The 288,358-nt window shown below is 43.9% G+C and overlaps 1 protein-coding gene and 1 long non-coding RNA gene across 7 annotated transcripts; both read right to left on the bottom strand.

Annotated features, from left to right (window-relative positions):
* Nucleotides 1-39,010: 39,010 nt before the first annotated feature.
* On the bottom strand, nucleotides 39,011-101,489 carry LOC135183364 (uncharacterized). 6 transcript variants are annotated; one of them, XR_010305530.1, is made up of 8 exons: nucleotides 100,689-101,489; nucleotides 96,874-97,036; nucleotides 92,890-92,998; nucleotides 83,370-83,437; nucleotides 82,561-83,133; nucleotides 62,108-62,254; nucleotides 39,276-39,398; nucleotides 39,011-39,100 (listed from the first exon to the last, which is right to left on the bottom strand). It is a non-coding gene; the product is annotated as an uncharacterized LOC135183364 (long non-coding RNA). The 6 variants fall into 6 exon arrangements; XR_010305533.1 differs by having other exon boundaries at nucleotides 83,370-83,434; XR_010305531.1 differs by having other exon boundaries at nucleotides 100,831-101,489.
* Nucleotides 101,490-108,586: 7,097 nt separating this feature from the next.
* UST (uronyl 2-sulfotransferase) lies at nucleotides 108,587-287,308 on the bottom strand. Its single transcript, XM_064158284.1, has 8 exons — nucleotides 286,651-287,308; nucleotides 213,196-213,239; nucleotides 200,826-200,981; nucleotides 190,178-190,257; nucleotides 172,201-172,354; nucleotides 148,475-148,572; nucleotides 144,870-145,027; nucleotides 108,587-112,877 (listed from the first exon to the last, which is right to left on the bottom strand). The coding sequence occupies exons 1-8, from the start codon at nucleotides 286,895-286,897 to the stop codon at nucleotides 112,594-112,596; spliced, it is 1,221 nt and encodes a 406-aa protein (XP_064014354.1). The 5' UTR covers nucleotides 286,898-287,308; the 3' UTR covers nucleotides 108,587-112,593.
* Between the last annotated feature and the right edge of the window lie 1,050 nt (nucleotides 287,309-288,358).

Raw genomic sequence — 288,358 nt, 5'->3', positions numbered from 1 at the left:
CTACTATGGAAAAAACCCTATTTTAAGTGACTATACCTGTAAGCAATTCATATCTTGAAGCATGAGTTGCTATTTTTTCTTCCTCCAAATTCATATAAATACACAGAAGATACGCACAAATAAAATCTTTAAGGTGTTTAACCTGTTAGGCATTTCCTTGGAAAGTGAGTACTTACACTATTTCTTTTTCAAGATAAATCAGTTAATTGAGATTGTACAATTAAATAATGAAAGGGGTGTGTGTGTGTGTGTTGGGTTTTCCCTTTTTTTAATGTGGATTACTTTGACTCATGCTTGGGCAGCCATACTAATGTGCATATTAATAAATTAATTGATTTAAAATAAGTTGGAGTTATTTTTTGAAAACAAACTTTCTCCTGTAGAGAATGAAATTAAAAACAAGGCCACCTTCCTTTACTGTGAGCCAATGAATATTGGGTGTTTCTGCCAATTTTAACACTGCAAAGTTTACCCACTTTTTTTTTCCCCTTGGTTCTGCACCCTCAAGTTTCTGCTATAGTTAAAACAAAGTTTTCATAAAGATAATCCTCTATGAACTCCCTGGAGCCTACTGTCAAATGTAAGTATTGCTGTTATAAAGAGTATGCATTATTTCTAGAGCAACTGTTCTCAGCTCAAGGAAGAGGGAATTAACCTTAGGAAAAAAAAAGTCAATCTGAGAAAGATACACCAACCTATATGATCAGCTTCTACTAAAACCTGGTTTAATAGAAGCTGCGGTGCGGGGCAGCTTGCAGCCTGGCGCGCTCCCAGCGGCAGAAGGGACGCAAAGGGAAATGGCAATTTTTTTTGATAGTGGCTGGAGAGCAGCCAAACAGAGAGGGATCTGGGGGTGCTGATTGATACCCACCTGAACATGAGCCAGCAGTGTGCCCAGGCGGCCAAGAGAGCCAGTGGCATCCTGGCCTGCAACAGGAATGGTGTGGTCAGCAGGAGCAGGGAAGTCATTCTGCCCCTGTACTCTGCACTGGTTAGACCTCACCTTGAGTACTGTGTTCAGTTCTGGGCCCCCCAGTTTAGGAGGGACATTGAGATGCTTGAGTGTGTCCAGAGAAGGGCAACGAGGCTGGTGAGAGGCCTTGAGCACAGCCCTACGAGGAGAGGCTGAGGGAGCTGGGATTGGTTAGCCTGGAGAAGAGGAGGCTCAGGGGTGACCTTATTGCTGTCTACAACTACCTGAGGGGTGGTTGTAGCCACGAGGAGGTTGCTCTCTTCTCTCAGGTGGCCAGCACCAGAACAAGAGGACACAGCCTCAAGTTATGCCAAGGGAAATTTAGGCTCAAGGTGAGGAGAAAGTTCTTCACTGAGAGAGTCATTGGACACTGGAATGGGCTGCCCGGGGAGGTGGTGGAGTCGGGGTCCCTGGAGCTGTTCAAGGCAGGATTGGACGTGGCACTTGGTGCCATGGTCTAGCCTTGAGCTCTGTGGTAAAGGGTTGGACTCGATGATCTATGAGGTCTCTTCCAACCTTGGTGATACTGTGAAAACAGTGACACTCTACATGAAAGTAGTATTTGCTTAATTAAGCTTGTTATTTTTCTCCTCAACATGTTAGACTACATTTCCTTTAAAATCTGTTTTTGATTGATGATTGACAAACAGAAAAAAAATCAAATACTTCCTAAAATTAAGTGCTGATTTTTATACAATCATCTAAAAGCTAGATGTTACAATCTCTTACATATTCTCTGATCACAATGAACATTAGTAGAAGAACTCAATATATAGCCTGCTGAGACAAATTTTATAGCTCAGGAGCAACAGAAAGCATTATTCAGGAAAACATGGAAGCCTGAACCCTCTTGTAGTACATTCATTTTCTCTGTGTATATAAAACTGTGTAATTAAGGCAATTAGATTGCAGATATTTATTCTCCTTACAGACCTGTTGACAACGTATCTATCAAATTTCTTTTCTTGCTGAACTCATCTGCCTCCACAATACTCTGTGGCAAAGAACTGCAGAAGTTTACCTCTCTGTGCATTTAAAAGGAGTAATAATTTTAAAGAATTAAAGAAAATAAACTAAAAACTTCCACAGGGTTTACAAACAGTTGTCCTATAAGCTTTAAGAGCTATACAGTTCACAAGATTGCAAGATTCAGTGAGCAGTGGCTTTGTATTCACCGTAATGGATTTGGAAGCTTCACTCATAAATCCTTCTATAACCCTTGCCTCTCCAAATTGATAAGGCAGTCATTTAAGTCCCCCCTTGAAAGGTGAGAAGTATCATCTTGACTTTTAAAGTTAAACCACAAAAATTCTTCCTGCTTCCTCTGTAACACCAATATATTCCTAAAGCATGGAGATCATAGGAGTTCCCAAGAGGAGGAGTCACCAAGGCTTTTCATAGGAACAAAGGGATGCTATTTTTCATGTCCTCAGGTATCTTTCTGATGATGCTGAACACCTCTGCAGGCTTTCGTGGCTGCTGCTGAGCACTGAGACAATAGTTTCAGGTAACTGCTATGAATCTTCTGAACTTCAATCAAAAGTTCTGGAAAAAAGTACCTCTCAGCACCTCCATTACACACCATAAGACTGCATACTGGATCATTAACTGCCTAACCCTTGCTGCCACCTATGCTTTTCCCTCTCCATACTTAGTCCCTCAAACATTACAAGCTGTGAAAGCTTAAAATGTTGTCCAGTATCTTACTAGTTCCTAATTTGCTAAGCAAGAAATAGGTTGATAAAATCTGCAACAGAATGAAGAGACAGAGTCTAAATTATTAGTAACATAAAGTCAGAAGAGGGTTTCTTTTGTGACACAAAGCCTGTCATACAAGCTTGTTACAATGGATAGTAACAAGAGCACTTGAAAGCATTTGTTTATTCTACCCCTTGCTTTTGTGAGTTTTCACGACTACACGACACACAAAAGAAGTCTAAAAAGAGCTGGCCCCAGAGCAGTTAGTAAAGTTCCAGTTTTTATATCTGCTTTCCGTCCAAATCAGATCAAAGTCTTCCTTGAACGAGCTGCCCCCTAAAACGCTGTACACATTCAGGGAGCTTGCCAGTAACCTATTGCCAACAGCAGCAATAAAACAGACATGAATGACAAGTTCATTCAATTGCTTCAGGAATCTCTACAACAGTTGACTTTGGGTCAAAGGGGACTACCCTGCAGCCTAAGCACACAAAAGCCTATCTCAGAATCTCTTGGCTCCAAGTACCTTCACAGCAGTACAAAACCACATTCCAATTAGAGCTAGAACTGCAGAGTTTTCAGACTTCTGACTCTGAAAACTGTAGTCCAGCATGACTGGTTTCAGAGCTGTTGATCTGAACTCTAGAATTACACTTTGGAGCTATCTCTTGCAGCACTCCAGTTGTGCAAGTCATCTCACCATGTTTCCACGATGGTGATTTGATTGCAGTTTCCCTGTTGCACAATGGTTTCCAGCTCCTCCTATTTGCTGCCCATACTGCATGCATTACTTTGCACCCTTTTGTGTGAAAGTCCTAAGTCCTGCCTGACCATTCTCAGATACTTCCATGACTTCCCATCCATTAACAACCCTTGTGTCATTGCTGCTACATGGCTCCCCATCCCAAATCACCACTGAGATGGCACACCAAAGCAGTTCATTGGCACGCTGTCCCACCAACGCTGGTGTACTACTGACAGGCTTATCACTTGTAAGCCTGTTTTTATCCCCTTACCCCTCCAAATCTAGTTTAAAGTTCTTCCAATTAATCCTACTTTCTGCAAAAAGATCCTTTTTCTGCTTCGTGGCAAGTGCATCTGGTCTTTTGTCAGCAGGCCTGGTGGGCAAACCAACTCATGATCAAAAAACCCTAAGTCCTATCAGGCTCAGAGCCATCTATTGATCTGTTGTCTCTTCCACTTTATTCCCTGGTTGACCCTCCAACTGCAGATATAGAGAACACTATTTGTGCTCCTGACCCCTTAGCTGGTCATCCCAATGCCCTGAAGTCTCTCTTGTTCCCACCTCCTCTCTGTCCACTTGAAAGAAATCAACAATGGATAACCTTCTGAGTGCCTTACCAGGGTGGGAAGTTATCTCCTTACATCTTTGACTGGGGCCCTGAGGAGGCAGCAGACTTTCCTGTGAACTGAGGCCAGTTTTCATATTGGGCCTTCTGCTCCATTCAGAAGGAGTCATCTATGACAATGACCCTTTGTGGAAGTGGTTTTAACACAAGACACAGTTTGACTTAAGCATGACAACACCTCCAAGCTAGCTGAATCCTCATCCTTGTCCTTGCTTGGTACAGCATGCAGCACATGATACCTAGCTTTACAAGAGCACCTGAGATAGTGTGCAGTCTGCTGTACTGGGCCGGAACTTGGTGCCGCTGTCCCCCATTCCTTAAGTCACCATGTTCAGGTAGGCAGAGAGAGGAAGGGGAACCCTCCATACCATGTGCCCTTGTTGGCCTGTTGAGCCTGTTCCAGAGAAGGTAGGGTATGACTCCAGTTCCTTTAACCTGGGCAGACCTCCTGCAGACCTGCTCACTGCTGCCATTTGCTGCTACATATGAAGAGGATACACCCTGCAGCCTGACACTTGGGCAGCTCCCACAGCAGCTCTGTCTGGAAGCTGCATCAGCCCTGGTGGGTGCAGAGCTTAGGGAGGTCATGGCTTTCTGCTGGGTGGATTCCCTCACATTCTGGTTGAGCTGGCAGAGCTTCAGCATCCTCTGTGCTCATCCTCCTGTGCAAACTGTGGTGCAAACAGCTGCACCATGCCCCATTTGCTGCACTCTCCAGAGCAGCCATTCATGGGAGTGAGGGGTGGATACTGCTACTGCTCCTAGCTGAACAACGACCCTACCATGAGATGCTGCTAAGTCTCTGTGTTTTCTCTGATGTCTCCCAGCCCTTGTTTTCCATGACCCCCACTTCCCTGTGGGCATGTCTTTTCCAGAACTGTTCACTCAGTGAGTGAGATAGGTGGTATGATGGTTTGGGTAAGAGACATTTAGGACAGTCTGAAGTGCAGTTCTCTCAAGGCTCAGACCACGGTTTCTCCCCACTAGTACCTGTGCTGACACTTCCCCTTTCTCCCCTGAGCCAAAAAAAAAAAAAATTTACTTGTTCAGAATACATCTCAGTTTGCTTTCTAACTCCATTTTTTTGGGTTAGGTTAATTTTAACCTAAATCATTTTCCCAGCCTTGTTTGTGACTCAGCCAATCAAAAGCTTGTGCCAACTGGAGCAACAGAAGCTGGCAGAAGTTGTACCACGTGAAAATCCTTCTCAGAACTATGATCTGAAGATAAAAAGCTATTTTGCAGATTGCTATCACTTGCTTTCTTCCCTGACATCCTTCCCCAGAGGGAAAAATATTATTTAGTGCCAAGGAAATAAGCATTTGGAGTGCTTTTTAAAGTATGTCTAGCAAGACAGGTACAATACCAATTTACAAGTCAAATAGACAGAACACAAATGTAACACTTCAAGAGCTTTCAACTAGTGTTTCAACCTTACCTGCAGTATTATGTGTGGAAAATGAAACTTTTTTAACATACCATTTGCAGAGAAATTTGTAGCTTTAGGACTACTAATGAAAGCAAACAAAGTACTACTTTATATGTAACAAGGGGACACAGTCTCAAGTTGTGCCAGGGTAGGTATAGGCTGGATATTAGGAAGAAGTTCTTCACAGAGAGAGTGATTTCCCATTGGAATGGGCTGCCCAGGGAGGTGGTGGAGGCACCATCCCTGGGGGTCTTCAAGAAAAGACTGGATGAGGCACTTAGTGCCATGGTCTAGTTGACTGGCTAGGGCTGGGTGCTAGGTTGGCCTGGATGATCTTGGAGGTCTCTTCCAACCTGGTTGATTCTATGATTCTATATACCAGACTTGATACAGTATTCAAACAGTTGCTAAGCAGTAGCTTATGAGCATCACATCAGATTTTAATGTTTCAATGACCACATGTTAGAGAAAACTTTGCAAACTATTTTCTCAAAGTAACTATTTATCCAAATTTCAACAAAAGCATGATTTGAAAACTTACAGAGCAAATACTAAACCAAAAAGCAAATAGAGATGCTGTTAGGGTCACAAGTAAGATGCATCTGTACTTCAGTAACCTGGAGGAAGAGAGAACCCAGCAGAAGAAAAGCTGTTAGGGTGAGTTTTCCCCCTATGGGCAGAAGGGGCTGATTCCACAGAACTAGTATTTACCAAATACGGCTCAATGATCAAATTACACTTTCCCTTGCACTCACCAAGCAGCCAGCACATGTGTCACAAAGCCGCAAGAAATGAAACATTTACGAGCAACTCCAAGCGTTCTCTTTGCTTGTCATATATTCCTTTCAAAAAGTGCTTTCTGTTCCCTGCTCTGCATGCAAAAAGTGACTCATTTTACATATCACATCAATGAAAAACTAAAATAACCATCAATGGGATGAGATTTAACAAGGCCAAGTGCAGGGTTCTGCACTTTGGCCACAACAACCCCAAGCAGCACTATAGGCTGGGGACTGAGTGGCTGGAGAGCAGCCAGGAGGAAAGGGACCTGAAGGTACTGACAGATAGTAAGCTGAAGATGAGGCAGCAGTGTGCCCAGGTGGCCAAGAGAGCCAATGGCATCCTGGCCTGCATCAGGAACAGTGTGGCCAGTAGGACAAGGGAGGTTATTCTTCCCCTGTACTCAGTACTGGTCAGGCCACACCTTGAGTACTGTGTCCAGTTCTGGGCCCCTCAATTCAAGAAAGATGTTGAGGTGCTGGAACATGTCCAGAGAAGGGCAACAAAGCTGGTGAGGGGCCTGGAACACAAATCCTATGAGGAGAGGTTGAGGGAGCTGGGCCTGTTTAGCCTGGAGAAGAGAAGGCTCAGGGGTGATCTTATTACTGTCTACAACTACCTGAAGGGGCATTGTAGCCAGGTGGGGGGTGGCCTCTTCTCCCAGGCAACCAGCAATAGAACAAGGGGACACAGTCTCAAGTTGTGCCAGGGTAGGTATAGGCTGGATATTGGGAAGAAGTTCTTCACAGAGAGAGTGATTTCCCATTGGAATGGGCTGCCCAGGGAGGTGGTGGAGGCACCGTCCCTGGGGGTCTTCAAGAAAAGCCTTAGTGCCATGGTCTGGTTGATTGGTTAGGGCTGGGTGCTAGGTTGGACTGGATGATCTTGGAGGTCTCTTCCAACCTGGTTGATTCTATGATTCTATGATCAAGTAAAATCGTGGGCCCAGGATGGTAATTATACTGATGGTGAAGTGTCAAAAGCAGGACTTCCCTTGCAATTCAGACAATGATTTATAGCAAAAAAAAAAAAAAACAACAAAAAACCAAACAAAACCAGCAAAACCAAAAAGCAAGGGAGAAGAACAACAACAAAAAAAATTAACTACCGAAAAGAGAATTGGCCTCATTAAGATTAAAGACTCCCCAGGTAACATTCACACTCTTCCTTAAGGTTCATAACTTTCCTATTCCTCATTAATTAAATAACATTTATTTGAACATACCAACATAAAATAGTAATCTGAAGTTTTATCAAACATGTTATGAAATGTCTTTCATTACTTTCCTGTTTTCTACCCCAAAAGAAAGTTCAGAATATTTTAGCTTCAATCTACCAGCTTGGATACAAATGAAAGGTGGCTGGCTACTGTGCCACCCAGAAGCTTTCTGGTTTTCAACTCTTCAAAGTGATTTCAGAATTCACAACCTAGCTCACTTAACTTTGTCTTTCTTCTTCTCTGAAAGCAATCTCAGTAAATGTGCCCCTAACCTCTATGAATCTTTTCAAACCTAGTAGAGGATCACTCATTGTTGCAGATGCAGACAATGAAACTCCACCTGTTTCCTGTAGCACAAATTCAGGATGCAAGCAACCTTAGCCAGGAAAGGACAGAACCACCAGAACCACAAGAACGTGGACATGAGCACACAGTGTGCGCTTGCAGCCCAGTGCACCAGAAGATGCATTGCCAGCAGATTGAGAGAGGTGATTCTGCCACTGTACTCTGCTCTGGTGAGACCTGTGTCCAGGTCTGGAGCCCGCAACACAGGAAGAACATGGACCTGAGGAAGTGGGTCCAAAGGAGGGCCACAAAAATGATCAGGGGGCTTGAGCAACTCTGCTATGAGGAGAGGCTGAGGGAGCTGGAGTTGTTCAGCCTGGAGAAGAGGTGGAGCCAGAAAGACCTAATAGCAGCCTTCCAGTACCAGAAAGGGGCCTACAAGAAGGATGGAGAGAGATTGTATACAAGGGCCTGTGGTGAAAGGGCAAGAGGCAATGGCATCAAACTAGAGAACAGCAGATTTAAATTGGATACTAGGAAGAGATTCTTTACTGTGAAGGTAGTGGAACATTGGAATAGGTTTCTTAGGGAGGTGGTTGGGATCCCATTCTTAAAGATATTCAAAGTGAGGCTTGACAGGGCTCTGGGCCACCTGGTCTAATTGAGGATGTCCCTGCTGATTCTCTTCCTCTAGATTACTAAAATACAGATGCATCTTACTTGTGACCCTAAAAGCATCTCTATTTGCTTTCTGTTTTAGTGTTTGCTCTGTACATTTTCACACTGTGCCTTGCCTGGCACTGAGGTCAGGCTGACAGGTCTGTAATTTCATGGTTCCTCCCTCCAGCCCTTCTTGTGGATGGGTATCACGTTGGCCAGCTTCCAGTCTCTGGAGACCTCTCCAGTGAGCCAGGACTGTTGATAAATGACGGAGAGTGGCTTGGCCAGCTCATCTGCCAGCCCTCTCATCACCCTCAGATGGATTCCATCAGATCCCATTGACTTGTGGGGATCCAAGTGGCTCAGCAGGTCCCTTACTTCTTCCTCCTGGATTACAGGGGCACTAAACTCAATTTCGTCCGTGCTGCCTTGAAAAGCAAGCAAATTGTTATACTTGTCACAAAATAAGTTAGCACCACATTGCAAATAAAAGGTTGGTTATGTTAAATGAGGTGGAATAGTTAATTCCTCGTGTGGAAAAAGATTAAAAATATTTGGAAATGCTGTGGTCTGCTCTTATCCTACAGATCTTTCAGCAGAAACCAGCTCAAACCAGTACAATTACTTGTAAAACATGCAATCACTTTTGGTCATTACACGAGAAGTCCTCAGAAAGAAAGAAAAGACAACAACTTACTAAGTAACACTGAAAGACTACACCTTCTTTGAGGTTGTTACAGAAGCCAATAACCCGACATCAACAATCACAGTATCACAGTATCATCAGGGTTGGAAGAGACCTCACAGATCATCAAGTCCAACCCTTTAGCACAGAGCTCAAGGCTAGACCATGGCACCAAGTGCCACGTCCAACCTTGCCTTGAACTGCCCCAGGGACGGCGACTCCACCACCTCCCCGGGCAGCCCATTCCAGTGTCCAATGACTCTCTCAGTGAAGAACTTTCTCCTCACCTCAAGCCTAAATCTCCCCTGGCGCAGCCTGAGGCTGTGTCCTCTCGTTCTGGCGCTGGCCACCTGAGAGAAGAGAGCAACCTCTTCCTGGCATCATCATTCTGACACTGCCAGAGTACTCTTGTAAACGATTAAGAGGAGCAGTTCTAGTGACTATGCAAATGAAAGAATCAGCAGAAAATTTCAGGCATCCAGGCCTCTCATCTCCTGTTATTACAGAACAGCATCATTAAGCCTGACCAAGACACTGTAACCATTTCACTGGCAGCCATGGGGGATGGAATGAGCAGCTTGGTTGATTGTTTTTTAGTAGTAAGTAACTAAATCACATCTGGACGAATTTTAAAAGACATTGCAGCATGAATGTTGATCATACTGTGTCCTTTTACACCAACAAGAGCTATAAAGGTTTAAAATACATGACTAATTTTGGTCCCTACAAGACAGGCTTAGTGACACTGGGTACAGACAGTACCCAAGTAAGCAAATAAAACACAAAGCAAGCCTTCCACAGAATCTACTGAATATCCTAATGCAATGCAGCTTATCATAAATAAAACAACCCACAGTCATTCCATTTCACAATGTTAAAGTATGTGCTGAGAAATGCACACTTGCTCTACTGTTTCATCCACAGTAAACTCTATGTCTTTTTACCATTAGTGAACCCCAGCAGGATTGATTGCTCCAGCCAAATCAAAACTAAATGCCAATATCAATACCACCAACCTGAAACGTAACACACAGATCTGTATCTTTCAGGAAAAACACAGACCAATGTACTCCAAAATAATACAACTGCCCTTTTGGTTATATGTATTTAGAATGATGAATTATGAAGTGCTCCTAAACTTAGGCTGGTAATAAAAGATGTACAATACTAGATTAAAATGCATTCAATTCAGTTGTAATGTTTCCTAGCAAGAACTAAGCTGACAATAAGTTACTTGAACTCTACAACAATAAATGCAGCTTGCCTTTTTCTAAAGGTATTCCTTGTACCTCAATTTATACCATAAGAGACCAAAGACAGTTCTCAAAATTCTGTAAAGTAACTCCCTTACAAACAACACTGGAAGTTATAAATATATCCTATGGATTCAAGAGCATGGAAGCTACTATTACAGTGAAAGGAAGTGCCCATGACTTCTCCCAATGTGATAAATTTCTGCAGCACTTCTACCTTCTGAACTGTTGCATACTTTCATCAAATATCAATGACTTTACCAATTTCACTTCTGCCCAGATATGTAAGTTTACCCACATACTACAATTTCTCTTCAACGTTTAGGAAAGCTACAAAGAACCAGCAAAAAAAAAAAAGTCAGCAAAGAACAGATTTATGTTTCCTTTCCAAACCACAAAACGTGGACGTTTCAGAGCTGCTTTCCTACCCCCCTCTAATTTAATGAAACCTTAAATTCTGCATAATTAGAGAAAGCTCTTTTCAGTTGATACCATAGATATAGTGAATTCTTACAGAAATATGGAAAATTCCTACTCTAACACTACCTTACATTGCAAGTAATGTTTGACAGAAGTGCTTAGAATGCTAGATTGTTTCAAAATCTTCAAGTTCTTAATTGTCCCTATATGAAAAAGCCCATTTCAAACTGGGATTTGGATGTTGAAATGGGCAGAAGGTATTCCAAATAAAAATTACCAAGTGAAGTCAACAAAACTGTTTTACAGTCATGCATGAGGTTAGATATTTATCAGCTTAGAATAAAAACTATTAAATGCTACAGCATTGAAAAAAATCCTGTAAACTATTAGTCAAACACAGTTGAAGGAAGTCTACTTTAGGTGAATGGAACCTGAACATAAAGAAATGTAACTGTTTTAAATGATTCTTCACTGTGTCATTTGTATCTATATGCAGAACTACAATTTCCAGAAGCAAAGATTTAAAAAAACTAAGTATTGAACTGTTCCAAGTAATGGACAATACTTGGGTTTTTTTTATCCCTACTTAATAGAATGAGACTGAGAATTGAAGTAAACTGACACCTGCAACAAAAGACCCAGATCAGAAAATAAAGAATAGAACTGCCTGGGTGCAAGAAATTTGACAAGTAATAGGACAATCCAAATTTCTTTACTAAGTCAAACATTTTGAAGCTTTATTTCCCAAGTGGACATAACAACCTAAGTACATCATGAAAAACAAACAAACAAACAAACCAGAATTCTTAAGAAATCTCATTATCTCCACAAATCTTAAACCTCCTCTTCAGAATTTTTAGTTTCTTATTGTATCCATACAAAAACTGTGGATTTCATTTCTTGTAAGACTTCCTGTTGCCCTCACATTAAAAAATAGAGATGGGTATTAATCTTTCATCATCTGCAGCAACACCAGTGAGGTAAAAGATGGAGGCAATCATCTCAGCAGTATGCATATTCCAAGCTGACAGCAAAAGTAAACAGAGGATGCCTTGACTTCATTGTTCTTCCATTTTCTATCGATCCATCACAGTTCAAATGATTTCAGAATTAACAGACGGTTCTACGTATTACATTTTACCTTCAGAGTAGTATCAGAGAAAACCCCACAATTACCCTTTTCCCCATTCCACAATCAAAGCAAACTCTGATGAAAGCTGCACCTGTGTGAGAAGCATTTTGTCAGCAAGTATAATTGTACCAGAAGATACCTACACAACACCTAGAACATACCGATGAAGCCATAGGCTCGAGTTTCACAACACCTTTTCCCGCTGCAGTACCAGTTTAAGTAGCCTTCATCCTCCGGCTGTGCTAGCACAACTGTTTTGTGCAGCTGAACAGTGAGGCCAGTCAGGGAATTGATCCAGGTTAAAATTAATATTTTTCTGATGGTAAATTCCATAACATGCTTTGCTGCATAGCCACCTGGAACATTAACTAGTTATACCAGTGCAACTAACGAGCATGGCAAGAATAAGTAACTAAGGTCAGGGAAGCTCATGGCAGTTGTGACACGGAGAGAAATACTAACAAAACTACACTCTTGGTCTTTAAATGTTTAGCACCCCCTGAGTACAGGCATTAGAATAGAAGAAAAGAATACCTCACAAATGTGTAAAACCAGTAGAGGAGGCTTCCACCCACATTTCAGGAAACACTGTACCAGTATAGAAAAAAAAAAAAAAAAAGAACACCCTTAAAAACTTATCCCCACCCCCCACACAGCTGCAAACTGCCCCACTTTCTGTGTGCCCCCCCATCATCACTTCATTTGTATAGAACACGTGTATTTTATCATTTACTGTTTCTTTCACTACTTCACACAGACCTGTCAGCCTGACCTCAGTGCCAGGCAAGGTCATGGAACAGATAATCTTGGGTGCCATCACAAAGCACCTACAGGATGGCCAAGGGATCAGGCCCAGCCAGCATGGGTTTAGGAAGGGCAGGTCCTGCCTCACCAACCTGATCTCCCTTTATGATCAGGTTACCCGCCTGGTGAATGTGGGGAAGGCTGTGGATGTAGTCTACTTGGACTTCAGCAAAGCCTTTGACACTGTCTGCCACAAGAAGCTCCTAGCCAAGCTGGCAGCTCATGGTTTGGACAGATTCACTCTGTGCTGGATCAAGAACTGGCTGAATGGCAGAGCTCAGAGAGTGGTGGTGAATGGTGCCACATCCAGTTGGCAGCCAGTCACTAGTGGTGTTCCCCAAGGATCAGTGCTGGGCCCAGTCCTGTTCAATATCTTTATTGATGATCTGGACGAAGGCATTGAGTCCAGCATCAGTAAGTTTGCAGATGACACCAAGCTAGGAGCAGGTGTTGATCTGTTGGAAGGTAGGAGAGCCCTGCAGAGGGACCTGGACAGGCTGGATGGGTGGGCAGAGGCCAATGGGATGAGATTTAACAAGGCCAAGTGCAGGGTTCTGCACTTTGGCCACAATAACCCCAAGCAGCACTACAGGCTGGGGACTGAGTGGCTGGAGAGCAGCCAGGAGGAAAGGGACCTGGGGGTACTGATAGAGAGTAAGCTGAAGATGAGCCAGCAGTGTACCCAGGTGGCCAAGAGAGCCAATGGCATCCTGGCCTGCATCAGGAACAGTGTGGCCAGTAGGACAAGGGAAGTTATTCTGCCCCTGTACTCAGCACTGGTCAGGCCACACCTTGAGTACTGTGTCCAGTTCTGGGCCCCTCAATTCAAGAAGGATGTTGAGGTGCTGGAACATGTCCAGAGAAGGGCAACAAAGCTGGTGAGGGGCCTGGAGCACAAACCCTATGAGGAGAGGTTGAGGGAGCTGGGCCTGTTTAGCCTGGAGAAGAGGAGGCTCAGGGATGATCTTATTACTGTCTACAACTACCTGAAGGGGCATTGTAGCCAGGTGGGGGGTGGCCTCTTCTCCCAGGCAACCAGCAATAGAACAAGGGGACACAGTCTCAAGTTGTGCCAGGGTAGGTATAGGCTGGATCTTAGGAAGAAGTTCTTCACAGAGAGAGTGATTTCCCATTGGAATGGGCTGCCCAGGGAGGTAGTGGAGGCACCGTCCCTGGGGGTCTTCAAGAAAAGCCTGGATGAGGCACTTAGTGCCATGGTCTAGTTCACTGGATAGGGCTGGGTGATGGGTTGGACTGGATGATCTTGGAGGTCTCTTCCAACCTGCTTGATTCTATGATTCACACACAAAACCTGTAATTGGATCTCTGCCTTTCAGGCAAAGGTGCAGGATGCTACTGCATTCGTTCTCAACAATGAATCCCGGGCAATTGAAAAGGAGCAGAAAATAAGCAGTAAGCTAGGATACTAACCATCTACTTATCACAGCTTGAGATGTAAGCACACTTTCTGTGTGGTGATGGAGTAAGAGCAAGATTAAAAACATTCATCTCACAATACTAGCTACTCTGCTTGTAAACTACCTCCTTGATAAGAATTTAGCTTTCAGCAGTACTAGGACTGTTTAGTGATCCGCTTTATGCTTGAGTTGCTTCAGTCCAAAGCAACTACTAGATACACACATTTACAAGGAAACAAAAAGGTACGGACCCCTGCTGGCTGTGCTCTGCGGATATAGACTTTGTACTCTCGGGAACAAATGCTACTGGCATGCAAACTGTTCAGGTCTAGGACAGCCTGACAGAAGCTGGTTTATGCCAGTTTAGGAGGGACATTGAGATGCCTGAGCGTGTCCAGAGAAGGGTGATGAGGCTGGGGAGAGGCCTTGAGCACAGCCCTAGGAGGAGAGACTGAGGGAGCTGGGATTGGTTAGCCTGGAGAAGAGGAGGCTCAGGGGAGACCTTATTGCTGTCTACGACTACCTGAGGGGAGGTTGTAGCCAGGAGGAGGTTGCTCTCTTCTCTCAGGTGGCCAGCACCAGAACAAGAGGACACAGCCTCAGGCTGCGCCAGGGGAGATTTAGGCTGGAGGTGAGGAGAAAGTTCTTCCCTGAGAGAGTCATTGGATACTGGAATGGGCTGCCCGGGGAGGTGGTGCAGTCGCCGTCCCTGGGGCTGTTCAAGGCAGGATTGGACAGGGCACTTGGTGCCATGGTCTAGTCTTGAGCTCTGTGGTAAAGGGTTGGACTTGATGATCTCTTCCAACCTTGGTGATACTGTGATACTAACACAGCATGCAAAACACAGGGAGCATATACTTGCGTCACAACCATGTTCAAAAGTGGCACTCCTAGGCACAATAATCTTCCTCCTGGTTACAGCACAGTTATTTGAAAGGATTTGAGTTGATACCCAAAGGCAAATACATGTTTTTAATTAAAAGAAGAAAAGAAATAAATAAAATCCAACCCCCAACCATCCATTTTGAAAGCAGTCCTCTTATTTAAGTTCATGTCTTACACATACACACTTAAGCAAGTTTCCATATACACCTCAAAAGTTAATAAATCAAATATACTTTCCATCTAAACATTTGAAAAGATACATCAAACATCTAGGTCTGACTGCCAGACATTTTAAAAAACCACAGAATACAGCTTCAAAGCATTCATGAGACATTTTCATGCTGTCAACTTACAGAACAAAGGAATTTTTTTTTTCACCTGTTACCTTCAGATGTTTATCACCAGTTTTAATTTAAAGTACATTTTAGAATTGCAAGTGAGGAATCCTGTAATTAAAGAATGAGTCTTACAAAAACTATTCTGAATCAGCATTAATACCAAGAATACACTATACCTCTTTCCAATCATTGCTGGGCAGAGGGTACTTCTCAGAGAGCAACAGATCTTGATTAATGCTTTGATTTCATATTACACTTCCAACAGATGTTACAATAAACCAGTAATAATACATGAAAATCTGTTGTCTGCTTATAAAACAATCTGTTTATAAAATAAAAAAACTCAAAAAATCAAACAGAACAGCCCAATCAGAAACGAGTGTAGTGTGAAACACTGACACAGGCTTAATTTAGGTTAAAACAGATATTCTACATCTTTAATAGAACTTATGCCAGCATAGATGCTTATCCTCCCAGAAGTTAAGGTTGTGCAATTCCAGATTCATGGTTGTAGAACTACTAAGCAGAAATGTGTAGGAGAGCCCTGCAGAGGGACCTGGACAGGCTGGATGGATGGGCAGAGGCCAATGGGATGAGATTGAACAAGGCCAAGTGCAGGGTTCTGCACTTTGGCCACAACAACCCCAAGCAGTGCTACAGGCTGGGGACTGAGTGGCTGGAGAGCAGCCAGGAGGAAAGGGACCTGAAGGTACTGATAGATAGTAAGCTGAAGATGAGCCAGCAGTGTGCCCAGGTGGCCAAGAGAGCCAATGGCATCCTGGCCTGCATCAGGAACAGTGTGGCCAGTAGGACAAGGGAGGTTATTCTTTCCCTGTACTCAACACTGGTCAGACCACACCTTGAGTGCTGTGTCCAGTTCTGGGCCCCTCAATTCAAGAAAGATGCTGAGGTGCTGGAACATGTCCAGAGAAGGGCAACAAAGCTGGTGAGGGGCCTGGAGCACAAATCCTATGAGGAGAGGTTGAGGGAGCTGGGCCTGTTTAGCCTGGAGAAGAGGAGGCTCAGGGGTGATCTTATTACTGTCTACAACTACCTGAAGGGGCATTGTAGCCAGGTGGGGGGTGGCCTCTTCTCCCAGGCAACCAGCAACAGAACAAGGGGACACAGTCTCAAGTTGTGCCAGGGTAGGTATCGGCTGGATATTGGGAAGAAGTTCTTCACAGAGAGAGTGATTTCCCATTGGAATGGGCTGCCCAGGGAGGTGGTGGAGGCACCGTCCCTGGGGGTCTTCAGGAAAAGACTGGATGAGGCACTTAGTGCCATGGTCTAGTTGATTGGATAGGGCTGGGTGCTAGGTTGGCCTGGATGATCTTGGAGGTCTCTTCCAACCTGGTTGATTCTATGATTCAGCAATTAAGAAACACAAAATAATAATAGTGTATTTGTCAGTCCTACACCAAATGATCTCAAACTACTTATTGTCCTGTAGCACAACTCTGCAGTAATCTATAGTGTAAATCAAAACTCACACTTACAGGTCTAAGACAGTAAGCTGTTTTTTTCTTTCCATCTGGCATGAACACAACTCTTCAGGGTCAGGTTTCACTGCACTACTGCTACTGTGTGAATTCTGATAAACTCACAGTTAAACTAAAACGTAGTATGCAGGAAATAATGAACGTAGAACTTCATTTAGCTTCCTATTCCAGGACCTTATCATGATTGCATAAGACTATGTTAAGAGTCATGAACTTTTATGTGCTCAAATATCATAGAATCATACAATGTCATGGGCTGGAAGGGACCTTGAAAGATCATCTGGTCCAGCCCCCCTGTCAGAGCAGGATCACCTAGAGTGGATCACACTGGAACATATTCAGATGGTTCTTTAATATTTCCATAGAGGGAGATGCCACAACCTCCCTGGGCAACTGGTTCCAGTGTCTGTCACCTTCACAATGAAAAAATTCTTCCTCAGGTTCACGTGGAACCTCCTATGCCTCAGCTTCCACCCAATGCCCCTTGTCCTGTCACTGGGTATCACAGAGAAGAGGCTGGCTCCAGCCTCTTGGCACTCACCCCTTACATATTTATAAACATCAATGAGATCACCCCTTAGTCTCCTCTCCAAGCTAAAAAGCCTCAACTCCCTCAGTTTCTCTTCATAAGGAAGAAGTTCAACTTCTTAGTCATTTTTGTGGCTCTGTGCTGGATTCTCTCAAGCAGCTCCCTGTCCTTCTTGAACTGGGTGGGGCAGAACTAGACACAATACTCCAGATGAGGCTTCACCAGGGCAGAGTAGAGGGGAAGGAGAACCTCCCTTGACATACTAACCAGAGCCCAGAATGGCACTGGCCTTCCTGGCCACAAGAGCACACTTCTGGCTCATGGCCATCCATCCATCCACTAGGACTCCCAAGTCCTTCTCCCCTTCAGTGCTCTCCAGCAAATCAACCTAAGTATTACCTGTTTAGACAATACATTTTATGTACAAACATGTATGCTTCCTTAGCACCTTATACTGGTAATACAGATGCACCTAAATCTGAAGACTCTACAAGAGTTAGTTGAGCAGAGAACAACAGCTTGCTGCCACGTGGAGGAGGTCCTTTATAAACACCACTGCAGAGCTCTCCGGTAAGTGTCCTCCAGTTAAGTGCTCTGCATCACAGTAGTTTTCACAGACAGTTCTGAGATAAATCCTTTAACAGGACATCCTTTATTAACAGCTGGGAAATTCTCTTCAGGGAGCTTTCTTCATCCGTTTATGACACACCTGTCTTCATGTTACCGCCCCTCAAGTGCCCGCTTCAACCCAGTTCAACAGGCTGCTGCTGCCACCTACCGGACAAGGTCTCGCTCGCCATTCCCCTCCATCCTCACTCTCTGGCTCTTCTGCTCGCTGGCTGCTTTACTCCATTTGCTACAACAGCAGAAAGTTGTGGTGGGCGAGTAGGGAGCCTGAGTTAATCTCTAGCAAATTGAGACTGCTAGAAGTGGGATCCAAGAAGTGCCAGCACCAGCCCACATGCAGGGGAAGAGTACAGACTGAGACTATTTTCCCTTGCTAACAGCAGGGGAGTGTTGGATTGGCATTCTTTGCTGTTATAGGAACTAACAAGGACCACAGAGCTAGCAATCCAATAGCATCTTCCTATTTATAAAGTGACAACTTACACTGCTATCATCATCAACTATCTAACCATATCAATATTGCTTACATAAACCACAAAAAGCTGCTTTCTCAAGTGCACCACTTTCACATACACAAAGACACTTGAGCCTTGAAAAATAAACATCCCACTTCAGGTATCATCTATAATTCTTAATCTTTAATAACCCTGTGATTAAAATATAGTCTTAGAATCTGAAATACTGAACTAATACAAAGTAAAAATGATAGATATTGGAGTCAAAGAATTTGATAAACTCAGATAACAAAGCAGAGTCAACACCTTTGTTATCAACTGGGCTAGTACCTTTCAGACTGGTAAGGGGACAAAAACTGATCTCCAAAGACCAACTCATCCCTCCACTACTTTTCTTAATAGCTGAATTAAGTCCCCCAAAGCTGCAGGTGAACTAAGACAAAGAGACTAAAACCAAGTCATCTCAGGTGTTAAATATTTCATGAACATATTCACAGAACAGTTCTACCTCAATATGAATAAATAAATCAGTCTGTTCTACTGTGTCCAGTTCTGGGCTCCTCAATTCAAGAGATCTTGAGGTACTGGAATGTGTCCAGAGAAGGGCAACAAAGCTGGTGAGGGGCCTGGAGCACAAATCCTATGAGGAGAGGTTGAGGGAGCTGGGGATGTGCAGTCTGGAGAAGAGGAGGCTCAGGGCAGACCTCATTGCTGTCTGCAACTACCTGAAGGGAGGCTGTAGCCAGGTAGGGTTGGTCTCTTCTGCCAGGCAAGCAGCAATAGAACAAGGGGACAGTCTCAAGTTGTGCCAGGGGAGGTCTAGGCTGGACGTTAGGAGGAAGTTGTTGGCAGAGAGAGTGATTGGCATTGGAATGGGCTACCCAGGGAGGTGGTGGAGTCACCATCCCTGGAGGTGTTGAAGCAAAGCCTGGATGAGGCACTTAGTGCCATGGTCTGGTTGACTGGCTAGGGCTGGGTGCTAGGTTGGACTGGATGATCTTCGAGGTCTCTTCCAACCTGAATGATAAAATTCCATTCTCTCATGAAGCAAGCAAAAAGCAACTGTAACTGTATAGGTATCTGGCAGTTCACAAAAGTAACAATTTCAAGCTTGTCACCAGACATGTAATAGTGTCAATTCTGCTCAGATCTGTATTTTACCACTCAAGTCATCGAAATCCCTCAGAATACCAAATTTTGAACTGGATAGTTCTACAATTTTAACTTTGTGATACCAATTTTAGTCATTATCAGCATCAAGTTGACTGAGAGTTTTAAATTCTAGCTTTAAAATAAATAGTAGCATAAAAAATTTACTTTTCTGAAAGGCTACAGGCAAAAATTACGAAAATAGTTCTAAGAGTAACTTCTTTTTTCTCCCACTTTGTTTCATTCCAACCAAGGAGCAGTTACACCTTTAAAGGAACCAATAAAGCATTAGAAGCCAGTTTTTGGAAAATTCTAAGGTGCATGGTAAGACATCAGGCTCCACAGACTCTCTGTCTGTAAGCATGGAAGGCAAAAAGAGTAAAACAAGACTAGAAGGTTTGAACTCTGAGCCAGAGGCTGTTTCGCATTCAACAGTAATGCTCTTCTAAACATTCTGACACTTTTATGACAGAAATTACTTGCAAGGGAAGGAACCTGTCCTTACTCTTGCAGCCTTGTACTCATTTCTCTCCTGCCTTCCCCTCTCATTTCCACATCATCCAGAGCTGACCCGTTCAAAAACCAGGAGCACGCGTAATTAATCTAGACAGTCCCAAATTCTTGTAGGTTTTGGGCTCTTGGGGGTTTGTTGGTTTGTGGGGGTTTTGTTGGTTTTTAAAAATGTTTAACCTTTTATTTTCACATGTGCAGGCTATGTTCCATAGTCTTGAAGGATAGAAGCTTGAGATTTAAGAATATTCAAAGTCTAGCTTCAGAAGCTGGAGTTCAAAGAACGCAAAGTATCTTGGAGCTCACTGAGTGAAAGGTTACAGAAAAAGCAGAATACAGATTGCCTCCTATGACCACACAGGAAAATTAAGAACAGAGCTGAAAGTTCCTGAGAAACAATGACAAACCCACACACACACAGAGCAGTTTAAACTGCAGATATTTAAGGGTGGACAGTAACTAGTAACATTTTTTGACTACCCTGTTCAGTATTCCTTTACCTTGTGTTAATGATGTAAATTCTACTAAATACTGTTTATAGCTACAAGGTCCCCAATATAAAAGACTTTATGCCTACAACAATTTGGAAACTGCATGTGCTCTTGAAAGGTAATTTTACTGGCTCCTCTACTAAAACTTGTACCTACCTCAAAACATTAAAACATCAACATGACTTTAAAACTCAAAGCTCAATCGCTCCCCTTTAATTTCAGCAATCTTCAGCATTTTACATTTCATTCAGTTCAGGAAAGAGGTGACTGAGTTGCACAAATAGAATTGCCAGAACAGCTACCACACAAAGCTGGATGACTGATTTAATACACAGACAGTAACAAAGTCCATTTTTTTGTCAAGAAGATGAAATAGAGTAAAAGCCTCAGAACAGACTATCAGAGAAGATTTCTACACACACTAAGTTGCAAGTCAGGGACATCAGACTATACTATTTACTCAAGTGCTGATAAAAGCAAACATCACAGAATATATCTCAAGGATCATCCAGTCCAAACCTCAACCTAGCACTGAAGGGTCAACACTAAACTATGTCCCTAAGTGCCAGGTTCACGCTGCTTGAACTTCCCCAGAGATGGTGACTCCACCAGAGCCCTGGGCAGACAATTCCAACATTTGATGACCGTTTTGGTGAATAAATATTTCCTAATATCCAGGCACAGATTGCAACCAATTTCTCTAGTCTGCGTATTTGTCATCAAGCAGAAGAGGCTGGCCCCCCTCAGATTGTTCTAGAGAGCAACAAGGTCTCTCCTCAGCCTCCTCTTCACCAGAGGAGGATGTCTCAGATATTCCTTGTAGGTTATGCGCACCAGGTCCTTCATGAGCCTTGTTGCCCTTCTCTAGACATGCTCCAGCACTTCAATGTCCTCCCTATAGTGAGGAACCAGAACAGAACACAGCAGTCCAGTTGTTACCCCACCAGTGCTGAGTACAAGGGATGATCACTTCCCTGTTCCTGTGGGCCACCATGTTTCTAATACAAGCCAGGATACCACTGGTTTTCTTGACCACCTGAGCACACTGCTGACTTATATTCAGTCAATTATCAACCAACACTCCCATGTCCCTCTCCAAGTTGCAGCTTTCCAGCCACACATCCCCAAGTCTGTAACTTACCACAGGGGTTGCTGTGATCTAAAGTGCAGGACCTGGCACTCGGCCTTGTTGAACTGCATGCTGTTAGCCTTGGCCCATTGGTCTAGCCCTGTTGTAAAGCCTCCCTCAATTCCCTCATCCAGACCATTAATAAAGGTCTGGGGGGCATTATTGGTGACTGGGCACCAGGCAGACCTAACTCCATTCACCACCTTATTCTGAAGGAGAATGTTGCGGGAGACATGTCTGGTCTGCATGCAAGAAATTAAAAGGTAAAATAAATATCACACATGAAATAACCAAATAATTTAAGATACTAAGACTTTTAAGTAATTTTATTGCAACTATCTAAAAACTATTATCATGATCTATTAACATACCAAAGATGCATAGAACACCAGTATACCTATCCATGAAAAAGGGATGAAGTTAAAAAACCTCTCCTTTAAATGAATGATTTAAGCCTAACCAAACCCCATTTGTTCAGAAAAATAAATAATAAAATTTTCTGGGGGGGAGGGGGGTGGTGCTGAGGGAGCACTTGGGAGGATCCAGGTCCTCTGTGGCCTTAAAAATAGGCTCTCCAGCTTTTCAAAGCAAGTAGTCTGTCTTACTCTTTAGACCTTTCCCATAGAGCATGTGTCTTTCTGCCCAAGAGCTTCAATTAACATGTATCATTGCAGCAGTATTTCACAAACCTCACATAACGTCAAGTCAGAAAATAAAGTCAGCATATTAAAACATTTCACATGTCCATTAAAGTATGCCATGCAAAATCACTATACTTGTCACAGTCTAATTCTTCATCAAACTAAAAAGGTGGGAGAGAAAATTCCTTCCTTTTGAAACACACACCTCCTTTTGAGGTAGGAAGTGACTGGCTAAAACAACCTGTCATAGGTTGCTCTTATCCCAGTGAAATAAAAGCAGATGCATTCTAACACAGGTACATCTTTTTTGTTACAGAATCATAGAATCAACCAGGTTGGAAGAGACCTCCAAGATCATCCAGTCCAACCTATCACCCTGCCCTATCCAATCAACTAGACCATGGCACTAAGTGCCTCATCCAGTCTTTTCTTGAAGACCCCCAGGGACGGTGCCTCCACCACCTCCCTGGGCAGCCCATTCCAATGGGAAATCACTCTCTCTGTGAAGAACTTCTTCCTAATATCCAGCCTATACGTACCCTGGCACAACTTGAGACTGCGTCCCCTTGTTCTATTGCTGGTTACCTGGGAGAAGAGGGGAAAATTTCTATGCAAGGGTTTATTCAAAGAGGCTATCTTTTGAGAACAGCAAGACTAAAGATACAGCACAATAACCAAACATATAATTAAAAGATACATCTGAAGATCAAACAGATTACTGTAGTTCAGTTTAGCTATACTTTCCTAAGAAAACTATCACAATTAAAAAAAAAAAAAAGCTTAAACTTTCCTTTGAGGGCTTACAACAAAAAAACCCCAACCCTCTCCCTTTTTCCTTCTGCCACACTGTAAAGCTTTTCCAGTTAATCTTAGAACTGACATAGTAGGACAAATCTCAAGGCAGTATCAAACCAATTCCCTCAATTTCCTCAGGCATGACTAATGATGTCCCACCCTGCGACCTCCAAAACCTTGGAGACCCATTACATAGCCACTTGATCAACTGAGAAGTGGGTAGGTGGAAGGAGGCTAATGAGCAAAGAAAAAGATTAAATCCTCTCGCTTGGACCACTTGCAATCAATAGGGCAGTATCAGCTCTCACTTCCAGTTAGTGAAAGAAGTAAAATGTTATGACCACTATCAGACACTTCGGTATTGATGAGAAAATCCCACATCCTATTTCCCACAGAAACAGATTCAAGCAGAATGAAAGGCCTGAAGCAACAGGAGCAGCGGGTGTGTAGTCGGATAGCTAAGCAGCTATGTACCATGAGCTCCAAAATCCCTCTTGTTCTCTAATCATATACCAAGGAACCATAGGGCAACTTCTACTCCCTTCTCATTTCACTGTGGGTGACTCACTTGGAGAATCCTCTCAGTTTATTTAATGAATTTTGAGATTTAATTTCCCATGCTACTGTCTCTCCTGGTCAAGAAGCACAAAGGATTGTGCTTCTACTTCTGGGCTGGTTGAATCGTTTCTTTTCCATTCTCGTCCTCTTTACAAAACTCAAACAATGTCTTTAAGAGAGGTGTCACTGGTAATTCCAGCATTTGGGTAAATACCTACTGAATGCCATACTGTTTAATAAATGTATCATTTGCTCATAATGTTTCAGTGACAGTAAGGCTAGGTATTTCAGCCACTGCTTCAAGTGCAGTTCCTAAACAATTCAACACTGCCACTGTTATTCTTCCTGCTCCCAAGCACAAATTCCCTCTGTCACTCCTGTGATTTGACCAAAAGGGGGAGGAAGAAGTGTTTAGCTTCCAGTCAGGTGGATGTTACTATGAATACAGGAAAAGGAACAGAGTCAGCTTACAAAGATTTATAAATTACACCCTTAGTTTTGCCTGAGGGAAGTCTTATAGAAGTGCGTGTGTGGGGGGGGGGGGAATGTTGTACTCAACACTAAAAGATAATTCTCTGATTTTACATTACTTCAGCACTAGAATAAATATTTAGGAAGTTAAACATCTACTCAAGCCACACAAGGTTATCTCTGGCAGCTGTTACAAACAATCAACAACGTGGGTCTGCAGGATATAAAGAAGAAATATACAGGTTGTACATAACCAACACAAAAGGAGTTAAGAACAGCAAACCACTTCTTGAAGTTGCTAGCTCATTAGAAACAACTGTTAAGAGACTGCACCTGAAGTAAGAGTAGGTGGAGAAGTTTCCCAAAGATTGGTAGGACACTAAAGGGAAAGCTACCATCATGAGACAGGGATGAAATACCTTCAGCTATGAAGGATACCAAGGTGGGGTGCATAAAGAGGCCTAAAGCTGGACTGACATAGTTCTAGGATAACAGAACTTGCCTTTGTATCTAAGTGCAGTTAGCTTCACCTCCAACTACATTGACAAAAGGTCCTAGACTAATGCAGGACTTCACTAAATAGACGTTGGAGAAAAAAATAGGAAAGGTGAGGTCAGAGAGACATGAGTTGTTTACTCTTCTGGTACTTCTCAAATTGACATACGCAAGGACAAAACTAAGACCACCATCGCAGCATTTGAGAGAAAGCCTCTAGTTTCCACTTATTTTCTGCCAACATTGTGGTAATATGAATAAATAAATAAATAATCCATTTACCTGTAAAAAAACTTGACACCAAGATGAAGTAACAGACTGTGACAGGCAAGAGCCATACAGAAATGCTCATGGTGGTCCAAATACAACTTATTTTTCCTGTTGCTTTTCTTCAAGGCACATATTGTATACAGACATAGGCAAAAGTAACAGACAGATGTCTACCCAGCTGCTCATCTAGCTCCCTTTTCTTTTCAGAATTATCTTCCTCTAGAATAAAGTACAGCTTTCCCACCTAGGAATTGATCATACATACTTTTATAACTCATTCATTTCTCCCAGTCTTTCCCATGTCCCAGTAAGAACTGCCTTCAAAGAGAAGAATGCTACTTGATCTCCACCCCTCTTTAAAGAAAAGAACTAACACCACCTACTAGCACCACCCACTCTTTCTTTTGAACTTTATTCCACACAAGATTCAGAGAACAAGGTAAGGGGAGATAAAAGCTGTCAAGAGCTGAAATGCCTCTAGTATTCGAGCATTCTCTCTATACGTTGTTTTCTGCTGTTATAGTCTTTAAAACATGACCACTAATCCTTTTACAAATTAAACTATCTTCTACCTGCAGTATCTCCTTACAAAAGGTCCCGACACAAGATAAAGACCAAGACAACTACGCATGCAAAAAGAAAAAAAATAACCTGCTCTGAAAAAGGCAGATCAAGAAAAGAGGGAAACTGAGAAAGAAAAGATGCCTCATAGTGCAAGGTGAATAAAGAGTTTATACTTAGCAACATCATCCACTTTGACTACCTCTTTGGGAAGAATAACACAGTAACAGCAAGATTTACAAATTATCAAAGCAAACAAACAAAAAATCTAGAACATATGCAACTTAGATTCTCCCTCTCTTATTCCTATTTTAAAGTCCTTTCTTGCTTGGATGGGGGACAAAGTGCAGAAATAAACCCCTGTTTAAAAAGCTAGAAATGAAGATTACATTATGACCTATAAGAAAGGAACACAAAAAGGTTGTCTTATTAAAACTGTGAAACCTAACAAACCTTTTTAATAACAGATCTGCCATTACTTTGTACATTTTAACACAGAAATAGAAAAGCTAATACTTAACTAATTAATAAAATGACAAATATTATTAACTTTCCAATCATTTAGAATATTATTTCTCACTCCTTTCACCTAATGTTAAAACTCATATTTTGACCTTGCCCTGTATATTCTGGATATTATACCACCTTATAGTCTTTAGCCAAGAAATTGGCTGTATTTTATCTTTCCCTTTAGATATGGAGTCAAACACTGCAAAATACATACAAGTAAGATGAATCATTAAGCCGTAGTAATTATCTTCTAACCATGGACATACTTAGATATCAAGTATTTTCAGGAAGCCAAAGAGGAAGCTGAGGTTCCATTTTTTAAATACAAGTATGATACAACTCCATGGAGGAATAGTAACTCTGCTAGTCTGGAGAGCTCTTCACAGCTTACACATACTAGGACATTTCTCGCATTCACAATGAAGATAAGAGGCCTCTTCATAGAAGTAGACAGACTTTTGAAAGATAAGATGAACAAAGTCATGATTCATAACTATTATACTTAGCTTCATGTTTCAGAAGGATTCCATTTTTCACCCATTCCAATTTTTTAATACTTTTAACACAGGCTGGCAAGAACAAAGGTATGAAAAAACATGCAGCTTTTTCCTCCCATAAATGAATAGCAAAATGGTTTTCCTTCACATTATATATAGCCTTCTTCTCACAAGAGGTTCAGGAAGGATAACAATGCAGTGACAATAAATCCTTAAGGTCAAAAGGCAAACAGATCCACACTAAACCAATTTAAAATCCTAGTCAATATGTGTCCATCAGAAAAAATGCCACAAGAGCCAGAGAAGCTGTACTGCAACAGTAAAATGTGAAATGAGAAAGTGCTTTTGAAATCAGTGAACTTTGACAGTCTGAACTGTCACTCTAGACATTCTGCAACATTCATTGACACGACAGTGTAAGGTGACAACTTGCCTTTGTCACACAACAGGCAGCAGCCTGAAGTCAGATGGGCAAAGCTGAAATACTGTTTTGCTCTAAGACTCCTAAAAACTTCAACCCAGAGACAACTGCATTTTAATTAACAGGACTGCATGCTAGTATAACTCTGGATATTTTTCTAGCTAAAGTTTTTTTTTTCTAGTATTAACTGTAGTTGAGCCAAGTGGCAGGTCTAAAGATGTCATTTGTGTTGGCAAGAATTTCCTCACTCATTGATGGGGAGTGGAAAAAAAACATTCTGGAGAGTTGCACTGGCTTTACCCTGAAGAAACAGAGGCTATAGTTTGGCCTGTTCTTTTTGGTCAGTTTCAACAGGAAGGAAGTCTGTAGCTCCATCAATTCTGCTAACATCATTATGTGGTACTTCGACTTTCAGATATTCTCTTTTGCAGGGAATTTACTGGAAACTAAAATTCACAAGAAAAACAAACACAAACACCATATAATAAACACAACCAAGAAACAAGAAAGAAATAATGTCAAAACCCATCAGATATATAAGGCTTAAACACTTGCAGTTTGTACAGTATTTTGTACACAGATGGACACTCCCAATGAACTTTAGCTTCAAAAAGTTGTTAGTATCTGCCAGACTAGAATGTGAACATGAATGCTGAACGTGAGCCAGCAGTGTGGCCAGGAGAGTCAATGGCATCCTGGCCTGCATCAGGAACAGAGTAGCCAGCAGGACAAGGAAGGTTATTCTGCACCTATACTCAACACTGGCCAGGCCACACCTCAAGTACTGTGTCCAGTTCTGGGCTCCTCAATTCAAGAGAGATGTTGAGGTGCTGGAAGGTGTCCAGAGAACAGCACCAAGGCTGGTAAGGAGCTTGGAGCACAGCCCTGTGAGGAGAGGCTGAGGGAGCTGGGGGTGTGCAGCCTGCAGAAGAGGAGGGGCAGAGCTCATTGCTGTCTGCAGCTCCCTGCAGGGAGGCTGTAGCCAGGTGAGGTTGGTCTCTTCTCCCAGGCAACCAGCAATAGAACAAGAGGACACAGTCTCAAGTTGTGCCAGGAGAGGTCTAGGTTGGATGTTAGGAGGAAGTTGTTGCCAGAGAGAGTGACTGGCATTGAAATGGGCTGCCCAGGGAGGTGGTGGAGTCGCCATCACTGGAGGTGTTCAAGCAAAGCCTGGTTGAGGCACTCAGTGACATGGTGTAGTTGATTGGACGGGGCTGGGTGATAGGTTGGACTGGCTGAGCTTGGAGGTCTCTTCCAACCTGGGTGATTCAATGATTAGCAACTACTGCTATGTTCCTACACACTAATTTTAATTGACACATCTTTAAATGAAGCTTTATGTGCATTAATATAACAGCTTATCATTGTTATGAAACTTGTGAATCTTTAAGTTACAAAAGGCTCAAACTCCAGGCCAGCTCAAACAGTACTCCCATGTACTACACAGGTGAAACAGAAGTATCTCTTAGAAAACATGCTCTGCTAGTCCATTTTAACCACTTTCCTCAAGTGTCAACAAGTGCTGTACCTCTATTCTAAATGGTTCTCTTCCATAGTTTACATACCTCACTGCAGTTATGCCTACCTATTAGACATGCTTTCACAAGTTTCACTGAGACCTGAATTTCCTACTCCATTGCAAAACTGGACAGTAACATTTTAAGTCTGAAAGTCTTGTGGGCAAAGTGAAGAGTTTCTTACAGGCACCATCATTTCAAGCTAATTAAAACTTGCCTGTTGAAAGCATTTAAGAGTCCTTGATTATCTCAAATTAATAGGAAATCTTTCACCCACACAGACCACTGATGAAGATTTCACATGATGTCAGAATTCCCACATGAGGGTTCTGTGGTGAAGTAGGTCTTGTCCCACTTTTTGAAGGGCTAGCTTTTCATTTGCATTATTTTGGCAATTCAGCTGGTGACTCTGTAAACAGCCATGGTGCTAGAGGGCAGAAATGAATTCCTGAACTAGTCTTCTTCCTCATCTGCCACAGCACCACTCTTAGGTCTACAGTTTCATGAGAGGCTTTCTTCATCAATAACACCAGCTTAATAAACTTGTTATCTGTTCTACTTCACCATGCCTCAGATTTGCAGAAAAGCCTTCTTCTGGAATTGTACCATAAACCACACCAGTGAACTAAGGGGAAAGAATGGTAAATCCATTCACTGTCACTACTGTAGTGCAAAACATTCCCCTCAGTGTGATTACAGAACCATTGATTTAACAGCTCCTCAGCATCAACAGGTTGTTTTTCTTCACTCTGTGAGTTCACTTAAGACAGTCAATACAAATCAACTTCTGGTTAGTTTTCCAATCCCAGTACACAGTGACCTGGCTCACAGACAGATGAGCAGTACCAGGGACCAGCTGCTTGTGTCAGTGAAATCTTTCCTGTTCAGCCACAGCAAACCATCAGAGTGGGCCCCTTTGCTCACTTCCACTTTTTCCTTTAAACCTGCTGTCTCAAAGCCATTTTGTTGTATTACTGCAGAAGCATCTAATATGCATAGAAACATTGGGGTGTTAAAGCATTCCTTTCATGGCAGCAAAGACATATTTTGTATCAATAAACCAAAACGATCCAGTCAAGTCAAAGCTGAAGCTCTTCCAGAAAAATAGCACCAATTTCCAAGTGCAACTGCAGCTGTACTAGCAATCTTTGCACCTATACAGCTACATTAAGGAAGGATGACACTCCTTCATGCATCTGAAGTGATTCAACCATATTGGTACTATTCATAGTTTTGACAAGACCTACATCACCAGAAGAGTGAAGATTATCATGCTGATTTATTCACCACCACCACCCTCAGCCATATGTACACGAAGGCACTACTAAGGGAACTGATATTTCCCTTTCAGTCTGGAAACCACAGGAGTTTTCAACCCCACACAGGGGAAAAAAAACAAAAAATAATGGGTATTTTCTCTGAACCTTACTGCTTAACACATCATCTGCTAGAAACAAGAGGCTGGCAGGGACAGAAATTTCCACAATCCAAGCAACAGTTCTCTCCTGGTACCTACAATGTGTTTTATTACTCTTCACCAGATACTGTGGAAGAGGAATCCAAAAACCATTGCAATTTAGGTCTGGAAAAGGAAAATCAAAATGTGCTTCTTTAGGAGGAACAGGAAGTAATTCTTTAGCAACCTATTTAACACATATATTCACACTAACTCCTAATCCAGATACACAACAAAGTAAGGTGTATTGCTTAAAATTTTGCTATGGACAATTTCCTCCTTGTATCCAACTCTAAAAAAAACCCCAAACTCAAATCCTCTCATTTTGACTGAAGCCCTGAGTGTAAGCATCAGATAGGATCTGCCGTTGGTATCTTCAAAGGAATACCCATCTCTGATAGATCCACCTCTATCCTAAGTAGCTACCAATGAATACAAGCTGGTGAGAGTTAACTTCTGTATGAATCATTCAGGCAAATCTGAAAGTCAAAGTAGCAACTGAATTGCAGCTATCAAGGACAGCTGTCAATTAATTTTTCAAGATTGGCACAGTTCAAAATGACTGAAAAACTAACATGCATAACAGGTGAAAGATAATGCAAATACTTCGCTAAAGGTCTTTGTGTGATCCAATATATGCATCTTGGAAAATGATCTTTATCATTCATGGGGCTGCAAACTCTTCTGGGAATGACTTATTTAATAAATATTTATACAGTGCCTTGTACAAAAGGGCCTAATCCAAGGCAGGCTCTCTGGCTAACACCGAAGCAAAAATAAAATACAATAATCTGGCTCTGGCAATTGTTCCAGCAAGACAGTTTAAAATATACAGAAAAGACAAACAAACAAGTAAGCATCTTATCCCCATTTACCAAAGACAAATACTTTTAAAAACAGAAAGACATCCATTTTTTTTTTACTGGAGCAGCTTCATAAGCCAACACAAAATGCAACGCTTTGTACTCATCAACCTGAAATGCCTTCCTGAGCATACTTTTGTTGGGCCCCTGAAGATCCTCTGATCCCAGGCTTAAACCTGTTAAAGAAGACTCTCTAAGAAAATAACCTATCATTCTCTTTCAAAAAGCAAATGTTTGTCCCACAAGTGGAAAGCACCAGTTTCAACGAGTTAAAAGATTTGAAAGAAATTCAAAGCACAGAACTCATGACTTCTCTCATTCGCTCAGGAAAGGACAAATGGAGCAGGGGCAAACTTTGCAACTGATACTCTGAAGAGAAAACAGAATGGGAAATAAATTACAAGTGCTGAACTGGTTTCTTAAGAAGGAAGAAAAGTTTCCAAGGAGAAAGATTAGAACAAAAAAGAATGCCAAAGACAAGCAGAAACAAGAGGATACTACTACTGCTTCAGTTGTAAAGTACAGATCATATATAGTATAGTCAAGGAAAAGGAAGAGTGAAGAGTGGATACGAATGGACAGCTCTCCCCTTTTCTAGCTTACCAACAAATGACAGGATGTCAATAAAAGGGTGGCTGGAGGAGATTGGTTCCACACAGAATATTTTTCAAGAGTCAAGAAAAAATGCAGACAGAAGTCATTACTGCTGTAAAAGGACAGGAGAATACTGTAAAAAGATGCAGCACAGTAGGGACACAGCAGGAGCAGATTCTGCTTAATGGTTTAAACATAGCATGAATTGACAAAGGATATAACTACATGTCACTTTTTTGAAGTGTGCCACCTCCTAATAGGTGGAACACTTAATTTTTTCCACTTGGGGAAATCAGACTTAGAACTTACATGGGAAAATATTTCTCCACATTTCTAACCTTCAGTATAAACCAGAAATCACACAACTGATTTCCCCCCAATCCACAAACAGCTTCAGGAAAAAAAGATGCTTTATCTGAATGTGTTACATGAGTCAGAGCTTATGAGGCATCAGATAGGATATTCGTGTCTTCTGGGGTGGTTTGATTCTGAAACTTACTGTATTTTTTCCTCTCCAGTTAGTTCGCCCTGCTGAAAAAGACATTCTGAGAAAACACTGATAAACAGATAGATCAATAAATGAAAGTTCTTGCATACATACAATGCAATTTCCATTGAAAAATGTTTAAGTCCTAACTTTAACAGCCTCTAAGATTTTTTCTAGGAATTACTCTTTAAAGATATTTACACTTGATCTTTCTGCAAGCAACCTATGAAAATACTCAGTAACAGCAAAACATCTGAACAAAAAAAAAAAAGCTGCAAACAAAACTGAATTTTACCCTTAAGTGTATTTCTCACATCTGAGAGTCATTTTTATCCATTTCTACCAGCATTATGTATGAAATACAAATACACCAGATAAATGGTTATTTCAAAATTCAATGAATGCCACAAAATCTTTAGTCTGTAATAAACCTCCAAATAATTTCAGGCTTATTAAAGCAATTTGATACTACCATGGCTCATCTTCACCAATAAACCAGTTAAACCTGGGAGTGTATTAGGTATACCACTGCACGCAACAGTCGACTGAAGCTTAACTGAATTATACTATTAGCATGAGACATCTAAGTCACACAATCTAAAGAACCCTGCAAAAATATATGTAAACAATAATGGGTTTGTTAGCATATTTTGAGAGTAATCTGTATTTTTTTAGCTACTCCTTTACTTGTGCACATTCTTGCCCCACACTACCACATACAGTGTCAGTTTAGGTGTGAGAGCAACTGTGCCAAATCAGGCTCCACACACACACATATGCAGGCACAGCAGAAGAGGCTCTGCATGCATGAAAGCAACAGGATCACCGAACACCTAAGACACCTCACTAGAAGTTTCTATCATAGTAGACAAAAGCATGCCATTGTTACAACACAATCTTAGCAGCCCTGCAATCTTCCCAGCTACCTTATGCATCTCATACTAATACTCTTGTTAACCTATTGTAACTGCATTTTTGTTTAGTAAACCACAGCTGGCAGCTGTTGCTAACCTTCCCCTTAAAGGCAGTCCCATGAATAGCAGAACTAACAAAGCCCCGTTTCCCACACATTTGTATTCTGTCTCAGCAATGCTCTCCATACCTCCATGCTCCAAGCAGTCACATTCCACCTCTATCCCGGATGCCTATTATCTTACCCCTCTCTTCCAAGCACTAGCCACAACATACTTAACCTCCCACGTTTTACAGCCACTACCTGAAGAAGAGTACCACACATCACATTTAGTTCCTAGTCCACTGACAACTCTTTGCTGGCAGGCCAAATACAGGTAGCTCGTATATTCAAGGAAAACTTTTCCCTAAACAGATGCTCTCTCTTCCCCAATGAAGCCAGCAACTTTAACTGAGCTTGTGAGATGTCATTTAAAATCTGAAAGCTTTGATACTTTGACTAACTTCTTTGCTGAAATTAGCTGATGAGCTCAAAATTAATTCACATGTAGGATTAAAGAAAACAACTGTTTGAGATTTTGGAATGGTGAATTAAAGATGCAGTTTTACATTACTGCAGTGTATGAACAACAGCAACTCTATTTCTTGAAAATAAACACACAGAAAACAGGTGCATCTCGACACTCTGGGAGATAGTTTAAAAGGCATTGTTGTCTTAGGATGATGGTTGAATTCAACCCTAGAGATCTTCTTCAAATGAAATAGATTCTATCTTATCCATGTGAACTCCCGAACTGCAAAACTTCTTAATCATCTAAGGTTTAAGAAACTGCAATTAGATGCTGTATTTATCCTTTTAATGTTTGCATTATCTGACAGTTTTCAAGCACATTTTAAAGTGTAAGAGTCTGAAAGACAGAAAAAGGCTTCTATGAATTTTGTGAAACCTGGCAGCTTTGAAGAAAAAAATAGACTCTAATTCATGTCTTCAATGAAAGGAAAAGCAGGTGAACTCTGTCTTCACCATCAGCCCCAGCAGACCAACCAGATAGCATTGGATTTGATTAATTCTGAAATAAGCTTTAGATACTTAGTATTTGACGGTTTAAGTTAAGAAAAGCATGAAGAAGGAAGCATCTAGTAGCTTTGTCCCACGGTAAATTCTAGCAAGCCTAACAGTATTATGGATAGTAAGTGCAGCTTTGGTTGTCTGGTTTTATTTTTTAATTATTATCCAAAGCAAACAAACAAAAAACCCCCAAACACCCCCAAATCCAAACCCCAAAGCCCACAAAACACCATACATGCAACCAAAAGGGTGGGTTTTTTTCTACCACTGTGTGTTCCTAAATTAATGTTTTTCTAAAGGCAGCACAAATTTTACACCAAAACTGAAATAGTGATTTTAATAATGGAAAGTGGAAAGATTAAATTCTTCACATAGTAGAACCAGGACCTGAAAGAGTTGTAAACCCCTAATCATTAAAGACAATGAAATTTGATCATTGCTCAGAATAGGAAAGACCTATATGTTCCTCATATTGCTATAAAAATTGATTACATATAATATTTTGAAAAGACTATAATGCATATATTAAACAAATGAATCTTTTTTCAGTAAAATTGTGGACAAATGCTAACTTAAAGTTCATTTAGCACATTACTCTAAGTTATGCTTAACTTCATGCTACAAAAAAAAAAAAAAAAAAAAAATCTTAGAGCCCAAAAATCTTCAGTATTTAAGTACACCTTAACTGCACCCATGGCAACAAGAACGTCCTGAGTGATGCCATCCATTAACAACAGACATGTCCTAAGAGAATCAGGGTACTGTATATTAACACACAGCTCTTTCAACTTTTCAACTTCAACTATGTCAAGCTATTTCACTTGGTCTCACTAGGACCCCATTACTGCCAATTAAGGGATAAGAAAACCCAAAGTCAGCATAGTACAAAGCTAGAAAGAACTCGGTAAACATATGTATACTACTTGTAATACTTGCATGCACAAGAATTGACTTTGTTGATCAGTTCAGTGAAAGTTTCTAATTTTACTATTTTCAATTATTAAGACATCTGCCAGGGAAAGCATTAATATTAAGCCATTGATTTTTGGTAAGCATTCTCGAAACAGGGTGAAACTGAAACAACTATTATACTGAACCTTCTGGCTACAGTTATGAGTTTTAAAAAAACCTGGTCCAACTGTGAACCTGACAGCTTTCTCACTCTCACAGTTGCATTTAAGTATGTGGAATCCAATCCAGATCAGTTTGTTAAGCAGAGTTCAAGATGGTTTAGAATATCCACCAGCATTTCTGATATTAGAAAAAGTATATACTTTTCCAAATCCACTATGCAATTAAAGAGAAAAAAATCACAAAGTTAAATCACTGTATACATTAGTGGAGAAAAAGTTAACTTTCATTTCAATCATTTAAATATTTGAGTTTTGAGTATAGCTTTTAAAAAAATCCATTTCTGAATCACTGGAATTTTTGTTCTATTTCCTGTAAAAGCACCAACAGCAACACAGCTCAGCATTCCGCCTGCAGCAGCTCAGAAAAGATCAGCCTGATCCCTCAGTCCTAAATTTACAGTCATTTCATAAACTTGAGGTCACATCTGACCAATTTATTTCTTCCAGTGTTTCCAACCATGTAGATAATAAGGAGGCTGTACTAGCAACAAGAAGAGCAGCCTAGTTTTACGTTTCAAAATACACTCTCACGCAAAAAAGTGTGCCAAAAGCTCTTTAAATGCTCCAGAAAAAAGAATTAAAAACTTGTTGAGAATAATCTCCTCAACATGACAAGTTTAATTCTGAAGTTTGACAAGTATATGAGTTCTCTACAAAGCCAGAAACTATTACAAAAGAACACAGGACTTTAGTCTTCAAAGCAATGCCATGGTGAGAAAATCTGCCATCCTCTTCCATTCTGTTACTGCTGGGAAAGCCTCTACCAAGACACTACCACAGAAAGAATGCTCTTCTTCAAGAACTCTATTTTTATATCCACACATTTAAAGGAAAAGAGAACTGTTTGATTTCTCTTTATGTTGAGAATGAAAATTATATGCACTACACAAAGTCTTTGGAAGCTGTTGTAAGAATGGCGAGCATAGCACAGGAAGAATACGGCACTGCCCCTACATGTAATTATAGGGATGATGATTTATCAAACATCTCTCAGAAACAAAACCGTGATGACCCAAACTGAGTGTCTCCTCCCACAGCCTTCCTCTCCTCTTCCCCTTTGCAGGCTCTCCTCTAAAGCAACATAGCAAAAATCACATAGGTCATCTCAGCTTTTAGAAGAAATCAAAAGTCAGCTCAGTGTCTGTTCTGTAACATGGGTTACCACCTACAGATGAGCACTTAACATAAGTATAGCAGACACAAGCGACTGAAACTTTTGTTTAAATCAAAGAATAGAACTTACTGAAGTTGATGACATACGTCTTCTAATTTGCCAGTGGAACTTCCCTCTGGCCAAAAGCAGGTTGATCAGAATTCTGAGGTCTGATCAAAACCAATCGCAGTGATACAGATATAGAATAAAACTGAAATATGTGTATGAAACACAAAATTCTGATTACCTGGTAAATCACTACCTAAGATAGAGATTATTCCTGATTTAAGCAAATCACAGCACATCATTCATACTCTGCTACCGTTACAGTCGTGAGTCCATGCACTACCAGGTTATGATACAACACAACTTGAATGGTCTACAACAAAGACCCTGTATGTCAGTTTTTTAAACACCTACACAACTCAGAGCATGGAAGTGCCATTTTCAGCAACACCATTTTCTGCATTCTACAGCTGAACTTCGGAAACAGCTTCAAGAGCTCTGTGTTAAACGTCCTCGGCTTACAATGACTACAAAATCATACTTGAAACCCACTTCTTGCTAAGAAACGTTACTTCAGAACTTATGTTTTAATTGTGGTCTTATTATCATTAATACAGGAACACCTACAGGTCTTGGGCACAAACCAGGCTCTGCTGAGCTCCCAGGTAAATTACAAAGAACACAAGATCCCTGCCCCGAAGGCCTTGCTGACCTGAGGGCCAGCAGCATTGTGCATTCAGACTTTTAATATGAGCCTTTCAATGAATGAGACAAAGTACTACACAGCTCTGCATAGCGTTCTCGGGTCTCTCTAAGGGACAAACAGAAAGAGAATTAGAAAAGAACACGTATGCATCTCCTCTCTTCGAAATCCCTCTTAGCAGAACCATTTCAAGAATTTCTACTCAACAATTAAACTGACTTGAATAATAGAAACTAGCGTCCTAAATACACTCAATATGGAATCCAGCACAGCCAGCCCCCACAAAGAGACCAGGCACCAAAAAATCACACCTTTGACACTCTGTTACTCATCCTCAAATGGCGGAGTCTTGCCCAGCGAACTCACACCTGTCACCTGCTAGGCACCAGGCCAGACCAGTTCCCCTTCACTCCCTCCCTCCCTCCCCCAGCCAGGCGAGCCCGCTGGCAGGCTGCTTCCGCTCGTCCCGGGCCGCTGCAGCCCCCCGTCGCGGGGCAGGCCAGGGCCGGGGCCACCGCCACGCACACGGCCCCGCGCCCTCGCCGGATCCTTCCCCACGCGGGGGAAGTTCCAGCGACTCGCGGAGATAAGTTTCCATCTTTCGCTGGACGCCCCGCTGCGCGCCGGCTTCCCGTCCCTACTCTCCCCTCCCCACTCCTCCGGGGAGGCTGACTCCCCCTCCGCTTCACCACACCGGGATGAGCTGGGTGCCGGGGGCTGCTCCCTCCCCCTCGCACAGGCCTCCCCAGTTCTAGCCCCGGCAGAGCCCAGGGGTGAAGAGAGAGGCTTCATGAGAGCCTCGGGCTCCCTGCGCCTCTCAGGCCCCCTACCCCTCTCAGGCCTCCGGGCCGGGCCAGCCGTCCGCGCCTCTCTCTGTAGCCATCCCGGGGATGTGACCAGCCACGCCAAGAAATCAGACCAGGAGACTACCACCAGGCCCGCCTCGGCGAGGGTCAGCCTTACCCTGTTGTTGCTGCTGCTGCTGCTGCTTCTTCTCCTCCTCCTCCTCCGCCGCCTCCTCCTCCGCCGCCTCCCCCACCACGGCAGCAGCCGCCGCCACTACCGCCGCCACCAGCGCCGCCGCCGCCTCCGCCCGGCAGGGGGGACCCCGCCGACCCGACCCGCTCTGCAGCCTCCCGCCGCCGCCGTTCCGCTCCGGGGTGGGGGGAGGAGGAGGAAGGGAAAGGGGAGCCCGTTCTGCCGCCGCGGGCTGGAAAAGCGGGGAAGCCGGGAGCGAGTGGGTGAGCGAGTAGGTGGGTGCCTGCGGCGCCGCTCCCGTCTCCAGCTGGAACCGCTCCGGCTGCGCGTCGCTCCCGGCTCCCCCTCCCCCCGCTCGCTGCGCTCCAAATCAAAATAGTGTCACAATATGGCGGCGGCGGCGGCGGCCCAGCATCGCGAGACCTGGCCGGGAGCGCTAACGGGATGCGGCGCGCGCCAATGGGCTCCGGGCAGGGGGAGGCGCTGCGTGGGCGGGGCCGCCGCCGCCACCGCCCACAGGGCGGGGCCTAGGGGGGTGGGGCCGCGCCGCAGCCCTGGCAGGCTCGCGCGCTCGGCCCGCCCAACCCCGCCGGTCGCCGGCCGCGCGCGTGGAGTAACGGCCGGCGCCTCAGCCGCGACGGACTCCCACTGCCCGCTCCCGCCCTGTGCGCGCAGCTGAGGGCTCGCCACGGCCTCTTCAGCCTTTTCTTTCCCTTTAGCCCTGTTTGCCCCGCCGCCGTCCCTGCTGCTTCTGGCCACCGTTCTGCCAGGGAAGGGAGGCGGTGGCAGAGGTCGGTAGGTGGGCTGCCTGCTTGAAAAACGAAGCAGCATTTAGGCGATTTTAAGGATGGGGAGCCACCGCAGAGAGCAGCATCTGCGAGGGGGAAAAAGGAGGGAAAGGCACAATGTGCTAAAAGCCTCCACCTCCACACTGAACCCGTTGTTGTGAGGGGTAACGGGCACATACTTTCTGTCCCACGGACTGGCGCGCCTTCTAAAGTTCTTCACGGGTTACGCAGAGGACGTGATTGCCATCGCGCCTCTCCGATACAGCTCAGCCTCGTTCTCTTCCCAAAATGACACGAGCAGAGCCTGTATGCTGACTGGTGAAGCTCCCTTCCTCCATCAGCTCAGCAGTCACCATCATCTGCAGGAGGCCCAGTCGGCAAAGCCAGCGAGACTGATCCTTTGGAAGGGAGCACTGCCAGCTTCTGGGCCAGGAGACTGCCTGGGTCCCGATGAGCAGGTTAGAAAAAAGAGATCAAGTTCCTCCTATGACACAAAAAACAGGCATCCTTGATTCTATGGGGGTGTTTAAATAGGTCTTTGTAATTTCACAATGCTCTAAGTTTTGTCTTAATTGAAAAAAACAACTTCTAGATGAGTGTGTAAAATCACCCAGCAAATCAGTTGTGATTTTGGGGGTGCGATACTTTACACTACTTACTCTTCCTCACTTTTCCTCTACTTCCTGCACCTCTTTGATCCTTCTTCCACCCTGCGGTGAGCAGGCACTGCTCATGCTATCTACCAGTGGATAGTCCAGACATCTCTTCTTGGGTAATCCTCTCTGCAAAACACAGTCAGAAAGAGCAATCTTTTAAAAGTAATCTTTATCACCTGTAGCAGAAGGAAACTGTATGAAGTTTTGGAACCTAGGATGGGGTGTGACAGTGAAAGAGAGATGTGGTGGGACTTCCAGATTTCCCCATATATCAGTAATACTGGGCTGGAATTAGAATTTCTCCCCCATCTTCACTCATAGAGGCACCAGTGATTTCCAGAGCACTCCAGTGCAGGAAGGGAGCTACAAAACTGCCAGGCCATAGTTATCTCAAACCTTAAAAGCTACACTATTCATTGCAACATTGTGATGAGTTTTTCACAAGACATCAACTGTCAGACTGACCAAGTGATGAGCATGAGATAAAATGACATAAACTAATACAAACCAAACACAAGCTAGCCAGAAATGAAGCTATTAGTGACATTTTAGTCTAAGTGTTCTGTTGTGAGAAATAAAGTTGACTTTGCCATTGCAACAATGCATATTTTCAGATGTTACTGAAAACATATATTCCAAATGAAAGTATTAACAAGCCAAAAACCTCAAGTCCCTTTAGTTAAAATTGTCAAACAGAGTGGCTGGAGAGCAGCCAGACAGGAATCTGGAGGTGCTGATTGATACCCGCCTGAACATGAGCCAGCAGTGTGCCCAGGTGGCCAAGAGAGCCAGTGGCATCCTGGCCTGCATCAGGAATGGTGTGGTCAGCAGGAGCAGGGAGGTCATTCTGCCCCTGTACTCTGCACTGGTTAGACCTCACCTTGTGTACTGTGTTCAGTTCTGGGCCCTCCAGTTTAGGAGGGACATTGAGATGCTTGAGCGTGTCCAGAGAAGGGCGACAAGGCTGGTGAGAGGCCTTGAGCACAGCCCTACGAGGAGAGGCTGAGGGAGCTGGGATTGGTTAGCCTGGAGAAGAGGAGGCTCAGGGCAGACCTTATTGCTGTCTACAACTACCTGAGGGGTGGTTGTGGCCAGGGGGAGGTTGCTCTCTTCTCTCAGGTGGCCAGCACCAGAACAAGAGGACACAGCCTCAGGCTGTGCCAGGGGAAATTTAGGCTGGAGGTGAGGAGAAAGTTCTTCACTGAGAGAGTCATTGGACACTGGAATGGGCTGCCCGAGGAGGTGGTGGAGTCGCCGTCCCTGGGGCTGTTCAAGGCAAGGTTGGACGTGACACTTGGTGCCATGGTCTAGCCTTGAGCTCTGTGGTAAAGGGTTGGACTTGATGATCTGTGAGGTCTCTTCCAACCCTGATGATACTGTGATACAATGCCATGGTAAGCAACTGCAGAGACTTGAAATAGGCAGGGAGGAAGAGAACGTGACACCAATGAGTCTAATGGCAAGTTGTTATGCTGGGAGGAAGGGAAAAAAAAGAGAAACGGGAAACAGGTTTTCTTCCTTACAAAAGAGAGGTGTATGTTTATATATTCCAGTAAGAATCACTTGTTTTCATGAGCTACAACACAGCACGGTTCTTTTGAACATCAACAGCACTGTACACAAAACACCTGTGTCCAGAGTTTCTTAGCCTGGAGCTGAGGTCATGCAGGGCTGAGAATATGATGAAATCTGTTTGTTAATAGTAAACAAAATAGCATTTCCCCAAACCCAGCAGGAAATGAATGTAGTCTCTTACAAAAGTGGGGAATGGGGCATCCAGAAAGAAGATGCAATAGAGACATCAGATCATGGGGAAGTGTACCAGGGTTGCTTCACTACTTGTTCAGGTAAATTAATAAAACCTTTTTTTGCAACCCATGCTGCAGACACTTCATGATCTGCCCAGTCAAGCACACTGCTGCTTGACTCTTCCAGCATGACTGGTTTGAACTTTGCTAAGCTGTAGCTGACCTTTCAGGCAGATAGGATGGTATACTTACATGACTATGCTTTGTGCACTGGAAACTGAGTTTATTTTACTAAGTTTAATACCAAGTTAAATATTTGACCCTTTTGCCTACAGTTGCTAAAACAGGGATTTGCCATAGCAAAGTGAAAGCCCATCTCTCAGTGCTCCATCAGCAGTACTTACTGCAATGCCTAAGCACTGGAACTGTGTGAGTGAACTGCACTACACAATTCTTTCCCTGCTCTTCCAGATTCTCCATACCACTTCCATGTCTGAGCCCACTGCTAAAGTTGCTGTTCTCTAGTATCTGATGTTGAATCATTCTTTGACATCTTTCCAAAATCAACAATGTATTTTGGAAAGTAATTCTGTGTACTCACATTCAAAAAGGAGCTCTTTTCCTGTGTATATCTAGCAAGTACTAGGAGGATCTATTGAATATTGAAATCAGGATGCAAGTCTTATCATACTGCAAATCAAAGCTTCAGTCACCAGTGATGCACAGGGAGCTTCCTGCTCAGCAGTTTAGTCAGTTTGAAGCTTTGCTTCTTCTCCTGCAGGTTTTAGGTATTACCCATGTTTTTGTCCATACAAGGTATGAGTTCAAGTTTTTAAAACCTTCACCAGATTGTTTATATTCTTCAGTGGAAGGAAGTGAAATTCTAAAGAGAAAGCAAAATTCTAAATAGAAAGCAAAATTCTAAATAGAATTGGAGAATTATATTAAACATATTGCACAGGAAAACTGTTTCTGCAGCTTTCCTGTACAATATCTTTTCTGCAAGACAGTATTTTTTTTTCATCTCAATCCTGGCATTAATGATGCTGAAATTTCCTGAGAATTCTTTTGGGAAAAATTAAGAGAACAGATTCAGTTAGAGCAGATCCACAACAATTGACATAATTATCTCTGAAACAGAGTTTAAAATTAGTTTTCTACAGTGGAACAAGGTGGCATTGGAAGCTTTAAAACCACCACTTTTCCCTTGAACATTCACCTGTTAGGTTTTTTTTTCATTCTTTTAGACAGAAGGTCTGTCGGTTTTAAGGCTGACAAAAACAGAGGTAGCATTCACTGGCCAAAGGACAGTCCTTTAAAGCTCCCACTCTGAGGTTACACCCACAGCTTCTCCTATCAAAACAATTAAGATTAATAATGTGACATAGAAATACAGAAATTAATCTTAACCCACAAGTTTCATGCACTGTACATTTCCTTTTCTATCTAGAATTTATCAGCTGTATGCCATAGTACAAGAATTTGATCGGCCTGGTGTAGAGAAGTGGATAACGCTGGATTTGGAGGTAAATCTAACTGTACAGCCTCAATGTAAAGCTAAAGCTTGATCAGTGCCCAACATTGCTTTGCTCAAGTGAAGGTTCTTGGCTCTTGTCTCCCTCACCCCACTGTGAGTGCTTATACTATGTAATAACTTAAATCCCTTTTCATTTCTAGTGTAAGTGTAGTCCAGCTATTGATATTTATTTGGAGGACCATGTTGCAAACTGTAGTGTTAATATTCTAGTTTACTATTTTTTTACTTCTGTCAGTGTAATTCTAAGTCTGGTTTAAAAAAAAAAACCAAACCCAAACCACTCTTTTTTAACCAGAAACACCAGCTCTGGGAGCTTACAATTTATGAACAATCCTAAAATAACAAACAAGTATAATCATTCAGAAGAAGAAAATGTTTTGGTGAAGAAGTGGGTTTAAAAATCAAATTATTCAAAGACTATAGTGAACTGCAGTTGCTTAGATTGCACATGTGGGCAGTTATGAAAAACTGTCACACCCTGATATTTTTCTTTTCAATCCACAGTGCAGAAACAGTTCTGCTATCACTGTTGAGACTCTCCTGGTTTTCCAGGTTGCTCCCTTCCTTTCTTCAAGATAGCACCAGCTTTTTCACTTACTAACAGCTCATCTATTAGGAGTAGAGAGCAAACATGACATTTGAGATAAGAGTATGATTAAGAGGTGCCTTAGTGGTTCATGAGTTCTGGCAGCCTCACAAGATTTGGAAGAAAGCTTTGCATAACAGAAATCCGTTGAAAGAGGCGGCATAGCCTGGCATTGCAACTTTAAAAGCATAGCGAGCTGTGTTGCAGTGCAGTGTTATTATTGCTATGTATTAATCTGACATACCAAATAATGTGTTTGTGGACACTTGGTAAGACTATTTTCCCCCAATATCTGAAAACCTCAATAATGCTTACATTTGAAAGAAAATAGCCTAGCCAAAGCAATCCTGTTCTTTTAACAATAGTAATTTTAAAACTGACAAAGACCTCCCATCAGTCTTTTGACTAAAGTACCAACAGTTTACAGATCTTTCAGTGCTCTGAATAAGAGAATTAAATATGCACGAATAAAAGCTCTACATATGTATCAGTAAAATCTCATTTAAGTTCACACAACATAGACTTGAGTCAATACCTACTAACAACACAAGCACAGTATTACTTAATGCTGTGTATCTCTTTTATGAAGCTAGGTTTTGGTAACTCAGTGACATAAACTGTAGAAAGCCAAAACCCTCTCAGGCTCCAAGATACTTCAGAAGAAATAGTGGTTACACTTCTTCCTAAATTCACTTTCCCCCCATACTTTATGGGGAATTCAGTAGAAAGTAATGATAAAAATAAATTTCTACTTTTCTTAACATGTATATAAGACTGCTGTATAGGCATTTCATGTCTTTAAGCTCTTCTGCAAAACTCCACTGTTACTCAAGAAACCTTTCACAGACTTGCTTGAACTTTACACTTAAGTGTTTTTCTGGCCAGGTATAACTTGCTGATTTGAGACAGGAAACCTACCTTGTCCTCCAAGCAAATGGTTTTCCTGTTCCACATTCAAATCAGGCATCAATGTTTTCATAGTAAAAATGTTGCAGAACATCTTGCAGGTCTTTCATTTTTCAGCTACTGATTTTGACCTCTTCTGTCTCGCTGACATCAACCAAGTCCCTTTATACTCTTTTGTAACTGTGAGAGAGTGCAAACTCCAATATACTTAATCTTATTATATACGTTAGCACACACAGTGCAATAATGATGTTGTGTTTAAATTCCCCCAATTGCTGAAGACATTATTGGTAGGTGGCTAATATATTTTTTAAAATAACCCAAAGTACTCTCTAAACTTAAATGGTTAGTGGTATTAGATTTCTCCATCATCTTCTGGCTTTCTGCCCTACTGCTGTAATTGCCTTAACTCCTCACCCAATAATAAGACTCTCTGAACAAATCCTGTGTCTGCTATTAAGTAAAATTAAAGCTTAGTATAGATTCTCTGCATTCTTTCTCCACTTCAGCTGTGGTGCTTGACAGCTTGCATGGTACAAGTGAAACATGCAAAGCCTTTAAGCCATGACTTTTAAAAACAGGAACTCAGAGATTTCTAATGAGGCTATGTATTAGAAACAGTAAAAATTTCTTGAAGAGCAGTACCATATTCTCTGTTTCTGTAGACAACTCACTGGTGTAACACAACAGAATCAGTCATGTAAGCTTACATACACACTGTACTGGTTTGTTTCCTCCTGGAACACATGCATGCCCTTGTAAGGACAAGGCAGCTCAAATTCCAGGACCACTCTGTCCTAGGTTTGCCTAAGATTGCCAGCAAGAGCGAAAATTGCATAGATTTCATTGGGTGACCAGCTGTCCTCTAGCTTCTCACCAAGATCACCAAGTTCCTGTTCTACCTGTATGACTTTCAAATTCCAAAATGAGCTATGATTCAATCAACATCTCTCAAGATATTACCTTTTCTGTGGGAAAAGACCACATGTATTACCCACAGTTAAAAATGCTTCAGTGTCACAGATCCAAATATTAAGAAGTGCTGAACTTCCAACTCATCAGCTCACTAGAATTTAAAAAGGTCATCTTGCCTCTAAGCTAAAATGCTCAATAGAACTGGGAAAACTAATACAGAAAATAAGGTGGTCATTCATGAAAACAATCAGCTAGTATCTCAGCTGCTTTCAGCTACTACACAATCACCTAGAGGAAGAAGAGGCAATTGTGTGAGGTTTGTAAGGAGTTGCATTAAGTACTAATTCATTAATATAAAAAAAAAGTTTAGTGTTTGCTTGTTGGCACTTTTGTCTTTTCAAGATCTTCTGATAAATAACAAAGCACTTAAAACCCTTTGAAAGTCTGTTCTTCCATCAGGAGGAGCTCATTCTGCGAAATACACACAATCCTCAAGAACATAAACCAGAAACTATAACCTCAGCTAAGCTAAACACAAATTTGTGCTTTAATTTAGGCATAGGAAAGTTCTGTTGGCTTTACTCACACGCTTAAAATTAAGCATATGTTTTAACACTTTGCTGGATTAGGGCCCATGTCAGCAAAATAAACTTCTTGGGAAGAAGTAATAAAAATGTAGCTTGCAGCATGGGACAGCAGAGCCATTCACAGCTACAGAAGCTTTAAAACACTAGCTGGTATTTATATATTTAAAGAAGAAATAAGGCGTTAAACAAAACATTTATTTTAGATAGCTATCTAATTAGTCTGCTACAGAAGCACTTTCATTTTTCTAAATTTGATGGGGGAAAAAAAATTTGCATCCTTGCATCCCCAAAAGTAAATTAATCTGCACATCAAGAGGAAAAAAAACAACCAAACACACACCACCACAATAATTACAATCACAAGCTTCAAAAGCAATTTTCTCATTGTTTAGTAATGGTCTGGTTGCTCCAGAGGTACCACTTCATTCCCTGGAGAAGGGAAAAGACAGGAGGCCAAGCTTTTTAAACACTGAATTTCATTACACCTTCATTTTCTCATTTGAATGTGTGCCATTGTATATAATTGTATATATACAATAAGTATCAGCTAACTAATTCTCTTGTATGCATTGTGCACTGATGTGTATTCATTTTTCATGCTAAGAACTTCTCTGAATAGTTGGTATTGCATATCTGCCCTTAAAGAGAACTAAGACCATTTGCAAAATGAGAACATTTTACTAGACTGTGTCTATGTTAATTTTTTCCCCCAGTAAAAACTTTCTGTTGCTAACAACAGTGCAGCACAGTACAAATTCTTTGGTGCTTTAAGTGCAGTGCTATCTGGCCCTGTTCAGAAGAGTGCTCTCTTGTACATTGAGATGCCAATGGTCACAGCAGCTTACTCTGCACTGGTACTTTAGTCCTTCCCACTAGCAGTGGAGCTGCACCAATGAGCAATCCTCTCAATAATATCCTTACACAGGAAATAAGTCAAAGTTTTTCTCAATAATAGCTTCATTTATTCCTTTAGCATTACTTCACACCTGAATCCCCAGACAATGCATGTGCATTGTATTTTCTTTTTTTTTTCAAAAGCAAATTTCTTCACTCAAAAGGCAAGAGATAATAACAACTCATATTTTCAGTAAGCCTTTTTCCCTACCTTGTTAGCCCTCTCCTTTATGACAAATTTTCTGAGGTGAACAAGTATGCAACCTACAAGTGTTTGTGCTCATTCCTGGTTTCTAGCAACAACCTCAGAGCTCATTGCACAATTCAGACAAATATGTTCTTAATTCTCAAGTGTTTCAGAAAATGATTGTCTGTGGTGCAAAGAGAGACAGTAGTGTCCCTGCAAAAGGGTATAACAAAATGAGTGTTCCCTCAGCCTTACGACGTATGAAAGAATCTATTGGAAACCCCAGATACATTAAAAAACTTTCATGATCCCACTGTTACCAAATCCCTGATTTCACTGAGATTCAAAGCTCAGGATCCTCAGTCCTCTTTTTATGCATTATTTGCACAGTCCACTGCTCTGTGAAGACCTGGCCAAGAGCCCAATACCCTACAGTACCAACAATACCCTACAGTACTGACCACCTAAAACTCAGGAGATCACAGACTGGAATAATTGAAATAACTCCAAGAGAATGTTTTCTCTAGTCAGCCTTAAGAACAGTTTTGGGTCTCTATCAAAACAAAAAAAATTCATTCTTCATCTTACCTCTAATGTCAGAGGTTGCCTTTTCTTCTCTTTACCCACACTTCAGAGGTGCCATTTTCATTGTGACAGTGGTGATGGAGACTATTTTGCAGTGACAGATACCATTAATTAGGTTAAAGTTTTAAAAAACTTTTGAAGTGGCACACGTCTAGTGAAGCACTAGACTACCTGCTTGGCTGGAAATAAGCACTGTGGAAGCCACAGCACATACCAATCACCTCTCACTTCCACCACATGCCTGTCATCTTCTACTGATATGGAGGAGTCTTGAGCAAAAAAAATGAAATCATATTGTGTTGCATGTGTGCAGGTTCTGCATGGAGACAGTGGTGCAAAGAAGCCTTAGCACATTGGCCAGAATTGTGGGCAAAGGAAAGTCTGAGTTATTTGCAATAGCAGCAAGATCAGGGCTGAGTCAAGCTGGTCAGCTAAGACAACAAGCCAACACCATCTTCCAAGCTAAGATACAAGATAGACAGACTGACAGTTCAGATTTACCAACAGTTAACTCAGTGCTGTCTTTTTAAATAGCTATAGTGATGGAACCATAAAACCTCCCATCAGATTGAGATCTCTAGCTTGGGATTTTTTTCCTAATGTACTACATATTTTAAAGCTTAATCATCAGCCTTTCTCCAAACAAACTCTTACCCATTTCAGTTACTCTCTGCCAGAATCAGTCCTGGTACTGGGCCACAGACTGCAATTAAAGTAAAAATTAAAGTTTCTAATCACTGAAACAAATAGTGAGAAGCAGTTGCAAAGTGGGACAAAGCTGCATTACTGCAGCTTGATGGAACTTTGTTCAGTGAACTATAGAGATCTCATCTGGATCAATTTCCTATCTACCAAAATCTGGTAACTGGAAGTAATCTGAATTCTGTACATGCATTAAATGGCTACTAAATAAAATAATTGCCACTGAGTATTTATTTTAGTTATACCACCACTCTTAGAAAAACAGAATAGTTAACATCCTGTTAGTAACTAGATTTTTATAATAACTGACTTCTCAAGTCACTTGTAAACTTCTAATGCCCAACACCATAAACAGACTTTGGCTTTAACTTAATTTGGGTTTATTTTTAGGAGTAGTATTTCCATCCAGAAATCTCACTATGGCCCTATGCACAACTTTTTGTCCAAATAATTAGTATCTACAAAGGTAATGAATATATTAAATTACAAAAGCATCTCTCTGTATTCCCAAGGCAATATATATTCAAGTAGTGAAGTGTGTTTCAAGTATGATTAGCGCTCTTGGGAGCTTTGGGGTTACAAGTGAGTACTTTTAAAGCAAAACTAGCTCCTGCCCATTAGCTTATATAGGAGAGAAAAAAAACAAGCCAAAAAGCATATAAACAAACAAACCCCCAAACACCACCACCACCACAAACAAAACCTCAACACAACAAAGGACCCAGAAAAGAACATTGGGTCTTGGTTATTCAGTTATAGTTATCCTAAACCTGATAAAACAAACAAAAACAAAAATGAAGGAAGATCACAATGAAAGAAAAACAGATGTGGAAAACAATTAAAACATGACCTTAACCTGCTGCAGCTGAGACTCATAAGGTAATTGTCTAAAGAACAATTAATACAGCATGCTGCACAAAAGGAGGTCAACGGTGATTTTTAAAGTGCTAATCACAGTATCACAGTATCACAGTATCACCAAGGTTGGAAGAGACCTCACAGATCATCAAGTCCAACCCTTTACCACAGTGCCCAAGGCTAGACCATGGCACCAAGTGCCACATCCAACCTTGCCTTGAACTGCCCCAGGGACGACGACTCCACCACCTCCCCAGGCAGCCCATTCCAGTGCCTAATGACTCTCTCAGTGAAGAACTTTCTCCTCACCTCGAGCCGAAATTTCCCCTGGCGCAGCCTGAGGCTGTGTCCTCTTGTTCTGGAGCTGGCCACCTGAGAGAAGAGAGCAACCTCCTCCTGGCCACAACCACCCCTCAGGTAGTTGTAGACAGCAATAAGGTCACCCCTGAGCCTCCTCTTCTCCAGGCTAAACAACCCCAGCTCCCTAAGCCTCTCCTCGTAGGGCTTGTGCTCAAGGCCTCTCACCAGCCTCGTCGCCCTTCTCTGGACACGCTCAAGCATCTCAGTGTCCTTCCTAAACTGGGGGGCCCAGAACTGAACGCAGTACTCGAGGTGTGGTCTGACCAGTGCAGAGTACAGGGGCAGAATGACCTCCCTGCTCCTGCTGACCACACCACTCCTGATACAAGCCAGGATGCCACTGGCTCTCTTGGCCACCTGGGCACACTGCTGGCTCATGTTCAGGCGGGTATCAATCAGTACCCCCAGATCCCTCTCTGTCTGGCTGCTCTCCAGCCACTCCGACCCCAGCCTGTATCTCTGCATGGGGTTGTTGTGGCCAAAGTGCAGCACCCTGCACTTTGAGCTATTGAACCCCATCCCATTGGCCTCTGCCCATCTGTGCAGGCGGTCAAGGTCCCGCTGCAGAGCCCTTCTGCCCTCCAGCTCAGTCACATCTGCCCCCAGCTTAGTGTCATCTGCAAACTTGCTGATGACTGACTCGATGCCCTCATCCAGATCATCTATGAAGATGTTAAAGAGGATGGGGCCCAGCACTGATCCCTGAGGGACACCACTAGTGACTGGCCGCCAGCTGGATGTGGCACCATTCACCACCACTCTCTGGGTCCGGCCCTCCAGCCAGTTCCTAACCCAGCACAGAGTGTTACCATCCAAGCCGCGGGTTGACAGCTTAGCCAGCATGCCCTAAATAACAGCTTCCCTTTTGGTTGTTCATCTGTGATAAAGCATTAAATTGATCCCATTTCTAGTTTATGAATGTATAAATCATTCAGTTTGAGTCACTTTAGTCTACAGCCTATATTTCTTATACCTGTAGCACAACTAAATTTGTAGTATGCAGCTTAAATAATACAGCTTCAAAATAGGAATGGTGCAGACTGGCTGTGCAATTGTGAAGTATAACTGCAAGTGAGCTCGGTTTCTTTCAGAGGCATGATGAGTTGTACAGGAAGATTACATATATGTAGACACCCTGAAGCAATTTTGTGATGAAAAAAACAGTACTTGGTATAATTTCAGAATGGAAATGTTGTAAAAGGGAAGGGGAAAAAAGTAGAGTGTGTAATTTTCAGCTGGAAGGAAAGGACACCCTGTGACAGATAATACAATAAAATAATGATGTAGAACACTAGTGACAGATAATACAATAAAATAATGATGTAGAACACTAAAACGTAATGCATTTCAATAAGGGGGTTGGCTTTGCAGGTGGTATACCTGTCTTTCCTCTCAGATGTTTCATATTGCAGTTCTCTCACTAAAATTAAGAGCTCTTTCCTGGATATCTGGGGATAAACATTGTCTTTTAGCAATTTTGATTTGTAGGCACTGAAATTAGGTAAAAAATAACTATTGAAATACTAAAGAGTTGCAGTAGCCTGATCATCTTGCATCTTCTTAAGATAATCTGCCTTTAAACATGCAGATTGGATGATCAGAGTGTTTACATATACATTAAAAATGTTTTGCCCAGCTCTGAGTAATGTTGCCAGCAGAGACACTTTGTACTCTGGTTACTTGGCCAGGCACTAAGTTACTACAATTTTTTATCTCTATTCTTAAGGAAAAGATCAATAGTTAAAATTTGTTTAACAGATCAGTTACGTATTTTAAGAGGTCTCATTACTGTGGCATTTCAAACTCCACAAAGTCTGTGGTGTTGTGAACATTAATTCCTGGTTCAGTACTAGCTAGGAGAGCATTTCAGATGTAATTCTGAAGGCTTTTGGTTGTTTTGCAGAGTTGACTGGTGTAGATTGCAGCGAGGTCTTGTGCTCATGATGTAATTCCAGTTAGTATTAGGCAAAAGTGTTCAGAGTGTCAGAGAATTGTTCCAGGTCAACTGTTCAAAGGCAAGATGGTTCAGAGAAACTCTCCCATCTGGCCTGTGCAGAACTAGAGAGAAGAACACAAGGCTACAGGAAATACTAGACAGTGGTTCACAGCACACAGCTACAACCCCAGCAGGCTCTCCATCTCATCTCCAAATAGACCCTTTATTAATCAAGATAATTTTGTGAGCAGAGTTCTTTCATGTCACTACTCCACATACAGTACCTGAACCATGGTGGCATACCTTAAAGGCACCCTACTTAAGAGCATATGATCAAAAGATTATGAAAGCAGTATGTTGTGTCTCTTAATCACATTGAATAACATAGAGCAGTCGTTTGTATGTACTCTTAAACAAGGAGTGTTACCCTGGCAAAGTAAATTAGGGCAAGTGGAGAAGTAATGCTGCTGTCTTATGGGGAAAAGAATAAAAAAGGAGCAAGAGGGTCTTGTCAGGAGTAGTGCCTGAAACACTGTCAATAAAGACAGTTGTTGGACACTGTAGTTCCTAATATTTTAATCTTGTAGGAAGATGCTCACCTGTAAAATATTTATTTTGTGGAGAGTGAAGAAAAAAAAAAGAATCTACCCTCCTAATTCTGGGGACATTACAAATGTCTTAACTCAAAGGCAAACGTGGAAAACAGCAGAGCAACAAACAAATCTACATGTAGGAAAAACTCTCCAAAAACACAAAGAGCAGCAAAATTACCCAGGCAAAGGATGGGCAGTGCAGAACATGTTCTTTGGCATTCAGGAAGGAAACTCAGGCTGAACGGAGGCATGCTGGGATCATGGAGCCATTGGCATTTGGCATGCACACAACTCAAAACAACTTGAAAACCTGGAACTGTCTTGCAACAGCTGCAAAAGCATCACTGAATTATTTCAAAATACAGAGCAGTTCCATGGCAGGAAGGTATTTTCTCCTCCATGATACTATCCATGTAACATTGCTGCCTTATTTTAGACAAGATTCTAACCATTATTAGAATTCCTTTAGTTTCAAACATAGAATCATAGAATCAGTCAGGGTTGGAAGGGACCACAAGAATCATCTAGTTCCAACTCTCCTGCCATGGGCTGGGACACCCTACCCTAGATCAGGCTGCCAAGAGCCTCATCCAGCCTGGCCTTAAACACCTCCAGGGATGGGTCCTCAACCACCCATTCTTAAATCAAGAGAAACAAAACATTCCTTTGTACCAGCATACTCCCCCTTGTCAAATTTCTACCACTATTAGATCTAACCTTATTAACAAGCAACTCTTCTTGTTATTTGTGCTTCTGTGTTTCTTTTTTAAAACTCAAAACTTAAAGCTTTTAATTGTGCAGGGTTTTTCTTATTCAAAGACTATTAAAAGTGATTTCTCCTATGAGCCAGTTGTCATCATTCACATTAGACTGAGTTCTTTTTTTTCCCCCCAAAGTGCCTGGCTGACATACTCTCACCTTCATGAAGCACTTCCTAGTAAAAAAATGTCATATTAAGCTTTATAAACAAGAGTCAAATCAGCAAGATAGGGAAAGTAATTTTGCCCTGCTCAGCTCTGGCTTTCAGAATTCTGTGTGGCTTTAGTTCAGTTTTATTGAAACCAGAGAAAAGCAACAAGGGCAGGCTAGAAGTCAGAAAAATGCAACCTATGAGGAAAAGACTGAAAAAAATGGTGCTGTTTGAGCAAGAGGAAGCTGAAGGCAGATAAAATAACAGTATTCAAATATTGAGCCACTGCTTAAAAAAGAAAACAAAGCAAAACAAAAATGTTTTCAATTGCTGTAAGGTTTGTGGCTAGACCTTAAGTGAACCTGTCAAAACGAGTGCAGCACCAGCACTGCAATAGCCAAGGGAGTTCACACAGTTCCATCTTTAGAGATTTCAACAAACAGGTTAATGTACAAACATGTGTCAGGAATGCTGCAGAGAGTTCATCCCTCAGGGGCTGGATTAAATTGCTTCTTTAAGTCTCTCCCCAGGCCTATTCCTATTATACACAATTTTGGTTGTACAGTAGCAACATGTAATTCAGATGCAAATGTTCTGTAAGCTTATCATGACGTTTTGTGATTAACTCCATCAATGTAAAACATTGCCATGCTAGACATACACAAACCCCCTGTTGTTCAATGGACACAGGAAAAGGATCTGCTTTTTTACAAAGTGCTGTGGTTTGCAAAAGGCTTCACCTCTTCCCTCTGACTAGTAGCTGATATAGGAACAAGTAACTTTAGTCAATAATGCTATTTGGTTCAGAAATCATAGTCTTGTGCATTATCAATGAGCAGACTGGTCCACAAGAGTTCCAGCTCCTGTATTCCAGTTTATATACAAAGGACTTAAAAGGATATCCTAGGGTCATCAAGCCCAGGTCCCTGTTATCAGTCTACCCTGCAGTCTATAATTTATCAAGCTTAAATTTGTTTGCAAAGTCCTGTCTTAAAACAGCACTTCCATTAAACTATCTGGGCAGCCGTTCCAGCCCTTTCTCAGATGGTTTGAAACTCCTCACATTTTTCAATGTAAATTTAGTTAGGGCAGTTTATACTACACTCTTGTGCCAGCACTGACTTTTACCTTAAATATCTCCTTTCTGTCCCCCTAATGACAGCAATTCTATCCTCTCTTGGGTTTAAGGTTAAATTTCTTGTTGTCTCTTCTCTATCTAGTCCCTTAACCACCTTTCATTTTCAACTACTAATTTTTATCTGTAGAAAAATGGCTCTTTGACATCGATATGAATTTAATTCAATCCTTTCCTTGTCAACAAGGTAAGTTGGTAAAGACATGCAGCTCTTAAGTATGCCACAATGTCCTCCTAAAGTATAGATTGTGAATTTTCTTATTTCAATTACGGTTCCTTCAATATTTACAAGCCTTGTGTAGGGTTGAAATATGATCAGTGGATCCAACTGCCTGTGTTTTAGTCTTGCTTCACCCTAATCATAGGCACAGTATATGCTGTTTATATCCTTTTCTCACTACTTGACCAAGTCTCAGCTATTAATTCAAAATCTTTACTTCTGGATACTGCTTCACGTACTAGTTCTTCCAAATATACTGGCTATTTAAATGTAGTAGCTCTGTCCTACCCTTGAAATGAGCATGGTGAGGTCTTTTGACTTTGCTGCCATCTCAGGCGTGCTCATTTCCATTTCTTGGTGCTCAACAGCCTTCTCCTGAAGCTTTGTATTCCTCAATAACTTAGAGGGAATGTCATTTTTTTAACCTGTACTTTCACTGGCTTTACTTGTTTCCACACTCTATCTTTCCTCAAATGCTTGATTATTTCCATGCTCTATTTTAACTCAAGTGCTTGATTGTTGGCACTTATTTAAACCAGACAATATTCTCACCAGCTACATTTTGATGGTAAATTACAATACTCACCAGAAAGAGGGCAGCTTGGATGTGGAGTCCTCCTCAATGAAACAGGGTCCAAGTTGTTCCTACATTCATGCTCAGCTCACCCACTCCACTACAGGCAATTCTCATGTAGGACTTCCTATATCCTATCTGCTAGTCATTAGGGTTCAAAGTAAAAAAACCAACAAAGCAAAACCCAAACCAAATCACACATAACAAACAATCAAGCAAGCAAGCAAACAACCCACCCCGCCACTCAACCCCAAACTTCTTGGAGTCAAAAAGTGAGCTTATGTCTACAGCTTGTGCCCAGAGTTTTGGGCAGGCTGACTCCTGAGGGCTATGCCCCAGGCTGTTGGTCAGAGTTGCTGTAGCACACAGCACTGTCCATCCATACCATAGATCAGATGCAGAGGCTCCAGGATGAGATTCATAACAATATTACCCTGAGTGAATGGGAAATACTGCATTTCATTCATATTTCTGTGCCTATTGATGGTGTGGGAGAGAGAATTCCCTCCACTATAATGTGAATTAGCATACTTTCAGATGGAGAGACTGCTGAGGAAGCAGGCTGGGTGTTTGCAGGCTGCACGGCTACAGTTAGGCATCTAAATATCACTTTAAAGCAAATACAAGCACTTGGATGTTTACAAAGTTGCTTCTTTATCAAGAACTTGATAATAACACCTGCGTCCAACAGAACACAAAGAGAAGCTTTATAGTGGTGGACTACCTGGCTTTTCTAACCTCTTCCAGCTCTCTAACCTCTCCAGCTCGCCTGTCTGCAAAGGAGCAGTAAAACCCTAGCAGAGCTTACGTAACTGCTGCTCAGTATTGCATTAAGGTTCCTCCATCTGACATGTAAGACTTCCACCTACTCAACTCCTGACTTGAAGTAATGATTCTTGATACCACAGTGCTATATTTGCTCCCAGCAGGCTGATAACAAAATATATGGGGGGTGCCTGATCCAATTTATGCTATAGCCCAGGACAATAAGTGTTTCACACAGGCTGTTATCATCAAGCAGCAGGATCAGCTTAAGTTTGTTGCTTTCTAGAGAAGAAGAACAACATGTTCCATGGTGTTTTAAAATGTTAGAGAGCTGCTACTGTATCATTAGGTCTAATTTTAAGCTTTGACAATACTGTCAATGAGCCTTGGTATTTTGTCATCACTGCACTATTTGTAAAAGTCTGTTTCTCTCCACTGGCTTTTTTTCCATCTCTGTGGTTTGCAGTCTTGTTACTTGTTTTTCTGTCTAATAGAAATTCTAGAATTACTGGGAGAAAGCACAGTGTTGCTATGAAAACACAGTTTCCCCTTCCTTGAAATGCTTCTCACTGTTTAAAAACGAATACTTTACAAATGTAAATGAATGCTGCTTCCTCTCCCTCCCAATTTGTTCCAAAGGCAGCAGGAGCTTTTTAAAAAGCTGGTTTGCTCTAAACTTACTGAGGTAATTCTGAGATACTGTGAAAAGTTTATTTCTGTACACCTCCTTCTCTTTTGCACAGAAACAGTTTCACAAATCTCCTCTTACGTAGTGCTGAGAGTAAAGCAGTTGTGGAGTATCTGAAATGCCAGCAAAGATGATTGAATTTGCAAAGATAAAGTGCAGGAATAAACAAAACATTGTAGCATGCTTTAAAGATTTATTTGTGCTTTTCATTTGAGTGGTTTCTTTTCCTGGTCCACATAAAATAAATACTTTTAAAAGGCCAGCAAGTACAAAATAAGCCTCTGTGTTCCACTAGAGCAGAATAAAGCAGCTCATAGGCTTTCTGTTCAAGCAACTTTGTAAAGCTCTGGCTAGAAGTGAGAATCTGGCAATTTTTGCTACTACTTTTATGCTTACTTACAGGTCTCCAATCTCCAATCCTCCTCCTCACCTCAATACACGTCCTGTATTCAGAATTGACTTTTCAGAACATAAAACACGGCTTAACTTACCACCTGTAAATAGCTCCATCTGCTCCAGAACATTTTGTGTCCAAAAAGAAACAAAGAAAGAGCTCCATTCATCTTGATAGAAGATTGTCACTGACAGTACTTAATTCCTCCTCTTAATGTTCTGGGGAGATGATTTAAGGAATCAACTGTTCACTCCCTTCCCTTTACTATAAACTTTACAGTCCACTTCTTTTGCCAGTTGTCTGGTCACATTAGAAGATGGGACGAGAGTCGAAAGCATGGATGAACACTCACAGTTTGCGGTCACAGTCTGTAAGACCAGCCTTATCCTAGGGTACATCAAAAGAAGTGTGGCCAGCAGGTTGATGGGTGTGATTCTGCCCCTGTACCCTCCTCTGGTGAGTGTAGCTCTGGACCCTCCAGCACAACAAGGACATGAGCCTGTTGGATTGGGTCCAGAGGAATGCCGCAAAAATAATCAAAGGGGTGAAGTGGCAGAAAACCAGAAATGCCTAAAGCTCCTCAGGTGCTAAAAAGCAAGGTGTGTTTTGGTGATGGCTCATTACATTCTGCTTCACCAGTGTTTTAGATGTTTGGTTTGGCAGTTGGCACTGTTCCAAAGAGCAGCAGCTTTAGCCTAGTTTGGAAACTGAAGAGGAGTAAGGTAGAAGGTGGCAGCACCACTCTGGCTTCTTGTGTCTCACAGGTCTTTCACTGCCGTGCACTCAGGAGGGATTTTATTCACAGTTGGTGCCACAAGTTCAACAGTCCAGTCCTCTCTGGATACACTAAATCAGCTCTTCCAAAGAGCAACTGGATACTTCAGTTCTGACTCACAGCTAGATCAATAACTATCAACAAGCTCAGAAACCTTGCAGGTGGTTTTAAGTCTGTCTTTGGGACATTGGTGTAACCACTGCCACAGAGACATTGACATGAGCAGAATACATTCAGATTCCTCAGGGGGGTTGGATATCTCAGATCCAGCCACTCTGGCATATCTCTGAGTACTTATAAAGGCTTCTGGGTTTGCAAGTGTCAAGGGACACACATGTAAGGTGAGGTGTGAAAATGTCTAACAAAATTCAGAAGAGAGAAGTTCAGGGGAAAGGAGATGACTCCCTGCAGAAAATGACACCAACTCACATACCTGAGTGCTGGATTTCATCTTCAGAGCTCTGCTTTAGGTTACAGTGTTGGCAATACCCCAGGTATTCTATTCCCAAAGTTCTACCCCAGTTCTCAGGAAGCATATGAACAAGAGGCAGATAGGATTAAAACAGACAATATGTAAACAAATACCAACTTTGCATTAGCAAGAACTTAATAAAGACTTCATCTTGCTAGAAGTTACTTCTAAAGTATCTGTACTCTGTACTGAATATGGGTGGCTGTAACCCAAGGCCAAAATATTTAAAAGGGAAAACCAGAAAGGCTGTAGTGTGAAAAAAGGGACCAACCAAGTAGGAAAAGAGTTTGCTCTGCATTTCTAGAGGCACAACAAAACTAAATGCTTTGCATGGACAGGTTGAAAAGATTAGGAAAGGGGCATTCTTTTTGAGCACATGACCTTTTCAGCGACATGGCAAGCAACAAGTAAAGAGAATAGGGCAAACCTAGAGGTGGGTTTATCTTTAAACACCAAGTTTACATTCAAGTTTCTAGAAGAAGAGTTGAACTGCACCAGTATTTGTGGACTTTAGCCTACAACTGTATATCTTTTGACCCAAAATGTAGTTAAAGTTTTCTATTGTGAATTATTAGCACTTAACATTCTTTAAGCTGAGGCTGGCACAGACTTTCATAGACTTAAAGCCACAATTGGAGTGGGGCTTGTTGGGCTATTTGGTTTGTTTGCCTTTTTTTTTTTTCCCATTTCAGTAAATGCAGATTTATAATGTGCTAAAAATTCTACAGATTCCTTCAATCAGAAGTCGAGAGGGAGGCTTTCAAAACATTCTAGCTTTTTTTTTTTTTTAAAACTTGAGCCACCTCGTAGCTTTTTGTTCAGGCATTCCTTCCCATCAAATAGCACAAGAGCTAGCATGCTTAATAAATAAATACACAAAGGTTACTGAATGTACAACTCCTTCCCTTCACAGTCTCCCTCTACCTTGCATGCACACACTGCAGGTTTAGACTGCAAGCGTAATTTAATTCCCTCGACTCAGACCAGCCCTATAAAGATTCAGAAGAAAAGATTATTGACTCAAGACAACTTGTTTAATGTGTGAGCTTACCACAGATCAAAACTCCCAAAGCCAAAGTTCTGTTTGTTGAAGTATTCATTTAGACTTCACCTTAACATTCTATGAGGAGACTTCTGTGTATTCCAACCGCTCCAGAAGGAAAAATGTGAAGATTGCTCAGGAGAAACACCTAACTCATCTTCTTGTGAGATTTTCTGACCTGTAGCAAGTTTCTAGTAACTACATAGTCCTAATGACATCTCGTTCAGTGTTCTGGTTGTATACACAGGATGGACTTGAAGTGAAAAAGCAAACAGTCCTGTGAAATAGGGAATTTCTTAATCTCAAATACATAAGGCAGACTTCATCTCTTCAAAAAGTGATAAAAACTCACGATAGAGCTGCTTTGGAAGTGCTTTTTGCTAGTATACCTCAGGCTTTGGTAAAGCTGTTACAAAGCTGCACCTCGTAGTCTCAAAAGCCAAACTACCTTTTCCATAACTAGCCATCTGTGATGCAGGTAAACACATGCAAGGAATTAAAACCAGCTGCTAGTTATGAGAAGTGGACAGGCTCACTCTAGTCAAAAGATGAATTTTTCTACTGTAAATTTTACATACTTTTGGGTTCCCAAGGACTACACTAGCATTCTTAATGCTGGGGGGAAAAGAGAGAGAGAAAGAAAGGTAGAGAAGCACTCCTACTACAGTATTTCACAACACTGTATCAGTACACAAGGTTCAGTCAGTCCAAGTCCAACAATAAGGGGCGAGCTGTAACACACTCTGCATTGTCATGCAGCAAAGGCTACTTTCCACATATGTATGCATGCCTGCAGCCAGGCCAGCTGCTTCTGTCCCAGTCTGAACAGGATGGGAGGTGAATGGGTTAAGCCTCTACTTCCACTCCTGGCTCTTCAGGTCATATGAAGGGTAAATTTCTTACTGATGTTTTTCTAAGGTTGCATGTCAGAACTTGGCTTTTTATTTTTCTTTTTTCCCCCCACATTGTTTGCCAACCATTAAATCTTTAGGAAAACATATTCTTACAGAGCTTAAAACACACATGGGTAAAAGAATCTGATGTCTCATGCATGACTCCTTTTGCATTTTCTTCTATGAAAGTGGCATTAGAGATGTATCAGATGTCAGGAGGTGTTAAAGATCCTTTATCTGTTACCTAAAGCACATTCACCACCTCTTCTTTCTACAGAGGGCATTACCACTTCCTCCTTATGTCAAGCTGTTTGGTTGGCAGACATCTGACAGGGCAAGCACAAGTGGCAGAGGAAATTCTCTATTACAGCAGTCACCTGATGCTATACATTCAGTGACTGCCTTGGGGAGGATGGTTGCATACACAGGAAATCCTTAGTGTTCAGGGTTTGTTACTACATTTTCCCATGAAACCAGAACTGAAAGAAGCTTCAGTTATGAGGAATCTTTTGAAGCTGACCTTATGATCTAGTAATTCTGAGTGTTTCTCTGAGACTTGAAGAGCACTGCTAATACATCAGTGATCAGGTATACAAATAAAGCCTACACTCCTATTGATCTCTGTATTTGATCTTATATGGCATGCTGGTAGGGGCCTGCTGTAGTGCTGCTATAGTGGTGGCATTGGGCAAAGGCAATAAGAATACAAAAATCTAGCCCATTTTCAGCTGTCAGCTAAGAGGAAATACTGCCACTAATATTCTGGAAAGATATTTCCTTGGCCATGTTGATGTTCAGTGATTTCTCACTCTACGTCCTTTACATAAGTTTTCTATTTCATTTATACTCTCCTCGTGTATATTTCCCAAGGCTCAGGCTGCATATTCTTTCTTTAACCAACACAAATACTGATTTGATTTTCATTCTCCCTTCTCTCATTTATCTTGTGCTCACAACTTTATTTCTTGCTGACATGTTTTCTACTTCCCATTTCTGTATCTCAGTTCCCAGGCTTTGCTTCTGTCTCATCTTGATCAGTCTGTAATTGTTGCTTCTTTTTCTTCTTTCACTCTTTGTTTTCACAGTCTCTCTTCTCGACCTCCGCACAGTCCAATGTCACTACAAATAGCTTGCTAAACTCCTGGCAGTTGTATGGTTTTGTATGAGGTTTGTTAACTAATTGCCTTGGGCTATCTTTGGGGTCTCCACCGTTCTCCATAACTAATTCAACTGCACAAACACTTTGGAACTCTTAAATGTGCTACAGTTCTGAAAGTATCCATAACAAAATGAACTCCTTCAGCTTTTCCCCTTGCAGAGAATGCAAGCTCTTGCCTGTCAGGGACATCTTTAAATCTGAGTACCCAGATGGCCTGTTTCTTCATCTCTTATATAGCTCTGGTAGAAGTTGTCTCTCACATGCTAACCTCAATGTGATTCTCACACTTCAAGGAATGCATGAGAAACACACTCTTGTTGCCTGGGTGAGGTCATCTGGGGTTTCTGATCCATGCAGAGTATGCAGTAGCTGTGACATAGTCTACTTCATAGTTCATACCAGTTCTCTCTCAGATCCACCAATTCAACTGTTTGGGTTTCTCCACCTGCTGTCTTGCTGTGTCTTCCAGCCCTGGATTCCCTGGCAAAGGCAGCACAGTGCTCCCCAGACACCCCACAGCATCCCTCCTGCTATTATTAGAAATGCCCATCGCTATTTTGTCACCACATCCATCTCAGCTATTCAGAAAAAAAGGGCACCCCAAGAAGAATTACAGAATCATCTAGGCACTGATGGCTAAGTCTTTATTCTGTCCTTTGAACTCAGTGTAAATACAGCCCTGTTTGACTGAGAGCTGGATCTAATCCTTAATCAGGCAGTGAGCGCAGTAGTATGGCTAAGTATAGTAACCACTTAGTTTACAGTACAGTGACCCAATAATTATGCAAGATAATACTGTATGCACTTAGCTTGCCTGTACCATTCAGAGCACTTGACAATAATACATGAGCACATTTCATTATCTCTTTCCCCAGCTCAGGGCTCTCTATAAACAGACTGTTTGCTCCCAAGATTATTGGAGCTATGTCATGGAGGACTGTCTAGGTATATTTAACCCCACAGATCATTCCAACATGCTTCTTTAAAAGAAGATCATATTGTTTTTCCTGCTTTCCATTTTTGAAAGGCCAGGCTTTGGCCAGAGGGTACTCTACATATCTGGCTGCAAATAGACTGCTTGGAGCCAAGCAATGCAGTGCCTTGAGTAATTCCAGCATTCATTTAAGCTAAATTACTTACGATACTCTCTGCACAAGCCTCTCTGCTGTTGTATTAATGTTGCAATCTCTACCAGAAGAAAAACATAATTTGCATGTGTTCTCAGCTACTGCAGTAGCTCACACATGGCTCTCAAGACTGAAGCCAACTACAATAGATTCAAAGTCTGAACTGAGCTGCCAGAAAGGGGAAATTCTGATGTGCCAGTGAATCACCCCGATGGTGAGAAAGCTTCATGTTCTTACATAAGCAGCTGAAACGACATCAGAAACATTTTCCAGTGATAGTTACTCACTTGTATCAAAAGCTCATCACCTTTGTGGAGAACATAAATCAGAAAGATGTTAGCTGAGCACGGTCTATTTTCACCTCTGAGCTGGTATTGTGAGTCCAAGTTCGTTGCCAGCAGAGCGTGGCTCCATCGTGGGGAGAATGTAAAACGCTGCAGACAGAGGGTAGAAACACAACAGCGATTTTAAGGAACCTTCTGGTTTTCAGCAAGCACAAAACACAACAGATAAACAGAATAAACGTTATGAGGGCATGCAGAGCAGAGAGGCACCCCCTGCTTCACCAGCTGGTAGCTTGCCAAACAAAACAGCAGCAGTGGGGATTAGAACTTGTGATGTGTGCGTTAGAGCAGGACTACCTATTCCTTGACTTTTCTCCTCTGAAAAGCTGCCATGTGAGGAGAAACATTCCTTTTATTATTTATGGGGACAGCCACTCTTGTTTATTATGCTCGTGTTACTATGTCACATGCCAAGTACAAACCCTCCTTTTCAAAGAGGTTTCTCTTCGTAGGGCGGCTGGGGAGCCGTGTGTGTGTGTGTATAAGGGAAGAACCCCTCCCCCCCGCCCCCCATTTGCGGGATTACTGAGAAAATAGAAGCCAGGGTAGAGAAAGGTCTTTTCTACATCGCTGTGGTTTTGCTTAGAAAGGCAGCAGGAGTGCTCCAAGGCCATTGTGCTCTGGTGTATTAGCAAGAGATCTGCCTCAGCACCGCTTCTGCTTGCCCCAGCACTACTCATGCACACACATCTCTTAAGAGCTCAAGCAGTAAAGAACTCACAGGAGAAGAATGATTAAACATCCAATAATCTGAACACGGGTATTTGGCAGCTTGTAAGAGAGGGATCTTTTCACTCCCTTGCTGGGTTTGTGCCAGTGTTGATAATCAGAAGAGAGAAACAAGTTTATTTTCTCCTCTTCTTCCCCCTTACTGTTTCGAAGGCAGCTGAAGGGCAAATGACCTATATTCTGAGTTCAGTGACACAGGAGGGTCCCCAGCACCTGATCACTTCTTTGTGCATGTCCCCTGAAGCATGCATAATGCTGAAAGACCTGGCCCTGGTCAGTGACTGCGAAGGAGGAAACCCTTGGCTGTTCTTGGACTGTGGCCTTCGTACAGAATGCAGGCAAGGATTTGAAACAATCTACTGAATGCAAAGCAAATCCCAAGGCAGAGGGAAGGGAAATCAGGCAACAGGACTTTCTGTGGTAGGTGGCAATGGATTTACCGCTTGGCAGCTCACAAACCACCTACAGCTGGGGGAAATTGCTAGTTCAGTTCTCCCATGCTTAATGTGATTACTGGTACTAGTTCATAGGCTTAATTTCATTCCTTTGAATTCTTCTCCACTAACAAAAACAAAACAATTGAGCAGAAAAAAACCCAATAAAAATCCCTTCCAAAAGCACAGAGTACAAAATGCATTTTTCAAACCAGGAACCTTCACTCTTTCTGTCTGCAGAAGATTATTCTTTTTTTAAACCAAATGATACACAGAAAGAGCTTATTCTGGAAAATTAATATGCTGTGTTTTGTGGAAGGAAGAGAACTTTTCCTCCTTTCCAGATGGAGTTTTTAAAGAAGACTCTGAGCAATGCTGCTTAAGTGTATAACCTAGAAATTAAATGTCTGTGTGAGACAGCAGAAAGACAATGGGTTTGCTGGGACCATGTGAAAACATGACTCAGTTGGATGGTGAGAAGGTACAGGTAGCAGACCTAGATAAGTATAAAGCTCCAGACTTCAGCACCACAGCTCCCACACAGAGCCAGGAGATTCTGCCAAGAGGGCATAAGAGAGTGAACATGTGAAAAAGAACAATGCACAACATGATTCCTCTATTACACATAATTTTTTCAGATTTTAGCCTTAAAACACATGTTACAGCAACTTATTGCTTCTGGATGGCCTTACACTAAGATGTTCAACTTAGGTTGGACTGGTGGCACTTGGTGCCATGGTCTAGCCTTGAGCTCTGTGGTAAAGGGTTGGACTTGATGATCTGTGAGGTCTCTTCCAACCCTGATGATACTGTGATACTGTGATGATCTTGGAGATCTCTTTCAACCTGGTTGATTCTATGATGAGCAAATATTTTCCTGTTTATCAGCAATGCAAATACCATATCACAACAGCAATACTTCAGGTAGGGTCCTTTTTTCTTTACTGGCATGATGTGAATTGCAGGACAATTCCTAACAGCCAAAGGAAACATACCATAACAAAGCCTATGCCAACAAATTGGCTTTTGCACCACGTGAGGCTGCTAATACAAACACTGTAAGCAAACTATACATGTAACATACCAGTTTACCCCTTGCTTCCAGTAATTTGCTGAGCTCGCTTGGATTTCATCCTTAATATAGTATGAATAGTTGTTGCAAATAATGGAATTAATTCCTTCCCAAGGCATTCATTAGTGAACCAGAAAGAATCGTTAACTTTTCATGCTCGTTCAGATTTGCCTTAGAGAATTTCATGGACTGAATATGGATGTGTTCTTGTTTTAGTTTTTCTCATGAAGAGGCATAAGTCATGGCCAGATTATAAACAAAACATCTGACATAAAACAATATAATACTGCTCCCCCTAGTCCCAGTATTATCTGCTGAGTCCACTGCAGAGTATGCTTTTGCTTGCTGATTTTACCACCCATTAAGTGTATCATCCTTGTTGCTCTCTGCTGGACTCTTTCCAGCAGGTCTCTGTCTCTCTTGAACTGGGGAGCCAGAAACTGGACACAGTATTCCAGGTGTGGTCTCACAAGGGCAGAGTAGGAGGGGAGAAGAATCTAGCCCTGCTGGCCACACTTTTCCTGATGCACCACAGGATGCCACTGGCTCTCTTGGCCACAAGGGCACATTGCTGGCCCACGCAGAACTTGCAGTCCACCAGGACAGCTCCCAGCCTGTATTGGTGTCTATTGTTATTCCTCCCCAGATGCAGGACCCCTGCACCTGTCCTTATTGAACTTGATGTGGTTAGCCTTTGTCCAGCTCTCAGCCTGTCCAGATCTTGTTGGATGGCAGCACAGCCTGGGGGGTCTCAGCCACCCCTCAGGTTTGTATCATCAGTGAACTTGCTGAGGGTGCACTCAGAGCCCTCATCCAGAGAGACATTGAACAAAACTGGACCCAGTACTGATCCCTGGGGAACACCACTGGTAGAGGCCTCCACCTGGATTCTGTGCCACTGATGACAACTCTCTGGACTCTGTTGTTGAGCAGTCACTTACAGACCAGCTGTCTATGCCACATCTCCTGAGCTGTTCTGTGAGGGTGTAATGGGAGGCAGTATCAAAAGCCTTGCTAAAGTCAAGGTATATGGCATCCACAGCCTTTCCTTTGTCTACCCATTTGGTCATGGTATCACAGAAGACTATCAGGTTAGTCAAGCAAGATCTTCCCTTGGTAAATCCATGTTGGCAACACCTGATAACCCTCTTTTATTCCATGTAGCTAGAGATGTGCTCCAGAATGAGCTGCTCCATTACCTTTCCAGGGATGGAGGTGAGGCTAACTGCTCTGTAGCTGTCTGGGTCTTCCTTCTTGCCTTTTTTGAAGACTGGAATGACACTGGCTTTCTCCCAGTCATCAGGCACCTCCCTTGTTCTCCATGACTTTTCAAAAATGATGGAGAGAGGCTCAGCAACAATCTCAGACAGTTCTTTCAGCACTTGTGGGTGCAACCCATTGAGACCCATGAATGTGTGTGCTTTAACTTGGTACAAGTGATCTCTAACCCAGTCCTGACTGACTAGGAGAAGCATAGACCAGAAATGCACCTGGGCTTCCAGCCTGGGTGTTGGCTGTACCTTGTCCTGCCAGCCTAGGTCCATGTCCCTGAAAGAGGGGTGACTCACTGTGAGGTGGCCATCACCTCATCACCTGCAGCTGCCAGACCAGGTGCTGGGTGCTAAGCTGGGGAACTGCTCACACACCCCAGGTACACTGTCTGAACATACAAGTAAGCCTCCTCTAGAACCCAGTTATTGGCTGGGTTGGCAAAAGGCTTTGCCTGAGGAATGCCCCAGGATGGATATACTGGTGTCCAAAGCATGCACATCTCAGTTCTTCAAGCTCTCTTTGCCTGCAGTTGTTTAAAATCCACCATGGCTGCATCTGCTCACAAAATACACCTCAGAGCCTGGGTGCAGTTTTATTACGTTGCTCTTCCTGACTCCATATTGCTTGACTGTGTGCTGGGATTGTAAGGTCTTGGTGGAAGACGTAGTACCAACTCATCTGTTTGTAAAGCAAGCTTTAAAGTGTAGTTATCATCATCATGGGGAGGCTCTCAGCACCACTACAGTACTAATAAGCCATCAATAAAAATAAAGTAATACACTAAAACCAAAAAGCAGCAGAAGCAGCTGCCAAGAGCCCCAAATATTTTACCTTCCTTAACTTTAAATGAAAGCAAGTGAAAACTTTGTGTAGGAGAAGCTTATACAGAAGAAGAATGCTTTTTTAACCACAGGTGAAAACTCACCAATAGAGACAAAAGTTTCTACTACACTGTAGGGAAATCTACTTAATAAACACACCTATGTGATCACTTACTGAAATAAACCACCTTAGGCAATTGTAAATATTTGGTAAGAATTAAAAGAGGACTCTTTAAAAACATTTGGTAAAAATTACACAAGAAACTGTAAAAATGAACATTTTTGGCAAGTGTCATACAGATCCAGTTTTGCAACTTTTGCTTAAAGAGTTGTAACCCATTTGATGACATTACATATATGACTCTGTGTGTGCATGTATTCTAGGTGTCTATAAATACATGCAAAGACCTGCATGTGCTTAACTGTTTCATGGCCTTAGGAAAAAGTCAGGACCCTCTCAGGTGCCAACATTCACTTCCCTTGCTCTGAAGCAAAGTTTCTGTAAAGACAGTACCTGCTGGGCACTGACACTCTGACTATCAAGTGGTATGCAGAGCCCAGAGGGGTTGTCAAAAGTTCATTCATCTTAAAATGGAAAAAGGAAATGCTTTGCTGCATTGGAACAAAATGGAGCCTGGAGAAGAGGAGGCTCAGGGCAGACCTCATTGCTGTCTACAACTACTTGAAGGGAGGTTGTAGCCAGGTGGGGGTTGGTCTCTTCTGCCAGGCAACCAGCAACAGAACAAGGGGACACAGTCTCAAGTTGTGCTGGGGGAAGTATAGGCTGGATGTTAGGAGGAAGTTGTTGACAGAGAGAGTGATTGGCATTGGAATGGGCTGCCCAGGGTGTTCAAGGTGTTGAAGAAAAGCCTGGGTGAGGCACTTAGTGCCATGGTCTAGTTGACTGGCTAGGGCTGGGTGCTAGGTTGGGCTGGATGATCTTGGAGGTCTCTTCCAACCTGGTTGATTCTATGATTCTAAAAGCTACTGCTTTTTCACTCCACTTCTAAAAGTGCCTCAGTCTCCTTTGCTGGGAGCTTTTCTTGCAGCAAAACCACATGAGGGCCACCCAGCATTCATCTAAACAGAATGATACTTTTGCTTCTGAAGAACAAGAGGTCATCAGCTTCAAAAAGTTTCACATTCCCACCTTGACTGAAGCAATAGCTTGTCCTCGTTATAAGGAATGCCACTGTAGCTAGGGTGTAAATGAAGGACCCTGATGATTAGTTGCTAATATTTGTTCTGCATAGCCAAACAGGGGGGAGGGGAGGAAAAGCACCTGGTAAGAAAAACAGGCATCAAAAAAAAAAAATCACTTCTGGTGATTAAATGAGTTTACTATCATTTCTGACGACTTAAGAAAACATGACCTGTGCTTCTGCATGGCTATCTGTATCAGTTGGCCTGATCCAGCACCCTATTTCTTATCATGAATCATAGCAGACCCTTAGAGTAGAAGTAGCATGGACAGCATGATGCTTTCTCTGATACAGCTTTCCAGCTTCCAGCAATCAGCAGGTAGGGTTTTAATGGAGCAAGAGGTGGCATCTGGATTGGGGCATGAATAGGTCTCAATTCAACTGTTCCTATCAACTTCCCAATCTCCTATTACATGTTTGTTCATTCTTCTGGTTGCCTTTGACATCCAGCAAGAAAGAATTCCATGGCATAATTGTGCTCTGTCTATTGACTTAAATCTGATGACAGTTGTTCAGATATAAGATGTAATGAAAAAGTGTTTCCCACATATCTTCTTCCCTGCTTCTTTGCATATCTCCTCACAATTTTCTTTTTTTCTCACTTTTTTTAGCCCCAAAATAGCAATATCTTTACTTTCCTCTCCCATTCAATGCCTCTGAGCATCTCATCTCTCTTTCTTGATGCTTCTCTCATTCAAGTACATCTTTTGATACAAGGGAACAGAACTACCTGCAATAACCACAGTGTAGGTGGATGATAAATATATACAGTGAAACAATGATGTTTTCTGTGTCACTCTCTTTTCTTAGGGACATTTTGACTCTGAGGCTAATGTAACCATTTTCAGAGAATTAGCCTCAGTGATCCCCAAATCCCCTTCCTAGGCAGCAGTAAGTAATTCAGCACCCAGCATTCTGCATAGGTAGCTCAGTTATACAAACCAGGGGATACAGAGAATGAGTTTCTCATCACTGAATTTCATCTTCCACTTAACTCCCATCATCAGTGAACGCTTTACATGAAAGGGTCAATCCTGAATACACGGAATGGTAAAGAATAAGTACTACATGCATTTTTCAATGTATGCATGCATCTTGCCTTTTAATTCTCTCTCACTCTGAACAACATACTCCCCTCCATGCTGATCTAGCACATCTGTCTGATTCCCACATCAGAAGGAATTGTGTTGTTTTGCGCTAGTACAGAGTGTACAGCATATCACAAGCTCTGTTATGGACACCTTGCTGCTTATTCTGTTTGGGAAGCAACAATCCTGCTACCCAGGTCCAGGGCAAACCAACCCTGAGCAGTGCGAGTTTGAGCAAGTCTGGCCTACTTAGCTAGGGAACGATTATCTGGAGTTAGTGTTATTACATTATCTGTACATAACAAGAAGATGTGGCTTGCGTCTCTACAGCCTTTCAGGAAAGGCTCTTAAAGCAATTTATGAAGATGGAGTTTCCAGAGGGAGCAGTGAAATTCCTGTTAAGTGTTTTGGAGATGAATGAAGCAACGTGCTGTAAGTTTAAAGAACTCATTCATCATCACACAGGTTATTTATCAGCAGAAGCACAAAACCCAGAAGCCTTTCTGATGCTTGGTAAGCCCATCATAAATGTGATGAGATGACAGAGGGTTCCTGAGGCAGGGGCCAGTAGCTGATAAGGCAAGAGCTGCATTCCAGCCCTCTATCTCATGTTTACTTCAGTCTGATCACTGTGCAGCATTCTTTCCAGTGAAAGGAATAAAGTGGGAATCTCCTTTCCTTCCTTCTGGAGGGCTAGGCTCCATTTCAGAACATGAAGGTTTACCTTATCAGGAGAAATTCCTGCCCTGCACAGCCTGACAAACAGCTCAGCCATGTGCAACGTGCATTTGTGTGCTACAGCAAGAGGAAGAGCTGGTGGAAGGTGCACTACTCTGCAAAATCTCGGGGACAGATAATACTGTAATGACAACATGATCAAGACTGTATGGTCTGGAAGCTTTGATGAGCTGTAATGGAGCTCCTGCATCGGGATGATGTGGTGACAGAGGTTGCATGGTCTGCATAGTTCAGAGCATTCACCAGCACCTCAGCCTGTAGGGCAAACTTCACAGGTTTTAAACTCTCTGGAAAACGCAGGACAGGATGGAAGCTCCTGTTGATAGCAGGAATGAGTCTAAGCCTTAAGAAGAATTGTTTTTCTCAGGGCTGTTAGGAAATGCTAGCAAAGGCATCAGCAGCTTGGCATCCTGGAAAGGCTTTTGGCAAAGCACATGCCATGGCTCATGTGTTCAGGATGGTACTACCAGCCTCTCATCACAGGAGGTGCTGGGTGCCCAGGTGTCTCAGGATATCAGTAAGAGGACAGGAAGGTGATTACTGATTGAAGCACAGCCTGTGATCGTTGGGGACATATGGCCACTGCCTTGTCCCCTGGGTGAGTTTGGTTAGCAGCTATAATCTTAGTGGTATCAGCATCTATCCAGTTCATTTGACACTCCTATTGATAGCATCTCTCAGGGGGAATAAGGACATAAAGACACTTTGAAGCTTTACCTTTGCTTTTATTTCAGAGGTAAAGCTGAGCACAATCTAAATATCCACTGTCAGGGGAGCCTAGGGAAGCTTCTCTCACATCTATGTCTTCTATATATGCCTCAGGGGTGCCCAAAGGATTTAAGTTTGCCTCTGGCTTCTTTACCAAACATTACTTCCAATGCAAATAACTTAAAAGAAAAACTTTTGGAGTGCAGGCTCAACACACTCAAATGGAAGAGGAGTCCTAGGATGAACTCTGCATGCAGTGGATCCAGCTGGCTTGATTGATCTCACGCTAGCATAATCTAGAAGAGTTTTTGCTCAGCTGGGATGAAACTCTGATTGAAGCTCTGTTCCAGCTCCTTTTCAAGACCATCACTGGAAGAGTCCCTGTCTGCATTATGCCACACTGCAGAGTCATGTCTGCCTGTCGTGTGTCCCTGTATCAACTGGTGTGCCCCAGTCAGAAAGGGATGATTATTTGATTTAATGAATTCATTAATGGATTTTTTTTTTTTAGATGACCTTTTCAGAAGGAGGCAATGAATTTGTAATCTGCATTTGAGACCATGCAAAAATTAGACTTTATTTGAGCAGTAGCCTCTGGATTCACATAGCACTGTCAGAAAATTAGGCATGTACGTTGGGAAGGGCAAATGACAGCAATTTTTCTGTCAGGTTATAAAGTGGTATCTGTAAGGCAGGGAGAATCTTTTCCATATGTAGAGCATTTTGCAGGTGGGATGCTCCACAAACAGTGACAACTGCATATTCCCAATATCTTTCACAAAAGTCTCCAATATGATCTGTTAAAAAGCATCTGGAAAATTCACCTTAAAACAACTCCTCACGCCAGTGAAATGACCTGCCAAGCTGCAGCTTCCCAATCCTTCCATTATGAAGAAATTTGCTTATGGTGCAGTTTATGTGGGCTCCATATTCCAGCAAAAATACATCCTGTGCTATCAGGTTACCAGAATCAGTCCTAAAGCAACTGTTTTTTAGAGGGGGAGGGAAAAAAACCCAGAAGCAGCAGCATGCTTCACATTCAGTAAGTCGCTGTGACAGAGTTCTCAGGGAAGTACAGGAACACTAGAAATGAGAGTTGTTTTTTTACTTTTCTCATGAAAACCTAACATGGTAACTAAAACCAGAAGAAACACTCACTTCTCAAAACTGAGCCATAACCAATTTTCCTGCAAGGGTAGTGTCTCCAGACAGCAGTCTACTTGCCACAACAACACAACAAAAATAATACTCCTCCCTCCTCTTTGAGACAGGTCCTGGGGAATACCCCACATAGTTTAAAGATTTGGAGAACAAAAGGTAAAACGTCTTGTTTGGGGGCCTTGATGGCCAAAGTGTTTTGACCATGCTGTCTAGGGTCGAAAAGACTCCCTGATAGAAGGTCTAATACTATAAACTCCTGCTCACTATAGACTAGCTTGAGCTTTGCCTTCCAGCAGAAACTTGTGTGCTCCCTGAAAGAAGGTCTAATACTATAAATTCCTGCTCACTACAGACTAGCTTGAGCTCTGCCTTCCAGCAGAAACTTGTGTGCTCCCTGAAAGAAGGTCTAATACTATAAACTCCTGCTCACTACAGACTAGCTTGAGCTCTGCCTTCCAGCAGAAACTTTTGTTTCAAGGACAGGATTTGAAATAAAAATGAAGTAAGGGATTTCACCTTTTGCTGAACTGCTTAGGTTTTCCTGTAAGGGAAGCAAATACCAGGTGCCAATGCAGCATCTACAGAGGGTTTGGGGGATTTTAGAAAGAATCTACAGAGATGCACGAAACAAAATGCAACCACACATTCCATCAGCCAGCACTAGAATCCACAGTCCTACCCTTATCATCTGAAAACACCAGTTTTTATACAGGGAGTCTTCCCCCCTTGCTTTCCATGGCTTATCTGGAGCAGAAAGAGCATGCACAGGAGGAGATCTGAGCGCAAGCAGTTACTGATTTCAGAGGTTAACCTAATTACTAGAAGAGTGCTTTTACATGAAGCGGCAGTGACCTATTTAACGACTGTGACTCACTTTCCTCTTTCTTTAGGCTGGTAGTTAGATGCCACCCGCCCATTCCCCTCACCCTCAGAGGAAGGGATCTTGTTTAGTTGGCCATATGTACATAACTGTGAAGCACTGTGAAATGTGCTCTGGAGACAAGGGTGAGTCTGATGTACCCGGTTCTACATCGAACTGCAGCTTCACACAAGGCTCAGTTTGGCAAGCAGTAAGCCTGCAGGGTTACACAGCTGGGTATTATATTGCCTTAAAGTAAAGATCAGGCAGACACATGCTTTAGAACACTGAAAAAGACTAGATCTGCAGCAGACACTGACTTGTTTACTTTCTTACCTTATGTTTTCAGTTGCTCCCATTGTTTTGACCTATCTATAAGAAGGTGATTCTGAAGAAGTGACACCCATGTGAGGTATTTCACTTTCATACTGTCGAGAGCAGTTGAATTTCTAGAGCTGATGCTGCATTATGAGTTTGGAGAAATACAGATAATAGTATTTGATCTTTTATTTTGGGAAAATGTGGATAAGGCTGCATCTTGCTTCTACTACCCAAGCTTGCATGTCACTTTTACTCATGCACCCACAAGATCCTAAACATACCATTTAGTTTCAGGGCACTTCACAGTAATCCTCTCATGAATAGTCACTATGCATGCACAGGAAGAGATTAAAAATCAAATGGTTGACTCATGCCAATCTAAAGATTGGCACACTGCTGCAGACTCATTAAGGAATAGCAGTCTGGGCTTCCTACATGCATACTTGCCCTGTGACACTGCTCCTTCTGGGACTCTGACCTGACACTCTGAGTAGCAGACCATCTTGCTGGCCTGACCAGGTCTTTTTCTTGCCACCATGACCACCAGTGGTGTAGCATCTGTTCTGGCAAGCTGTATAGCTGTAAACCTGTTATTGCTATCAGACTCAGAAATGGGCTTAGGGTCTCCTTTGCTCTGAGCAGAATGACCAAAGCATCTGCACTATTTTCTATGCACAGTCCTTTTGCTTTTAAAAGAAAGGTATTTGTATATTTTTTTCTGTCTGACCACAAGTCATTGCTTTGAATAAGTAATATTAGGCTCTTAAATAGTTTAATTTCCTAATTCCAGAGTAAAAATAGATATGAACTAAAATTGGGGCTAGATCAGTCTTATGACAATGAATAGCATTACACAGCACTAAACTGAATCAACTAAGTCTTTGAAAAACACCTGTATGTCTCTTGCTGTTTCCATTAAAAAGTGCTCATGAGCAAAGCAACTTTCTTCTGTTAACATACAATGACCAAGTAATTTATTTCCTACATGCAACTTCCCTTACTAGAAAAATCTATGTACAACATAGATTGAATTTTCTATGGTGTTTACCATATTATTGCAAACCAACATCTTATCATATGGTAAATTCATCTCTCAATCTCACTTTCTCTGTCAGTGCTTGGTGCTTCTTGGCCTCTTGTAGTTTTTCTTGCCATGTTTCCTATAGCCCTTACTGAAGATTTGAATCTGTGATGGTTTGGGGGTTACCCCGCCCCTCCCACACTTTGTATTTGCCCCAGCTAACTCAGACGGCCTCTGGGAATATAGATGAAGCAATTTATTTACAGCTAGCAGAATTTACAAGCAGCTATTTACAATATATACAGTTATATACAATTATATACAGAAATATACAAAGGATAAACGATATGAAAGCACAACTCCCCTCCCAGAAACCTGAGTCCCCAGGAGGGGCTCTCAAACCACCCCAACACCTCCCCCCAGCCCTCTCAACCTTACCCCAGTTCTCAGGAAGAAAAGAGGTGCAGCCAAGAGGTTAGGGAGCAGGGTTAGTAGGAGCAGGGTTAATGAGATGTGACCAGGTCTAAGGCAAAAGCAAGAGTGAGAAACAAAATGGAGAATGTTTTCTTCTTCTTCCCAGAGTTCTCAGCGTGACTGTGAGAGAAGTAGACACAATTGTTTTTCATTTCACTGCCCGTTATCTAGTTCTGTTACCAAAACATTCCAGCTTGCTTCAAACTAGCACAATCCACCCCTTGTCTACTTCGCTCAGAGTATCGCTGAGAATTATCTAATCTAATCTAAACCAATATTTACACTAAAACTATATATACAAGTTCAGTTCACACTTCAATCAGATGTAGGTGATTCAAAAGCTCAGAACAGGGACTCCCAGGTGATGTTGGGTTCGTGCTCACATACTGTAGATGCTATCGTAGATTCTCTCAGTGTTGGGCGCCGATGTTACCTAGAACAGAAAACTCCTAACAGCTTGAATTTAAACTCTCTCAGCTAAGGTTAAATTTCTCTGTGGAATACACTGGATTTCACCATTCTCCTGCATTACCCAGTAGGTGTGACCAGGACCCTCAGCAGATACCACCCCTCGGACAGGTTTCCCTTCGCCCGAAGGAGAAAATACCCAAACAGTTTTCCCTAACAGATTCTTCTCATGTACAACAGGAACTTTATCACCGTCTACTGTTTGGACCAAATCTGATTGTGCAGGTCCTGCTCTGTTTACTGAACCTCTACTATTTACCAACCAGGTAGCTTGTGCTAAATGTTTGTCCCAGTTTTTCAGAGTTCCACCCCCCATGGCTTTTAGGGTGGTTTTCAGCAAACCATTGTAGCGTTCAATCTTCCCTGAAGCTGGTGCATAGTAGGGTATGTGATAGATCCATTCAATACCATGCTCTTTGGCCCAGTTTTTCACAAGATTATTCTTGAAATGAGTACCATTGTCTGACTCAATTCTCTCTGGAGTTCCATGTCTCCACAAGATTTGTCTCTCCAAACCAACAATGGTGTTACGTGCAGTAGCATGTGGAACTGGATAGGTTTCCAACCATCCAGTGCTGGCTTCTACCATCGTTAGCACATACTGCTTGCCAGAACGAGATCGAGGTAAAGTGATGTAGTCAATCTGCCAGGCTTCACCATACTTGTACTTTGACCATCTCTCACCATACCATAAGGGCTTGATTCGCTTAGCCTGCTTAATAGCAGCACAAATGTCACAGTCATAGATGACTTGGGTGATAGCGTCCATGGACAAGTCAATTGACCTATCGCGAGCCCATCGGTATGTTCCATCTCTGCCTTGATGTCCAGATGAGTCATGGGCCCACCGAGCTAAGAACAGCTCACCTCGGTGTTTCCAATCAAGGTCAATGTCAAGTTCAGAGTTGGTATCAACTTGAGCAATCTTAGCAGCTTGGTCTGCCTTCTGGTTGTGTTGATGCTCCTCAGTTGCTCTGCTCTTAGGCATGTGTGCATCTACGTGCCGCACCTTCACTGGAGTTTTCTCCAGCCGTGCATCAATGTCCTGCCATAGATCAGCACACCAAATAGGCTTTCCTTTCCTCTGCCAACCATTCTTCTTCCAGTCCTTCAGCCAACCCCATAGAGCATTGGCTACCATCCACGAGTCGGTGTAGAGGTAAAGGATAGGCCAATTCTCACGTTCAGCCACATCAAGAGCAAGTTGAACAGCTTTTACCTCAGCGAACTGACTGGATTCTCCTTCGCCATCTTTCGTTTCGGTAACTCTCCTGGTTGGACTCCAAACTGCTGACTTCCATCTTCGCTTGTTCCCAACAAGACGACAGGAACCGTCTGTGAACAAAGCATAGTTCTTTTCCTGATCAGAGAGATCACCATAGGGAGGAGCTTCCTCAGCACGAGTTATTTTCTCCTCCGGAGGTTTGGAACAGTCTGTGCCTTCTGGCCAGTTGGTGATCACCTCCACCAGACCAGGTCGGTCAAGATTACCCATTCGTGCTCGCTGGGTTATCAAAGCCATCCATTTAGACCAGGTTGCATCTGTGGCATGATGCGGTGATGAACCTTTGCCTTTGAACATCCAGTTTAGAACTGGCAGTCTAGGAGCTAAAAGTAATTGTGACTCAGTTCCAATCACTTCAGAAGCTGCTTTCACTCCCTCATAGGCTGCTAGAATCTCTTTCTCAGTTGCGGTGTAATTTGTCTCTGAACCTCTGTAACAACGTCCCCAGAAACCAAGTGGACGACCACGTGTCTCATTTGGAGCTCTCTGCCAGAGACTCCAAGTTGGACCATTATCACTGGCAGCCGTGTACAGAATGTTTTTAATGTCCGGACCAGATCTCACAGGACCCAAGCCCACTGCATGGACTACTTCTCGTTTGATCTGATCAAAGGCTGCTTGTTGTTCAGGTCCCCACTCGAAATTGTTTCTCTTACGAGTCACATCATGCAGAGGTTTGACAATCTGACTGAAACCAGGAATGTGTAGTCTCCAAAATCCCACCACACCAAGAAAAGAAAGTGTGTCCTTCTTACTGGTGGGAACTGCCATGGTAGAGACCTTGTCAATCACATCCTGAGGAATGTAACGGCGACCATCCTGCCACCGCACTCCCAGAAACTGAATTTCTCTGGCAGGTCCTTTGACCTTGTCTCTCTTAATGGCAAAACCTGCTTGCAACAGAATGTCAATGATTTTGTTACCTTTCTCGAAGACTTCCTTAGCAGTTTGGCCCCACACAATGATGTCGTCGATGTACTGGATGTGCTCTGGAGCTTTACCTTTCTCCAGTGCATTGTGGATGACTGAGTGACAGATGGTTGAGCTGTGTTTCCACCCCTGAGGCAAACGGTTGAACTGGTACTGGATTCCTCTCCAGGTGAATGCAAACTGAGGCCTGCACTCCTTTGCTATGGGAATAGAGAAGAAAGCATTAGCAATGTCTATGGTTGCATACCATTTAGCCTCCTTCGATTCCAGCTCGTACTGGAGTTCCAGCATGTCCGGCACAGCTGCACTCATGGGTGGCGTCACCTCGTTGAGGGCACGAAAGTCAACTGTCAGTCTCCAGTCGCCTGTAGGTTTACGCACAGGCCAGATGGGACTGTTGAAAGGTGAATGAGCTTTCTCGATGACAGCCTGACTCTCCAACTGACGAATCAGCTGATGAATGGGCAACAAAGAGTCACGGTTAGTTCTGTACTGCCTATGATGAACAGTTTGAGTTGCAATTGGCACTTCCAGGTCCTCTATGTCATGATGTCCCACAACTGCAGATTCATCAGAAAGTTCAGGTCTAACAGACAATTTCAATTTATCATCCTCAATCTCTACAGATGCTATTCCAAAAGCCCATTTATGACCTTTAGGATCTTTGAAACAACCTTGTCTCAAAAAGTCAATTCCCAGAATGCAAGGCGCATCAGGACCAGTTACAATAGTATGTGTCTTCCACTCTTTACCAGTTAAACTGATCTCAGCTTGTATCTTAGTTAACTCTTGAGATCCACCAGTGATTCCAAAAATAGATATGGACTCTGTCCCTTTGCAATTTGATGGCAATAAAGTACACTGAGCACCTGTGTCAACTAAAGCCCTGTATTTCCGAACTCTTGAACTGCCAGGCCACCTAATGAATACATTCCAATAGATTCGGTTCTCTCCACTATCCCTTTCCTCCTCCTGGCTGGAGGCAGGGCACCCCTAATGCTGAACATGGCATGTAGGGTGTACACAGTGATTGGTGTTGTTGTGAGAGGAACTGCAACTGTTGGAACAATTGCAGTTGCTCTCGGGAGCTGAAGAAGTGACAGCTACTTTTCGGGCATTACTGCCTCTGTTTCTGCCACTCTGCAGTTCCCTGACCCTCTTTGAAAGAGCTGAAGTAGGTTTACCATCCCATTTGTTCATGTTCTCCCCGTATGTGTCACGCAGAAGTATCCACAGTGACGCACGTGATTGCTGCTGTCTGGGTGGAATTTGTCTCCTCCTAGGCTGGAATTGCCTTGCAGGAGGTGGGCGTCTGTTCCTGACTGCAGAAACATGCACCCATTCAGATGATGCAGGAATGGTATCCTTTACCAGATTGGAAATTGAGGTTGTAAGGTCCTCCTTCAGTTCTTTCATGCTCTCCTTGATGCCATCTCCAATCACACCATGTGTAATTCATGTAGTATTAAGCCTTACAGCTAAAGAAAAAAATCCCAAATAAATCAGCCTTAAAAACTTGGCCAGAGACTCTTTTTTACATGATGTTCTTTCACACTATAATAAGTTCAGTGCCAGGCAGGTCTTAAACTAAAATTAATTCCTTTGACAGTTTATATACTCCAACCCCTCCTCCTCACAACCATCTTATCAACTTCTTTGATTTGTTCTGGTGATTCCTGATTTTGATGCTGCATAATCTTAAAGTCCAATTAAAAAACTTCCTTACTGAGTAAAATGTGTAAGGCTCAAGACGAGGGTGTGAGGAGAGCTTGGCAAGCACAGAGCAAAGACTGGCAAACTGCTCAGAAGAGCAGATGCACAGCCAGGCCCCGTGATGGGGTGAAAGATATTTCCTAGACTTTCAAAGATCATCTGACAGAAGGGTTTTTTTGCAATGCAGAAAGTTCCTGCTCAACCGAAAGGAAGCATGAAAAATAAGGACTCTTGCTGTCAGGACATAGCAGGCAAGAAGCAATTCACTTTCCAAATACTTTAATTTCTGTTTTGTCTCACTCTCAAGTTTTATCTGTTTTAAAAACTCTGGAATCCAGTTCCTGTTAAAATAAATCTTCGGCTTGAGTTTAAAAGCTCTTTTGCAGTCTTGCTCAACTTAAGGAACAATTGGCAGATCTGCCTCAACACTCTCATCAGCTTGGAGTGTCATCATACCACCTTAGGTTGTGAAGAATATCCCCATTTCAGCAGGGATTAACAAGAAATAAACATTTTGAAATGTCATGCTTTGTCAAAACGCTTTGCAATATTGTGACAGACATCCATGTCCTGCTGTGATGGGTTGGGAGCTACCGCCCTACACACAATGAATTCACCCAGACTAGACTCAGCCAGCTGCAAGTTAAAGGAATGGAGATATACTTACAGCTTAGCACAAATTACAAGCATATATATATGCAATGATTACAGTTATATACAAGTTAAAAGTAATACAGAAACACAAAATCCCTCCCAAAACAATCAAACTGCCAGGAGGCTCCTGACCCAAAACTCCTCCCCACCTCTTTCCCTCCCTTCAGAAATAACCAGATCGAACCCTGTATATCTCGTGTGATAAATCTGGAGAGATCTGAAGTGAAATGTCAAAAAGACAACAAGGAGGTTGTAGGAAAAAGGGTTAGGTCAGAATAAAAAATTGAGGCAGACAGCCACACAGACGGCCAGAGAGAGGGAACAGAAGCAAGAGCTGAGCAGTGTGAAAGCAGTGAGTGCCTTATCTCTATTTTGACTAGCTGTGTTTCTCTGCAGGAGAATGAGGGATATAGGCTACTGTTGGGTTTTTCTTTCTTCTCACAGCTAAGGCTTTCTCTCAGTAAAATACTCCAGTTAGCCTCAAATCATCACACCTGCCTTCAAAGTTCCACATGTTCTTTTTACACGGGGAAAAGACATTTTCTACCTTTGATAGATTAGAACACAGAAACTGCCTCAAAACTTTGAGGATAACCAACACACAATACTGTACAAAGCACACAAAGATTGCGCCTGTGTTTACTTGCATCATTCTTGCTGCTTTTTGCAGTCATATGAGATTTTTATCTTGATGGTATTACAATGGGGAATCAGAATAAGCTGCATAGGAAAAAGAGGTCATTGGAAGAATGAGCAGATGACTCATATGGCTTGTTCAGACAGAGAAAACGGAAGGGACTGGGTTTTGCAATGCTGTTTTAGCACAGAGACGCAAAAGAATGATTACTGTTACCTAAGATGCTGCACAATGATTTGCAAGCATGGAGCCACTCCTACTGGGCTCATCATCATGATTTTCAAACATCAGACAGATGTTTATTTTTTAATTAGCAGCAGTATATTTGGCTCAAAAAAATGACTGGGAGCCTTCCATTTGTTAACTGAAAAGAATATCCCTTTTTAATCCATATGCATTAGAGCAGAGCGTAAACAAAAAGCCCAGAACAATTGAGGTTGGAAGACACCCCAGGACCATGTTACCTCAGCTGCACAAAGCACAGATAATTTTCAGATTGTTCAAGCTTCATCCAGTTAAGCTTGGGAAACCCCAAAGGACACATTTTGTATCAGCCAGGAGTTCCATGTTCCCAAACTAGTACCCTGCCAGGATTGCTCATTTCCTTGCCCACCGGAGCAGGCTGTTCTCACATTCTAAGGAGACTGTTCTCAAAGATCAAACAGATGTGAACTTCCTTCACACAGCTCTGTGTCAGCCTCCTGTCATAACCTGAAAAATATTGAGTCTGCTCTCCTAAAATCCAGAATTATCACTGCCTGCCTTTCTTTCCTTGGGAGCTTAATTTCATCATCTCACGGTCATAGTAGTGTCAAACTGGGATGTAAAGCCAAGTTGCCAGAAATAGCAAAGCAAAAATCAGCTGATGCAATAACAAATACTTTCCAGACAATCCTTTATAGCCCAGATATGAACTTCAGACAAACGTGCTAGTGTGATGTGAGGCCAAAAGGAGATGTCAGCAAGAATGACTAGTGTGTATCTTCCTATTACTCATCATTCCAGTTTCTCCTTGCAGGTTTTCCCCAGCAACAAAATAGTTAACTTTGCTAAACTGTGTGCCAATGCATGACTTAAGCAACAACGTGCCATTAAGATGAATGACTGACGTTCACATCTCCAAGGATCTTGCTCTGCCTGCCTGCTGGATACCTTGCTTATGGCTACTTTACATCCTTGCCCTCAGCTGGATGCAAGTGGGATGTTTGCAAAATATTCAAGTCAGGGGGTAAGAGGACAAAGTTGCATCCTCTGCAAGAAAGACTCTTCTGGTGCTGCCTGTGAGCCAGCTCAAACTGTCCACCCAGTAGTTGTCCACAGGATTTGTATGTTGCTCTTGGGTTATATACTCCCTTGCTCCTCCCTTCATTTTCTGTGTCTCTATAATTGCTTTAAGAGCCCTTGGTATAGATGGAACAGCAGAAAAGCAACACTTAGAATAGACATGGCACTATCTCACTTGTAAAAATAAACACAGATGTGTGTACATATGTGCATGCATGTATTCCTGTATGTGTACACAGAGCAAGGTTTGGTTTAGCAGTTCTTGGGTTTCTGCCTCCCCATTTCTGCCTTGCTGGCATCAGCAATAGTTTGGAAAGTAGCGAGCATGAATTTATGAATAAGATTTCCTTGCAGTGCTATTTTGTCAGTCATTAGCACTTCATTTTGCATGGCATCCATAGCATCCCCAAAACAGAATCTGATTGACTGAATATGTTTTCTCTTTAGCTAATAATAACTAGTCTATTTTAGAGAGACACATAAACCATTCCTGGTAAAGTGTGGTCCTAACGAGGAGTTTGTTTTTGAGGGAATCATCAAAGCACTTCTAATCTTTTCTTCAGTTTGCCAAGCAAGATGTTGCTGTATCTAAGTGGTCAGGCAAAGAGAACTCCAGAATTTCAAGTTACTTCTAATGTATATACCACATGTAAACCAGAATTCAAGTGTTATGAAAGAGCAAACAAAAGCATGAGGAATTCCCCAAGAGCACGAACATCCTGAATGTATTGACAGCTCAGACTTTCATGGTTCCTCTCAAAATGGATGAAAAGTAGCCTGTCAAGAAGCAGCTTAGTAGACTGCCAGCTCCTTTTCTGTCTCCCCAGGCTGTGGCTGGGATCTTCAAAATTATTCAGCCATCTGACTCTCACCCAAACATCTTTGGGGGTCTGCATCTCTACTTTTTCTGTCAAGGTCATGCAGATAGAGTTCCCCTTACTCAAGGCCTCCCTTTTCTTTATCCTTTTCCCTCCCCTCCCCTCCTCCTTTATTTCCTATTAGAATTAATTTCTCTTATATTTACTACAGTGGCATTTAGGTTAGTCAGTACAGAGCAGTACCAAATATACAGATACAGGCTCTCCTCCTTCCTTCATCTGGCACCTGTGACTAAGTGCTACTCTTGCATCCTTCTGAATTCTCATGATAGTCATGGATGAATTGAAGGCTCTGACTTTAATGAGGTGTCAGCTGCCCCCACAATTCACCTCTGTCAGTGTAATAATCTGGATCTGCTCTGCTCACAGAGTACTTGATCTACATCAGTGGTTCTCATCTGCTGTATTGCTTACAATGTAAGCTTTCAAATCTAATAATGTAATGCAATCCTTTCACCAATTGCTATTACTTTCAAAACCAATTTGTTCTGCACTCAAAGGCCTCTAAGCTCCTATAATATCAGGGTTGGTGCCTGTGCACTAAACTCTGCTTGCTAACAGAGACCTTGGAAAACCATCTGGTTACATATCAGGCTAGTGCAGAAACAGTGAAAAGAGAAAAAGAGACAAATTTAAATCACACTTACTTAGTGGTTCTTCCAGAACTGTAAACTTCCCTCTGTTGTAGATGAATGAGTAGCAGTTCCTTACTTCTGCAGTGGAATGGCTGTTCAAAAGCTTGCTCGTACCACATCTCAATCTATAGGTCATGGTTAAGATCTAGTCTAGTGTCTAGTCTAGTTGTCTGAACCCACAAGGCTCATGGTGAAAGAGAAGTGTGGACATAGACGTAGACAAGCTGAAAAGCTGCAGTTCTCAGGGGCTGAGAGCCTTAGCCTGAGCTGAAATGGGACTTATGAGGCCATGGGTGTGACTGGAAGCCCCAGCTGAGGCTGATTGAGGCCATTAAGGCTTATTAGTGCACTTGGGGGCCCGACGTATACAGACTCGATAAAGAAGATAGGCTTGGCTCAAAATCATGGTTTGGGATATTTGAATCTATTCAACAGTTACAAAGAACCTGTGACAGTATCCAAGAAACAACCACTGAATACTTTATTCTGGCTAGGCTGAAAAAGTGTGAAGAGGATGGCTTGCAGCAGGAGTGGGAGTTGCATTCTCTTGCTTATGCTGTTGCTGTTTCCCCCTGTAAAAACATACTGGCAAAAATAGAATCATAGAATCAGTCAGGGTTGGAAGGGATCACAAGGATCATCTCGTTCCAAACCCCTAGCATCTTGTTAGACTTAAGGCTTCTCCATACCAACCTGAGTCTTAATTGATAAAACCCCACCAGAATACAGCTTCAGAAGGCAAATATGCTGCAAACACATGCATACAACATATACATGCACTCACTTTCAATTGAACTTGGACCTACAAGCACAGATCTTACCTTAGGTAATGCAGACAAATATCTCCTTTTTGGGACTGCCTTTCTACTGCAATTAATTTTGGCATCTGCTGAAAGGATAAGAATTAGTACTATGAGAGAGATTATGCCAGCCAGTTAATGATGTGACTATGTTAAATCTTTTGCTAGACCACTGAGCGTTCCCCGTGTGAGCTCCAGAAGCATTGGCAAATTTAGGCTCAACTGAACTGCTGATTCTGGTACTAAAACTGCTGAGCTTCCTTGTCAGCCAAACTTGGTGCTTAGCAGAGTGTTCACCATCTGCCCTCCATGCAGTACTCATAAATGTTGCAATCAATATATAATTTGGGATGTGTGGGCAATGCTGGAAGGTAAAAAATACTCATTCTTTGCCAGATAGATGTTAATTGGTTGTTTCATTTTGCACGTGTGGGGACAGTAAAATGTATTTGTTTCCTGGCCAACGAGGGAACATTTTTCTAACGCTCCGTAGTCACATCGTATCTACAAAAGGAGAAGGTTCTGATGTTTCCTGCTGGGTTTATGGTTTACATTACAATTCACACACAAATGCTTTTTGGCATCTAAATCCTGAGCTAGAAGTATTTTTAAAATTATGTCCCGAAATAGGAACTTCAGAACACTGTGTCAGCATCTGGCAGATATCTCCAGAGTGTCGTGAACTGTTAGTACTTGAGGAACTCGGCAGGCACTCCAGGAGTCCTCTGTACCTTACAAGTGTGTGGGAGTCCGCTAACGGCTTCATTGTTGAGCATCTGTCTAGCTAGTCTCTGACGGGCATATGCCCACCTACCAACCTCAGAGACACCTGGTGGTCCATGCAGATGTCACAGGATGTGTCTGAGCTCCTGAGCGCAGGCTGCTCAAACAGGAGTGATAGCAACTCGCTATTTAATACCAGCAAGCATTGCCTCAGGGCAGACCTTGAACCACTAATCAGCCTCACTGCTTGAAGAATTTGCCGTGTGTATTTCTAACCCTGTGGTTTTACAAAGTGCTGATACGCATTCTAAGGCTGAAAGCACTTCATAAAGTGTTTGGGATCTCATGTACAATAGTATTTCCTGCTGGAGAGCCCAGGGAGCACTGCTGGCATCCTAGGTGAAAGACAGTGGTGAAGCCAGTGAGCCTTAGAGTATGCACACATGGCTGGCAATGCTCAGTGTTCCTGCTCCAGGATGGAAAAGGTACCTACTCCTGGTAAAAAATGTGGTGCCAAACTGGGTCCTGCAGGATGCTAAGTATTTTTTGCAGGACTTTGTCCCCAACCTAGTTACTATTGCAGCATCCTCAAGAGCAATAGCAGCTGTACCTCCACACCAAAATTTGCCTGGAAAGCAGATTTCATATCTATTTGCTTAGCTTGGTCTTTGCAAAGACCTACTGGTTTGAGTCATATATGTGATGTCAGTCAGGACATGTCTGGTTGGCAAACACCTTCTTTCTGGACAAACTTGCTCCTTAAAGAAGACATACATGCAGCATATACTTCTTTATGGTTAATGACAAAGCAAGACTTTTGCCATTTTTGAGGGTCTTCATGGAATAAGGTTGCATAACCCTACACAAAAGTGTTAGTATTTTTTCATGGTTTTCTTATAACTCTGGCACAGAAACCACATAGCTGGAGAGCAAAAAAACAATGGCTTTGGCACTGTCTGAGTCATGGAGCTAAGGCCTGGGAATGCAGGAGCCCTACTGGTGTGAGCAACACCACCAGAGCTGCTGTAAAGTCAAAGGGGATTGCTGTGTTCAACCAGAGCATGCATGTGTAAGAAAGCTTCTCCCAGATGTGTCAGTGGCAATTCACTTGCCTCCTGTTTTTCATCAGAGCAGAGAAATCCCCTAAATTGGAAAGACTGTGGAGAGAGGTGCAAAGGTGAAAATAAAAACCATGGAGTCAGTCCCAAAATGCATCTCCCACACAGAGCAGGAGAGAAGAAAAGTGGAGTGGCAGAAGAGCAGGGCCTTAGGTGAGAGGCAAGTGTGTCTTCAAGGTCCGTCCTACGTGTGCTTAGAAAGCAGCTTTCCCAGATGTGAGTGCCTAGTCAGACCTGCCCTCTCCAACAGGAGCTGGCCCATGCCCTGGGGCTGTTCAATTTTAGCGATAGTTGAAATGAACCAGAATTCTACTGCTGTCTGTCTCTGGGACTGAGGTGCTGGGACCAGCAGGAGGACTTGTCTCCCTGGGCTCTTGGCTCCAGTACTGATTGCTTCTTGCCACGCAGTTTGGGCAGCCAGTCACTAGTGGTGTCCCCCAGGGATCAGTGCTGGGCCCAGTCCTGTTCAATATCTTTACTGATGATCTGGACCAGAGGATTGAGTCCAGCAGCAGTAAGTTTGCAGATGACACCAAGCTAGGAGCAGGTGTGGATCTGCTGGAGGGTAGGAGAGCCCTGCAGAGGGACCTTGCCAGGCTGGATGGGTAGGCAGAGGCCAGTGCAACCAGCAACAGAACAAGGGGACACAGACTCAAGCTGTGCTGGGGGAGGCTTAGGCTGGATGTTAGGAGGAAGTTCTTCCCAGAGAGAGTGATTGGCATTGGAATGGGCTGCCCAGGGAGGTGGTGGAGTCACCATCGCTGGAGGTGTTCAAGAAAAGCCTGGATGAGGCACTTAGTGCCATGGTCTGCTTGAATGGACAGGACTGGGTGCTAGGTTGGACTGGATGATCTTGAAGGTCTCTTCCAACCTGTGTGATTCTATGACTCCATGTTGCAAGACAAAACTTCTCACTCTGGCCTTTGACAGGGGGTGAGGCCTTTATTCTACATCTTTCTCTAGTGGATAGAAATATGCTTGGCCTATATTAATTTTTTGTTCTGTACTAATGGCTGGCATCAATTGATTTAAGTTTTTAGGTGTTTTTTCCCCTCATTTTTCTCTTTTGCTGTGAATGTTAAAATAAACAAACCAATGTCCCAAGTGGTGGTCAGGGATTTTGCCAGACCATGGGAAGTAGTGGGCCCCGAGAGGCTCTGAAAACCACCCAGAGAAATACAGAACAGTACAGAAGATCTGCACTGAGTAGGGATCATAATCTGTTCCAGAAGCTAGAAAATATTTTCCAGGAGACTTGGCAGTTGTGGCTTGAGATGGAGAAAGAGAGAGAAATGGATAGAGAGAAACTGCCCTTTTTCCAGGAAAAATGGCACAGTCTGAGAAAAGAAGAGCCCCTGCTACTGCACAGTAGTTAACTACAAGGGCAGATTTGCTACAGAGATGCAGAGGCACTTCTTGGCCCACCGGGAGTGTCCAGACAGGTAAAAGCTGCAGGAGGTGTTTGTTTACCAGAAAGATGACAAATCAGGCTAGGAGCCAAGAATTAAAAGACTTCAACCTGTGGCAGCCTCTTGGACCCACAAAAGGAGAGGTCAGTAATGCATCTGGTCTCAGCCTCCTCAAGGCAGTTAAGTTTTGGTCCTTGGGATAAGCCATCAGGTTTTAGACAGTCATAAGGAGCCCAACTGCTTATCTGACAGAAGCTGGTTGTTTAGAAAGGCACAGAGCTCTGCGGTGGCTTTAGCTTGGTGTGAAGAACTGGTCACTTTCATTGGCAACTTTTGCACTGGTAAATATTTATGATTGTTTTCTCATTTGAATTTGCCAGGCTTCTGCTCTCCTCCACTGGCTTTTGTTGCACAGGTTTCTGCTAGATTAAGAGCTCTTCAGTTTGTGACATTTTCTGACAGGAGGAAACATCCTCTGTAACCAAGCAACTTCTCATTTTACACAAGTCTTCCTTAAACTCCACAAACTCAGTTCTCCAGGTCTTTGCTATGGTCCTTTACTCTAGATCTTGCCTACTTTTTGTGCCTGTTTTCTGCAGTCAATCCAATATTTTAACAAGTGGGGGCGTTGGAGCAATCCCCCCAGTACCATCCACAGGGATAAAAGCACATCCCTGCTCAAGCTGGAGTGAGGCAGTACATTTTTTTGCTTCTCATTCAAAGGTGATTGCTTTCAGTTACTGCCAGAACCTGACCTGGGTTCCAGTCCATAATGAGGTCCCACGCCTTTACACGCCTTGATGGTATCTCTTGCTCCCACACTCAAAGTCATACTGAATTCCTGACTTGGCTTCAAAAGATCAAATCATTCAGGATCTTTGTGAAATTTCCTTCCTTTTTTTACAGCAGAGGTCAGTCATACACCTCTCACCTGCACAGCTTCCTGCCAGTGGGGAAAGATCAGTTTTATTTTGGTCTTACTCTGACCCATGGACGGTGACTGAGACATAGTAGTCAAACTGCAATCTATCTGCTTTTCGGTTCAGTCAGGTAGTATCTAAACAACACTGACTAACCTGCTGCATACAGATGGCTATCTGAAGGGAACCAGCTAATGAGCTCTTTGAAGTGGCTTCAATCCTTGTGCTAATCCCTTGGGAAGAAACCGCACAGACATTGTGTATCATTAGTTTCTTGCAAGAATGCCGCGTTGTAAACCAGTCGCTTCTAGTGACTGTGCTTCCATCGAATGTCACTAACAACTCCTTTTTCTGCTGCCTGAGATCCCTCGTCAGGCAAACTAAGCTGCAGCACTGTCAAGTGTGCTGGTGACCTACTGTGACGTTGGCTGAACATTCTGCATTGTTCCAGAGTCTTTCTGGTGTTTTATGGTTCACTAAAAATGAGTATTGCTAGGCCAGCATCTTCTCCATCATCTTTGTAGGTCTTTTGACTGCAAGTTTTCCAGGGCTGATGATTTTCAAAGAATTCATTCTGAGTCAGTGTGGTTTAACACAGTTCTCTTTTATGAGTGCAAAGAAGGCATTTATGCTTATTGGTTTCTAGTTTCCAAATGTAGATAATAATGGAGTAAGTCTATCTTCTCTACATGATCATCGACCATTTAATCATCTTTATCAGTTAAGGGACCATTTCCCTCTTCTGGTATTCTTTGCATCAAAGTAGTCATAGTGTTGCTTATGACACAAATACAACAGCTGCATTCTTACCTGTCTTTGTCTGCTGTTTACATCTTCTGCATTACTAAAGAGACAAAATCTTCTCTGTCTTATTGATGCATAGTTAATGCCACTTGAATGTTGCTCCTGATGACTAGAGAAAATTTTGAGACAGTGAAATATTTACGAGGTCTCAAGTTTTGCCACCTGGGTTACTCTCCAGAAGAATCTATCTCATTCAGTAAGGAATGCAGGCACTTTTTGGTGGGTATGTATATGATATGCTCTGAATTTCACTACATTGTGAAAACTAGAATGAGGGTGACTGCTGCAACTGTGTGGATTTGCTTTTAGATCAGCTTTTGGTCCTAGTTTGCTTCATTGTAATTTAAGCTTTCTTCCTTTCTTCACTTTTATCAAATTACTAAACCAGTTTTATATGACTGTCAAATCCATTTGTCCTTGAGTTAAGAGTAATGCCTTCTGCCTACTTTCTTTCTTCCAACTCCTCTCAGTTCCAGAAAACTGGTTTTATGCAAACATGTCTACGACTCGTTAAGTGGGGGTCTTCTCTTTGCCCCTACCGACTGTCAAGCTGCTACAGGCAGGCTACTATCAAGTTTCAGTTCAGTGCCTAACTCTCTCTATTGAGCGTAAGGAAAACCAAAAGATGTTCCTCTCTGGGTACAATACCCTTTTGTCAGAAATTCTTCCCAGACAAGAGGCAGAGCGAGACAGAAAAAGAAGGCTATCTGAGAAGTAGACAGATCAGTGTACTTACACCACAGACGCTCTTCCCAACCCTAATGTATTTCTGCTGCAATAAGCTGCATGCTTAATTTTGAAGTCTGGAGTGCCCCTGCCTCTTTTCTGCTTAATGAGACATAACTAACCAATACTTTCATGTACCCCAAACACTGTTTATTTGACACTCCACATTAGTAAAAGCTGAAAGCTGTATTGCTTAGACTACTTTCAGTCTTGACAATATTTCTTCTGGTGTACAAGGCTCTGATACTGGTGGAATTAGCTACCATGTAGGATGCAGTCTTGTGATTATGAGCCCCTCAATTTCCCTGTGTGTAAGGTTTTCAGTGTTGTTTTTCCTGTAACAAAATATTCTTATCAGAATGGAGAATGCTAAAAAAAAAGTTGTTCACTTGTGTCTGAGTTTTAAGTCGCCACTCTGGAAGGCAGGAGAGATAGAAAATGCTGTTTGATGGCAAGAAAAAGCAAATGCAGTTCATCCATATTTTCTGTGTGGCTAGACAGAATAGACAGAGCTGTTCAGTCATGTCTCTGTCTGCTCTTGTCCCTTCAATATCAACATTTTCTCTCGGGTGGCAATGATAGCTAGGGAGCTAAGTTCAAAACTAGGAACAAAACTGGATAAATAAACCTAAGGGTTCCCAACCTGTAGAGAATTGGTATCCAGGTATTCAGCCAACCCAAACAAAAAATGTTTATGTAAGAAAAGGAGTTATATTTCCTGTTCTGCACCAGGCCCCTCAGTAATTAATACTGCAATACAAAGCTCTTCATTTGCCAACGCCACGCATGCGTTGTGTGCGGCTCTTGAAAAACTCCCGAGCAGTCCCAAGATCACTGACAAGTGTAAGCCTGAGCTGTCTGACACGGGTTGAGCTGGAGCCAAAAGAAGTAAGAGTGGGTAGGCAGCAGCAAAGGGAAGGCAGACTGCACAAAATGTACAAGGTAGCTATTTGCAAAGAGCCTGCAGCAAATTCTTCTTTCCCCTCTACTCTGCCTGGATGAGACCATACCTAGATTAGTGTGTCCAGTTTGGGGCTCCCAATTCAAGAGAGACAGGGATCTACTGGAGAGAAGTCAGTGGAGAGTTACAAAGATGATTGCAATGTGCCCTTGTGGCCAAGAGGGTCAATGGCATCTTGTTGTGCATCAGGAAAAGTGTGGCCAGCAGGGCTAGGGAGATTCTTCTTCCCTTCTACTCTACCCTAGTGAGACCACACCTGGAATACTGTGTCCAGTTTTGGGCTCCCCAGTTCAAGAGAGACAGGGACCTGCTGGAAAGAGTCCAGCAGAGAGCAACAAGGATGGCTGGGGGACTTGAGCATCTCCCCTATGGAGAGAGACTGAGAGCCCTGCTGCTGTTTAATCTGGATAAGCCTGAGAGATCTGATCAATGTGTACAAATATCTGAGGGGTGGGTGTCAAGTGGATGGGGCCAATCTCTTTTCAGTGGTCAGCAGCAATAAGACAAGGAGCAATGGATGCAAACTTGAACAGAGAAGGTTTCACCTCTACAGGAGGAGAAACTTCTTTACAGCAAGGGTGACAGGGCCCTGGAGCAGGCTGCCCAGAGAGGTTGTGGAGTCTCCTTCTCTAGAGACTTTCAAAACCCACCTGGATGCTTTCCTGTGCAAACTACCCTAGGGGATCCTGCCTCAGCAGGGAGGCTGGACTCAATGATCTCTGGAGGTCCCTGCCAACCTCTAAGTTTCTGTGATTCTGTGAATAACCTGACATCTCAGTGCAAGGTCATCTCTAAAGGAGTGGACTTTATCCCACACACTGGTTTATTAACAATTCTCACTGAAATGGCCGGGGAACACTAATCAAACACTCACACCCAGAAAACTGGCTGGCTGACAGGACTCCAAAGGGGAAATCAAAGCCAACAGTCTCAAAGCTGATTTCATATGTGCATTTGCATTCTTCCACCTAGCCTCCTTCTTAAATCCTGAAGGCAGCAGGTCAGATGGTCAGGGGACACCAGAGAGCACCAGGATGATTATTTTATTGATAAAAACCTGAACAGTATTTTGGAGCACAGATTTTTGTTTCAGGCTGGCCAAAACTGAAGACATTGAGGAGGCTTGTCAGAGGCAAGGAAACTCTCACAATCTCTTATGCCAAGTATTTTGCACTTCCAAAGTAATCACAAAGCTGTATCCATAAACATACATAGATTGCATGCAGGGTCTTGGAGAAGGAATAAGGAAGGAAGGGAACAATTACTTACTTTGTGACCCACAGTGCTTGCTGTCTGGCAGATATGGTCTAAAACAGGCAGGAATTGAGAAATGTATCTATTGTGCCTTTTTTGTTTGCTTTAGGAAGCTTTTGCCAAAGAAGATGCCATTTTACAGGAAATTACTTTTTAACATGACAGAGTTTTTGCTGAGTTGCTCTGGATGAGCAACTGGACTGAATGTCTAGCTCCCTGAAACCAACTGAGATCAGGCCTCTTGATACCAGGGAGCTGCTTTCCACTGACACAGGCTGCTTTCAAGGAATATTTATGATGGCACAGTAAACATAAGCAACCCTCGAAAGAGGTTTAAGAGGAAGTTCTTCACAGAGAGAGTGATTTGCCATTGGAATGGGCTGCCCAAGGAGGTGGTGGAGTCACCATCCCTGGAGGCATTCAAGAAAAGACTGGATGAGGCACTCAGGAACAAGCCAGCCACCCAAACAGAACTGACATAAGAATACATAAATAACACCTCAGGTAAAAGCTAATTGCTTAAAGATGCCAATATTTTTACTAATTTATTACCAGAGCTGTCAAGAAGTACTTTGGAGAAATATGGTCAAGTTCTTCCAGCCTCCTGCAAAGGCACCAAATTTACATCAGAAATGCTCCTCTGCTGTTCTAGCAGTGACGGTGGATTTAATCTTTAAGCATGATGCTCTCTCTGGGGAGGCCAAAGCCATAGGCCCAGCTGAAAATATTGTCTCCTGTCAGCGGTATTTCTTAGGTGAATTTTACTGGGTAGATGCCCAGGCTAATGATCTGAAAAGCAGCAGCAACAACAAAGAGCAAGCCTCCGATTCCTGGCACAAAGAAGAGTGGCGGTTGTGTAAACGAGGATCATTAAGTCCCACTGGCAGTGCAGCACCGGCTACACTTGCCCTGATACAAAGCGCAGTGATGGCTACGATTCTTAGAAGCAGATCTCTGCCGCAGTCTAGAAGCCATGTCCGAGAAACCCTGCTGGGCTATTATTTCCAGATTCTAAGATAATAGCTTTAAGGTGGTGGCAAATGCCTGCTGGATTGGAGCACCAATCATCAGCGAGTGGCAGGAAGAGCATAGGCTGGGCATGTGGAGCATGCCGTGAGTAGCCACAGGCTCCAGAGGCGAGGCAAAAATGTTCACAAAGCAATGGTAGAAAAGCAGTTTTGATTCCAGCAACATGAATTTTCTAGGGACATAAACGAGTTAGTCCTCTAGGATAAGTGCACCACGACAAAATATGGTGATAAAAACTTACTGACTGAATCGCTTGATGTAGAGCATGGAGAAAGGTGGAGGCAAGAGAGGTAATGTCAATAAAGCACTGTCCTGCCCTCTGGGCTTCCGTCATTCACCAAGGCACACCAGTGCCTCACTTCCAACGTTTAGCATTCCTGTTTGCTATCTGACCTAGCAAACAGCGTTAGGAGGTCTCCAAGTAGCATGCACAGCACTTGAATTAAGTATGTACGGTACTTGAACACAGTTCTCCTAGGCCACAGTTCTCCATCAATTAAAGACATGCATACATATGCATCTCCCTATATACTTATTGATTCAGCCCAAGTTTGGTTTCATTGAGAAGAGGAAACTACATTCCAACCTCAGTCTTACCAGTGTGAGGTCTGAGGCTCCTGCACCACTGAAGCAGGTGAGCTGATGCTGCCAAAACCAGAAGCTGCCTCCAGTCTCTTCCTTTCCAGAGTGATGGCTGTGGCTGCACCTGTATCAAGCAGCATTTTGTTATGAAGCTTTTGAACAATACATGGCACAGTCCTACAACCCAAGTGTATTTGACTGCACTCCACTCAGGAAGCTGGGGAGCATTCTGTTCCTAGAGAGAATGTCTTGCTCATATAAGAAAAATCTAAGAGGATCAGATTGCTAACAGACCCTCCATCTCCTTTGCATTTACATCTCTGATGACTGCATCAGTGCCAGCTGGAACTTTTGGCTGACCTATCAAGGGGAAGTACTGACATGCAGCACCTGAGTGGAAGGGTTTCATGACCTTAGAGACAAAGCCATGGCTATAGCATCTCATACCCTGACAGTGTATGCAATCTAACCCAAAGCAACCTCAAAAGATGGACTGTCCAGGTCAAACCTTTCTGTTCAGCAGCCACGTTCATGCATTCACATGTGCAAGCATCCACACACTGCTAATAAACCAGCATTAGTTCTCATATAGAATACTAAATTGAAAAAGGACCCTTTCATTATGCTTAGGCTCAAGAAATTCAAAACTCCCTGAAAGACTTAATTGTGACTAATCTACTGTTCAAGATCAGTTTCAGATTCACAGGTTGCATCGGGTTGGAAAGGACCCTCAAAGGCTATCTTGTCCAACCCCCTGCAGTGATCAGGGACAACTGCAACTAGATCAGGCTGCCCAGGGCCATGCCACGTCTGATCTTGAATGTCTCCAGGAACAGGGCCTCAGCCACATCCCTGAGCAACCAGTTCCAGTATTTTACCACTGTCATTGTAAGGAACTTCTTCCTTATGTACAACCTAAATCTACCCTGCTCCAGTTTAAAACCATTGCCTCTCCCCCTATAGCTACAAGCCCTTCTAAACAGCCCTCCCCCAGCCTTCCTGTAGGTCCCCTTCAGATATTGAAATGTAGCTATAAGGTCTTTGCAGAGCCTTCTCTTCTCCAGGCTTTTTCAGCTTGTTTTCATAGAGAGGTGCCCCAGCCCTCTGATCATCATTTTGGCCCTTCTCTGGACCTGCTTTAGCAGGTCTGTGCCTCTCTTCTTTCATGGCCTCCAGAGCTGGACACAATGCTCCAGGTGAGGTCTCACCAGAACAGAGAGGAAGAATCACCTCTCTTGGCCATTCTTCTTTTGATGCAGCCAGGATGTGACTTGCCTTCTGGGCTGCAAGTGTGCATCGTTGGCTCATGCCCAGCTTCTCATCCACCAGCACCCCCAAGTTCTGTTGTCACTGTTTCTGTGGTGCAGTGTTGGTACCATAGTTGCCACTCTGAGTTGCACAGTGCAATAGCTGAAAAGCTCTTTCTTCATTGCAGTAAATTGCAGTTGTTACGTGCTGTGAGCTCACTCCTGAGTGCTGGCCACTGAACAACCCTAACAGAACTTCATGTATTGTAACTGAAGGCAAACTGTTCAACTGTTCAAGCTCTTGAGTTATTCTTTCATGCCTCAGGAAAAAGCGCTGCTTTATATCTCATTGTCTTCAGTCAAAAGGGCTGTTCTGCAAACCGTCCTTTGAACGCTTCTGTTTCAACCACTGCTAACTCCCAAACTCTCAAGTATTCCCTCAATGGATATTTGAAATTGTATCTAGGAGGAATGCAGGTATGGAGACTTCATTCCAGATTCAGAATATTGGCTGGTTCTACCCAGCTGACACTGGTGATTTGGTTGTCATCACTCAGTATCTTTGCCTCAGAAGAACCAACACACAAATTGAATTTTGGCAGAGTGCACCAGGGCTCCATTCCAGAAGGCATTTATTAGCTATCCTACTAGTGAAAGAGCAGAAAGAGGCTTTTCACAGAGGTTGCATCTTGTCCTCTTAGGCAGTTCTTAAGCCATTACCTCAGGATCTCACATTTTAAATACTAAAGTACTAAATAGAACCATTCATTAAGAAACTGGCAGTTCACAGTCACCTTCTGGTACCTGTAACAGGATTCTTAGAGTGGACAGGCTCAGTGAGGCTGGTTTGGATGGGGGAACCTTTTCCCAAAGTTGTAGTAGACCTATTGTAGATCTGTCTCAACTGCTAGTATTTTCTTGGGCATGTGGGCTCAGTACTTTCCTTACAGTAGTGAAGAATTCCCTGTGAAAGATTTGGAATGCCTTCTGTGTCTAACATCCTGGGGACTGGACTCCCATAACTCACCTTTACCTTGGATGGCCTTACCACAGCCTGAAGAAATGCCACCACCAGAGCAGAGTTTGCTAGGCATGGGTCATTTTGTTGCAGTGCTTGCAGACCATCTGTCCTGGAGAGACCTGGGGAGGAAGGTGGGGCCTGCAGTGTTCCAGACCTGCTTGTGTCAGAGAGACATGCTTGTGAACCTGAAGCCCGTGAGAGACACCTGGTCCTGTCAGCCTGCAGTGAGTACTGATGTTCTGAGCTGCAGTAGCAGCTCTGGTTTGTCTGTGTAGCAAAATAAACTACCAGGAAAAAACTGCCATTCACTTCAGCATTCTGTGGGTGTTAAGAATTGACCTGCCACATGCATTAAACAGCTTTATCAACATGAAGGTCACACCAGGTCATTTCTCATCAGCTTTGGGAGAAAACGTAGCAAAGTAAGGGATATCACTGGGAGATGATGTCCTGGCTCCTGCAATACCTGGAGTATGCAGCTTGAGGCAAGGAAGGAATCATAGAATCATTTTGATTGGAAAAGACTTTCAAGATCATTGAGTCCAAGCATTATCTAATTCTACCAAGCCCAGCGTTAAATCATGTCCCTTTGCACCACATTTATGTGTCTATTAAACAGCTCCAGTGATGGAGATCCAACCAGCTCCCCAGGCAGCCTATTCCAGTATTTGATAACCTTTTCAGTGAAAAAGTTTCCTCTAATAGCCAACCTAAACCTACTCTGGGGCAACTTTAGGTGGTTTCCTCTTGTCGTATGACTTGTTGCTAGAGACTGACACCCATCTCACTGCAACCTCCTTTCAGGTAAGGTCTTCCCTGAGCCTGCTTTTCCCCAGACTAAACAATGTCAGTTCCCTCAGCTGTTCCTCGTAAGATCTGTGTTTTATCTACATCAGATTTTTCTGATGGTCAGTATATCAGCTTCTGCTTCAATAGAACTCTGTGAGGCCTTACTGACAAGCTGCACTGTAGTACTCAACACCATTGCTGCTTAGCATGGTGGCAGACATGAATGCTGCTCTACCCAGATCTCACCCCACTTGCATTTCCATAGCTATGTAACAAAACTACAAGCGAAAGAAACCACCTTTCAGAACAAATGCCTTTTGTTAACACAGGCAACCATCCTCTCCTTGTAATGTCTGAGCAAGAGACAATCACTGCCACAACTGCTTGGGTATTGCCTCTGGAATTTGGAAGGATGAAATCATCACACATCCCACCACTCCATTACGCATTTCTGACTAGACTCATATGATGTGGTTGCCTCCAATTAGAAGGGACTGGGACCAGTGATTCAGAAGGTCACTTCTAATCCTGCAGCCCTCAAATAGCATGGAAAGAGTTAGTCTGAGGTTGCCAGTAGAAAGCAATAATAATTGTTTAAGATGTTTCAGGGCCTGGTAGTGTGTGCTGAGGGCAAGAGAGGGGGGATTCTGGTCCCAGCTGTTGCTTAACTCAGTTAATGAGCTCTGGCAAGTCTTTAATCCCACTGTCCTTTATGTTCTGAGTAAGTTTGTCCCTGGGGAGCAATGGCTCTTCCCTGTCACTGTAAGGTCCTGTGATCTATGTGTATCCTTGACTCACTCTGGCTACTGGCAGTCAGTCTGGGTCAGCAGCAATATGCTGAGTGACAGAATGATTCAGTATCATTAGAAGTGGCCAGCACACAGTGCTGTGCTATATACAGTTCTCTATCGGCTGCATTCAGATCGAGATGGATGTTCTCACCTTTTCTGCACTCCTGCTCTGTCCTGGGAACACCTCCTTGCAGGATGCATGAGTGCTGTTGCATCTTCTTGTCCAAACCTCTGCATGGCAGTCAATTAATTCAGGATTATGCTTTTATGATGCAGCTAATTGGTTGGGAAGGCTGCTTCAAGAGCCTTTGCTCCTTTAAAAAAAAACACCACAAATCAAGCAGTCTGACTACCACAAAACAAAGCCCTTTGCTTCTCTCCCATGTGCATATCAAACATTAAATAACATCCTCTTGTCCAAACTGGGACAGATCCCTGCACACCTCGGGGACAAAAAGCCTCGAGGGAACCTTCTTACACAGAACGTTCTTTTCAATGCAGAAATAGGCTTATGTGGGTGTGTTTCATATTCAAATGTAATTACGGCCGGAGCAGCAGAGGCATTTTACGGGCTTGTCTTCCCTCTGTTCCCAACAAAGACTGTCTTTAATGTCTCAATGATGCTCAATGTTTACATCTCTTTTTCATTGTGAAGCAATTGTACGATGTTCGCCAGCAGTATTTACTGTCTCTTATAAGTGGCACCAACAACTGACTTTCATTTCCTTAAACTCATAGTTGTGCTCTCTGAAGGGAGGGGGGAAAAAAAAGTAGAAAACGTGTTTCCTGAGGAGTAATTTCAGGGCATGATGTGGTGCCAGTCTCAATCCCCAATGCTTACCATTGTTGTTCTGTAAGTTATTACTGCTAGTTCCTGCTTTAGCCTGCAGATGAGAGTGCACACACTAATAACTCAGCAGAATAATACATGTGGCAAGATACTCAGTAATATTCGCTTTTACCCATGCATTCTTTCTCCTATGTTTTTGTACAGAGTTCCCCTGCTTCTTACAGTTAAGCCTAGACATATTTTTTCTATTTTGGATTTTCCAATGATTTGTACAAGAGAGTATTAAATTGCCAAAGGGCATATTAAGTATTACGGCTCTGTTAAACTTAAATGAAGCAATGCAAGTCTGGAACACATTTAATAAATCTGCAGCTTGATAAGAAACCTTTCTCTGCCGAATCTGACATTCTTTTGCACTAATCACCTATGTGAAAGAGCTGCCTCTAATTCTTTTACTCTTTTAACTTTCTCACCCCTGGACTAAAACTAGCTGCAGGCCTCTTGGCACCATAGAATTTAAAACTATTTACATAGCTTTCCAAGGAAGGTGTTCAGGGCACTGCAGAGGCTGTAGGGCTCTCCACACAGCCTGTGGTGGATCAACCCTTGCTTAGATTTTTTTCCAGCCTTTAAAAGAAAAGCAAGTTGGAGAATGAGCATACACCATGCCCAGCTCTGAGGAGGACTCACAGTGAGCGTGTGGCAGCTGTATCAAGAGAACACCTATGGCAGGGAAAGCAGAGGGAAGAGGTCAAACCAGGCCACCCAGAATTGCCTAGGAAAACTTGGGAGTTTCCCCCTCCCTCCCTTGAAAAGTCTGCAGGTCATCTCCAAGGTTATTCACCTCCTTCATTTCACCCACAGGGGCAGTGGCTGCTGGATTAGGCTCCATGAGGATAAGCTTGTGAAACGTGAGATCGTTACAGTGGTGATGTAAGGTGGCATATTAGTATTGATGGAGAACAACCTTCCTAAAAGGCTTTGCTTTGTGTTTCAGTTTCTGCTGGTGGTGTATTCGCCCTCACTTGCTGTGCCTTCTCACCTCATAGAGTTGTTCTCACCTATTTGCTGTGTATTACACTTACATGTACCATATTAAACGAATTAAGTTGGGAAGACTGTGAAATTCACTTCAGCAGAGATTTCACCCCTTGTGAGAAGCCTAAATAAACTCTCAGACATGTTGATGAAACAGTAAAAGGAAAAACCTTCAGGCCTCTGTGATGGAAGCTTCTGCTTTCTGATATCTTATGATAAATAGCCTTATTACAGTCAACACCTCTTGCCTGTGGTAAACTCTTGTACAGCCCTAGACTTGCTCTTGATCCTAAACTGGAAGGGAAGGCTGGCAATGACAGAGCATGTACACAGCTACATCGCTGCCATGCTCCTGGAAGAGCTCCTGACAGCAACTGCTTTATTCTTAGAGCTGCACCTGTGGCAAGTTAGCGAGCTGAACAATTCTCTGATGAGATTTACTTCCTCTCTTTAACATCCTCCTTCAGAACACATTTTAAGACATGTGAAGAGTAACAATAAAACACAGAAGCACTGTTTTTGTGGCACTTCAGTCAACTGTGCTCCACAAAACAGAACCATTTAGTAGAAGTCTGTGTGATGGAGCCTGCTCAAATGGCAAATGCTGAAGGGCTAGCAAACTCAAGGGCAATTTCTCAAGTACCTTGACAGCTTTTATCAGGATAGCAAAAATCATGGCTGCTGCCAGGGGCACTGAGCTCTCCCTGGCATGCAGCCACAGCTGCAGGAACTCCCGATTCCTCCTCACCAGACTGTCTCTGCAACAGTCCATTTCTCACTGCTCACCCATTTGACAGTCTGTCCAGCTGTGTGTCACTGTACTCAGGCACTGCCCGGGCACTTAGCTTTGTGACCAGGAGAAGCCAGGGAACAAGATGGGAGGGTAAGCAGGCATAGGAGATGATGGGGTACTTGGCAGGTGGCTGGCAAGATAAGACACAACCTTTAATTCAGGAGAAGGGCAAATAGTAACAGCAAAACAGTAGTTTGAGTCCTTGATCTTACTGGAAGGAAACCAAGTGTCCTTCTCCTTTAAAGTGAATGTACAGTAAAGGGACAGGACAGAAAAAGAAAGCTGGTCTGTGTGAAGAGGGCAAGTACTGTATTGACAGCAGGAGCACAAGGCTCCTCATGCTTTTCTGATGACACGTTACAACTTAGATCAAGCTCTTTAGGAGCGAACTGCCTCATGTGTCATAGCCCTCAAATCCTTGGCCTCTGCACTGAGACTACCAACGAGAATGCCAGCTATGATGGTGGGTTTATTTTCACCAGACTGAATGGACTTCCCTCTCATTCCACAGAGAGCACGAGACAGCTGTAAGTTAGCAACAGCTTTTCCTTGGAGAGGGGCCCAAGGCATAAGATTTAAACCACCTAATCTCTCCCCGTGCCCATGTTCCAGGATCTACCTTCTGTTTGGACCAAAATAGCCAACAAGGAACCCCGGGTGAGTTCCCCTAATGATGTGCCCATGCACCCCTCCATACAGGGTGAGTTCACCTAATGATGTGCCCATGCACTCCTCCACACAGGGTGAGTTCCCCTAATGATGTGCCCATGCACCCCTCCATACAGAGGGAGCTCACCTAATGGTGTGCCCATGCACCCCTCCATACAGGGGGAGTTCCCCTAACGATGTGCCCATGCACCCCTCCACACAGGGTGAGTTCACCTAATGATGTGCCAGTGCCCATACCCCTCCACACAGGGTGAGTTCACCTAATGATGTGCCCATGCACCCCTCCATACAGGGTGAGTTCCCCTAATGATGTGCCAGTGCCCATACCCCTCCACACAGGGTGAGTTCACCTAATGATGTGCCAGTGCCCATACCCCTCCACACAGGGTGAGTTCCCCTAATGATGTGCCCATGCACCCCCCCCCATACGGTGTCGCTGGGGAAAGACGGAAAGCATGGGGAGGAAAGCTCCTGCTTAAAGCAGGGTGCTAGGAAAAGACCTAGGCTGCTTTTCCCGAAGTGCAAGGCTGGGTAAGTCTTTGTGTGGCTCTCGAAAGGAAGCCATGTACATTATAGCTGCAGTAAGATGCTTCCTCTCTCATCTGTGCGCCTCAAACAAGCCTGTCATTGCTGTGATCTTTGCATTCTACACCATCTCCCGCCTGTAACCTCTTGCCTTTTTCGGCGCCTGGATGCGCGGTGCCTTCCAGGACAGCTTGTTCGGCAGTCCCGGCTCCGTCCGGGCTCACCCAGGCAGCTCCCTTCCTCCAGAAAGCCGGTCCTCCTCCCCCTTTTGCTTGCCCCTTGCCCCGACTTGCCGAGAGCCTGCAGGTACCGGGAGCCCGGCAGACGCAGAGGGAAGGGGCGAGAAGCAAGCCGGAGGTCCTGCCATCACCAAGCCACAGCCGAGTAAAAGCGTTGATCCGAAACCATGATGCCAGCTCCGACAGCAGGTCTCCGGGGTCGCTTCGAGATCTGGAGCCAGGGGGCCGCAGCCGGGCCAGGGCGCGTCGGGAAGGGCCGGGCGAAGGCTCCCTCTAGCGCCTGCCTGCCGCCGGGCAGGGGCAGCCCTGCAGGGGCCAGCGCCGCACTTGGGGAGCAGCCCCAGCCGTCTGCCACTCTGTCGGGCTGCGGCTAGAGAGGCGGAGGAGCACCGCGCGTCCCAGTGCGGAGAGAAGGGCTAGGCTCATCCACTGGTTCCTCCAGGCAGGAACTCTGGGGAGAAGACGAAAGAGCCCACGCCTAAGGCAGAAAAGAAGCTTAGGGAGAAAGGAAGATAGCCACCTCTGCATGAAGAATTGCTTTGTTCCCTTTCTCTCTGCTTCTCATTATAGAAGCTGTTTCACCAAAACAGGATGTTAGGCCAGGGGAAGGTAACATAAACAGATGCATTCTTTGAAAGCTTGCAGTGCATTTTTGCAGAGCACAGGCTTTGCATTGAGAGGCAGACATGAGTGAGAAGTAGGAACAAAGGACTGCAGCAGCAGGAGGAAAACCCCTTCCTCTGAGAAAAGTGATTCAGCTCAGAGCCTCTAGGGACTTGAGCTTTTTCTTTTTGAGAAGCAAAGGGCACAAGGTCGAGATTGACAGGGGAATAAGAAAACAAAGATCCTGCTTCTACTCACCTCTCCTCAGATTGGCTTCAGCACCTGAAAGCCAGTGGCTTTCAGGGTCATTAACAACTTCAGCTGGACCCATCATTGTGTCTGAACGCAGGTTGATTCCTTTCCCTGTTGCTCTGTGCTTGTCTTTTTTCAGGTGTGGGCTTTTCACCAAGTGTACCCTTAGCAGCAGGGGCAGTGAAGCCAGGGGGACTGTGACTGGACTTACTGTCAGCTTGCTTATGGATATCCAGCTGCTTAATACCTGCACTGGCAGTCTCTGTCCTCACGGTCCCTTGTACGGAGTTCTGCTGCTTACATCTTGCCATGCGTTTTACCTCTCTCATCAGCAAACTTGATGGGTTTGGATAACCCAAACCTGAAGGGATATTTTTGGGAAGGTGGAGATTACCTGTACTGTTTCACTATCTGGCAGGAAAATGAGGAGGTTTTCCCCATGGAAATATTCTGCAGGGAAATTCTCGGTGCCTCCTTTTTATTTCCAGGGGAATAATCCCCGAGTGGTTTAGAGAGCGACATTCAGCTGCCTTCCAGCGGTGTCTGGGCTGCTTTCTGAGCCTGGGTCTAACACGGGAGAGGGAGGTGGAGGCTGAAGTGCCTGGGGCACACATGGCAGTTGTACCTCAGCTGCATTTTATGCAGTCTGGGGCACTTGCTGCTGGGATTGGTGGGAAGCAGAGGAACACAATTCCTGCCTGCGGAGACTGCACGTAAGTAAGGCAAACAGCACAGGCATTTGCGTTTGCAAGTCTGGCTCGCCGGCAGCTATTGTGATCCCTGCTATTCAGGAATTCTACAAACCCCTACCAATTCCCATAAAAGTTTTGCAGAGTAGATAAACGCTACACTCCAGCCCTCAGGACGAGGGGAAAAGGAAAGCTTTAACCAATTAGGTCTGGCCACACAGCGATTCGGCAGCAAGCTGGGCCCCCAGCTGCGTGAGGCTCCCGAAGCAGCTGTGCCATTGCGTCCTTTCGCTGCCTGGGACAGCACCAGCGCGACTGCAGCAGCCCAGGAAGCAGCAGCCATGGGGGCCAGGGAGGGGGCACCGCAGGGCCACGGACGTTTTTAAAGGAAAGGGCCTGGTCCTTCTTCAAGTTAGCAAGGCTGATCTGTGGAGACATCAATTTTCCCTGGACTGCTCTAGTGGGCTTTGCTATCTGTTTGGCACTTTTCTGTTTTGCAGAGCAGTTACGAGCCTCAACTTTGGTGAGAGCTGTTCTTGGCCAAGGCTTTGCTGCCACCTCTGCTCCCTTTCCCATGGTGAGAACAAAGAAATGGGTTGAGCATCATCTCGCCTCGCTCACAGGCGCTGGCTGCTGTAGTGTTCTACCTACAAAAGACAAAAATGCTTCAGGTTCCCTTGGCATGACCAGTACTCACCTGTGAGGGATCAGAGCATGTCTGAGAAGAGCCCCCTTCTCCTAGGTAAAAAGAGGACATTCTCTTTTGAGAAACAAAACGTTTTTTCCTTTGACTCAAAAGATGTTTTTGAGTCAGTGCTGATCATGCCTTCCTCCTCCTTCTCCCAGTTTTGGAGTGATGAGACAGGCACAAAGTTGTTTGACACTCTGATATTTAGAAGACAAAGTAGAGGTCAGATTTGCTGAATGTTTTCCACATTCCAGTGAAGTTTATCACATGCATGGACCTAAGTGGTGTGACTGACAAGGGTTGGTTTGTGGAGTCACTAGAAGCTGATGGGCCAAATCACGTTCTGTGGGGCAAAATCTTCTGTAATGTTACAATTATGTGGGGACTACAGGGATTATGACAAACCCATCATGAGGAGCTGGGTTTTCATGCTTCACGGAGCAACACTGTCCTCTGTCAACACCATCCCTCTGAGTCTGGTGAGAAACAGCCCAGATCTCAATCCCCCATGGGGCAGGCAAGCAGGCAGGAGGCTGCTGCCCACCCCCACCCCTGTACCCTGACATCTTGCCTGGATCCCTCCAGCTGCACTGTAAGAGAGACGCTGCTGGGCTCTCCTTGCCAGCTTTCTGTCCCAAGAAGTGCAGGAAGAAAGGCTTTTCCCACAGCAAATGCTGACAGGACTGGCACAAACTTGTCCAACTGAGATTTGGCAGAAATGCCCACCAGCTAACTACGACTTGAGAAACTGGCTCCGTTTGCTTCATGCTGCTCAGACACTAGCCTCCAGGTCTGCTGCCGACACTCAGTGTTTCTGCTTACACTGGAGGAACTGACACTGTGGAGACTTCTTTGCATCCTGATGTGTTCACCTGCCAGTGCATTTCAGCCTTCTGGCCCAAAGCCAAAGGCAACAGATTTGGCATTGCTAAGCCTCAGTTATTTCAACACAGGCAAGGCCGTGACTTGTCCTAATACTCAAAGCAGCAACTAGAGCTGAAGCAGGAATGAAGCTGACACCTGTAAGGTGGGCTTAACCTCAAAAGCCTTCCCCCAGTAGTATCAAAGTTTAGAGCAAGGCTCAGCAGCTCATGCTATCCCACAAAACCCAGGCACTTGGAAAGAGGAGTTTAGATTATGTCCATGTTTGCTCAGACTTCATTAAGGAGGTTCCCAGAAGACATAGGCAAAAGCTTCAATGAGGTATACTGCCCAGGTGAGGGAGTGTTTGGAAGAGGGTGAGGGGAAAGCACCAGGTATCTCAGCTGAGAGGCACATGCCCCTGTCTGAAAGCTGGAGAAGCTTTCTGGTTTATAGATGAACCAGATGAAAGCAACTGATCACTGAGCTAAGTGAGAACTGCATTTTCACTCCATGTTGGTGTTGGTTGCTGAGCAGTAAGGCATCCCCTCAAGATCTGAATTTCTAAGGACTGTGGAAAAAACAAATTGAAACACAAGACTACATCCATACAGACACAGGTTTGACTTTTCAGGTAGGCTACAGATGCAACATACTGCAAGAGAAAACGTGACCACATCCTTGCAGACAGCTAAATTTGGACTGGATGATCTTGGAGATCTCTTCCAACCTGGTTGATTCTATGATTCACAAGACTTCAGCCACCCATTCACCCACTTGCCTGTTCTTCCTCCTGCAGGATCTCATTTCCCAAACACACCTCTGCAGGAGTTTGTCATGCAATTAAACAGATACAACAAGGAAATTAATCTTTGGCCTGAAAGGACATAAATGGCCTGCTGAAAAACTAAAAAAGTAATTCATATTTAGGCAGTTACCTGAAAATTTTGCTAAGTTTTAAGGAAACAATCAGGGGAGAAAACTCCACATGACCAATTTTATTCCTGATACTGACCTTTAGGTAGGGAAGAATGTTCAAGGATTAAGATGCTTGGCTAAGTTATAAGCATTGGTTTTTCATACACCTCCTGTGTGACATTAGGAGTGTCACTTACCCATTCGCTGTATCCATTTCCAATGTATGAAATTTCCATGAAATGGGGAAAACAACATTTCCATTTCCAATGGATGAAGTGGGGATAACAACATTTCTTTACCTCCACTGTGGATCAAAAGGATGAAGATAATTTCCCAAGATGTTTAGACAATAAGGTCAGTAAAGAAATACCTAAAGAGACCAACTTCAGGGGAGATGCCAAACACGGTGTACAGTTTATTCAAATACAAATGGAGAAAGTTAAAGTAGAAAAGGTTCCCATCTCTTCAGTGCACCTCCTAGCACATCTCTCCAGCATGATCAGGGGAACCTTTGTGAAACAACAGACTAATGGCAATAGTTGATTTCCCCTCCCTGAATATAGCACCACCCAAACTAGATGGGAGGCTCCTAGAAGAGAAATTCTTGTGTGCCATGGGAAGCCATACCTGGATTGTCACTCTTGTCTCTGCCATGGACAGTAACCAGCTTTGTTTCTTTCCTGCACCCAAACTGGAGAGGATCATGAGTTCAAACCTGGGAGATTGTGAGGGATTATGCAAAATTAATAATCTGTGTTAATTTTGATATTCAGACCAAGATTGTTAATAACTCTGAAAACTGTTTATTAACATTCAAACTTGCCAGAAAACTTCTTCTCAAGGTTCAGAAACACACAGCTTGGAAATTTCTACATGCAGGGAACAGGCAGGACTAGAGCAGTTAGTTCTTAAAGTGGCAAATGCAAGCATTATACTGGGAGAGAAGATTCTTGTGGCTGATTACACTGCATGCAGTTGATTATACAGCTTAGACACTAGAGGACACAGGAAGCTCTTTCTGCTCCTGGCAGAAGGCAAATTAGTGTATTACAAGAGGTTTAAGTATTTAGTCACAAAATATAGTATCACCCAAAGCACGTGGAGGGGTTGCTGTTGGTGGTTTCAAAGCTGTTAGAGGCTTTGGAGTTTCCCAGGCTCTTTTCTGAGGAAGCTGGGAGTCTATAACATAGTCTCTGACCTGGTTCCTCCTGATTCCTGATTCAGCAGCAGCCTTGCAGAGGGGCAGGCAGGATGCAATGCCATGTGCAGGCTTGGCACAGTGTCAAGCTGGCTATGCAGGCATCTAGAGCCTGCTGCTGGTAAACTTGAGGCAGTGGAGTTCCCAGGCAGTTCAGGATGCAATGAGGCAGCAGCAGCAGCACTGTGCTATGTGCTCATCCTTTTTTTCAATACCATCCCGAGACTAAGGGCCTTTGGACATAGATTAGCCAATCAAAATGGCACTTTGCCAAGCTTGACCATATTAGGTGAAGCCAGGGCTTTCACTGGCCTTTCCTCGGGTTGCTTCCCCCAGCACAGAAGGAAGGGGAGCAGGGGAACATGTCTGGACAAGCCAGAGTCCTTAGACTCAGTGGCTCCAGGTCTTTTGTCCTCTTTCCCACGGTTGCTTCTCCCCACAGCAGAAGGGGGCGGGGGGGAGCAGAAAACCATGCCTGGGCAAGCTAGGGCATGGATAAGCCCATTTTTGGCCTATCAGGCCTACCATGACAGAGATGTAGTTGGCTTTTGCTCCAGTATCATCTTGGTCTGGTAAAGGGGTAAACTACGTCATGGGTTGAGTTGCATGTGCAGCTGATATTCAATCCCATGCTGTTGCCATGCCAGTTTCAGAGTGCTGGCTGAAGCAAAACACCATGGAGCTTGAAATTCAGATGGCAACATGAGAGGCTTCCTGCTCTGGTTGCTGTTTTCAGGTTTTGGGGTTGTTTCTGCTGGACAGGCTGCAGACTGGGGGCAGGTTGCTGGCTTCTGCTGCTGCTTCTGCATTTTGCTGTGCTTTTATGCAAACAGGTTAAGGTAACCACACGATGCATTATTTCATTGCGTTCTTTATCTCGGCTCAGAGTTATTTTGTGTCACTTCCCCTCCTGCCTGTGTGTGGGGAGGGGCACTGTGGGAGCAGGCTGTGTTAAGCCAGGACACTGCAGGAGTAACTTTCCCTTGCAAGAAGTAACCAAACATTACTCTGCTCACTAGCAGCAGGATTTGTTTCACTCAGCTCATTACAGCTCAGCCTGGAAAATGGTTTGCTGAAGGATCAGATCCATGTCTTAGATCACCTCCTGCACATGAGATGCAGGAATGGCCTACGTGCTTATACTCTGCCAGTTTTCTGGGACGGAGTGGCAATTTGGAAGCACACAGAAGAGGTGGGGAGGGGAGGAGGGGAGAAAGCTACCAATGCAAGTTGCAATTTGAAGCAGCGTTTAATTTTGAAACATGGTCTCAAGTTTTCCAGGTAAACCAAAGCCAGAAAGACAGTGAGCAGTTTGTATAGTAATTCCACTGGGTGCTTTCTGTTACCCTACCACTTAGACCATTCCTCTTAACCCTGAACAGCACTGCCTCCACGTGTTCCTGATCAATCTTTACATTTCACAGTACAAATTCCCCTGCAGCATAGCAGAATTCTTTGCCATCAGCCTTTTTGTCCATCAGATCCAAAGAAGGAAACATAAGGATGGCAATGCTTGCATAAAGCACACTCCTAACCATGCCTGCCTAGCAGTAGTGTTACTAACTTACCCTGTCAGCCACAATCAGTTAAATACAAAGCCAGACTTGCATTCTTCCTTTACATACTTGGGAAAGGAAATCCACATGTTTATATTCAAAATCCACAATCAAATATACCACTGGTCAGATCTTACCATCTTACAGCACCCAAAAGGCCAAACACATATTTGCAGGTAACTTCCCCCCCTTTCCCCATCCTCTTTTGCTTGCAGAACAGCATTCCACCCCATCCCCAGGCTCTTGCAATAGGCCAGCATCAGACACTGGTGCTGGGACACGACCAGCATGGTGTGCCCAGGCTTCCACACAGCTGATCACATTGATGATCACTTCATGCTGCAGCTTGGCATGCAATGACATTTCTAGGCAAACCGAATAAAATGTATGACAGAAGTGAGTTCAGGTTTAACTTCTGCCTTCCCAGTCACTTCTAACGTTTTGCAAGGGATTTTTTCACCCCTCGATGGCTGTTTCTCACAGAGCTGTTTTCCAGCACCCTTCCCATTAAACCTATGGTCAGCAAAGCAGAGCTCAACTTTGCAGACACTCCCCTGGGACAGATACTTCAGAAGTGGTCCCCAACACCACTGGAGAAGCACTTCCAAGGCTCGATAACACCTTCCTTGTTTCCCCCACACAGTCTGTGTATGGAGGTCTACGCTCAGTTCCTTATGCTGGTCTTGCATCATGCAAGCAGGCTGATCAGCCAGCAGCTTTATATGTTTGCTGAACTCTCTGCAGTAAAGGCTGATTCCTTAAAAATAAAACAGAAGGAATGCTGTGGTATTGTGTTACAGTATTCCAGCTCTCAAAAATGTTGCTGTGTTGTTTTAGGCTGTGGTCTAACATCACAGATGTTCCTTTTCTTAAAATGGAGGAAAAGATCAGATCACCACTATCCTTAGCTGGGAATTACAGACCTTTAAGTTTTAAGAGGCTGTAGAGGTTTACTCTTTGGTAGACAATGTTTTCTCATTTGATAAGAGGACTCAAGTTGGAATGCAGTGTGGCTTCTTCTGTTAGTAAAAAAAAAAATTCTACCTTTATATTAAATATTTTTTATTACATCAAGTATTGAAAGAAGGAAGAATCCAATGGTTAGAATACACAGGTCTACTCTCCAGTGTTTAAATTTGTGGTGTCTTTATAGTACTATGTACCATTCTACATGATAACATTCAAACAATTCATCAAAGCTCCAACAATAAAGAAATGCAGAGAAATGGAAATGCTTGAAGTACACCACCAGTTCCACACACCTTCAGTTCTGCCAAGTCACCTTTCTACACAGAAGTACAGAACATTTCAGATACTTGAACTCAGGACTGTATCATCAGCACAATTTACATGGGAAGGAACAAAAACCTGCACCATTTCTCACTGTCACTTGACACGTAGGACAAAAAGTGATTTTTTTCCAGAATGCTGCATTTTGACAACAGTTGGTTCTCTATTGTGAAGGCCCTGAGGCTTCACTTACATCACAACATCACTCTGGACTATTGGAGCTCTTATGCCAGCCCATCAAATAACACATCTAGTCGAATTCAGTGGATAGGCCCTTTCTCTCTCAGATAAAACTTCTTTATACTTAGCAGCTACAAAGCACATGAGACAACATATATCAAAGTACTTACTGCACATCTCAGGTCAGTAAAATAATCCTGACTTCACTCGCACACTTCCAGCAGTTTGGGACCTAAAAACCACCTGCCTCAATCTCTCTGCTGAAGTATAACTTTCAGATGACAAACTGTGCTGTATCCAATCCTGTTCTGCCAGGTGCTGATCCAACAGCCTACCCACGGCTGCTGCACCCAGGCAAGAAAAGCAGTGCAAGCGAGTGGACTATGGTGCTAAGAAGAAATGGACAAGTTTTCTTTTTCAACTTCACTGGACTGAAAAATAGAGTCCTATGGCTTATTTATACTTCAAGAGATAGTAGTGAATAAGTTAAAGAATATTCCATCCCAAAAACATAGGTTGCTTTCATTTATAGCTAAGCTAGTGTGCACAATATGTTTTCTTATTTTCATACATGTTGAAGCACCCACCTGTTTCCCCCCACAAAGATTTACAAGCACATGCATGGCACTTCCTACAAAGCTGTCATGGGATAAAGGTTTAAAAAAAAAGATATTTCTTTTTATTTCTTTTTTTTTTTGGTTTAATAAGAAATATTCATCAGATCAAAATATAATCATTTAAATCAACTTCTTCCTGAGCAACTTAGAATTTGGAATGTGCTGAAAAGTTTCAATAAATAAATCAAAGATTAACCAGCTTAAAACGTACCTTTGAACAACTAAGTAAAACAGATCTCAAGGCAGACAAATAGGCTGTAGGACCAGGAACCTTTGATGCTTCCTGCCAGATAAATTTATGAAGTACCATTCAAAAAGGAGAGGCCAGGTCGTTTGGTATGAAAAACAAAACAACACTGAAACCTATAGCAAGTCAACGACTGAACAGGTTTTGTATTTAGGTTCTATGTAATGATAGCTGAAAATGCCATTAAACAAAGAGATGAACTTGCAGGAAGGAGGAATGAGTTACGTGACTGATTATTCTGTTACCGTGGTGGCAAGGATTGAAACAGAACTTCAGAAAGCTGAGAATATTAGATTTCTTTCCAAATATAACAACTCCACAGTGTGTAAACTATTAATTACTCTTTCAATGTAATTTCATAGAAACCACTTAAAATATACAACGCAGCAGATTCAGGTTTTAGCTAATATGTTAGTTGTTACCTGTGCCATTTTCAACCGACTTCAACGTGCGCTCCCCCACACAAGTGCATTGCTACCACCAGCCTGCAACGTTAATAATGACAACAGAATCTTCTACATAATATATTCTCTAAGTTAGGACCTTATCTTAACATGATTATGCTTCTTTATCTTCGTTCTCTGTGCGTAGGTACAGTAAAAACGGACTGGTGATGAAGATGGGCTATGTTTATTGGCTCTTAACAGGCTGATAGAAGAGGAAACCCTTGTAAAGCCCGTCTGAGCTTAGCCTGAGTCGATGTGCCTTGTCCATCACAAAATAACTTCTGCCTGTTGTTGCAAACTGAAACATGAACATGACCTTGCAGATAGCAGTGATGCTGGTGAGGCAGGCGTTGAACAGGAAGCAAAAACTGCCCAGAAGATGTTTGATAAAGGACGGGATTTAGACAGAGGTATATCGCCCCTGCAGTGTTACTGGGACTGATCCTGGCAAGGTGCTGCAGCTCCTACGTGAAGGGTGGTTGTAGCCAGGGGGAGGTTGCTCTCTTCTCTCAGGTGGCCAGCACCAGAACGAAAGGACACAGCCTCAAGCTACGCCAGGGGAAATTTAGGCTCGAGGTGAGGAGAAAGTTCTTCACTGAGAGAGTCATTGGACACTGGAATGGGCTGCCCAGGGAGGTGGTGAAGTCACCATCCCTGGAGCTGTTCAAGGCAGGATTGGACGTGGCACTTGGTGCCATGGTCTGGCCTTGAGCTCTGTGGTAAAGGGTTGGACTTGATGATCTATGAGGTCTCTTCCAACCTTGGTTATACTGTGATACTCCTCAGCCCAGCTTCTTTCCTATGCTCTAGGACCTGGTTGATTCTATGATTCTATGAATTAATTAAGATTATCCTCTACTAGTCCAACATCTGGCAAAAATGGAGCACGAGAGGTCAAGGCCTCACCAAGACCTCTAAATTGCCACTATTTTGCTATGAAGCCAGTGGGAAAGTAGCTCTGCCTGCAAGGCTGTCACTTCTGCCCAGCCCACTTACCACAGGGAAGCCCGAGGACATACACCTTAAACAACAGCATGTCACATATTGGAATGATTCCTTTTTACTCTCCCGGGCTCCACCCATCCCCTCTCTAGTGTTTGCTGCTAACACTTGTAGTGATTAACAAGGGCAACTTTGACAGTGACTCTCTTAACAACGTATCATTAAGTCAGCTTTGGTTCCACAGAGCATACCTCCTTTTCTTTATCATTCTGATGCATTGCAGTCAGAGAAATTGTGTGTGTCCACCTCGCTAATTTTAACTCTAGCCATGCTAAATGCAGCCATGCTCAGGTTCAGACGTGAGCAACAAAGTTCTGTGATCACAAAAATACCAGGAGTTCCAGATCACCATTTTTTAACTGAATAACTGTTTCTGTATCTCCTTCTATTTGTGACCACAGGAAGAGTAAACATCTACAAATACCCTTCCTGAACACAGAAAGGGTATGCTGCACCTTTTCCTTCAGAGTCCAACAGAAGTGTACCCAACTGCAGAAACAAAACTCTACTGTGTAAACTTCTCATATGCTGATGCCATTTACTGACCTAGTAACTTTTTCCACTCTATGAACTCCCCATGGCAGGGAGGTTGGAGTGGATGATCTCTAAGGTCCCTTCCAACCTAAGCCATTTTATCATTCTATAAACTAGAAGGGTTTATCAAACTCATATGATTCCTGCCACTTGCCTTATAACACTCATTTTCCAGAATAGCAGCCTTACTGCTCCTGCACAGGAGAGCCTTGACGAGCCTCTTATCCTCAGGCATGCAGAGAGGCAGCAAGGGCTCTGATGGTACTACAGGGACACGAGTGTGCTGTGGGCAGAAAGAGGTGTTCACATGGGTTGCTGCTCATAGCTCGTGTTGTTGGTAGTTAACACTGCAGCACTGTGCAATGAAGACTTGTTTCTGGAGAAGAGAGCAGCCTGTCAAATTTACTTTGCAAGACCACTTAATCTGTTCTTTAATGTTTTGCAGATTCTCAGACGACTATCGGGGTACTTCAAAAGTTATTTTGTGATAGACAATAGATACTTCTCTCGGACTATGCTCCAGCAAGGGTGCTATAGAGCCAACAACATACAACAAGCAAACCTGCAAAACCAGGTATCTCCTGATGGCCCCAGCATGTGGGAATGGTTTCTTCCATTTTGGTTCAATGCTGCTGCGCATTAACTCAGTTCCTTAAGGAATTACTCTTAATAATAATTAAAATCTTAAGAAAGCTGGAGGGGGTCACCAGAAGAGAAGGGATAGCTCTTCCCTCCATCACCTTTTATAGATATCCTCTAGCCACTTTTCATCATCTTCTTCCTCATCATCTATTGGCTCCTCTGTTTCCAGGGGAGAAGGGATGAAGAACTCAGGCCTGGGACGTGGTTTCCTGATATGAGACTTCAGTCCAAATTTGCGCTTTAGCAGGTGGAACTGTTCTTTGACGTAGTAATAAAACTCATACTCGTATCTCATGCGTTGGTAGAGGAGCTGTATTGCTTCTGGAGAAGGGATGGTCTTCTTCACTGTCACAGTCAGATTGCCAAGTTTCCTATGTTCTGGAACAAAAACAAAGCAAGCAACAGGGTGGGTGTTGATTAACAAGACCAAACCTAAACTGCTTGTTAAGAAAAGATTAAGGCACAGCCGTAGTGCATTACTGATACAAGTGAGGTTAGCCTCTCCTTAAGAATGGGCTTGTTTTGAACAAGAGATGAGAAACACAGATGTCTGACATCAGACTTGTGTGTTCAGATATGCCATGTGCCTCTGTGGCGTTTAGCATCGCACGTAGTCACTGATGACCTCAACTGGCAATGGCTATCTGAAGATGCAGATCATTTCATGCCAGTTATGAGTATGAACAATATGTAAAGAGGGTTTGGGAATGTTGGTACCTGCGAAGCAAATGCGCAGCACACAGCTGAGATTGACTCATCAGTTATTTCCTATATTGCATATGACGTAGTGTCTCGGTTGTGCTTTCACAGTATCACAGTATCATCAGGGTTGGAAGAGACCTCACAGATCATCAAGTCCAACCCTTTACCACAGAGCTCAAGGCTAGACCATGCTGGCCACCTGAGAGAAGAGAGCAACCTCCTCCTGGCCACAGCCACCCCTCAGGTAGTTGTAGACAGCAATAAGGTCACCCCTGAGCCTCCTCTTCTCCAGGCTAACCAATCCCAGCTCCCTCAGCCTCTCCTCGTAGGGCTGTGCTCAAGGCCTCTCCCCAGCCTCGTCGCCCTTCTCTGGACACGCTCAAGCATCTCGATGTCCCTTCTAAACTGGGGGGCCCAGAACTGAACACAATACTCAAGGTGTGGTCTAACCAGTGCAGAGTACAGGGGCAGAATGACCTCCCTGCTCCTGCTGACCACACCATTCCTGATTACTCTTCAAATCTAAGCAGCTGCTTTTCAGGTTGAACCCATCTCAGGCTAGCACTAAAGCACTGCTGGCACCACCACATGACACTGCAAGACCAAATGAGCCTGCTGACTTTTTTGTTCTGTTATTCCAGTCAATAAAGTTAAGATTCCTATTCCCATTGTGTTCTGGGACTGGATAATTTCAGTACACTTTTTGCTTTGGTAAACTGAAATAAAACAGCTTCACTGTTGATAAAGAATTAGAGTTACTAACAAAAGTACTGAATTGCCTCTTTACCTCCTCTCTCTATAGATTATTTGACCACTGGAGAGCAATGTATTTTGAGTGAGTCATGAGGCAAAACCTCAAGGCAGTAACTTTGCTGTTTACTACCAAATGGCAACAGGCTGCTAGAGTATCCCAGGTATTTCCTTCTTCCCCAAGTCAGAAAGGTAACTGAAAGTCAACTCTGAAGACGAGAACAAATAAAAGTAAGTACTGACCTGTAGTATCACTGTATCCCCCCTAACAACTGCAGCTTTCATTAGAAGAGGAGGTGAATGTATTCTGATGAAGTACTGGCCTCTCCAATCAGGTTTGCTGAAAGCTCAGTACTACAGTCCAGTAAGCCACTAAGAAAATGTGATGCCCATGAAAATGATCCTAACAGCCTTGGAATACACCTAGGTCCAGACACAGCAAGATGAACAGGCTTGCATGGAAGCAAGGTGATGCCACTTAGACATTACTGAAACCACTTTTTCATGGCAAGGACAGCAGAGCACAGAAGTTACAAAAGCTGTGTCTCTGGAGGTTTTCAAGAGCAGATTGATTACCTCTTGAGTTCGGTCATTTGATTAGGAAATGGACATCTTAAGGCCATTTCCATGACTCTGAAACCAACAGATGAATTTTGACCTTGTCAATCCTTACTTCATTTCCTTCTGCTTTGCTACAATAGCAAGGTCTGTATGAGAACTGTTTCCTTCCCCCCCACCCCGGGATAATGTCTTGGCTTCTGCTGCTTATAATTTCCTTAACATTTATATCCTCTATTTGTGCTGCCTCAAATGCCAGTCAGCAATTCCCATGTTCTATGTGAGTGCACAGATAAACTGTTACAGTGAAGAAGAGATGGATTTAGAGAAAACAAATTCTCATTTCAAGAGAAGTTCTCCAAGGTGGATGAAGTCAGAAAGGTTGGGCCATGAAGCACAGCAAATGAAAGACTTAAAAAGAGGAAGCAGACAAGAAAGAAGACTTGAAGCTGCCAATTAGGTCCCAGCAGCAGTGACCACCTCACTTCCAGAAGGTGAATCAAAACAATTTTACCACAAGCAGAGTTTTGCTCACATGAGCAGTCTAAACTGAGGTTTTCTGAAGCACTTGCCTGCAGAGCTCAGACACCTGCTTTAGCAGCTTGAGGAACAGTTCTTCATGAGCACATATAAGACTAAGGAATGGACTGATAGTTTCTAGTAGGAAAAGTGAGTTCTTGGCATTCCACAAGCAATACCATAGGATCACATAATGTTAGGGGTTTGAAGAGACCTTTGGAGATCATTGAATCCAACCTCCCTGCCAAAGCAGGATCACCTATGGCAGGCTGCACAAGAACGCATCCAGGTGGGTTTTGAAAGTCTCCAGAGAAGAAGACTCCACAACCTCTCTGGACAGCCTGTTCCAGTGCTCTGTCACTTCCACTGTAAAGAAGTTTCTCCATGTGTTGATGTGCAACCTTCTGTGTTCTAGCTTGTACCTATCATGCCTTGTCCTGTCACTTGGCACCACCAAAAAGAGACTGGCACCTTCATCTTGACGCCCACCCCTTAAGTATTTATAGATAAGATCCCCTCTCAACCTTCTTAAGACTAAACAGTCCTAGATCTCTCAATCTTTCTTCACAGATCATCCTTATAGCTCTTCACTGGATTCTCTGCAATCATCCTTATAGCTCTTCACTGGATTCTCTCCAATAGATCCCTGTCTCTCTTGAATTGGGATCCCCAAACTGGACACGGTATTCCAAGCGTGGTCTCACCAGGGCAGAGCAGAGGAGGAGAAGAACCTCCCTAGACTTGCTGCACACACTTTTCTTGCTGCACCCCAGGATGCCATTTGGCCTCTTGGCCACAAGGGCACATTGCTGTCCCATGGATAACTCGCTGTCCACCAGGGTTCCAAGGTCTTCATGGAGCTGCTTTCCATTAGGATGGTCCTTAGTCTGTGCTGGTGCCTGGTGTTGTTCCTCTCCAGATGCAGGACTCTGCACTTGTCCTTATTTAGCTTCATGATGTTTGCCTTCACCCATCTCTCTTTCATGCAAGGGAAATAATTTTAAGCAAAAGCAAATCTCTCTATTTTAAGAGGTAATAAAAAGATGAGTAATCCAGATAGAAAACAGCACAGCAGCAATGACCTTTAGACAAAAGGTTGGCATTATGCAAGATTCTATATCTTGAAAAGTGCAACGGAAAGGTAGAGCAGAGCTATGTGAACAGACACATCTTTCTTTGCATTTTGAATGATTAATGTTCACATAGCTCAGAGCATCCACACCTATAGACACAGTTTAGTTTTCAGACAATGGACAGACATCTTCTGCTTCAGAGTAAAGGAACTAAAGAAAAACAACTGAGAACCGTTCAATTTAATAATACCCTAGGAAACAGCAACTGCTGCTGCACTGGACACTCATTCACTTGACTTCATCTGGTGAAGAATAAAAAAAGTTGTATCTGAAAGAGGTGTTCTCCATCTCAGTTTTGCTTACCAACTGCAGCAAGGCAGTTTGAAATGTAGGAACAATAGGATAGTTAAGGAGGAAATGGGTTGAATACTTTACCCCATGTCATGCCATTCTAAATCACAAGTTAATTAAAACATTCATTCTATTTGCACTTCTACTTTTAATCCTTTCTCTAAATGAATAATGGTTGGGTTGTTGGGTTTTTTTAAGTTGGTAAGAATTAAAGCATGCTGCTCTGTAATTAAATGGAGCTTTTACACCAAACGTTGTAGTTCTTCACACTGAAACCTTTCTTTGTGTGTATATCTAAGTAATCAAACAACGTAGTACACAGAGCTCTTTAATTACAGCCATGTGTGGTGATACACACTCTGTGCTTACTGACTGTTCACAGTTTATAACCTCCTAAGTTTTATTTAGATAGGAGTAAAAGAACTCAAACATATAAACCCCAAATTGTAACTAAAGAAGCCATCTTTAATGTGCTGTCTAGTTGAGAAAAAGCAGAGAGGACAGCTCACTAAACACCTGCACTTTAAGTAGATCTCAGCATAGAAAGCACTACCTGTGGCTAGTGAATGGTGTGAGGTATCTTTGGTGAAAATATTTGGGTTTCCCAGGAGCTTATACTCTTCTGCACCATCCTTACCCATAGACTGCAGTGTCTCACCTTCTAACATGCTCAATCAGTTGTTCAAGTTAATTGATTGTTATTAGTTGAACACACCCCAGGAGGGATACTGTACTGGGTCTGTCCTTGGGTGAGAAGGGAACCACTGCCTTGTGATTATTGAGCATTTACAGCATGACTATGGTTGGAAAAGACCTTTAAGGTCACCGAGGCCAACCATTACCTAACTGTACCACAGCTACTTCTACACTGTACCACTGAGGCATATCTAGACTGCTTTTATATACATCCAGGGTTGGAGATTCAACCTCTTCCTCAGGCAGCCTGTTCCAGTTTTTGATAATCCTTTCAGTATAGCAGCTTTTCCTAATGTCTAACCTAAGTGTCCCCTGGTGTTTCTTGATGCTATTTCCTCTTGTCCTATTCAGTTGTGACTTCAAGGCATTCCTCTTTCTCGTGCTGTGCTGGCAGTCTTGCCAGCTCTACAGTCTGGTTTTCTTTACAAACTTAGCAGCAAATATACACTGCTAAATATTGCATTTATTAAGCTTAAGCCTTTATACTGCTTGCCAACTAATTTTTTATTTCACATTGGTTATTTCTGTCACAGAAAACTCCATTTACCTCGCTGGAAAAAGCTCTTGGCTTATATGGTCCCTCCAGGACTCTAAGCAGGAAAAGCCACTTCTTACAGCTGCAGCTCCCTTCGGTGGCTGCTCCTCCCAGCAAGGAGAGGCACTTGTGCTCAGCCCAGGAGCACTGCCAATGATGACAAGGTGAAAAGCACTAAACTGTTTTCTTCTGGGGTCAGTGTGGGGCAGAACCAGCCAAGAAGGAACACACTGGTCATGTGGCAGGCCCATTGGCACCCCATCTGCCAAAGCAGCCAGAGGCTGCATGCCACCCACGTGGCAGGCAGCGCAAAAGCAACAAAACACACTCTGACCTTGCAGTAGTCCTGGTACAGAGGATTCCTGGATGAGTGTGATCCCTTGCTCTATGCACACAGCTACCTCTATAGATGTATCAACACATCCATCCAAACAGCCAGATGCTGAAAGGCTACAGGAGCAGATGCGGGGTTTCTGGCTTCTGTTGGTTCACCTAGCAGTACACCCACTAGTAACTGCAGCGCCTAAATAGCTCTGAGCTGCTGGTTGTCAGATTGCAGGAGTTGAAGCTGTGCCTGGATGCAAGGACCAAAGGAACTCTGCTCTTTTATTTTTGCACTTGAATTTTATGTAGGCTAGCTTCTAATCTTAAATACTCTTAAAAGGCTATTTAATACAAATGTGAATGAAATGACAGAACTGCCTCTTGAAGTCACCTTAATCACCTTTCCTCATCATAGGAGAAAATGGAAAATTGAGGTAGATCTGGCTTACAGCCAAAGTAACAATCTGCATATGCTACATAAACCCAGCTGTTCCACCAAAGGACCTCTATTTTATGACCTTTGAGGCAGCTTACCAGATGGAGGGCAACAAACTACACCATTTACTTTTTAGGGTTATTTTTTTAAACTGTGTTTGCTTTGGCATTCCTTTAAATTACTACAAAGAATGCACTACAGAGTAACCCGACCTCCCAGTGCTGCCTGCTCAGGCCTTGGATGAAATCTACATTTGTACACAGATGCAGCTCTTTTGGGTAACCAGGTGATGAATATTTACTGTTACTTTCCTGACTCTCACTTTATTTATTTCCCTATCTATCTATTTTGCTACCTATCTATTTGTTTGTTTTTAACCTAAGGAAGCAGCATTGCCCCTCAATTCAAGAAAGATGTTGAGGTGCTGGAACATGTCCAGAGAAGGGCAACAAAGCTGGTGAGGGGCCTGGAGCACAAATCCCATGAGGAGAGGTTGAGGGAGCTGGGCCTGTTTAGCCTGGAGAAGGGGAGGCTCAGGGGTGATCTTATTACTGTCTACAACTACCTGAAGGGGCATTGTAGCCAGGTGGGGGGTGGCCTCTTCTCCCAGGCAACCAGCAATAGAACAAGGGGACACGGTCTCAAGTTGTGCCAGGGTAGGTATAGGCTGGATATTAGGAAGAAGTTCTTCACAGAGAGAGTGATTTCCCATTGGAATGGGCTGCCCAGGGAGGTGGTGGAGGCACTGTCCCTGGGGGTCTTCAAGAAAAGACTGGATGAGGCACTTAGTGCCATGGTCTAGTTGACTGGCTAGGGCTGGGTGATAGGTTGGACTGGATGATCTTGGAGGTCTCTTCCAACCTGGTTGATTCTATGATTCTATGATTGCTTTCTGTAGCAATCCAAGCCACAAGGAAAAGTATTTTTTATACTTTCTGGCTAAAAAAAACCCATCTTGGATTGCCATATTTAGACAAACAGATCCTAAAGGCATTATCCACCTCAGAATAGAATTTATAAGTGATGCTCCCTCCAGTGTCCTGCCACTTTGGTGGGTGTGAGGCAGAGGCTTGCTGCCCAGTGCTGCTGCTGGATGAAGCTGCAGGGAACTCAGTGTCTTCGCAGATCTAGCAGGGAGAGCTGGGCCGGGCTGCAGGCAGTGCAGTGTGAGTGTAGGCTTGCCGGCCTAATGCTCGTGGTGAAAAAACCCCAGGCTGAGCTCTGCTGCCCTAAGGCTGTGTGAACATGATGGCTGTCACAGATACAGCAAATTTCCTGGCACTGCATGGGGAGGCCCCAAGCTTCAGCTGTAAGCAGCTGAGCTGCAGCACACACCTACCACTCCAGGGTTTTAAATGGAAATAAACGTATGTCACTCTGGTTCAACATGATGGACAAGTCAGCAAGGGGCTCTGCTTGGTATTCCACTCAAATCACAGAATGTGAGGGGCTGGAAGGTAGCCTGAAAGATCATCTAGTCCAACCCCTCTGCCAGAGCAGGATCACCTATACCAGATCATAGAGGAAGGTGTGCAGGCTTGCTGCAGTGCCAAAAGAGTGCTCTGATGCCTGTGCTAGGAATTATATCCCCCAGAATATTTAGCCACAGCTTGGAAGATTTTCTGGCACAGCTGATCTGCCTTAAAAACTCAACATTTTTAGCTAGACTCTTGAAGGATCTCTGGGAACAGATGGTTTTGGGAGAGCAGATGTGATGCTGATGTGCTTGGCTCACACACTATCTTGCCAACAGCCATAGGGCTGATACTGCTAAGGAGCACACTAGTCCCAGAGCAGCTCCCAGGTGGGATGAGCGAAGGGGCACAGTAGCTGTACTGTGCAAGTGAGAGTCTCAAGTAGACTCATGCTTGCTAAAGTGAAGCAGGAACGGTGGAGAAAACCTAAGAGGGTCACTGACCAGGCAGCAGTGTACTAAGCCCCAAAGCTGATGAAAAAGTAAGTGGTAAATTGTCTTACACTATCCCCTAGTTTGGTCTGTCTACAATACTGTAAGCCCCAATTATTCTAGTTTCTGAGCTAGTTTGCTCTCAGTTATTCACATCAATGAAATAAGGTGTCAGGTTTTAACAACAGACAGATAGGTATCAGATACTCATGTGCATACTGAGGACAGGTACACTTGGCTCACTAGCAGTGCTTGCTCTGATTTAGCAGTTCTGCCCTGAATTACTGTGCTGCTTTGATAAGGTGGAACAACTCCCACCTCCAGGGGACTAATCCATTGGCACACAGCAGAGCCCTGTATCCTGAAGGTCAGATACCTCTGACAGAATAGCTCCTCATGGGAACAGCCAGAACTCCAGAGACCTACAATCCTAGGGAAATCAGATGTCCTGTTTGTCAAACAGGGATCTCGAAACCGAATGCAGCAGAGTGTGATTAGCATGGACACTGCAAAATAAATGGCTGCCAATGACAGAGGTTGAACTAGGCGAGGCAGTTGCAGCAATGCTCTTTCTTGTTTCTTACCACTACAATAAGGAAACCAGAGGGGAGAATAATGTCACTATTCACCTAATATAATCAATCATTAACACAGACAAAATCCAGCAAACTCGGAGAATGATAACCTGCCAGAGAGAAGCAGAAGGATGCCCCAACGGAGATTAGCCAGGAAGAGCTCACAGAGGTAATCTGACAGACACATAACAAATTAGTGCTCAAGGATGTGAATATCAAGGAGGCATGGAAGAAATGTCGGGGGCAGGGGGAGAAGGGAAAGGAAGAAAGGATAGTGTGAGTAATAAATGTAAGAAGTAACTTGGGCAAGGAAGGCTAAAAATAACAACAACCACTCCCATCTTCCTACAGTAAGCAAGTAATGTATTTGGAACACGTTGCTTAGGTCAACACTGCAGTGGGCTGCCTGTCAGCTGCACAACGTGACAGTGATCTGTACTGAGCAGTGCTCCAAAATGCCACTTCAGCTTTTGAAGGCATTCAGTCCCTATTAACAAACACGTGCCTTACAACATGCCATGCACTGCAAATGTATGGTTTTCTCCATACTTTGTAAACAGCTACCTCCCTCTGAGGCCTCTGCTCCAGGCAGTAAAGTGTTTATTACGAAATCTCCAACTCTCTTGGAAACTTCACAGTGTTATGCCTTTGCTTCTACTGCTTCTGAGCTGTGGATCCAACAACACAGATTTCCAGCTGGCCGGAACACCTCAGCCCCCTCTCCTGTGCCACACACTGCTGATGCTGCCCCAGACTGCAAACGTGCTGCATCTCACACATGATCAGGTAACAAACTTCAACAAGATCTTCTGAGAGCCTCCTTTATATGGTGCACTTTAATGTTGCATTCCCAGCTAAGTTCACACATAAAGGGGAAAAAAAAAAGAAGCTGAAATTAAACCACATTGGTAGAGCAAAATGGTAGATTCCTACAAGAATGTGGTCAGGTACTTTTATTGCTGTTAAGCAACTTCTAAGTTGAGCTAGACAGAGCTGGAGGTGCCAAACCCAAAAGCATCTGCAGAGGAAATGCCAGGATTCTCCAGTATGAGTTGCCAAAAGAATTGCTATGGTGGCAATTCATATGCAGTTTCTGATGTAGCTTTTATAGCTGTACAACTATTGCTGAAGGGCTCCAGACAAACCTGGATCTGACAAAACCACAATTTAAAATTAGGTTCTCACAGATTGCTTGTGAACAGTGTTGCATGAGAGGTTATGCAGATGCAAACCATCATCTTTGTTTTGCGGAGAGAGAAAGTTGCAATGATTTGAGACAAAGTTCAGCAGTACTCGGGAGCAGGAAAAGCCTCACCACAGGTATGCTGTGCACAGAATCTGCAGAGATAGAGCCTGGGACTTGAGAACGTCGAGCAAGCATCTTGCTTTTGTACTTTGAGTCACTCTAGGCTGTGATTTCTGTCCACAAAAAAGAAGCAGTGGAAAAGACATGCTGTGCAAGTTTAAGATGTCTAAGAGGGATGGAGTGAGGTAGAGGTGTCTTTATTTCCATATATAGTATTGATGACTGCAGCACTGGCATACAGCATCCAGTTTTGTAACCACATCCTAAATCAGGGAGGGTATGAAAACAGCCTCAGAATGAATACTGGGGTTGGAATGGGCACTTTAGAAAAAGATGATAAACTCACTTTAGTCAGCTTACCAAAAAACAAAGAAGAATCAGAGGTGACTTGTTTACAGCATCTGCAAGTTTTCATGGTGAGAAAACTAAGGAGAGTGAAGCACTGGGAGCAGAAAGCAGAGAAATGGGGACAGGAAGCAAGGCACAGCTTTCTATAGTGCTGAAGGTGACTAAGCAATAGAAGAAAAGAAAAAAGTGTTGATTTTCTCTCACTTGAAATTTTCACAACAGTACTGACTTCAGTTAGTGATTGCTGTGCAGAAGAAAGAGAAAATGTGTGGCCTTGTGGCACACAAGAAGCCAAGCTGAACCACTCAAAGGTCCAGTCAAGCCTTTCATAGATCAATGTGCCAAATGTCTCACATGTGTCTGCTTCCAAGTTGGCAGTGCCACCTGTGAAAGGTGTTTTGTCAGTCTCTCTGAGATACCTCAGTGTGAATGCCATTTTGGAAGAAGTATGAACACCTGGTTTGGTATCTTTTCCACTCACTGCCTGGTCACCACCCTGCAGTGTCAGGTCTTGCAGGAGAAGTGGCCACAAGCCAAGCTCATGAGGTACAAGTGCAAGGTCCTGCATCTGTGTCGGGGCAATCCCAAGCACAAATAGAGGCTGAGCAGTGACTGGCTGGAGAGTAGCCCTGAGGAGAGGAACTTGGGAGTGCTGGTGAATAAGAAGCTCAACAGGAGCTAGCAGTGTGCACTTGCAGCCCAGAAAGCCAACCAGAGCCTGGGCTGCCTCAGGAGAAGTGTGGCCAGAAGGGTGAGGGAGGTGATTCTCCCCCTCTGCTCTACTCTGGTTGAGACCCCACCTGGAGTACTGCATCCAGTTCTGGAGCCACCATTACAAGAGGGATGTGGAGATGCTGCAGCATGTCCAGAGAAGGGCCACGAGGATGCTCAGAGGGCTGGAGCAGCTCTGCTGTGAGCACAGACTGAAAGAGTTGGGACTGTTGAGTCTGGAGCAGAGGAGGCTCCTAGGTGACCTTCTTGTGGCCTTCCAGTATCTGAAGGGGCCTACAAAAAAGCTGGGCAGGGACTTTTTAGGGTCTCGGGGAGTGACAGGACTAGGGGGAATGGAGCAAAGCTGGAGGTGGGGGGATTCAGCATGGAGGTGAGGACAAAGTTGTTCAGTATGAGAGTGGTGAGAGCCTGGACTGGGTTGCCCAGGGAGGTGGTTGAGGCCCCATGGCTGGAGGTGTTTAAGGCCAGGCTGATCTAGGGTAGGGTGTCCCTGGGCATGGCAGGGGGCTTGGAACTAGGTGATCCTTGTGGTCCCTTCCAACCCTGCCTGATTCTAGGATTCCATTTTTTACAAAGCAGTCTGAGAACATGGTCTTGAAAAAAAACACATTAATTTTAAGTGCTGCCCTTTCCTGTTCCCTGGAGCATAGATGTGACTGCCATTTCTTTGTGTAAGAATCATAGACTCAACCAGGTTGGAAGAGACCTCCAAGATCATCCACTCCAACCTAGCACCCAGCCCTAGCCAGTCAACTAGACCATGGCACTAAGTGCCTCATTCAGGCTTTTCTTGAACACCTCCAGGTAACTACTGAGCTGAGAAACCAAAGTAAAAACAATAAAATACAATCAAATGTAGGCTATGCAGGACTGAAAAATGCAGATTACTGCATGGCAGCTGCTATTCAAGTGGAGGAAAGAAAAGCAGCTCTCAGCTATGTGCTGAGTGAGAAAGCTGCCAGCCCTGACTGTGCCCGGCAGAGAGAACCGAAAGCCCTGCAGTGGCTTCATTTCTGGTTACTGACAGTTACAGGCGGCCAAGAGAAAATTCTCCCTTTTGCCCTTGGGGTCTTTTGTGTATAATGAGCAAGTGAAGGCAGCCAAGGGCTGAGGCACTGGTGGAGAAGGAAGAATGCTACCAGGGCAGAAACAACACACTGTTCCTTTCAAGTTCACCCCCTCCTGGCTCACAGCCCAACTGCCTTGGCCAGCCGCCAGGGTATTGGGACAAAGGCCTCCTCCTCTGTCCAAACCCAGGGAAAAGGGTCCGTTGTTTAACACAGGCAGACTTGTTTCAGCAGGAGAAAAAAAAAAAGAGAATAAGAAGAGGAATTATATTAACTGGAAGTCCTGGGAGTGGAGTGTGTCTAATGCAGTCCTTAGTCCTTGCTTTTCCTGGAGAGTGACCATCTGGACTCTCTGCCGCCCAGGCTAGAAGGCAAAGTCCAATGTCTCTACAGGGCTAAGGGCTGGGCAGGCCTGCCAGGGTCTTTACATCTCCCCAGAAACAAGAATGCATCTTTCCACCTTCCAGGAAGCCCCAGGCAACCCACTGCTCCCCTCCGTTCCTCACGTGAAGGGTTGAGTGTCCCCACTCATAAAAGAGACAGACCTAGGAAACACTGAAGGATCTGACAGGCAGATAAGCCAAATATTTAGCTCTCAGGACTTCACAGTGACCAGGGCTCTGGCTGCATCTCCACAAAGTCATTACACTCAAGTTAAGGGCCCTCTGTTGTCTCTGCAGTAACAGAAAGGGCAGCCCTGGTCTGCCAGGGAACGTGGGACACCTGAGCTTCACTGCAAAGTGAGAGGTTGTGATGCTCCCTGACATCTCTGAGGCACAGAAGTTACAGAGAGAAGCAGTGGCTCTTCATGCTGGCCTCAGCACTTCGGCAGCACAGCCAGAGGTGAGCAGCAACGACTCAAAGAAAGCAGATCCCTAGGCTTGGTGGGACCTGTTTGATTCTGAGCATCAAAGCAATTCAGTGAGGTGAGATGCCTCAGAAGCTGAGTCACAGGATGTAGTGTCTCAGTAAGCTGTGGCAGACCTCCCCTAGCAATTCTTTGTGTCTGAAGAGTTTTGGGAAACGAGCCCCAGGTCAAAGAGCAGTGCAATTTTAGCAGCCTGGATGCACATAAATGAACAGAAGGCATTTTTAGGTGATTAGATGCTGCTCTAACACCATCAAGATGTACACATACGTGTACTTGCTGTGTATTCCAGACAACAGATCTCCCCCCTGAAGGTGGGAAAGGGCATTTCTGACACACACTTAATACACTAAGATCTTTGCAGATGAAGCCCCCACCTTATGCACTCCATGCATCTGCAACAGACAGTAGCAAAACCAGCATCCCCTGCAGTCCCTTCCGCCTTCAGCGAGCTATGTGATCAGCTCCAGCACACCCTGTACATCAGTACCAAGAGCAATCAGCGTGAGGGAAGAGAGGTTGCTCAGTGATCCTTTTTAATTCACCTTACATTTATCATTGCTGACAGGAAAAAAGATACATAGGCCTCTCAATAGCCTTAATTCTATTGCAGGTTAAAGGAATTAGCTGACTGCTGTAAAAACATCCATGAATCGGATCAGGAGATTTACAGGGTAAGGAAAGTCACTATGCTTGCACTTAGCCCTGCAAAATGTCTTACATCTACACCATGTCCATTGATAGTTTAATTTCAGTGCTACAGAGTCTGGGCAGCATCACAGCCCTACGAGGAGAGGCTGAGGGAGCTGGGATTGGTTAGCCTGGAGAAGAGGAGGCTCAGGGGTGACCTTATTGCTGTCTACAACTACCTGAGGGGAGGTTGTAGCCAGGGGGAGGTTGCTCTCTTCTCTCAGGTGGCCAGCACCAGAACAAGAGGACACAGCCTCAGGCTATGCCAGGGGAAATTTAGACTTGAGGTGAGGAGAAAGTTCTTCACTTGAGAGAGTCATTGGACACTGGAATGGGCTGCCCGGGGAGGTGGTGGAGTCGCCGTCCCTGAGGCTGTTCAAGGCAGGATTGGATGTGGCACTTGGTGCCATGGTCTGGCCTTGAGCTCTGTGGTAAAGGGTTGGACTTGATGATCTGTGAGGTCTCTTCCAACCTTGGTGATACTGTGATACAGTTTCCAAGATGAGTGCACTGTTATGACTCAATGACAATACGAGCCCTGGCATAATGTCTACCATGCTTCAAGGTTATGCCACACCAACCTTTCCCTTCTGCTTGAGATAAAATGAGCTGCTGCCTTTCTCCATTTCAGTCCTTATGGGCACGAGTAAACATTAACACCTCAGAATGAGCATACAGTGGGACAGGAATTGCAAAGGTCATGGTAGCAATTAGGAAGAGCTCTTCAAGAAATAAAATCAATTTTAGGATGAAGTGAGGCTATCAAAAACCCCACTAAACCTGCACTAAACCAGGCTTTTGCTGAAGAACATTACAGTTTTCTGTACTGCTATCTTCAGGAGTGGCCAAAAAAAAGGGCCTCCAACATGACAAGACATAAGTGCATCAAATTCAGCTTGCAACTTCATCTGTCTGCTTGCCACAGTGGTTGACAGCATTTCTGGCACACTCCCAGAGCATTTAATTTTGTTAAGTACATTGACTGAAGAAATGAAAATCCCTCAAGTAAGCAAAGGTAGTCTTCATAAATATAACTACCTTCCCTTTTTTTTCTTTTTTCATTTGGTCTGAGTAACAGCAGGAAATGAAAACCACAATGCTGAAGGCAGTGAAGGGACTGCTTATGTAGCAAGGGAAAAATTAAACTGAGTTTCAGCACTTTCAAGTGGATGACATCTGTTTATCAGAATATTTTTGTTGTATCTCTTTTGGCTTTGACTATCCAGTCTGTCTAAGACTTAGAAACAGGGATAGAGAATCACAGAATGGTTTAGGTTGGATGGGACCTCAAGGATCACCCAGTTCTAACCCCCTGCCATAGGTAGGGACACCTCCCACTAAAACAGGTCACTCAAGGCCCCATCCAACCTGGCCCTGAACACTTCCAGGGTAGGAACATCCATAACCTCCCTGGGCAACCTGTGCCAGTGTTTCACCACCCTTACTGTAAAGAACTTCTTCTAACATCTAGTTTGAATCTCCCCTCCCCCAGTTTAAACCCATTAACCCTCATCCTGTCATTACAAGGCCTTGTCAATAGTCTCTCCCCAGCCTTCCTGTAGGTCCCCTTCAGATATTGGAAGGCCACTTCCATATGATGCTAGATTTGTCCTTTGATTGAAGTGCTAATCTGTGTAAGCTCTGCCACTACTCTGAATCAAAATACTGATCTGACATTGCCAATTGCTAAGAAAATACACCAATGTATCATAGAATCACAGAATCAACCAGGTTGGAAGAGACCTCCAAGATCATCCAGTCCAACCTAGCACCCAGCCCTAGCCAATCAACCAGACCATGGCACTAAGTGCCTCAATCCAGGCTTTGCTTGAACACCTCCAGGGATGGAGACTCCACCACCTCCCTGGGCAGCCCATTCCAATGCCAATCACTCTCTCTGTCAAGAATTTCCTCCTAACTTCCAGCCTAGACCTCCCCTGGCACAGCTTGAGACTGTGTCCCCTTGTTCTGTTGCTGGTTGCCTGTGAGAAGAGCCCAACTCCACCTGGCTACAGCCTCCCTTCAGGTAGTTGTAGACAGCAATGAGGTCTGTCTTGAGCTTTCTCTTCTCTAGGCTGTTTCTGATCCAGGCCAGGATGCCACTGGCTCTCCTGGCCACCTGGGAACACTGCTGGCTCATGTTCAGCTACTACCTACCAGCACCCCCAGGTCCCTCTCTGCCTGGCTGCTCTCCAACCACTCTGTCCCCAGCTTGTAGTGCTGCTTGGGGTTGTTGTTGCCAAAGTGCAGAACCCTGTCCCATTTCTTCACGGAATGACTCTGTTACACTGCATACATGTACACAGCATGAAAAGATGTGAGTCTGATTCTTCTCCCTTTCTGTACATGAGATATAAAGTGTCTATGCACTAACATTTGTATTTCTGTTAAAACAAAACCTGTTCACCGAGATGTGGTCTGGAAGGGTAACATAAGCAGTCTGTGAACTGTGAACAGAATAGCTGAATTCAAACCATTTCTGCAAGCATCTTGCAAAAACATGCACCAAGGAAAATAGTTTTCAGAGATTCAAAGCAGAACCTTTGCTAAACGGGGAACATGCCCTTAAAAAAGGCTAAATAATGTGTTCTGCAACTGCACTAAGTACTGGAGTCTGCCAGCAGCCCTTGCCATATTCCCCCAGCAGCAGATGGCAGTGCCAAGTAAATACAAACACACACAGTTTGCAATTTCACCACTGCTCTACTAGTAAAAGCTTAAGATGACCTGGGCTGATGTTTTTGGTAAGCTGTTTGCTGAAGTACACGATGACAGGTGGAGGTACTTGCTACTACCACTTGTGTTGGCAAAGCTGCACCAAATGGGCAAAGTTCACAGGATATAAGGGCTTGGAAGGGACCTCTGGAGATCATCAAGTCCAACCTCCCTGCCAGAACAGGACCATAATCTAGTGCAGGTCACACAGGAATGCATCCAGATGGGTCCTGAAAGTCTCCAGATGAGACTCCACAACCACTCTGGGGAGCCTGTTCCTGTGCTCCTTGGCCCTTACAGTAAAGAAGTTCTTAGTCATGTGGAGGTGGAACTCCACTCTCTCTGCCAACAACTTCCTCCTAACATCCAGCCCAGACCTCCCCTGGCACAACTTGAGACTGTGTCCCCTTGTTCTGTTGCTGGTTGCCTGGCAGAAGAGACCAACCCCCACCTGGCTGCAACCTCCTTCAGGTAGTTGTAGACAGCAATAAGGTCACTCCTGAGCCTCCTCTTCTCCAGGCAGCACATCCCCAGCTCCCTCAGCCTCTCCTCATAGCAATATCTGGCCAGACTGGAGAGCTGGCTGAAAGGAAACCTAAAGGACTTCAACAAGCATCAAGTCCTGCATGTGGCAAGGAATAACCCCACCTATCAGTACATATTAGGGGCTGACCTGCTGGAGAGTAGCTCTGTGGAGAAGGGTCCTGGACTCCCTTTGGACAGTAAGTTATCCATGGGACAGCAATGTGCCCTTGTGGCCAAGATGGCCAGTGGTATCCTGGGATTGAGGAACATTGTCCTCATGCTCTGCTCTGCCCTGGTAAGACCACATCTGGAGCACTGGGTTCAGTCCTGGGCTCTCCATTCAAGAGTGAAGAGCAAACAGTAGAAAGAGTCCAGTGGAGGGCTATGAGATGACCAAGAGACTGGAACATCTCAAGAGGAAAGGCTGAGAGACCTGGGGCTGTTCAAGCTGGAGAAGAGAAGGCTGAGAGACCTGGGGCTGTTCAATCTGGAGAAGAGAAGGCTGAGAGACCTGGGGCTGTTCAAGCTGGAGAAGAGAAGGCTGAGAGACCGGGGGCTGTTCAATCTGGAGAAGAGAAGGCTGAGAGACCTGGGGCTGTTCAAGCTGGAGAAGAGAAGGCTGAGAGACCGGGGGCTGTTCAAGCTGGAGAAGAGAAGGCTGAGAGACCTGGGGCTGTTCAAGCTGGAGAAGAGAAGGCTGAGAGACCTGGGGCTGTTCAAGCTGGAGAAGAGAAGGCTGAGAGACCTGGAGCTGTTCAAGCTGGAGAAGAGAAGGCTGAGAGACCTGGGGCTGTTCAAGCTGGAGAAGAGAAGGCTGAGAGACCTGGGGCTGTTCAAGTTGGAGAAGAGAAGGCTGAGAGGGGATTTTATGAATGTTTATACATGTCTGAAGGGTAAGTTTCAAGAAGAAGGGGCCTGTCTCTCTTCAGTGGTGCCCTGTGATAGCATAAGGGCAATGAGTACCAACTGGATCAGAGAGAATTCTGCCTCAACATGAGTGACAGAGCACTCGCACTCAATCAGGCTGCCCAGAGATGTTATGGAGTCTCCTTGTCTAGAAACTTTCAAACCCCACCTGGACATGTTCCTGTGTGGCCTGCCCTAGGTAACCCTGTTTTGGCAGGTGGTTTGGACTAGATGATCTCCAGAGGTCCCTTCCAGCCCCTACCATTCTGTGATTGTGTAATTTTCTAATATTGTTTTTATCACTGATCTGTCAAAACACAAGAAATAAAGTTTCTTCCTATGGTGCATGCACAGACCTGATTAACCCCATAGTTAAAAGGAGGCCAGACCAGAGCAGTCCAAGCAAGCCATGGGGAAAGCAAACAGACTGTGAAGAGAGTGTGTTTGAGGGCCTGAGAACAGAGCAGGAGTGCCTTTATGGGCAGACAGTAGAGGCTGCTCCAGACTTTGAGCAAGCAGCAAAGCAGGGAGGGATGGGCAAATGCTCAGGTTTACTTGTTGTCTTAACTGGAAGAAGATGCCAATTTAAGGCAGTGGCCCCCTGATTGCATTTCTGTTTCTCCTGTGCCACCAACTGTGATACTTTTCTTTCTCTTCAATACCCTCATTTCCCCCGAGTACACACTCATCTGCAACTTGCATTCCCCAGAAATCCTCCCAATAGCTATCTGGAAAGACATTCATGCTAGAGGGCATAACACTCTTCCAACATGTAGATGCCTTTAAAACCACAATTCATCCTCAGAAACCAAACTGCACAGAGGTGCAGGAAGAATTCCTCCGAGACCTATTTTAGATGCAAGTCAGTTCAGCCAGCTCACAAACACGGGCAGCAATTTCAATCCAGCAAGCACGTTTGGCATTCTCAAAACCCTCCCCCAAACCACACACCTCCTTGCACGTGCACCTCCTTCCAAAAATTACCCTTTTTCTTAGTGTTTTTATGCTTTTTGCCCTCAGCTTTTATGATAAAAACGTTTCCTGGGTAAGCCCTGGAGAACTGAGCAGACCAAACACTAATGCTCATATGGAATTTATTTAGAGGGGCAGAAAAATCCCTTAAGTTGAGTAGTTATGTTATTTAGAACTGGTTTTATGTTTTATGCCCACATAGCAGAGCTGGAATTTCAGGATTGGCTTTTGTTTGCATTGAGCATGAAACATTTGTTATACGAGCTGCTGCTGCTACCAAAACAGCTGCTGCTTGTTGCTACAAAACCAGAGACCAACTCAACAGTCTTGGTCTTCCTCTGGTAAGTCTGGCTGGCAAATGAGGCCTGGTCTTTCCTGGGCTTCTGTTGGGCTTCACTGCCAGCCTGGACACCTCTTGCCTACCTGGAAAATGGACTTGAAAGAGAATGGCTGCATCAGAGTGAAAGCAGGTATGGACTGATGCTCCTGTACCACCTACAGCTAAATGCAGGATCAGAAAGGAGGCAGCACCTCGCATGTGAATGTCTTTCCTTAGGCTGCTTTTACAATGTAGCCAACACTCAGCCTTTCTGTCCTGCATCATCCTCTTCTGTCAGCTGGAAAAACTGAGCCATTGCTCTACCTAGCTGTGCAAACAATTTTTTCCTGTAGGGGACTATGCAGAAACATCTTCCCCTTCCCCCAGTGTGAGGAACTGTGCACTCTCTTACCAGCCTGGACACAGAACAGAACACAGAGCATCGGCAAACTGCAGTTTGCTAGGGACAAACCTTCTCAGCTAGCACAGAAGCTGAATTTCTAACGTGTTCTTCTGTTAGCATTACTAAAACACTTTGGTGCTGTTCTTGGGTTTGTGTTGTTCTTCTCTATTTTTCTTTCCTGGTAATTGCATATAGGCAGTGATCTCCCTCATCTTTTTTTAAGACAATGCTTACCCCAGGCTGGAGCACAGTCTCTGGGGTTTCCTCTGCTTCTTTAGAGTAAGGGGAGAGTACCTAACAATTAATGCCTACCTCTTCATCCAGTTTATCCTGCAGGAGAACAGTCTCTCACATCTTGACTTATTTTCTTCAAGAGCTTTTGGACACGGTCCTTGCAGAAAGCCATACCTCTACCATTTCATATCCTTGTGTCTGATGATTCCTTCAAGGAAGTGTTTTGTGAGGCTCTACAAACACCATTTCTCAGTCATAGAATCAACCAAGGTGGAAGAGGCCTCCAAGCTCATCCAGTCCAACCTAGCACCCAGCCCCAGCCAATCAACCAGACCATGGCACTAAGTGCCTCATCCAGGCTTTGCTTCAACACCTCCAGGGATGGTGACTCCACCACCTCCCTGGGCAGCCCATTCCAATGCCAATCACTCTCTCTGACAACAACTTCCTCCTAACATCCAGCCTAGACCTCCCCCGGCACAACTTGAGACTGTGTCCCCTTGTTCTGTTGCTGGGTGCCTGGCAGAAGAGACCAACCCCACCTTCAGGTAGCTGCAGACAGCAATGAGGTCTGCCCTGAGCCTCCTCTTCTGCAGGCTGCACATCCCCAGCTCCCTCAGCCTCTCCTCACAGGGCTGTGCTCCAGGCCCCTCACCAGCTTTGTTGCCCTTCTCTGGACACCTTCCAGCACCTCAACATCTCTCTTGAATTGAAGGGCCCAGAACTGGACACAGTACTCAAGGTGTGGCCGGACCAGTGTTGAGTACAGGGGCAGAATAACTTCCCTTGTCCTACTGGCCACACTGTTTCTGTTCCTACCAATACATCAGATTCTTGCATCTGTTGTTATCCAGGTGCCCACTGCAGCTCTTTAAAAGCTTGGAGCCATGTCAACTACTTTCCCTTCTCCCAAAATAGCTGCTGATTGAATGACAGGACACACCACAGAGTTGGCAATTTCAGTTCCAAAGAGACCTCTGCTGAATATTAGCTCTGACAGCAGCACTCCTGATGCTGCCAAGGAGTAAAGACAGTCAAAAGGAAAAAAAAAAGGCCACACCCTAACCCCAAATGTATTATTTGTTATAGAAGGCATCTGCAGATAACTGAAAAGTTACTCAAATTGAGTCCAAATAATCCAACTCAACAAAGGAGATTTATAAAGTGCAGTTGTGCAAATGCTGGAGACAGAAAAAGCAGCCCATCTGGAAAGAAGACACTAATTAGAGAACACAGTGGGAATGCAATTTGGAAGAAAGGTAGGAGACAGGGAAGATAAGCCCAGAGAGCAGTGGAGTGGAAGATGCTTTTTGTCACCACATTTGTAAATTTGTGATTCCACTCCAAGGACAGAGAAAAAGAAGAAACAAGGAATCTCTCTGGCTGCATTTAGTGAAACACTCTTCTCTCGCTACAGCTTCTTGGCAAGCAAAGTGTTCAAGGACAAATCAAAACAGGTTTGGAAATTCCATATGGGAAAGGAAGTAGGGAGCATAAACTCCAAGAAGGACTCACTCTTGTAGGAGCAAGGGGTCAGTTCTGCACCACAAACTGCCTCCAGGGCAGGCAAAGCCTGGAGGGAGCACAGGCATCGTGTGAAGCAGATTACCCTCTCCAGAAGTGAGGGCTGGGAGACAGAGCAAAAGGACTCTGTCACAGTTCAGAGCTACACTGCTAACATATGTCCTTCATTTTCATTCTTAGAATCCTGTAATCAAGGTCCAACTCTTGCACTTTGCTGAAATTCACTTTAGTCCTCTCCTTCTTTTCTAATACCATTAGCAGTGCTTTTAAGATGACTTTGAGCACAACACACTGTGTCCTCTGGGAGTAACTCACCTACTTACAGATAGACCCTGGAAATGTCTCTTTCCTCAGAGTGTCTCCCTGCCAAGCCCTGTCTCACTCTCCCCAGCTCCACGGTGGGCCACCTCGTTCGGATGTGGTAGAGAAAAATGCTTTGGGTAGCAGCTTTAATGCCTTCAGCAAGCTGCATGCCAGCAAGTGCCTCGCTATAATTTCACACCTAACTTGTCAAAATGTATGCTTGTTTTAATGCTTTCCTCATTTTAATTAGTACAGCATTTTAATTATTGTAACACCTCATTTGTATCACTGTAAAAACTTGATTTTAAATGGTAGTGTTTACAGGAAAGAGCCAAGTAGGAATGGCTGCTTGCTTTTACTGTACAGAAATTACAGGTAAAAGGGGTTTTGTAACTGGATTGCTTTCCTGCAGCTGCTTTGCCTTTAATATCTATCAAAACATTTCTGAGCCATCAAAGATATTGTCTCATGGTCTTTGCAGTGCTCAGGGATAAGAATAGTTTGCTTAACCTATAGCCTGTTCTGTCACTGACAGAAAGGGCAGGACTTAAGATCAGTCTGAGGGTAAAATACAGAAGCCTCATTTCAAGACTGAAAATATGATCTGAAAAACGAAGAGAATAGTCAGCTCTGTGGTCTGCTCCACACTGTTCCTGTGCCTTCAATGTCAAATATGCTGAGCTTTCTGTTGGAAGATGTTTCTCCCTAAACACTGCCCCTGAAAGCATGCTGTGTGGCACAATGACAACCAAACCAAATTCTCATCTGCTTCAGTCCTCTGATTAATGGAAGATTTTCAGACTCAAGTCTCTGCCACCCTGTACAACTTGCTTGTTTCCATATAGGTGAAACAAAGACCTGTAAAAATGTACTTGGAGTTGCAGCTGGGAATAGATGCAGGCTTATTAACTGTGATTTAATGACCACCCACCTCCTCCTCTGTGCCTTCTGTTGTCTGAATAGAGATCAAAGCTGTCAAATCATAGAATCAACCAGGTTGGAAGAGACCTCCAAGATCATCCAGTCCAACCTAGCACCCAGCCCTAGCCACTCAACCAGACCATGGCACTAAGTGCCTCATCCAGGCTTTCCTTCAACACCTCCAGAACAGCAACACCACCTCCTCCCTGGGCAGCCCATTCCAATGCCAATCACTCTCTCTGCCAACAACTTCCTCCTAACATCCAGCCTATACCTACCCCAGCACAACTTGAGACTGTGTCCCCTTGTTCTGTTGCTGCTTGCCTGGGAGAAGAGACCAACCCCACCTGGAGTAATTCGTATTAGCTGTTACTGTTTCAATTTTTCTTCAAATGCTATTTTAAAAAGCAGAAGCAGTAACAGAGGTTTAGCTGGAATGTTACTGATTAAAACAGCATTATGATTTTATTTAGTAAGTTATCCAAGAAGGGATGAACTGTCATTGCAAGCTTCAATTGTCTGTCATTAAAATGTTTGTGGTGCTTTGTCATCAGTGACCCTGGAATATTTATGAGATTCAGCTATTACTGTATCCAAATGCACTTTCCTCCTCTGCCAGACTTCTAACAAAGCTGCTTGTCCACAGGTTTTTCATTCTGCTATACTAGGAACAGGAAACATTCAAGAGATGCACCAGGGAATCAAGCCTTGTTATAAACCATGACATTTTTTAGTGACTGATATGCTCATCAGATAAACATGACAGTTGCTTGAAACATACCAGCACTAACCCTACAAAATGATCGCCTGACACACAGAAAACCACACATGAATTCTTGACATGTGGGATGCAAAGGTTTGGCTGACTGACCTCTTGAGATTTAGACCACAAACAAGTCTTGTTTTTGCTGCAATGAAGTATGAAATTACATCTGTGTGGGTTAAGCCCCAAACCAGACAGGCCATCAATAGATCTGATGAAAGAAAATTGAAACAACGCAAGCATCATGTAGATGTGGGATGAAATACACAATCTGGAGGCTGAAGTCTTTTGAGGTTGCACTTCAAGATGAAGGCAGTGCCATAGATGGGCTCAGCCTCCATAAACCTACAGGTATACATGCATTATGCACAAAGTTTAGAGGGGAAACTGCTCATGACAGAGAAGCCCAGACAGAAGCATGCAGAAAAGCAAACTCTATTTGGCTTCAGATGGTTGGCATCTTGCTGGTTGATGGGAAGATGCACTATGAAAAAGGTAGTGGAGAGCAATAGGAAAAAGTCAGAAGGCAGAGCACAGGCTCTGTAGGTACGATGTGTGTTGCAGCTCAAAGCAAGGAAAGGGCCAGCCATTCTGTAAAGCATACTTAGCCTTGCTCTACAATGTACTGCATGTTGCTGGAGCTGTTTTAGGAGCTCACGTGCCTACAGACTTCAGTAGAAGAGCAACATTTGGTCTAGATGTTTCAAAGGATGATTTAAGGCAACAAGGACTTCACCTTCCACTACAACTCATTCTGAGCAGAGCCTCTACAAAGTCATGTCCCAAGAAAATTCAAGCCTAAGGCAAGGATTTAAGAGTCTGCATTGTAATTGCCAAGAAGAGAAACCATATCCTTCTTTGTCGTGTTGAGTGGTGAGACCTGGAAGGCAGCCAACCTCCTCAAATGCCAGAAGCGCTGGACAGGGTTAGTGTGGATCAACACTGCCCTTCCTCATTTCTCTAAATCATGAATCACGTCCATTGTCCTGACTCACCAATTCACAGTTCATAGAATGTCACGGCTTGGAAGGGACCTCTGGAGCCCTTCAAGTCCAACCCCCCTGCCAATATAGAACATGATCAATTTCTCACCTGATCTAAATGATTCCTGTTGGTGCTGCTGGCCTTAAAACCAACCTCCCATCTTGCCTCCAGGAGAAAGCAGAATCATAGTAACATATTGGATAGATGGACTATAAATTACACTCCCCCCAGGGAGCAGGCTTACCTGAACTGATTGCCATTGTCATGACACACTGTCAGCTTTGCCACTTTTTTGTCTCAAAATGCAACATCTATTCTGGAACTGATGATGTATTTACAGGCAAGTGCCCTGCTGTATAATCATACACATACAGAATAACTCCAACCTAACAAGTATGTGCCAGCAGGGAACAGTAAATAAAGTGGACTTAAGCCTGGATGCATACAGGCTCCACGCAGGCTTGGAAAGTCATGCCAAGCTCCCTTGCCACACCTTAGCCATTGCTTGCATTTTAACAGTAAGACTGATAATATCTTGGATAAATCTTTAGGTGCCACAGCTATGACTCTCGTGCAACACAGAGTCTGCTGTGGCTTTTACCCTCCTCGGCAGAACAAGACCAACAGCAGCTGCGAGCTGCCAACCTTTGCTGCAGAACCTGCTACAGAGAAGTTGAGCTTGAGACTGATCTTCCAAAGACCTAGCAGATACTTTGAAAAACAGGCATGAGGAAGCACTCAAATCCTTCCAGGAGCTTCTACTCACAAAACTCTTAAGTTTACCCATAATGGCACTTGACACCTCTGAAAACAACATATTTTTTCTGTATTCATTACCCTATGAGGAGAGGCTGAGGGAGCTGAGGTTGTTTAGCCTGGAGAAGAGGAGGCTCAGGGGGGACCTCATTGCTGTCTACAACTACCTGAAGGGAGGCTGTAGCCAGGTGGGGGGTGGCCTCTTCTGCCAGGCAACCAGCAACAGAACAAGGGGACACAGTCTCAACCTGTGCCAAGGGAGGTCTAGGCTGGATGTTAGGAGGAAGTTGTTGGCAGAGAGAGTGATTGGCATTGGAATGTGCTGCCCAGGGAGGTGGTAGAGGCACGGTCCCTGGAGGTCTTCAAGAAGAGACTGGATGAGGCACTTGGTGCCATGGTCTAGTTGACTGGCTAGGGCTGGATGCTAGGCTGGACTGGCTGATCTTGGAGGTCTCTTCCAGCCTGGTTGATTCTATGATTCTGTTATGGAACTGGAAAAAGAAAGGGTAATTCGGCTGACTGTGCACACGAGTGATCGGTGCATCCACCAACTTCAAGGCATCCTGGACTGGGCAGTCCAGTTTTGTCCCTCCTCTCCAAACCTTGTATGTTCATGGCTGAAAAGCTAAAGAATGGATCTACAGCTTCTAATACTACCTTAAGCTTTATGACCCAAATGGAGGTGCGGATGCATTGCGCAGAATATCTTAGACTCCATCAAGCTAATTTGGCACAGCGTCCCCAGAGAGAAGCTCTGCGACTGCCTATTCATCTTTCCCTGCCTTCCTTGCACACAGATGGAGGTGAACTTTCTTTTACAAGAAACACAAATACAATTCAGCACTCCTGCTAGAGCTTAAGCTGCCTGCTTCGTCATAGGCATTGTTCAGAGTGGTGTTCTGTGTAAGTTTGAAAGTTCAGGCTTCGGGGGGAGAAGGAGGGAATGGTTTGTTCACATTTCCTACTTCTATTTTCAGAACAGGATGTTGAGTGACAAAGGAGAAAACGCCACCCAAGCAGAATGTACATTCGCATGTGCTGTTACCACTGGCAGGACATTCAAGTCCCCTAAAGTCCTACACATGCAGGGAGATTACACCACCTTCTGGACAAAAACTTCTTAAGTCACACACACAGTTCCCTTCAGACAATGGATGGGAACCTGCCACAGACATATTATGCAGTTAGCTATGTTCCAAGTCCAACCTCCTGTTTTACCTTCATAGGAAATGTAAATTTCCCCTCTTCTGTAAGAAGTTTTCGTGCACAGCAATTCCTCTTGAGAATATCATTTAGGGGAAGCAGAAGGCTGTTTCAGAGCGTAAGGCAAAAGTAAAACAGTATGTTTAGAGTTTCTGAGCATTTGAATGCATTCAAAGTTTCCCCAAATTCCGATTTAAGAATGTAGCAGGTGCAAAGAAATGATGTGAAAAAAAATCTCAGCATTTAAACTGAACCTATTCCAGGTTGCTTTATTCTCACCTCAAGAGTGTGGATGCTTGTGAGAGAGAGGATCGTGCATTCGTGCACAAGAGATGAGCCAATATATTCCCTTTCCACATAACAGTCACAACCCTCTCCAGGAAACACAGCTCATGAAGCAGGCAGACTACTCAGAAGCAGAAGATTACTTGCCCTTATTTCTTCTTCTAAACAGAAACTGTCAGACTGTGCCCCTGGCATTCATGAACAGAATGGGACTCAAAAATCAGCAGGTTTACACTACCCAGGATAAAATTACTACTGTGGTTTAAAACATTCCCTGTAAATAAATCTTAAGAAGAACTGCATTAAGAAAGGAAAAAAAAAACCCAGTACATTTTACATATGAACACTATCGGAGTGGCTGGAGAGCAGCCAGACAGAGAGGGATCTGGGGGTGCTGATTGATACCCGCCTGAACATGAGCCAGCAGTGTGCCCAGGTGGCCAAGAGAGCCAGTGGCATCCTGGCCTGCATCAGGAATGGTGTGGCCAGCAGGAGCAGGGAGGTCATTCTGCCCCTGTACTCTGCACTGGTTAGACCTCACCTTGAGTACTGTGTTCAGTTCTGGGCCCCCCAGTTTAGGAGGGACACTGAGATGCTTGAGCGTGTCCAGAGAAGGGTGACGAGGCTGGGGAGAGGCCTTGAGCACAGCCCTACGAGGAGAGGCTGAGGGAGCTGGGATTGGTTAGCCTGGAGAAGAGGAGGCTCAGGGGTGACCTTATTGCTGTCTACAACTACCTGAGGGGAGGTTGTGGCCAGGAGGAGGTTGCTCTCTTCTCTCAGGTGGCCAGCACCAGAACAAGAGGACACAGCCTCAGGCTATGCCAGGGGAGATTTAGGCTGGAGGTGAGGAGAAAGTTCTTCACTGAGAGAGTCATTGGACACTGGAATGGGCTGCCCGGGGAGGTGGTGGAGTCGCCATCCCTGGAGCTGTTCAAGGCAGGATTGGACGTGGCACTTGGTGCCATGGTCTGGCCTTGAGCTCTGTGGTAAAGGGTTGGACTTGATGATCTGTGAGGTCTCTTCCAACCCTGATGATACTGTGATACTATATTTCCTTACAGCTGACAGTTTGAGTAATTTCATTACACTCAATAAAATTCACTGTTTGAAAAGCTTAAGTCAGTCTTTTTGCACTACAATAGGATCTCCACAGTCCCCACACAAAATGTTAACTTTCAAGAAACAAAGAATTCCTCCCCCCCCACCCCGTATTTGGAAGGGCTTCTGGCAGCAAAGACATTTTGGGAAGTGCTGCGGCAAGGTGAGGCTATTCCTCACAAAAACCATCTGATTGCCTTTTCTTTTGGGTCAAATGCTGCTAGCTTTTACCCCACCTCACAGATGGTGACAAGGCAGAAGAAAATTCTGTGCTTTTCTGTGTATGGTATGGACTTTGTCCTCCTTAAAACCATCAAGCATAAGAAACCCACATGTGCCCATTTCCAGAAGAAACTCTGTAAGCAATCTCTGCACTCTGGCTACCAGCCAGGCCATGGAAGTGAGCTGTAGCCAGCAAAAATGAACAGGGCTGACCCATTATTTTTCCTTCAGTTCTGCTCCTGAGAGCGCAGAGAATTTTTACACGTGAAGTTATGCCATAATCATTTCAGGCCGTTCAAAGAATCAAGGAAAACTCCCAAATGTCAAGTCAACACAAACTGCAGTTGGACCCTATCTGCTTCAATGCTGAAGAAAAGAAGAAGAAAACACTGAGCTAAATTTTACTCTGTTAACAAAACACAGCAATATTTCATTTCATTTTTTAGTTCTACCCATTTATCTATTCCATAATCCATCTGCTGCCAAGCCCCACTTGATCTCGTCTCTTCTGTTCTAACAGCTCTGGCTGTTAAGGCAGGAAGAGCTTGGTCTGCCACCTTGGGCAAGACAGGCATCAAAAAAGACAGTCAATTCTTGACTTGCTATCAATATCAATTTCAAAAAGAGATTGGAAAAGGAGAAAAACAGGAAGCCTGTAGCTCTGAACTATTTTGCAAGATAAAACCAGATTGGTTCCAATGAAAACTTTAGCTCCACAAAGAGCTTTCACATTTCGTTGCAAATCAAAGTACTTGGCACATGAATTAGCTGAAGGCAACACTTTTATTAATGCAATGAAGAAAATTAGCTTCCTAATGTCCTCTGACACGGAAATTTCCTGCCATGCAGCACTGTCAATTTAAAAATGTGGGATCATATAAAGCAAAGAAAAAGCCAGCACAGGAGCTGACAAGCAAAATGCACTGAAAACCTCACTAACTGTTAGTGATGATGGCTGAACAACTCAACGACACTTCACTCCCTCGATTGTTTCAGGTTTCTCATCTCTCCAGTTCCTTTCTGCCAGTGAAACCAGTCATTATTATCGCTGACAAAAGCACTTTGCACGAAGTCATGTTGCGTTAAGCAGTTACCTGTGCCATGACCTACACAGACACCTGCGCTCACATTTCTGAGCTCTTTGACATAGCTGGTCACAGACCCACAGTTTTACTCATCTTCTGATTTAGAACAGCAGCACCAAAGTAGTTTTGAAGGTATGAAAGCGACAGGCTTTGTTTTCTAGCTAGGAGAGGACACTGAGCAAGAACACAGAATCACAGAATTAACCAGGTTAACTAGGATCATCGAGTCCAGCCTATCACCTAACCCTTCTAATTAACTCATGGCACTAAGTGCCTCATGCAGACTCCTCTTAGACACCTGCAGGGATGGGGATGCCACCACCTCCCCGTGCAGCCCATTCCACTCCTCAGTACATGTTGATACATACTGCCTCACGTTAATAAATTTTACTACAGACACCAAACCAAAGACACTTGATTATGGCTTGCATGGTTCAAAGAAGCAGGGAAGAGAGAAAGTGTCGAGATTTCTTGGGTTTTATTTGGATCAAGCTATACTGAAGGCTCTTGTTAATAAGAGCTTTGCTGTAGTGATCTGGTACCCACTCAAGGTGCCTGAGGGAGCAAGGTCCCAGTTTTGAGAAGAAGAACAGTTTTAACCCAGGCCACCCACAGACATATATTAAATGCACATGAGATTTTAAGGCTTTGATAACATCCAGCCATTTGCTTCCTATGACAGCAAGAGGTAGGCACTTTTAATTTGGTTTGTACTATGATATTGGTGAGACAGCAATGACTGTTTTCCTACTCTGCTTTCCAGCCTATGTAATCCCCTGAAGCAGCTCTGTATGGCAACTGGCATCATTCAGTTACTCACCGTTTCGATGCAGCTCTATGAGCCCGGTTCTGGCGCAGGGATTCATTGCCCTGGAAGTGAAGCACTTTTCTACACACCATCCCTCACTGTGTTATCCTCACCTCAATATATGCAACTGTTAAAAGGTAAATTCTGGAAGAGCTTTCTTTTCTTTATATGAAAAGAGGAAAGGCTGGCATGAGAATATCTTGGGTGGTTCAGGAAGTCAACAGACAAAACTGCACTTGTCTAGATTTAATTTGCAAGTGTTAGCTGCAACAAAAGGTCACTCTTGGTCCAAAGTATCTGCTGCTTTGTGGGATCACCACACGCCTGGGCAGAAAAACATCTCCTCTTCCCAGCACTTCATGAGGCAACAGCAGAGGGTGTTGCAGATCAGGGCTAAGATGCCCTGAGGAGAATTATGTAGGCTTTCTTGCACAGCACTTGAATTATTTTTTTTCCCCTCTCTGGCTGATTCTGTGAAGTTTTTTTGTAAGCCTTATCACCAACCCAGAAATAACCTGAAAATACTTAATGATTGAAGAAAAAAACCACACATGAACATATGAAAAGAGGAGGAGAGAGTTAACACAAGAAAATGGTTTTCCTTTCTGTTCTTCCTTGTCAATAACCGAATGGGAAAAATGAAACAAAACTTTTGTCCACATAGGGAACACTGAAGGAAAGAAGTGGATATTTCAGCATGACATGAGACCACACTTACACATGAAATCCCAGAGGAAATCAGGGTCCTGAATAAGGGATCCAATCTCCCCCAGATACTGCAATATGCACAGATAAGAGAAAGATTACCCATCACTTAACAAGTTCTTCAGAACTTGCTGATCTCATACATGGGGAATTTTAGGGCACCCTCATGAAAATTAAGACCATAAGTGCTGTTAGTTTCCCTAATAGACTGCACAGAACAGCTGAAGGAGTCCTATAGATTCCCCAAAGAAAGCCTGCTCACTGCAAAGAGAGCCTCTTTCTGCTGATCCTCTGCCTCCCTTTCATCTAACATATTCAAGGGGAAACCCTAGAGACTGAATTGTGCAAATCTTTAGGATTTGCACATCCTACAAACACAGCTAGTTCTGTTTTTCAGCATAAAAAGAAGAGAGAAGTAACTGGCCCCAAACTGGTCACTGGTATCATGTCTATACTATACCATTGCTCTCCTAAAGTCTGCTGTTGGGTGAAACAGCTCTATGAACACAGCACCACAGTGAAGTAACACTCACAACTTCTACACAGCCACCTCACCTGCCTTATTGCAAGCAGCGAATGACCCACTGAAATCATGTTCAGAGAAGGAATGCCACAGTTTCCCTGCAATACCATTGCTAAATACAGCGTTTTCAAAGATGCCTCCAGGAAGGAGGGATTGGTGGAGAGCCACCCATAATTCCTGGTTACGGACAGAAAGCTCTCCAGTGGCTGATTACTGCTGTCACTGCTCTCACTCAAAAGCCAGCCATCAGCTGCACACACTGCACATGGAAATTTTGACCCATGTGTTTAATATACAACTTGGTACAAAGCACACATTTCAGTGGCTGTAGGCATTTCACACTGCCATGAAGGCAAAGGAGTAAGCAAGCAAGAAGGGAAGTTTTAGCCCTGCCGGGTTCAGATCCATGTTGATGGCCTAGCCAAATGTAAGCAGGAAATCAGTTCTGCCAGAATGATATGCACAGCCCCACAGAAGTGTCCTATTTCTTGGTTTAGGCATAAAACAGCAGACTGTCTTCTAAAGATGTCAGCAATAAATAAGCACCAGGGGGATGGACTGATGCTGAGAAGAGAGAACCCTTTCAACTGACTATGGGGGGGCAAATTAAGGAGCAGATTAAATGTTCTCTGATTTTGTTTCTCTAATCAAGTCTCCTAAGTCTTCTTCCTCAATATGCTTTGTACTGTAAACAGGCATTCTTATTTGTACTTTACCCAAATTCAGTTTAACTAAAGGCTAAGTTCATTTAAACTCTTAGTCAAGCTTACAAAGAAATATCCTTGTACTGGAGGATCTCCAGTGTTTGGTGTTGAAGGTTACCTACCCAACAGACAGTGCAAACGTTGTTTTGAGAACATTTTGACAGTATTATGTAAGAGTATGAAAGAATTAAAAGAAGAAAAAGCCACTCTAGGGGTACATGGGAAACCTTCTGGGATATGGCAATATGCTTGGTGCAACAAGTGCTTGCCCAGGTATGAAAACCACACAGCACCTTGTGCTGGTTTGAGGCTAATTGGATCACTGGTGTTGAAAAGAGAATAACGATGGTGTCTATATCATTGACTGGTTTGCTGAGAAGGATAACAAGTCAAAACACAAACAACATTTCCTCACTTTGTCCTGGGACATTGCCCTGTTCGTTTCTCTGTCTGGTCTGTGTTGTTAGATCTAATCACTTCCCTTTTAACCCCGATCTGCTTTGATGTCTCTTCTCTAATCTCGGCAGCTAGCACCTAAGGTGTGCTGGCTGCTGCTGCCTTCTGCTTTGCTCACGTTTATGTCCATCTGAGGTAGAGGGGGGAGAGAAAAGAGTGGGTGGGCAGTTTGCCTGCGGGGGAGTTTGGATTTCTGTGTTATTGCTAACTTGTATATATTTGTAAATAGTTGTATATACTGTGTAGGTATGCTTGTAAATTTTGACATGGTGTAAATACAGCTTCACCTTACTTCCAAGCCCTCTGAGGCAGTCTGATGAATTTCAAACAGCGCAGAGGAAAGTCCCTAATCCACCACAAACCTTAAGAATAAAAGCAGAATATGTACATTCTCCATCAATCAAATCTACTCTTTAAAAAGGAGTGAAGACGACACACACCCCCCACCCCCTACCTTTTGTTGGCCACGCAGACTTTGCCAAAGTTTCTGTAAGAAGAGCTTTTGAATAGGGAAGGTTACCTGGATTTTTGTAGATGCTGAGCACATCCTTGAAATAATGAGGTAAGAATCTTTCTAATAAAAGCAGCACATCTTCCAACTCCTCCAGAATGCCCACAAGCAGAAAATTCTCATTAACGTTCAGCTTCGCTCTTTCGAGTGCCCACTCGCCAGGCTCTCTAGATGAAATTAATGGAGGAAGAAAATAAAGAATTAAATCTGCATTTTCTTCAGAAATTCAAGCCATGAACACAGCTAAATCAAAATCCATTTTCTGCTGTACCTCCTAACAGAACACAGAAATATCCCCACCAAACCCCAGTGACTTCCTGAGCTCTCTTGCACAACATCTAGAATTGGTTTGTCGTGCTAAACCACGATCAGATTAAAATAAGGTTAATCACTGGGTGGAAGTGCTCCATCCTGAAGATATCTTTTGCCAAGCTGTTTATAAGCTCAGACTTGTGAACTCCTGTAGTTTGACTTAGAAGCATGACACATCTCATGGGAGAAACAACTTCCCTGGGTGCTGAAGGGTGGCGATGTCCCTGAACCTCATCAGGACTGCTCTGAGCAATGACTGCCTGCACAAACTCATGTGTGAATACTGCCTGTATCCCACCTCGTCCTTCATCCTAACTTTTGTCATCATCTCCACAAGCTTCCCTTTTCCTCACACTATCCTGTAGTGCCTTGCAGCCCTGCTACATGATTGAAGATCGATACTTTACTATCCTGTAGTGCCCTGCAGGCCTGCTACCTGATTTGAGATTGATACTCTACTATCCTGTAGTGCCTTTCAGCCCTGTTACATGATTTGAGATTGATACTCTACTATCCTGTAGTGCCTTTCAGCCCTGCTACAGGATTTGAGATTGATACTCTACTATCCTGTAGTGCCTTTCAGCCCTGCTACAGGACTTGAGATTGATACTCTACTATCCTGTAGTGCCTTGCAGCCCTGCTACATGATTTGAGATTGATACTCTGATTGACAGTGGTTTTAAGTCAGTTCAGGGCTATTCTATCTTTGCCCTCAGTGGGAGAAGCTGGCAGTATACCAGTAGATTGTTATGCTTCTCTCAGTTTCCTGGAAGCACAACTTGGTTAGACAAGCATATGAATCCTAAATCCCTCAGACTAACTCAGTTATTAATTATGCCCTGGGTGCAGCAGTCAGCAGTCATAGTAATAGGGGACATAATGCCAGTGTCCCAAACTAAAGGAAATGAGCTTTTTCACAGGATTCAGCTGGGTGTAGTTCACACCTCTGTGACTTTATGCAACACTGAATGTAACAACATTTGTCAGAAACTCTTTTGATGATGTGGAAAAGCTTTACATTCCTATCAGAGCAGACTCAGAGAAGGTTTTTCACTCCCTATCATAGAATCATAGAATTAACCAGGTTGGAAGAGACCTCCAAGATGATCCAGTCCAACCTATCTCCCAGCCCTATCCAGCCACCTCCTGTGCACTATTCATGATGTGGAAGAGCAGTGTCCTAAGAAATACTATGAGCTGCCTTCTTGCAGATGCTTGTGAGACTAAGAAGAAGCTGAAGAAGAACAAGGACAATCATAGGAGACAGATGTACAAATTACAAAACAGTAGCTACAACACACTGCTGGGAAACTTCATAGAGGTGTGCTGTGAAAGTATTAATGGATGCAACTGCTGTTAATGGGACTACTCACACAAGGCTAAAGGTGCAACAATAAGCATCTGCAAATGAGGCCAATGTAAGGAAAAAAAACTTGTAATGAAAACAAAGCTGTGCATTTCCTTTGTTTCTAATCATAATTTCATTGGTGACAAAAACACTAAAGCAGGATTTTACAGCAAAGGTACTTAGCACCTGAGACAGTCTGAGAGATTTGGAGCTGTTCAGTCTGGAGAACAGAAGGCTCTGAGGAGACCTTATTGTGGCCTTCCAGTATTTGAAGGGGGCCTACAAAAAAGCTGGTGAGGGACTTCTTAGGATGTCAGGTAGTGATAGGACTGGGAGGAATGGAGCAAAATTAGAAGTGGGTAGATTCAAATCAGATGTTAGGCAGAGGTTCTTCACCATGAGGGTGGTGAGACACTGGAACAGGTTGCCCAGGGAGGTGGTAGAAGCCCCATCCCTAGAAGTTTTCAAGGCCAGGCTGGATGGGACTCTGAGCAACCTGATCTAGCGTGAGGTGTACCTGCCTGTGGCAGGGAGGTTGGAGCTAGATGATTCTCGAGGTCTCTTCCAGCCTTGACAATTCTATGATACAAGAAGGAACATACTTTAACTTGTTGTTACTCCTAGAAGAAAAAGTGTGGGTTTTAAAAGAAATGTGCAGTTGTGCCACGATGGAGATGCAGCAGCAGTGGTATAAATAAATAAAATACCTTGAATTTGAAGAAACCTGATAAAGAAAATGCTGTGATAAACAATACAGAAGCATTGGAAAACAAGAAAGTGTTTTATATTCACATATTACTGCACAGCAAGCAAGAATACCATGCAGTATCAGTAACACACCGGTATGAGAACGCTGAACAGATGCAGCCAAAACGAGCTAGCTCACTTACAGCAGTAGGAAATGACAGCACTTTACATAGCTGCAAGGATGATTACTATGTCTTACACAGACACTGCAATCTGGAATTATATAGGCCTGATAGAAGCACCTGAGCAGAACTAAAACATAGGTGACAGAGCTGCAGTACAGGTAAAAGAAGTAATAAGCACACAAAATCATAGAATCATAGAATCAAGCAGGTTGGAAGAGACCTCCAAGATCAGCCAGTCCAAACTAGCACCCAGCCCCATCCAGGCAACCAGACCATGGCACCAAGTCACCAAGTGCCTCATCCAGGCTTTGCTTGAACACCTCCAGGGACAGTGCCTCCACCACCTCCCTGGGCAGCCCATTCCAATGCCAATCACTCTCTCTGGCAACAACTTCCTCCTAACATCCAGCCTAGACCTCCCCCAGCACAACTTGAGACTGTGTCCCCTTGTTCTGTTGCTGGTTGCCTGGGAGAAGAGGCCAACCCCACCTGGCTACAGCCTCCCTTCAGGTAGTTGTAGACAGCAATGAGGTCCCCCCTGAGCCTCCTCTTCTGCAGGCTGCACACCCCCAGCTCCCTCAGCCTCTCCTCACAGGGCTGTGCTCCAGGCCCCTCACCAGCTTTGGCGCCCTCCTGTGGACACCTTCCAGCACCTCAACATCTCTCTTGAATTGAGGAGCCCAGAACTGGACACAGCACTCAAGGTGTGGCCTGAGCAGTGCTGAGTACAGTGGCAGAATAACCTCCCTTATCCTGCTGGTCACACTGTTCCTGATGCAGGCCAGGATGACACTGGCTCTCTTGGCCACCTCACCTCACCAACCCAGAAAAAAGCTTCTCCACGCAAACACATCCAAATTTGACTAATTATTTGACTGTAAAACCAAGAAAAAAACCCCAATATTACTCCTTTTGCACTACTCTTGTTACTGCAATCTATACAAATGGAGTTACCACACGCAGCACTGCTTTGTATTTGCACTTTTGGACTTCAAATAACTTGCCCCTTCATTGCCTGTTTCTGAGAGGATGTTGGCAATAGCTCTTTCTGAGCAAACTGGAAATGTCTTATACATATTTACCTGCATCTTGGATGCTGTCCACAGAAGTATGGTATGATGTAAAACAACCTGGGATTGGAACATTCGGGGTAGTTTTCAAGGATACATACGTTAATGTCCTGAGGGGGAAAACAAAAGAGAAAGCAAAAGAGGCTGAATGCTGCATTCTCCTTCCTCTTTCAACAAGTTATTTATTTCTCTCATACTTTATAATCATCTGAGAGTCAAAGAATTATCCTGAGGCTATACCAATTACCTTCACATTATCTACTGGTCAATTTATCTGTTTCAAAATATCACTAGAAAGTCTCAAGAAGATTAAAAAAACCCAAAACCCACAATAAAACAACTCCACCCCTAAAAAAAGGAGGCAATTTTGTCCTAGAATATGAAAAGCACATTTCTATGTCGTGTGACAAATGACAAAATTGTTATATTGGGATTGGATCATGATTCAAAGCTAGACACAGATCAACCTTTATATTGAATTATATTTAAAATGGTCAGGAAATTATTTTCATATTCTCCTTTATTCTAAATAAGGAGCTTGAAGTAGCCTGAATAAATGAAATTGAGACAGCAAGCTTTTTTTCACCTTTGCTTCATTCCATGGCTGTAATTAACAAATTAATTTGCAATTCACACACTGAAATAACAACATACATCACTTTGGATTACAGTTCTGTACATTCCTCAGAGGTGCAGAACTCAGCCCCAGTGAGAAAAGGGCTTAGTAGAAAGTATTTATCAATCTGAATGCAGAATCACAGAATCAATCAGGTTGGAAGAGACCTCCAAGCTCAGCCAGTCCAACCTAGCACCCAGCCCTGTTCAGTCAACCAGACCATGGCACTAAGTGCCCCATCCAGTCTTTTCTTGAACACCTCCAGGGACAGCAACTCGATTCAAGAGAGATATTGAGGTACTAGAAGGTGTCCAGATAAGGGCAATGAAGCTGATGAGGGGCCTGGAGCACAGCCCTGTGAGGAGAGGCTGAGGGAGCTGGGGGTGTGCAGCCTGCAGAAGAGGAGCCTCAGGGCAGACCTCAACTGCTGTCTACAACTACCTGAAGAGAGGCTGTGGCCAGGGGTTGGTCTCTTCTGCCAGGTAACCAGGGGAGGTCTAGGCTGGATGTTAGGAGGAAGTTGTTGGCAGAGAGAGTGATTGGCATTGGAATGGGCTGCTCAGGGAGGTGGTGGAGTTGCCATCCCTGGAGGTGTTCAAGCAAAGCCTGGATGAGGCCCTTAGTGCCATGGTCTGGTTGAGTGGCTAAGGCTGGGTGCTAGGTTGGACTGGATGATCTTGGAGGTCTCTTCCAACCTGGTTGATTCTATGATTCTGTACCAAGGTGAAGAGACATTAACTCACAACAAAGACTTACTGTTCCTTTGCAAGAATAATGGAGTTCATCAGAAAACATTCCCTGAGATAACTGAGCATCAATTACCCAACACAAAAGTGTAACAGGGACCTTTCTGTCATTCTGACAGCAATAACTGGCTAATATGGCTGGAGAAACACTCATATATGGAAGAAAAGCCATGCAAATTGATGTGGAAAATCCTGCAGTTTTAACAAGCAATAGCTTATATTTAGTAAAAAAGACAGCTTCAGTATTCCTTCAGAGGTTAAACTTCTGCAGGACCACTGAAACAACTGGACTGGCACTACTCTAAATTGCTGAGTAGCAATGCCCTTTGAATTTGATTTGTGTATGGAATGCCAAAGAACGAGAGAAAAATCTTCCCCCCACCTTGCAGATGCACTCCAGGTTTGAGATAAAGGCCAGATATGCTTGGACACAAACCTACATTATTTTTTGCCACTCAGCAGCACGTATTTCATATTCCTGATACCAGAAGCACCAGGTTTTCTCTGCAGTAAAAGCACTGTCCCTTTCCAGCCTCCATTTACTACCACCTCTGTGGTCCCTAGTACAGCTGCTGGAAGTGCCTGATGCCTTTTCCTACTTAGTGTATTCACAGTCTGTGAAGTAAAGCACCAGTCACCATCTCTCCCCTCAGAGGAGATTTTTCTTGCTGAGAGTTAGATAGCTCAGTGAGATGTAAAATCAGGAGGAGAGACAAAAGAAAGCTTAAGCTGAGGTGTGACAGTCATTACAAAACCTAAACACAGCTACAAGAAGCTGCTCTGATTGCTAGCAGCAGCTACAGGAATTTGTTTTTCTTCTGAGCATGGAAAGCTGAGGTGAAATGGCACCACTGAACTCCCAAACCTGCACACCCAGGGAGCCATGGGGCCCCATCCCTGGAGATATCCAGAGTGAGGATCAACAGGGCTCTGGGCAGCCTGATGTAGTTGAGGCTGTCTCTGCTAACTGCAGAGGGGCTTGGGCTGGATGACCTTCGGAGGTCCCTTCTAACCCAGACCATTCTATGATCTTAGGATTCTATTTCACTGATATGAAATTCCCTTGAGAATTATAATGGTATTGCAAACCCAGCAAACTTAAAAATACTCTTTTTGGAACAGTAAGCAATGAACCTGAATTAGTATCTTTAACTCATGGTAAATATTGTACCATACACAAAAAAATATGTGAATTTAGTTCTGAGAATTTGGGTTGTTGTTTTTTCCTTCTGAATGTAAAATCACTGAGCACTGGAGGAAACCCAGATCCTGCCATGGGTGTGTGCAGAAATTCTCAGTCTCCCTAAACATTTAAAATGAGGGATTGTAACTCATGCCTTGCAAATATTTTTCTATTAATCACCCATGAATCCAGGAGGAAGCCACAAAACCAGCCTTTCTTCTCACAGCCACAAAGCCAAACGCAACGTCGTCTTTCCGTGCCCTGCCCTCGTGGGACACTGCAACTCCTGTCAAAGTAGACACAGGGCTCACAGCCCAGCCATGCTGCATGCTCCTTACTTAAGTCTGAAGGTGGTAGATGTGAAGCTGAGGTGGAGGCAGTGGAAGCAGCAACCTAAATAAACACTGGACAAGTTTCCATGAAAGGAAAGGAAATAAAGTGATGTGGAAAAGCAGCGAGCGAGCGAGCTCGGTCCATGGTGACCTCTCCTGCTTACAAGGCTGTTCTTCATACCATGCTGCAGTCAATAACACAGTCTAGTCCCCATCACTGCCAGCTAAGGAAAATTCTTCTGCTCTGCTGACTGACCCTAGGAACCCTCTTGTGGCTTGTAAAGTTTTTTTCTGACATTCTTGCTTGGTGTTTGCAAAGAGGTCAGAGTGACCATTGCGTGCTGAAGACAACGCCGCTTCATATCCATACAACCGTGCTGAGGGACAAAACCAAACCTGCCACTTTCTCTGACCCCTCCTAGGCAGCTCTGCTTGGCTGCAGAGTGACAGGAAGAAAATGCAAACATGACAGCTCAGGAAATGGTGAGTGAGTGTAAATATGAAAGGGAAGAAGGAAAAGCACAACTTCCTACTTCATAAAGCGGCAGGCAGCCTTGGAAAATCATAGGATCATAGAATCAGCCAGGTTGGAAGAGACCTCCAAGATCAGCCAGTCCAACCTAGCACCCAGCCCTGTCCAGTCAACCAGACCATGGCACTAAGTGCCTCATCCAGGCTTTGCTTGAACACCTCCAGGGACAGTGCCTCCACCACCTCCCTGGGCAGCCCATTCCAATGCCAATCACTCTCTCTGCCAACAACTTCCTCCTAACACCCAGCCTAGACCTGCCCTGGCACAACTTGAGACTGTGTCCCCTTGTTCTCTTGCTGTTTGCCTGGCAGAAGAGACCAACCCCACCTGGCTACAGCCTCCCTTCAGGTAGTTGTAGACAGCAATGAGGTCTGCCCTGAGCCTCCTCTTCTGCAGGCTGCACACCCCCAGCTCCCTCAGCCTCTCCTCACAGGGCTGTGCTCCAGGCCCCTCACCAGCTTTGGCGCCCTCCTGTGGACACCTTCCAGCACCTCAACATCTCTCTTGAATTGAGGGGCACAGAACTGGACACAGGACTCAAGGTGTGGCCTGACCAGAAGTCAAGGCATAGGCCAGCATGATGGTTTTGAAATAGAAATGCCACCATCTACCACTCAATCTCATTCAGAAGCACATATTATTTACACATTTTTAATAGAAGATCAGCTACAATGAAACATGTTTTTAACCCTAATTGGAGAGGGGTTTACTTCACCAAGTCATAGGTAATGATTCTGTTCAATCTTCGTCAAGTATATGGATAGCTAGAGCCACACAGCAGGATGACTCTTCCAACCTGGTTGATTTTATGATTCTATGACCTGTTCATTTTCAAATTCTGAAGACATTTGGTACTTGTTCGTGCAGCTAAGCTAATGGCACTGGTAGTAGATTGCTGCAGGGTGGGCAGCTGCTGGGTATTGCTTCCCAAACCAGCACTGCCAGCACAGCTGAAGTTAAGTATTTCCCACTCTGTGTACTGTGGCACTGAACCTCTTTAATGAGGGCTGCCAGGTGGGGTGGGCTGTGGCAGACTGGGTGGGATAATGGTCCCTGGGAGACAACAGCATGCCAGACAGGTCTACTAGGACACCAGTGGAAGGCTGCAGGGCAAGCAGTGGGTACTTTGGGAAAAAGCTCTGCAAAATAGCAGAGCTGCTTTAGCTCACTGAAACAAGAACTTCTGTCCCCAGATGTCCCCTGCACCAAATGCAATTGCCCCTTCACTCCTACACAGGCTCTGCCTTTTCTTTCCCTCCACTGCCTTCTGGTCTATGAGAAGGAATGAACAGTGCAGGGCTTGCTCAGAGAAATGCTGCAATACTGTTACAGCACCACTGCCCCCTTGGAGTGACACAGCAGGCTGCATTTAATGCCTTTAGCTACCATGTTTGTTTCTTTTAGTCATTTTGCTAATGCAGTCATTGCAACAACTGGGAAACAGCCACCAAAGAGCATGGCCATTTCACCTTGTCACTGACTGTCCTCTGTGCCCAAAGGCTGCCACCACCTCAAGAGCTTCCAGCTCTTCTGTGGCCCCATGAAACCCATGGATGCCACAGGGCATCCACACCGGCTGGCAGAGCTCATGTAGTTACTGACAAGAGAGCAGAGGCAGACTTCGTATTTCATCCTGGAAAGGATCTCGACTGCTGTGGAAAAGACGACTACAGTTGGAGAGATATTTAGTAAGGGCAGATAAAAATCTGTTAACATGGACCCACCAGAGGTCTGTCCCATGAAGACAGATGCTACAGCAGATGGAGGACAGCAACAGGATTGTGGGAACTGGAGCATGAAATGGGAAAGTGTCTGGGGCACCAAACACCTCAGGATGTGCTCCCCAAAGATGACCTTTTCTTGCTGTCTTTAACCATTGTTTTCTTGCTTAAAGGTCAAGAACTCTGTCCCTTTAGCTTTGACAAATGGTACATTTGAAAGACGAGCTACAGTTTGGTTTTCAAAACTAGTTTTCAGTCACAGATAATATTCCTTTCAACTCTTGCTTGCTTGGCACATCTGCTTGTTAAGAGACACACTTCTGAATAGTTTTGTACAGCCCTAGAAAGGCCACACATACATTTCACACCTCTGCAAGTTCCTTTCCTCCATGCATTTGTCAGAAGTTAAAATATGCCTTTAAAAAAATACCTTCCTCTCTTTTAATTCCCAGGAAATTATCCTCACCATTTCTTCAACAAACTGTTCTCTCCCTCAGCTAAATCATGAACTGGATAAACACAGCAGCAAAAGCAACTGGGAGCTGGGGTTGTTTAGCCTGGAGAAGAGGAGGCTCAGGGGTGACCTCATTGCTGTCTACAACTACCTGAGGGGTGGTTGTAGTCAGGTGGGGGTTTGCCTCTTCTCCCAGGTAACCAGCAACAGAACAAGAGGACACAGTCTCAAGTTGTGCCGGGGAAAGTATAGGCTGGATATTAGGAGGAAGTTGTTGCCAGAGAGAGTGATTGGCATTGGAATGGGCTGCCCAGGGAGGTGGTGGAGTCACCGTCCCTGGAGGTGTTCAAGCAAAGCCTGGCTGAGGCACTTAGTGCCATGGTCTGGTTGACTGGATGGGGCTGGGGGATAGGTTGACTGGCTGATCTTGGAGGTCTCTTCCAACCTGGTTGATTCTACGATTCTATGGTGATTCTATGAATGAAGGAAAAAATCCCCTCTCGTTGCCTGCACTTCTGTAAGGCCCAGTGCACTGCTGAAGGAGACTATATCAACTGATGCAGGAGAAGGGAAGAATACTCTTTAGACTAAAGTTTTTGTGACTCCCAGAAGCAGCATGCTGGATGAGTAAAAGCAGCTCCTTCAGTCAGCTCATCTGATTCAAGCTGCTGACCTCCAGACAACTTAATCATAATCAATGAGATCATTGACTACAACTGATTAAACACTTCTGTTCCCCTTCCTCTTACAGATAAAGAAGTAATTAAATGACTCAGGAAACTGATTATCTTATCTACCAGACAACACAAAGGGAGTAATTCAGCAAGCAACAAGGTACTGTTCAAGATGCTACTTAAAGAAATAAGATGATCACTACCACAGGGAAGCTTTCTAACCTGTTTCACAGTTTACATAGTGCCCTGAACTCTGAAAAGACTAATACATAATTCTGTAAATTCACTCAGATACAAGTTTAAGGTCAGCAGTTCCCTTCTAATAGCAGCTGAATGACATATCAGAACTGCACAGTGTTCCTGGTTAAATGGCCAACTCAAAACAGGAGTTATCACGTAAGACATAGCACTATGCTCTTGCCAGTATGTGCTGTGATTTCCTCCCCCCCAAATAACTTTTCACTCACTGTCTGGAAGCAGATTGTCTTCCCTTTGTCAGCTTTTCAGATGCTTCCTATGACCAGCACTTCAGTCAGCAAATCGTTAGTCCACCACTTGCATTGACACGTGGGAGTGTTTACCTGCAATGAAGCGTCTCTCTGACTGTCTTTCCTGCAGAGTCCAAGCCCTGGAGACTGAGCAGTGGTGGCAGTATACTGCTGGCAGCCAGTGGCCACAACGGCACTTTCAACAGGTCTCTGGCAAACAATGAGGACAACTGGAAGGACTGGGCCCTGCCACATTTGCTTGACTATTCACTGGGCTAGTTTTGAAAGGATGCTTATGAAAAGTTACCACATACACAGTGGTTCCTGGGAAGCAGCAGAAAGCAATGGTCATGCCCACACTTCAGGTCTTCTCTGTAGGGGTGTCCAGGCTACTGCAAGACAGAAGGCTTCAAAGACATTTTGATCTTTCTCTGAGCGAGGTCCTTTTCTAGCATTCCTAGTCTGTGTAGCAAGTCACACCAACATAGAACCACAGAATCAACCAGGTTGGAAGAGACCTCCAAGATCAGCCAGTCCAACCCAGCACCCAGCCCTAGCCAGTCAACCAGACCATGGCACTAAGTGCCTCATCCAGGCTTTGCTTGAACACCTCCAGGGACAGCGACTCCACCACCTCCCTGGGCAGCCCATTCCAATGCCAATCACTCTCTCTGGCAACAACTTCCTCCTAACATCCAGCCTAGACCTCCCCTGACACAACTTGAGACTGTGTCCCCTTGTTCTATTGTTGGTTGCCTGGCAGAAGAGACCAACCCCACCTGGCTACAGCCTCCCTTCAGGTAGCTGTACCCTTGTTATGTCCAGGTTGGAAGGAATGTTCTGAAGAAGAGCATTTGAGACCATGCCTTAAAAATATGGGATAAAAGAGAGGCAAGATAGCTGAAGGGAATGGAAAAAGGAAGGAAGCATCTTCCTTACCCGGGTCTGACTCAGTCCTGCTACCCTTCAGGTAGTTGTAGACAGCAATGAGATCCGCCCTGAGCCTCCTCTGCTGCAGGCTGCACACCCCCAGCTCTCTCAGCCTCTCCTCACAGGGCTGTGCTCCAGGCCCCTCATCAGCTTTGTTGCCCTTCTCTGGACACCTTCCAGCACCTCAACACCTCTCTTGAATTGAGGAGCCCAGAACTGGACACAGGACTCAAGGTGTGGCCTGAGCAGTGCTGAGCACAGGGGCAGAGTAACCTCCCTTGTCCTACTGGCCACACTGTTCCTGATGCAGGCCAGGATGCCATTGGCTCTCCTGGCTGCCTGGGCACACTAACAGAAACACATACGTGCCCTATTAGTGCCACAACATCTTGAAGCTAATACTACATTACCTTCAGTGGAGGTCCAAAAAAGTGAGTTTCATCAATGCAAAGCTTTAAAATGGGATTACTAAAATAAATATCAGCGTTCTCAATGCTAAAAATGTCAGCAGAGAGAAGCAGTCTGTGAGCCAAAAGGAAATGAATTTCAGCAGCAATGAACATTAAATATTATTGCCCTCACATATCCCATCAAGACAAAGGCAGAGCAAACAAGAGATCATTCCATTTGCATACATTTTTTCATAACAGAAGTCCACATGACAAGCATTTGGAAGGAAAAAAGCTCATTTTCTCCGGTATAAATCTTCCAATTGAACAGATGTTTGAGAGGGAAAAGCAAAGACATGCCACAAAAAATGTGAAAAAAGAGAAATACATTGCAGACTTCAGGAGTGCAGGACTCCTTGTAAGTACTCAGCTACATCTGCAGATGAGAGAAGCTGAATTTTCACTGATGAAAACGAACACAGGCGAGAAGATGAATTGTAACAGTTTTCTGGGAGGTTATTCTGCCCCTGTACTCAGCACTGCTCAGGCCACACCTTGAGTGCTGTGTCCAGTTCTGGGCCCCTCAATTCAAGAGAGATGCTGAGGTGCCGAAGGTGTCCACAGGAGGGCGCCAAAGCTGGTGAGGGGCCTGGAGCAGAGCCCTGTGAGGAGAGGCTGAGGGAGCTGGGGGTGTGCAGCCTGCAGAAGAGGAGGCTCAGGGCTGACCTCATTGCTGTCTACAACTACCTGAAGGGAGGCTGTAGCCAGGTGGGGTTGGTCTCTTCTGCCAGGCAACCAGCAAGAGAACAAGGGGACACAGTGTCAACTTGTGCTGGGGGAAGTATAGGCTGGATGTTAGGAGGAAGTTGTTGGCAGAGAGAGTGATTGGCATTGAAATGGGCTGCCCAGGGAGGTGGTGGAGTTGCCATCCCTGGAGGTGTTCAAGCAAAGCCTGGATGAGGCACTTAGTGCCATGGTCTGGTCAATTGGCTAGGGCTGGGTGCTAGGTTGGACTGGATGATCTTGGAGGTCTCTTCCAACCTGGTTGATTCTATGAGTCTATGATTCTATGACTACCTGCTGTCACATATGCCAGCAGTACAGCTCCCTTTCATGGATTCTAAAGGAAGAAAGGCTCTATCCATCTAGCAGCTCATGATGTGCCTGGATTGTTTCAGGTGCACATCAAGTACACTGCCTAGCAAAAGAAGAAAAAGAAAGCTGTCGACCTCTCCGCTGAAGAAGAGGAAATATGTGATGATCACCATGCAGTACAGGTTATAAATTTCTTTGATTTTGCCCTCATTTAAAGCCAGATTATAAATCTTAAAGGTATAAGTTTGAAGAAATATGAATAACTGCCTTATTCCTAGCAGCAAGGTCTTTTATGCCACTTCAGACCATCACACCTTTGGAGGCACTTTACCACAGGCCCCATGAATGGTAAGAAAAGAGCTAGAAATGGGAGTTGTGTATTAATTCTGCTTGCTTGTCAGATTTCTGCCCAGTGCTGACTGACTTGGAATTTCTCCCCTCATCTGTGTGATGGTTTGGGTGTTCCCTGCTCCCCCCAACTTTGGAAATCACCCAGATTAGACTCAGCCAGCTCTGGAAATTGAATGAAGCTTAGCAGAATATACAAGCAGGTATTTACAGCATATGCAGTTATAGACAGAAATAGACAAGGTAAAAGGGAATACAGAAACACAACAGCCCTCCCAGAAACCTGAGTCCCCAGGAGGGGCTCCCAACTGCCCCTTCACCTTCCCCCTACCCCTCTCAACCTTACCTCAGTCCCAAGGAAGAATGGAGGTTCAGCCAGGGGGTTAGGAAGCAAAGTGGATTAGTCAGAGAAACGGAGGGTGAGGTTAGAGAGAGATGCAGCTCGGAGCTCTCCAGCAGCAGAAGTGAGTTATCCATGTTTGGATTTTTGTTTGTATACATCTCAGCAAGCCTATGAGTGAGGCAGACACCAGCCTTGTTTTCCTTCCACAGCCTGTAACCTAGTTCTTCTTACCAAAACATTCTAGCTAGGCTCAAACTAGCACAATCTGTCAGGGCTGAGATGAAAAGAAGCTGCAGAGAAGAAAACCACACTGCTGCTTCTTGTTGCTTCCCTGCTGCTTGTAACTGGATATGGTTTGTGCTCTACTTCCACTATCTAATTTCCCTAGTTACAATCTTGCCCCTGTTGAACAGCTCTAATGCTTTTTTGAAAGATTACTACATACTTTGCACTGCCACCCCAAGCAGCAGTCACAAACATGTGGATTCTACTTTCCAGCTTGAGAAGACTCTCACGGTATAGCAACTCTGAGTATTAAAACACTTCTGAAATGACAAGGTTCAAAGGCATGTTGAAGTGCTGGAAGGTGTCCAGAGAAGGGTGACAAAGCTGGTGAGGGGCCTGGAGCACAGCTCTGTGAGGAGAGGCTGAGGGAGCTGGGGGTGTGCAGCCTGCAGAAGAGGAGGCTCAGGGCAGAGCTCATTGCTGTCTACAACTACCTGAAGGGAGACTCATTGTCTGAGGTCTCTCATCCTTTCATATCCCTCCAGGTAAAAATAAAAATCAAGAAACCAGGACATTGTCTGGAGCTTCCATACTGATAAATTACTGTGACTGAAGGTATTTGTATACTCATAACACGAAGTACACTGGCCTAAACAAAAGTTAAACACAAACAAGAACCACACAAACTTCTTCCTCCCCTCAGAAAGGGGAAGAGGTGAAAGGCAGGGAGGAAAAAAAAGAAGAAGGGGAAGGGGAGGAGAAGAAGGGGAAGGGGAGGGGGAGGAGAAGAAGGGGAAGGGGAGGGGGAGGAGAAGAAGGGGAAGGGGAGGGGGAGGAGAAGAAGGGGAAGGGGGAGGGGGAGGAGAAGAAGGGGAAGGGGAGGGGGAGGAGAAGAAGGGGAAGGGGAGGGGGAGGAGAAGAAGGGGAAGGGGAGGGGGAGGAGAAGAAGGGGAAGGGGAGGGGGAGGAGAAGAAGGGGAAGGGGAGGGGGAGGAGAAGAAGGGGAAGGGGAGGGGGAGGAGAAGAAGGGGAAGGGGAGGGGGAGGAGAAGAAGGGGAAGGGGAGGGGGAGGAGAAGAAGGGGAAGGGGAGGGGGAGGAGAAGAAGGGGAAGGGGTGGGGGAGGAGAAGAAGGGGAGAGAAGGGGGGAAAAAGGGGGGGAGAAGGGGAAGGGGGGGGGGAGAAAAAGGGGAGGGGAGAAGGGGAATAGGGGGGGAGAAGTGGGCTAAAAAGGGGAAAAAAAAAACCAACCACTTGCAGCAATTCCCTTTATACCAAGATGGAAACTCTGGTTTGTGGAATAAGTGACAGCTGACTCGTGGGAAGGCACACCACTTGCTTGCCAGGCAGGAATAAGCAAACAGAGAGAGCACCTCAGTCCAGCTGCCAACACAAACCTATGGCATTTGGTTACTGCTTTGTAGCAATACAAACGCACATTTTTTACACCTCAGGAGCACACTGAAGCAAGCAGAGCAAGACTAAGACAGCCTGCACCTGATTTTTGGGAAAAGTACCTCCTGCTCATTGTGTCATGAGACAGAAACAAAAACTGATCTCACATCTCTGCACTCTGTTTTCACTGCTGCACAAGCAGTTCTTATTTGCATGCATTTATTCAGTCCACAATGATTGTAAATGTTATTTTGAAGCAAAAGGCAAGGCACCCTACTCAGCAGGGAACGTGCTGTGTTGCACCCTAACTCAGCATGGGACATGCTGTGTTCACAGTGCTGTGAAGCCATGACCCTTCTGATTTAAGGGCTGGGATTTTACTGTGTAGTCTAGAATAAAACAGAGAGATTTCAGAAGTAGGATAAATTAAGTCTTGGCCATGCCTGAGCAACTGAACCTCTCTTTCTTCTGCAACATGCAATCTCTGCTTCAGTGTGGTTCCAACTACTTCAGAGGCAGAATTCAGAAGAGTGAACCAGTTACTCTGCAGTCAGCAGAAGAGTACACATCACCAACAAAAAATTGCATGACAGGAAAATATTTAGTTGATAACAAACACCTAAAGCCTAGAACAACCTTGGATGCTTTAATAGAACTCCAGCTATCCCTCATCACATAAGCAACGCATCACAGGCAGGAAGGTCTCCCAAAGCCACGACCCTGAATTCTCCCTGTCCTCCACTGCCTCAGAGATTCAGCTTCGCTTTGGCTGCTAAGTTCTACAGCTCAGGATTTTAGGTTATTGCACTTCATTGATAATGCTGAGAGAGTAATAGAACTGATCTGTAAACCACAAAAAAAGTGGAAGGAAGGAGAATGACAGAAAAGGCATTAAAATGGGCTAATGAATTCAGTTTCGTTCTCACAGGTTGTCAGTTCTGCAGGTTTGGACACCTACAGAGAGAAGCAAATACGTGACTGCTTGAAATTACATCAACACACCACTGTGCCCAGCTCTGGGCTCCTCAGTTCAAGAGAGATGTTGAGGTACTGAAACGTGTCCAGAGAAGGGCAAGGAAGCTGGTGAGGGGCCTGGAGCACAGCCCTGTGAGGAGAGGCTGAGGGAGCTGGAGGTGTGCTGCCTGGAGAAGAGGAGGCTCAGGGCAGAGCTCATTGCTGTCTACAACTGCCTGAAGGGAGGCTGTAGCCAGGTGGGGGTTGGTCTCTTCTCCCAGGCAACCAGCAAGAGACCAAGAGAACACAGTCTCAAGTTGTGCCAGGGGAGGTCTAGGCTGAATGTTAGGAGGAAGCTCTTGCCAGAGAGAGTGATTGGCATTGGAATGGGCTGCCAGGGAGGTGGTGCAGTTGCCTTCCCTGGAGGTGCTCAAGACAAGACTGGATGAGGCACTTAGTGCCATGGTCTGGTTGATTGGACAGGGCTGGGTGATAGGTTGGGCTGGATGAGATTGGAGGTCTCTTCCAACTTGTTTGATTCTATGATTCTCTGACATAGGCTCAATATACTGGCAGCAAGGGGAAGGCTGCCTTTCTCTGCCCTTCCTCTATCAAGAGGACTAAAAAGTTCTGCAGATTCCTTCCTCATCACACTGCGAATAAAACAGTTTTCATTTAAAATGTTTGAAGCATAAAGCAACTAGGAAAAGGAAACAGGTGTTCTCCTAGCAAGGAACATAAGCAGCAGGGTATTTAGTAGGGAATTCCAGGGAAGGCTACCATGACTTCATTAGACAAGGCTTCAAAACACTTCAAAATTAAATATGGACACAGTCCCAAACATTTCATTCAGAGAGTCAGACTTCTAAATATACACACACACAAACATGTATATGATTACATCATATTTTAATACCAGGTTATTTGCTAGTCCATGAACTATGTCTGTTATTTAGACCATGTCTAAAATGTAACCTAAAAAAAAATCATTTTACAATTTACAGTAACAGAACTAGAAGCCTGACACTTTTCCTCTGGTAAATAAAGCACTGCCATCCTAAAAACCATTATATGCCTATTTCCAAATCCATTTTGGCAATGGGAGCTCACAAATGTCAAATGAAGGCCATCAAATGCAGCCACACTACAGATGTATACACTACAAGGTTCATTGTTTTGTTCTTCACTGCTTCTGATTTGCCTTTTTTCAACTGCCACTGAGAGCCTTTTAGTAGAACTATCCACCACATCGGTAAGATTTCATTTCTGGCTGGCAGCAGAACCCCTCCAAAACCTGCTTTCTCGCCTATGCTGAAGGCAAAGCTGGCTCTTGTCCCTGGGCTACACAAGAGTGCTCCTTTCTGTTGTTGCTTCAGTCTCCAAAAATACACCTCCTGCAAATAAAAGGTGGAAGTACACTCTTCTCTTACACAGTTTATATGGCCCTAGAGGGCCAGCATCAATACATTAGACTCACTGTTCCACATTGGGGATTTTGCACCCTGCAAACAGTAGCTTCCTATAGAGAAGATAAAGCAAACTTGTTTCCAAGCTACCACAGCATATAAGACCAAGAAAAGGAGGAAGAACAAGAAAAAAAACCCAGCAAGCACTACCCTGTATTCATGCTCAGAAAAGCACAAATAACAAACTTGGCAAAAATGGCCATAAAAAGGAAGATTTGTCACTCATAACTTCCTTAAAACAGCCTGGTCTGTAAAGAATGTAAATTAATATAAATGTCTTAAATTCCATCTACTGCTTAATGATGGTGCTAAGACCTTGTAACAGTATTGTTTTGACAGGACTGCTGGTATTTAGTGCTTGTGACTCTTCTGCTACTTGGGCTTCCAGTTTCCTGTGCAGTTTATTAATGTTTGTGGCAGTCAGAAATTTTCAGAACAGTAAAACACTGCATGAAAAAAAATACCTCCCATTTTCACACCCTAAAACAAAATATTGTGGTTGTCTCGAGTTTTACCTCAGCAAAAAGGAATCACAGTATCACCAAGGTTGGAAGAGACCTTACAGATCATCAAGTCCAACCCTTTACCACAGAGCTCAAGGCTAGACCATGGCACCAAGTGCCACGTCCAATCCTGCCTTTAACAGCTCCAGGGACGGCGACTCCACCACCTCCCCAGGCAGCCCATTCCAGTGCCCAATGACTCTCTCAGGGCAGAACTTTCTCCTCACCTCCAGCCTAAATTTCCCCTGGTGCAGCCTGAAGCTGTGTCCTCTCGTTCTGGCACTGGCCACCTGAGAGCAGAGAGCAACCTCCTCCTGGCCACAACCACCCCTCAGGTAGTTGTAGACAGCAATAAGGTCTCCCCTGAGCCTCCTCTTCTCCAGGCTAACCAATCCCAGCTCCCTCAGCCTCTCCTCGTAGGGCTGTGCTCAAGGCCTCTCCCCAGCCTCGTCGCCCTTCTCTGGACACGCTCAAGCATCTCAAAGTCCCTCCTGAACTGCAACACACAATGCTGTCATTAAAATAAAAATCATGCTAATACAATCCAGATTATTTTTTATCTTTGCTATTAATACAAATGACATGAAATTATTATTATTATTATTATTATTATTATTATTAATATGAATTACATGAAATGTTTTAGGTCTGCAACCCTAAGCAATGGTTCTTTCTTCACCACGTGGAGCTGGCTCAGGCCAGTAAATGAAAACACATCAGGCAGGCAAACTTTCTTGCTCTCATTAAATTGCATAACGCTGCCACGTTTGGAATGCAAACTCTGCAGGGGAACATTAAATAATATTGGTTTGTAAATTAAAGTCACTGAAAAGTAAATGTCAGCCATGAAAACATTTCCTTTAATATTGCATTTTATAAGCTGTTTAATCAGCTTCTCCTCCAGCTGGGGTCTGAGTGATCATTAACTTTGTGGTTCAATAAATGACTAATACAAAGCGGGAGACGCTAATGGAAACGCGGTGCTTCAGAGTGTATGTGGCAGATGAAGAATTAGGAAGCCAGGCCAAAAACGTGCTGCAAAGAGTTAATGCAGAAAGAAGGAACAGCTGGAGACTGTTAAAAGCAGCCATAAGAGGGAAGAAGCAGCAAACTGTCCTAATTGGGTCAGCTGACAGGTGGCTGGGCTTCAGCCCTGCCCTCTAGGCAGCCCATTATCAGCTGAAGAGATGGATGCTACTGTGTGATGCTACAGCTGCACTGCAGCTCAGGACACATTGTACAACCCCCAATGACCAATTCAAACCATCTCAGCACCAATGTATAACACAGGGAGCAAAACAGCTTCTGTATGTATGGGGATCAGCACGGGAAAACACGGGGGAAGCATAAAATGTTTTGTCTCTTAACTACAGCTCCGAACCCAGTAACTGCAAAATTTTATCTACACATCAATTTCCCTGACATCTGGATACACTGCACACACATAGTAAATCATTTTAACCTCTACAACTACCTGAAGGGAGGTTGTAGCCAGGTGGGGTTGGTCTCTTCTGCCAGGCAACCAGCAACAGAACAAGGGGACACAGTCTCAAGTTGTGCGAGGGGAAGTACAGACTGGATGTTAGGAGGAAGTTCTTCCCAGAGAGAGTGATTGGCATTGGAATGGGCTGCCCAGGGAGGTGGTGGACTTGTTGTCCCTGGAGGTGTTCAAGCAAAGCCTGGATGAGGCACTTAGTGCCATGGTCTGGTTGATTGGCCAGGGCTGGGTGCTAGGTTGGACTGGATGAGCTTGGAGATCTCTTCCAACCTGGTTGATTCTATGATTCTATGCTTCAGATTTCCAATCTAAACAACATTAACTAAAGTTCAGCAGACTCTACCCAAAACTTCCACGTTTCAATTGGCATATGCAGCCCCTTGTAAGGTCCTCATTAAATAAACCCCTCTACTCCCCTCTCCACCAGGCACCTACCACCTGTAGGCAGGTAACTACCTTTTTTATATAGAAACACACTTGTGAGAGCAATAGTCAGGAGAGGGAGGCATGAGCTCCATACCATGGTCTCTCTCCTGAAGGCCATGGGCCCTGGCAGGCCAAAAACTTCATGATACAAACCTGAAGTCATGAAGGTGGAAGCTCAATGTGCTACTTCTCATAACAACTCACAATACTATTGCTCAAGGTTAAATAGTTCTATTATCCAGACAGAGACAGGAACCAAGATGACTAGCTGCTGTCAGAAAACTAATGCAACTGGTAAAATAAGTTTCAATGGCAGAGAGAAATTTGAGGATAGAAGCAACAAGACTGCTTCAAATGTTATTTTAGCAGATATTCCTATGTTAATGAGAAACAATGCAGCCAGCAAAATTCACCAATGTTGTGGAGGGCATGTAGGCCTGAAAATAGCCTTGTTTGTGCCTTGCTCTGCCTGGACATGTCTCTCTGCCTGCACCAGGGGTAAACGAGCAAATAGGGGCACAACAGACCAGGGCCATAAAGTCAGTTGCCCAGGACACCTGATTGTCTAAGCCCCCACATGCTCAGCTCGTGCCTGCCGAGTGCTGGACCCATGTGATTCCCATATTTGGTGTCCAGGCCTGTGGGTTTTGCCTAGTATGGTAAGGTTTGGCTGACTGCCAACCTGATTGGTCATTCTAGTGGTCAATGAGATCATTAACTCTCAGCCCACATTTAATAAATAGGGGTGCACAGGCTCAGGTGCAGCCTTGCCCACACTGCTTGCTTGCCTGCCTGCGTCCATCCTTGCAGAGCTCACTTATGCCTGCCTTTCTGTGATTACCTGGTGTGCACCACTGCCACAAATTGCCAGGAGCAGACCCACTTGTCTGCACACGATTGGCCTGAGTAGCCAGCTTTAGACCCGTGCTCAGACTGCACAGAATCCTGCCTCTGCACCTGGAGATCCTGCCTACGAATTCCTTGGAGAGACAAGAAATCAGCAGCATAAGGTCAGAGACTGTCATTCCTCCCTGAAGCCGGAGGATTCCAGCCTCCAAGTCCACAGGCAGAGACCCTGGAGAATTGGACATTCGTATAGGCTGTGACATAGCCCCGGAGGATGGCTGTTTAATCAGAATTGTGAGTAAATACCTGAATGCCTCTGTAATTTCTATTGCCTCTGCCACAAAGCAGAAAACAGCTTTCAGCTCACCCTTGCTGAGCAAATAGTATATAGACCCCAAGCGGCACTCAGCCGCGGGGAAAACTCTCTGTGTATAGTTTGAACTGCTTGCTAGTTATTAATAAGTCACTGTATATATAGTCCCATAATCTCTTCATCACCATGTAGAACGTATATTAATATTAAAGTTCAGTGCTTGGGGGGTGGTGAGAGTTGAAAATATTGCAATCAAAGCCCCTACTGTCACAAACTCTTGACACCCTTCGAATTTTGCTTCCCTCCTTTGCAGTAATCCTTACACAGCTCTTACAAACGTTTTAACATCTAAAGACAAAAGGACAGATGTGCCTTTATGGGATTACACACACGAGGAAGCTTTAGCATAACTGAAGCTGAATATTGTTAGCTTTGGTGGGTTTTTTAAAGCTGAGAAAAGCATATTTATTTTGAGAGATGAAGCTGAAAGACTATGCTGAGCCTGACAGATCTGTAGTGCAAATTCAACTGCTAATTACAAGAAGTCCCATAGGAAGGTGACAAGTTGTTAATTTACTGAATCACCTCTTGAATACAAAAGCTCTCCTAACAAAGATGTTTAGATCTTGTACTTGAGTTAGGAGACATGCTGCTTGTGAGACTAAGAGATCAGACTTCAGTATGACCAGATGTCCTGCAATTCAGGCAACAACACACAGCCCATGCAGCTTCACACCTGTTCAGCATCAGCTGTCTTAGATGCAAGCTTCAGCAAGCATCAAGGAAAGATCAAAACCCCATATGTACCTTTTATATTTGATGTCTCTGCTGCAGTTGTAATATATACTAGATGACTCCTTCTACAGAGGACCATTTTAACACAAAGCAAAAAGCCTGGATGAGGCACTTGGTGCCATGGTCTAGTTGATTGGATAGGGCTGGGTGTTACGTTGGACTGGATGAGCTTGGAGGTGTCTTCCAATCTGGTTGATTCTATGAAGTATTCATGATAGTCTCTATCAGAATTCTTCATACCTTTTGCACTTTGAATTGAGGCTTAAACTGTATCATGTGGTGCATATTTTTCTGTTGCTTGACACCAGCAGCATCTAGAGCTGCACTGATAAAGGGTTACTTGCTTCAGCGAACTGTATTAAGTCTAGTTCAAAGTAAAACATATTCACTAGGATGGATTTAAATTAGCTTTTGTGAATTAATTAATCTCATTTTACAAGACCATAAAGTAGGATGACACTCACATGAGTGTGCTCAAGACCTGACCTGAGAAGCTCACCACCCCTTCAGACAATTACCTCTCTGCCATATTCCATGCTAACACGTTGTCACTATTTTTGGGAAGGAAAGCTTGAAAGTCATTTCTCTAGGCAACTGTGCTAGTTTGAAGCTAGCTAGAATGTTTTGGTGAGAAGAACTAGATTACAGGATGTGAAAAGGAAAACAGAATGATGTCTACCTCACTCATAGGCTTACTGAGAAATACAAGAAGAAGAATCAAAATATAGAAAAGGCACTACTGCTGCTGGGGAGCTCCGAGCTGCATCTCTCTCTCTCACCTCACCCTTCGTTTCTCTGACTAATCCACTTTGCTTCCTAACCCCCCTGGCTGAACCTCCATTCTTCCTTGGCACTGGGGTAAGGTTGAGAGGGGTAGGGGAAAGGTGAAGGGGCAGTTGGGAGCCCCTCCTGGGGACTCAGGTTTCTGGGAGGGCTGTTGTGTTTCTGTATTCCCTTTTACCTTGTCTATTTCTGTATATAATGAAAATATCTGCTTCTATATTGAGCTAAGCTGTAACTAATAAGCTTCATTCAATTTCCAGAGCTGGCTGAGTCTAGTCTGGGTGATTTCCAAAGTGTTTGTGGGGGTGGGTAACACCCAAACCATCACAGCAACTGACAGTCACTTGTTCCAACAGAGAAAGCAGTGGGTCAGCACAAGGAGCTGGCTGATCTGGGTGGGAAGTCTCACGTTACAGCAGCTGCCTCTGTCATATGTGATTCATGAGTAAGGGGCTTGTTTTCTATCATAGAAGTATAGAATCAGCCAGGTTGGAAGAGACCTCCAATCTCATCCAGCCCAACCTAGCACCCAGCCCTGTCCAATCAACCAGACCATGGCACTAAGTGCCTCATCCAGGCTTTGCTTGAACACCTCCAGGGACAGTGACTCCACCACCTCCCTGGGCAGCCCATTCCAATGCCAATCACTCTCTCTGCCAACAACTTCCTCCTAACATCCAGCCTAGACCTCCCCTGGCACAACTTGAGACTGTGTCCCCTTGTCCTGTTGCTGCTTGCCTGGCAGAAGAGACCAACCCCACCTGGCTACAGCCTCCCTTCAGGGGGTTGTAGACAGCAATGAAGTCTGCCCTGAGCCTCCTCTTCTGCAGGCTGCACACCCCCAGCTTCCTCAGCCTCTCCTCACAGGGCTGTGCTCCAGGCCCCTCACCAGCTTTGGCGCCCTCCTGTGGACACCTTCCAGCACCTCAACATCTCTCTTGAATTGAGGAGCCCAGAACTGGACACAGTATCCTGGCCTTCAATTAAATTTTAGTAAACACAGATATTTACCAACATGGAAAACAATTTTTCTGACTCCTGAAAGAATGGTTGTTTTCTCTGGAACAGCGTCAAAGCCTGAAAGTCTATTCAAAGAAAATTTCAAATGATCAGCAAATCTGTCTCCTTTTCTGATCCTTGCAATGTCAGCAGTTCAGATTCTCAAAGTTAAAAAACCAGCACACAGGCTACTACAAGACTTCAAAGCTGTTTGGTTTTCTTTTTCAGCCTTTCTTTTTCAACCTCTCTTTTTCTTAAGGCTCAGAACTGAGGGGATGTAATGCCTCCATTATGGATATCACAGCTCAATAGGCAAGCAGTTCATCAGACACAAAACCTTATCTTAAACTGCTTTTCCTCTGTTAAGAGCCCACTTTATAGAGGTGGTGAGCTCCCACACTTTCATACTGCAATTACTGAAAGATCACACAGCTGTCCTTAGCTTTTCAAGGGCCACTGCCACTGCCCCACCTATTGACCAAGGTACCAGGATGGCCTGGAGAGGCTCAGAGTTGCTCACAACACCTTTCAAGAGACTGGAAGCCAGGAACATAATGACTGAGAGGAGTACAATTAACCTCTGCTACTCCAGTTTTGAAATACATACATCTCAAAAGAGGCTCAGGGCAGATATCATTGCTCTCCACAACTAACTGAAAGGAGGTTGTAGGCAGGTGAGGTTGGTCTCTTCTGCCAGGCAAGCAGCAACAGAACAAGGGGACACAGCCTCAAACTGCACCAGGGTAGGTTTAGGCTGGATGTTAGGAAGAAGTTCTTCACAGCAGGAGCGATTTGCCATCGGAATGGGCTGCCCAAGGAGGTGGTGGAGTCACCATCCTGGAGGTGTTTAAGAGGAGTCTGGACGGGGCACTTAGCACCATGGTTTAGTTAATTAGGTGTTAGGTTATAGGTTGGACTCAATGATTTTGAAGGTCTCTTGCAACCTGGTTGATTCTGTGATCTTTCTGCAGGCAGAGCTGCCTCCCTCTCCTCATAAAACAAGAGAGATAAATCTGCAGCTTTTCTAGTGGATGTTCTAAGTCTGTGAGTACTACCAACACAGGGCTTCTCAGGCTCTGCAGCAGTGAACTCACTGGTGTGGTACAATCAGCACAGTGTGTATTTTTCCAACCATTGATCTGAAGCAAGGTGGAAGAAGATCAGTAAAAGCCTCTCCTATCCTTCCCTGTCTCTTTCATGTTTAATATCCAACATAGAAACTATTTAAGATGCTAAATCTAAGCTTGCCCTTCAAATAGTCTCCTGTAAAAATACAGTGCTTTAGGGTGAGTTTTCAATTCAAAAAGGTATGAAGCCAGCAATCAGTCCTGTTCTAAAGGGCTGCACTGGCTCACGCTCAAGAGTTAAAACCAGCTGCTTGCTTACTTCCCAGCTAGATCAGTCAACTGATTGATCAGAATTCTGAAGCTACCATGCCACAGAATCCATTACCTGAGTTTATAAGTGTATGCCAGCAGATCTCCTCGCATCAAGGAAAATATATCACATGACTGCATTTTAATTTTATGTGGTTGGATAGCACTAGTCCTGAAAAAAACTAACATCTGGAACGAGTGGCTTTTGTTAAAATGAATTTCACTAACTCGTGGCAGTTACTGTCACAGGAGCAGTTGCCTTTGAGCACTGCAAGTGACAGCCAAAGTCTGCCAAGGATGGAGGACACTGAATTACCAACAGAGAAGATCGAAATGAGAAAGCAAAAGTAGTTTTCATAAAGGATGGTGATGGTGCCTCAGACTGACAGACTGCTTCCTGAACAAAATGATTACTGACCACTGCATCTACTTCTCACTTCCTTTGTATTACAGCTTTTTTACTGATCTGTGTGTACATGTGTGTGTGTGCACAGAAATAATTCATTTTAAGAACATCACAATGCAAATGAAAATGCAAGACAGTTTCTTTCTGCTAGCTTTTAAACCAAGACAAACAAGTGGGACTAGATCTGTTCATTTCAGTTCTGCTTCAAATAAAATGCCATGGATTGTGCATACCCCATTTTAAAATGCACAGGCACTACTGAATTAATATCAGTTTCTACATCGTCAGTCAGTCAGGACAGCAGGCAGTCACTGCATGTTGCACATCACACGAGAAGCAGAGGCACTCAGAGCAAAGTTCAGACTGCACTGCTCCATTGTAACACTTCCAGAAAATTAAAAGATGACAGGGCTAACAAAAAACCTAGTGTAGTTAAAAACCCCACCCCACATTAACTCCTGTATATTCCCTGCCCCCTTCACAGGTGAGAAAACAGAAGTCAACATATACAGCACACAAAGCTGTAGGGACTGCCTTCCAATTCTGCACATCATGAGGTGAAACCTTGCTCAGCTGACACAGTGACCTCTTTAGTATCTCCAGACACATAGCAAAGTAGAGACCCTTTGCAACACTACTGAAATGAGTTTGTATCTGTATAGCAGATGTCATCAAAGTTTAATATACATAGTTACACTGGTATTTCCCCCTTTCCCTCAATTACTCACAATTAGTTATCTTCTCACAGGGTTCTGTATGACAACAGTTGTAAAGCACAAATTAAATCAACACATCCCTCTCATATGGAAAAAACCCAAAACCCAGCCCTCCTTGGATTCATAGCTTCAGAAAGGACAGAAATGCCTTCTGTGGCAGTCGCTCAGAGCTGTGTTCTCCACAGCTCACCTGCATCACATCTTGTACTCTCCTGTGCCTTCAAACCATCACCAAAAGACTCTTTATTCTCCAAAAGCCAGAGCCCTCTCTTGTTTTGACACGTTGTCTGGCCGTTCCATAGAAGGCCATCACGCTGTACTGCTGCAGCACTGAACCTTCTGCACGTTCAAGCGTGGTGGAAAGCTAAGTCAAATCAAACCAGACCTCCACTACACAGAGGGTAAGAATTAATTCCATTTTGTCTTTTAGGAAGGTGTCAGTATGCATGCAGAGATCACTATCACACTAACTAACCACCTCCCTAGCATCTGTGCTTCTCATTCAGCATTTGTAGACCACCTACAGGAGAGATCACTATCACACTAACTAACCACCTCCCTAGCTTCTGTGCTGCTCATTCAGCATTTGTAGACCACCTACAGCTAAGTGACCTTGGTCTGTGACAAAAACTGATAGTCATTATGATACTTTAGCAGTTGTGCAAAATTAATGCTTCTTATGAAGAGCTTATCTGGCATTACTGCCACATGCTTACTTCAAAAAAGGCAACAAAACCAAATCAACAACTGAGACCCTCTGAGCCCTGGTATAAAGAACATTACAGTTGACTTACCAGAAAGAGCAATAGAAGCTTGGGATCATTGAATTGCTCCATTTCCCAAATTTCCTCTGATGCTGCACAGTTACAGACATTGTTTCAACTTAAAAATCTGCATCAATATCCCCAGCAACAAAGGCAGAATTATTATGCCTAACCACTACATAGTGCAAATCCAAGACAGCAAAAGGACTGCCATTCAAACATAGCAACCTGGGACTTGCTATTAGTTTGTATAGATCAGACCAGACCACTGAATTAACCAGCAACACTTTACATACTTAAGTTGACCAGGTAAGACAAACATGAAACAGCACAAGACAAAAGATGCCTCAGCCTCCCACTCTGAACGTCAGTATTATGTAATGATGCTGGGAAATCAGTTACCAGAGCCTTTGATTTAAACATACCAGGTATCTCTCCTCCTGCCTCATGCTGGGGGTACGGATCATGTGATTCTGTTCTCCTCTCCAGTCTCCGAAACGCCGAAAAAAATAATTGGATAAGAACCGATTGACAGGATCTCTGATGATATTGATGTACACAGGCTGGTCTCCTCCAAACCTGGGGGGACAAAAACAGGTCAGTGTCAGCAGAAAGCACCCACAGTATTCAAATTACTCTCCACAGAAGTTCAGAGCTTTCACAAGATTAAAAGTAAAACTGAGAAGCCTGCAACTAGTTACTAAGACTGTAAAACATGCATGATCTCTTTAGGATGAACAAGCCCTACGAGGAGAGGCTGAGGGAGCTGGGATTGGTTAGCCTGGAGAAGAGGAGGCTCAGGGGAGACCTTATTGCTGTCTACAACTACCTGAGGGGTGGTTGTGCCCAGGAGGAGGTTGCTCTCTTCTCTCAGGTGGCCAGCACCAGAACGAGAGGACACAGCCTCAGGCTGTGCCAGGGGAAATTTAGGCTGGAGGTGAGGAGAAAGTTCTTCCCTGAGAGAGTCATTGGACACTGGAATGGGCTGCCCGGGGAGGTGGTGGAGTCGCCGTCCCTGGAGCTGTTCAAGGCAGGACTGGACGTGGCACTTGGTGCCATGGTCTGGCCTTGAGCTTCTGTGGTAAAGGGTTGGACTTGATGATCTATGAGGTCTCTTCCAACCTTGGTGATACTGTAAATACGATAGCAAGTTAAGCTACACATGAACTACAAAGACTCTAGTTTAATACCATCTCAGTTCTGCTTTTTGAGTTTTCTCCTTGGTGTCTTCAGCTGATGAACCTTCTTCAGCTGAATCACAGAATGAGCATTTCTTCTCAGAACGTTTCCCAGCTGGGAAGTCCTGTCAGAGCAGGCACCACCTACCACTAATTGCCAAAGGGCAAGCTTAGATCACCTCCACCTGTGCAGTAAGTGCGGTAACGTGCAAAGGAGTTTGCAACATTCAAGCTTATTTCAAAAGGTTTCCTTTGGATGAGCTGACAGATATGCTTGGTATTTCCACCTTGGTATTTGCTGCAACTTGTGTATATCTTTCTCCCCTCACCCCTAACCTGCACCACCAGATGGATTTGAGCTTATTTTAGCATCGTGCAATGTCTTATCCTTGTACAGCACTTCACAAAGATCAACAAACAAACAAACACCAAAAAAAACAGTAACAAAACCCAGGAAAAAGAATAGATTAAAATCCTCATTTCAAGACAGAAATTGTCAATTTCAAGTACATGCAAGTGCAAGGAAAACAAAAGGGTAAAACCAGCTGTGACCAGGCTCTGCACAAATGCAAAATGCAGCATGGGGATCTGAAATTTAGAGCTGAGAACCAGCAAAACAACTTCATCGCCTCAACTGCACCCTGTTGTACAATTCCTCCCGGTAGTTCCTGACAAACATCTTCAGTTTAAGAGGTGGAATGAAAACAAAGAGAGCTGAAGAAGGTCTCTGATCCTACGGTATTTATTTTCACAGCATTAAAATACATCAATAGAGAGCGTCGGGAGAAAAGGCACAACTGGAAGTAAAAATAGAAAGATGCTTCTACTCTACCATGGTCAACATAAAGAATGTGCACTTATGCTGTGCAATGGACTTATGGACTACAAATGTTGTGAGATAAAGAACAAAAAAACCTTTTTGGATGGAGGTTATTTTGCCCCTGTACTCTGCACTGGTTAGACCACACCTTGAGTACTGTGTTCAGTTCTGGGCCCCCCAGTTTAGGAGGGACATTGAGATGCTTGAGTGTGTCCAGAGAAGGGCAACGAGGCTGGGGAGAGGCCTTGAGCACAGCCCTACGAGGAGAGGCTGAGGGAGCTGGGATTGGTTAGCCTGGAGAAGAGGAGGCTCAGGGGTGACCTTATTGCTGTCTACAACTACCTGAGGGGAGGTTGTGGCCAGGAGGAGGTTGCTCTCTTCTCTCAGGTGGCCAGCACCAGAATGAGAGGACACAGCCTCAAGCTACGCCAGGGGAAATTTAGGCCTGAGGTGAGGAGAAAGTTCTTCACTGAGAGAGTCATTGGACACTGGAATGGGCTGCCCGGGGAGGTGGTGGAGTCGCCGTCCCTGGGGCTGTTCAAGGCAGGATTGGACGTGGCACTTGGTGCCATGGTCTGGCCTTGAGCTCTGTGGTAAAGGGTTGGACTTGATGATCTGTGAGGTCTCTTCCAACCCTGATGATACTGTGATACTGTGTTTGAGGCCCCATGGCTGGAGGTGTTTAAGGCCAGGCTGGATGAGGCTGTGGGCAGCCTGCTCTAGGGTAGGGTGTCCCTGCCCATGGCAGGGGGGTTGGAACTGGCTGATCCTTGTGGTCATTTCCGACCCTGACTGATTCCTTGATTCTGTGATTTGGAGAGGCACATTCTCCATTTGAGTAATGAGTAGCTCCTCTCTAGATCTTTGTGAAACTATTTCTATCTAGAGAACTAATATTTGCCTGGGTTTGATTTTCTTTTCTTCTGAAGAGCATGTAGGCTTAGCATCCTCTGCAAAACCTGGAGTAGGATATCCTGACCCTCTTGTTTCTCTAAATCTCCTAATTTTTCTGTTTCTATCTGAAGACAGTTTGATGCAGTCATCACTTCTTACTGTCTAAATTGCTTCACATTTTCTTTGGTCTTCTCCACTCCTTTCTGTCCTTAGAATATTGCTGATGTGCTGCTGATCAAGCAGCAGGTAAATAACGTGTTCAGTGTTTTAGGTGCAACCTATCACCAGCCATTTGACTGAAAAAATACATTTTTCATGGATACCACCCAAGGCATTCACCAAAAGCTTTCTGTTTGAAAGCCCACCTTATCATGTGGTATTTGCAGGAATGCCTTTTTTAATGTAGGGTTTATTTCTGTTCAAAAGAGCAAAGACAAGCTCAGAAAAAAAGAAAATTGGGGTACTTGCATACTCATGTCAGAACTGGGCTATGCTTTAATCAGGAAGCAAGGAGCATCTGCCTTCTTAATTGAACTGATTTGAGATGTTATGCTGTGTGTGCAGTTTCAACTTACGGCAGTGATCCTACAGCACTGAGGTCAATGAAATGCTGATCTGCGTAGTTATTCCTGAGACAAGCCTTTGCAGACTGCATTTAGTGGCCTGGGGAATTGTGCAGAATGAAAATCAAGTTGAAACTGTGTGTGATTTTTCTCTTGTCTTTTACTAGAATTAATATCTTCAAACAATTTTGTTTCTCTTTAATATTTATGAGGGGCCATGATCTTTTGTTATACATATTCAATTATTCATCTGACTGAAAAGGTGAAGAGAATTCCTCAATTCAAAAGAGAGGTTGAGATACTGGAAGGTGTCCACAGGAGGGCGCCAAAGCTGGTGAGGGGCCTGGAGCACAGCCCTGTGAGGAGAGGCTGAGGGAGCTGGGGGTGTGCAGCCTGCAGAAGAGGAGCCTCAGGGCAGACCTCATTGCTGTCTGCAACTACCTGAAGGGAGGCTGTAGCCAGGTGGGATTGCCTTCTCTGAATGGGATTACGACCGTATCCTGCATGATCAAGGTACCTGATCGTTCTTATGCCCAGCAGCAGATCATTTCAACTAGGTTTCTTTGGCCAGGGCACCACTACTACAGCACTGAAAGTGTATACATTGATCACAGAATCAATTAGCAAGCCAGGCTGCTATAGCCACAGTGTCACATAGAATCATAGAATCAACCAGGTTAGAAGAGACCTCCAAGATCAGACAGTCCAACCTAGCACCCAGCCCTAGCCAATTGACCAGACCATGGCACCAAGTGCCCCATCCAGGCTTTGCTTCAACACCTCCAGGGACGGTGACTCCACTACCTCCCTGGGCAGCCCATTCCAATGCCAATCACTCTCTCTGCCAGGAACTTCCTCCTAACATCCAGCCTAGACCTCCCCTGGCACAACTTGAGGCTGTGTCTCCTTGTTCTCTTGCTGGTTGCTTGGCAGAAGAGATCAACCCCACCTGGCTACAGCCTCCCTTCAGGGAGTTGTAGACAGCAATGAGGTCACCCCTGAGCCTCCTCTTCTGCAGGCTAAATAAGGTATTTAGCATATACTATTGAATCCCATCATTTTTAACTGCTCTGCTGTGACAGGTATATTTTTTGAGATCTCACCAAAGTAACTAGAATATTTGCAGGCTCCAAAGATACTTAAGTTTATTAATGATATTTCCCATGCCTTTTCTAATAAGAAAAAAAAAAAAGGCCTGAGGAATAAGCCTGATGTTACAAGTCTGTCCCTTAGAAAAAATGTCTCTGATGTATTCCAAGTTGATTATTCATAAGCAAAATCTTTTTTCAAAGCCATTTACAAATGCCACATGAGTATTAAAAAGAAAAATCAACCCAAACTAAAAGACAAACAAAACTCAACCAAAGCAATTTGCTTGGCTTTAAAATGAAGGACCTCTCAGCTCCTGTTATTTTTCATTCACTTTAGGTGGCTGCTGCATTTCTGTTCAGCACAAAACTCCTTGCACAAGCAGAAGCAGGCTTCATCTCTGCAGGAAAACCACACATCTCAAGAAAGAAAAGACTTCCAACCTATTCCCTGTGAGAACTTTGTCTGCCTCTTATTCTTTTAATGTAAAATGTCTCCCTTGAAATGAGTGAGTTGGCTGATAGAAATTCAGTGTAAACCAAACAAGGACTGATAGTAACCTAATGTTAACAGGGAAAGAGAGGCACATGGTGTCCTTCTTAGGAAGGGAGCACAGTTTCCTCTCACAGCTTCATAAAACTGAGCAGCAGCTGCCAAGAGCACATCTGCCCAGCAAGCTTTACTCATCATTTAAGGCACAGGTGCATCACCTGTTGTGCAGCACAGCTTCATGAGGAGGTCACAAACGCACAGCTTTCAGCTTTTTAGGACTTGAGTAGGATCAAAACCTGTATTTTAAAACAGGTGTCTTGAAATGAAATGGTATTTAAAGAGCATGCACTTATGGCAAAACAACCCTGTTCTGCACACCAGGCACCTGAGCTGTTCTAATCACCCTCTCGGCTGCCAGGATTGCCAGAGGAGCAGGCTGAGGCTGCCAGCCTCCAATGTCCGTCATTTTGCCTCCGCCTCTAGTGCCTTGCTTTCAGCTTTTGTGCCCCTTGCCTACACACACTGTGGTCACATTTCCTAGCTTTTCTTTGGAATTAGGAGGGAGAAAAGGAAAGTGAGTTAAATATTTAGATTCAAAACAGCATCCTTGGCTGGTCTGGTCTCGAATGGGGAGGTGGTGTGGATTCAGAATGCTCAGCAGTTAAAGGTTAACAGTAAAACAGTGCAAACTATCAACACACATTAATAACCCTTTCTGGACCTGTAATTTCACTAGCAGAATATTCAGCTTCCTGAGTGATGTGTTTGAGTAATGTAATCATCAGATTGGTAATTGAGGGTTTCTTTTCTATGCCATTCATGATCAAAGTAGTTTAATAAAGGGCAGTGCCAACACTGATAAAAATCCTGCCTGGGTCTGCATAGCATCCACAATGAAATGAAAAGGAAATACTAATTATGCTTTGGACTTTTTACTTGAAAAGGAAATAGTAATTATGTTTTTATTTATGTAATGCAAAGTTAAATCTGGAATCAAGTAAGAAAACATTAATGCTCCACAAAACTTCCAGCAGCTATAGCCACTTAATTCTGGATACCTCTTATTCAACATTTGCCAAAGGTCTGGCTCAAGATTTCTCTGGACCGTTGACTTAACATTTCCTTAGGATTCAGAGATGTAAATATAGCACACAATAAAAGCAGTTACAAATGACTAGAAAAAGCTTCCAGCAAGCAGTAGAACAACTCATACAGCTCTTTGGAAAGTATTAAATCAAAAAATGTGGCACATAGTCAAAACTGGATAAGACCATGGATTTGACTGAGATAATTCTGCTTACACAGAACCTTGGGGCTCAACTTCTTGGGAAGGTATCACAGCATCACAGTAACACCAAAGTTGGAAGAGACCTCACAGATCATCAAGTCCAACCCTTTACCACAGAGCTCAAGGCTAGACCACGGCACCAAGTGCCACGTCCAATCCTGCCTTGAACAGCCCCAGGGACGGCGACTCCACCACCTCCCCGGGCAGCCCATTCCAGTGTCCAATGACTCTCTCAGGGAAGAACTTTCTCCTCACCTCCAGCCTAAATTTCCCCTGGCGTAGCTTGAGGCTGTGTCCTCTTGTTCTGGCGCTGGCCACCTGAGAGAAGAGAGCAACCTCCTCCTGGCCACAACCTCCCCTCAGGTAGTTGTAGACAGCAATAAGGTCTGCCCTGAGCCTCCTCTTCTCCAGGCTAACCAATCCCAGCTCCCTCAGCCTCTCCTCGTAGGGCTGTGCTCAAGGCCTCTCCCCAGCCTCGTCGTCCTTCTCTGGACACGCTCATGCATCTCAATGTCCCTCCTAAACTGGGGGGCCCAGAACTGAACACAGCACTCAAGGTGTGGTCTAACCAGTGCAGAGTACAGGGGCAGAATGACCTCCCTGCTCCTGCTGACCACACCATTCCTGATGCAGGCCAGGATGCCACTGGCTCTCTTGGCCACCTGGGCACACTGCTGGCTCATGTTCAGGTGGGTATCAATCAGCACCCCCAGATCCCTCTCTGTCTGGCTGCTCTCCAGCCACTCTGACCCCAGCCTGTATCTCTGCATGGGGTTGTTGTGGCCAAAGTGCAGCACCCTGCACTTGGAGCTATTGAATGCCGTCCCCTTGGACTCTGCCCATCTGTCCAGGCGGTCAAGGTCCTGCTGCAGAGCCCTTCTGCCCTCCAACCCAGCTACATCTGCCCCCAGCTTGGTGTCATCTGCAAACTTTCTGATGACTGACTCCATGCCCTCATCCAGATCATCTATGAAGATGTTACAGAGGATGGGGCTCAGCACTGATTATAGTGGAAAGGATACTGCAATGAGCTCAGCAATGCATATGCAACTTCTTGTACCATTACACATATCAAGAGTAATTAGAGCTGCCCCGTGGGAAGGGCTGGAGCAGAAATGATACTAGGAATGCCCTACTGAAACTGAAATGCAGAAAACTGGTGTCCTGAAATCACTGCAACTTGGCAGCTTATATCATGTGTACCAGGTATAGAATACAAAAAGCAGTGTAACTGAAATTGCTGACGTGGCTGCCCTGTCTCAGAGGTGAGTTCTACGTAATCACCATCGAACAGAGGGAGCTGTGGAGAACATCATGCTAGAGACTGAATCTGCATGGTTACATGATCACCTGTGATTCAAAAGATAAGTACAAAACAACTGATACCATGTTCTGGGAACAAGGCTGCAAAAGGAGAGGATAACAGAAGAATAATTTTGCTGATAAAGAGCCACTTAAAGCACAGAGCAAGTGAGACAATAAGCAAACATCAGCCACTGTAGTATAGCAAATAAAAACCCAGAGCATCTAGAACCAAAAGCAGAGGACACTCGGAATAAGCAGTTCTGGGAAGGACCCCACAGATTAGCAGCAGAGTGCAAGACCTTAACAGGCCAGAATAATCCTAGTTTCCCTATTTCTGAGAAGCAAAATGAGATTAGACAGGAGCAAAGACCTAGCATAGCACTAATGTGACCACTATCAGAGTTTGTTTTCAGCAAAGTATGCAGAAAGTTCACTGCGGGGCCATGAAATGCATTAAAAGGAAAACAAAACCAAAACAAACCAGAAAGTCTTGAAATTGAAAAATGTTAGCTTTTAATGCTGAAAATCTTCAGCTTTAAAAGAAAATGAGAAAATGAGTGTGATGGTTTGGGTGTTCACACACACACACACACTTAAGAACTCACCCAGACTGGACTCAGCCGAGCTGGAAATTAGAATAGAGCTTCATATTTACAGCTTAGCACAAGATACAAGCAGGTATTTACAATACATATAGCCATAGGCAGCAATATACAAGTTTAAAAAGTAATACAGAAATACAACAGCTCTCCCAGAAACCTGAGTTCCCAGGAGGGGCTCCCAACTGCCCTTCCACCTTCTTCCACCCCTCTCAAACTTATCCCAGTGCCAAGGAAGAATGGAGGTTGGGCCAGAGGGCTAGGAAGCAAAGTGGATTAGTCAAAGAGGGTGAGGTCAGAGAGAGAGATGCAGCTCGGAGCTTGCCAGCAGTAGAAGTGAGTTATCTGGTTTGATTTTTGTTTGTATACATCTCAGCAAGCCTATGAGTGTGGTAGACATCAGCCTTGTTTTCCTTTCACAGCCTGTAATCTAGTTCTTCTCACCAAAACGTTCTAGCTAGGCTCAAACTAGCACAATGAGAAAGGAAAAAAAAAATGAGGAAAGGCTGAGAGGTGACTGTGCCAACCCCTAACATCCTGTGATCCTGTGAAAAGCTAGTGGAGCATGATTAAAACACCTGATAACCAAGTTCTGCAAGACATCTAAGCTCTGTGCGGTACTACTTGTTTCAGGCGAAGTGAGAAACAATGATCAAGTTGTTAACTAATGTGAATGTTGTGACCAATAAGCCATGACTTTGCTTTCAAAGGCAGCGAAAGCAGCACCACAGAATCACTCAGCCTGGATTAACCAGCCCCTGACCAGTTTGCAGAAAGACTGGAGAATTCAGGCTTATTTCCAAATCAATAACACATCCATAGGTTAAGACATCACAAAGCAAGAAACTTACTTGTTACAGAGAACTGCAAATGCCTCATCCAACCCTCACAAATGATCACCAAGCTAACATGTATGGCTTCCAAACAGCACGCCGTCAGCACACACAGAGTGTACTCCTGCTTTCAAGCATGCAGCTTACTCACACGACACACAGTCAACACTTCAAGATTCACCTCCTTTTAGTTTGCTGGCCACATTTTACAGAGCTCAAGAAGAGGGAATGCTGTAATGTTGCAGTGGTGTGTTAGGCTGCAGCTTTAAAAGCTTCTGCATGAGAAAGCCCACAAAACTGAGGAATAACAACAAAAATCGACCCTGAAAATATGAAATGAAGTTTAATTTGGGGGTTATCCAGTTTGAATCTCTCTTTGTCTGTGTCTGCCTTCACACAGCATGTGATTTACTGCTACCAGTAATTCAGCAATCAGGTCAGAGTTGAAGCAAAGTGTCTAACCTGACCAGCAGTCTACCTTCCATCTTTGCAAAGATCAGCTAAGGCATAATTTCATGTCAGATGCAAAGCTGTTTAAGCAACTGATTTGAACGCTGAGTGCTAACCTTCAGGTGAATCCCAACTCAAAAATGCATGTATAGACTGTAATAGGCACAAAATGTGTTTTTAGAAGCACTCAAAACTAAAGGATCTCTCAACATCCAAGCTGCCCAGGGAGGTGGTGGAGTCACCGTCCCCAGAGGTGTTCAACAAAAGCCTGGCTGAGGCACTTAGTGCCATGGTCTGGTTGACTGGCTAGGGCTGGGTGCTAGGTTGGACTGGATGGTCTTGGAGGTCTCTTCCAACCTGGTTGATTCTATGATTCTATGTGACACTGTGGCTATAGCAGCCTGACTTGCTAATTTTGGTTAGCTAATGCTGGCCATGGTGCCTGTTTAAAAAAGTGATTTAAAAACTGTCCAACTTTTTGAAGTACAAAAATCTTACACATCAACTCTGCTGATGAATAACAGAAAACCAGAAACACTTATGTGGATTTTAAGCAGAAGACCCAACAGGTCTTCTTCTCCCCAAAACCAGCCCCCCTACATCTCTCATGTATCAAGTATGAGGGACAGCAGAGCTGGGCTGGCATCAGAGCAGGACACAATGAGGTGGCTGCTGGCTGTATCCCAGCAGAAGGTCCTGCGGCTCTGTTGTACTTGGCTTGCCCTTTTGCGGATGTTAGCTGCAGCAGCACAGTTGCCTCTGAGAGTCTTCAAATTATAGAATCACAGAATCAAACACGTTGGAAGAGATCTCCAAGCTTCTCCAGGACAACCTATCACCCAGACCTGCCCAATCACCTAGACCATGGCACTAAGTGCCCCATCCAGGCTTTTCTTGAACGCCTCCAGGCACGGCGACTCCACCACCTCCCTGGGCAGCCCATTCCAATGCCAATCACTCTCTCTGGGAAGAACTTCCTCCTAACATCCAGCCTAGACCTCTCCCACCACAACTTAAGACTGTGTCCCCTTGTTCTCTTGCTGGTTGCCTGGCAGAAGAGACCAATCCCACCTACCTCCCTTCAGGTAGTTGTAGACAGCAATGAGGTCAGCCCTGAGCCTCCTCTTCTGCAGGCTGCACACCCCCAGCTCCCTCAGCCTCTCCTCACAGGGCTGTGCTCCAGGCCCCTCACCAGCTTCGTCGTCCTTCTCTGGCCATGTTCCAGTACCTCACCATCTCTTTTGGATTGAGGAGCCCAGAACTGGACACAGTCTTCTACTGGCCTTTCAGATTTGATTTGAAAGTGGTCAGTGGGTTCATAAATTACTGAGGGATTAGACATGGGGAAAAATGGGAAAGGCATGCAGAACAGCTGGAACTGCTCCCTGAGTCTTACTTCCTCAGAAAATGACACTAACAGGACAGTGTTGGCCCTACCCCTCAGGCACATGCACACATATACCAAATACATGCAGTAAATACTAAACTGCAGCTGAAGAGGAAGGCAGCAGCCTGACAGCACAGAAAGGATGACCCCTCACATGCTAATGGTGGGTGATAAATCACCCTGGCTTTGAACAACCATGATATACTGAACTGAATTGTAAGGCTAATTAAAATGTAAGATTAAATTGCATCTGTGTTTCATCTCTGCGTCTCCTTACCACACCATAGGAAATGTTAAAGAGACCATTCCCCTGTGGCCTGTAATTCTCCAGAGAGTGATGAATTCATGGCTTCAGTGGGACATAAAAAAGCTTGCTTCTCTCTGGGTGGCCTTTTTAATGCTTGTCCCTCCTGTGACTTTACCCTGACCTTAATTAGCCAGCCTTTAAGCAAGCAAAAGCCACTTACCATTTGCAGACATAGGCACATTTTCTATGTCTTTCACACGTTCCCCTGTAGTGGTCACTTGCCCTGAGACAAAAAGCAGTGGCCAAGCTCCCCAACCTGTGCTCTGTAAGTGCATGCTCAGAAGCCAACAGTTCGGTGTCAGAGGGAAGAAAGCTGCCTTCCCACATCCAAAGCGGTGGTTGCACAATCCTCCCCATCCCTGATCCCTCCTAACCCAGAACTGTGGCCTCACCACCCCCTGTGCATTCCTGCAAATGTTCTTCCTGCCTCTCTGAAATCAGTGACACTTGGAGCACACACCGAGCATCTTGACTGGCTGCCCAAATACTGTTAGAGTTACTTCATTCAACAGAGGATTACTAAGAGGTCAAGTGGGACTTTTCCACAAACTTGAAGCTTCTTCCCGCTTCATTTTCTCTCAGGCTACATAAACAGATGACAAGTGGTATTTATGATAAGCTCAGACTACAACCTGCAGAGATCCTGAAGCAGCTTTTTGTGTCCCTGTGGGTTAATCCAGTTCTTAACAGCTTCTGCAGTCTAACGCTGATTAACATTGCAGACTTTTCCCAGCAGCATTAGTAGACAAGCTTCAATTCAGAAAGAGACTAAAGAATGATCAGTTTTTGAGTACTGATTACTTACCAGAAGTTTAATGGCTCCCATAATTATTGTTAAATACCTGCATCACTAACTTTGAAAAGAAATTGGAATTGTATTCTGCCCCTTTGCTCTGCTCTCCTCAGATCCCATCTGGAGTCCTGTATGCAGTTCTGGAGCCCCCCAGCACAAGAAGGTCATGGAACTCTTAGAGCGAGTCCAGAGGAGGCCACCAAGATGCTCAGAGGGCTGCAGCAGCTCTGCTATGAGGACAGGCTGAGAGAGTTGGGGCTTTGTGGCCTGGAGAAGAGAAGGCTTTGAGGAAACCTTGGAGTGGCCTTCCACTATCTGAAGGGGACTATAGGAACGCTGGAGACAGACTACTGACAAGGGCTTGTAATGACAGGACAAGGGGTAATGGGTTTGAACTGGCAGAGGGAAGACTGAAACTGGATGTTAGGAAGAAGTTCTTGACAGTGAGGGTGGTGAGACACTGGCACAGGTTGCCCAGGGAGGTTGCGGAGCACAGAATCACCCAATGTGATCTTGATCACATTGGGTGATTCTGTGCTCCACAACCTACCTGGAGGTGTTCAAGGCCAAGCTGGATGAGGCCTTAAGCTACCTGTTCTAGTGGGAGGTGCCCCTGCCTATGGCAGGGGGTTGGAACTGGCTGAGCTTTGAGGTCCCTTCCAACCTAAACCATTCCACATGGGAAAGATACATGATAGCTGTCACCTTGGTCCTGCAGCATGCCCTTTTGGGGCTCACATCCCAGTGGAGAAGCAAATCTCCTGAGCTGTGCACAAGTGGAGGTGGATGCCTTTGCCCCAGAGGCAGAGCACAGGTCATAGAATCCACTTCACAATATCCATGGCAGTAGCTAGCAATTTTGCTTACTTCATCTTCCTAATGTTTTCCCATCAGTTAATACATTTAGGAGTGAGAAACAAAGGCCATTTCTATAGAATGGGAAGTGGCATCCTTGGAAACAACAAACTAGAAACACATTGGAAGAAGAACTCTTTCTGAAAGCCTAAACTGGTCTGGTGCAATTGCAGCTTTATAAGGTATAAGCATGGTGAACAGAAAGGTTTTTTACCTTGCAGTAGCAGTGAGGCTGATACAGGTCTAGAGCACAGTTTTGATGCTCACGCTGAATAATGACTATGGATCTACTGGAGAAGTTTTGGAGAAGAGTCCCAGAGTTATTAAGTGGATGAGAAAAAGAGCCACTGGCAAAAAGCTTGAGAGTACCTGTGAAGCACAGAGAGTGGGACTCTTCTTCAAAAGGAAGAGCAAAAGGTGTTTGGAGATGGCAGTGGCAGACAGATGCATGGGGAGAAACATCAGGGAAAAAAACCCCAGTTCAGTCAAGGTGCAAAAGCCAGAGAAATCAACACAAGAAATCAGCCACAAGAATTTGACAGTAAGGCTGAATGACAACTGGAACCAAATGCCCAAGTTGATGGCAGAGGTAGTGTGCACCATGCCTTCAAACACAGCCTGAGTGCATTCATGGAAGACTTCTCAGAAATACCCTTTTTTTTTCCTCCAATGAAGAGCAAGAAAATCCCATGCTGGGCTACTCCCAGTAGCAACAGCCAGTATGAAACCAAAAAGCATGTAAATACCTCTACATTAAAGAATATTTCCAAGTAGGGTTATTAGAAGAAAGCTAAGTATGGAGAGATCAATACAGCATTTAGGATAAAGGGGACAATGATCACAGAGCCATAATGAAAAGCCTCACTCTGGAATCACAAGGAGAATTCAATAAGCTTATCAGAAGTCATAAAGAGAATTCAATAAACAGCACAACCTTCTCCAAAAGAAATGGTCCCAACATGGACTAGATGGAGCTGCAACTCTTTCAAGCCACTGGGCTGTCTCCTAAGCTAGCCCTAGCTGCACTGGAGACACTAGGAACAAATGCTGCAAACCACTGGGCATAAAGGCTTACCCATGACAAATGCTATGCAGAAACTCACATCAAAGAAGAGCAAGAAACTCAATTTTTAGTATTCTGTTTGAAGCTGTAGTTAATGTCTGTAAACAATCACTTAATATTTGCTTCCATGTGTCCTTTTCAGATTTGTCTTTTTGTCTGCCTCTCCAGACTACCTTGGATTGAGAAAAGATAGTACTGAACTGTAAGATGAAGACTAAAGCAAGTAAATGAATCCCTTGTTTATTTAGCTGAACCAGTAGGCACTCTTCAAACAGTTAAAACACAAGGGGGAAAATGGCTCTGGTAAGCATTCAGGTCAGGATGAATTAAGAATTGAATCACAGAATGTTAGGGGATCTAAAGGTTATCTAGCCCAAGTCCCCTGCCAGAGCAGCATCAGCTGTACCAGATCACACAGGAACACATCCAGATGGGTCTTGAGTATCTCCAGTGAGCGAGATGCCACAACCCCCCTGGGCAGCCTGTACTGCAACTCTGCTCAGCAAAACTATTGGTGCCTCAGAAACATGCTTGTACTCAAATGCAATGCTGAAGGCTTAGCTCACTTCCACTACAGATTTTTCCTGGAAAGAAGATATAGTTGCTGTCTTTTTTCATTTGGAAACAACTCTAAGTAAATGGCTTGGTGCTTTTGTGAATAAGCAGGAAGACATAAGTGTTGACAGGTTTATAAGCAGGTGCAGGATGCAGAGGGAAATCCAAGTGATTTGTCATTGCTGCTACTCACATCAGTGATGTTAAAGAAAAAACAAGTCTATTTTTCTTACTACTCTTTGGGAAAATGAGCAGTCCCAATAAGTACAAGCAAAGCAGTTGCTGTTTTGCACAATTCTGCTTTTGTTTTCCCTGCTTCTCTAGTATTTTGGTGATATGCTCTGAACAGCTTAATGCAATACCTACAGACCTCAAAAAGCTCAAGCAGAGAATTGCAAGGCAAGCAGAATAGATTCCTTTTGTCTCAGTGACCTCTGAGGTTACTAAAAGAGCAGCAAAGAGAATATGCCTTCTATCTCCTACCTGCCTGCCAGATCGAGGCAGACAGGAACAAGAACAAAGCATCCCCTTCCTGTAAACAGAAGTTTGGTTTCAAATATATCAAATGCCTAGAGAAGCAAGTCTGGGCTCAGGTAATACCCAGAATGGTTGCCCTTGCAAAAACTTCTGATTTCAAAAAACAGTTCCACTACAACAGCATGCAGCAAGCCTCATCTCTTCCTGTTCACCAAAGCAGAGTTCTTCAAGCTGGACTTTGAGCTTTTATAGATCTGAAGCTGCCCAGAGTCTGCTGTTGAGACTCCCCAGTTGTGTCCCACTCACCACTGTGCAGGCTGCTCATGGCAAGTTACTAAGGTTTTCAACTGTCAATCAGAAAACACCACTCTGATACACTGACCCTCATTCTTCTGGTTTTTAGTGTACTGCATGGCTTTTAAGTTGAGCTTGCAGAAATGCTGAGGCAAATGGGAAGAACTGTATTCTGTAGACAATTTCAGCTTAGCTATCCATTAGAGATGGTCTACAGAGGAATAGTTTCCAAAACCTAAAATACTAAATGTATTATTCATAATGTGCATTTCAATCATGTTCTTGAAATGCCTACATAATCAGTTTTAAAAGTCCTTAATTGAAATTAAGGAATACAGAAAATATTCAACAGGCTATTTCACTGTTATGTATTGTGCTAGTTTGAAGCTAGCTAGAATGTTTTGGTGAGAAGAACTAGACTACAGGCTGTGCCAAGGAAAACAGAATGATGTCTACTTCACTCACAGGCTTGCTGAATGATACAAGAACAAGAATCCAAACATAGAAAAGGCACTTCTGCTGGGGAACTGGCTGAGCTGCATTTCTCTCTAGCCTCTCTGCTGTCTCATTGACTAATCCACTCTGCTTCCTAACCCCTTGGCTGAACCTCCATTCTTCCTTGGGACTGGGGTAAGGTTGAGAGGAGTGGGAGAAGGTGGAAGGGCAGTTGGGAGCCCCTCCTGGGGATTCAGGTTTCTGGGAGGGCTGTTGTGTTTCTGTATTACCTTTTACCTTGTCTATTTCTGTCTATAACTGTATAGACTGTAAATATCAGCTTGCATGTTCTGCTAAGCTGTAAATATAAGCTTCATTCAATTTCCAGAGCCGGCTGAGTCTAGTCTGGGTGATTTCCAAAGTGTGGTGGGGGCAGGGAACACCCAAACCATCACATGCACAATCCATCAATACCATCAATACATTTTTAAACTAATGACTACAACTCTCAAAACATTTTAATTAATGAGAAAACAGCAGGAAATGCTAGACCAATAGTAAGCAATGCCAACACATCTCAGCGCCTCATTTAAAAGACACATCAGCCTTTTCACTGCTTGACAGCTGCTAGTTAAACCAAGAACTCTTTCAGTGACACAAATACATACCTTCTTCAGGTCTGCAAGAAGCAGTCCAAAAAAAGAAGGTGCAAATGCTTATACACATTCTATACAACTGTTGTGTGCTTTCACAAATTGGTATTGGAAGACAAATCTAGAGTAATGTCACCTCACAGATAAACGATGGAAGAAACATTATCTATGCAGCAATGATTTACCTCACACACAGAAAACAAGACCTCAGGAAGAGCAAAAGGTAATGGTGTTCATCTTTTTCTCATGCATCTGCTTGGCTGTACACCACCTCTGAAAGAGCAGGTTAACCAAGCCACATCTGCCTGGCTGCACACCACCTCTGAAAGAGCAGGTTAACCAAGCCACATCTGCCTGGCTGTACACCACCTCTGAAAGAGCAGGTTAACCAAGCCACATCTGCCTGGCTGTACACCACCTCTGAAAGAGCAGGTTAACCAAGCCACATCTGCCTGGCTGCACACCACCTCTGAAAGAGCAGGTTAACCAAGCCACATCTGCCTGGCTGTATACCACCTCTGAAAGAGCAGGTTAACCAAGCCACATCTGCCTGGCTGCACACCACCTCTGAAAGAGCAGGTTAACCAAGCCACATCTGCCTGGCTGCACACCACCTCTGAAAGAGCAGGTTAACCAAGCCACATCTGCCTGGCTGCACACCACCTCTGAAAGAGCAGGTTAACCAAGCCACATCTGCCTGGCTGTATACCACCTCTGAAAGAGCAGGTTAACCAAGCCACATCTGCCTGGCTGCATACCACCCCTGAAAGAGCAGGTTAACCAAGCCACATCTGCCTGGCTGTACACCACCTCTGAAAGAGCAGATTAACCAAGCCACATCCCTTTGGCCCTCAGGGCTGGGCTACCTTTTTAATTTTGTATTTAAGCAGAGAGAGGAGATCATTTACTAAATATATGAAATCCTATTCTAGTCAGTTCTAGTCTACACACTAGAAAAGGAACTCTCATGGAATCAGAATAGAGAGCACAGAAGATCAGAACTTGAACCCTTTTGATTTTCATGTAATTAAATCATGCCCCAGTTATGTATCAAGTGAACTTCCAGTTGCTCAAAGTACTTTATATTCTAAAAATCCAAGCCCAAATACTAGCTCCCCTCACCCCCACATTACTACTTCTTGCTACACTGTCTACCCATGCCTGAAGCTATACATTCAAAGGACATAGATTGACATTACCATGTAAACCAGATGCTGGGAAGCTAGGCAAGCTCTTGTAAAGATCTGCAGAAAATTCACACTTCTACAAAACCTGTTCTAACCTAAAAGTGAGGAGTCCAACATAGTAGCACAGGTTCTCAAATACAACTTCCAAATTAAATCTGCAGCCTGGGCAATCTGCAGTCAGCTCTAACCTCTGCATCCTGGCTACATGCTAACTGGCATTCACACATTCGTGTCCTTCCAAAAATCCCTCAGAAGTGTCATCCAAATTCAATTTTCTTCACATTCCATGCTATAAATGTCTCTAGAGTCTTGAGGCACACTTTTAAATAGCTGCCAAAAGGAACTACACTCCTGTGATCCAGAGCATAACCTCTCTGCATGGTTCATGAATACTTCTGTATCCCATGGAAGGGGGACTCTTTTCCCAGAACAAAAATTAAGCTGGTGTGCAGTGATTCCAGGTACAAAATTAATTAACTTGGTGGAATTATCAGTCTCATATCAGTATCTGGCTATGCAGAGATAAAACATTCAGAATGTGCTTTCCATTTTAAAGCATGAGTGCACAGTTTAAAGACTCAAGTTACCATCTCATGCGCATTGGCTGAACACGTGGCAAACCAAGACCACCTTGGAGGCAACGGCACACTATAACATCCTGGCTTTCCACAAACATGCTATTGTAAAGCAAAGAAAGCATAGGGAACAACCCCACCCCATCTTCCACCTGTGATTTCCAGTGCCAGAAAGGAGAAGGTGAAAAAAAAACCAACCACAATATTGTACTATTTATGTGTACAAAAACCAAAAAGCAGGGAACATGTTCTGTGAATTACAGCTGGCAGAAATCAGTGAACAAGGATTTTGACTGAAAAGATGCCTTACCTTGAGAAGTTGAGGAAGTGAACATGTCTAGTGAATAAATAGGGCTGCTCAGCAGTGCTTATGTTTTTTATCAATTCCATCTAAAAAGAATTAACAAATCAATTGTTGCAGGTTATGTCAATGCACTTTTGGAGACAAATATAACTCTCAACATATGATGATGCAGTTTTCAAGTCTGCATTACTCAGGAGCACCCTCCCCACTAAGCCCTCCCAAAGCATCATCAAGGTAGCACAGCTAATATTTCACATCTAGTCAAGAAAGGTTAAGCTGCAGACCCCATCCTGATATCATGGAGTTTATGTATTTCTGAAACTGAGCATCAGTTTAAGGATAAAATTAAACCCTGCCTAAATCTACACCAGAGCTTTGCAATTGGTAGCTGCCTTCTGAAGACAGTGGCTCTACTCACCAGAGTGCCAAAATGTAATATGCCTGAAATTCCAATGCAAAGTGAGGGCTGAACCTATGAACACTTTTGGATAACAACTGCCAACATTGCCAAAAGATTGACTGATTTTGACTATTGCTATTCCTTTTTACTGATAGAGCTAATTAAGAGCACAAATTAAATGGGCAAATTTAAAACACTGTGCAAAGGTTGAGTTTTGTGATGGTTTGGGTGTTCCCTGTCCTACCCACACACACTTAAGAAGATCACCTAGACTAAACTCAGCTGCTGGAAATTAAAGAATGGAGCTTTATATTTACAGCTTAGCACAATATCCAAGCAGATATTTACAATCTATACAGTTACAGACAGAAACAGACAAGTTAAAAAGTAGTATAGAAACACAACAGCCCTCCCAGAAACCTGAGTCCTCAGCAGGGGCTCCCAACCACCCTTCCACTTTCTTCCCACTCCTCTACCTTACCCCAGACTTTGCCTTATATTCAAGGTGAGTTTGGAGGATTGGCCATTTGAGTTAGGAAACAGACAGATTAGTTAGACAGAAGAGAAGCACAGCTCAAAGCCAGAGGGAGCAAACTCCCTTATCTATGTTTGTGTTCTTGTTTTGATACATCACAGCAAGCCTATGAGTGCAGCAGACATCACCATCATTTTCCTTTTCACAGCCTGTCATCTAATTTTTCTCCCCAAAATATCCCAGCTAGGCTCAAACTAGCACAAGTTCACATACATTACCACCATTTATTTACTTAAAAAAATTATTTCAAATTTCAGATCATTAAAACAATGCAAACAGCATATGCTGAAGAATGCTCACCACAGATGTTCCTATCTGCATTGTGTAAACTCAGCTCCAGCTATGACCCAGTGGAAATGGAAAGCGTCTAGTGGAGCTTAATGCTAGTCAATACAACCTGGTTAGTTTTGCTCCTTACTATTCATTTCCTAAGATTTATTTTCACATTTGCTGTGCTTTTCTCAAATCATAGAATCAACCAGGTTGGAAGAGACCACCAAGATCATCCAGTCCAACCTAGCACCCAGCCCTATCCAATCAACTAGACCTCGTTTAATTTTCAGTGATAGTCTTTACTTCCATTGAATTTCCTCTTCCTCATACATCTCATTCCATGGATCTTGATATAAAATAAACTATTTCAAAATACTCAGAGCAAACCACTGGGGAAGATTTTAAGAAATTGATCTTTGAAGGTTATTGCACTGTGTTGGTGTCATGAAAATGCAGTAACTTTCCTTAATTGTCTGCACACTAAAGGAGATACCATTTAGTGGGACAGTCCAGTTGCCTTAAGAGTTGTTAGATATACTTCTGTAAGAAAGAAGAAAAGAAGTCAAAGAGTGTGCTAATGGCACCTTTGAAAAAGCCCAAATAATGGGAATAAAGGTCTTAACCACCCTCCTCAGCTAATTCCATAGTGTTTAAAAAGCTGAAGAGAAAATGCATTGAGCAAAATACTGAATACATTAGCAAAGCTATGCAGAGGCAGCAAATGTGTCCAGAGAAGGGCAACAAAGCTGGTGAAAGGCCTGGAACACAAATCCTGTGAGGAGAGGCTGAGGGAGCTGGGGGTGTGCAGCCTGCAGAAGAGGAGGCTCAGGGCAGACCTCATTGCTGTCTACAACTACCTGAAGGGTCATTGTAGCCAGGTGGGGGGTGGCCTCTTCTGCCAGGCAACCAGCATAGAACAAGGGGACACAGTCTCAAGTTGTGCCAGGGTAGGTCTAGGCTGGATGTTAGGAGGAAGTTGTTGGCAGAGAGAATGATTGGCATTGGAATGGGCTGCCCAGGGAGGTGGTGGAGTCACTGTCCCTGGAGGTCTTCAAGAGAAGACTCAATGGGGCACTTAGTGCCATGGTCTAGTTGACTGGATAGGGCTGGGTGCTGGATGATCTTGGAGGTCTCTTCTGACCTGGTTGATTCTATGATTCTATTATTAATGGAAGGAGGAAAAGAAGTGTTCTCATCAAAAGAAGACTAAATAAGATGAGAAAAAGAGCCGGGATTTTTTTGACTAGTTAAATATTGTCCTAGGAGACAACACAATGTAACCCTAAATAACCCTGTGTAATCTGTAGTGTGGTAGTATTAATACAGCCTTTCAAATTAATGCAGAGAAGTGAGTGCTCTAATCAGAATGTTAAATACTTCCACTCTTCAGCAGAATCGTTTTGAAATTCTGTTGCTTGAATGTCACAGAGTCATAGAATCAGTCAGGGTTGAAAGGGAGCACAAGGACCACCTAGTTCCAACAACCCCCTGCCATGGGCAGAGACATCCTACCCTAGAGCAGGCTGGCCAGAGCCTCATCCAGCCTGGCCTTAAACACCTCCAGCCATGGGGCCTCAACCACCTCCCTGCGCAACCCAGTCCAGCCTCTCACCACTCTCATGCTCAACAACTTCCTCCTTATGCCCAGCCTGACTCTCCCCACCTCCAGCTTTGCTCCATTCCCCCTAGTCCTGTCACTCCCTGATAGCCTAAAAAGTCCCTCCCCAGCTTTTTTTGTAGGCCCCCTTCAGATCCTGGAAGGCCACAATAAGGGGTCAGCTATATGTATTATAGACATTGAACAGAAATGCATCTCAAATGATAGGTTTATTGATTTTGCAAATTAGGTGGTAGAAACTAATACAGAAAGTTAGAGAAATTAATAAACTAGAGAAAAAAAGAGATAAAAGAGAAAAAAAGAGATAAAAGAGAAAAAAAGAGCTAAAAGAAGATAAACTTAACATTGTGGTTCGTGTCACATCAATTCATGTTCTCTCTCTGCATGAATGAAGGAAAGATGGCAGAGGAAGTTACTGATACAGGATAAAACCTCTGTTCATGCTACTACAGTCGCTGCTGATGAAAAAAACATCACTAGAGTCTAAATGGAGATGTAAAGACAGTATGCCCATACAAATGAAACTCAGTGAGTTTAAAAAGATTATCAGCTTTAACATAATGCTGCCAGATAAATGTGTGGGGGTTAGAGAACTAAGTGTAGCAAGACGTCATCCAAGCCTCCCCTGACTCCCAGCTCTCACTGAGGCTGGTACCAATTTGTTAGTGCCAGGCAGGCAGGTTCTCATTATTCCACCATACACTTACCATTGCACTTGAAGTGAAGTGCATCAGGCTCACCTCCACCTGCTACCAGACTATCACAGGCACTTCTGCCTCTAGAGAAGAGGGAGTCTGGAAAGATGTACAGAGAGCAAGAGGGAACCCAGCTCTTGGCCGCCTTTTCATTTCTTGCTACCAAACTCACTCTCTTGAGCTATGGTAATAGCTTACTCAAAAGCAGACAAGCAATTTGTTTTGACTTTGTGCTACTTTGAGCCTAGCTAGGCTATTTTATTGAGAGGAATTAGATGCTAGGCTGTGAAAAGGAAACAATGCTGATGTCTGCTTCACTCATAGGCTTGCTGAGATGGATTAAAAACAAGAACATGTGGATAACAGAGTTGCTCTCTGGCTTTGGCTGCACTTCTCTCCCTGACATGCTGTGTGACTAATCTATCTGCTTCCTAACCCCCCTGGCCGATTCTCCAAACTCACCTTGAATGTAAGGCAAAGCCTGGAATAAGGTAGAGGAGTGGGGAGAAGGCATAAGGGTGGTTGGGAGCCCCTCCTGGGGACTCAGGTTTCTGAGAGGGCTGCTGTGTTTCTGTATTACTTCTTAAACTTGTATATTGCTGTCTATAGCTGTATGTATTGTAAATACCTGCTTGTATCTTGTGCTAAGCTGTAAATATAAAGCTCTATTCTAATTTCCATCTCAGCTGAGTCCAGTCTGGGTGATTTCTTAAGTGTGTGTGGGGGTGGGGAACACCTAAACCATCATGGACTTAAAAGTACCTTCGTATGTAGCCACATGAGCTCAGCTGGACTTGTAAGCCGATGTGGGTAAAGCATAGGAACAAGTGAGCACTAAACAGTCTTTAAAAAATCCCTGCCAAAAGGGTAAGTAAAGCTCAACAGAAAAAACACAGATGGTCAGGAGGAAAAAAAAATACCTGGAATGGCTCAGGGCCACATGCAATTTGTGCCCCTATTTCCTATAGGCCTTCTACAATCCCACTGTGCTGAACTGATTCCAGCCTAACAAGCTGAATATATTGTTGAGGAATACCTAGAGATACCCCATGCCTTTTAAGAGGATGAAGAAAGAAGGACAAGGGAGTAAAGAAAAGTCTTGCAATGTCTTCCAGAAGAGTAAGGTCACTGACTTCTTGTTTGTCCTCATCGTCATTTTTGTTCCTGTGAGCTTTTCCCTTTTTGAAGAAGATTAGTGTAGAGGACCCAGAGAGGAAGAGTGGACAGAGGATTAAAGCTGAGGGAACCAAGGATCTTTGGACTGAATGAGTGATGAAGGAGCGAGAGAAACATACAAGCAGAGATGATGTAGTAGACGGCTCTTAAGCCAGCCCAAGTCTGAAAAGAGATGAGAAAGCAAACATCATCAAGTGAATCAGAACACAGGCAGTTTTGGAGGGAGAAAATGTAAATACCTGGAGGAAGCCTGAAAGGAACACATGAAGGGCTGACAAAGAGCCATTCCTCCCTGCCAAACAATGATCCAGGGAGAAGGAAAAGCCAGGACACAAAGAGTGTGTGAGGAGAGGAAGGCAGTGGCACCCCATGCCCATATCCACCACTGGAGTCCCCAGTGTGGCCCAGCCACGTCAGCTGGACTGCTAGGCAAAAGTTAACCAAAAGCCATGGGTGCACTGCATGCCTCAAGGAACGGGGAGCAAGCACACTGCACAGCAAGTCTGCAGAGACACTAACCCACAGAAAGTGGTTTGTGGTGTGGCAAACACACATTTGCTGTTATCCCACCCTTCCCCCTCAAATACCAATTAGCTGTAAGGAACAGAACCTTTAGCCTGAATGCTGATTTGCTCCCTTGCACATCTTTCTACCACTGTGCTTAAGCTTTTACTATAACTTCCTCTCCAAAACTTATTCTCAGCACTGATTTCTGAACAGGGCCTTTGAATAAGACCAGATGTGAAGACACAGTCAGTCCTGTGTGTCACAAGGTATTCTGAATCTTAAAGCCCACCTGAGCAACCCTAAGATCTCAGTTGTCCACACTGAAGAAATCGAACCACAAGGGTGGTTCCCCTATGTACCATCTATGTATTTACACTCGGCTGTCGTTGCATTGTAAACAGCAATCCAGCAGATGGCACAGTAAAATGATTCTGTGAGAGACTGGATGCTGCCCTCCCTGACAGCACAGAAATGTGGAGGATGGCTTTGCTCCAGCCACAGCATAGCTCCTCCACCAAAGCTCAACTCAGGCTTGCTGGAGAGGACACCTTCTCTGCCTCTTCTGGAAATGGCCAGCCCAACTCAAAGCAATCCCATCTGGATTGACATTTGCAAGAGGTAAATTCCACTGGGAACAAAAATAATCAAATAATAATCCTGTTCAGACAACAGACAAAATGTTACTACTTTTATTTTAGCTGCTGCATTTCACTGGGAGAATTTGAGGTCAAAATGAATAAAACCAGCAAGGCAACCAGGACTTTCCAAGTGAGGACAGCCAGATACAAACCCTATGAGGAGAGGCTGAGGGAGCTGAGGTTGTTTAGCCTGGAGAAGAGGAGGCTCAGGGGGGACCTCATTGCTGTCTACAACTACCTGAAGGGAGGCTGCAGCCAGGTGGGAGTTGGTCTCTTCTGCCAGGCAACCAGCAAGAGAACAAGGGGACACAGTCTCAAGTTGTGCTGGGGTAAGTATAGGCTGGATGTTAGGAGGAAGTTCTTCACAGAGAGAGTGATTGGCATTGGAATGGGCTGCCCAGGGAGGTGGTGGAGGCACCGTCCCTTGAGGTCTTCAAGAAAAGCCTGGCTGAGGCACTTAGTGCCATGGTCTGGTTGACTGGCTAGGGCTGGGTGCTAGGTTGGACTGGATGATTTTGGAGGTCTCTTCCAACCTGGTTGATTCTATGATTCTATGACATGATGACCTCCACTAGCATTGAGGCAAACAGGACAAAGAGAAATAAAATCTCTATATCTACCTTTCTTTATCTACTTCTGCTGTTTTCAGTCTCTACTGAAGGCATGCAGAATCCAGGAGGCACAAGTATCTACAGGTATTTGGTATATCACTTGCATCTTGGTATTCATTTCCATAAAAAACCTCACAGGAATGAGAGTAGAGATTCATTTCCATCTCTCAGAAATTTGGAATCGTTTCAAGAATTTGTTCAGCTCCCTGCTATGACCAATTTTCTTTCTCTAAAAGCACTTAGGAAAAATTAGTGGATTTTTAGGGTGTTAAACAGAAAGTATAGATGGAGTTGGCTGCACGGCCATAATGTTGGGCAGTAGAAGGAAATGGTACAAGGATAAACAACTAATTACTCCTCTATGAGACTGGTATTTGTATATCTATAAACATCCCCATTCTCACTTCTCCCAGTGTAAAAAGAAAAGAATCATAGAATCAGTCAGGGTTGGAAGGGACCACAAGAATCACATAGTTCAAGCCCCCCTGCCATGGGCAGGGGCACCCTATCTTAGATCAGGCTGGCCAGAGCCTCAACCAGCCTGGCCTTAAACACCTCCAGGGATGGGGCCTCAACCACCTCCCTCCCATGGGGAGGAAGTTGGAAAAGGGGAAGAATTACTCTTGCAACAGTTTGTGTATCATTTTAAAACTGTATCAGTTTAGAATCATAGAATCAACCAGGTTGGAAGAGACCTCCAAGATCATCCAGGCCAACCTAGCACCCAGCCCTAGTCAATCAAACAGACTACGGCACTAAGTGCCTCAGCCAGGCTTTGCTTCAACACCTCCAGCAACGGTGACTCCACCACCTCCCTGGGCAGCCCATTCCAATGCCAATCACTCTCTCTGGCAACAACTTCCTCCTAACATCCAGCCTAGACCTCCCCTGGCACAACTTAAGACTGTGTCCCCTTATTCTCTTGCTGGTTGCCTGGCAGAAGAGACCAACACCATCTGGCTACAGCCTCCCTTCAGGTAGTAGTAGACAGCAATGAGGTCTGCCCTGAGCCTCCTCTTCTGCAGGCTGCACACCCCCAGCTCCCTCAGCCTCTCCTCACTGGGTTTGTGTTCCAGGCCCCTCACCAGCAGATACTGCAGCAAATGGTAAGGCACAGATTAACTAATTTCTTTCCAGAACTCACTCCCTTGTGCCCACAAACGTTTAAAGGCTGCGCTTCTAATTGTTGGCAGGGACATGTAATTTCAGAAGACTGAAAAAGACAAGGAGAATATGGACTCCAGTTATGTTCATTAAGCACACCTACATGCTGAACTTTCTTTAACGACAGAAGACCACATGAGCTAAATATCTGTAGAAAAGTTTTCAGCCAAACACAGGACAGACAAATGACAGAAGTAAGAACGACTAGCAAGAAGACCATGCTCTTGCTGGAAGCCTACAGCCTAGCCCAGCAATCTTTTCTCTTGTTCCAGTGCCTGGAGCTTGAGACCATTCATTCTCTTAACTTCCTCTTGTGGATACCACATTAAAGATCAGGGAAATAATTAATTTGTTCACCTTCTGCTCAAAATGAGAGGGGAACTAAAATAGTTCTCAACTACAGAGCAGTCACTGTCTCCAGGCACACTCCCTGACAATAGAAGACACTTCTTGGCAAGAGAATTAAATTATGAACCTATTATGACTATGCAAATAAGCCATCAATTAAAACCAAGAGACTCACTTATTGTTCAGACAACCTACAGAGTAAATAATAATCTTTGTAGCAATACACCCAGCATATCAGTGTTCCAGAACATTTGCTGTCTAGTAACCTAACTAGTAACCTTCTGGAGCACAAAAAGCAATGCAGATATTTATACTCTGTCAGTGTATTGCTTGCCACAAAATCAAGTCTGGAATCTGAGCTGGACTAAAGCACAGAAGACTGTTGAGATGTGATGTTGCATCATTTTTAACATAGGACAATCCATCTACCAGAGAAAAGCAGAACAGAACTGTTATGAAGTAGATTATGAGGATGAAAGTTGGTGGGTCTTAGTATCTGAAAGGTGTCCCATCAGCAATGAAACTTGGTGAAGGAAAAAGTCAAAAGCAAACCAAAATAATCCAAAAAACAAAAGTAGTCATACCCACAGAAATCCCCTATCCCATATCCAACAGCTAAGGAAAAAAACAAAGCAGAAAAACTCTGCAGCACAGGATAGCTTCAACCCAAGCTTAGGGGATCATTTTGTGAACTTCCTACGCTCTGCAGTGCTGCCAGTGGAGTACACAGAAGGATGTCTCAGTAGCTGCAGCCCAGGGTTCTTTCCTTCAGCCAGAGTCAGGGGTAGTGGGGTGACAGTGGCCTCCCTCACAGTCTTTCACTAGGGTATTGTACCCATCTGTGCACAAAAGCCTCAGGGTCTGGCATGGCAACAGCTTCAGGTCTTGGGCTGAACTGGAATCCTGTGGGGGGGGCTGAGTCGGCTGCCAGTGGCACACTGATGACCACTTTGGGACTTGTGGAAGCAGTATCTGCTCCCAAATTTCCATTTGAAATGAACTACTGCATCTAAAATAAGAAGATTATGCTCACAGAAAGGCACAACGATGCTAGGTAGGTCCATCTCCTAGTTTGATCATCACATACATCCACTTGTAGTCTGCAGGCTAAGAGTGATGCAGGCAACCACTGTGGCCTTTACCTGAGCAGCATATTGAAACATCAGCTGTGGCCAATGCATGTGCAAGCCATGGGACAACATCTGTTCACTTTGGACTTTGAGGCTTTTGTATTACTTGCACAAATACCTACTGATGTCAGTGGTACCTTGCAGAAGACACATGGTAACTTCAAGTTCAAAGGGATTTAAATAACCTTATCTTGGGTGGAATCAAAGCTGCCAAAACAAGAATGCCCTCTACAGCTTCAAGGGAAAAAGAAAAGAGGTCTCCAGGTGAAGAGGTTTCACGTGCTGTTTCCACTTGCTTTAGTGAAGGTTGTGTGGTAACAGGAAAAAGGCAGATGAGCAGGAGGCTGAGACAGCCTCGAGGATGTCCCATACCATAACAACATGGGCTAGCCTGGCACTGGGAAACATCCTTCCGAGGCAGTTACTAGAAGTGAATGAACAGAGTGAGTGAGGAAACTCACCCTGTTGGCTATTATTTACTCCTGTTCTGCTTAAAGAGACTCAAGCTAGGTCTGAATAAGCTGACCCACTTATATGATAAAATGTTTGTGCCTTAGAGAAACAATAATACAGATCTCAGCAGATGTTAGGATCTAACCACTTGTACTAACCCTTCTAGCCTCTCTGCTGTACTAACTGCCACACTGACTAAATTCAACAGCTAACTGAATGGAAACTAGTTTTTCTGGTTAACCTTCACATCACATTGCTCTTGGCTCTACTATCCCTTTTTCATCTCCATCTACCACCTGATACTAGAGAGAAGAGCCCAACTCCCACCTCACTGCCACCTCCCTTCAGGGAGCTGTGGAGACCAGTGAGGTTGTTGTGGGTGCTTCACTTTATTCCAATCAGCTAATGTGGAGCAATGAGTGCTTCAAACTGGCAAAGCTTGTGCTTTGGAAAGAGGAAACCTGAGGAGTAGATATTGTTTCACATAAGCTAAAACACTGATCTAATTCAAAGAGTTCACCTTTCCCTTCTCTTTAGACAGACAGAAGTCAGTGTGGACTGGGAGAAACTAGAACTAGAGAAATGCTTGAAGTTTCCTCCTATTACCTTTGTACTATCCTTTTGCTGTCTACAACTACCTGAAGGGAGACTGTAGCCAGGTGGAGTTGGTCTCTTCTCCCAGGCAACCAGCAAGAGAACAGGGGACACAGTCTCAAGTTGTGCCAGGGGAGGTCTAGGCTGGACGTCAGGAGGAAGTTCTTGCCAGGGAGAGTGATTGGCATTGGAATGGGCTGCCCAGGGAAGTGGTGGAGTCACCATCCCTGGAGATCTTCAAGAAAAGACTGGATGAGGCACTTAGTGCCATGGTCTGGTTGACTGGCTAGGGCTGGGTGTTAGGTTGGGCTGGATGATCTTAGAAGTCTCTTCCAACCTGGTTCATTCTATGACTCTCCTAGTAATGAAAACAATTAGTGAATGATGAATTCTGTATGAAAAATTAAAGTATAAATACACCTTTTCAGTACAATTTCTGCTAGCATATGCCTTTGTTTCTCAGTTTCAAAAACACAGTAAGAAAAGAGGATGTAAGCCGAGGAGTAACTCACCTGTTCATTTTTGGTCAATCTTGTTTTGTTATGGATGTCAGATGTAACCAGATTGAATCCATGTTTCTCTGACAAAATTCTCAAAAGCAACACCACAGTTCGACTTCCACACTTTCCAACTCTGTTGTAGACCACCTGGCTGGGGAATGGAAGTACCTAAATACAGATTGAAAAAACACAGAGTCATTATATTGGTATTATTACTGTCTACAACTACCTGAAGGGGCATTGTAGCCAGGTGGGGGGTGGCCTCTTCTCCCAGGCAACCAGCAGTAGAACAAGGGGACACAGTCTCAAGTTGTGGCAGGGTAGGTATAGGCTGGATGTTAGGAAGAAGTTCTTCACAGAGAGAGTGATTTCCCATTGGAATGGGCTGCCCAGGGAGGTGGTGGAGGCACCGTCCCTGGGGGTCTTCAAGCAAAGCCTGGATGAGGCACTTAGTGCCATGGTCTAGTTGATTGGTTAGGGCTGGGTGCTAGGTTGGCCTGGATGATCTTGGAGGTCTCTTCCAACCTGGTTGATTCTATGATTCTATGATTTCTGTTTCTGTGTACCTCAGTCATAGTAGTATCATAGTATCATAGTATCATCAGGGTTGGAAGAGACCTCACAGATCATCGAGTCCAACCCTTTACCACAGAGCTCAAGGCTAGACCATGGCACCAACATGACACCTTTTATCTGTAAAGCAACAGATGCATACAGGAGAGTCTCTAGGACAGAAGCATTTGTTTCCTCCAGCAAGCCAGAGCAATCTATAGTAGAAACACATGGCTCAAGAGGTAGCAAGTTGCAATTTCCTCCTTATGATCCAGTTTAACGTAACTGTGCAGACTGGTAACTACTCCAGAACACTAAGTCACTGCTAATGTCTTCCAGTGAAGATGAGTTTAAGTTTGCTGCTTGCAGCCTCAATGCAAATAGTTATCCATACAAAGGATGGAGTGAATCTGCACTACCACAGCGTGGCAACTCAAAAGTTAAGTTGACAGAACACAAGAGGAATGCTTGAATTGCAAAACATCAGCTTAAAAAAACCAAACCCAAACAATCGGCAGTTGCACGGAGCTAGAACTAATCAACTGTTTCAGTTTCAAATATAAAATGTAAGCTTCCAAAGAGACTCAGATTGCAAACCATGCCACTGGCTAGGTTTGTACTTTTGGAATGAGCAGTGCCATGGACCACAGGTGACCTGGAGACTCTTTAGAACAGTCTGATCACATATGAACAGGTTATGTTAACTAAACCTCAAAGCAGAACAGCCACAGACCAGGAACAGTCTCCAGATCACAGCATCACAGTATCATCAGGGTTGGAAGAGACCTCACAGATCATCAAGTCCAACCCTTTACCACAGAGCTCAAGGCTACACCATGGCACCAAGTGCCACGTCCAACTTTGCTTTGAACTGCCCCAGGGACGGCGACTCCACCACCTCCCCGGGCAGCCCATTCCAGTGTCCAATGACTCTCTCAGTGAAGATCCATGATATCTCTTGCACCCTGCTCTCCTCCTCAGGAAACCAGAACAAGTGAGTAGCAATCCGTGGTCTTCAAGTACATTGGATGCAGCCTTGTTTTGTTCCTGGACAATGTCCAAGAGCTCTTCTTTCAAAGGAACTGTAAGTCACACTATTGTACTGAATGCTGCTGTATGGCAGCACCATCTGATAATACAGTTCAAGAGGCAGCTGTTCTCAAGTTGTTTAAATTGGCCAGCATAGTCAGGAGCTCCCAGTTTCATCCACAGACTTATGGAATACACTTACTCATGGATTGCTTTTTTTCCTATTATGATGATGGACACAAAGTGTTTCCTAACATAGGGCCTGTGCTCTGTTCCCAGGCAAGACATGTTCAGCACAACGCACGGCTCATGTGCCAAAGTGATGGCGTGTCTCAACCCATAGTTATTTTGGGGGTTGATGTGACCACATTCTCCCACTAAAAGGTTTTCTAAGATAACAGCAGTCAGATGAGGCAGATGGGCTTCTGGAACTCCTCACAGTATTTGAACAGCTAATACATTTTCACTAGGGATATACTAGTCTCAGGCAACCTCTCCAGATGACTGTCAAAGAAGACTGCAAACCAGAACAAAAAGAAGAAACTAATTCTGGATTTCCTTATATTTAGTAGAAACATACAGGCACTATGGCCACAACAACCCCAAGCGGCGCTACAGGCGAGGGACAGAGTAGCTGAGAGCAGCCAGGAAGAAAGGTACCTGGGGGTGCTGGTAGAGAGTAGCTGAACATGAGCCAGCAGTGTGCCCAGGAGAGCCAATGGCATCCTGGCATGTATCAGGAACAATGTGGCCAGTAGGAAAAGAGAGATTATTTCCCCCCTGTGCTCAGCACTGGTCAGGCCACACCTTGAGTGCTGTGTCCAGTTCTGGGCTCCTCAATTCAAGAGAGATGTTGAGGTACTGGAATGTGTCCAGAGAAGGGCAACAAAGCTGGTGAGGGGCCTGGAGCACAGCCCTGTGAGGAGAGGCTGAGGGAGCTGGGGGTGTGCAGCCTGCAGAAGAGGAGGCTCAGGGCAGACCTCATTGCTGTCTACAACCACCTGAAGGGAGGCTGTAGCCAGGTGGGGTTGGTCTCTTCTGCCAGGCAACCAGCAACAGAACAAGGGGACACAGTCTCAAGTTGTGCCAGGGGAGGTCTAGGCTGGATGTTAGGAGGAAGTTGTTGTCAGAGAGAGTGATTGGCATTGGAATGGGCTGCCCAGGGAGGTGATGGAGTTGCCATCCCTGGAGGTGTTGAAGCAAAGCCTGGATGAGGCCCTTAGTGCCATGGTCTGTTTGATTGTCTAGGGCTGGGTGATAGGCTGGACTGGGTGAGCTTAGAGGTCTCTTCCAACCTGGTTGATTCTATGATTCTTTGCTATCAAGAGTTATACTTCATGACCAAAAGAATACTACTATTGCTACTGGTTTCAATATTTTGCATATTCTTCAGTGCAACATAAACACAGAAGCTGTCATTCTCCAAATTACTTGGGGAAGTTATGTGGTTAAGTTCTCCAAGTTTCAGCACAACACATGGCAAGTAAACATGGCCCAACCCAGGCTCATCTAAAATCCACAAGACACACAAAGTCTGAACATTTCAAATGTTTTTATTTTCTGTAAGAAAACTAGTCCTCTTCTTCCTTATCAATTTTCCCTTCAGAAACCTTGCTTCCTATGAAATGCAAAATCTCATCCTCAGCGATTAGAGAGCTGCAAAGGTGATGAATTTAACATCTCTATGCTACATCTGCAGCTGACTGTGGTGGGCTGACCCTAGCTGCATACCAGGTGCTCATCAAAGCTGCTCTATCACTCCCCCTCCTCATCTGGACGGGGAAAGAAAATACAACGAAAGGCTCAAGGGTTGAGATAAGGAGAAATCACTCATCAGTTACAGTCATGGGTGAAACAGAGTCAACCTGGAGAAATGAGCTTAATTTGTTACCAATTGTATCAGAGTAGGGTAACAAGAAATAAACCCAAACCTTAAAACCCTCTTCCCTCACCTCTCCCTTATTCTGGAGCATAAATTCACTGTCAGTTTTCTCTGCCTCCTTCCTCTTAGTAGCAGAGGGACATGGAATGCAGACTGTGGTCAGATCATCAGACACTGTTGCTGTCCCCCCTTCCTTCTGAGGGAGAGAACTTGCACTCTCCACCTGCTGTAGCGTAGGGTCTCCTCCACAGGGGAAAGGCCTCCATTAACTTCTCCAAGGTGAGTCCTTCTCACAGACCACAGCTTTTCATGAACTGATCCAGCATGGGTCCCTTCCATGGGCTGTAGTCCTTTAGCAGCACACAACTCCACTGTGGCCCCCCACAGGTCCACAAGGCTTGCCAGGAAACCTGCTCTAGTATGGGCTCCTCTCCACAGGTCCACAGCTTGTGTCAGGAGCCTGTCTAGCATCACAACCTCCTTCATCTGCATCTACATGCTCCATGGGCTGTTGGTCACTATCTGCTCCACTGTTAATGTCTGTGGGCTGCAGGAGAACTGCCTGCCTCACCACGGGCTACAGGTCAATCTCTGCTCTGGTGCCTGAAGCTACTACTCCTTTACTGACATTGCTGACTGCAAGGCTGTTTCTCTTTCACATTCTCACTCCTGTTTCCAGCTGAATTTACTGTTACACAGTGTTCTTTTTTCCCTTCTTAAGCAGAGGCACTACCACAATTCCCGACTGGCTTGGCCCTGGCCAAGCAGTGGGTCTGTCTTGTAGCCAGCTGGCACTGGCTTTATCAACATAGGGGAAGCTTCTAGCATGTACTTACAGAGCCACCCCTTTAGCTGCACCCCTGGTCTCACTACCAAAATCCTGCCATGCAAACTCAGTTCATTAACTTCTACCAAAACAACTGCTAATGATGTTTGAAAGTTCAACATGTGAACACACTTTATTACACTGATCATAATACCCATGAGGATATCCTCAGGAAAGTTTTTTTTTTTAACCCAGGAACACATATGAGCCATGTTTTGGATTGTCCCATTTCTTATTCACTTCATGGAACAAAAAACATCAGTGTCTGCCACTGCCCTGCAGCAGTAAGCACATAACAACATCATCACTGGTGGAATGGAAATTTTTCCTCTGCTCAAGACATACACTTCTGGCATGCTCTGCTATCCTCAATTCAACAGAGATGTTGAGATACTGGAATGTGCCCAGAGAAGGGGAATGAAGCTGGTGAGGAGCCTGGAGCACAGCCCTGTGAGGAGAGGCTGAGGGAGCTGGGGGTGTGCAGCCTGCAGAAGAGGAGGCTCAGGGCAGACCTCATTACTGTCTACAACTACCTGAAAGGAGGCTGTAGCCAGGTGGGGGTTGGTCTCTTCTGCCAGGCAAGCAGCGGCAGAACAAGGGGACACAGTCTCAAGTTGTGCTGGGGGAGGTCTAGGCTGGATGTTAGGAGGAAGTTGTTGTCAGAGAGAGTGACTGGCATTGGAATGGGCTGCCCAGGGAGGTGGTGGAGTTACTGTCCCTGAAGGTGTTGAAGCAAAGCCTGGCTGGGGCACTTAGTGCCATGGTCTGGTTGATTGACTAGGGTTGGTTGCTAGGTAGGGCTGGGTGATGTTGGAGATCTCTTCCAACCTGGCTGATTCTACGATTTATGCTGAAGAACTTCCTCCTCTTGTCCACTGAAGGAACAAGAGCACATGCAGCATGTGCTTGCCCAGTAGGCTGGAAATGTGATAAATGATGAGAGCTTGCAGTGCTTAGCTAACTTCTAAAAAGGCTTCACAATTATTAACTGCCTTCATTTTCACAGCAGAGTTGCCCTTTGGCATATAGCAAGCATTTTTTTTTGTCTTCATTGGTGCTTCATTTGTTTCAAGTGCAATTTTGCTGCACCCAGGCTACACTCAAGTTCTAATTAAATCCTGACTTGATTAACCAGTAACTTTGAGTAACTCTTACTAAATTTCTTTTTAAATGAAACAAAATTAAAGCAAGTCTTTGTAAAGTCCCTGCACATGCAAACAGTTTTAACACCTAAAAAATAATTAATACCAAATTGACAGTTGCTACAAAGTTCACCCAGCCCTCAGCTTTGTTTCTGAAAATCACCTTCCTACACACAAGTCTATTCTTCACACAGATGATAACCATGGCAACTCTCATAAACAAACCATAAGCAAATACTCACTGCAGAGAGAAGTAACTAAAATAAGTGGCTATTCTTTTCAGACAACTGTTTAGCTTAAAGGAGCTTGTGCTAGCTCGAGCCTAGCTAGGATAGTTTGGTGAGAGGAATTAGATGATAGGCTGGGAAAACAAAACAATGCTGATGTCTGCTGCACTCATAGGCTTGCTAAGATGGATAAGAACAAGAACAGAAACATAGATAAGGGAGTTGCTCTTTGGCTCTGGTTGTATGCACTTCTCTCTCTCTAACCTGCTGTCTGTGTAATGAATCCTTCTGCTTTCTAACCCCCCTGGCTGATTCTCCAAACTCACTTTGCACATAAGGCAAACTCTGGGATAAGGTAGAGGAGTGGAAAGGAGGTGGAAGGGTGGTTGGGAGGTGTCTGTATGTGTTTTTTATATTATTTTTTAATTTATATATAGATGTATGGATTGTAAATACCTGCTTGTATGTTGTGCTAAGCTGTAAATATAAAGCTCCATTCCAAGTTCCAGCTCGTCTGAGTCTAGTCTGGGTGATTTCTTAAGTGTGTGCAGGGGTGGGTAGCACCCAAACCATCACAGAGGTAAAGAGATCAATGCCTTGATTCAGTAAATTTTTGAATGCACTCAGAATGAGACAAGATTCCAGATAAATGCTACAACACAACACTCAATTCAGAAGAGAGTCATTATCAGCAATCAAGACTTCACTTGCAGCACTGCTGAATATGGCTAGTGTCAGGGATGCACTGCTGAAGTGCTGCTTGTTTCATCTGTTTATGCCACCATTCCCCTTCAATAGCTAAATGCATTGAAGAGTGTGCCCAGTGTGCCCAGTACACAAAGCCATGAAATACAGAGGCTTTTGGTACCTAAGTGAGTATATGTTTAACGTGACCAGTTCCCTTAGGATGCTGCAAACTGCTTACTGCCTCTTAGAAGATGTCTAAGTAATTTCACAGAAGACAAAATACTTCTTCCAGGAACCTGAGTTTGTATCAGGCAGACACAGAAATGCAAGAAACTGAAAAGTATTTCAGAGAGGAACTTCCTTCTTTTCCCCCTCATGACAGTCACGATAGACGCAGACAATGTAAAAGCAGGTGGCAGAGGAGGCATTTCAAGGCTGCTGTTATATTAGAAGAAACACGATGGCAAACAGCAGTTGCAGGGTTACAAAACACTAATTAGATTACATTTACTTTTACAATGGCAGCATGTATCAAGTCGACTGACCAACTGCTCTGGTGAGGCTCCCACAACATGACACTCATGTAACAACATACACAACTACAAGATAATTACAGTGACTTCATTGAGCACTGCATCACAGCCCAGAGGTGATATCAACAATTGAAACATGTAATTCACTTCTGAGTTACAAGAATTAGTATTTACAGCTATGACAACTTAAAGCCCACAGTATAATGAGAACAGCTCACTCCAATGTGTGGCAAGTTTTGCAACAATTCACTTGTCAGTTCAAACAGAGCTTTTTTTCCTTTGTTCTATTGCTAAATAGGTTACAGTATCACAGCATCATCAGGGTTGGAAGAGACCTCATAGATCATCAAGTCCAACCCTTTACCACAGAGCTCAAGGCTAGACCATGGCACCAAGTGCCACGTCCAATCCTGCCTTGAACAGCTCCAGGGACGGTGACTCCACCACCTCCCCGGGCAGCCCATTCCAGTGTCCAATGACTCTCTCAGGGAAGAACTTTCTCCTCACCTCCAGCCTAAATTTCCCCTGGCACAGTTCTGGTGCTGGCTGCCTGAGAGAAGAGAGCAACCTCCTCCTGGCCACAACCTCCCCTCAGGTAGTTGTAGACAGCAATAAGGTCACCCCTGAGCCTCCTCTTCTCCAGGCTAACCAATCCCAGCTCCCTCAGCCTCTCCTCGTAGGGCTGTGCTCAAGGCCTCTCCCCAGCCTCGTTGCCCTTCTCTGGACACGCTCAAGCATCTCAATGTCCCTCCTAAACTGGGGGGCCCAGAACTGAACACAGCACTCAAGGTGTGGTCTAACCAGTGCAGAGTACAGGGGCAGAATGACCTCCCTGCTCCTGCTGACCACACCATTCCTGATGCAGGCCAGGATGCCACTGGCTCTCTTGGCCACCTGGGCACACTGCTGGCTCATGTTCAGGTGGGTATCAATCAGCACCCCCAGATCCCTCTCTGTCTGTCTGCTGCTCTCCAGCCACTCTGACCCCAGCCTGTATCTCTGCATGGGGTTGCTGTGGCCAAAGTGCAGCACCCTGCACTTGGAGCTATTGAATGCCATCCCCTTGGACTCTGCCCATCTGTCCAGGTGGTCAAGGTCCCGCTGCAGAGCCCTTCTGCCCTCCAACCCAGCCACATCTGCCCCCAGCTTGGTGTCATCTGCAAACTTGCTGATGACTGACTCCATGCCCTCACCCAGATCATCTATGAAGATGTTAAAGAGGATGGGGCCCAGCACAGATCCCTGAGAGACACCACTAGTGACCAGCCGCCAGCTGGATATTGTGGAAGTCATCTTACTGATATGCACCTATCATAAAACAAGATAAAGGAGATAACAACATAAAGACACAGCTCACTGGTATTTGTCAAGGGAACTAGCATGGATTTAGGTAGGTTTAAGAATTTTGGTGTTTTCCACACGAAGAAGGTTTTAATTCCAGATTTTAATTCCAGAGCAGCTCCACATTATATACCTATGTATCTTGGAACTCTGAAAAACTGCTCTTTTTCCTCCTCAGCCCAAGGTTTTGCTCACCCTGTGATGTGCTCAGAACACACTGGCAGAGTTATTCTCTGTTTAAGTAGCAAATCCTATCACATCCAACCCACATGTTTATATTGGATACTTACAAAATGAGAGATAAAGTAGCTAAGCCTGGTTTTGAAACTTTTAGTAATCCATCCTGGCACTGGTGTTTCCTTAAGTAACCTAACTACCTTACAGTGGTTTCTAACCTGCCAATGTGATATTCATGAATCCACTCTGGGAGCCAGTAGTACTGGATATGAGTGTGGTGAACAGCAGACTAGAAGGTTTATTCCCCTGTATGCACTTGTCTTTCTTCTCATTAGGGTTTAATTCCTCTGTACATACAGTAGTTAGCTATCTAGTAGGCTGCAGCTACTGAAACAACTTATGGTTTCACCATTGCCAAAGATCTGTCATGCTGTTGTCTTAGTTTGCCCTTCTACCTCCTCCAGTGGTTTCATGTTGTATTTTAATGTTTCCAGCATGTTTGCCTTTCCCACTGCACTTTGTGCAGGCACTTTATAAGTCAGTTGCAGTAAAGGCTGTCTATAGCTGTAACAGGCCAGTTCTACTGGACCATAACCCACACATTTGTTACTGATGAGTTAGCTTCGAGGTGCTCTTGCTCCACATGATCAGAGAGGAACTCAAATGGACTAAATTTCCATCATGGCTTCTGCAGGTAATCAAATGCAGTTCATGACAATGTGCTACCACCTGGAAGGAGCAACATCAAGAAGCACTTACAACATGCTGCTAACTCTTCCAACCAGCCAGAACGCAGCAGAAATATAAGGAGTGTGGGACATGGTTTAGTGTTGACTCTTCAGTGCTGGGTTGAGGGTTGGACTGGATCATCTTTGAGGTCTCTTCCAACCAGATTTTTCTGTGATTCCCAGCAAGGGTGTTCAGTGCTCATCTTTAGCAGCCAAGTATACCTTTACTGTGGGAAGACTTGAAAAGTTGGCTTAGCTGGACTTAACAGAGAACCAGAACCACACCAGCGATGCTGGGATACAGCAGTGAGAAAAGCTTTCCTTCATTACTTGCACTGAGAGGACTGCTGCTGCCACTTTTATTTGAAGGACAGCCCAGTGCCCTGATCTCTCACAACGCCAGGGTGGTACTCCTGATTCAGAGAACAAGTGCTATTTTCAGTTCTTCCACTGGGGGGAAAAAACATCACAGTATGGAAGGGGGAAAAAAAAGGTAGCCTTGGCACCTGGCCACGACAAAAAGCCAAAGTTAACATTGCTTCCAACAAAGTACTGGAATGTATTCTGCAAAACAGCTACAGCCCAGTGTGTATCAACCTTTGGGGGCCTTCCAGTACAGCTAACTACATACCACTGGTATTAGATAGCAGTCATTTCAACCCTAGGCATTCATTATCTCTGTTTCTGGTTTTTAATCAAAGATACATCATTAAGAACCTTTCTGACTGTAAAACTTCCTCAACCTAACAAATCCTTTTCTCGTGTTTTTATTTTCTTCAGAGCATGCTGTAATATCCTCTGATAAATGCAGCAGGCAACAGAGAAATGCAGGAGAGCTTCACTTAAGTAGTGCCATGCAGGACTGACCAGAGTTGAATGCAGCAAGATAAAGGCATGCTTCCCAGGGTAGCCGATAGGAAGAAAGGTGAATCATGTAATCTATGCCAATAATGCAACGCCTGAGACTTCCCAAGCAAGAACATCTCTGTGCAAAACATGACCCTAAGCAACTACTTGCCCTTTTACTGATTCCTGCCCATGTTTTGATTAGAAGAATGAAAAAACCCAAAACCATCACAGTCCATCTTTAATCAGTGCTTCTATCACAGGCAAGTATTAGAAAAAGTAACCTGGAACTTATACAAGGCTGTAGCATAATATTTCACTGAGCTATTCACCAAGGTTTTTGGAGAGAGGATGATTACAGAGGAAGCTCAAAACCTTTACTGACTGTAAATAGCTAATCAAAGAGTACCTACACAACCAATCAACTGTGTAAGTCTTTCTATCGCCATCTGAGCTGCAGCTGGATGAAGCTGTGTGAACACAGCCCAAAATAACATGTTTAGATAGGCCAAAAAAATGTTAATAATGTAAACAGGAAAGTGTCTGGGTTGGATAAATCTGTCCCACTGCTATTGCCCACTGGAGTATAACACCAGCAATTTGTAATGCAAAATTCCTTAAAGAGGACCAAAATAAGAACTAAGCATTGCTTTGCTCTCCCAAACCGAGCACTCACTGTAGAGAACTGAGAGTTTTACTTCTTCTGAGCTGCTGCACTTGTGGGCAAGAGAATCAGATGGTACACAAAGAGACAAAAAGTGTATTTCAAGAACACCAAAGGGTATCAAACAAATTTTAAGTGTGAAATATTTATTTAGTGCTAGATTTCCCCCACACCAGATCAGTTATTTTGCCTGAACGTTAGGAGTGCAACAACTTTCTACATATCGGTATGATCTCATTTGCACACAGATTTTGCAGCAACAAAGTGAAGCTACCCAGCTCATGGTAGCTTGCTATCACCCTCCTCCTGCTGACCAGAAGCCAGTGGTTTCATCACACTGATGCATACACATGGTTGAGCATTTAAACTCAAGGTCTGGTAGCTCAGGATGTGATTTCATCATCAATTTGTATAAAAACATGTGAGGACTACCATCAGAAACAGTGGCTCTTTACCTCCACCTCATCTCTTAACTACTCACTCTCACCTGCTGCACTAACATTCACAGTGGGCTGCACCAGCAAAATAATCTGTCTGAAAACTGAAGTACAAGACAGATCTATTTTAACTGCTCTAGCTCACCCACATCAGGCTGGTGGCAGAATGGCCCTTTCCTCAACAAACTCCACTTTTTGGCTAGAAGTAACCATAGAATCCTGCTCCTTCCTAGGGACTTCTTAAAATGGGTAAAATTCCTATTTAAATACTAATAGGGCTTACAGAAGCATTTGGCCATCTGGATTCTATTAAAAGAATACTACTTGAAAAGGTTAAAGGAAGGCATGGGTTATACTACATAATTTAGCCTATAGCTAATTATTACTATAGACGTAACCACAGCATCTCAATCTCCTTTCTGCTTTGATGCTTTACAGCTAACAGTGAGACTCCTACTTGATTTGGAAAAAAACCTGCAGAAGAACTGCATCATCAACTGTTGCAATTTCACATTAAAAGACCTAAAACATACTGTTAGATCTGGTCAAATACCTCAGGAAGATACTACCTTGCACCTACAGAAATCAAGTGGGCCTGAGGAAATTAGAACATGGAAAGAGAACCAATTTCACATTCTTTTTTCTTTCCCCCCTCCCTTTAAAATAGCTACTGTACAAAAGGAGTTATAGTAACTTGGTTGCAAAGACAAGCACAATATAGTACCAAATTACAGTGCAGAGAAGAAACCAACAGAGTAAGCCAAAAGAAAACAAGAGAGGCTAAATGCCTGCTTGCACTTTTTCCTCTTTGAAAAACCATCACAATGCTGGTCATCACCCAAAACACCACGAGATGAGGGAAAAGTCAGTTCTGCATAGTCACATTGCACGTTCAACAGATTTCAACACTACTGCTGTGCTTGAAAGCATTACACCTGCAGCAGAACCCACACGCCAGGAACTGCTGTCAGCAAGAGTCACACTCACTTGACTTATCAGCTCCAACTGCAGCACCTTGTTTTTGCACAACTGTGCTAACAGACAACGATTCACTGAAATCTTGCCTCCCCTTGACTCAATCAATGGCAAGGAGTCCCTTAGTTTAATCACACAGATTTAACCCAAGTTATTCACAAATGAACCCAAGTTACTCACAAATGCCTGAGAACACTGTGAGGAAAAAGAGTGGTAATGGCCAAGTTCTGTTAACATAAACGTGGCAGAGTCGCTTTGCACACCACTAAACACACAGTTAGTTGAAAAACAAGACAAAGAAACTAAGAAGAAAGCAAATGTAAAATAGCAGCTCACCTTTTGAGGGGGTGGTCCGTGGTCATCCAAGTAAGTGGAATTTCCTACAAGAAGAAGAAGAAAGATGGAGATAAACAAAAGTCATCCAATGCAGCTTAAAAATTTGACAATTGATAGAATCCATGCATCTATATCCTCATCTCTACCTCTGGTTCTGTGGTGTCAAATAATTCAAGGAAAATAAATGGCCTCTGCTTTGATTTTTTAATTAGTAAGAGGAAACATAACTAATTTGTTTTGGCTACAGTTATGACAGAGGATTAGATGCATGTTGTCATTTCAGCATAAAGCTAAACGGGATAAGGTAGATTTGATTATGGTATTCAGTTAGTTGTGTGGAAGAAACTATCAGCTCTATCCTTGTACATTTGAAGCAAGCAGACACAGTTAATGAAGTATGAAAGGCTTTCATCACACTTTGTTCTGGTAGAACTTCTAACACAGACCTTCCCCAACCTCCAACTCCCCACTCTACATATTTGTTTCTGAACAGAATTGATTCTCATGTAGTTACACTTGCTCTTTCCAGAAGTCCTTTTAATTCAGACGTAAAGCATCAGGAAAACAAACAAACAACAACCTCTCCTCCCAAACAACCAACCTACCAAAACAATAACAACAAAACAACAGCAACAACAAAAAAACACAAAAGAAAAAATGCATATAAAAACCCACCCAAACCACCAAGTTTACAAAATGCAAGTGCTCCATTCTTACTTTGCTGCAATATAAAAGGCAACGATTTCAGACTTCTTACCCATTTCTTCCAAACACACATAGGCATAAAAAATGCACCCTCACACACCCCCACAGGCTCTCTTCCCTGCAACTGTCCTTCCTGAATCCTTCTCCCAAAGGAGTAATAATGAGGAGCTTTCCCAACACATCCCATCAGAAGGCAAAACCTTGCAGTAAGTCTAGAAGTTCCCTTCAGGTTACACATGCCTCTCCTCTCAGTCATCCTCCTACTAAAGACAGCAAAAATACCTCTAGTCTAAGCTTACATCTGTCTAGATTATGAGAATCATTTTTACAAGTGCATAAAAGCTACCCAAAAGTGACACAGAGAAAGGTTGGAAAAATCATGTCCCATTCATGCCATCTCCATTTCTGGGGTGTTGAATGTGTGGCAGATCCTGTCTGAGGCAATGAAGGTTAACATAAGTAAACCATAATTGGGCACCAAAGAGCTCTCCTTTTGTCAGTGTGGCCAAAAAGATGCTATGTTACACTGTTTCTCAGAGTGCCAGAAAAAAATATGGATTTTCTAGTCCAGGAGACAGGAAGAAGTTTGTGCATCAGAGTGATGAATTTTCACGTAGTTAGGATTAGTTTGCAGAATGATTTTGTTTTCTGGTTCTTCTATGCTTTTCTAGCATTGGTTGTGAAGCTGTGAAAACTTGAGTCAAAAGGCTTCCAACTCACGTAAATGTCATAGAATCATCATAGAATCAACCAGGTTGGAAGAGACCTCCAAGATCATCCAGTCCAACCTAGCACCCAGCCCTATCCAATCATCTAGACCATGGCACTAAATGTCTCATCCAGTCTTTTCTTGAACACCTCCAGGGACAGTGACTCCACTACCTCCCTGGGCAGCCCATTCCAATGGCAAATCACTCTCTGAGAAGAACTTCATTTAACAGATGCCTACAGACCAAGGTACACAACTACAAAAGACTCAAGAATTAACTTTGACATGGTCATCTGAAATCATGATTCACCTTCTGAAACATACCAGAAACTCATCTTTCTACATGTTTGACACCAATTCCCATCATTTGAACAACTCACATAATTAATATAATGACATGGATAATGTTGCTGATTCCCTATATTCAGGATAATTTCCATTACCCATGCCTCTGGTTCTATCTGTGAACAAAGTAATTCTGATTCCAGACTGCTAACAGAAGTGTGTATGGCTTTACAATACAGTAGGTGGGCCACATACAGTGAGATGGACTCCAAAACAAGCACTTCAGGAAACACTTGAGTTAGAATCAGAAAATCAACAAGGTTGGAAGAGATCTAAAAGCTCATCCACTCCAACCTACGGCCCAGCCCTATCCAATTAAACAGACCATGGCACTAAGTGCCTCATCCAGGCTTTACTTGAACACCTCCAGGGATGGCAACTTCACCACCTCCCTGGGCAGCCCATTCCAATGCAAATCATTCTCCCTGGCAAGAACTTCCTTCTAACATCCAGCCTAGACCTCCTCTGGCACAACTTGAGACTGTGTCCCCTTGTTCTGTTGCTGGTTGTCTGGCAGAAGAGACCAACCCCACCTGGCTACAGCCTCCCTTCAGGTAGTTGTAGACAGCAAACAGTTATATTTGGAAAGGGAGCATAGAAAGCTCTGTTAGTGCCTCTGCTTTCAAACTCATTTCAGACCTAACTTTTCTGTAAGATCAGGCTGTTCTCTGCAGTTAATAACAAGGAGAAAGAGGTTGCTGTGAAGTAATACGGAAGACTGCTCCTGTTGTTAAAAAGTAACTCACTGACTCTTCTTTTTGTTTTCATTGTGTCAGGAAAACTGCTTCACATTGATCCATACTAAAATGTTTGCCAGAAAGTAATCCTGTTGTCTAAAGAAGTTACACCACGAGGAACATCATAAACATTATATGAAAACAAATTTTTAGCATTCACCTATCACAATCCATTTTGCTATAATGAGGGATTTCAATTACCGAATTCTCTTGAGAAAACAGATCATTTCTCATAGCTTACACAGCACCTCACAGGGCAATATCAAGAGTATCTGGACTCTATTACAGACAGCTTTTAAAATACATCCTTTATAATTAAAGAGCCAATAACCAATTCCAACTTTCTGTATCGGCAATCTATGTTCTTAGCATGCAAAGCACATTTTCCTCCCTTTGAGATTTTTTAATGATTAAAATTACATCCAAGTACCCCTGTCTTTGAACAGACATTCTGTAGGTTAGCATTTTGTTTTCTTACAGCACAGTCTACTTACTACTGTATCCACTTATAAGGCAATAGCACAATTTTGGCCCATTTCACAAGGTCTTTTTCAGGGCAGTTTCTTGCTCGATTTCAGAAGGAACTGATGAACTAACTTCCAGGCAGACACAAGTGATCAAGAAATGTAGAGTGCTGATGTGAAACCTAGTCAGAATAAATTACAACTGAAGAGCCAAGGAAGGAAAGCTGCAGACATTCCCCATTCCCTTACACTGCCCCAGATGCCAGGTGCTGAGCTAGCTCGCTTCGCCTACCAGATCTCCTGCTTCTGCTCCTCAGGCATATGAACTAGAGCCCATCTCAGCATCCACAGCATGCCACATCAATTCCATAGCCTGAATTCTTTTGGGTTAAGGTTTAAAATGCATGTTTGTTTTCAGTAATAAAAGGAAAACCTTCTACCATGTGATTCATACCATACCCCATGTAAAACCACTAAGTTAATTCACTGAATCCAGCTTCGATGGAGTGCAGTAGCAGACTCGGGGGCCTTCAGGCCAAGTCCTTAACCCCACAAAGCCCTACACATACTTTCACTCATCATCACAGGGTTGGGCTTGCTTCCATTCTGCTTGCAAAACCAGGACCACGCTACAGGAACCTCAATGCATGCAGTAATAGCCTGAAAAATATGCACCTACCTCAGAGTATTTCTTCTGAAAAGATGATAACTTCCCAATACAAGAGAAGCAACCATGAAAAACTTATTAATCATGACGCCAGAGGTGGACATTAACAAATGTTATGAGCTTCAGACAGGATGCTACTGTAACATTTATGGCAAATTTTCAGTGAACACACATCAGACTAAGTTTAAAGAGAAAAGAAAATTTTCATACTACAGATATTGCAATGATGGAGATACAATGTGGTGGTTTGGCTTCTATCCCGCCCCCCCACACTTTTAAAATGCCCCAGCTAACTCAGACGGACACCCAGGTGGCCAAGAGAGCCAATGGCATCCTGGCCTGCATCAGGAATGGTGTGGTCAGCAGGAGCAGGGAGGTCATTCTGCCCCTGTACTCTGCACTGGTTAGACCACACCTTGAGTACTGTGTTCAGTTCTGGGCCCCCCAGTTTAGGAGGGACATTGAGATGCTTGAGCGTGTCCAGAGAAGGGCGACGAGGCTGGGGAGAGGCCTTGAGCACAGCCCTACGAGGAGAGGCTGAGGGAGCTGGGATTGGTTAGCCTGGAGAAGAGGAGGCTCAGGGGTGACCTTATTGCTGTCTACAACTACCTGAGGGGTGGTTGTGGCCAGGAGGAGGTTGCTCTCTTCTCTCAGGTGGCCAGCGCCAGAATGAGAGGACACAGCCTCAGGCTACGCCAGGGGAAATTTAGGCTGGAGGTGAGGAGAAAGTTCTTCACTGAGAGAGTCATTGGACACTGGAATGGGCTGCCCGGGGAGGTGGTGGAGTCGCCGTCCCTGGAGCTGTTCAAGGCAAGATTGGATGTGGCACTTGGTGCCATGGTCTAGCCTTGAGAATTGTGGTAAAGGGTTGGACTTGATGATCTGTGAGGTCTCTTCCAATCCTAATAATACTGTGATACTGTGTGAAATTAAGCTATTTATTTACAGCTAGCACAATATACAAGCAGTTATTTACAGTATATAGAGAAATATACAAAGGAAAAGTAATACAGAAGCACAACTCCCCTCCCAGAAAACTGAGTCCCCAGGAGGGGCTCTCCACCACCCCTGCACCTCCCCCTGCCCCTCTCAACCTTACCCCAATCCTGAGAAAGAATAGAGGTGCAGCCAAGAGGTTAAGGAGCAAGGTTAGTGGCAGCGAGGTTAATGAGATGTTGCTCAGTCTAAAGCCAAGAGCAGAGAGAGACAAAATGGGGAATGTTATCTAATGTTTACTTCTTGTTCCCATACTTCTCAGCGGGACTGTGAGAGAAGAGACACTACCATGTTTTCCTTTCACAGCCAATTATCTACTTTCTCTCACCAAAACATTCTAGCCTGCTTCAAACTAGCACATACAAGAATCACAGAGTCACAGAATTTCTTAGATTGGAAGAGCCCTTCAAGCTCATCGAGGCCAATCATTAGTTTCACACTGACAAGTCCTTGGCTAAACCAAATTCCTCAGCACAACATCTAATCACTATGAATCGCTGTGGTTGGAAAGGACCACCAGGATCGGAACCTTCAACCCAGCATCCTTCGTCACTAGACCATAGCCTCAAGCACCACATCCACTCTCCTTTTAAACACCTCCAGGGATGGCAAGTCCACCACCTCCCTGGGCAGCCTGTTCCAGTGCCCAAAAGACAAAACCAACTGTCTACTGAACTACTCTCTACTAAGAGATTACAAAGTAGCACAAAAAAAGGAAAGCTGAATGTAAAAATCAGAGACTTAGGAATGAACATCATAAACACTGAAGGCATTGTTCATAAACCCAAGTACTTGCTGTAGCTACAAAAATATGGCAAGCTTGTCTAAGATGGATAACATTATACACCTTTTATCTGTTCTGTCAAAGACAGCATGTGTTTGACATCACTAAGTAGTGTAAATGATAAAGTGATAGAAGAGGAGCTCATATTTCCTCATTAAGGATCAAGTCCATTGCCCAGAAGGAACCTATGCCATTGAATTATGAGGATGACCCCTACAAAGTCCTTTAATAAAGCTTTACTAAAGACATCAGGAATGGTGTGGTCAGCAGGAGCAGGGAGGTCATTCTGCCCCTGTACTCTGCACTGGTTAGACCACACCTTGAGTACTGTGTTCAGTTCTGGGCCCCCCAGTTTAGGAGGGACATTGAGATGCTTGAGCGTGTCCAGAGAAGGGCGACGAGGCTGGGGAGAGGCCTTGAGCACAGCCCTACGAGGAGAGGCTGAGGGAGCTGGGATTGGTTAGCCTGGAGAAGAGGAGGCTCAGGGGAGACCTTATTGCTGTCTACAACTACCTGAGGGGAGGTTGTGGCCAGGGGGAGGTTGCTCTCTTCTCTCAGGCAGACAGCACCAGAACAAGAGGACACAGCCTCAGGCTGCACCAGGGGAGATTTAGGCTGGAGGTGAGGAGAAAGTTCTTCCCTGAGAGAGTCATTGGACACTGGAATGGGCTGCCCGGGGAGGTGGTGGAGTCGCCGTCCCTGGGGCACTTCAAGGCAAGGCTGGACGTGGCACTTGGTGCCATGGTCTAGCCTTGAGCTCTGTGGTAAAGGGTTGGACTTGATGATCTATGAGGTCTCTTCCAACCCTGATGATACTGTGATACTGTGATAATTGCTCTTGTCTGTTGCCCAATAAGACACTTCCAGATTTATATTTTTTCCTGGAGATAAGTATTTATTCTACACAAATGAAAACTTTCTGCCTTATATTCTGCTTTCCTGTAACAGTGTGAAAATCTAAGGCACAAAAAACATGTCAGAAAATAATCAAGTCTCAAAACACAAACATGCTCAACAGCACACTTCAGATGACTAAACATAGCCTACTGCAGCCTCTTGTCAGGAAAAAAGAATCATTACAGAACATGCTGAATATGTGGAAGCAGTCCAAATTCTCTCATGATTTATTATCTTTGAGGTTAAGTGAATCAGCTGTATGCAAACCTTTAGGGAAATCTGTGGTTATGTTCCCTTTTTCTTGGAATCACTGAAGCGTGGGGGGTTTTTTGCATGAAATAAGCCCAGTTTATACAAAGAAGGATGGTCAGTCATCAAGATTAGGGACAAATATTACTATGTCCAGTTTGAGACAGTGGAAAACAAGAATAACTGAACTCCTGGAAAAAGTCTTTACGGGAAGAGGTGCTAAATGGGCTCATGTACAAACTGAAGACTCCTTGATAGCAATGGGTCACTCCATTTGAGCAGTTTAGAGATCGTGTGGGGATGAAGAGAGAAAGTCAGCATGGAAAATGCAGAGCTTTGGCTCTTTTCCTGGAGCAGGGTTTTCCCTTGGTGGGAATCACAAGCAGCACTCCAAGAGAGCTGCGATCTGGCTACTGCCAAATTTAGTATGTCTTGTGAAAATTCTGTTTTGTCCTCTTTGCTTGGTCACTGTCTCAGTCTTTATGGCACAAGTACCACCTTTACTGGCACACCATCCCTTAGGTCACCTGATATCTAAGGAAAAAGAACAGTTTAACAGTTGTGATGAGTCTTTTGGGAGGGAATTCCAGGCTTTGAGGAACTATTTCCCCACCAAACATGCCTCTTTAAGAACTGCACCTTCAAAACAAACTGAAGTTACAGTGAGTAATCAGAAGAGGATCAGTTCTGCTCTGCTTAAAAAAAGTGTTACAAGCAAGAATCTGAAAACCCATCCACAATCACAGTAAGTTCAGTTACAGCTATCAGTATTTTTCTGTTTCTATTCTCTCTTTTCTTTCCACTATGAAAAATTTCCCACTACAGAAAACACCAGGGAAGCCCCACCAGAAGGAGTATTAGCTGGAGCAGTGCATTGTTAGCCTCCTGCATTTTGTAGGTGTTCTTCTCTTCTCAGCTTTTGTTGTTGGTTGCTTGGTTTTTTTCCTCCCACTGGAGAAGTGGATAACCTTAGAAATTTGATTTTACACATCTGAAGTAATAAGATGCTCTTAGTCATCATGTCATGGAGCCCTTGTGGTCCAAAGGCAGGAATGGCACTCAAGACTGCGACCTGAAAACTGTAAGCTTAGCAGTACAGCACTGCCTGGCTCAAATCTAGCTTAGAAGCAAAATTCTGCTGTTGCTGAGGTCAGCATAGCCATACCAGCTTTACCAGAGGAAACTTTTTTGGCTATTGCTGAGGTCAGCATAGACATAGCAGCTTTATCAGAGGAAATCTTTTCCAGAGCTGTGCAGAGAAGACAAACAGCAAATCCCCACTGACTTGTCTGCAAAGGAATGCCAAGTCCTTAGTGCAATTTCTTCTGCTGTATGCAAAAGGCTCTCTACCTACACTTCAGTTCCTCTGTGCATGAAAAATGTCCTGTCAGAATTTTCATTTTGAGAAGTATCACTTCTTACCAAACTTTTCAACATGCATTTTTTCTGCTTCCTTTCTTGCCTTTCAAAAATATTTTGGTTGCTCCTCTTTTTCAGGATCATAAATACCAAAAAAAACCCATAACACATAATCCTTGCACTCAATTCACTACATCATTGAACACAGTGAAGCAAAGAAGCTGGAAGATGATAAAATTTACCTGTTTGGCTTTATCACTCAGTGAACCAAAATCTGAAAACTTCATTCAAATACAATTTAGCTTTGTTTACCTACCAGTTGCACATGTCTAACACAGTTAAGAAGGAAAGTGGCACAGCTTTTGAAAGCTCACTGAAGAAAGATGTTGAGGTGCTGGAACATGTCCAGAGAAGGGCAACAAAGCTGGTGAGGGGCCTGGAGCACAAATCCTATGAGGAGAGGTTGAGGGAGCTGGGGGTGTGCAGCCTGCAGAAGAGGAGGCTCAGGGGTAATCTTATTACTGTCTACAACTACCTGAAGGGGCATTGTAGCCAGGTGGGGGGTGGCCTCTTCTCCCAGGTAACCAGCAGTAGAACAAGGGGACACAGTCTCAAGTTGTGCCAGGGTAGGTATAGGCTGGATGTTAGGAAGAAGTTCTTCACAGAGAGAGTGATTTCCCATTGGAATGGGCTGCCCAGGGAGGTGGTGGAGGCACCGTCCCTAGGGGTCTTCAAGAAAAGACTGGATGAGGCACTTAGTGCCATGGTCTGGTTGATTGGTTAGGGTTGGGTGATAGGTTGGACTGGATGATCTTGGAGGTCTCTTCCAACCTGGCTGATTCTATGATTCTATGGTAATTTTACATATGTAATATATCTAAAAGTACCACTGAATAGAGATACAAAAGCTTTGGATAACATTAAATTCATTTAAAAGTGCAGAATATACCTCAGAGAAAGAATCCAAATGAAAAAAACCCACACATACTTCTCTGAAAACAAATGTCCAGGATACTCCCCTGCATGGAGAGCATCACAGGAAAAGCAGGACAGCTCCCTCTGCACATCTGAAGTACAGCATTGTCACTGCACAGGTAACTTTCTCTCTCTCTGAGGCTCTCTTTACCGCAGTGACGACAATTTAAAGGCAACGCTGAGGGCTGGACAAAGGACATAATGATCAATCCTCAATGAAAACCTTGTCACATGCGAAGCCTCTTAGTCTCACTTTGCTCTGCTATTCAGGTTACAAACTCCAGGGAATTTGTATCTGAGCAGACATCATCTCAGATGGTACCAGTCTCAAGAGTCTCCTATTACATCACTACCAGCCATCAGCTCTGCACTTCTGCAGGACGTTTTTCCTGAGAAAAGGATTTTATAACTTTATGTAAGTTTAAATAATAAGTTTTATTCTTGCCCACTGCATTTAAGCAGCTGGTTTCAGACACAGCTCTCTCTTTTCCCCCTGTACAGGCAATCTTGGAAAATACTAAGCCAATAAACTTTGACAAACACCCAGCTGGCAAGTCACCAGTTAGCCAAGGGAGATTTTTGTTACTATTATTAGTATTACTAAGTACTACACTGCAAATGCTCTCCAGAATGGATTGTTGGGTGTTTGAAGTTCCTGTCCCTGGAGGTGTATTTCTGAGAAGCTGCCTGGGACCTTGCTCTGACCCCAGCAGCACCCTCCTAGTGCAGAAGAAATGAATACACTTCACAGACAATTGGTCACAAAGCTCTAAAGAATTAATCTTTTTTTTTTTCCTTTTTGGTGCTACAGCCAAAGTTTTCTTTGCATGTGCTTATCACAACATCTTGAGTCATACAGTTGCTATGAATTTGTCATGCTTCTTTACAGAGCTGCATGTAGGGTAATGGACCTCCCATATGAAGTAGCCTGCGGGACTGAGCTATACATTGCTATGATTTTCCACTTGCTTCATAGTTCAGCTTTTTAGCCTGGAGAAGAAGAGGCTCAGAGATGACCTCACTGCTGTCTACAACTAGCTGAAGGGAGGCTGTAGCCAGGTGGGGTTGGTCTCTTGTCCCAGGCAACCAGCAACAGAACAAGGGGACACAGTCTCAAGTTGTGCTAGGGGAGGTCTCGTCTGGATGTTAGGAGAAAGTTCTTGCCAGAGAGTGATTGGCATTGGAATGGGCTGCCCAGGGAGGTGGTAGAGTTGTTGTCCCTGAAGGTGTTCAAGCAAAGCCTGAAACAGGCACTTAATGCCATGGTCTAGTTGATTGGCTAGGCATGGGTGCTAGGTTGGAGTGGATGATCTTGGAGGTCTCTTCCAACCTGGTTGATTCTATGATTTTCTGTATGATCTCAATGAGTATGACTTAAAATTTAAAAGGAGCCTTTTCACAAGTCTGCCTTCTTTTCTTCCAATCTACTATCCTTGTTGTTCCACAAAAATATCACTGTAAAGTTCTTCCCTATAAGCAAGAGCAGTTGACTTAAGAAGTGCCTGCCTTTGTATTGTTTTCTCCTCTGAAGAGACGATTTTAAAACCAAGTACAACTGTTTAACCATTAGCTTCCCATCCTCAAAAGGTTTAACAGGCACAAAACTGGAAAGAGGACCTCTTGCCAAGGTCTGGCAGAAGCTTATAAGTGCAAAACAGCATCTGTAAGGAAGTCAGATAAAGAACATACTGTACCTAAATGAGCTGCATGTTCTTCATGACACATTAGCATAGAGTTTTATTAATCTTTATTACAAAAAAATCCTGAAGCCTCAGATGGTTTTCTAGCCTTCAAGATGATTTAATACAAATACTTTCCATCACTATAAATACTTTGGCCAAACTGCTCAAGTTTCATGCTATTCAACTACTGGCTTCTGTTCATTAAGGCATTTTAACTCCTTTCTACCTCTGCCTCAAATAGATGCATTTGAGTGACAAGAAGAGTTCTCAGAGCAAGTGTGTTCATACTTTAGGAATTTCTACAGAGAAACTGCAAGTTTAAAAATAAGAAGCAAGATTTAGCAACAACAGAGCTCTGGGCTTGGCTTAAACCTGCCTTGCCGTTTTGGCACCCTTTCATCTCTGGCAACTGTAAAAGGACAGGATTCACCCAATTCCTCTCCTTCCAGCCCCTTGCAATACACACCTGCTACTATAGACTTCCACTTTTACTGGGAAAAGAGTCAATTCAATGCATGAAATGAATAACTTAAAAGTCAAGTGTTTCTGAAAAATATCTTACTCTTCTACAAAGCACTGCAAGTGCCCAGCACAAATGTCCAGAAAAATAACTTCTCTGGCCTTTTGCCTCACTTCTCATCATCTTCAACAAGATTCATACCCACTTTTGTACGAACACATGATTTGTTAGATTGAGTTAGAAATATTCTGTAGGATGCCCTATAGAAAAAAGATAATTGCCAGCATTGCACCCTAGATGAACAACTTTTGGGCCACCAATATGGTTAGATAATCATTCTCTGTTTATTTCCATGTTACAGTGAGTTATATGCTTACTTGGAAGAGGCATGCACAGCTTACTTAGTTCAAGATTGCTACATGTGGAAAGTACAGATTGGCTTATGGTTATATGTGTGGTACAGATAGGTTGACTTTATAATAACAACCTGTAGAGTCGGCCTCCTGCAGCTGGCAGAACCTGACCCCTGCAGCTGCATATGGGGGCTGTTATCCACCGCCTGGTTTCCTGCCTCCGAGATGGATTCAAGGACACTTTGCACATGGTTGCTCATTGCTTATCAGTTCATGTCTTGTTAGCAAGAAACCCCTCCACAGATAATTGTATCAAGAACATTTCATAGAATCATAGAATCAGCCAGGTTGGAGGAGACCTCGAAGATCATCCAGTCCAACCTAGCACCCAGCCCTAGCTAATCAACCAGACCATGGCACTAAGTGCCTCATCCAGTCTTTTCTTGAACACCTCCAGGGACGGTGCCTCCACCACCTCCCTGGGCAGCCCATTCCAATGCAAATCACTCTCTCTGGGAAGAACTTCCTCCTAACATCCAGCCTGTACTTTCCCCGGCACAACTTGAGACTGTGTCCCCTTGTTCTATTGCTGGTTGCTCTTCAAAATCTAATGCTGTCCCTGTAACTGAAGTCTAAGATCCCCAACACATACACAAAGCTTACCCATATGAAAGACACAACTGTTGTGACTTTCTTCAGCTCATAAGCATATCCAGCAGCAAATACAAATAAGACCTGATGGGTTTTGACAGATTGTAAACTGCAAAGATTTCTCTGTGGATAGTCAAACATTTAGTATGCTTCAATTTTCAAAGCTTTAAGTGAAAGCATTGGGACCACAATGGAGACATGATGAGTTTTCAGATGTATTAATTCTTAAAGTCTTATGTCCTCCAACAACTGAAATGGTGTCTTGAAAGTGTCAGCAATGACAGACCCTGAAATAACTTTAAAAGGTAACTACACTGGATGCAGTGCCACACAACCATTCAGTGCAATCACTCCAAGCTTCACTTGCTTCAATGATCTTCACACTGTCCTTATTTCTTTCCCGCTCGCTACCTGTCACAACACTAACCTAACTCGTGCAGAGTTCAACTTGCAGGTACTGAGAGGGTCTAAAATGCATTCTGATCCACATGGATAGCTGTTTATTTATGTCTGCCCTCGGGTGCTCTGACTGCACTTCTGAACTCTGAGATGCAAACATTTACTACTGGTAACAATTACCTAGGCGTGCTCTTTCTTTTTATAGCATTTTCCTGTGGCTTATTTAGCTTGGAGAACCACATCAGGATGTCAACAATAAGATGTGGTAGCTTAATAGGTCTCTAACTATCACTCACCAGCCCTCTTGCTGACCATGCTTCTTACAAGAGATATCTTAAAATATATGAAAACATCTGTGTCATGTAGACTATCACAATAGAGTAGTTGTTCTCTGAATTGAGCTTCTCGGTGTACACATGCACTAAGAGACTTGTTACTATATCTACACATAGCTCCATAAATACCTATCAGCAACAACTTCTGCTTTGCTTGAATAGCTGGGAGATTCCTAATCAAAATTAAATGAGTTGTTTTTAAAAGTATCCATATTGCCACATGCTACAGGACAGTGTAACTTAGATTCACAACTGCGATACAGTACTAAGGTAGGGTATCATTTTTAGGGCATGTAAAAGCAATAATGCTTTTTTAATGCCAAAGCTTTATGGCAATACTGTTAGTTTTACAGAAAAGTGAGAATAAGCTTTTTGTTCTAATCACAGAGCAGGCAGAACCTTCTACAGCACTTCACAGGGACAGTTCAAAGAATCAAAGAAGGACAGGGGTTGTAGGGGACCTCTGCAGATCACCTAGTCCACCCCTCAAGAACAGATTCACCTAGAGTAGGTTGCACAGGATGGCACCCAGGTGGGTTCTGAATGACTCCAGAGATGGAGATTCCACCACCTTTCTTTTCAATAACAGTATTTAATTTCTACAAATTTCCACTGAGGTTGGCTAAAATAAAGAGTAAAGAAATTGCAGCACACTGAAATTAAAATCACAGTATCACAGTATCATCAGGGTTGGAAGAGACCTCACAGATCATCAAGTCCAACCCTTTACCACAGAGCTCAAGGCTAGACCATGGCACCAAGTGCCACGTCCAATCTTGCCTTGAACACTAAAAAATCAATTCTTCATCCTTAATTCTGTAGTAGGCTCTACATTTCTCAGAAAGATGATGGTAGGTCACCAATTAGGATAGATAAACCCACCTAGAGAAAACTAATCTAGAGAAGACTTAGTATTTTACTTAAAAGAAAGCTTGAAGACCCTCTAGAGTTAAGAAGTTAAGCCAAGCTGCCATTTAATGTTAACTAACTGCCAACAGCAGCACTTGCCAACATGATTCTAGTAAAAGTTCATGATTAACTACTAAATACATCTCACACCTGAGGAAAAAAACAAACAAATCACCTTGTACAAATTCTTATGTACAGGAAGTACATAACAAGTATCTCCTCCACACCAGAAAGCTCATTGAGGTGTGGGTTTCTGAGTATTAGAAGCTTAAATACTAACTTACATAACAATTACAGCTCACTTTATTCTTACATACTGTGTATTTCCTGAAATAAAAACATTCCAGATCATCCAGATTTCACCCATTCATTTTCTAACAGCTTTGGGATTTGTGGGATTTCATTCCTGTTATTAGAACAGAAGTTCTACTAAGTACAGTAATTCTGAAGTTAGATTATTGACCTCCCCGGTCAGTAGCATGTTGCAAAATTTGCTTCTCATAAGTGAGTGTGGCTGACAGCTTTTACTAAGGGGATAAACAACAGAGATGTGTTCACACAAGCACCCCAGAAACAAAATCAAATCTTACTCCATATGTTGAGGTGTTTGCTGCTCACACGAGGCTCTGGTTTATTTTGTTGCTTTGGGTTTGTCTAGGGGGTTTCATTAATTTGTTTCCTTATGATTTTGGAGTTTTTAATGCTTATGTTTTAAAGGTATCTAATGGATTTGCTACCTTGTGTCTTGAAAAAGACCATTCTCAGATTTCTGTGAAGCCAGGTGCCTAAATATTAGCATCTCCAGACACAAAATTAATGGTCTGCAGTGTGAAAAATCATGGCAGGTGTTACCCAGACAATGAAATCATCCAGACTAGACTCATCCGGCTGGAATTTGAGGAATGAAGCTCTATTAACAGCTTAGCACAATATATATGCAGATATATACACACAAATATTTACAGTTATATACAAGTTCAAAGCAACACAGAAACACAATAACCCTCCCAGAAATCAGATTGCTCAGGAGACTCCTGACTCAAACCTCCTCCCCCCTCTCTCTTTCCCTCCCTTCAGAAATAACCGGATCAATCTTCGTATATCTCATGTGATAAATTTGGAGAGATCTGAGGTGAGATGTCAAGAAGGTGACAAGCAGGTTAGAGGAAAAAGGGTTAGGTCAGATGAAAGAGTTAAGGCAGACGCAGCCACACAGACCGCCAGAGAGAAGGAACAAAACCAGTGAGCAGTGAGTGTCTGGCTTATATTTTGACTAGCTGAGTTTCTCAGGAGGAGAGCGAGTGATATAGGGTACTGTTGGGTTTTTCTTCCTTCTCACAGCTGAGGATTTGATTTCTCTCAGTAAAATATTCCAATTAGTCTCAAACCAGCAAAACAGACAGCTATGTGGATGGTGCCTGCAGTACTGATATTAATTACTCTTGGGATTTTAAAACTTCTGTGGATTGGCTATGACCTCTGATCCAAAGGCAAAGGCTACTTGCTGATGAACACTGTACTCTTTTGCATGGACTCTTGTGGGAAAGGGATCTGATTTAAAACAGCACGAGAAAAGTCAGTATGACAGCAACAAATTTGTATCTAAGTGTGACCCTCACTCACTAAAGGAGCACATACAACTGAACCACACTGCCACAGCCATAAGGTAGAGTCAATTTGCTACCCTCCCATGAATGTGAAATCATCTCTGAGCAACTGTTGTAGCAAATCGCTCATGTATTTGGCCTTACAACACTGTAGGCTATGGGACACTGTCAGGACTTTTGCAATGTTATTCTCCTCTAAATTCATCTCAGACTTCCTACCACAAGCTGTTTTGTTCCAGGTCTTGACATCCTTACGGATCTGCTATCAGCAGCTCTCTTGCTATGGTCAGCCAAAGTGTCAGTTCCTCAGCTCCCCTAACTCTAAACAAAATACAGCTGTGAAAATACCTTCCCTCTGCTGCAACTTCACACACGCAGTTTAAGAGGTCTCCACTGTTTTCTTCTTGTTTCCCACAGTAGTTTCCACTGTATTACATTATTTATCAACCACAAGCCCTCTAGAACTTATTTTTGACAAACAGTAAGAAACAAAGTAATTTCCCCAGCTGCCTTCTCAAAAATAGGACTTTTTTTTTAAACTAAAATTAAAACATATAGTTACAGTATCACAGTATCATCAGGGTTGGAAGAGACATCGCAGATCATCAAGTCCAACCCTTTACCACAGAGCTCAAGGCCAGACCATGGCACCAAGTGCCACGTCCAACCTCGCCTTGAACTGCCCCAGGGACGGCGACTCCACCACCTCCCCGGGCAGCCCATTCCAGTGTCCAATGACTCTCTCAGTAAAGAACTTCCTCCTCACCTCCAGCCTAAATCTCCCCTGGCACAGCCTGAGGCTGTGTCCTCTTGTTCTGGTGCTGGCCACCTGAGAGAAGACAGCAACCTCCTCCTGGCCACAACCTCCCCTCAGGTAGTTGTAGACAGCAATAAGGTCACCCCTGAGCCTCCTCTTCTGCAGGCTAACCAATCCCAGCTCCCTCAGCCTCTCCTCATAGGGCTGTGCTCAAGGCCTCTCACCAGCCTTGCTGCCCTTCTCTGGACATGTTCCAGCACCTCAACATCCCTCTTGAATTGAGGGGCCCAGAACTGGACACAGCACTCAAGGTGTGGCCTGACCAGTGTTGAGTACAGGGGCAGAAAATTACAAAGCATCCTGAGACAGACATTTCAGACAATGAAAATATATAAACCAAAACTGCTGAAAATTAAGAAGTTGAAAACAAAACCTTGTTTTCAACTAAGGTAAGACAGATGTAAGAAGGTAAGACAGATGTAGGAACCCTGTCTGAAATTTCATGGAACTGGGATTGCCCCTATTTGTACTTCAGAAGCCACCAGTGTATTTACTCATGCTGAAATACAAGTTTGCAGCCAAGGCACAAGCAATAAAGTGCTTCAAAAGACTCAGTTGGGCCCAGAACTCCTGCTCCCATGCCAAGCAGTTTTCCTCCTCTCTTTGCAATCAAAGCAAGGCAAAACAGTGTCACTTCAAGCATCTTCTTCATAGTCACCTTAAAATCCAACTAATCGTTTGATGCATTTTACAAGAACCATTACAGAAGTGAACTGAAATATGTTGCCATTTTAGCTCATGGAAAACTAAAGCAAGAGGCATAAATATGATGTTGTCAGCTGGCACATGCAGTGAGTGAGCACAAACAGAATTTTGCCCTGGCAGCTATTTGAGGCTTATGTGAAAGTACAAAATTTTATAGCAAGGTGGACACTCCCACACACAGCTTTGAGTTGAAACCAGGGGTAGCTGAGATGCTTTTGTTTTTAAAACAAGTGGCCTGGCACATGAATGGCAGCAGGAAAGCAGTGCACACAAACCCACTCACCCCAGTCAACAAAAAAAAAGCCTGAAGCTCAACAGGAGGAACAGAAAGGTCACATTTTTCCTCACAGAGCCTTTTTGGATTTTGGTTTCTTTGTTGCTTCTCTCCTTCCCCTTACCTGCTGCTTTAGATGTGTGTCTATTGCAATGGAGTCATAGATCTCCACGGGAAGAAAAGCAACCCTGCACTTGATTTACCATGTTGTATTAAGCTACTACAGTTCTGCTTGGTCTGGGAAGGATGCCAGCAGGCTCAGCATACCCTCTTATGCCACCTTCAGACAAAGAAAAGATTTTAGGGCCTTCTGCTTCTTCCTAGCACTCACCAAACCATAGCTCTGATGACATTCCCCTTTTTATAATGCAGCTAAATGACAGGACACATTTTCACCATGTATTCTCACGGCACTTGCTCAAGGTTAAGTATCACGACTGAAAGCCATTAACTAACAGAAGGAGTCCCCTATGAATTCTGCAGAACTAAACCCAAACAGAAAGATGAATATCAGCACCTCATCACTGACATTGCAAAGCCTCAGAACTACACTGCAGCCTTCTGGGCCACTCTGGCAGCTGGGCTGCTGCAGGTACACAGGCCCAAAGCAAAGTTCAGTTCCTACGCAATGTGTCAGCCTGAATTCAAGAGGCTCTTTCGCTGTTGCTACTGAATCCGGGAGCACTACCAGCAACAGTAGGGCACTTATTTTAAAGTTAAACATTTACAGCTTCTGAGAGACAATGTTCACAACTGTCAGCATCCAGATCTCCCAGGAATTACAAGCCTTGGTTTAGACTGTGGAATCATAAAGTCATAGGATCATTTAGGCTGGAAAAGACCTTTACAATCATCGAGTCCAAGAATAAAATCTAACACTGCCAAGTCTACCACTAAGCCCTAAATGCCACACCAACACTCTTTTAAATACCTCCAGGGATGGTGATTCCACCACTTTCCTGGCCAGGCTGTTGCAATGATTGACAACCTTTTTGGTGATGAATTACTTTCTAATATCCAACCTAAGTCTTCCCTGGTGCAACCTGAGGCCATTTCCTCTTGTCCCATCACTTCTCATTTGGGAAGAGAGATTTTGCTAGAACGTCCTTTCAGGTAGAGAGTAAGAAGGTCACCCCCCCGAGCCTCCTTTCCTGCAGGCTAAACTACTCCAGTTGCCTCAGATGCTCTTCATAAGATTTCCTCTTTAGACCCTTCAGCAGCATCATTGCTCTCCTATGGATATGTAATTTGGATATATTTGAATACAAGCACATTCAAAGTTACTGTGGAAGATAACACAGAAAAAGGCATGTGTGGTCAAGTAACACAAAACATGGACTGAAACACTGGATCCCTCATCTTTCAGCAAAAACAAACTTGAAAACTAACATAGTCTGGATGTTAGGAGGAAGTTCTTGCCAGAGAGAGTGATTGGCATTGGAATGGGCTGCCCAGGGAGGTGGTGGAGTCTCTGTCCCTGGAGGTGTTCGAGCAAAGCCTGGATAGGGCACTTAGTGCCATGGTCTGGTTGACTGGCTAGGGCTGGGTGCTAGGTTGGACTGGATGAGCTTGGAGGTCTCTTCCAACCTGGTTGATTCTATGATTAGTAAACTGAGCATTTGTTAAGAAGTTTTTGGATATCTGAAGTTGTTTCCCCAGCCTGCATGTTTGACAGAGTTGATCCAGTATAACAACCAACATTGGTGCCATTGCTGTGGCTAAGGTGGATGATGCACAAGAGGCAAGTAGGTTGTATTACTGCATTAGATAACAGTTCTCTAGCCACAAGACCGAAAAAACACCAACAAAACAAACACCAAACAACAATCAGAAGCACAAAACCAAACCACCATTTACTTAGAGACTCCTGACGTTTGCTTCTGAATCATTCTGCAGGACAGGTCATCAGAATGCAAATTACCTTTAAAAATCATTTCTGCTGGAAGGCAGTGCTGAAGTCAGTGCAAACTTTCCACTACTTTAATTTTTGGTTACACTGAACGCTTTCTTCTCTGAAGGAAAGAGGGATTTCCTGCATGGATGTAAGCTGTTAAAAGGTGGACGTTTCTGATACCTCACTTTCAATGCAATATTCTGATGCTGTTAACACAAAAATACCACAGTCATGACATCCTTTCCAAAGTATGCACACATGCATAAGTACATAACATGCACACAGCAAGTGACTCTGAAGCTTCAAGAGCTTCAGCTTGTATGTGATACTCTATATGGCATTGCTAGTCAGCAATGGCTTTGCCCAGACAGGACAGGACAGCAATGTATGTCATTAGCAGTTAGGGTAGGTCGGGGAATATGATTTCATAGTACATAACTAAGATCTAGGAATAATTTAGTCACTTCAGGATCACAAAGGAGAAAGCAATTTTACTCCTCTCAGCTGCTGACCAATATCCTGGAGGAGTTACAGTTTCTGTTAAATCAATCCTGGAGAAATAGACATTTTACAGCTTCAAAACTTGGTTTCAGTAAAGAAGTGAGTAAAGGCAGTTGACACTTTTCAGGAAACTCATAAAAGGAGCACAGAAATGTCAGAATCTCAGTTACAAGGACTTTGGTGACTATGACATTTCAGCCATTACACATGGAAGAGTAGCTTCACATGGAACACAGCTTTGTTTTCAGGCAGATGCAATTATGGACTTTTTTATGTCTTTGTAATCTGGCACACAACCTGCTTTTGACTTGACTTCCCTTGTTACTATGCTATTTAGTACTCAGATCGTTGCACAATTTTGGCATTTCAACTCTTTTTCTGCATTTATGACAGTTCCATATTTTTACACAACTGAGCTGGTATTGTTCACTGTCAACTTTATATTTCTGGATTCTTCTGAAATGTATCTCTGCCTTTACTGGCTTTTACAATATCTTTACTTCAGAATCATCTGTTAACTCTCTACTTTCTAAGCCCTAAAGCAGAGCTTGCACAAAACTAGATTCCTGATCCATGACACCTTCCTTAGCCTGTACATCTGTCATTATAGAACCATAGAATCAACTAGGTTGGAAGAGACCTCCAAGGTCATCCAGACCAACCTAGCACCCAGCCCTGTCCAGTCAACCAGACCATGGCACTAAGTGCCCATGCAGGCTTTGCTTCAACACCTTCAGGGATGGAGACTCCACCACCTCCCTGGGCAGCCCATTCCAATGCCAATCACTCTCTCTGACAAAAACTTCCTCCTAACATGCATCCTGGACCTCCCCTGGCACAACTTGAGACTGTGTCCCCTTCTTCTGGTGCTGGTTGCCTGGCAGAAGAGGCCAACATCACCTGGCTACAGCCTCCCTTCAGGGAGTTGTAGACAGCAATGAGGTCATCCCTGAGCCTCCTCTTCTCCAGGCTGCACACCCCCAGCTCCCTCAGCCTCTCCTCACAGGGCTGTGCTCCAGGCCCCTCACCAGCCTTGCTGCCCTTCTCTGGACATGTTCCAGCACCTCAACATCTCTCTTGAATTAAGGAGCCCACAACTGGACACAGCACTCAAGGTGTGGCCTGACCAGTGCTGAGCACAGGGGCAGAATAACCTCCGTCGTCCTTCTGGCCACACTGTTCCTGATCCAGGCCAGGATGCCATTGGCTCTCCTGGCCACCTGGGCACACTGCTGACTCATTTTCAGCTACTATCTACCAGTACCCCCAGCTCCCTTTCCTCCTGGCTGCTCTCCAGCCACTCTGTCCCCAGCCTGTAGCGCTGCTTGGGGTTGTTGGGGTTGTTGTGGCCAAAGTGTAGAACCTTGCATTTGGCCTTATTAAATCTCATCCCATTGGCCTCTGCCCACCCATCCAGCCTGTCCAGGTCCCTCTGCAGGGCTCTCCTACCTTCCAACAGCTCCACACCTGCTCCTAGCTTGGTGTCATCTGCAAACTTACTGATGATGGGCTCAATCCCCTGATCCAGATGATCCATAAAGATATTAAACAGGACTGGCCCAATATATTTATATTATAGCTTAGCACAATGATATATGAAAAGTATACTCATGGCTATTATTGTTGTTGACAAACAACATGTGCTAATGGAGACTGTAATTTAAATGAAGTAAAGAAAATCACCTTCAATAAAACATTATCAGCAGCAACAGGGGAAAACAATAGACTAGGCAAAAATATTTCAAGTGACATCTGAATAACTGATGTTCACTCGATGAAACATGTAAGATCTTGCCAAATTAAACAGAAGGCTACCTCAATTGCTCTTCTAGTATACTCCATCATATGCTTCTGTTTCCTATAAACACATGCACACACAGAATCACACAGAGGGTTAGGGGCTGGAAGAGATCTCAAAAGATCATCTAGTTCAACCTCTCTGCCAGAGCAAGATCACACAGGAACGTATCCAGGCAGGTCTTCAATATCTCCAGAGAGGGAGACTCCACGACTCCCCGGGCAGCCTGTTCCAGTGTTCACAGTGAAAAGATTTTTCCTCACGTTTACATGGAACTTCCTATGCCTCAGCTTCCACTCCCTGTTGGGGTTTGAGCAGAACTGAAGTGAAACGAACAGGCAGAGTAACTGAACAGACTCAGGTCATTCTGATAAGGAGGCATAGCTGCAGAAAAGTGCCTTTGGGAGGCTGGCAGAGAAGCTGCTATCTGTGTGAGAGGGTAGGCTGCTCAGCCCTGGGAACAAGCAATGTCATGGCTAAGCTGCTGCAAAGGGGGATTAAGGGGGGTAGTTGGTCAGGTCTGCCTCTGTGCGTGTGGACAGCCCATACTCTGCTTTGTAAGCCTATCAGAAGTACAGGCCCCCCTACCAAACTCCACTCCATAGGTATCACACCTAGCTTCAGTAAACAGATTGACCAATGCGCATCACATTGGTTTAAGCCTGGTGTCTCTCCCTCTCCCACGAGGCCCAGAAGAGAGGCCAACTCCACACATCCCCTGCCCCTGTCCTGTCACTGGGTATCAATGAGAAGGGCCTGACTTCATCCTCTTGATGCTCACCCTTTACATGTTTATAAACATTAATGAGGTCACCTCTCAGTCTCCTCTTCTCCAAGTTAAAGAGCCCCAGCCCCTCAGGCTCTCCTCATAAGGAAGATGTTCCATTCCCTTAATCATTTTCATGGCTCTGCTCTGGATTCTTTTTCAAGCAGTTCTATGTCTTTCTTGAACTGAGGAGCCCAGAACCGAACAAAATATTCCAAATGCAGCCTCCCCAGGGCAGAGTAGAGGGGGAGGAGAATCTCTCTTGACCTACTAACCACAGCCTTAACACCTTAATTGTGACAATTCTGCACCTTCCTCAACTGTTAGGAATGCTGTTTAAAGCTCTAACAATCAAGCAAAGTCCAGAACTGTGACCCCAACTGTATCAATAATTAATAACTGGTTAGGAATTATGAATAGTAATTTCTGTATATTATTTATTAATAATATTTTAAAATCTGGGAAAATCCCTGAGGTTCTTTGGATTTTCAATCAACAAGAAGCAATTGCATAGAATTAAACAGTTTAACCAACCAGAACTTGGAAAACAATCATGTAAGAACAGGGAAATTCTAACTAATGCCTAATGCAGTCTTGCTATACACTCACAATGCCTTTGGTCCCTGAGTAAGTCTCCTGTATGAAAGACACTTTCAAACTCACATTGATCCCCAGGTAAAATACAAGTATTTCAGGGGGAGGAGGAAGGAGATGCTGCTGTCTACAACTACCTGAAGGGGCACTGTAGCCAGGTGGGGGGTGGACTCTTCTCCCAGACAACCAGCAATAGAACAAGGGGACACAGTCTCAAGTTGTGCCAGGGTAGGTATAGGCTGGATATTAGGAAGAAGTTCTTCACAGAGAGAGTGATTTCCTATTGGAATGGGCTGCCCAGGGAGGTGGTGGAGGCACCGTCCTTGGGGGTCTTCAAGAAAAGACTGGATGAGGCACTTAGTGCCATGGTCTGGTTGATTGGTTAGGGCTGGGTGATAAGTTGGACTGGATGATTTTGGAGGTCTCTTCCAACCTGGTTGATTCTAAGTGTGAGCTGCAACATGTGGCCAGCTGTTAACGAGCTGCAAACGAGGAGATGCTCCGTGCAGACAAAGGCAGGGTGCAGAAAGGCTACAGGTAGAAAGGCAGCTGTAGAAAGGCAGTTTTCTAAATCATCCCCCCTTATATACCCGATTTTGAAATCAAACTGGCCAACAGGCACTAGCACCATTGTTCTGGCAAATGAATTCAAAACTTCTTGCCTCCTCTGACTATGCAGGCACGTTGAGGGCAGCACAAGACACCTGACACGAGGTGCTAAGCCCCCAGCCCCCGAGGCTTTGCAAAACCCTTATTCTTTGCTCAATCTACTCCCGGACCCTAGCACAACAACAGGAGGAGAGCCAGGGTTTAACCTGCCCGGCAGGATTTATGCCTTACCAGGACACCAACCACGCAGCACTGAAGAATGGCAACTTTGACTCAGGCCCTACAAATCCACTTCAACTGTGACACGAACCAAACTAAACCTTCTGACAGCCTCTTGCCACAAGTCATAGCAAGTGTACAAAGGAAGTCAAGTGGGCATTCGGCCTTACAGTCCCTTCAGCACTTCAACTGCCACAGAAGTCCCCAGCTGAGTTGAGCTACCTTACCCTACTCCAAAGGGTCTGCAACAAATTCCCCACCAGCTCTTGTGCAAGCCAAATCCCCCAAGAGCACCGCTGCATTTTCCAAGCCTGGCTCTGAGGGACTCTTGTGCAAGGCCACTGTCAAACACTTTGGTGTTCCCCTCAACTACAGGTATCTGGCAGGAATTTCTGCCTCACAGGGAGGCACTACAGTCCTACAGTAAGTCTACAGTCACAGTAAGTTTGCCACAGCCACATAGGCAGCCACAGTAGTAATTAAGTTGAGGTGCTGGAACATGTCCAGAGAAGGGCAACAAAGCTGGTGAGGGGCCTGGAGCACAAATCCTATGAGGAGAGGTTGAGGGAGCTGGACCTGTTTAGCCTGGAGAAGAGGAGGCTCAGAGGTGATCTTATTACTGTCTACAACTACCTGAAGGGACATTGTAGCCAGGTGGGGGGTGGCCTCTTCTCCCAGGCAACCAGCAACAGAACAAGGGGACACAGTCTCAAGTTGTGCCAGGGTAGGTATAGGCTGGATATTAGGAAGAAGTTCTTCACAGAGAGAGTGATTGGCATTGGAATGGGCTGCCCAGGGAGGTGGTGGAGGCACCGTCCCTGGGGGTCTTCAAGAAAAGACTGGATGGGGCACTTGGTGCCATGGTCTAGTTGATTGGATAGGGCTGGGTGATAGGTTGGACTGGATGGTCTTGGAGGTCTCTTCCAACCTGGTTGATTCTATGATTCTATGATTCTATGACAACAAGCCAAAGTACACACCATTGAAGAGCATTAGCAAGCACATAATGCGTGCAGGCAGCGGCTGCTAGAGTTGTGGAGTAGTCCATAAAACAATGTCCACACAGACAAACACGCTGCTTGAACCACACAGTGCTGTCACCCAAAGCTTCCAGAAATCTGATCAAAACATTTTCCACTTGCTGTCCAAAAGGTAAAGAATACTTTGCATGCAATCACCTGCAAACACATTGACCTAATCATGCTGCTCACCAGAGTGCCTACTGCAGAGGCAAGAATGAATGCCAGCCTCTGTGCAGGCACGGGTGCTGGCAGCAGGAAGTTTTTGTCTCCCAGCCTGCCACTGTCTGGGACCAGTCTTACTCTGGTACCTGATGAAGCCAAGGTAGCCTGCTCCCTCCATCACTGACACAACAGAGTCCTGTATCTATTCTCCAGCTTCTCTCCTCGGCATCTCCCACTGACACTTCAAATATATGCTGTGTTTTGATTCTTCTTCTTCAGCCCTTGGCAACAGTTCCTGCTGGCGCATCACACTGCCAAGTGACTGCCTGAATAGGTAAAGGAGATCTCCTGGCTCTTGTTGACCTTCCTAGGCTGGTAAGAGAACAACTAATTAAGAAGGGTGACTACTTCTCATGAAAATGGTGAGGAAAACATAACCAATACTTTACCAAGTACCTGCAGCTTCACGTGACACTATTACAACTAAATGCACTCACTTTTACTTTCCTCCTTCCCCAGCCAAAACAATAGCTTCATAATGTGGTATCACTTTTGGCAGCGAGTCTTGCTAGAATCAAAGGTAAATTTGTTATAAATGATATGACTTTCTGTAACCTAAGGAGTGCAGAATGTGTGAACGATGGAGCATTTTACTTCTGAAGTCTTACAATTTACAAAGACTTGTAAAAACACTGACATCTATTTTGAAACAGAAACTCAAACTAGACACAGAAATTACAGCTGTAACCACAACCTGTATTTTTCCTGAACATTAAAAAAGGAAAGCAGGACAACACATACAGGCAGAAGTTTTGTGCTATGCAGGGAGTTTTCAATGCATGTAAGAAGCATGCAAAAAGACACAAATTTAAGCTGAAAAAAAAAACACCCAACAAAACTACAAACTAAAAATTCTGTTTGCTGAACAAAAAAAAAAAGTCTCCTCTTTTTGTGTTTAATTGAATTTTCTCCAGACAGGACATCTGAATTCAATTAACAGAAGTTTTGTTTGGGGGTGTTGCATTTTTTTTTCAAGTGGTTTGGCTTTGTTATTTTAAGTACTGAAAATTTAACTACATGAACTCATTACTGCTAAATGTCAGGATCATGGGATGCTGAAAGCATAATCCAAGTTTTGAATGGCTCCTCAGAAAAAAGATTGTATGCAAAATAAACATGGAGTGTGATCACACTGAAATACTGCAGTGAGATGTGCAACAGTTATGCCATTACCAACTAATAGATTCTGAATTTCAGTAGTCCTTTACCTTCCAAGTCTTGAGCAAACAGATTATGTGCTGCTTTGTTCCCAGCTGCCTCATTTTAATGCCTTTACTTCAGAAGGTTCTTTTTGTTCCTGGGAATAGAAAGGTCACTCAAAAAAAAAACCCAACCAAAAACCCAACCCAGCATGCAATTAAGAGTTCTTTTTGCATCATATTTCCAGATAGTACTTTGTACCCAGGATGCAGAGATCAATAAACAGAAAGTTCTGATGCAACAGAGAAACAGTAGATTCTTTCCACTGCAATTCATGACAATTTGTTTCTTCAAAAGCACAGTCCTTGTGTTGACCTTACAGTTTTTATTTGGGGTAAACCTATAGGCTGGACTTGACATATTTCCTGTGCCTTCCTTTAATATCCCACTCCAAACCCTGCCATGATCCCAACAGATCTTGTCCAACTACACCTGGGACAGAGTGTCGCTGCTACACAACACTGAGGAGCAGAGTGTTCTGGTCTGTTACAAGAACATGCACTAGAGACCATAAAATCCTGAACACCCACAAAAATCCGTGGCAGTTTTAGACACAGCACATGGAAGGAAGATAGATGAGGCAGGCTGCTACTACCAGTAAGAGAGAGAAGCAGTTTGGGGGAAAGGGGTGGATTTCTGCTGCTGCTAAGTCATTCGACACAGACAAAAGATCAATTTGAGACGTTTGCAGACACTGATCAGTTTAGCACATCAGAACAGACTCTTCTCCCAGCCTCTTCAGGGGTGCAGTGCTGGCTGACATGCGCTACATAACATGATGCATCATAAGATGCTTCCTCTTGCAGAGGCTGTACATACAGAGATGTCTAATACTGTTGTGCCTTGTACAGGAGCACTGGAACCATACCTGTTTTTTCTTATAAAAACAAAACTGCAAAAAAGAATCATCATTCTCCTTTCTAATGTCTGACAACAGGGGTTTTTTGCACCAGATCCACCTTTTTAAGGTGGTGGACACTTTTCTGAAGTACAAAACCCAAGAGCTGAGACAGAAGTACAGATCTTAGCAAGTAGAGGGTGAGAACAAGAAGCTTTCCAGCACAGTCCACGTGAATACTTTCCTTTACACAGCTTGAGCCCATTAGCCTCTTTTGTTGTCTCTACAGTGTCCAATAAAAGTAACTAAATCCAGTCTCACTTGTAGTATCTCATTATTTAAACTCAGGCATTTATGCCTTTCTTTCCTTCAGCTTTACCATGGCATGTTTGCTTGGATTAATAAATTGGTCATCCTGTTAGCTCTCCAGCTTTATGGGAAAACAAAAGATTGAGTTATTACAGGAGTGGGGATGTGCATCTTGTGGCACGTGCATAGAAGAATCATAGAATCAACCAGGTTGGAAGAGACCTCCAAGATCATCCAGTCCAACCTAGCACCCAGCCCTGTGAATCAAATGGACCATGGCACTTCTATCAAACCTGCAAGAATTAGACATACTATGTTGACACAACATTATAATTCATTTGCTACTATATAGATTTCAAGGAATTTCTTACACTTTCTGCACAATTTGTCCCTAGAATAAGCTTTTTACATTTGGATCTCTTATCACTCACCCACACTCAAAATTATCCTGCAGATGCTTTTAAGGTAGCTACAACTGCTAGGCTTCAAAGCTACTAGGAACATGGAAATCAAGACAAGAACAGAGGCAATGGAATTACATCAAATTCTAAGAGACAAGACAAGAAAGAAAAGAACCTATTTTACAATTATCTTCATCCAACAAAAAGGTAGCAAGTGTTTTGGAGAAAAGTCTTCACTTTCCTTTACCAAACTGGTAAGAAATAGAAGGTTTATAAAATACTGAATTAAAATAAAGGTGAGAAATCCCCTGTGAAATTATAAATATGCCAGAAGAGACCACAACAAAACAACTCAAATGACACAATAATAATCACATTATAGATACAATAAACCCATCCTAATTTTAAGGTATTTTCTCCAAAGTAGCAAATATCAGTTCCAAACTATCAGATTCAAAATAGCAGAAACTGTCTGCAACCCAAGCACACCCTCAACTGAGACGACCAAGCATTACAGAACACTATGTAAACATACATGTAAAGCTGGGAAGAGACCTTTCCTTTTGAGCTGTCAGTCCTAAATTCAGAAAAGTCATTTCTGTGCCTTGGGTCACAGTTTCAAATGACAAAACACTTCTGCTTGTCACCTAGCACATCTGACCAAACAGCACATTCACAAGCATGCTTGTTTTTTAAAACAAAACAAACCATTCTAAATACAAAACCAGCTTGTGGCTTCTTCAGCAACATTCTGGTGGTCATCCCAAGCAAAAGCACTCTTCCAGGCTTTCTTCAAGCAGATTACTCACAGCTAACACCTTATTGCTGTCTACAACTACCTGGAGGTTGTAGACAGGTGGGAGTTGGTCTCTTCTGCCAGGCAAGCAGCAACAGAAGAAGGGGACACAGTCCCAAGTTGTGCTAGGGGAAGTATAGGCTGGATGTTAGGAGGAAGTTCTTCACAGAGGGACTGATTTGCCATTGGAATTGGCTGCCCAGGGATGTGGTGGAGTCTCCATCCCTGGAAGTGTTCAAGAAAAGCCTGGCTGAGGCACTTAGTGCCGTGGTCTGGTTGACTGGATAGGGCTAGGTGATAAGTTGGACTGGAGGATTTTGGAGGTCTCTTCCAACCTGGTTGATTCTATTATTCTATGAACATGCTTTTGATGTGTGGAAGTCTAGCACTAACTGCAATACTGAGGGAAAGCTGCTGGGATCATTGATCTGTGATAGAGGGCTAGACTCCAACGCTTCCTGCTATGCTGAAATACATTGGAGGAAAGGATCATCACTCAGCATTTCTAGTCCTGCAGCTCAAAACAGCAATAACAGAAGAATAAAAGACTCAGCTACCACTGGGAGGAAAGACTGATTGCCATCCCTTAGAAAAAGAACCCAAGTATTGCAAGGCCAATGCAGAAACAGGGCACTAAATTTGATGCTGGTATTTGGCACTGGTTCAAAACTGCTTGGTGCCCTGGTTTCAGTCAGGGTAGAGTTGAATCTCTACTACTATCTACTGCTATCCTAGTAGAGGATATAATGTATTTTGGATTTAGTATGAGAATAATGTTGATAATGCTCTGATGTTACAGTTCTTGCTAAGTAGTGTTTATGCTAAGTCAAGGACTTTTCAAGCTTCTGATGCCTTGCCAGTGAGAAGGCTGGAGGGGCACAAGATGCTGGGAGAAGACACAGCCAGACAGCTGATCCAATCCAACCAAAGGAACATACCCTACCATATGACATCATGCCTAGCATATAAACTGGGGGAAAAGGCTGGCCAAGGACTGCTGCTCAAATATTGGCTAGTGAGTGATGAGAAATTGCACTGTGCATCAGTTAGTATGTATATTCTTTTGTTATTGTCATTTTGGTTTTATTGATGTTATAACTACTATCATTTTCTTCCATTTATGTCCTATTAAATTGTCCTTATCACAGCCAAGTTCTACTTTTTCCTTTCTTTTTGATTCTCTCCCCCATACCACTGGGCTGAGGGAGTAAGCAAGTGATGATGCTTATTTGCTGGCTGGGGTTAAAACACAACATAAGCAGAATTTTGGGGAGGTATGTAATATTAAACTGGGCATCTGATCTTAAACCATTGATGTGCCTCGCTCTTTGATTTCCACTTTCACTTGTTTTTGGGAGGTCAAATTCAATCTGATGCTAACCTTCTTGCTATTTTCTGTGAAAAGCTCAAAACACAGACCCAAGAAAAGCACAAGTAAAGCTTTCCCCTGGCATGTATGAAAATTTCTCAGCAGCAGCTATGATGGTTTCCCTGGTCACTTGGCTCTGCTCCTGGGGCACTCCTGCTTTACCACTGCTGTCAGCTGCAAGCCCTGGTTGGCTGGTGAGGACCAAGGCAGCGCTCACTTGCAGGCCATACTTTGCCAAGGCTTCTGCTCAGCATCCCTGGCCCTCACTATCCCCTTCCCAGTCCGCGTCCTCTCTCTCTCTGTATCTGCAAAACACAACCCAACTCCATCAGGTTCCATCTCAGTGAAGCATCCTCCCCTGTCCAGTATATCTTCCAAGTCATGTTGCATCCACAGCCTGCCTCCACTGCAGTGCAAAGGAACCATGTGGGAGGAAAAAAAAAACCCCAAACCCCACAAACAAAACCCAAACAGATATGAAATCATTCTGGCTGAAAAACTTCCTCCATGAAATTTCACACAACTTCCCCAGAAACCTCACCCGGAATTCCCTTCCTCAGTAACTTTGTAGCTCTGCTGGAAACAAAGTCTGCTAGACCCCCGGCTCCCACACAAGCTACCTGCTCAAGGCCATGCCATGCCTAACATGTTAGCCACATAATACCAAGGTTCCAATTGCTTGTGCTTTGTAAAAGGACAGGTATTCACTTTAAGCACACAGTTTAACCCTTGGGGAAAGTATGCAGAGTGAAAAAAACACAAATGTGCCACACACAGTTCAGATTCTTTCCCAAAATCAGAAAGCATATCCCTTCTCAAACCTCCCAAAGGCCAGAAGTTGTTCTCATATCATGGTCCCGCAGAACAGGTTATGAAGTGCTACCACCCCTCAGTTACTGCCCGATTCTTCCATCCATGGAGTACATACTAAGTATTTACAGAGTCTGCCTACATTCAGTGAGAGTTGCTGTCTCTGCAGGCAGTTGATACTGCTCAGAACAGCTCCAGCCTGTTTTGACAAGAGCTGTTACAGCCAGTTTTACTTCTAAAGTGCCATGGTGAGGTTGTAAAAAGCTGATTTTTTGGAGTACTGAGTATTACAATTCCAGCATCTGGCAAAAAAATACTTCTTTTCCCCTCAGAGAAGACACATCTTTGAGTCCTTGCCACAAGGAAATGTTTCTGTCCTGCATTTTTTTATAACCTTCCAGAACATTTTTCTCCTCCCTTAATTAAAATACGTGGGGGCTTTCCATAGCTGAAACACAACAGGCAAAGGAAAGCCAAATTGTTTCTCATAATACAACTCCTAATGAAGAATTTGCTACTGATACTGACCTAGTTACAGCCAGATTCTCCACCACAGATTTTCCTCTTCACATATCTTATGGCTGCTCCCAGTTCTCCATGGAATCACATTCTCATTGCTATCTCCAATTCACATTTATCTGGCTGTTGCTTCTAGCTATTGTATCCTGCCATGACTTTCTCACACACTGTATTTTCCTTGGTGTTTTCTCCCTGCAAATGTACTTGACCACTGTGGTCAGGTAAAGCCCCAGTTTTCTTTATACTAAACCAATACCAAGTCTCCCATTGCAAGGTATTTTTTTTACAGCAGAAAAATGTTGTGGCCTTTCTTTTTCTTCCCAGTAGTGTCTCAATTTTGTTCATTTATTCTTTTCCTCCTGATATTGTGACTACTCAAAATGATACTATTCACAGAAATAAATGTCATCTCACTGTTCTGTTCATGTGCATCAGAATCAAGTAACTCCCTTCCCACAAGAGCACCAGTCTGAAGGGTACACTGATGCACAGGAAAAAACAAAGCTACACAGAGTACAAGCTGTAACTTGAGCACTGACTTACACAATTGAGTAATTTTATGTATTTCAGTACTTGCAAGGAGTCTAAACCTGGATGGTACAAACATAGCAGTGACGCAGCAATTGCTGCTTAGGCCAAAATGAAGAGAATATTGTATCAAATACCAATCTCTGCAATATTGAGGGGGTTTTTCAGATTTTAACAACCAAAACAACTTTTATTTTTCACATGACTTGTGCTAGTCCGAATCATAGAATCATAGCATCAACCAGGTTGGAAGAGACCTCCAAGATCATCCAGTCCAACCTATCACCCTGCCCTATCCAATCAACTAGACCATGGCACTAAGTGCCTCAGCCAGGCTTTTCTTGAAGACCCCCAGCGACGGTGCCTCCACCACCTCCCTGGGCAGCCCATTCCAATGCCAATCACTCTCTCTGGCAAGAACTTCCTCCTAATATCCAGCCTATACCTACCCTGGCACAACTTGAGACTGTGTCCCCTTGTTCTATTGCTGGTTACCTGGGAGAAGAGGCCACCCCCCACCTGGCTACAATGCCCCTTCAGGTAGTTGTAGACAGTAATAAGATCACCCCTGAGCCTCCTCTTCTCCAGGCTAAACAGGCCCAGCTCCCTCAGCCTCTCCTCATAGGATTTGTGCTCCAGGCCCCTCACCAGCTTCGTTGGCTAGCTAGAATGTTTTGGTGAGAAGAGCTAGATTACAGGCTGTGAAAAGAAAACAATGGTGATGTCTACTCCCCTCGTAGGCTTGCTGAGATGTATAAGAACAAGAATCCAAACATAGATAAGGCACTCACTACTCCTGCTGGGCAGCTCTGAGCTGCATCTCTCTAACCTCACCCTCCATTTCTCTGACTAATCCACTTTGCTTCCTAACCCCTTGGCCGAAGCTCCATTCTTCTTTGGGGCTGGGCTAAGGTTGAAAGTGGTAGGGGGAAGGTGAAGGGGTGGCTGGGAGCCCCTCCTGGGGACTCAGGTTTCTGGAGGGGCTGTTCTGTGTCTGTATTCCCTTTTACCTTGTCTATTTCTGTATATAATTGTATAGGCTGTAAATATCTGCTTGCATATTCTGCTGAGCTGTAACTAATAAGCTTCATTCAATTTGAGAGCTGGCTGAGTCTAGTCTGGGTGATTTCCAAAGTGTGTGTGTGTGTGGGGGTAACACCCAAACCATCACAATGACTACACTTGATACAGGCAACACTGACATCCAAGAAAAGCTGAACAAGACAGTGCTGTTATTAAATGGAACCTACAACTACTACTTGCAACTAATTTTTAGGATTGATCTTTCAAAATTCTGCCTTTCACCTATGGATTAGGACAAATTTCAATTTGTTCACAGACACAACATTTAACATCAAATATGTCAGTCAAAAAGATGGCAGGTGCTGGCTGATTCTAAATCCTATGATTTAGAATCACAAAATGCTAGGGGCTGGAAGGAACCTTCAGAGATCACTGAAACAAACACCCTTGAAAAGCAGGACCACTTAGGGTAGGTCACACAGAAATGTGTCTGGGCAGGTTTTGAATATGTCTAGAGAAGAAGACTCCACAATCTCTCTGGGCAGCTTGCTCCAGTTCTCTGGCAGCCTCACAGTAAAAAGTTTTCTCATGTTGAGATGGCTTTCCCTGTGACTGATTTTATGTTCATTGCCCCTTGTGCTATCACTGGGGATCGCTGAAAAGTGACTGGCTTCATCCTCCTGACAGCCACACTTCAGATGTTTGGAGACACTGATAATGTCCCCTTTCAGTCTTCTCTCCAGACTCAACAGCCTCAGGTCTCTCAGATCTTCCTCATGACAGAGATGCCTCAGTCCCTTAATCATACTCATAGCTCTCTGTTGAACTATCTCCAGTAGTTCTCTGCCCCTCTTGAACTGGGGAGCCCAGAACTGTCCACAATATTCCAGATGGGGTCTAACTGGGGCTGAGTACAAGGGGAGGAAACCACCCTCAGTTTGCTGGACTCACTCTTGCTAATGCACCTGAGTATACTATTGGCCTTCTTGTCTACCAGGGCTCATTGCTGTCCTATGGATAACTTATCAGCAAAGTATTTCTGCAGCAAGGTAATAACAGATATAATTTAAAACTGCTATTTTACCAACAACCTTAGAACTATACCTAATGTCACTGTCCTTAAATACTTCTAAACAAAAAAAGCCTATCTGCACTCAAAACATTAAGTCTGTAGTAGCAGAAGTCAAATTGTGACTTCTATCAAACTCTGTTATAATTTTTGGTCATCATAGAGACATGTTTTACATTAATATATTGTTTTAAAGGAAGACTGGAGATGTCTTCTTCCCATACTCATATATGCATATAAACATGTATATATTTAAGCAGAATTTGTCTTCAAGATTATTGATGTCTTCCTTTCTTATGGAAGAAATATTTGACTAGACATAGCCAAAAAGGCTACAATGACATAAATCCCACAGGACTTCATTACTTGTATTTCATTTTTTTGGAGCCTTCTGTAGATTTCCCCTCCCCTCTTTTTTCCCCCTCAAGTAGAGGCAATATCCTGTGCTACTATGGTGATTTAGACAGATGACTCTGAACTAGCAATTCCACATCTAAATCTCTCCAAATGTAGCATATGCTGCTGCAAGCACCAATTCTTCATTCATCTGTTGGCAGACCTTTAATCTTGAAGCACTGCTAGTACCAGAAACAAGAAAAACATTTTTTCCAAAGGTCTCCAGTAGTTCTTTTTTTTCACATTCCATTTCCATTAGAAGTTCTTTCTCCAAAACAGCTTTTCTTTCCTGCAACTGTTGAACTACTCTCATATTGGCAAGTACCTCTCGTAATAAATGATGAGCATCATTACAGCAGACCGAAAGGCTGATGGCAAGAAACACTTAAACCACATTCCTTTCTAGATTTTACCAAAATACAAACTGATAAGAAGAGGTAAGCAAGAAACTGTGGACATCTCTGGGACCTGCAATGAGTGGTACAGATGGCAAAGCCATACCTGGAAACATAAAGCATATCACCTTGTTGGCAGGCTGACACTCAGGCTAAAATACTACAGAGCCACAGTGTAGCAGGGAGTAATGTGATGGCTTTGTCTGGTGACACACTTCTGCTGGCCTGGTCTCCTGCTGGGAGCACATCTGCCCTCACCACGGTTGGACATCTTTTTGCACTTAGTGTTATCCCAGCACTGCAGGTACCACCAGTTAGACCTTACTGCAAGAGGCTGCCAGGTGGCCTCCCTCAGCCTTGAGGCAACAGCAGCTGGGGACAGAATGCTAGCTGTACTTGCTACCAACAGTGGCATTTACCTCCTGCTGTAATGTCCCACTTGGAGAGCTTTGGCTGTTCCAACCAGTATTTTCCACACCAAACCTTTGTTCTGTGCTGTAAGTTTTCAAGAAGTCACACCTGACATATCACAGTATCACAGTATCACCAAGGTTGGAAGAGACCTCACAGATCATCAAGTCCAACCCTTTACCACAGAGCTCAAGGCTAGACCATGGCACCAAGTGCCACGTCCAGTCCTGCCTTGAACAGCTCCAGGGACGGCGACTCCACCACCTCCCCGGGCAGCCCATTCCAGTGTCCAATGACTCTCTCAGTGAAGAACTTTCTCCTCACCTCAAGCCTAAATTTCCCCTGGCATAGCCTGAGGCTGTGTCCTCTCGTTCTGGTGCTGGCCACCTGAGAGAAGAGAGCAACCTCCTCCTGGCCACAACCACCCCTCAGGTAGTTGTAGACAGCAATAAGGTCACCCCTGAGCCTCCTCTTCTCCAGGCTAACCAATCCCAGCTCCCTCAGCCTCTCCTCCTAGGGCTGTGCTCAAGGCCTCTCCCCAGCCTCGTCGCCCTTCTCTGGACACACTCAAGCATCTCAATGTCCCTCCTAAACTGGGGGGCCCAGAATTGAACACAGTACTCAAGGTGAGGTCTAACCAGTGCAGAGTACAGGGGCAGAATGACCTCCCTGCTCCTGCTGACCACACCATTCCTGATGCAGACCAGGATGCCACTGGCTCTGTTGGCCACCTGGGCACACTGTTGGCTCATGTTCATATGCAAGAACAAAGTCTCCTCGTCTCAAATGTGCAAACAGTATCTATTAATGACAAGCTGAGAAAGTATTTGCTTACCTCACTGTGAAGAATTACCTGTGGCTGATGGCATAACTTTTACTGCACGCACCCCATGAGAACAAGCCAGGAAATACTGTTTGATGCAGCACCCTACAGATCCTGTGGATTAAATAACTATGTTATGTGCAAGCTGCAGAGCAATTGAAAGCAGCATCTTTGAGACACTGGAAAAGAGAAAAATTGAGTATATCTGCAGAGCTAATAAAAAAAATCCTGATCTCAAACTAGTCATCTAGCCTGGAGAAGAGGAGGCTTTGGGGAGACCTAACAGCAGCCTTCCAGTACCTGAAGAAAGACTGCAAGAAGGATGGAGAGAGACTATTTACAAAGGCCTGTAGTGACAGAACGAGGGGCAATGGTTTCAAGAGAGAGAAGAGCACATTTAGATTGGATGTTAGGAACAGGTTCTTCACTATGAGGGTAGTGGAACACTGGAACAGGTTGCCCATAGAGGTGGTTAGGGCCCCATCCCTAGAGATATCCAAAGTGAGGCTCAACAGGGCTGTGGGCAACCTGATGTAGTTGAGGATGTCCCTGCTGACTGCAAGGGGTTGGGCTAGATGGCCTTCAGAAGCCCCTTCCAACCCAGACCAATCTACGATCTTAGTTAGCAAACTTTTCTTTAAAACAGAGAAGTTTTGGGGGTTTCCCCCCATTCATAACTATAATCTAATAAAAAGCAAACCTTTAGCCCCTTTCCATAATGCTCAGCTTAGTCATTAGGCCTGGGGCAGAAATGGAACATTTTTCCACCTCTTGAGGCAGAACAGTTCCAATACTTCTGTCTGAATACGGCAGAAACTTCCCTGATGTGCAACATGCAGCTTCTACCCAACATCAATACTGAGTAAGAGCACTAGGGATTTCACCTCTTTCATTTTCAAGACAACTCTTTCTGATACAGTATCCATAGCTAAGACAGTATAGGACATGAGACAACAACCCCCCAACACGGGGACTTGCAGTACCTGTGGTGACAATCCAAGAAGGCTCAATTTGTCTTTGCTTGCAAATCTAAGGCTTTTGGTTTTTAAATAATCTCTTGTTTTACACAAGAAAGGATGGCACAACTGTAGAAGTTTCTCTTGGCTCTCAAATTTTCAGGTTATTACCTACCATTTCTGCTCCATTTTCCCAAACATTGTCTGTACTCCTAACCATTTCCAATGGCTAAAAAGACTCAAGTTTCCCCAGAAACTGCACCTCCAGAAGAGTAGTGGCCATAAGATACTCACCATCAGAGTACTCAAAGTAACTCTACCATCACATCATCACCATGAGTAAAAACATGTACACAAGACAAGAGCTGTGGGAAGGGAAGGAAGGTATAACACCTCCCAGGAGGACTTGCCACAACTGCAAGTATCACATTCTTCACTGATTGGTTTCCCAGCATCTCCTTCCACATCTGTGTGAGCTCTCTTCTGCAACAGCCAATTCAATCCTCTCTTCACCCCACCTCCCAGATACAAGAGTTGAATAGCCTTATTACTGAAATAAGTATTCTCTAAATAAAGGATTTAAATTTTTGTTCCATCTAGGAAACACTAAACCATTTTTTCCTTTACTATTAAACCATTACATTTGAAGCACATTAGATCAATCTACAGTAAGACCTTCAAGCACATGCAGGAAATCCCACAGCCTGAGTATTCCAGCACGTGGCAGAGTTTGCTATTGCAACTCTCTTACTCAATCTTCTCTATACAAAGCCCAACATATGTCTCTCATCTTTTGTTTATCTTTGAACTTCTTTGACTGACTTCACAAACAACTGCAACCAGCACACTAAGAGTGGAAAAGCTTTCTGTGCTTTCATACAGCAAAGTTTTCCAGAGAAACAGCAGTAAAGGCAACTGCACTCCAAGCACAATCTCCCCACTCCATTTGCTGGAATAAACATGCCACTTGAAAGAAGAACAATTAATTATAAGGTAATAATTATAAAAAATTATAATGTAATAACTACCAAAGGCAATACTTTTTTTTAAAAGAGAAGAGGCCTTCATCTCTTTGACAGAAGCATCTCCTCTAGTGCAGATTCACTGCTGTTTAAACCCTTCTCCCTTTCTGTAGGGAAGCAAGAATGCAAAACTAGAAGTTGCATGTGCACAAGCACTTTAAAGGTTGTTACAATGAGGGCCAAACTGGTACTGTGCCCCCTACCTACTGGAGTACCAATTTCTGCAAATATGAGTAACTCAGACCTTAGTCTTAGTTTTTGGATGACAAGTGACATCTAGTTTGAGAGAAAACTATTTGATGTGAGAGAGAAGGATTTAGGAGCACAGACTCTGTCAGCATTGCTGCTTGTCCTTGGAAAAAAACAACTGCTTTCCATCATTCCCTTTAACTGAATCAGTTACATAGAGGAACTCCAACAGCCACTTCCATTAGTCATCATCAAAGCCATGATACAGATATTCCTCATGCCAATAAAATCACAATACAAACAAGAATGGCAGATTGCATGTAGGACAAATTAAACACAATACAGGTTTCACCTACACAAGTCACTGGAACTGAGATGTAGCCTGGCCAGATAACCAGAGAGTTTGCAGGTCACATCTGCAACGCCCAGTGAAGTCTTGCAGAAGGCATCAAGCTAGTCCTGGAAACAAGCCCCTCTGATGTTTCATCAGTCTCACTGCACTAGCACAGCATCCTGCTTGATCTTATTATCCTGATTAGTACATGAATTGCTACATTAAAGGAAGCTTAAGGAGACTACACTTTATTTTCTTACTTTTCACCTTCAGTAGAACTGTAGCATTCTGGCGCTCCATTAAGACTTTTAGACGGCAAAGGTACTTGCATCCATTCAAACCAGTATAGCCATGGCTTTCCCTTTCCTGAATGATGGTGGATCTCCTTGGAGACTTTTAGAATCCAGGACCTTGCTATTACTTTCTCTCACTTTCACAGCATGCCTAAATCTTCTATGCAACACAGAAACGCTGCAAAACCAAGTGGTTTGCACTACCTGAACTGGCAAGTTTAGAGCCTCACAGTGCTTGCGAGTCTTGGAATAAAGCTTTTCCATCAGCTTAAATCATTGCTGCATAAGTGTCAACTGCACAGAGTCACCACTGCATAAGGAAGGCCACTCTCTAAAATCTGTCCATACTTCTTGCCTGAGATATACCTAATCACCTGAGTCAAAGGACAATGTAAGATCTAAAACCCAGCAGACCCTACCCTTAATTTCCTACTAATGTCTCAGTCATTTCTGTTCACTTGAGGAAGTAAATGAATCAACTCTCATGCCTCCTGAAAGATGTATACAGATAGAGTAATTTGCTCTCCAACCTTCTTCATTTAGCTTTCTTACTTCTGTATTGGGATATGAATGTGATGAAATGTGATAAAACCCCCATTTTTTTTTTCCTGTCTGCCAGTTAATTGAGCAAAGCTGTGACTCTCCCTGGTTCTTAGAGTTTCAGCTGTGGAGCAGCTCATATTGCTCCCCATTAAATCCTCTAAGCAAAATTTAAATACAAGGGGAAACACAAGGCTCTTTGTTGTATTTACTAACTTAGCTGAAGGAAAAGTGTCTGGACCAAATGCTTTTACAATTCCCATTTTTCATTAACCTTACATTTCAAGCAACCACTCTCCCTGAGAAAGCAGTGCCTTTGTTTAGTTTCTTGGTACCCCACTTCATCTTAATCCTTAATAGGCTAATTACTCAGGAATATCAAAGAGGTCAATGGTCAATGTTTAAAGTGCTCATTTCCTAATGGATTATAAAACACAGACACTTCATTTGTGAACAAACTATACTTTTCATAAGGCTAGGGAATGAGACAAGAAGCTGACTTGCCCTCCAGTGCTGTATGGAGGAGTGAAACTGTCAGCTGGGTGTCTCAGAGAGGACCTGTAACAGTTTTAGCTCTGACCTTTCAGAACTATCAAGAAAGTTATTGGAATTCTACTTCACTGCAACTTCAAATAAAATAGTTTGAAGTATGACACTGTCACTTTACAGTCTGCTTAGCTCTATCAACTTCAGGCTAGAACAAAATGAAGGATTTCAGGTACAAGATAGCTGGCTGTTCCTGCATTACTTAAAGATGGCTGCATATTAAGCCATTTTAGATGGAAATACATTATCCAGAAGTATCAGTGAAACTCTCCTGTTGCTAAAGAAGCTCACTGGAGAGTCACTCAAGGATCACTGCTTGAACTTGAGTCTCAGTCTGCCACTCATTCCATTCTCAGCAGGTGCTCAATGGCCATGCAAGCCATTGAGAAGATAACCAGAGAGAAGACAGTGGCCATGGTATTAATAAACACCATCTTCCCTTCACGTTGTAGATCTCTTTTATTCTGCTCAGCCTCTTAGAATCCTGGCATCAGGCTCTACTGCACTGCAGCAGAACATAAAAGCAGCAATACTCAAACCCCAGGGTTTTGTACTAAAACAAACCCCAAATCCCCCCACCCTGAGTCATTGGACACTGGAATGGGCTGCCCAGGGAGGTTGTGGAGTCGCCGTCCCTGGAGCTGTTCAAGGCAGGATTGGACGTGGCACTTGGTGCCATGGTCTAGCCTTAAGCTCTGTGGTAAAGGGTTGGACTTGATGATCTGTGAGGTCTCTTCCAACCCTGATAATACTGTGATAACGTGATACTGTGATCAATAAAGGGGACCAGTACAGAACTGAAGTGGGAATTGACTCACTGAGACCCCTGGCAAACAAGGACTGTCTTCCCAGATGCTAAATATACCAAGCACCATCCATCACACAGCATGTACATACAGATGCTTTTGCAATGAGATTCTCACACAGAAGCTGCTTCTTGAATTCTCTTCTCTAAAAAAACATTTGTCTGACATTCACTTTTGTACACATCCATGATCATGTTAGTGTGTGATTTTGAAGCTAGCAAGTATGTTTTGGTGAGAAGGATAACAGACTATGAAAGAGAAACAGTGCTGATGTCTACTTCACTCATAGGTTTGCTGAGAGGTATAAGAACAAGAATCCAAACATAGATAAGGGAGTCTTACTTCTGCTTGGGAGCTCTGAGCTGCATTTCTCTCTCTAGCCTCTCGCTGTCTCTCTGATTAATCCACTTTGCTTCCTAACCCCCTGGCTGAACCTCCATTCTTCCTCGGGACTGAGGTAAGGTTGAGAGTGGTGGGAGAAGGTGGAAGGGTGGTTGGGAGCCCCTCCTGGGGACTCAGGTTTCTGGGAGGGCTGTTGTGTTTCTGTATTACCTTTTACCTTGTCTATTTCTGTCTATAACTGTATATACTGTAAATATCTGCTTGTATATCAAGCTAAGCTGTAAATATAAGCTTCATTCAAAATTTCCAGAGCCTACTGAGTTTAGTCTGGGTGATTTCCAAAGTGGGGTGGGGGGGTGGGTAACACCCAAACCATCACAGTTAGGAATATCACAGTATCACAGTATCATCAGGGTTGGAAGAGACCTCACAGATCATCAAGTCCAACCCTTTACCACAGAGCACAAGGCTAGACCATGGCACCAAGTGCCACGTCCAACCTTGCCTTGAAGTGCCCCAGGGACGGCAACTCCACCACATCCCCGGGCAGCCCATTCCAGTGTCCAATGACTCAATTGTTCCTGTAAGCTACTACTTTGTTCTAAAACGACCTAAACTGATTTCCTAGCAAAATTTCCTGCATCAGGTAAGACACCAGGAGCTGATCCAACCATGTGTTCAGAACAGAAAGAGGGAGCACCTGATCACCAAACTTGCAGCTCAGTTTCAGCAGTACTAAGCAGACTGCTTCAGTACTTCAAAACATGTAATGCACTTCTCAGCATCTGAACAATCTTTTTGTAATTTCAAAGATAGAAACGATTACTATCAGAAAGGAAAACCAATACCCTTAAAACATATTAGAAAGCTTTCAAACAGCAGATGTTACCTTCCAAGCAGCCCACTGCCACATTATCAGTTGCTTGATTCAACAGGAGGAACAAGTGCCGATACAGACATTCCATGCAAACTAGGGCAACTTGGGTCAATCCTGCACAAAACCTATTTGCATGTCTTCTTAGCAGAGCCTTCTTGCCCCAGCATGAAACTCACCCTATTATCACAGTATCACCTAGGTTGGAAGAGACCTCATAGATCATCAAGTCCAACCCTTTACCACAGAGCTCAAGTCTACACCATGGCACCAAGTGCCATGTCCAGTCCTGCCTTGAACAGCTCCAGGGACGGTGACTCCACCACCTCCCCGGGCAGCCCATTCCAGGGTCCAATGACTCTCTCAGGGAAGAACTTTCTCCTCACCTCAAGCCTAAATTTCCCTTGACATAGCTTGAGGCTGTGTCCTCTTGTTCTGGTGCTGGCCACCTGAGAGAAGAGAGCAACCTCCTCCTGGCTACAACCTCCCCTCAGGTAGTTGTAGACAGCAATAAGGTCACCCCTGAGCCTCCTCTTCTCCAGGCTAACCAATCCCAGCTCCCTCAGCCTCTCCTCCTGTGCTAGTTTGAAGCAAGCTAGAATGTTTTGGTAAAAGAACTAGATAGTGGGCAGTGAAATGAAAAACAATTGTGTCTCTTCGCTCACAGTCATGCTGAGAACTCTGGGAAGAAGTAAACATTCTCCATTTTGTCTTTCACTCTGCCTTTGCCTTCAGACCCAGTCACATCTCATTAACCTTGCTGCCACTAACCTTGCTCCCTAATCTCTTGGCTGCACCTCTCTTCTTCCTGAGAACTGGGGTAAGGTTGAGAGGGCAAGGGGAGGTGTTGGGGTGGTTTGAGAGCCCCTCCTGGGGACTCAGGTTTCTGGGAGGGGAGTTGTGCTTTTGTATTGTTTATCCTTTGTATATTTCTGTATATAACTGTATATATTGTAAATAGCTGCTTGTATATTTGCTGCTGTAAAATAAATAGCTTCATTTATATTCCCAGAGGCCATCTGAGTTAGCTGGGGCAATTCCAAAAGTGTGGGGGGGGCAGGTAAGAGCCCAAACCATCACACCTCCTAGGGCTGTGCTCAAGGCCTCTCCCCAGACTCGTCGCCCTTCTCTGGACATGCTCAAGCATCTCAATGTCCCTCCTAAACTGGGGGGCCCAGAACTGAACACAATACTCAAGGTGAGGTCTAACCAGTGCAGAGTACAGGGGCAGAATGACCTCCCTGCTCCTGCTGACCACACCATTCCTGCTGCAGGCCAGGATGCTACTGGCTCTCTTGGCCACCTGGGCACACTGTTGGCTCATGTTCATCCCTCTACCTCTAAATTCATAGGCAAATGCTGTCTATTTCCAGCTCAAGAAAACATCAGAACATCAGAAAGCTTTTCTCAGGTACAAACAAGGTTAATAGTTAGAAGCATAATATATTTTTAAGTGATGGAAAGAAAGAAAGAAACTTGGACCTCTCACATCAATAACATGTTTTTCTGAAAAGGAAGTCTTCTGAAAATATCCAATAATATCAAAAATTAGATGCATTATAGTAGACACATGGAAATGGAAAGTTAAGCAGTTTATAACACACTAAGAATTTACTTGTGGGATTAATGAATTAGTAAATGCACAGATTTTACAGTAACTGTGGAAATAGCTCCACATTGCCAAGATGACTTCTCAGTATACTACAGCACAAAATCTTTCAACCCTATCCTTAAACCCAAACCATATACATAAAACTTCCACAATAGAGAATTGCAATCTTATTCTGTGTCAAAACTAAGCTCCTTTCAAAGGACATTTGCTAAAAAAAAAATCACTTCTGTATTTTTCAGAAGTAATTAGGAAAAAAAATATTAAATATCTGTTTATTTTTTTTTTTATAAAGAACAGTTTTGGGAATTTCCAAACACCTGATGGTGCTACTCAAGAAATAACTAACTAATGGCTTGAGAAGTCTTTCAAGATGCAGTTAGAGCAATCACTCACGCAAGAAATCTCATCCTTTGTATTTTGAAAGCTGCAAACTCTGCCAGGAATGCAGCAGACCTTACACAAATTGCTACAGACCGTCCTCAGGTATGTAAGACATAAGAAATTGAGGGAGAAAGTAACAGTAATAAGGTAACAGCAACAGTTAGCCAGTTCTAGTTTAGTAATCTCAGAGTGTTCTCTACTACCACTGATCTCAGACATACACAAATACACTGTAAGCCATAAGAAACTGAAATGACAAATTCAAAGACAAAGGCTTGTTTGCTCTCAGTCTGGTACTTGCAAAAATGCATTATCTTTACAGGTTCACATAACGACTGCAGATCAACATCAAGCCAAAACACAATAGAATTTGGCCTCCTGCTCTGAATTTAATAATTGCTGCCCAAGAAAAACAGAAAAGAAGTTTGCAGTTGGATAATAAGAATCAAAACTTGCACAAACCTTACTCTGGACATGCTGCAGTCTACCAGAATAACAGAACCAAGGTGGAACTAAATAGTACAAGACCACACACTGAGGAACCCTCCATAACAGGTTGGCAGCTTTTCATCTGGATATTAACATGTTCACGTCTATAAAAAGGCTACAATCAATGTTAACAAAGGAAAGGAGGAGAGTAGTGTGCATCAGGAAAGTTATGCCCTGTGGAGGAAGGACAGCAGCAATACTTCTTAACAAAATCTTGCATGAGACTATATAAAATGCAGTGTATCATCCTGGTTCATTTTCTACCATAAAGAGTAATTCATCCTGTAACAGGTGCAAGAAGTGTTACTAGCACCGTTAGAGGAAAGAAGGGACTCCTGCCAAAGACTATAAAGTGCTGGGTTTCTTTAGGTGAAAGGGCTACATTAGCTTTTACAGGCTCAGAGGAACAAGAGTTGTTTTGAACTACAAAAAATACTGTGGCACAAAACCAAAGATAAATAAAAATGCTACAGTGAAAAGTTTCAGCTGGAAATGAGAGTTGTTTTTTTGGTTGTTGTTTTTCTTCTTTAAACATCAGAGACAATGTTGGTTGGTAACAAGCTTTCAGGAGGAATGCAAAAAGTAAACAAACCTAACTAGTTTTAAAACTTACTCTAAGTAGATCTACAAGATCTGCCTACAGTAGCAGAAGGTTGGACTGTAGGGTCCCTCCTTCCTGTATTCCTAGCTTGGATTTCTGTATTCCATAGCTTTCAACACTACATAGAATCATAGAATCAACCAGGTTGGAAAAGACCTCCAAGAACATGCAGTCCAACCTAGCACCCAGCCCTAGCCAGTCAACTAGACCAAATAGCTCTGCTGGAGGAAAGAACACTTGAGATTTCTGCAGACAGTGCTCTGCAATTTTCTCTATGCCATTTGGCAGATTGACAACTCAGCTGACATTGTCAGTTTGTTGGGGTTTCCCTCCCCCCCCTGTATAGCTGGTACCCATAAAAGCACCCTCAAACACAGCATTTATCAATAAACCTGTAGTTTTTGTTTATGGATTCATGCATATTCTTAGAAGAAAATACCAGGGCAGGTATTTCTGCTGCTGGGCATCACACACCCTCTCCATCTGATGTCGTTGCCAGAGTATGCAAGTCGGCATCAGGAACTCTCCAAAAGCAGGTAAGATTCCTAAGTGACTCTGGATGCAGACAAAGCATGAAAGAGAAAGTGCCCTGAAGCACTCCTATCAGGAACGTTGCTCAGCCCTTAGTTCACATTCCTAGAGCTGGATATTTAATGTCGCCTCTGTACATTATCTTAAGAAAAATCCCTCTGCAGCTTCAAACCTATCTGCAAGCTCAGACATCTAAAGAAAAAAAAAAGCAGTGATTCATGATTAGGGAAAAATGGGAAGAAGGAAGGCAGAGTTCTCTCCTCAGGTAACTGTAGGAATTGAAAGACCTGCACCCAAGAGTTTCAATATTACTGCTGCCAGTTGTGTTCACAGATTACATCTCCAGAGACGTGTCCAAACACAGGATGCGGGGGCTCAGCACAGAATCATCCCACACACAAACCCAGTCCTTCACCTTACAGTTCAGTCAACATACAGAGGCATCAATTGGTATGAGATCCACCACAGAGCCACAGCTACCTGAAAGCTAGAGACACTCATCTTCAATTCAATAAAATCTAATTCAGACACTCCCAAAGCATTTACCACCATTTTTTCTCCTTTTACCTTGCATTTCCTCCTTGTCTTCAATCCGTAGCAAATGGTACACTAAAAAAAAACTTGTTCATAACAAGAAAACATTACAAGCTAGGCCATTTCTAATTACTGGACTCAATCCACTCAAAAACATTCAGAGGAACTGAATTTCTTCATTTCAATCTTCTGATAAAAGGCAGCTTTTGCACTTTTGCTGATGACCTCCCGCAAATAGAAATGTCTCTTGAAACACCGTACCCCACTTATGCTGTTGAACACAAATCACGTTTGGAAGTGATTCAGCACCAGTTTTTTGGGAAGCTTTTTTTGCAGCTTTCTATTCTTGACAACACAACATAAACATTAAAGAACAGGTGCATGTGTTCAGCAAGTCATGATAAATCATCTTGAAGTTTCAGTTGAATTTTAAAACTCAAGTGTAAAACCTCAAGTCAACAACTTCTAAACAGACAGGTTTGCTGATATGTGCTATTAAAAGCTGTTTATTTCAGTCCAATTCTGACAAAGCCAAAAGAGTAAGCTTGATTATGTTCAGGATCCCTCCAGTAATTACACACTCAGAATCACCACAGTGTGGCTTAGTATTCAAAAACAAACCATTTAACCCATAAGCTTATCGAAAAGGAAAATAAAGGTAAGCTATTTTAAACAGCATACCAAACATATTCAGTAGTAGAGACATATATAGAATGTGGGTTGTCTCCCCTGTCCCAAGCCTCTAATCATGTTTTCCTTCACTGAACTGTTGCCACAAATTCCTGAATGTCAACAGGTCTCATTTATAGGAAAAAAAAATTGAAACAAAACATCTTAACCACAGAACTGCAAAGGTTCTAAGCATCTGGGGAAGATGGAACAAAGTTTTCACTCTGCTCTATACTATAAATGCTTCCATAAAGCTACCTCTTCATGCACAGATGTTCAATGCTTCCATATAAAGCAGCAAAGAAATGTCTGACATCCATGAAATTCAAAAGAGAGCACTCACAGAGACTGTGGCAGTGCTCAAATTGAGACGTTTGCAGCAAACAGCTTTTGACAGACCAAATAAATAGCACCTTCAAAAATCTGATGCAGTTTATCATCTCCAGGTTTTCTAAATGCCATTCCCCAAGATCTGCAGATCTGGCTCAGTCACTTAAATTCAAGAAATTTGTTATATTATAAGTTCTAGTTGTGTTATCATCACAGAAAACAGACTAACAAACAATTACTTTCCCCTTCAATTGTTAACACAACTTGAAGCATCATCATGAAACCAGCTAGGACAGATGGGACCTGGTATTACAATCAAGGCCAGACTGTTGCTTTTGACAGGCAGGAGATGAATTGTTTAGAAAATTCACAAGTGCTGCCTCCCAACATTTACATCTCAAGGCAGAGACAAAGTCAAGGATAAGCATAAGTAAATACAGCTCACATATTCATAATTCAGCTAATACAGAGTTTATTTCCATACCTCTCAAAGCAAATAAGCAAATGTGTTCAGTTTGTTTATCAGTTTATCATTTGCCATGGGTAAATACCATGACTTAGGGAGGACACATGCCAACGGGTGTGTTTCAGGAACAGTGTAGGCACACAAGTATGGCATGAAACAGCAACCTCTTCAACTTCTGCATGCCCATGGCCTCGTCCATAGCTTCTAGAGTCACTGTGACACATGGCAACTTATTCTCTAACAGCCCCCAAAAACCAGATCTACAGAGTACTGACCCAATGCAGTCAGAGCCATTGTGAGAGGTACTGGCTGGCCATCCAACCCAGAGTCAGAGTCCACAGCAGATTGGGAATGGAACAGAATTGCTTGTTTGGCAAGGATGAACGTACATTGCTCTTGGTGAGACTGAATGAATACTTTCTGATCAATGAGACAAAAAGTCCTTGTGAATTTACTATGACAACCTTCAAGCCATTTTTCAGTGTAGATGGTACCATTCAACAGTATGACAGCTATGCACAGCCTAAAAGTGGCATCTCCTTGTTGTTCCACAATAGCCTGCACAGATGATTAAGCATCTCTCTAACTGCTGTTGCTCAGCTAATATAATTCAGTATTTTAAACAGATCGTAACTACACTATTCCTAATTGGATCATTGATGCTTCCAGGAAAAAAAAATCACAGCTTCACTGGGGCAACCTCCTCAGCCCAGCAACGGTGTACCTCAAGGGAAGCTGGCTTTAGACCCTCCACTCCAATTCCAGCTCTAAAAGAGACATACACCAACCAAACACAGCCTGCAATTACCAAAAGACACAACTACAGCATGTCCAAAACAATATTCCCCTGTATCTGTTCTGTTTATTTTGTGTTCTTAATAGTCCTTATTTTTTCCAGCTGTTCAATATTACTAGAAGCCTTAATATAAAAATCTGGATTACATTCTTGGTACCATTTCACAGAACTGAAGAGCTTTCTAATTTGTCAAAGATGTGCCTATCTCAGGAGCCATCCAATTTCCAGAATGTCACAAGAAAACAATTAAATGCACCAGGTACTACAGTTCCAGAACTCTGAAGCACTAGAAAAAGAAATTGTAAAGCTCTGCATAAAGCTTAAATGCTGTAATATCAAACCTTCAAAGCATTATCTCACTACTGGCAATGTATACTTTCTCTTTTCTTCACCCCTGTTTGTGTGCCACTGCCACCACCACACTTGCCATTGTAACATTTTCAAGTCCTTTTTTCACAGGAAACCAGAAGTACTTAGTTGTCAGGCTCTTTTTTCCCCCTCATGACTAGAATGAAAATCAAAAAACCCAAACCTGATTCACCTTCATTCTTCAGAGAAGAATTTATGTTTTTGTGCTAGTTTGAAGCTAGCTGGAATATTTTGGTGAGAAGAATTAGATGCTAGGCTGTGAAAAGGAAAATGATGGTGATGTCTGCTGCACTCACGGGCTTGCTGAGATGGATAAAAACAAGAACATAAATATAGATAACACCATTATTCTCTGGCTCTGTCTGCCTGCACTTTTCTCCCTAACCTGCTGTCTAACTAAGCCTTCTGCTTCCTAACCCCCAGGCTGATACTCCCAACTCACCTTGAACGTAAAGCAAAGTCTAGGATAGGATAGAGAGGTAGAAAGGGGGTGGAAGGGTAGTTAGGAGCCCTTCCTGGGGACTCTGGTTTCTGGGAGGGCTGCTGTGTTTCTGTATCACTTTTTTAACTTGTATATTTCTGTCTATAGCTGTATAGATTGTAAATATATGTTTGTATATTGTGCTAAGCGGTAAATATAAAGCTTCATTCTAATTTCCAGCTTAGCTGAGTCTAGTCTGGGTGATTTTCTTAAGTGTGTGTGGGGTAACTCCCAAACCATCACAGGATTAAATCTCATAAGAGTAATAAAACTAAAAACAAATTAATAATTTTGTCTTCTGTTAAAAAATAAGTTTATTTTGAGCATTCATTTTGTCCCAAAGTATTATCAATTGAAATACACTTTCAAGGAAGTTTTTTTAATGTATCAGAAGTTGTTACTAAACTCAGACACCTACTTTGCTATGTCCTTTAAAGGATTTGTTACCACAGGCCACCTTAGTACTCTCCAGCTCCTGAGGAACATTTATGCAGGTACATCAGACACATTGCATTTAAAACTACACCTAATGGTTGACTATTCTGACCCATGGCTAGGGGAGGTGATGGACCCCAGGCAGATAGGCTGGGGACAGAATCTGCATCTACCATCTTCCCAGTGAGGAAACACTTTTCAGGAGCAAGACATTAGAGAAGGAGCATGTCAGTCTCTGTCAAAACCCAGCATAAACCATTACTTTGTATGCTTGGCAACAGCAGCATCCAAGTATCTAAAAATGACAAATAAGTTGCAATTGTATTGCCCTTGAAAATTGCCAGGTCTTATGCAGAAAACAAAACACCACATGCTCCTGGGAGCAGTAAATCCTACTCCCTCAGTAAATCAGAAACTTGCAACATGAACCCTGAAATAAGTTACCTCTTCAGAAACTAAATCTGCATGACAAATTATATCTACACTACCTAGAAAATGCCAATGTTTGACCCTTTAAAATACACTGCATTGCTTAAACAGGAAACAAATGCTCTTTTGGCTTCGAGCACATAAAGCCTTAAGCTTATTTTTGCTAAGTTCCAAAATAAGATACTGTATCCTGTGGTATCTGACACAAAGCACACAATGGCAGTGGAGCAACATCACTGTTAGGTCTCGGTAACAACCAGTGAGCACAATCCTCTACAAAAACTTTGTGTCACTTAGAGCAATCACTGGAAATCAGATTTTGGGGCAGTAATGGACTTCTATTCACAAGAGACTAGGAGTTTTTAACTGGTAACAGCTTCCTTTCATACAACAAGCCCTAAGTACCTTTCAGTGAGACAGATACTTGGCACACCACGATGCTCACAAAAAGCTGCATGAATGCACACCTTCGTATTTATCACTCTTTGTAGTCACCACTACTTTCTTCTGATAGCGTAGCTGCCCTAATTTTAGTCACAACTTACTTTCTCGTTTTAAATGGGCCACGTCTTAACTGAACTGTGACCCTATTTAACCCTTAACGAAGCAGTTGCACTTCTCGCAACACAGAAACCCACCAAGAAGAAGTATTTTATCAGGTCACTGACACCTATTTGTAGATGATACTTCTTATAATCCGGGTGAACCAGGCACAAGGCCTTTCTGGGCAGCATGTGCTTGCCAAGTATCACACTATCACCAAGGTTGGAAGAGACCTCATAGATCATCAAGTCCAACCCTTTACCACAGAGCTCAAGGCTAGACCATGGCACCAAGTGCCACGTCCAATCCTGCCTTGAACAGCTCCAGGGAGTAGCTTTAGAGATGCTGATTGCAGAATACTGGACCTACAATCCTTCTCCAGCAACCAGTGACAACTACCACAGAAACACGTACAAAATACTAGAAGCACAAAGGTAAGAGGAAAAAAAAATACCCACACCAGATGGAGTCACTCTTTCAAGAAACATAACAGTACTTTCATTTTCAGTTGAGAAAGCTTTAAACCTACAGATTACCTAGAAAGCTTGCTTACATCAAATGACAGAATTGTAGCCTGCAAGCAAAGAGCGGAGGAGCAGAGGAGCGGAGGTGGGCGCTGCTGCCTTTGAGCAGCGCTGTTTTTCAGGGCGCAGCTGTTCCCTCTCTCGGCTCTGTTTGTACATTAGCTGGCAGCTACAGCTGGCTGCATTTTTCTGAGGGAGAGAGAAGGATTTTGATGTGAGTCCAACAGTAAGCAGTGGTTATTTGTTCACTTTAGATCGTGGGGTTCTCTTAGATGTTAGATGTCAGCCATGTGAGGAGAATTAGAATAGATGTTGAAATTTATAAACTATGTAGATATGCACTTTCAGAAAGCCAGGTTCAAATCCGAATTCTTTAAGAGAAAAGGGAAAGAGAGATCCAGAAATTCCTGCAGGGATTTCTAACATTCCTCTTGGAAGCTTAAAACACTGCTAACTTTCTGGAACATCACCCCACTCCTTGTTTCTAGATACTTTTCATGTGGTGCAGAGAACAGCACACTGACAGCAATCGGCTTGAAGTGGAAGTCTCTCTTGTTCCTCTTCATCAGTTCTTGTCTAAATCAAAGCTTGCATTTCAAGAAGTTTACTATGTATTTAATAGTAATGAACACTCTATCCTAAGGTGTTTTCTCTTTCTGGTCTGAAACACTCTTTTTAAGATACCTTTAGTATTGGTTTTTGATAGGCACTGTTTCTACAACCCTGCTCTAAATTTTTAACTTCTAAGCATCTCCCTTTACTTAGTAAGGAAATTGCAATCCAACTGAGGACAGTATTGGAGGGGAAAAAAATGAGAGAGGATAAAAGAATTCTTACATGTAAGAAAACAAGATAACAGAATTCTTACATGTAAGAAAACAAAATCCTAATTTTTATTCCAACTAGTAAAACTGCATTGCATTGAAAATTATTGCATGTATTGTAAGATGAGAAATTGTACCATCCCATGCAACCTTGGAAGGAATTCTTTGCACTACTGCTTATATGTCTACCTTTCCAAGAGAAGCTAGACTGGAAGAACAAACACAATGGATGAAGGAATGCTGGTTGCCAGCATATGATAAAGCTGACATCTAACGAAGGGCTGAGAAACCACTTCTTACCCAAAGGTTAATGAAGGGAAATTTCCCACTCCTTTCAACAGCAGGTACAGTTCCACAGAGCAACAAAGTGGAGCTCAGTAAAAATGATGTACAAGTTTATCATAATAAAGCAGGACTGACTGTTCAGCACACAGCATCAATCCTTATCTGTATTTCCAATTCTCATAATTGCCCATGTTTGAGAGCAGAGAACCATCAGCTTTAAATGACCACAGGAGGATCGGTCTCCTGTTCCCCTCAAGAAGACTCTCACCTGTCTCATGCTTGTGGTCTTTGTGCTAGAGTCCACCACCAGCCAGTGATTCTGGTTTACAGCAGAGTCAGCTGAAGTGGCAATGAAACAGCAGGAAAGTTTTCCATGTCTTTCTCAAACAAACCAACCCGCCACGCTAAAGAAAACTGATCTTCTGCACGGCCTGCAACTAACAGGGTGCATCCACAGCCCCAGGGTGACAAAATGTGTGCCAGTTTTAGAAGACAACTACACAGGCCTGTTATCTGAGCATTCCTGCCCTCTTGTTTTACCTACTCAAGTAATTACAATTTTAACAAGTACCCTTCCACATAGGCCACAAATCATTTATGTAATTAATCCTTCTCATTTCCCTTTGTTGCTTAGACTTTGGGTGCACCTTTTTTAAAGAAGTACCCTTCACCTCTCACCCAGTGGTGATTCAGCAGTAGATTCCAAGGTAAAGGCCTGAGAAGTCACTGTTAGCTGGTTTGACTTTTTCCTGTTCTAGCTCAGATGCTCAGAGAATCAGCAGGCAACCCAGTGCGGGAAGTTACAGGGAAAGCAAAGCCTTTTAGAAGGGCAGAGTACTTGGTAGCTATTTAAATGGAGAATGTTACAGGAAAGACTTCTGTAATCAAGACATTGGAGGAAAGGATAAGGGGGTGGAGGGGAAAGGCAATTAAAAGTAATTACAAACCTGAATTCTATCACTTTAATTACTACAACGAATTCTTTGCCAGCTTGCAGCACCACTGCATCCACTGAACCCCTGTGAAGGTATCAGAGCCTGCCCTAATAAAACAGCACCCATCTTTTCAGCCATGAGCCTTTGAAGGTTTCCTTTAAAGCTTCCTCAGAAGCTCTTAACTACATCTAACTGACTGGCTAATGCACCCAATTGAAAGGGGTCTGTAGAAGAAGGGATGCAAAGGTATTCAAATTGCTCTTCCTTCACTCCAGGAAACGAACAAGTGCTGAAAAAAAAACGAGAAATTCCTTCAGATAGGAATGCTTACCAGTGCCAAGTATGAATGCCAAGTGCATGAAGGAAGAGCTCAGAATATTACTGCTCATCTCAGTAAATAAATTAACACCACATCAATACTGCTTTCCATCCACATGTCATTTTAAGAGAAGCTTGCTATATTTTCTTAAATTAAGCTATAATTGAAAAAAATTCTTCATTTTCTTTTTTCCCTTAAACTTCAGGCTCCCATCCTTGGCACATCTGTCTGAGTTATATTCGACTTGCCAGAGGTATCAATTTCACTGAAATAATTCTGCTTCAATATTTTTCACTTGAAAGAATTAGACCATGCCTTTGCAAGATAGAAACACAGGAGCCAGAGAAACAAAACCAAGCAGCCTAGATTGTCTGACCTTAGCTGGGGGATTGAAGCATCCTATCTTTTGAAGTTAATACACCCTAGGGGCACAATGGATTTACTGTACTACTCCCCTGTTCTAAGAAATCGCTCTCCTACTGACCCCAGAGGAAAAGCATACAAAGTCAGAAAGGGGGAAAGTGACTGTGCTAAGAATGATAAACAACAACTGGAATGAACGGCTAAGGAGCATTCCCTTCCCAACACAATCATATCTAGCCTCCCAAGTTTATCTCCTGTCTCTTCCCCTCACACTCAGACACCTATATTATCTATTTTTTTAAAATCTAATTATGTAGAATACACAACACTTCTGAACCTTTACTTCTGAACTTTTTCAGCTACAGTAAACTGTAGGTCTACATTGTTGTGATTCCTACGCTCAAGTCCTACTGAACATTTGTGTGTAAAAAACCCAAGTTCCTTACCAGTCACTGTTTATTTTTCTCTTTAATAATTTGCTGTACCCTTGAGAATGACATAGTGCAAGACGACAGGCAGACTTCAGTCACTAAACAAAACCTATGCAAGGTACACCATGATCAAGAAAGCCTGTTGCAGAGTACTTCATCTTCCAGAATGAGCAAGAGTCAAAGAGTCTTAGGTAGTTAACAGTCGTGCTCTGCGTCCTTCCCTTTGCAACACAGTATTACATTCTTCCACGTTCAATTAATTCCTAGAAAAGAGTTTTCCAGAGTCCCAGAAAAAAGTTCCAGTCTCAGTAGCAATTCATGAATGTACTCATCCAATTTTGACATGTCAATCTCCTTTAGGATGAGACTGATGACTAGGACCCAAGCTCTCTTCCTAGAGTTGCCACCAGTCAGCATCACATCTATCACTTGTACCCTCAAGACTTTAATCACACATGAGAGTGTAAACAGCTCCAGACAATTCTTCATATCCATTCCTTATTCATTTTTACATAAAAGGGAGGACATAAACACTGACAAGTAGCCAGTAGAATGAGAAAGCAGAGGTTTAAATAATGTATTACCCATGCTTCAGTTTTAAGTTGTGGCATCATTTTCATACTGATTAAGCAGTGTGTAGCCTAGAACAGTCACACACATGCATTATAATCTTGGGGTTTCTTCCTCCATAATCAGACAATGTCCTATTTGTACTATGGAAAGAGTCCTGTAACCCAGCATCTAGACATATGAAGTCAGGTTTGACTGGGCTCTGAGCAACCCAATCTAGTCAGGGATGTCCAACTTACTCTAGCAGGGGTGGGCTAGACAACTTCTTGAGGTCCATTTCAACCCAGTGTTTCTATGATTCTGTGATCTAAACTTAGCACTAACTTTACACAAAATCACGCAGGAAAAACACTACTACAGAAGAAACAAATATAGAAAAACTTCCTCCTAAAAAAGAAAAAATGGCACTACAGATTCAACTCCAAATAAAACAAATTGCAGGAAAAATTGCATAAACAAATCAATACTAAATAATGAAATGTAAATTCTAAGACATTTAAATATATGCCAGTATAAGAAACCCACTTTGGTTGCACACTCTATGTTATTCCTAGCTAAAGAAAATAAATATCAGGCCCTACTGAACTGTAATTCTCAGCAGGAATATAACTTTTGTGTCACAGAAAGACTGAAGTTGGCAAGACTCACATAAGAACCACTAATGCAAACTCTGATTTCAGTCACACCAAACATTCCCAATTCTAAACTCTGGAGTTCTTGTAAGATTTTTAAGCTTGCAATGGAATTTTGTTTTATTTTTGTTAAAGAAATAGTAATTCATTCAAAATCATCCTTAAGGGCATTTCACAAGTTTATACTTTCCATAAATTGTTCTTTGTGGTTCAAAAGAAGTACAGCTGCTGGAGTCAAAACAGATTAAGTCTCAAATCAGTGCTACCGTTGTTTTAAGTGTCCAAAAACACACTGAAGGAAGGAAAGAGAAAGAATGCTTACAGTTTCCCTCTTCCTTGTTCTTATCTCCAACCTTATTTCCTAGCTGAGCATGGGCATTTGCTAAACTATAGGTATGAAGGGCAAAATATCAAATGCCTCTGTGTGGTACAACCTGATGGAATATACAGGCTTGCACTGAAAAAAAAAACAATCAACCTAGTAATGTGGCATTGAAAAGTTCAAGTTCTCAGTTCTGCAATCCACAAAACATTCCATGCACCAACGTGCCACTAAATCAAATAAAAGGGGGTTATTGAAAAGAGATATGTGTGGCAAGTAAGCAAGACCCAGTGCAGCCAGGGATCAGGAGTGCAAACGGTCTAGAGCAGGAGTGAGGCATGAATGTTCAAACCACAGTCACAATGTAATTTGTAGAATATGAGTAAGGAAGTAGTTTTAACCTGGGCCATATGATGAGTGGATTAGCTAAACCTGTCATTTTTATCTTGGACTTATCTACACATTGACTCAGCGTGGGTTTCTTACTTTCTTTGATGTTGACCATATTCACAAAAGAACAGCCTGAGACTGCCACTTTTATTTCTTGCAGAAATGAAAATTCAGGCTTGAATGAGCATCCAGAATATTCTGCCTGAAAACAGAAACTATTCATACATGTGAGCCAAAGACAATCATGCTGCAAGAGTGAAGAGCTAGAGAATAAGCCAGGCAATTGATCTGCCTTCAAGTTCCAGAATTGTTCTGTGCTTGTGACATAGTAACGATTCTATCAGAATGACAAAACAAGCTCTCTGGTCTTTTTCTCTTCGTCATCCAACTCAACCGTTACCTTAGAATTAGGGAAAACTGAGTGAGTGCAAAATAATAGCCAGAAATAGCCAGAGGGCCTAACAGATGGATAAAATTTGCATGAGCCTCTCAACGACTCCCTCGCATTATGAGCTCCTTTGTATTAAAAGTATTTCTGACTTCAGAAAAAAATAAGAGAACATTTCTGAAGCTTTTAAGATGTATTGGCTACATAAAGCAGCTGTTTTAACATCTACCTGTGTTACAAATACAACTTCTTTCCACCCACAGCAGAGGCTTTGGTGAGCAAAGTCCACAGAGCTGCTGAAAACAGTTACAGAAAGCAGCAAGAAATACTTTCCAGTGGGAAGAGTCCATAACATACCATTTATCACTTATCTGCTCCCTCAGTACTATTCCTATCTCCTGTAGGCTCATTTCAAGCAGAATACTTTAAAAGCTATGCTGTACTATCTTAAATTGGAAAAGTTTTACCCAGCAACCTGTCCTTCCCTCACCTCACTTTTTCCTTTCCCTGCCCCAAACTTTTCTGCCATTTCAAGAGACCCAAGTCCCACATACAGCTCTGCACTTGCAGGCTTCTCTCCTGATGGGAACAGGATAAGGAAAATACAAATTCTGTGCCTGAATTAGATGGAGGCTCTGCTGGGTAAAAAGATGCTCCAAAGTTTGGTAGAGCTGGTTTCACACTTCCCTGAACTATCTTGCGTTTCAGAAGCCTGCTCAGAAAAACATTTTCACCTCATTTCAGCAACGTTGTAGAGATATGAGCTCCACAAATTGGACAAACATTTATCATCTCAGCCAGGAGAAGCAGGTTAAGTGCTGAGATAAGGGCAAATAGCAGAATTTCTGTGCTGCTGAGCACCCGTGTTTTGTCAGACATGCTGCTGTTCTGATTTGGGTTAGAACTAATCCTGTTCACACCGATTTTGGTTTTCAGCTCAGCCTCTTCTAAGAAACTGCCCTTTCCCAAGTTAACAGCATGGTTTTGCAGACAGTATCTGCTTCTAACAGTGACAGCACTTCATATTTCTAGTTACTACCAAGGACTGGTACACAGACCAAGGTCACTGCTAAATCTTGTGTAACACCTTGAGGGGTGCAGGAAATACAAGGCCACACCTGCAGGGAGAAGATGACAGGACAGGACACCCTAAACTGACCAGGAAGGTATTTCATTCCATTCCATACATGTCACATTCAGTATAAAGCTGAGGGATCACAAGTGCCAAGCTCTCTGCAATGGCCAGCGTCTGTTCTGCCTTTGATCCTAACCCATGCATTTCTGAACCCAACTCCTAAAACTGGTTCCCATCTGCCACTGAATGAAGTCTAGGACTTGCCCAGTGCCTGCTCACAGCAGCAGTGGTGATGGTGACATAACTGCTACCTAGGGGATCAGGCTCAATGTTTGTTTGTATGTATTTGTATATATTTCATTTTACTATTATTGCTTTCATTAAGCTGGTTTAGTTTCATTTTCCAATCTGTAACTTTCTTATTCCCTTTCTCTTCCCCTTTGGAAAGACAGAGGAGTTAATAGAGTGCCTGTCATTTATTCAGCAGCCAGCCTAGCCCCAATCCTTGACAGCTGCACAGGTCTCCAGGCAAAGCCCTGCCTTTCTAAGGGTGCAAGGAATCACAGCCCTAGTCTTGATACTATCATTGATCAGCTAAATGGCACCATGAAAGGCAAGTGGCCTCTCCCTGCCCTTCAAAATTCTTTTTTATTTTTTAAGTGTTAATATTTACCTTTCTCTTTGATATACTAAATGGAAGCTGTGTATATGTATTAAAAACCCCATGAAGTTCAGCAGCAGCAGTGGAAGTGAAGAGGAAACAGAGGATCCTGTGCATATTCTTTTGCAGAAGATGCAAACCTTTCTTGGTCTGTAACAACAAAGCAAGAAATGCCAAGCTTGCCTTTTTGTTTTCTGCTAAGGAATATGTTTATCATTGATACAGTATCTCCAAAGAAACAAACACCCCAAACTATGGAGCAGGGTAGCACAGAGAAATACACTATACATGCATAGCTCTTACATTGTGGACAATTGGGTCTATGTCCCCCCCAAAAGTTTATAACCTTCAGCAACATGCATTCCCAGCATATATGCCAGTGCCAAGCACAGAAACAGTTAGAGGCACACTAGATGTCTGGGATCCCCAGCAGGTAAAACCCACTGCATCCTCCAGTGATGCTGTACACTCCCACACTGGCCTGATCTGCCATGTATTTGAGCCACTGAAGAGTAGCAGTGCCAGCAGTAGCATCACATCTTACACAAGGGACTTACTGCACGCAGCTCACTGAACACCTCAGCACAGTAATAAGATCCAGTCACTGTCCACTTCAGCTCTGAGCTAAAGGTTAGACAGACACTACATATTATTTAAATATCTTGCCACTTCCAACATTTATAACCAAAATGCTTCAGGGGAAAAAAAAACTGTGAAGCTGTCACCTGTTTCCATGTAGCATAGCACAAGAAAACAGATGACTGCTGAGCTACAGAAAAAATCCCAGAGATTTGCCCAAATTTGCCTTACCAGTAAGGTTAGAAGTGTAACAGATTCAAAACTAGAGATAGGAAAATGCAACAGGCTTGCTAAAGCAAGTCTGCTATTGGAAAATTAAGTTACTCATGATGAATTTGACTGACTGCTCAGAAAAATACCCTTGAGTGGATGAAATTAAGTGATTGATTTTGCTCATTATTGGTATCACAGTATCACAGCATCATCAGGGTTGGAAGAGACCTCACAGATCATCAAGTCCAACCCTTCACCACAGAGCTCAAGGCTAGACCATGGCACCAAGTGCCACGTCCAATCCTGCCTTGAACAGCTCCAGGGATGGCGACTCCACCACCTCCCCGGGCAGCCCATTCCAGTGTCCAATGACTCTCTCAGTGAAGAACTTTCTCCTCACCTCCAGCCTAAATTTCCCCTGGTGCAGCTTGAGGCTGTGTCCTCTCGTTCTGGTGCTGGCCACCTGAGAGAAGAGAGCAACCTCCTCCTGGCCACAACCTCCCCTCAGGTAGTTGTAGACAGCAATAAGGTCTCCCCTGAGCCTCCTCTTCTCCAGGCTAACCAATCCCAGCTCCCTCAGCCTCTCCTCCTAGGGCTGTGCTCAAGGCCTCTCCCCAGCCTCGTCGCCCTTCTCTGGACACGCTCAAGCATCTCAATGTCCCTCCTAAACTGAGGGGCCCAGAACTGAACACAGTACTCAAGGTGAGGTCTAACCAGTGCAGAGTACAGGGGCAGAATGACTTCCCTGCTCCTGCTGACCACACCATTTCTGATGCAGGGCAGAAAGTTTGCAGTTAGAGAAAGAAGCAATCACTACTTCAGCTTTCATTTAATCACATTTCTAAGAATAACTACTTCACATGTGAGAGACTGGCAGTACTATCCAGTTCTTAACATGAAATTCCATCAGCTCAAAAGTGATTTAAGAAGCAAATCTGCAACAGAAAAAACAATATGCAAGTGCTTAGAGTCCTCTCTCCCTCTTACATGTTCTGAAAAAGATCTCCTAACAAGTCCCTGCTTTGTGAAGGGTTTCTCTGGCACTTTCTTGAGTCATACTCCTTTGTCCAGAAGGTGAAGCTGCACCTACAGTACTCTGCCGCCTGCACTGGGCTCCTCCATACAAGAGATACAGACATACTGCAGACATTCCACAGGGCCAAAAAGATGATGAAGGGACTGAGGCATCTCACATATGCTGAGGCACTTCAGACTGGAGATGAGAAGGCTGCAAGAGACCTTCTCAATGTATATAAAGACCTGAATGGAGAGGCAGGTCAAGCTAGGCTCTTTTCAGCAATGCCCAAAGACAATGGACCCAAACTGAAACACAGGAGATTCCCTGGGAGCATCAGGAAACACTTTTTTTACTGTGAGTGGGACCAAGCACTGTCACAGGTTGCCCATGGAGACTGAAAAGTTTGAGATACTCAAAAAGCAACCTGGCCATGGCCCTAGGCAATCAGCTGAAGCTCAGAGGGTTGGACCAGATGACTGCTAGATGTTCCTTCCAAGCTCATTCATTTGGTGATTTGCGTGAGTGGCTGAATATGTAACTCTCTCCTGCCTCTATTCCTAAAGGTAGCCAATGCATTTGCTGCTATTCACTTTGGCATACAGCTACATCTCTGCCTGCTAGAAGGATGCAGTGACGAACAAAATGACACAGCTGGAAAGCAAAACAAAGCACAAAACACCTCCCTAGCCTTGCCCCACCCAAAAAAAAACCCAACCAAATAAAAAGCCAACAAACCCCCAAATGAACAACAGAAAAAAAAACCAAACCACCAAAACAAAACAAAAACCCAACAATTCAAGCAAGTACAGGTGGTAGAGTTGAGGCTTTGCTATTTTATTATTCACCCTGATTTATTTATTGTCGTAAGTTTTTACTGGCAACACAAAATAAATCTGTACATCTGTATAGGGAGTTCTGCTAGGAAAGAACAATCAGCTGCAAATGTGAAAGGAACTGAGAAGTCAGCAATTTCACAGCCTTTGCCTTGCAATATCTGCTAAAGTGATTCAGATTATATGAAAGCTGTTGTTACATAGCCTTTTCATGGAACTGCAGTACTTGGGGAGAAACAAACATGGCATTAAATCCATCCACCACGCAGGGATAGATATCCCCTGCAGTGCCATTTTTCCAGTGCTTTATGTAGTCTTTATTTTCAGGCATTCATAAGCACTGAGGTTTTCAATGACACACTGATACAAAGTGACCTATATATCAGAAAAATCTTGCTGGAGTAATATCCATGCTCCTCTCTTCCCTCACCCTTGTTGTCTGCAGAAGCCTTCCAGTGGTTGTAAACCAATGTTTCAGTGAATAAAAATGACAACCTAGACTGTTCCTACTGAGCTTCAAGCATTTCAAAGAATCACAGAATCAACCAGGTTGGAAAAGATCTTTGAGATCATTGAGTCCAACCTATCACCTAACCTTTCTAATTAACTAACCCATGGCACTAAGTGCCTCACCTAGTCTTCTTTTAAACACCTCCAGGGAGGGTGACTCCACCACCTCTCCAGGCAGCCCATTCCAGAGGCAAATCACTCTTTCTGTGAAGAACTTCTTCCTAACATCCAGCCTATACCTCCCCTGGTGCAGTCTGAGACTGTGTCCTATAGTTCTGTTGCTAGTTGCCTGGGAGAAGAGATCAAGCCTTACCTGGCTACAACCTACTTTCAGGTAATTGTAGAGTGCAATAAGGACTCCCTTGAGCCTCCTCTGCTCCAGGCTGAACAACATCAGTTCCCTCAGCTGCCCCTCACAGGACTTGTGTTCCAGCCCCCCTCACTAGCCTTGGTGTCCTTCTCTGGATGAGCACCTCAACATCTTTCTTAAATTGAGGAGCCCAGAATTGGATGCATTTCTCCATACATAAGTCAGGGGCTCTGCTGTCGTAAGGACACAGGTAGTGTGAGTTGCTCTTTGGAGACATCTCTGCCCACTTCTGATATTTCAACAGATTCCAGTGGCTCTTGTCTAGATGTATGTTAGGCAAGAATATTTGCTTCAAAATGCAAGCCACTAAGGAAAGAGAACCTGGCTGAAGGAAGTAGGACCACCTGCAAGACATGATCTGGAAACTACCAGCTGCTAAACATGGTCTGATGTTGTACAGGAACAGATGAACCAAATGACTGGGCAGCCACCAGTAAATACAGGAGGGACAGAAGTAAAAGGATGTGCTCATATCTTGGAAGGCAATATGATGAGAGAAAATGAGACTGAAGAAAAAGACTGCATTAGTATTATATTTAATTCCCTTCTGATACTAAAAAAAAATGAAGTGCCCATACTTAATGCTGTCTTTTCCCAGTTGTTACGAGGTAAACTCATCATACCACTGATCAATTACTGTTGGCATTCACAAAATTACTGCATCATTTCAAACTGGTATATTGTTCTCAAAAGCTTTGTGAAACATCATAAAGTTTGGTTTCCTCTCCCATTTCCCTACCTGCCTCAGACCTTTCAGGTCTCATGTCTACTTCATAGAATCAAAGAATCAACCAGGTTGGAAGAGACCTCCAAGATCATCCAGTCCAACCTAGCACCCAGCCCTAGCCTGTCAACTAGACCATGGCAGTAAGTGCCTCATCCAGGCTTTTCTTGAACACCTCCAGGGACAGCCACTCCACCACCTCCCTGGGCAGTCCATTCCAATGGCAAATCACTCTCTGTGAAGAACTTCAACACAAGTCACTGCCATGGGGCAAAAGCATGTAACTTTGTATCTCCTGAATGTACAATTGAAAAAGAACCCAAACAAACAACTATTCAGAAAAGCAAAGTTTAGCAGATCTTCCAATGTAATGAGATACATAACTGGAATTTAGATCACATCAGTAAGCTTTGAATTCTGGGCTGGAGCATTATCTACAAATCATTTGAGATGATCATTTCCTCCAAAGTAACCTGTCACTCCGATCAAAAGTCAAGGAAAAAAAAGAGACCTCACTACAGTCCCTGGTAGTAATTACACAAACACTATGAAACATTAAGTTATTTGTTATAAATGTGTTGTATGTATTTTAGAAATACCTTGTTAAAGTACAAGGACAGTTGTAAGAACCATCTCCTCCTCTAATATCCATGACTTTCCACATAAAGTGTAAATAAGAAGTCAAATCCCCTTGACTAGCAGATTTTAATCCAGAACTGGCAGCTCATCTCAGAGATTCAGCACTTGTAGTAGTTTGGTCACCTTGTACAATGTTCTGTTGGCATCCTCTCTGTGGGACAGATACATTAAACTGAACCAACCATGCAATTGATCAGTAGTGGTTTCAAAACGCACATTCTCAGGAGCGCTGGAACAATTTATGTACGGCAAGGATGCACTGCTTCTTTACCTAAACAACCATGGGTTCCATGATCTCCATCTCAGCTTCTTGATGACATCTGCTCTGAATCATTAAGTGTGATAAGAAGCAAGCTTTGGCAAGTATCCAAATGTCTGTTTCTAAAGCATTACTACAATGTAAACCTAATTATTGTGCTTCCATGCTTACAAATGAAGCCAAACATCTATTTTCCACACAAGGAGGTCTGCTTCCCTCTGTGTAGCTCTAAAGAGCAAGAGAGTAAAATAAATTCCAGGCAAATAATTGCTCTCCACTTCCTATCCACCCCTCCAGTCTCCAAACATCCTCTAACCCAGATTCTAAAACAAAGAAAAACAAATGCCTCATTATATAAACATGAGTTAAGTTTGAAAATCTACTTGCCTGCTCACCAATAACGATGGAGAAACTTCCCTTGAAGAAAAATCCTGTGTCATCATTTTCCACAGCTTTCACTTGAAAGTTAAAGAAAACAAACAAAGGAACCAACAAAACACACAACAAAAAAGCTCATAAGTGTTTAGCTTATGCTTTTGAGCCACTGCTACACTGGAGATAGTAGGTTTTACAAGCAAGCACCTCTGCTGCCAGGGGAAAGACACCAGTGGCTAAGGCAACAGCAACATACTCAAGCCTGGTCCTCCCTTTCAAGTTAATGGTAACAGGCCAGAGACAACTGACATCTCTAGAAAGGGCTGATGCTACATGCATCAAATGTCTACCATAAACTGCAACGACCTGGAAGTGGCTCTCTTCCCTTATGGTTACAACAGGAAGCCAGACACAGAGCTGCAGTGGCTGATCCAAAACCAAACCTAATTCTTGCCAATCTCTTGCCCCCATGGTAAGAATGAGCAGTCCCTAAAGCCTTTCAAGGTCTGGCTCCAAAAATTACTTCTCCAAAAGCACAACAGCACTGAAGGGGAGCAGAGAGACCTCCCTCATCCAACACCTTCTTTGGGAAAGACATTCCAACTAGAAAAGAGCTGTAAACACATCCTCAAAAATTATCTGCACTGAATAACAATGTGGTTGTGTATTTTGGAGTCTCCACACCAACTTCCATGAGTACACAAAGTGCCTATTCACCCCTTGGCTGTAAGAGTAGAAGCACATAGGGCTTCTTTTCACAACACTGCAATTTAAAACAGCATTTGCAGGGGGTCAGTAGCAGGTGCAAAGTCATAACTTCCAATAAAACCCATAAACAGACTTTTTTTGTCAAGTCTAAGATGAAAACATAAACTCTTACATCTCACTTGCAAACTGCCTTTGCACAGAGCAACAGCTACATGACAAAAATAACCAACAGTGCTGTTCTTGAATGTGTTAGAGGAACCAGAAGCTAACAATGTGCAAGTACTTTCAAACAGAACTAAGACAACAACCCAGAAAGAAGGGCTTTCTTAACTGCCAAAAATGCATGCCCCCAAAACCAGGACAATCATCTTACAAAATACAATCAAGCAATTTAAGTAATTGATACCAAAGCCATTATTAACTTTCATCATCAACATACAAAATTAAATTATGGGATCAGAAAAAATTGATTGAAGAGAAAAAAAATAATCAATTACCATCTGGAGATTGAGTAGAAAATGATACTGGAAAAAGAAGAAACATGAAAAAGCAATAACTTGGTGTTCTTTTTATCCCACTGCATTTACAGTTGCAAGCATTTGTGTCATAACAGTCTTAGGATATTATCTCACCTGCTCAACTATTTTAGAGTGTTCCCATCAAAATCAAGTCCTTCCATTACACTTTGATATGTTCTAGAAATCTTGACAATATGGACCCACATTTAAAAAGCTCATGAAAAACCCTCTACTTCCTGGCACTGCTGATTTTGACATAGATCATTTCAAAATCATTTTATCAGAAGTGAGTGCAGTAGAGCCAGCAAAGATTTTAATCTCAGATCCTTTACTGCAGTTAAGGAAGAAAAGTAAATAAATTAGACACCCTTTACTTCCTCCACAGAGCATTAAGTGTTGAAGCTTTTGAGTACCTTTTGCTAGAGTCTCCCTTTCTGGCAGCTTTTAATGCTTACCAGTTTTTACCAAACTCCTTCTCTCTAATTTTGTAAGAAAATATGAGAACCTCTGTCATCAACCACTTTTTCCTTCTGTGACAGCCAAGATTCATTTTGGTTGAGTAGTCTCTGGTAGAGCACAAAGTGTTTGCCATTCACTTCCAGTGATGAAGGCTTTGAGAAACTGTACTTCTACTTTCATATTTGCAAATCAAATCTAAGCATTGCCAAGGGAGGGGAAGAAAGGACCTGGTTACATCCTCCTTGACCTGAAGTATTCTATATGAGAAGACATTCAAGAACTAATGTCCCCTGGTGAGATTCTAGAAACCAATTATAACAGTAACTGCCAAAGAAAACCTGCAGAGACTGTGTTAACAAAACCCCTCCAAGACAACAGGGCTTATCACAAGTATCTTTTTCCTTTAAGTATTTCTATGGCTACCATCATTGAAATACCCTAGAACATCATAATCTGTTTCACATCTTCAAAACTTCCTTTGCACAAAAGGAGATTAAATGCAATGGAATCAATACACACAATTCCCTCGAGATAACATGAAGCCTGTCAGGACAGGAAACTCAAGCCTCCCTTCATCTCCCCAAGCCCAAGTGGAGGACCCCATTTAATCAGTTGACTTGTCCTCTCACAGGTATATAGATATATATACCACATGGTCATAAACCCTGAAGGTAAGCCAAAATCAAATGTATTTGTGAAAAACCTCAGCAATAATTATCTCTCATCAGGAACTGAATCAATCCTTTAAATTGACATCATGAAACAGAAAGATGTGCACAGCTGCATATATGCAGTATCAGATTCCCAGACTTGAGTCTGATTCTGGAAACAGAAAATACATCTCTGAAGAAATGCTCTCCAATTTTGCAAATATATTGAGAATAGCATCACAATGGATTCTATTTTTTAGAATGGATTTAGAATATCATCACAAAAGCCTGGATGAGGCACTTAGTGCCGTGCTCTAGATGACTGGATAGGGCTGGGTGATAGGTTGGACTGGATGAGCTTGAAGGTCCTTCCAACCTGGCTGATTCTACAAATACATTCACACAGTCCTAAACATTTTTTGCTATGACTTTGTGGTACAGTGTTTTATGGCCAGCCAGGACAGCATAGTCCAGTGACCACTTCACCTTTTTGAAAGCCAAAGCCTGAGTCAGTCATAAAATGAGCTGCATTCTGGTTCTCCATGGAGTATTCCTTGACAGTATCAGGTAGAACTTTGTTAATCAGGCAATCAGACAAGGTGCGAGGGATGAGTAAATTATGCAGCCTTTTAACAAAAGTAGGAGATGAAGACAGTTTTTGTCTTCCAAAAAAGCTCATTTATCATTCTGAGACTTAGCAAATAAGTGGAAACATAAACAGACTTTATCTAAAAGATAATACATATCACATTCACAATAACAAATTGAGTAATTCCAAACAGAACAAAAAAAATGAGACATAGCTACAGGCTTGTCATTTTGACTCAGACCACCTCCTCTCATAGCTTTAGGAAGCAGTTTCTAAAGTGACCCTCCAATTCCTTACAGTGTTAACGAACATTGTAATAAATGTTCATTGGAGTAAATTCTAAGAGCAATGGAATTAAACAATCCACTGAAAAGACAGAGAAAAATAAAAATGCTTTAGAGAAGAGCTCTTCTGAAGACAGTTAAGCATTTTCAAAACAGTCAGAAAAAACAAATGTCACTAAGAATCACAAAATCAACCAGGTTGGAAGAGACCTCCAAGATCATCCAGTCCAACCTAGCACCCAGCCCTAGCCAGTCAACTAGACCATGGCACTAAGTGCCCGATGATCCAGTCTTTTCTTCAACACCTCCAGGGATGGCAACTTAAGAAGAACCTTGCTGAAAGCACGTTTGTTCCAGGAACACTTATGACACCATACAGTAAACTATGCACAGACTTGATTGCCCTTCACAGATTCATAGAACGGTTCATGCTGGAAAGGACCTTAAACCTAGTGGGGAAACCTTCCACTAAACCAAGTTGCTCAATGTCTCACCTAGCCTGGTCTTCAAGACCTCCAGGCAGGGTGCATCCATAACTTCCCTGTGCAACCTGCTCCAGTCTTGTCACCCTCATTATAAAGAATTTCCTCCTAATATCCAGTCTCAATCTACCTTCCTCAAGCTTAAAGCCATTCTCTCTCATCACTTATGAAAAGTCCCTTCCAGACTTTCTTGCAGGTCCCCTCTAAGTACTGGAAGGCCACTACAAGGTCTCCCCAGAGCCTTCTCTTCTCGACACAGAACAGCCCCAACTCTCACAGCCTGTCCTCACAGGGAAGGCACTCCAGCCCTCTAAAGATGCTCCAGCCCTCTGATTGTCCTCATGGCCCTCCTCTGGGCGCTCTCCAGCAGTCTGATGTCCCTCTTATGCTGGGAGCACCAGAACTGCATGCAGTGCTCCAGGGAGGTCTCAGGAGAGGGAAGCAGAGGAGGAGAATTGCCTTCTTTGTCCTTCTGGTCATGCTTCTTTAGATGCAGACCAGGACACAAGCTGGTCTTCTAGGTGGAAAGCGCACAGCGCCAGCTCATGTTGAGTTCTTCATCAAGTGACACCTTTGTTATTTAGAAAATTATTCTATTGTTTAGAAGACCATGCCCTGAAAAATTCTGTGCTTTCCATCATTTTAGATACGAGTGTAGTATTACAAGAACAAAAAACCCAAACCAACCCCTCCCCCTGCAATCTGGAAGTAAAATCTGTATGTAAAAACACTGTAACTTTTATTGCTTGCTTTGGATAATTAGTGTTTGGATAGTCAATTTCTCTATTTTGGTTCTTCCCTTAACTTGTTAACAGGAAAAAGCTAGACACTTCAGAAGGAAAAAAAACAAAACAAACACAAAAACCAACCCCAAAACATGGTCAATGCATAGTATGTCAATTAAAAATTTCACTTTGTGTTTTCATAGAATCAACCAGGTTGGAAGAGAGCTCCAAGATCAGCCAGCCCAACCTAGCACCCAGCCCTGGCCAATCAACTAGACCATGGCACTAAGTGCCTCAGTTTTCTTCAACACCTCCAGGGACAGTGACTCCACCACCTCCCTGGGCAGCCCATTCCAATGCCAAGCACTCTTTCTGACAACAACTTCCTCCTAACATCCAGCCTAGACCTCCCCTGGCACAACTTGAGACTGTGTCCCCTTGTTCTATTGCTGATTGCCTGGGAGAAGAGACCAACCCCCACTTGGCTACAACCTCCCTTCAGGTAGTTGTAGACAACAGTGAGATCCCCCCTGAGCCTCCTCTTCTGCAGGCTGCACACCCCCAGCTCCCTCAGCCTCTCCTCACAGGGAGATTAGGATTAGTATTAGGAAGATTTTCATTATCACCTCCCCAAATACTCAAGATTTGACAAAATTACACTTATCTTCCTTCATGCACCCAAAACAGTCATAAGTGCTGTTTTGACAACTTTAAGCCTACTGAACATATCTGGCCAAAACACCCGAGGAGTGCGAATAAGGAGCAGTTCAGATTATATGAAGAACACGATTAGCTGCTTAAGTCTTTTGTCTTGCATAGGAAGCTACAGCACAGCCAGCCAAATGAGCCTGTCAGATGGCCCCTGGGAAGCTGAACTGAGTAAATGCTCAGTTGACATGAACAAGTTTGCATTACAGATCCTGAAGATCAAGATTTGTTAATTTGTCACCAGAAGGTTGCTGCCAGCTCTTGGAAATACTCATTTCTGTGTTTTGATATAGGTAGGTTCCACAATCTGAAGCAGAGAAGAAGAAAGCAATGCAAAAGCACCACAACTGCAGGGGAATGAAGTCCCCAGTACATTGCCCTAAACCCACAGGGCTGTCCAAGATTTACAATCTCTTACTCATCTAAAGGAAGACTCTTCTCATTTCCTCCCTCCTGCTGGAGCTGGTTGTCGATTATTGAGCCAGGACTACCTTGGCAGAACCGACAAGCAAGACCTCATTTGTGCAAATTCCAATACTTAAGTTTATTACTGGAAAGCCTGGCAGTTTTTAAGCTTTCTTGTTTTTTGGAGCTCACAGATGGTCCAGAACTGGTATGCCCCCCCAAACAGCAATTTAATTCCAGTGGCAACAGATGTGTTTAAGTATTTTCCATAGATTCTTTAACAATAGCCCACCAATGTCCATGCCCTCAACAATTACATCCTGAAAACCAAGGCACTATATCCATCCTGATGGGAGGATTGTTAAACTTGAGCCATGTTATCATGAACCACAGCTAAAATGGACAGCAGAAACCATTATTTTTCCACAGATCTTTCTGTCCTCTGAACCATGATGAGCTTCAAATCAGAACTGGATAAATAGTGAAGCATTTACTAGTCTACTCTCTATTAGGCTTCAGGTAGACCTAATAACAGCCTTCCAGTACCTGAAGGGGGCCCACAAGAAGGATGGAGAGAGACTGTTTACAGAAGCCTGTGGTGATAGGATGAGGGGCAATAGCTTCAAACTAGAGAAGGGCAGATTTAGATTCTTTACCATGAGGGTGGTGGAACACTGGACCAAGTTGCCCGGGAAGGTGGCTGGGGCCCCATCCCTGGAGATACTCAAGTGAAGGATCAACAGAGTTCTGGGCAACTTGCTGTAGTTGAGGCTGCCCCTGATTACAGCAGAAGGGGCTGGACTGGATGACCTTTGACAGCCCCTTCCCACCCAGATCACTCTATGACTGTATTTCTTTCATATGACATGCAGATGCAAAGAGGAAATACTGGATATATCTACCTTCTTCCCTACAAAGCATCATGTTTTCCCAGGATTCTCCCCCATCACCCTGGCAGTAAGTGAAAAGGGAGGCATGTATACACAAGACACCAGAGAATGTGGTCCAGGAAGACTAACAGTCTGAATACTCTGAAAACACAGTCATCCTCTCTACCACCAAGAGGAAATTCATGGAACTAGAAAACCTTCACACTTGACTCCTTTGAAAATAACCTTACATCTCCTCTTCTTCCACACTGTATGATGTAGGCCTAAGGACAAGATGAAAACGTTTCAACCTCAGTGTTCTGACACTCCCTTGATTTTCTTTTATGCACACATCTGCCCGAGGCAGGTGTGATTTTTATCCTGATCACTGACTGAAGTTTTGCATTGTTACTTCAGAACATCCTTTCAAGTTCTGAGGTAAAAAAAAATCCAAGCATTCCCTTCAGAGTAACTTATCACAAGCCACGAAGTGAAATCTGCAATGCAAATAAAACAAACCCCAAAGCCAGACAAGATGACCCTTCCCCATGCTGCAGAGGACACAAAGTAGTAAATAGAGAAAATAATTTTCTCTTCAGGTTAGTCCTTCTTGGTTCTTGTAGATTTAAACATAATAGGAGCAACTGCAACATTCACACATTGCAAATATGGTTTACAAACTAACTGCCAATAAATTGTGAGTTGGAAGGACTGGAAGAAGAGAGTTGCTTTCACACTGAATCTGTGGCTTGAGGAAAAAAAAAAGTTGTTTTTTTAATGTCATGAGACTTGACTAAGTCCAACTGTTGTATAAAATACACATGTGGTTAGCAGGATTGGATGTCCAATACTTATTTCTCCAAGTAGTTCTGTTAGTTTACAGGAAGACAGCAATACTACTGGTTACTAAATAATTGTTCATCATTTGCAAAGCTTCCCAGTTGGATACCTCAAGGAGTATGCACCACTCTTGCAAAACATACACTCAGTACAAAAGGAAAACCCAAAACACTTTAGCAATGTCATCCACATGGTTTAACTGAAAATCCTAGTGAAGATACACACCAAAGATGTGTGAAATAACTTTGGAAAGTATCAATGCACTTGAGTATCAGACAAGTATGTTTCAGTTCTTTGCACAGGCAGCAGCGCAACTTGCTTAGTGGGTACTAGGTCTTCAGTCACAATGTCTCTGCTTCCCTCTCAGCCACTGGCCTGATGAAGGATGTTAGGAATGTCCTTGTCTCCTCAACATTCCAGGTGACCCAGACACAGAGAGGAAATTCCTATACCTATTGACATAACAAGTGCTCTAGCTCAAGCTCATTAACAAGTATTAACAGATCTGTCTACTTTCTCCTGGAAGAATCTAACACTCAAAACAACCAAATAACAACAAAACACCTCCCTCCCAAAAGAAAAAAAACAACCAAACAACCCAAACCCAACAAACAGCCAAAACAAATCCCCAACCATCCAACAACAAAACAGCAACAAAAAAACCCACACCAAAACCCAAACCATTTTCAAGTGAGACTGCACTCCTTTCCCAGAGGGGCTCATCGTGTTTGGGTGTACACAAAAAAGGCTTTTCTGCACTTGCAGAGCACCTCACCAGAATCATCATGACCCATTCACTATGGCACAGTGTGGTTTCCAAGCTTTTCACCTACAGGCCCCAGAAGACCTTCCAGCAGAGACACAACTACTGTCTCAAGGGGTTAGGGTAGTAGATCTGATCTCTATTTCCCAGATCTCTCAAAAGCAGGTCAAAGGCCACAAAGTAGGAAACAGTATAACCCTGTGTTAGTCAGTCTACTCCCACACAAACCAAGCAACATTCACCCTTCATGATGACTAAAATTTAGCATCAACTTCCCTCCAAAGACTACAAATCTGTGCTTGGTCCCATTTAAAAGTCATTTGGTTGCAAGCACAAATCTGCTTCTACCTTGGTGGAAAATTTGTCTGCTGCTTCTTCAGTAATTTCTTCTTAATTGTACCATTAAAGGATGAAAAAAAAAACCCATACATTAAAACTCAAGCCAAAAAGGCAATACTCCGTGTGGAAGTAATACTAAAAGTGTTTCTTCTCCTATTTTCACTTCAAATTTCACCAATTCTTTTTTTTCCAGTCACAGCAAAATCACAGAATACCATGAACTGAGACTTAAGTTCATCTGTTCCTATTCACCCAACAAAACAGGAACAAAGTGACTGGTGTTGCTCAGTCTTGTACAGGTGGGTTCTGAATATTTGCAAGGACACTGCAGCCTCTCCAGGTAACCTGCTGCAACATCTGACAACCCTCATATTAACATTTTTTTCCCTAACATCTCATTGGAATTTCCCTTTCTGCAACTTGTGTTTAGTATCTCTCCTCTTACTACTCTGCATCTCTTAGAAGAGCCTGTTTCCATATCCTCTCCTCAGTCAACTGATGACATAGCTTTCTAAGAACACCACACAGACAGCTGTATGCTTAAGATGTTCATGTACAGACAAGAACTTTTAGCTCATTTTATGAAACACAAGTACTGTACTTTTGTTTGCAACCTAACACTGACTCTTACAGATTGCCCTTATGCAGCATGTACCACCACAGGCTTACCTTCACAGAGGAGTAACAGAGAGTAGCTAATGCAGTAAAAATTCACATTGCAAATCTTGTAGCAATCCTCCCACAGGGAGAAACCCTTAGTTTTTGTCCCCAGTTTGAACTAGTCCTGCCAGTCGGCTGCACTCAACACGACCTCATGGCACACACCGATTCTCTGAGTTCCTGTTTAACAAACGTTCAGTGATGTGTAAACTAGCCACAAAGCACAACCACGTGTAAACCTGCGGTCAGCATGAGGACTACAGGCCACGGCATGGAGTCTGTACCTGCTCTGCTGGGGCATCTCCTTCGGGGTCATGCAGGCAGTGGCAGAGCACCGCAATGAGCTCAAGCGCTGCTGCTCTGACCCTCCAGCTCTCTCTGTCGCCAGAAGCAGAGGAGCTGCAAATGGATGGACGCCTGGCTCACAGCGCATACGTGCTTGTTCGTGGGAGTTCGGGCTTTAATGAAACTACCATCTTCTGCCCCAGGTCATCACTAACCCCCTGCCTTCTGCCCTAAGTCATCAGTAACCCGCCCTTCTCCTGCGCGGGGCGCAGCCTGTGCGCACCCGAGCGGGCGGGAGGCGCTGACGGGACCGCTCCGCTCCCAGGCTGGCAGCTTTCGCTCCCCGCCGCCGCTGCCGCCTCAGAGCACACCTGACGGCAAGAGGTAGACGCTACCTGACGGCTCCGCGACGGTCAACGAGCAGACAAAGAGGCGTCCCCAGGCGCAGGTCTGTCTCGGCTCTGAGGACAGGTCTGAAATGGACTCTTAACTTTGGCTAAAATTAACTTCTCAGAGGACGCGCACCCCAGTCCCTGGGCGCCATCGACTCTTCCTACCTCGATGTCAGACCCCACCGCTCCGCGTCCCGCCTGTACAACCTTGCCCGGCAACCCAGGCCGCCGGCGACCCCCAGCCCCGCTCTCGCTGTCTGGGAAACCGAGTGTGCTGCGGCCGCCCCCCTCCCTCCGGCGCCGGAGGGAGGCTCCAGTCCAGCCACCACAGCGGGTGAGGAGAAGCCGCAACAAGTCACCGCCGTCGCCAGCTGCCCTTACCCAGATAGTGTCGCAAGTCCAGCAGAAAGTGCGGGGGCCCCCCGTTGAGCTGATAGAAGAGCGAACCCAGGCAGAAGAGCAGCAGGGCGGCCATGCAGAAGCCGTAGTCGCGCAGCGAGAGGAAGGGCAGCAGCGCGAGGGGCCGCCGCCTCTTCCAGCTCCCGCTCTGACCCGGGCCCCCTCCCGCCGCCGCGGGGGGCCGAGGCGCCGGGCAGTCCCCGCTGCCGTGCTGCTGCTTCTTCTTCATCCTCCCCTTCGCCGCCGCCGGGTCACGCAGCCCGCCGGGGAAAGCGCATCCTCCATCCGCCTGCTCGGCTCCGGCTGTCCGCGGCGGGGAAAGTTCCCGGGAGCTCAGGGAACCCGTCCCGATCTCATCACCGGCTGCCCCCGGCCCCGCGGAAGGCGAGAGCCCCCAGCCCGGCACCGGCGTTTGCTGTTGCTGCTACGGAGTGCCGCTATGGGGAGGGGAAGGAGGTGGTCACTATCCCGCTCCCCAGGGTTCCTCTCCTCCTCCTCGCCTCAGTCGCCGACGGCCGCTGCTGCTCTCGCTGCCTCTCTCCGCTCGGCCTCTCGCTGCGGTGTCAAATTACAGGCACTGTTCCACCGCCGGCTGCCTGCAACTCGCGCCTGACTTGTGCGCGCCGCCGGCCCGCCCGGGCCCGCCCCGGCCCCCGGGCCCGCCCCAGCCTCCGGTCCCAGCGGCGCGCCCGTGGCCTCCGCTCGAGCGACCCCTGCGGGCGCCACGGCCGCACTGGCCCGGCTGCGGCGCGGCCTGGCCCACCTGCCTCAGCGAGCTCGCCCCGCCTCTGGCCCCGGGCCGCCCCGCCGGGCTGTGCCTGGGCTCTTCGTTCCGCGGAGTTGGCCCTGTGAGGAGCAGCGCTCTGAAAGCGCCGTGGCCCTCTGCTCACGCCTCTTTTGCCCCTCCTGCAGCCTGGACGAGAGGACCCCAGTGGCCTGCACACGCTGCGTTAGAACTGCGAAATGTTTCCTCACAGCGATGGTATCAGTAAAAATGGTTAACAGCACGGTAGTTTATATATGCAGCATTAAGATCCAGCGCCTTTATAATCCTGTTCGGAGGAGAAGAGAGGTATTGATCTTGTGGCTTTGCTGGGATGGTTAAAGTGAGGCTGTTGTCTACTGGGACAAGGCTTCAGGCAAGTACAGAAATTACAATTAAGATTGCTCCTGGAACCTTAATGTGACCCCTTTGTGCATATGGCTTAGGATGCAGCCACTAATTACTCATTCATGCTGGTTTTTCCTAGAGAGCCACTTCCCACCGTGCACAGGGTGAACGGTGTTCACGCAGTGCTGAGCTGTTTAATAGCTTCATCCTCTTTGTCCAACATATGTCTCCAATATGTCCTGAGGGCCCATTAGGAGTTATTCTTTTCCTTGGGTATTGTCTGCAGTAGAAATCCATTTAATTCCCTCATGCAGCTGCATTGCCAGCACAGCACTGGGGGAAGGAGGATTTGGCTTGACGCTGCCAATCCACCTTTTAGTTTTATGGACTTGGCTGGATGTATGTGTGTGGAGGGGTGGTCCCCACGATCCTGTTCATGGGACTGCACAAGCTCTCTAAGCAAGAGAAAGTTCCATCCATTGTGGTTTGGGACAAAAGCAGAAAGTCATGCCCCAAGTGCAACTTGGCAGGTCAGAAATTAAGCAGAAATTACTCTTTTCCTTTTTTAGGCTTAAAAAA

The sequence above is a fragment of the Pogoniulus pusillus genome, chromosome 18 (genome assembly GCF_015220805.1).
Source record: "Pogoniulus pusillus isolate bPogPus1 chromosome 18, bPogPus1.pri, whole genome shotgun sequence".
Classification (NCBI taxonomy): domain Eukaryota; kingdom Metazoa; phylum Chordata; class Aves; order Piciformes; family Lybiidae; genus Pogoniulus; species Pogoniulus pusillus.
This window is presented reverse-complemented; position numbering and strand designations above follow the sequence as displayed.

Excerpts from the sequence above, each read along its gene's own strand:
- UST (XM_064158284.1), bottom strand. The coding sequence starts at position 286,897 with ATGAAGAAGAAGCAGCAGCACGGCAGCGGGGACTGCCCGGCGCCTCGG. Across the intron at positions 213,240-286,650 it reads GGACTTGCGACACTATCTGG|GAAATTCCACTTACTTGGAT; the intron begins GTAAGGGCAGCT and ends TTCTTCTTGTAG. Across the intron at positions 145,028-148,474 it reads GGACAGCATCCAAGATGCAG|AGAGCCTGGCGAGTGGGCAC; the intron begins GTAAATATGTAT and ends AATTTCATCTAG.